At 43.0% G+C, this 245798-nt stretch overlaps 5 protein-coding genes across 9 annotated transcripts; 2 read left to right on the top strand and 3 right to left on the bottom strand.

The window, feature by feature from the left end:
• The first annotated feature begins 22654 nt into the window (after positions 1-22654).
• NFKB1 (nuclear factor kappa B subunit 1) lies at positions 22655-91072 on the top strand. 2 transcript variants are annotated; one of them, XM_033160384.1, is made up of 24 exons: positions 22655-22685; positions 38483-38535; positions 41082-41166; positions 43038-43078; positions 45799-45897; positions 53486-53634; positions 55062-55225; positions 58058-58216; positions 59969-60073; positions 63059-63150; positions 63573-63639; positions 69675-69821; positions 70691-70783; positions 71435-71608; positions 71983-72124; positions 77951-78065; positions 78745-78946; positions 81097-81266; positions 82470-82572; positions 84444-84568; positions 85149-85215; positions 87044-87216; positions 88404-88584; positions 90387-91072. In XM_033160384.1, the coding sequence occupies exons 2-24, from the start codon at positions 38491-38493 to the stop codon at positions 90563-90565; spliced, it is 2877 nt and encodes a 958-aa protein (XP_033016275.1). In that variant the 5' UTR covers positions 22655-22685; positions 38483-38490; the 3' UTR covers positions 90566-91072. The 2 variants fall into 2 exon arrangements, with proteins under 2 accessions (XP_033016275.1, XP_033016273.1); XM_033160382.1 differs by having other exon boundaries at positions 22667-22685; positions 63501-63639.
• Positions 91073-92391: 1319 nt separating this feature from the next.
• Positions 92392-145681, bottom strand: MANBA (mannosidase beta). Of its 3 annotated transcripts, none has more exons than XM_033160379.1 (17): positions 145442-145681; positions 135056-135150; positions 134406-134511; positions 132378-132548; positions 125953-126076; positions 120855-121030; positions 117109-117219; positions 112248-112399; positions 110533-110650; positions 107122-107208; positions 105563-105730; positions 103169-103387; positions 99222-99386; positions 97351-97495; positions 94493-94635; positions 93928-94185; positions 92392-92975 (listed from the first exon to the last, which is right to left on the bottom strand). In XM_033160379.1, exons 1-17 carry the CDS (start codon positions 145655-145657, stop codon positions 92751-92753), a joined length of 2679 nt encoding a protein of 892 aa, XP_033016270.1. In that variant the 5' UTR covers positions 145658-145681; the 3' UTR covers positions 92392-92750. The 3 variants fall into 3 exon arrangements, with proteins under 3 accessions (XP_033016270.1, XP_033016271.1, XP_033016272.1); XM_033160380.1 differs by lacking the exon at positions 145442-145681 and adding an exon at positions 145043-145246; XM_033160381.1 differs by lacking the exons at positions 120855-121030; positions 125953-126076.
• Positions 145682-163745: 18064 nt separating this feature from the next.
• Positions 163746-187869, bottom strand: UBE2D3 (ubiquitin conjugating enzyme E2 D3). 2 transcript variants are annotated; one of them, XM_033160364.1, is made up of 8 exons: positions 187404-187869; positions 171107-171170; positions 170952-170983; positions 170004-170081; positions 168536-168641; positions 166709-166802; positions 166238-166287; positions 163746-165065 (listed from the first exon to the last, which is right to left on the bottom strand). In XM_033160364.1, the coding sequence occupies exons 1-7, from the start codon at positions 187425-187427 to the stop codon at positions 166239-166241; spliced, it is 447 nt and encodes a 148-aa protein (XP_033016255.1). In that variant the 5' UTR covers positions 187428-187869; the 3' UTR covers positions 163746-165065; position 166238. The 2 variants fall into 2 exon arrangements, with proteins under 2 accessions (XP_033016255.1, XP_033016256.1); XM_033160365.1 differs by lacking the exon at positions 166238-166287 and having other exon boundaries at positions 187404-187866.
• Positions 187870-205795: 17926 nt separating this feature from the next.
• CISD2 (CDGSH iron sulfur domain 2) lies at positions 205796-222913 on the top strand. The gene is made up of 3 exons (XM_033160360.1): positions 205796-206093; positions 219375-219589; positions 221911-222913. The coding sequence occupies exons 1-3, from the start codon at positions 205991-205993 to the stop codon at positions 221998-222000; spliced, it is 408 nt and encodes a 135-aa protein (XP_033016251.1). The 5' UTR covers positions 205796-205990; the 3' UTR covers positions 222001-222913.
• Positions 222914-229580: 6667 nt separating this feature from the next.
• LOC117052958 (sodium/hydrogen exchanger 9B2-like) lies at positions 229581-245149 on the bottom strand. Its single transcript, XM_033160358.1, has 11 exons — positions 245078-245149; positions 244213-244354; positions 242408-242578; positions 240435-240577; positions 237534-237661; positions 236319-236494; positions 233820-233926; positions 232546-232695; positions 231964-232072; positions 231192-231328; positions 229581-230285 (listed from the first exon to the last, which is right to left on the bottom strand). Exons 1-11 carry the CDS (start codon positions 245132-245134, stop codon positions 230073-230075), a joined length of 1533 nt encoding a protein of 510 aa, XP_033016249.1. The 5' UTR covers positions 245135-245149; the 3' UTR covers positions 229581-230072.
• Positions 245150-245798: the final 649 nt, after the last annotated feature.

Raw genomic sequence — 245798 nt, 5'->3', positions numbered from 1 at the left:
TACTTAGAGGTATTAATATGGAGTCCTCTAGTTGTCGATCTCCAACTACGGATTTTATTTTTCTGTTCCTACAAAGTAGGGGATTTTTTTATATTGCATCTGATTGTTTTTATGGTTTGGATTCTTCCATTTTAATCCTTTTATTATACCCGGTGCTTTTAATACTGCATTTTATTCTTTGTTCTGTAATCTGCCTTGAGGACACGCTGTTGACTGTCATCTATGCAAGTATGGTAAATAAATGAACTGGGGACAAGAAACTGGGAGCTAGTAACCAGCTTCATCCATACAACAACCCTTTGGGGTAGGTTAGGTTGGGAGAATGTTACTGTCCCAAAGTCACAAGTCTTAGTCCAGCACAATAGCCCCATGACAACAGAGACATGTGAATATAGTGTTATGAGTTTGCGTGTGTCAGGAGTGCATGCAGGAGCCAGGCCCCGTGACCAGCAGGGCTTCGCAGGACTGGGGCCTTCCTAAGTTTGTTCTGGCGATGCAAGGCATGGCTGCACAGGTGAGGCCGCTTGGTAACTCGCTGCACCTGGTGGCAAGAGCTGGGAAGGGATATAGGTCAGCATTTCCCTTTGGCTCTTTGCCACAGCAACATGCTTCCTGCCTTGCTGCTTCTGGCCTCTTGATTCCTGCCTCCTGCTTCCTGATCCCCGGACCTCAGCTTCTGGACTCCTTGCTTCCCGACCCTCGGACCTTAGCCTTCGTGACTCCTTGCTTCTCAACCCCCGGACCTTGGACTTCGTGACTTTCTGCTCCCTGACCCTCGGACCCCGGGTTTTTGGGCTCGCATTCCTGCTCCCACCTCGCCATCTTGCCCTCGGTCCTGACGTCCTCTGCCGGGACTTCGTTCACCAGTAGACCGGACCGTGACAGTGTGTGTGTGTGTGTGTGTGTGTGTGTGTGTGTGTGTGTGTGTTAAGCTGAGTGCCCAATACCTCCAATCCCTGGATCCAGCAAGTGTTCAAATATAAGACAGGCTAGTTTCCTGATGAGGTGATCACCTGAGCGATGAGCCATTAAGGGGGATTAAGAGGCTCTGTGGGAGATGGAAATGGGTGGGGGTGGCAACTCACAGGTCGTTAGAAGGGGAAAGCTTGAGTCTAGAATCGAGATATGTGAGCCAGGAGCTGGAAGAAAAGCTGCAGGCTGGATAGGCACAGAAAGAGACTGAATCCAAGACTGCGGCTATGGGAGAAACAAGACCCTTTTGGGGTGTTAATGCTGAGAGCCCCTTCATCGTAGGCTCAGGTTGTATATATCTGCAAATAAACCATATATCATAAAGATACCACTTTCTCTGTTGTGCCTCATTTCCAAAAGCAAATATAAACCCTGGATAAGCACCCAGAACCTCTGGAATCTCACACCGCTCAGAGATTGGGGTGGTGGGCAACAATATGTCTTTTCTCTTTCAGCTTTTGCAAGTGGAAGCCACAGGGAAGGGGTGCAATCAGGAATGGCACTGTTTTCCCAATGAAGATTGCTCCCCTAAGCTGTTAGGAAAAGCATGCATGTTTTTTCTAACAAGTCAAATAGCATATGGGGGGATTTAAATTGAGAAAACAGTGCAAAAGCAAAGGTTACAGACCCTCATTCCACAATGCTATGGTCCCAATTCATATCTCCCCTTCCCCTGCAGAAGTGTAAGGAGAATAGAGATGCAGTAAGTTGGCTCTGTTATGTCTAGTTTGGCCCTTCATGAGACTCATTACAAATTGTCGGGTCAACAACTTCCCCTGTTCCCAATCTTTGCATGTTCTTAGTTATTGCAAAACAAATGAAAGCATCTCATGTTACAAGCTGGCACAGGGTGCAGCAGGTTTTTGGGTAAAGTGTCTTTCAGGTACACAAAACAGTGTAAAGAAATGCCTTTCCAAACAGAAGAATGAAGAAATAACTCTCAATATGCAGCAATTTCTTGCTCAAGAGAGCCAGCTCACACCCAGGTATTTACCTTCGTGGACGATCTCCAATAATTTCCGAGCAGCAGTGATATCACACAGCTCCACAAAAGAAAAAACTTTCCCAAAATGCTTAACTTGCAGGTGTTTCATTGGGTCACAGGAGTATTGCCCAGAAGGGCCTTCTGCAGCAGAGGTGTTCTCATAGATGCTTTTGTTGAGATTCCTGTATTGCAGGGAATTGGACTAGACGACCCTTCGGATCCCTTCCAACCTTACAATTCTATGATTCCATGATCTAAGAAGGAAGGGGAAACTGAATCACCACCCAGCTCTCAGAAGCATTGGCACCAGAAGGTCCAGGTCAGCAGTTGTTCCATGAAGGAATGTGCATCTGAGAGCCCAGTGACACTGTGCCAAGAGCAATGGGCTCTTTGGGAGTAACTGCATTCCTCAATAATAAAGGGTTCCTAGAGAGCAGGCTTAAATAGGTTTTGGACAGGGTCTTGGGGGCTGGGCTGTATTTCAGCCCCTTACACTTGCCACCAGGCTTTCCTTCTGGCTGATCTTCCTAGTTGCCAACATCTGCCCCATGACTTTGCCTTTGGTTTCTGTTTGACTCAGGGCTGCTCTCTTGTGCTTGACCTCAGCTTTACCTGGAAGAGAGGGTGGGAATCCTCTGCAGGCTGCATCCAGGCCATGGGCCGGCAATTCCGGGGGGGGGGGGATGTGCATGGTCCCATTCATACTGTTTCCAAAACATCTGTTCAGGGAGGAACCTTGCTTTCTTCCTCTCACTCCAAAATGATAATCATAGCAGGTGAGGTATATCAGTGGATACTAGCTCTGATGGCTATGTTCTTCTCCATTGTCAAAAGCAATATGCTTCTGAATACCAGTTGCTGGAAATTGCACTCAGTTCCTGCTTGCAGGCTTCCCATGGGCAGCGGTTTTGTCACTGTGAGATGCTGTACCAGATGGGTTCTTATGTTCCTAATGGTACTGTACATACTGTGTAGGGATGCGGGTGGCGCTGAGGCCTGAACCACTCAGCCTCTTGGGCTTGCCAATCAGAAGGTTGCCGGTTCGGATCCCTGTGACGGGGTGAGTTCCCGTTGCTCTGCCCCAGCTCCTGCCAACCTAGCAGTTCAAAAGCACACCAGTGCAAGTAGATAAATAGGTACCACTGTGGCAGGGAAGGTAAACAGCATTTCTGTGCGCTCTGGTTTCCGTCACAGTGTCCTGTTGCACTAGAAGTGGTTTAGTCATGCTGGCCACATGACCCGTAAAGCTGTCTGTGGACAAACACCATCTCCCTCGGCCTGAAAGCGAGATGAGCTCCACAACCCCTTTGACTGTCCAGGGGTCCTTTACCTTTACCTTACATACTGTATGCAGTTCCTGGATCAGATCCTTTAGCCTGGAGAAATGTGTTTTTATGATCTACATCCTTAGTCAGGTATTTCCTCCTATTGGATTGGGTGCACATGTGTAACTTACCATCCCTACAATGACCAAAATCTATGCATGGTGAGAATCAGGATTACACCATGCCATCCATGTCATTCATGCCCCCTCCTAAGTCCTGCCATCATGTGTATGAGTTCATATTTCCATAGGAGCCTACAAGTGTGGAGTCCAACCTCTATAGACCCTTTTTGTGCTCCCTTTTGGTCCAGATGTGGATGCAAGAAGCAATGGACATCATATATCTTATGGCTTCCTGTATTTACTAAAGCAAAACAGGGTTTTATGAGCTTTACAAGGGTGACGAGGCAAAATGCTAAACTGTGATTAAAGATAATCCTCTGGCAACATTCATCATGATCTTAAATGCCCAGCAATGATGAGACAACCCTTTGCTCCTCAACGAAAAATGTGTAATGGAAACAATGCATAAGGATGATGAGAACAGCAATTTCCTGGCATACTTACCACATCTCTAAAAGTAAAGGTGTAAGAGAGCAGTAGCTTGGAAGTTAGCGGTGCAGAAAAACATGTTTTAAGATAACATGAAAAAGCGCTTAGTGTTACCTTACTGACATACTGAGACTATTATGAGGATAAGAGACAGGCAGATGGTTGTTAAACCATATAATTTTCTTGCTCCTTTGTCATTGTGCTTGAGAATCCAGAAGTGCCAGTATTTTTTCTTCCCCATTCCATTTGTTGCATGTAATCTTCATTCTTGGGCCAGTATCTTTGCTAGCTAAGCATTTTCCACTTGTCAGTCGGTGTTGACAATATAGTGGTATCTTGATTCTCGAACTTGATTCATTCTGGGAATCCGTTCGACTCCCAAAACCGTTCAAAAACCAGGGAGCGGCTTCTGATTGGCTGCAGGAGCTTCCTGCACTCAAGCAGAAGCCGCGTCAGACATTCGGCTTCCGAAAAACATTCGGAAACCAGAACACTTACTTCCAGGTTTGCGCTGTTCGGGAACCGATTTGTCCGGCAACTAAGCCGTTTGGGAACCAAGGTATTACTGTACTGGTCTAGATGGGCAAATGGTCTGGCTCAGTACACGTCAGCTTGCTCTTCCTGCTCAGGGTTCTTTATCTTTAAACTAGACTTGGACCAGAGAGCCTTTCAAATAGAGGGCACTTTCAGACAGAGGACTTTCTTCCGTAAAGTAGGGCACCTGGCCATCAAACACACAGGGCTGGGAGCTAGTAGATTTGCTGGGAGCCTGGTGAAACAATCTATATTTCCATCCCACCATTGCACATTCCAAGTCTTCATAGGCCTAGAGTTCTGTGTGGTTGGACAGAGCCAAGCAATGTCCCAACACTGGGGTTAATGTAGTTCTAACTGGGTGGGACTGGGGTGGGGCAGGGCAACAGCTTCACTGCTGCCAAGCCCCATCTGTCAGGAGGGCAGCTCTGCCCCACCACACAGGCTGAATTGGGGTGTGTGTGTATGATTTGAAGTGAGATCTTCTCAGGATTCGGTCCACAAAGAACCACTGGAATTTCTTGAATGTGCATAGTAAGAATTTGGAATCTGGGAGCCCACATCTCCCAGTTAGGACAATCCACAAGGATTATCAGATACCTGCTATCAGGGCCTTACCAATTTCCTTACCTTATCCTTCAGTCTGTTGCTTCAGAGTGACTGACTAGGATAGTGGAATCCTGTCCTTTATCTGTCCTGAACACCAAAGCAAGCCAATTCACATATATCAAAGCAAGTGAATATAAACATATATGAGCTCATTGCTACAACTACCAATTAATCCTGGGGTTATGTCAACTACCAAGATGGCGTCTGCAGAGCTTCTGGAACTGTTCACCTTTCATTCAACACAGTCCAGACATGCAGACATCTTTGATGTTTGTTTTACAATCAGGCGGTGTATAAATTTTAAGAAATAATAACTAAAAAGCAAACTCAGCAGTACTGTTTCCGTTCCGCTGCAGCTAAAAACCTACATTATTCGTCTTGCTAGCTGCTATGGCCAAACCTAACATAATTATTTGTACAGTTAATTATGTAATTAACTTCTGTGCATTTAAATGGAAAGGGGGAATTGAAATGCAGAAAAAAACTATAATTGCATATGCAGATATTTGCAAACGAAAAACGACAGTAGCTTGTGTTTGCTTAAGTGGATTCCATTCCTGATCATGGACAAACTTGAAAGTTGTGACCATTTCTGCTCCTGCTTTCATCTCCAACCTCTGTAGCTGCTGCTGCTGCTGCTGCTACTGCTGTTGCTGCTGGCATCACCATATCTCTTCCCCACATCAGTATAAGATGTTCAAAGCGCATACTAGCAGTGAATGTGCCATTGTCAGCACACAGTGTGCAACTCATGGAAAAACTGATGCTGTTTCCTTTCCAGAAAAGCCAAAACGTGATCCGAGCCACCAGAGGCTATTTCATCACATCCTTGTTCATAACATGGCGCCTTCTAACGAGACAATTGTGCAACTGACCGCTAGATGGCAGCTGTATCCCAGAAAAGAGAGAAAGCTGTATTCTCCTTGCATGTATTCACTGGTTAATGTGACCTAGATAGAAATCTTTCAATAGGAGAACATAAAAAGGAGGAAGCGGGTGCTCTTCGTTATAATACCAAAGGTGCTGACAAAGCAGCAGGGTGGGAAATAAAGGCATGCCAGCGTTTGATCTTGGAATAATTCCCATGGTTCAACAGCCTGAACTGGATTTTCACATGGGAAGCAGATTATAATGCAGAAAAACAAAGATATGCCAAATATCTAGGTGCAGTTAGGCCGTAAGTCCCTAAATATTGCTGGCAGACTTGTCATATTTAGGCTTATTGCAAAAACAATACTGGATACTTGCTAGCTATCTTTTGACAAGATGCTCGTTTCCTATCAAAAATGTTTTTAATCAGCTGCCCCCCCAAAAAACCACAACAACAACCATACACATTTTGAAATAATCTTTAAAGTTCAAAGAGAAAGAAAATATCTTCTGCAGTTTTAATTTTCAGGCAGAAACTCACTTAGACATACAAATATCCACTTTAAACAAAATTCTATTCAGTGCCACTCTTTCCTCCTAGCTATATCTCCTTTCTAGATTATGGCACTTCTAAAACAATAGACGATGGCCCAAAGGAGGAACGAGTCTGTAGGAAATAGTCTAGTAATAATGAGCTAATTCACCATGCAGAAACCATGCCAGTGATGACTAGGAGCAAGACCAACTGGGACATGAAGTTGCCAGTGCCTTGAGGTGAAATTCATGAATGATATCAGCAGAGCAGTAGTTCATCAGCTTCTGCCCCCAGGGGAAAAAAATTCAGGTCCTGCAGGTCCAGAGGTGCTTGGGTCATCTTCATCTGACACAAGAAAAATGTTTCTGAAACCATCCCAGCACTAAAATGGATCAATGGACTTTGCAATCAGTGAAGAGAGCAAAGTTGTATAATGATGCTGTACAGGGATGGGCAAATTTGGCCATTTCAGCTTCTCTCATATGCATAGTTTCCTAGCCTTCGGTTCAGTTTGTCCCCATTCCACATCTGTTAGTGAACATTAAAACAAACCCCCAAAAAGCATGAAATCCCATACACATTTTGCATGCGTTTCTCCCAATATATGCTTTTTTGCAAGCAATATTCCATAACATAATGTTTTTTTCTACATTATTTTCATTAATATATGCTGTTTCATACATATTTTTTTGGTTGAGCAACCGCATCGCAAAGTTCAGAGGAATGCAAATTTCAAAAGAAAGCTGCATTTTCACCCACATAATGGCTCAGGAAGTGCAAACTGGCTGAACAAACACCTCCCCCCACCTGTAATTGATAGTATTCGAGTCCCAGTGTATTTATCTATTCCAATATTTCTATGCCACTTCCCAGGACAAACCCCTCCCAAGGCAGTTCATATGAATAAAGGATAAAACAATTCTTCATTCTCTGGCCCAGAGGTAGGGAATTGGATCCAGTCAGCAGGCCAGATTGTTATCTGCCCCAACCCAGTGGGTCAAGTTAGACAGGTGGCTGGGCCCACTTACCTGGTGTACAGGTAACACCAAGTGTACAGTGTTGCGGGGTGGGCATCTGTTGCCTGCACAATTTGAAATCAAACCACACAGGCATAGGCACAGACCGCAAAGCCCTGGTGTTCAGCTGGCCCATCAAGTCTTGCAAAACTCTGTGCATGGGGCTTGGCAAGCTCAGAGCTAATTGGGCACCACTCCATGTGCATCACAGTCTCAGGGATGTACTGGGCTTTGGGTAGCTGCTGATCAGGAGATCCAAAATGGCCCCGTGGGCCAAATGGGGATGCCAAGTGGGTCTTATTAGGTCCATAAGCCACAGTTTCCCCACCCCTGCTCTATAGTGGGGCAGGAGAGCTGAAAATAATGCCAATATATTTTATAAATCTGGCAACCAATGCACCCTTTGGGTTTCAGATAGCACATGGGTAGATGAGTCTAAAAGGCCCTTTTGCTCTAGGAGGCTTAGTTTGGTCAGAATCAAGTTTACACTTCCAGAGTTAATGCTGAATACATTACTTCTGGTTAATGAGCCACCATAGCTGCTAGAGGGCCGTGAAAATTTGTGTCCTGGGCTTTTTAGACTTGTCTACCCATGTACTATCTGAAACCAAAGGGGTGCATTGGTTGCCAGGTGTGTTTTTTTTAATTTCCAGCTCTCCTACCCCACTACTAGTCCTAAGGTGGTAGCGTGGATTGTACCTCTTCAGACTGCAGGTTTCAAATGACACATCTGAATGCTCCTCTGTATTAAAAATGAAGGAACTTCCTGCAAGCAGAAAGCCAACACATCAGTGAAAGGGCTAAGTTAGACTCTTTCTCCCTGATCTACTAGTTTTCTACTTGCATTGACATTTACTTTTCTATGTGGGAGCATTCAAAACTGGCATCCCTCCAGCTACAGTCCTTGCCACATTGTTATTTTGAAAAATGTGTATGTGTGTGCGCACTTGCAGGTGTGCATGCACCTCCCATGGCTATTTGATACAGCTGCACACTATCTGCTCAATAGCCTCTGGGCAGACACACCGAAAAAATGTGGACTGGCTTTCCCAGGGTTGTCAAGCAATCGCTTGAGTGCTGTAAAAATATTTATTGATTTGTTTTCGTTAGAATGAAAGAATATGTAAGGTTTGGTTTGTTTGGTTAGTTTTCTTTATTTAAGATTTATTTGTTGTATTTTGTTATGTTGATATTCATTATTAGTTATTTATTTGTTGTTTAATTTATTTTGTTGGTTTTTTATTATTGTATGGTATGATATATTTTTCAATAAAGATTATTTTAAATAGAAAGAAAAAAAATGCCAAGAGCCCAGCAAAGTTGGAAGGAGCTCAGTGTCTATCACAGCACCCACTTAAGAGCCTACCTTTTGAAATCAACTCAAGAGAGGGAAGGCAGGTTTAAGAATAGCAGTAAATGTCAGCTTTTAAATGCTATATAAATCCAGCTGTCTTGGAGCTGGCAGATTCAAGTTTCCTTGGGGCACAACATTGGGAAGGGGGAAAGTTTAAGATTTACAGTCAATGTCATCTGCAGCAAACATGGGTCACAGCTGCTAAATAATAATAAGTTTACCAAGCGAAGGACAAGATTTTAGACTAAATAGCCCTGCAGTGAAATGATAGGCATCCCAGTTTCCATAGGTTTGCATAGCAGCTGCTGCACAAACAATGGCCTGAGCATCTTAGGATTGGCAAGTTTGTGAACAGGTGAGTAGAACTGAGCCCAGTCTCCTGATCCCAAAACTGAGGATGGAAGCGTATGGCTAACAAGAGGAGGGTGGGTGCCAATGGCTCAGTGGTAAATTTTGAAGTGCAAGAGCTCACCATGACAGCCTCCATAGCCAGCCCCCACAGAGAATCCAAGCAGATTCATTGATCCATTATCAACGAACACAAAAAGTAGTACACAGCATAAAACATAACTATGCACAGTTTCTTGGGAGTAAGCAGGGCCGTCTTAAGGTAATCGGCCGCCGTGGTGCAGCGATCCCTCCGGCGCCCCCGACGTGCCGCCTCTCCGCTGCCTCCCTCCCGCGCTTGCCGCCCCTCAGGAGGGGGGTGGCGCTGGAGCGACGCGGGGCTCTGCGCGCCCTTCCAGTGCTTCCGGGATGGGAGGCGAGGGCAGGCAGCTCGTGCTCCCGCGCTCCGCCGGGCAGCCGGATGGCGCGGCGCAGCCAGGCAGCTTGCGCTCCGCCGGGCAGTTGGAGGGTGCGGCGCGGCTAGCCAGCTCACGCTCCGGCGGACGCTGCTGGTGGCCGCTGCCAGCGGGGCTGGAGGGCAGAGGCGCCCTCCAGGCCATTGCGCCCTGGTGCACCGCGCCACCAGAGTAAATGGATGAGACGGCCCTGGGAGTAAGTGCCTTTGAACTTAGCCGTGGCTACTTCAGATGGCATAGAATGAGTTTGTCAAACACATCTTTAACTTTAACCAAAGGTCCCCCTATTTCCCTCCCAGTTCCCAGAGTTCCCTGAGAAAGAGGGATTGATTGCTAAACCACCCTGAGGACTGTAGCTCTGGGAAGGAAATAGGGGTCTCTTAAGACCTCATGCTGGCCACATGACCCAGAAGCTGTCTGTGGATGAACGCCGGCTCCCTCGAACTATAGAGCGAGATAAGCGCCGCAACCCCAGAGTCGTCTGTGACTGGACCTAACGGTCGGGGGTACCTTTACCTTCACCTTTAAGACCCCTCAGGACCTGTAACAAACACCTGGCCCCAGGATCCTGTGTGGGGAAGCCATGAAGTGATGGAAGAGAGCTTCCAATGTACAGTGCGACCGGGTGTGTGTGTGTGTGTCAGTGTATGGAAGTTTCCCTATGTTCCTTTAACAGGAGTTCCTGTGCCTATTAAACATAATAAATCATGCTGAACTTTAATGTGATATGTAACTGTCTCACAATGGCAGCCTCGGATATTGTGGCCCAAATACATAATTCAAGGATTTTATATTTTTGGCAGCATTTCATATGGAGAAATAACATCAGAGAGAGCCCCCCCCTCCCCTTTCACTGTGCAGTCAAAAGGTTTGAAACACTTCAGGCTTGATACATATTGCAAAGCAGTTCCTGATAGCTTCCAAAATAGTAAGAGCTTGGCAGTGTTAGATCAAGCTGGCATGGGCTTAGTGGCAAGTGTTCTGTTCTTCGGTCTGCCCCCCCACACACACACACACCCCTCACCATGGTTTCCGGGGCTGTTCTTCTCATGCTTAGTGTTTCTGTTTCAACATGATTTAGAAGCCGCACATTTCCTTTAAAGCAAGGAACAGCCAGTTCTGAGGGCTTTCTTCTTTCTTTCTTGCCTCTGAGGTTCTCCTTGTTTCAGCAGAGAAGAGCCTAAACAAATTCAAGGGTGAATCACAAGTGAGTGAGTCGTGTGACTCAACCTGGAATCTCAGCTGGTGTCTTGATGCCATTCATGACACCATCTACATAAACCAGCATTTCACAAGACAGGAAACAGTTTGCAGGCAGAGCAGGTGTTCAACATTAGGAGTGGGGAGGGGGGAGAGACCTTTTCCAGTCTGAGCACCAGATTTCCTCCAGTGGGGGGCCCCATGTCAGGTGTGGGTATGGACAGAGGAGAAAGTAGGTCAAGAGACTAATGCAACTTTGACCTGTGTTGTCTTGTTGAACGTCAGTTACTCATTAAGGCCCCACAAGTGTTGGTACTAAAGAGAGGTATATACAGTTCCCTGGCAAGGCTCTAAACCAGAGGTAGTTAATCTGTTCTCTAGGGATGGGCGATGATATTGATATATCATCCAAAACTGGTTTGAAATCCACATTGTGCTATCAGTTTCATAGTTTTTGACCTGGCCAAATATTGTGAATCATGATGTGTGTTAGGGCTGAGCAATTTATTGTCTAAAACCGGTTTCACTTTCTATCTATCTATCTATCTATCTATCTATCTATCTATCTATCTATCTATCATCTATCATCTATCTATCTATACTTTCCAGGTTTGTACATTTCACTGATTTTATACATTTCACTAATTTTACAATCAGTTTGACATTTCAAAACTTGACTTCCTTCCCCCTCTTTCTGCAGTTCCTTAAATTTGTTTTTAATATCTTCTGCATATCCAAATTAACTTAATTCACTCATTTATTCATCTTCTTTAAATATATACTCTTATAAAACTGCAGGTTATTACAATAATCCTGCCAATGCTTTTATCTGTTTATAATTTATCTTTAAATGTTCAATAAATCATTTCCATTCTTTTTTTTAATGCTATCTTGATTTCTTATTCTTCCAGTAAGTTTCACCATTTCTGCATATTCCATAAGTTTTTGTATCCATTCTTCCTTTGCTGGGACTTCTGCTTCTTTCCATTTTGGGGCAAGTAACATTATTGACACTGTAGTAGCATACATGGATAGGTTTCTATACATTTTAGTTAATTCTGTCACTATAATTCCCAAAAGAAAAGCTTCTGAGGTTTTTTTTATGAAGGTTATTTTAAACATCCTTTTCATTTCATTATTTATCATTTCCCAGTAAGCTTAAACCTTACTACAAGACCACTACATATGATAAAAAGAACCTCCTTTCTCTTTACATTTCCAATACTTATTTGATTTAGACTTATACATTTTTGCCAATTTACTCAGTGTTAGATACCATTGATATATCATTTTCATATAATTTTCTCTTTAAAAGGGTAAAGGGACCCCTGAACATTAGGTCCAGTCATGGACGACTCTGGGGTTGTGGCGCACAGCTTCCAGGTCTTGTGGCCAGCATGACTAAGCCGCTTCTGGAAAACCAGAGTAGCGCATGGAAATGCCGTTTACCTTCCCGCCAGAGTGGTACCTATTTATCTACTTGCACTTTGACATGCTTTCGAACTGCTAGGTTGGCAGGAGCAGGGACCGAGCATTGCAGGGATTCGAACTGCCGACCTTCTTATCGGCAAGCCCTAGGCTCTGTGATTTAACCCACAGTGCCACCCGTGTCCCCTATAATTTTCTCTTAGACCAGGGGTGGCCAACTCCCAAGAGACTGCGATCTACTCACAGAGTTAAAAACTGGCAATGATTTGAGTTTTTTCAGGGAGGAGGTAAAATGTTGAGCTTTTTTAAGGGAGCCACAGTTGTTCAGCTTCTTGGGGGGGGGATACAATGATCTGCCAGTGATCTACCACAGATGTCCAGTGATCTACCAGTAGCTCACGATCTACCTGTTGGACATGCCTGCCTTAGACCATAACCAAAACCTGTTTCATGTCCATATCATGATATTGGTTTCATAATTTTTGACCTGGCAATAGGATAATTTTAAATCACCATGGGAAGGGGAGGTGGTGGAGGAAGTGCAGAAGTGCGGACTGTCCTCCCTCTATATAGAGTCCATGACTTATAAACACGCTAAAGCGGTGATTGCTCAGAGATTGGGGGATATCGCCAGACACGAGGACATAGCCCGCGTGAAACCTGGGATGTTTCTGGGGGAGCAGGTGTATCGGGCTGCACCAGCCTGTTACCTGGCGGATATCCACTATGTGGAATACCGCAGACTTCTCACTGCGGCCAGACTGAACGTTCTTGATTCGGCGGTTTTGAGGGGAAGATTTAGAGGAGTTCCATATGATCAGAGAACGTGCCATTGTGCTTTAGGAGAGGTAGAATCCACAGAACACATTCTACTGAGTTGTCCCTTTTATAACGATTTAAGGCAGTATCTCATAGCCCCATATTTATCTCAGTTTAGCTCTCGTTTAAGAGAAAGGCAGGTAGCATATCTGCTGAATAAGCCCACTGGGAAAATAGCCTTATCTGTGGCTAAATTCCTCTTCCTGGCACTCAAGTGTCGGAAGCGCAAAATCGAATGTCTCGATGTGGGTTATCTGTATGAGGTTTACTAGTGCTGTCCTATTTTTAATTTTTAATTGTGTATCCCTCTGATGTTTTTAGTTCTATAATTTTGTATTGAGAAATGTTTTTCTTCTTTCTGACTATCGGTCGAATAAAGGATTTGTATGTGACCTGGCAATATATCACAAATCATGGGGGGGGGGGGTTATGCAAGAATCCCAATGTGGGGAAAATTGTGAAGCCAGCCAATTGCCTCTACGTAACTCCATCCTCATTTCAGACATTGTGATATGTCAGTATGCAGGTATAGTGATGTTCAGCTGGTGATAAATTGTGATGTTGAAAACCAGATATCGCCCAGCCCTACCATTCTCCCAATGACATTTTTCTTTCTCCACCCAAGGACCCCACTGCCTTTAGTGACGTTGAGAGCAGCAGATTTTCAAGTTAAAGTAGAGACAGCACTGTGATCAAGGAATAGATTTAAACTGATCTGCCCAGCTCACTGCTCAGGTGGGCATAGGAATTCATTTAAAGGTGAATTTACCTAATCTGCACTTTCTGAAACAACACATGGACCTAAACATAGCCATCCTTAGAAATTCACTCTTCTCTGAACTTTGCAATGCAGTTCTCCAGTCTAACATTGTGTGCAAAGCATATAGTACAGCAGTGTAATGCCTGCGTACAAATGCATATGCTAGTGTAGAATCTGTGCATGGAGCTCTCCCAGGGCTTCCGATCTCTGATGTAGCTCAGGAGCCTCCAGATGTTGTTGGACTTCACTACAGTTTCCATAATCTCTGCTCTTTGGCCCTGCATATAATAGCGTGATGTGTGCATATAAATGCATATATAAGTGAAAATAACATATAAAATGCAGTTGATAGGAAACATTGATATGCAAAAATGTGTATAGTATACTATGCAAATTTGCATACAAATATATGTATATTAGGAGAAAATTGCACTAAAGTGCTGATGAATTCCCATGAGGACTTCATTTTTTAAAGCAAATTGATGTGGAAATATGGAGAACTAAATTTAAGAACAGAAAAAATACGAAACTGAATGATACCTAAACTGACCGATTGGCCCGTGCATAGATATTTATTTATCAACCAGTTTAACGATAAACCCTTGTTGTGGTCTTGTTATACTTCCTGCTTACCAGCAGGTGGCGATATAAGCACTTTGAAAGGAGTATTGCAGGCACAGCTAAGTTACCATTCTCATTATTATTAATTCCAGGACAAAAAATGTTATGAATTTTGTTACTTTTGGTACCAGGAGAAAAAAAGAGGTGAGGTGTGGGGGACACACATTAATTTAGAGGCTAAGAAACATCCCTATAAATGGTGAGGGGCAGCTATGATCCCATGCCTGAAGAGCAAGTGGCGTTGAGATGGTAATCTTATGGATACAGAAATCTTCATTCACGTCCAGTTGTGACAGGACATTTGATTCCCATTGTTCCAAAAGAGGGGAAACTCCACAAAAAATATGGGGGAAGTTAGATATTCCTCTGAACCTCCTGACTTCCCACCCACCCCTCTGTGGGTCCTATTATCAACCTTTTCAACTGCATATTATTTCATAATCCTTTTTTTTTTTTTTACATCTCTTCATATTATCCATGATATTTGCTACATTACAAGTGTTATTAAAATCCTGCTAATGTTTCCATCGGCTTATAGTGCTCTCCTAGATAAATTATAAATTTTCCCAATTCTTTATTGAAGTTTGGGTCTTCTTGGTTGCTGAGTTTCCTGCTCAGTTTTGCCATTTCAGCGTAAAGGTAAAGGTAAAGGGACCCCTGACCATTAGGTCCAGTCATGTCCAACTCTGGGGTTGTGGCACTCATCTTGCATTACTGGCCGAGGGAGCCGGAGTACAGCTTCCGGGTCATGTGGCCAGCATGACTAAGCCGCTTCTGGCGAACCAGAGCAGCGCATGGAAACGCCGTTTACCTTCCTACCAGAGCAGTACCTATTTATCTACTTGCACTTTTGACGTGCTTTCGAACTGCTAGGTGGGCAGGAGCTGGGACCAAGCAACGGGAGCTCACCCCATTGCAGGGATTCAAACCGCCATCCTTCTGATCAGCAAGCCCTAGGCTCTGTGGTTTAACCCACAGCGCCACCCGTACTCCAACACAATTTTGATTTGATGGTTCTTGGCTGTTTAACTAATGCACATTGTTTAGATACATCTGTTTAATTATGTGGAATTGTGATTAGTAGTAGTAGTAGTAGTAATATTGCTGGGTTCTGAATGTGGAATTTGTATTGTATCTCTTCGACCTATTCCTTTCTGCTGTGATTTGTAAGCCACTTAGATATTTTTGTTGAAACATACGGTGGTATATAAACAAAACAAACAAATAAATGTTTTACCTTCAGTATCAGAGGCAATATGGTCACTGAGGGACCATAAGTGAGGAGGGTGGTGTTTGTGGGTTTCCCACAGGCATCTGGTTGGTCATTGGGAGAACAGAATGCTGGACTAGATGGGTCTTTGCTCTGATTCACTGGGGTCATTCTTATTGTTACACTCTGTCCAATTCTCCAAGCATTGAAAACACCAGAGATGCAGTATACGCTCAGTTTCTGGTCACTTTGGAACGAGGTCACTGGAGGATGACTTCCATTTTGTGATATCGGGCTTACTTACGCATACATACAAGTTGCACGTAGCAGAAGATGCAGCTTAACTCCAGCTGATATCCCAGATTGCCGATTGCAAGGGAGACAAGGCTGCCCCAACCCCAAAGCGCCGTTAGCTTTCGGAGTCTTTCTTTCACTCACTATGTGTCTCCAGAATTTGTTAACCTGGTGTTCTTTCACCCAGAACACACCAGTGATACCTTTTCCCACTAGGGGAGGGAGAGGAGGAACAGCTGCCCACTTTGGCAATACTTCCAGAAGTGTCTTCAGGTTGCAGCATTTTGCCCCTAGCTTAAATAAGAAATAAGGGAAGGAACATAACTCGGTGGCGGAGCATCTGATTTACATGTGGAAGGTCCCAGGCTCAAATCCTAGCATCTCCAGTCTAGGAATTTCCCCACCTTGTAGCTTGGAAATCTATTGCCAGTCAGCATGGACAGTACTGAGCTACATTGATTAATGGTCTGATCCAGCTTCCTAAGTTCATCTGTAAAAGGAATCCTTCGGCACTCTTGCCAGGTCTATTTGCTTACCCAAAGAAACTGGTCTAATCATTTCGGCAGTCTGCCTCTTTGCCTGACTACAGGATCACATGTCTCAAAGGGATTGTGAGATAACATCTAGCCTGACCCAAAACTTCATGTTCTTATGTGGAAAAGAGAGAGATCTGTTGATAGAAAGGCAATGTCTGGTTCACTGAAATATCTGGTTGTTCAGAGCTGTATTCCTGCAGTGCTTAGTATGGGGTAAAAGGATGCTGATGCTTCACCCAACTGAGCCAAGAATTGTCTTCCTACTTCAAGAGGCAAAGCAGTGCTATGCAGCATCACATGTGCTACTATGGGTGGTTTGGCTGACATGAAGAATTACCAATACATCTGCTTCCTTGGGAATTCAAGTGTTCTCCAACCTGAGCTGTGTAGTACACACTTCATTTCCATGGATCTATGCTGAGTGTGACTTTGGCTGCATACACACAATACCTGTAAAGCACATTTGGAGCACATTATTTCCCTCAAAGAATTCCTAAGTTTAGAAGAGGCTTTGGGGAATTGTAACTCTGAGGAGTAAACCACAGAGCCCATAATTCTTTGAGGGGGGGAATGTGTTTTGAAGGTATAGTTGTGTACACAGTCCTGCTTTATGGTGTTGTAATTAGTGTGCATCTTCTCTGAAAAGGAGACATGCTGATTTAACTGCATTGCATTTCAACCTCATTGTATTGTGTATTATTGTATTGTGCACATGTCCAAAATAGTATCATAAAAGCAGCCCACTGTGTGGCATCCTACTGATATATTTCAAAAGCTGCAAATGAATCAGTTGTGACTCACAAACAGGGGGACCTTGGTGGGATAGTAGCAGTGAGGACTTCGGCTTAATGAGGATGTGTGCATTACATGCTAAACTGCCTAAAACATCTTCACTGTGGTCATCTAAACTCGGTGACCTGTATAATTTTTTTTGCATAACTTCTATTGTTTTATATAATCTACATCTTTTGCTGTTTTGCATAGCTTATTCTGGTTTTATTATAGACATGGGGAAGAACCAGGACCTTTGCAAAGCAATGAAGGACCACTCCCAACCACAGAAATCTTGCAGCGCAATATTAATCATGCCTGCTCAGTTGTACGTCCCCTCGATTTCCAAGTAAGTACCGGTATATTTAAGAATTCTGTTTTACACAGTTACCTCTCTGTTTTCTTTCTATAATTATTGCCTGCATATTTTCAACCACATCTTGACATACTAGAGCAGTGTTTCCCAAAACTTGGGCCCCCAGCTGTTTTTGGACTACAACTCCCATCATCCCTGACCACTGGTCCTGCTAGCTAGGGATGATGAGACCCAAGTTTGGGAAACACCGTCCTAGTAAGTACTTTATTACGGTCAACGACCAGCACACACACACACACACACACACACACACACACAAAAAGACACATACAGAATCAATAATAAATGCAATTTAAAATTGATCTGAGATTTGATCTAAAAGGGGTTGTCCGTATTAAAATTAAAGTACATTAAAATTAATAATTATTGCTTTAAAGAATAAATTTAGAAATTAATTAAAAATCAACAATTCAGATTATTATAATACTTAAATCTAAAGAAGGATCAGGAGCCACCTAATTGTGCGGACCGAAGCTTAATAGCGACAGCACAGAACTTTGCCACCGCAGCAGTGACCTTAGGGTTGGCATCTGATAGGAGCCAATGGGCATAGTGTTCTTCGGGACATCCAGGAGACTCACATAATAGCGGAGAGATAAGTTCATTCCGTAAAGCCCTATAAAAGCAGCAACGGAGAAGTACATGGTCTGTAGTCTCTACTTCTCCGGAGTCGCATGGACAGAGTCTGTCGCCCAAATGAACCCCCCTATACCTCCCATCCAATACGGCAGATGGCAGGACATGATTTCGGGCCAGTGTGAACGTCCTTCTGTGGGATGGCACCTCGAGCTGAGTAAAATACCTAGCTGGGAGTTGTAAGTATCTCCGCTCCTCTGGGGTTAAAAAAAGAGGGACTTTACTTAAGTCATTTTGCCTCTCGATAGCCATTAGCCTCTGCTTGACTAATGCCCTTGCTGTGTTGTAACTATGTGAACACAGGTAAGCTGGATGTAAACCTATGCTCGTCATCTTGTTTTCTATGGCTTTGCTCCAAGAGGAGCGATGTTTATCTTTTAATATCAATGGGGCAAGGCCCTGAGGATTAAGATGAACTTTCAGGCAAAGGTTATAGGCTTGTGTCCAGAGTCTCGCCTCGACGCAGACCATGCCTGTTAAACACCGTCCTAGAGGGTCAGGCTGGATCAGGATGAAGCGTGGGAGGAGCCTGAGGAGTTGGAGGGCTAGAATTCAAGGGAGGGAACTAGCAGGCATGGATGGGCCACAGTTGGTCCCCAGGAAATCTTGGGTGTTGTCTGAGGAGGAGACTGCAGGACTCAAGTAAAACCCCAAAGATGGACCAATCAGCGGTGCCTGATGCTCCCTGCTGTGGCCTTCCCCACCATACTTCATACACTCCTGTCAGCTAACCTGCAGCCACAAGGGAGCCACTAGTTCTTTTTTGGCATTATGATGGCAAACCCATCTGCTGAATATTAGGGCTATCAGCAATGATAAGCATCCTTCGGCAACTGGCAACGCACAGCACCTTAGGAGATTCCACCAATGACCCCTAACCCAGTTGCTCCTTATCATGCTTGCTTGCCTACCAGGGTGTGCAGGTGAGGACAATATTCAGGAACAGCAGCAGCACCTGTGCCAATGCAACCTGCTCACACTCCTGCCCTCTCTCTCTCTCTGCCCCCCTTGTGCCTAATCCCCACTGCAACCCCAAAACTGGGCAGCGGGCAATGACAGTTATTTCCTCTCCATGAACACTCACTTGCCCTATCTGCAACCAAATGGTGTCATCAGGGCATGACTTGGGGACAACAGCCCATGGCCCCACTCAACAGAGTGAATAGAAGGGCCTCCTAATTCAGCTGACTTGCTGCATTTTAAAGCAGATGAGTGAATTATAGACATTACCATCTGAAAGCTAGGGTGAGGAACCAGATGTGGCTGGCAAGCTGGATTTCTAAATCCCACCACCACCCCTGTGGGCCAGCTTTGACAGGTGGGTGGCTTTGAAAATTAATACAAGAACCAATAAAATATGGACAGGCAGTGCAAGCTTTTGATCCACAGTGGCAAGGACCAGCAGGTGCTGCCTTTCCTCTCCTTCTGGGTGGTTGGTTGGGTGAGTAATTGGAGCAGTGTTACCCAAACGTTGGTCTCCAGCTGTTTCCAGACTACAATCCCCATCATCCCTGACCACTGGTGTTGCTAGGGATGATGGGAGTTGTAGTCCAAAAACAGCTGGACCCAAGTTTTGGAAACACTGAATTGGAGCGGTGAGGCACTGCAAAATAGGGGCTCGAAAAGGGCATTTTGCTGAGAGCCAGCCCTGGCACCAGTGTAGAAAAATCAATGCCAGTAAGTGCCGTCATTATTTTTTATTGTCGAGCTGCTTAATACAGGCAAAGGTTTGTATACAGTCAAACTTTTGTATGGGAAGATGCTCTTTGCATTTCCTCTGTTAGGTGTGGGCGTATGAAAAGGCTTCCTTACGCAGAGGTCTTGTTCAAACGGAGGCCAACATTATTTGCACATTTTCAAGCACTCTAATGATCTCAGGGACATAATTTCCTTCAGTCCACCCACTATTTAGTCTGGCAAGATTGAGGAAAAGTTTGCTGATGTCACCACTCGCCAGTTGCTCTTCAGTCCCGCCTGCCCCTTTAATCAAAGTATTACTAGTGTTCCAATGCTAACTGCTTTTAGAAGAACTTGCCAGAGAAGCTGGGGAGGCTCTTTTCCAGACTTGTCAACAGGGTGGTGGTGAAGAAAGTCACCATGACTCACACATTTATAATCATGGAAGAGAAGAAGCAAAGGAATATGGTAAGGTGCTCCTGCCGTGCCTGTCAATCATGATCAAAGGTCACTGCTAAATCACATCTTTCTTTCATCCTCAGTTGTTTGCACAAAGTTTGCAAGGTGGGTAGACCTTTGCTGGGCAGTTAGAAGACAGAACCTGCATCAAGTAATTGCTATCCCACATTTTCCACTCCTGGTCTACACAACTATTAAAGATGCAAGGGTCTTGTCCTCTTTTTCATCTGGTCACCCTAGCTAGGAAACACACTGGGTGACTTTGGACCAGTATATTTTCTCCCTGGGAGAATGCTTCTCCTTGGCCCTGGGGAGGTGGGGGGGTAGCTCTTAATTTAGCACAGTTGATTTGCTTTTCCTGGGTTTCTTTACCACCTTCATCCATTTCCAGCACTCACACTGCTGCTCGTTTACCCCAGAGAGCAAAGACCACTGATTTAAGCAGGGCTTACTTCTGAGTAAAGTGCGCACAGGAGCACAACCTCCAAGTTAGTGTCTTTCTGCTGGCACCTTGTCAGAGGTAAGGAAAAGGCAAGCAAGTCAAAAGTCCCTGCCTCTGGCTTGCCAGATTTAGGCTGCCGTCCTGTGTACCCACTTTCCTGGGTGTAAGCCCCATTGAATCTGGAGATGGGGAGAGGTGGGCGCCAATACATTTCCTTGCCAAGGATGCAAGGCAGAGGTGCCAGCTTGAATAAAATAGGGGGGGCAGGTAAGCCCCAACCCGCATGATTGATCACATGATGTGGAACGCATACCCCATTTGAATGACAATGCCCATCAACTTGGGGGGGAGGTGGCCCCCTCAAAAAATTATAGGGGTGCTGAAGAAACCCTAGGAGTTGGCTCCTATGGTGCAAGGGAACCTAGGTCCGTCTCTGGTCATGACATGAGAGTGCTGTAATGTTTGTTGCAGATTTGGCCATATTTAAGCTCTTGGGCCATGGACATAGCCAATGGGGGGCAGGGGGCAACTACCCCCTCAAATCAATACAATCAATAAAAATATTTAACTATCTAAGATTCTGCCCCCCCTAACAAAAGCCTTCCCCCACAACAAAAATCCTAACATACACCTGACCAGTGCTTTCTTCTTCTAAAAAAAATATTTAGGGGTACTCTCATTTTCCTACTGATATTGAAATACTGCCCCTCAATGAGGCCAAACTTAGATTCACAAAATGTTTAGGGGTATGTGTACCACTGCATCCCAACCCAAGAAAAAGGCGCTGCATTTGACCCTGTTTTATACATTTTTGCTAATGTACTGGGATCTAAATACCAACGGTACATCATTTTCATATAATTTTCTTTCAGCGTGTAACATGCTGTGAATTTAAAATCCCAATTCCATAACCTACAACAAAAATCCTGGCTATGCCCATGACTTGGGCCATGACTATGTCTCCAACCCCCACCCCCACCCCCATGCATCTGCCACCATCTCCCCACGGCTGCCCATTCTCCAGCATCTGCCACCTGAAGTGGTCATCTTTGATCTGCCTAGTGAAAAAACTGCCCCTTTCCCCAGCAGCTAGAATGCCTCTCTGAAAAGAACACAAGCTAGAGCAGCGTTGGTGTTGATGTTGATGTTGATGATGATGATGATGATGATGATGGCAGCGGGCTGTGGAGTTGCACATCTCAGGCGCCTCCCTCCCTGTCCCTGCCCTCAACCCAGCCCTCCGGGTTGCTGCAAGCTCTCTGGTTCCTTGCGCGCGCACGCGCGCACACACCCCTCCCTCGGGCGCCTGTTTCTTTTTCACCCGCGCTACTCTCTCACGACGTCGTTGGGAATTTCCAGCTAGGAAGTGAGAGGGAGGCGGAGGTGCGGGCGGGCGGGCGCAGGAAGGGAGGCAGCGAGAAAGGCGGGAGTCAACCCCGGGGGCGCGTGCAAAGTCTTGTCAGCGTGTGCGGGCGGGAGGAAAGGGGCGTGCGCGCTGCTGGAAGCCGACGAGAGGCAGCTCGGAGAAGAAGAAGAAGAAAAAAACCACCACCACCAAAGGAGGGGAGGGGAGGAAAAAGCCTCGACAGTGACAGCAGCAGCAGTAGCGCAGGGCTTCCTTTTTCTCTGCTTTCCCCCTTCTCAGCCGGCGACGAGCCAAACCCGAGCCTCGCGGGCAGTGAAGTTACTTCTTCCTCCTTCTCTCGTCAACAACAAGGAACGGCCAGCCAGGCTCTTTCGACCCAGCCGCGCTGTGTGGCGACATGGCGCTCTGGTGAAGCGGGACTCCTCTCGCTCGCCTCGGGTGCCTCTCCCTCAGAACTGCTGGCGAGGTCCTCGTCTTCCCTCTCGCAGCGCCGAGGCGACGTTGCCGCCGTCAGGAATCCCGCTCGTCGGCCCGAGGTGAGCCCCGCGGGGAGGCGGGAAGCGGCGGCGCGTTCGCACGAGACGACGCAGCCGCTCGCTCGCTTGCACGCGCGCGCTCTCTTGCTCTCCCCCGTTGCCACGCGGGAATGTTTATGGATGCGGCAACAAGAGGGACGCAGAAGGGGGAGGGGGGCGGTCCAGGCGGTCGGAGCCCCGGGGGCGGCCAGATTTGAAAGGAGGAGTCAGTCTGCTGCTGGTTGGCAGAGGAGGTTTTCGAGGTCTTCTGTGTGTAGATATCAAGTGGCGCTAGTCTGTGAAAACTTGTGCCTCAGTCAACCCGCTTGTCCCTCAGGTGCCATAATAAGACTCTCTGTTTCCCTGCGCAGCGGCAGGGAGAGAGAGACGGCATTTTAATTTTTATTCTGCCAAAGCTGATTTCCCCCAAGTCACCATGTGCAAGTGATTTAAGGGAGGAAGGAGGGGTAAGTAGATTTCAGTTTCCAGGTGCGGACATTATTTTCAGAGCCGGCCTGAAGCCCTTTTAGTTACGGGTTAGCTGAGGTGGACCCCCTCTGGGGAATTACATTTGAAGAGCGGAGTTCTGCATTTTACTCTTTTCTTCTTCTTCTTCTTCTTCTTCTTCTTCTTCGCGCTGTGCGTGCTCAACAGCTCTTCTACTTCCTCATTCTTGTGCAAAGCGAACATAACACGCCGCTCCTCCTCGTGCTCGGGAAAGCAGTGCTGGGACTCGGGAGAGAGGCGCACATGGCGAGGCCTTCTCCCAACCCAGAGCTTGGAGTTGCCCCTTTTCTTTTTTGGGGGCAAGGCTTTCCTGTGCCTTTCGCACTGGCGTCGAAGGCTGGTGTTCAACCGGGTAAGCCTCTTCCTCCCCCGCCTCTCATCACTTCCTCTTTGTCCCAAGAACAGTCTCACTTGCTAGCTACATGGCTGCCTGGCATAGCACAGCTGTTGCAGACGCAGGAGCTCTGCTGCCCGCTTGGGGGGGGGGGGAAGGTGACAGCAGCAAAGCGTCTCTTTTATGGCGGAACTTGGGGGAGGGAACAGGACTGTGGAACATCTTCTTTGCCTTTATTAACTTCACAAAAAGGTGCGCGCTGCTTGATTGTCTCAAACAAACAGACCTCCAAGCGGTTTGCCAAAAACACGAAACAATAAGAAGAACCAGCAACAATAATTAAAGAGCAATATGACATTTGAAAAGTTAAAATAGCAAGAGATTGAAATTCGCACCAGCTTTCTAAGCAATTGGGTAGGCTAAACAAAAAACATTTTTAGCAGAATGTTTTGTGTGCAGGAGGTACCATGTTCAATCGCAAGTGTTCCCAGGTAGGGTTGGGAGAGACCCATGTCTGAAATCATAGAGAGATGCTGCCAGTCAGTGTGGACAACACTAAACTAGATGAGCCAATGGTCTGATTCATTAAAAGGCAGTTTCCAATGTTACCATTGGGGCAGAATGGAAAAGAAAAGGTGATTTCATACTGAAAAGGTGTGGGGGGGGAGGCAATATATTCACCCCCTGCTGCCATTCTGGAATTTGTACAATATTTGAGTCTCTTTCATGCTATTGAAAGTGTGTTTTTGTGATGAAGCTGGTTTTCCCACAGTTAAGTTTATAGTCACTCAGCAATGCCAGGGCTCAGCCTTGAATTGAGGTATACTCCTAAAATAAATAGATCTAAAGCATGTGCAGAGTGCATCCCTCCCTCCACTACTAGGTTATCTGTTTCACAGTAATCTGGGATCGGGGGGGGGGGTAGGATTTTCCTGTTGAAAATTGTGATTTCCATATTTCCTTTTTTCATTGTTATTTGTGCTCAGGTATTAGGAACCTAAGAGAGCCTGTGTGGTGTAGTGGTTTGTGTGTTGGCCTGGGAGACCAGGGTTCAAGTCTCCACTTGGCCATGAAGTTCAATGGTGACCTTGGGCCATTCACTGCCTCTTGGCCTAACCTAACAGGGTTGTTGGGATTGAATGGGGGAAGAAGAACCATGTATCTCACCTTGAGCTGTTGAGAGAAAAAGGTAGGATAAGCATGCAATAAATTAAAACAGCCATAGCAAGGAATATAGGAAGCCACCTTATATTGTGTCAATCTTTAACACTGTTCGTTCCTGCAAGAGTTTCAGGGCAGACACCCTACTTCCATTGCCAATATGTTCATGCCCCATAGCTTTCTGCTGAAATTCTCTTTAATTGTTCGTATCACAAATATTGCAGGTGTGCGTTTTTGTCCCAATTTTGTTGTCCCACTTTTGTTGCGAGGAAGAGTGTGCATCCAGATGGCAATAGTGTAGTGACACTGGAAAAACATTGCAGAACAACTACGGTAATACAGTGGAATGATGTGCGGTATAAACCCACCACTGACACACTATTATTGCATCAGTGACATATTGCAGAATGCATCCGCTAAAAAATACCGCTCTGGAGAGGCCACTGAGTTTGTTACTTTCCCCATTGCATCCTCTGCCAGTGGTGTGTGTGTGTTGTTTTTTCTTCACTTGGGAGTGTAATGTTTCTCAATGTTGATATGGTATCTCCCATATGTAAGACTCAGGTCAGCTGCCCGTTTGCCCCCCCCCCATTTGCCACCCAGTGATCTATTCTCAGACATAACTGAATGTAGAAAAGTGGGAGGGGAGAGGGCAGCAGTACACCCACCAGGATATGAGCCTAGGATCTCTTTCAGCGCCAAAGTTTTGCATTGGAATATGTTAATAAGATTTCCGCATGTGCAGATTGCACCTTATTAGGTGGAATGAAGAAGGTATTTCTCTTCTGAGGCTGTGATGGACTTGAGTCCCAGCAACTTTCACATTCAGAATTAAGTGGGTAGGACTGGAGTGCTTGCAACGTGTGTTCATAGGCCAATGAAGCACCAATGGTCGATGTGTGTGTGATTTTCTGTGAAATGTAAACACTGAGTTGTTTTTTGTTTGTTTGTTTGTTTGAGATCCTTTTGTTTTCAGAACCTATACTGTGTGTTGCTTGATTGTTTTGGTTTAATTATTTGAGTTCCAATTTTAACTTGTGCCATTCATGCACAAATTGAGAACCAAGATGATGCAGGTGCGGGGGGTGGGTGGGTTAGATTTCACTATACACAGATTCTTATTAGATTTCGAGACATTTTGTTGCGACTCGCCATGGGAATGCTTTAGTTGCCTGCAGTGATGTTGAGGGACTGTGCAATACAAGGGGTTAAACTTGTCACATACAGTAAATATTGTCACAGAAAAGAAGAGCTGGGCTTTGGGCTAGAGAAAGTGGGTTTTCCAAAAGACTCACTTATGAACATGCAAGTTGAATTTCCTCAGAAATAAGCTGAATTTCCTCAGAATAAGGCCTTTTTCAAGGGAAGGGAAGGGATGTTAGGTTGTGACTCAGTGATTTTCTTAGGAAGAAAGGTGTAATACAGTGCAACACTTTGCTCCACTAAAATTTGTTGCTTGTAATAGCAGGCTTGTTTGTTTTTTCATTATACACAGACCTTATCAATGTAGCGAGTTCTTTCCTTTCCTTCCTCATCAGCTGCTCCCTGCAGAATTGCAAGATTGAGTTCTAAAGGTGTTTTTAGCTGCCTTTCAGTAAAATAACAGAATCATAGAATGGTAGAGTTGGAAAGGACCTTCCTGCAATGCTGGAATCTCAACTAAAGCATCCATGTATTTTTACTGAGTAAGGATGCTCAGTAAAAATAAACAACCCTAATTATTAGTGGCAGATTTTGTTAACTTTCACATGAAATGTTATGCAATTGTAGAATTTCCCCATTTCTGTTTGTTCGCTATTAGCAGGCAGTATAATTTCGGTTAATAAGAACCCTCTGTTGATACTTCTTAGATCTCTTCTAGAAGTAATAAGCAGGCTGCAGGGTTCAGTCTGGGGGTGGGTGAATCATTCAATTTCTGGTTTCTTTCGGTTTCTCATTTTTTCCAATGAAAATTCAGTATTTTTGTGTGAATTTATGTATGTAATTTTTACCTAATATATACACATTTTTGCAAACAATGTCCCATGATTTGTGTATGTTATTTTGATTAATATATGCATTCATATGAACACTTTACCCTGATTTGTGCATTTTTGTACTCATTACTTGGTTTGAGAACAGCACTGCAAAATGTGGAGCTGCATGATTTTCAAAGGATGGCTGTGTTTCAGTTTGCATATTATTTTGGAAAGTGCAGATTAGATAGGGTCACCTTTAAATGCAAAGTGAATTGAATTTCATCCCCATCCTGAGCTTCAGTCATCTACAAGCCTGATGAAAACCATAGAATAAAGTGTTTGCTAACCTTAGAGTAGACACAGATTATGGCTTTGCAGTGATGTGGTTTTTAACAACACCTTTCTGCCCTTCCTAAAAGGAAACCCACAGCCTAATCCTAAAATGGATTTTCTTCTATTTTTAAAGCTGAAAAGTAAAAAAAAACAGTGTGGAGCCGTTACTGTTATGTGAAGTAAGATTTGTGCCAAGATCTTAACCACTTAACTCATTCTTCTACTTGCCATCTAGAGTACCAGTACAGTCGTACCTCTTGTTACAAATGCTTCAGGATGCGTACAACACGGGTTATGAACGTGCCGAATCCGGAAATAACGGAACACGTTACTTCCGGGTTCAGCAGTTCGCGCATGCGCAGACACATCAAATGACGTCACGTGCAGAAGCACCGGATTGCGTCGCGCACATGCGCAGACGCGGCGCTTCAGGTTACGCACGTCACGGGTTATGAACAGGGCTCCGGAACAGATCCCGTTCGTAACCCGAGCTACCACTGTATTTTGTTTTACAACCCTAATTTTCAGAAGCATATGGGATGGAGCTGTTTCTAAAGGCCTCTTCACTCATTGTAGCTTTCCACTCAGGAAATGGTAAATAGTGCCCTGGGTACATTGCACTGCCATGATTTACCTTTACTGCATAAGCACAACACCAGCTGGAGCATCCTGCCTTAGTTATGTATGAGCAGTGAAAAGGTGCATTCATGGATTATTGGCAGTGTGCACACATAAGAACAGTGTTACAAGGGTAAACCAAGGTCCAGCATCTTGTTCTATCATCTATCTATCTATTTATTTTAAGCAGCCAGTAAGATGCTTCTCTAAGTGCTCACAAGCAAAGTATGAATGTATGGTCTTCCTTAGTTGCTGCCTCCATACATTACTTATAATGGTTAATAGCCATTGATAGGCCTATCCTCTATGAATCTGTATCATGCATTTTTTAACATGAGGGGTGCATTGTACGTACTAGGTGGTTTGTGGGGAAATAATGGGGCAACGCAGATGCCTTCATGCCCTGTTTGCAGGTTTCTTGGGAACACCGGGCTGGCCACTGCTGGTACTGGTATCTAGGTAGAAAATTCTTCATATACCACATGCCCTTACGTGCTTGTCAGCACTGTGGCTTTTGCAGGGTTGTATACATATCCAGTTAATATCCAGCCTCTGCAGTCAACATATCCAAGGATCTTTTGCCCCTCTTCATTATGCAGTAACCCACCAAGTATGGTGATGTTATACATACACCATGTTGTATCTGAACTTCTGTGTGTGCACATGCACACTTTTTCTACTCTAACACTATGATAGCAGATTTGACAAACATTTGATAAATTATCCATTTTAAGTGTAGGAGTTTAAGAAGCTACAAATTGCCTCATGTGCAAAATACGATGCGTGTAATAACTACTAATGGTTAGAAATAGGGCCAGCCTGCCCATGAGGTGGAGTGAAGCAGCCAACCATGGGCAGAGGAATTCTTTGAGGGTTGTGTGGCTGCAGCGGCTGCAGCTGTTTTCAGCAAGATCTCATGGAGCTCGCAAAATATCTTGCGAAATCTCTGCAAGATCTCATGAGATCTTGCCAGAAGCTGCCACCACGTGACCCCAGGAAGCAAGGCTTTGCAGGAGGGGCAGCAGTTTCCAGTTTTGCCTCAGGCAATGAAACAGGACAGGCCTCCCCCAGTTATACATAGAGCTTTTGACACTGTAAGCTCTAGGCTTTGCAATACTCTGAAGTGAGGAAGCACTTTTCTCTATCTTCCTTTCACAAATGTTGCAAATCCCCTTCTATTTCAACTTGTATCCTGTTGATTTTCTGGCATACTTAGTGGTTATTTTTACTAACTTTTAAATTTTATTGCTATTCAGTTTGCTTCTTGTATGTTTAAGTTACCGGTACTTATAACTCTCTTTGGTCAGTTTGAGAAGCCCTGTTTGTTGAGCATTTAGCCTGATTCCTTTACATAAAGTTTTATGGGAGGTTCTGTGAAGCCATTAGTTTATTGAGCATTCATTTGGATCTGCTTGCAGGGAGGTTATATGAAGACATGCCGAGGAATTGCTATCCCACACTTTCCATCACATTTCCCCATCACTTTCCTTGCTGCAAAAAGTGTTGATTTTCTTTAAGCAGGTTTGTTGTGCAAGAGCCCAAATCCATACTAATTGTGCAAACTGAATTTGGTGTCATGCATTCAAACCCATCTGTTAAAAAATACCAAGAAGTGCCCTGAGCACAGCATCTGTTGTAGGTGTTTCTTTGCAGAAGGATGGGACGAGCTTCATTGGATAGACTATAGAATGTAGGTACAGTGGTACCTCTAGTTACGAACTTAATTCATTCCGGACATCCGTTTTTAACCTGAAACTGTTCTTAATTAGAGGCGTGCTTTTGCTAATGGGGACTCTTGCTGCCGCTGTGCCACCAGCACACAATTTCCGTTCTCATCCTGGGGCAAAGTTCTCAACTCGAGGTAAATCTTCCAGGTTAGCGGAGTTTGTAACCTGAAGCATTTGTGACCTGAGGCATTTGTAACTCGAGGTTCCACTGTATTATATTCAGCTCCAAAACATACCTTTGCACTTCCTGTTCTATATTAACAACATGCAGAGAAACAACAAGAGAGAAGTTCAAGAGTGCTTAATGCAACATGTGACTATACACTTGTCCACATTTGAGCATTTTTTAGCTCTTAATCCACCGTTTCTCTATTCAAATTAGACTGGAGTAGTCCACACCCACACATACCTGAATTTGTATATGAAGAGCAAGTTTGGGCTTTCCCATTCATTACAGGCATTTTCTTTTGGGCTTGTTCCTGCCTTCTAATTTGTAGCTTCTGTTATGCCAGTTAAGTACCAGCAGTGATGCATGCAGGTAAGCTATGTGCTCATCTGCTGTGTGGAAAATAATAATACTGATTTGACCTTGTTGTGGTGATTATTGAGGCAAGGATCAGTTTCACACATAATGCTTGAACTATGGTTCATTTTGCCGAAGTGTGGCTCCACCTCAGCAGACAAACTATGGTTTATTTCTGGGCAACGAACCACAATATAAAACCATGGCTTCTTCTTGGCTTATGACCCATGGGTTGTTTTAACTGTGGTATTGTGTTATATCTGAAGCCAACAGCCTTGCTTAACCATAGTTTGCCTGGCCGCCCCACCCCAGATGGTCACCAAGCTACAGAGACATGGGGTAAGAGCAGCTTAAAACAAGCCAAGATTTGGAGAAACAAAAAGTGGCTTGTCAGTTCAGTTGTGAGATAGCTCATGTATTGTTAAACAAATAATCATGGTTGCATTCACAAATAATGTGAAATCACATTTGAAATGTGATATTACAAATGCTTATTATTTGGTTGTATTTGAAGAGGCATTCGCGCGTTTATCCCTGCCATAACTTGTTTTGATTTATTGACTCATAGATAAGTAACTGCCAGAAAAAAGTATTGAGCTGAAGAACTAGTTATTGTCCCTTGACAGTATTTTACCCCCTCCGTAGGTAATCTTCTGCGGTATGCTTGGCACAATTATGACCATTTCCCTTTAACCCAGCAACAGCAATTCTGGGCAGAATTTGTTTAGCTTCAAGTGATTGGATAAGGAGTTCTTCTATACAGGCTGAGGTTTCTTTCATGGAACTGGGAATAATTTGTTTTTCTTTTTGCATGGATTTTAATGTTTTGGCATTCTTTGGCTTAGGGAAGCCCGAGCAACGCTAAAACCATGTGATTCCCTCGGGAAGTTTTACAAAACATGAAGTGCAAAAAGGAGAGGCCCATAGAGTGAATGGTTTTGATTGAGAACTGGGTCCGTAAAATCTTCCCTATGTTCTAAATGATTCTAGACTGCATTATTTTAATAAGAACATAGGAAGCTGCCTTAATACCAAGTCAGACCACTCAGTATTGTTGACACCAATGGACAGCAGCTCTCAGGGATTTTCAAACTTATCTGGAGATGCCAGAGGTTGAACCTGACACCCTTTTCCATGCAAAGTATGCACTGTACCTCTGATCTATGGGTCGTCCCCCCCCCAATATTGTATTCGTTTTTGAAATGGGAGACTGCCTTCCCAATCTTACAACAGGTAAATTCTCAGGTGAACAAACTCAAGCTTCTCTTTCTATTATGTCCTCTTTGGATATATGCCTCATTTGCAAACAAAACTTCTTAAATGCAATTCCCAATTACTGTGAGTGTTACACACCTTAGGGTTGTTTTTGTTTTAAGGGGGTGTTGAAACACTTTTATTAAAGATAATGTAAACGTCTTTCAGCTTTAGATTAGTGTTACATTTTATGACTTCCTTGATACACATTCTAATCTTTAAAGTTGCACAAAAAAGATACATTGAATCTCTCTCTTTTTAAAAAACTTGCTGTTCATGAGATATTAAAAAGTTGTTTCACCCAGTGTCTGCAACACTATTTAAACTAGGTTAGGCTTATATCAGCATATTATCACACAACATGTATTACAGGCAATTAATATAATTTAGGAAGGATAGTTTCATAGTGATACCTGCTCCCATTTCTTTTGCTTGTTCCAGTAGATGGTGATGTAATAACAATAATTTTTTTTATTTCTACCCCGCCCTTCCCGATCCAAAAACTGGGCTCAGGGCGGCTAACAACAAATGTAAGACAATGATTAAAACAACTTAAAAAAACAGCTAAAAAACAGCATAAAAACAAACATCAATGGGATCACCAAGGCTAATTGGCCAGGTTAGTCATGCTAGGCCAGTAGGGAGACCAGGGAGGAATTTTAATGTAGGGACCCAGAAAAAAGGGAAGGGGGAAAGGAATAGGGGATCAGGCTAGATTAAAGGCCAGGTGGAATAACTCTGTCTTACAATTATTTACACCCAGAAATTGCTATGTTAAGCAATTGCTGATTTCTTAATGGTCTTTCCAATTACTGTTTGTGCCTAATGTTTCAGTGCCAATATGTGTGCAGAAATGCCACCTAGCAAATACTGCATTCCTGAAAGCACATTCTCGTAACAACTGTGTTGTTGTTGTTTTCTGGATGCAAACTGAATTACTGGATTTTCCGCACAGTTTTGTGACTGTGCTGTGTGTAAGTTTAGACTGTGGTATTGGATGAAAAAGTCACCATCCTAATAGTGGGTAGTTCTAACCACTAAACCCTTTAAAGCTATGCTAATCATTCAATGCATTGTGTAATCTTGGGAGCTGGGAAGTGCAGGTGGCTGGATTTCAATGTGCAGGATTTCCCCAGAACACGTCCTTAGTGCTCTGCCTAATTCTCTTCCCAAATGACTAACAGAACAGGAGGAGAATAAATTATGTAAATAAGCAAATATTTACGCAAAATGCTTTTATTTGCCTCATCTGCATGGGTTTTTAAAATGAATACTATATGGGAAGTTTGCCCTTCCTATAACTGGCACTGTCTGATACACAGGCTGAAAAAAATCCTGCAGTGCTCCAGAATTTGCTTTTCCCAGAACAGAATTGGAGTTACCTCTATTCATAAGTTTTACCGGTATTTCATTCCTCTCTCAATCTCTAACCCAGGCATTCAGGTGTAAAATCCCCCTCCAGGTTAGGGTTGCTATATTTCAAAATGTAATAATATGGACACATAAGATGTGGTTTAAGCTTTTTTTTTAAGGGAAATTGGCAAAAATGACATTGCCAACATGGGTTGTCATACGTCTGGACTTTCCCGAACATTCTGCCAATTTCCTCGCAGACACTGTTTCCGACTGCAGTATTCCAGGTACAGTGTGTCTGGAAAATTCCAGATGTATGGCAACCCTACCCCAGGTGCACTTTTCATTGTAGGATTTACATAGATGTAGACCTATAATGCAGTTCTCATGAAGCATTTCTTGTAAACCATGTCCCCAATTTCAGCCATTTACAGTTTTCCTTCTTTGCAGAAGAAACACCCAAGTATCCCAGGAAAGCCAACTGATTTTTTGTCCCAGCTAGTGAAATGTGCCAGATTGTTTCTTTTTTCAAACAACAACAACACAAAACTTGGCACTTGACAGAGGTTTAAGTGCCCAGACAGAGTTCATACTAAGGTAAACCATAGGTTAGTGCAGGCATAGGCAAACTCGACCCTCCAGATGTTTTGAGATTACAGTTCCCATCATCCCTGACCACTGGTCATGTTAGCTAGGGATAATGGGAGTTGTAGTCCCAAAACATCTGGAGGGCCGAGTTTGCCTATGCCTGGGTTAGTGTGACTGTGCTGGATCCTGAAGGAAAGCAAAGTTGGTCCAAGTCTTTGCTGGACTCAGCACTTTGTTGCAGGTGAACCAGGCCATTTTATAACTTGGGTTGAAAAAAGATGCACAAACTCTTATACAGGTTTTTTTTTAAACAGATCTTGTCCTGATCTAGTGGCCCAAAGGAGGGCTTGGAGCGGTTGGGTGCAGGTATACCGAAGGATGCCGAACATGCCAGAGTGATCAGTTGCAGTGCTTTATTAAAGAAGGTGTAGACTTACAGCAAATCAGCCTGCCAATTCTGCAGACGCAGGACGGACTCTGCAGCAAGGAGATGGCTTGCCCATGCCCAAGCAAATGTTTATGCGTTCTTTATACAGCAAAGCTGCACGTGTCATTTCACCTGACTAGATGAGGGCATAGGTGACAAATACCCAAACCTTACAGACAGTTCCCCTTTCTGGGCTCAGAGGCCAGCACCCCAAGCTCCACAGATAAGGGTAACATCAAAGCAAGTGAATATGAGCATATATCAACTAATTACTACAACCTCTACCAATTAATTGTGGGGTATCTTGACTAGCAAGATGGTATTAACAAAGTTTCCAGAACAGTTCCTTTGGTTCAGCACAGGTTTGTAATAAATAAAAAGATTGCTCAACAAGAAATAAAACCAGTGTTACTTGTTTTTAGCATTAAAACATAATATTGAATCTCGGTGGTGAACCACCCATCTTTGTTCCAAATCTAGCCCTCTTTGGGCTAGAGGTTACAGTGAATGCCACATTGGGAATGAATAATACACATAGTGCTTAGTGAACATTTGTGAACTTTTGTAATCTGCTAGGCTTTTTGAGCTTTGTCTCATATTTTTATTTGCTGTACTTGAACAAGAAAAGGGGCTAGGTCTAATATGCCAAATGTTGTTTTATAGATCCAGTATGGTCATGATAATAGTCTATCTTTTGCTGGACATTCGTTGTTTAACAATTGCTTTAATGACCTAGGAACTGAATGTTTGTAAAGGAGCCAAATTACTAGACTTCAGATAGCTTAATTCTTGAGGCTTATGGGGCTGTATGTGAAGACTCCATGGAAAAGACACTGATGTTGGGAAAGATTGAGGGCACAAGGAGAAGGGGGTGACAGAGGATGATATGGTTGGACAGTGTTCTCTACTAAAATGAGTTTGACCAAACTGTGGGAGGCAGTGGAAGACAGAATTGCCTGGTGTGCTCTGTTCCATGGGGTCACAAAGAGTCGGACACGACTAAACAACAACAACAACAACAATAATGTGAATTAGCATTGGGAAATATGTCAGAATAGCCTTGGATCATTGGAGATCATATGCACTGGTTAGGGAACCTCAGTTTTGCACAGAAACCTGCAGGCCAGAACTTTAAGAGACTGCCTAAAGGCAATTAGCTATATTCAATGTCTTGCTATTCAGGGCTGGAAGAATGAAGAGCACTCAGGATTTCAGTATATTAACAAAGGTCTGAGAGAATAATAGAATAAGGGGGGGGGGGACAAAAGTTAGGACCATGCAACCACTAGCCTCTCATAGATTATCCATAAAGTCTAGGCCGCAGCTGTTCCACAGAGCGCAAGAGGTTTGCATGATGATACCTATAAGCTCTGGATAATAAAGAGGCAAGATACATTTGCCGCCTTTTGCTTCAGCCAGTTTCTAGAATAGTGTACCACCAAAACTTTCTCCTGCTTTCCCCCCTCTGTGAGAAATGGAGAAAATAAAGTATTTTTTTTAAGAATTATCAAAAGCAAGAGAAAAATAAAATGAAATAAACATGGGTCAGGTGTAGGGTCTTAGATGCGCTCACCTTACTTTTGAGGTGGCCATGGGGGTTTCTGTGAGTGTCCCATTTTTCATTCAACATATCATTTTGCCAGTGATCTGCTATCTGCAGTCTTCCTGGGTGCTGGCACTTCAAATTAAAAAAATCCAGGGCAAGGTATCATTTGATAACTCCCCCTATTGTGCTTTTTCAGTCCAGGAAGAGTGAGCAGCCAGGAAATCTACATTAATCCATGCAAGGATAACTCAAAACCCAGCAGTGACCAAAATTCTAAATAAATTCTCAATTGCCTTCAGAATTTGGGAACTTTCTTTCATAGATCAATGGTTTTCCCACAAGTAGATGGAGGGTGGATTGCAGTGCAGTCCTAGTTTAGCACTTCTGAAATGATGAAAACTTGAATCTGAAATGTAAAGAAATACATACTTGACAACCTTTGGATAGGTTTGCTTGCTTGCTTGCTTGCACTGTGAAATATCCTTATTTGAAAATATAAGGCCTATTTTAGTCATTTAATCTGGTGCTGTGAATCATCGGCAAATGCATGAAACTGCAGCTAGCATGCATTTGTTCTTAGCTCTTGGGGGGTGGGATTTTCTTTGCATGTGATAACACTGTGGAAGTCCTGTTGCTTTCCTCCTGGGTATGAAGGAATTTTGCATATGTCCTGTGGAATATTAAAATTCCCCCTCAGCATTAGCCACCTAAACCAGGGGGCCGGTCCACTGTCCCTCAGACCTTGTGGGGGGCCGAACTATATTTTGGAAACAAAAATGAACGAATTCCTATGCCCAACATATAACCCGGAGATGCATTTTAAATAGAAGGACACATTCTACTCATGTAAAAACACGCTGATTCCCAGACCGTCTGTGGGCCAGGTTTAGAAGGCGATTGGGCCGGATCCGACCCCTGGGCCTTAGTTTACCTACCCATGACCTAAACTGATTGTAGTAGCCTTAGGTTTGCAAATCAGTTAGTGGTTTGGTTGAGGTAGTGGCCTGTGTTTTATCTTAACTATTGATTCAGGCTTCACACAGGCAGTGCTCTAAAAATATGCCTACCTCAGAGTTTTACTGAATGCCAGGGAGGAGAGGAGGAAGAAGCTTGATCACTGTCTGCACTTAAGAGTACTGCTCACTGTTAATTCACTGTGAGTACAGCCCAGAGATGAAATAAAAGTGAGTGGGTGTGCGCAGTTAGTGATATGCTGGATTGTGGTCTGGGTTTATTTAGACAAAGGTTCTGCAAGGTTTAATCAGTATTATCAGCTCTGTTTGATTGGTGACAGGAAATACGAATCTGCGGGGGCATATTTATTTTTTAATGCTGTGTTGATTCTAAAGAATTGAGAATGAAATGTTTAAAAAGAGTCCTTCCCTTCTAACAAGAAGGGGTAACTTTTGGTAATATAAGTTCACCTTAAACTTTTACTAATATTTGAGGTCAATCCCACGCTATGCTTTTAAAGCACATTTAAAGTGCATGGGTTCCCCAGAATGTTTGACATTGTAATTTGCTAAGGTTGCTGGGAATTGTAACTCTGTGAGGGGTAAACTACGCTTCCTTTAAAAGCATGGTGTAGATGTGACCTTTTGCATCATTCTGTTTTGCATCAATCAATATAAATAAAATGATGCACAGGTCAGATATGTATGATGCAAAGTTCAGTTATGTATTTCAGATCACATTTACCATAGCAAGCAAAAGTCTGTTTCTAAGTAGCTGTCATTGGAAAATCCAGTAATAGCCAAACCTTCCTTTTTCTGAGTCACATTTGATACATTCAAAATATACCAGTAGTTTCCTCATATCATACATGCTTAAATAGAAGCTAAAAGGGCTGTGAAATGACCAGAGTTCCTCCAGAAAAAAACAAACGAATAATGTTGTTGTTCATCATCATCATCATCATCATCATCATCATCAAAAATGAGTTTCCAGTAGTGATATATTGATAAAAGCACCATGAGTTCCAGCAGAAAATGCCTGACATGGCCATTAAAAAAGTACCAGTGAGTACTATCGCACACAAAAGAAAGCCCTGAGTAAAGGGAGGGCGAGAGGGAGAGGGGTGGGAGAGCCAGTGTGGTGTAGTGGTTAAGAGCGGCAGACTCGTAATCTGGTGAACCGGGTTCGCGTCCCCGCTCCTCCACATGCAGCGGCTGGGTGACCTAGGGCTAGTCACACTTCTCTGAAGTCTCTCAGCCCCACTCACCTCACAGAGTGTTTGTTGTGGGGGAGGAAGGGAAAGGAGAATGTTAGCCGCTTTGAGACTCCTTCGGGTAGTGATAAAGCAGGATATCAAATCCAAACTCTTCTTATTATTATTGGTAAATCTGTTTTGCAAAGGAGCTGTGAACCTTGCTTGACAGGTTTCTCTAGACCAGGCATGTCCAACAGGTAGATCGTGATCTACCCGTAGATCACTGGACATCTGCGGTAGATCACTGGTAGATCATTGGCTCCCCCAAAGAAGCTGAACAACTGTGGCTCCCCTAAAAATGCTCAACATTTTACCTTCTCCCTGAAAAAACTCAACAACTTTGACCTGAACCCCAAAAACCTGCCAGATTTTAACTCTGTGATCGCATTCTTTTGGGAGTTAAAGGATTTTTGCTAGGGGTGTATGAAACCTCTACCTCTCCCGTATTCCAACTAATGAAAGTTTTTTTTTTGGGGGGGGAATAGGAGGAAGAATAAAGCTTCATTATACGGTGGTTGACTATTTATTTATTTAAAAGCATTTCTAACCCCCTTAATATTTTAAATCTCTGTAAAAACGAAAAAACTTAAAACTAGTAAAATAACAGTTTTTTTTTAAAAAGCACCCCCCCAAAAAAATCTAGTGATAACAGGGCCCACTCTTAGGGGACGGGAATGGGGGGGGGACATGCAAAACAATTTGTCTTTACAAGATGTCTGAAGCAACTTGTGGATGATGCTTCACATACAAAAGACAGAGCTCTGCTTATTCTCACGTTGCCTTATCTGAAGACAAGCAAAGGTATAGCAGCCCACCATTTTTGGTTTTGGTTTTTTTTAAGTGGATCATACAATGTCTTCAGACCCCCTTTTTAAAGGAAAAAAAAAACCACAAGTAGAACTTTATATAAATAAAATTATAAAACAGTTGAGCAGCATGAGTTCTGAAGGCATTATGAGAATGACACCCCAGTTTCCAGCTTGCCAGATTGGTTGTGTGAATCACTTCTGAGCTGGTTTGTTTAGAAACATTTCCAAAAAAAAAATTCAGTCGACTTCATCCCTGATTATTATAAGAATAAAGGACTGAACTTGATCTAGAGATGTCATCCTTTCTAAAACTTTAAAAATACCACAGTATAAAATAGCACCTGAAACATTTTGTGTCTCACATGGTCAGATTATTTCCCTTGGAGGTGTTTGACTTTATTGGATGACTTTATGGACTCAGTTGCTGTTGTAACTATGCATTGACTTGCAATCTATGGTTAATTGTTTCAGCTCTCAGAATGGCAGATGACAATGCATATCTCTTGGGAGTGCCGGACCCTCAGGTGAGCATTTTCTGTACCCTATGATTGTAACATGCTGCTAAAAGGCGTGTAAAGCATTATCCAAGTTGTGTTTCCTACTTTAAAATCTAAGGGATGTTTGAGCCTATAAAACAAATGGGGGGGGGGAGAACCCCACCTCATATTACCTGGGGACTTAATTCCTGTCAGTTTCTGAATTCAATTCAAAGTGGTGATTCAGACCTTTTAAAAGCCCTTCACAGTGTGTTACCATTATTTCAAAGATTGCCACTTCTTACCTAAACCTTGAGATCATAATCTCTGCACCTGCTACTTTGTAAGGTGAGGTATAGTAGCTACAAGAAAAAGGGCGTCTCTCTCCAGTAGTGGTATGGTTACCTTCCTGAGACAGGCTCTCCTGGTGCCCCCTGTAATTTCTTTTTTGGCACCTTAGTTTATTTTCCCAGGCATTTTAAACCGTTCTGGATTTAAGATTGTTTTGCTCTTATGTGTTTTTATTCCTCTGCTCTGCTTTAAAGTGGTCTGGTTCTGTGGTTTTATTTCTCTTCCCTCTGTTTTGAATTGACTGTTTTGAATATATTATTAGGCTCTTTGTTTTTGTTGTCGTCGTCATCTGTTAAGTTTCCAAGAGTACTGTGGTTGTATGTAGGGCAGCATATAAAGATTGCAAATAAATAAATATAGATTTGTTATGCTTAATTCAGCTGGAAGTCACCAACCATGAGTGAAGTCATGGCGGGACTGGGAGTGCAAAAATGGTATTAGCGGTTGCTATTCAGCTGCTCTTCATTCTCTCTGTTGATTGAATATGTTATTTGAGAGCAGAGTACTTCTAATATTGCTGTGTTACTTTATTTTTTAAGATAACTTTCCCTTGGACGTATTCCTTTATATGAGGTATACGCATATGATCCTGTTCTCCAGTTTCTGTTTCAAAATAACTGCAGATCTGCGTAAGAAAGTGCTAGAAATAGGCAGTGAAAGGAAACTAGGTTTTGGACACAATAATCTATTTTCTATCCATATTGTTAAGAAAATGCAAAGTAAGCTTTGCGAATGAGAGACCCATTGAAAACGTTTACTTGCTATTGCATTTTTAGGTTAGTGTATCCTGTATGAGTCATAACTATGGTTTAGTTGTTGCTTCATTTGCTTTTAATGAGTGGGTGTTGCAGCTTTTTGACATTCACTAAGGTCTTTGTATTACGCCCATGTTCAAATTAGCAAAAAGTAAAATTTCCAGATATGATCATCCACCCACTGCGAATGGTGAGGCATGAGCAACTTTACATTTTTATTTTTATTTTTAAAAAATATACTGGTCAGGTTGGACTGCCAATTCTACAAATGTTAGCACTGTGTGATCATTAGTCACTTATTAGGTATTATCTGGGTCTTCTGTGAAAACCCTTATATGGTTGAAATAGTTCAGATGTTGGGAACTACAACTCCCATCATCCCTGACTATTGGCCATGCTTGGTTGGGTATGATAAGAGTTTGCCATCTGGAGGGTGCCACATTGGATGTGCCTGAGATACGGTATAGGAACTAGAAGTTTGCCCTAATGTCATCTTTTCAAAAGTGGGCCATGTGATGCTTTTGAAGGAAGAGATCACACACGTGATCTGGAAGACTTCTTGCAACGAATGGGTGAAATAATATCATATTGCAGTTCCACGTATCAGTGCTTGTACTTCGCCTGTGGACTGCAATCCTCTACCACGTGCTTAGCACCACTGAAGTTTATATCTAATAGGATACAGGACTTCAGCTACTGATTGCAATCCTGAGCCTCCCAGTGTATATGGAGCTGGTCTGAGACCATTTTAATAATAAATTTATATACTATGTGGCTCTCATCTTTATATAGATGGGGCCCTTCATTCCTTGCATGAGAAGCAATGGGGAATCTCTGTTGCTGAACAAGGCTACCTTCCTATGAAGAAATGTTAGCCTAACATTTGGGCCTTTTTTTGTTTAGGAAAAAAGTGAGTAAGAGGGAATATTATATATGTGTATAAAATTGTGCACATGGTGTGGAGAAAGTGAATGGAAAGGTTTCCTCCCTCTCTCCAATAAAACTGAATATTGGAAGAATCAGAACAGATGAAAGCACTTATTCACACAGCATATAGAAAACCATGGAATTTGCTCCCGCTAGATGCACATGACAGCAACCAACTTGGATGGCTTCATTTATTTACATACTTATTAAATTTAACCCCCCCTCCTACTCCCAAAGGAGCTGTAAGGCAATGGGATGCTGGCCTAGATGAGCCTTTGGCCTGATCTAACAGGGATCATGTTGGGTTCTCATGTACCTTGTTAGGGTCACAGACATTGGATGCAATATGGAGAAAGCGGGATACACATTTGCTGGTAGTTCATCAAACAGAATACTAATTCAACCCAGCTATTGAGAAGAGTTCGCATACTTATGGTAACTCTGCAGAACAAAATTGGGTGAGGAAGCAAGAGCTGTAAAATTAGTACTTTTGTTACTAGAGCCTGAAATAAGTTACTAGAGCCTGAAATCTATTAAGAAGCACAGATATTCTCAATGCAGGTGTATGGAATGGACCACATCATGGGGATGAATCAGCTGCTCAATAGTACAAGCATGATTACACCTGATCTTCACCTGCACACAGGTAAAAATCGTTTATGCTTGACTGAGATGGTGTGTAAAATTGCTTCATATTCAGAGACTTATATTTGTCTAAAACAGTTATAGATTATAGTTACCAAAAAAAAAAATCCTTCTCTGACAGCCATTAATATTTATAAGGACAGCTTCTCCCATTATGGTATTGTATTGAGAATCTGTTTGTGCCCAAATTTTCCATTCTAAATAGCTTTGAAGAGCTATTGAAGTGGGAATTGCCAGCTTCAACGTTTTAACAATCAGATGTTGTGTCTTTACGGAACATGCTAGCATAAAAGGGATTAGTGCAGTACAGTTGATTCTTCTTTTCGTTATATGGATGTGAAATGTTTGGAAAGTCTGGGGACTTTCTGTCAATAAATGCCCTGTTTGTTTCTGGCAACTTTTCAAATATGAAAAGAGTTTTGTTGGTATAGTCTTATAAATGGACTTAAGCTGCCTTGTGCTTTTTCATTCTTACATACCGTGGATGATTCATTACAAAGTTTGACATCACAAATAAGTAGGGAAAGGGGGAAGTACGAATGACTTGCTCTCCCTTTTACTGTGCTTCCCCAGCTATGTGCAAAGGAGATCTCCTTTTCTCTGCTACGATGTGTGTGAACGTGGCACGCACCACAACTCCCACTTCAATTGGCATGCATTTTCCCTTACTGTTACATTTGAAGCTGCCGTTGAAAATTGGATGTTAGTTATTCTGTATATTTACCCTGGTCCAAGGAAGCACAAGTGAGTGCACACATCACTCACATCCCCACACTATATGCAGAGCACATTTAACATACAATTAAAGCACATGGTTTCCTCCCCAAAGTATATTGGGAACTGTAGTTTATCCCTCTCAGAGCTACAGTTGGCAGCACCCTGAACAAATGATGGTTCCCAGCATTCTTTGGGGGAAGTCATGTGCGTTAACTGTGCTATAAATTCATGGTGTGAATGTGACCGTCATTCCCAGGGACTCATGGGAGGGTTCCTGATTTTCTCTTCTGGTGACAATCGCACTGGAGGTTCTGCCAACATTTTTTGGCCACTTTTCATCATGCACAGGGAGCTAAGGTAGGGAGGGGTGGCTGAAAAACTGAAGTGTACATGTGGAAAACTGACTGAGTACTTTTAAATCCCCCACACTTATTTTAAAGCTACTTTCCCTTAAAGTTGAGGAAGTAAATAAAATATCAGAAAGCAGTTTGAAATCACTACCACAACTACAAACAGTTAATAAAACACAGTGCATCTTAAAACTGAGCAAGCTTGCCTGACTCTTTAACCAAAAGATACACATGAACAAAACTGTCTCTCACTATGTGACAAGGGACAACCTTATTATATACAGTACTTCGATAATCATTTCAGAATTGTTTTAGATAACTTAATTGCAGAAAATTGTGCTTTTTGTAGTTGGGGAACTCAAGGCTATTCTCAGCTGGTCTTGATGCTCATTGGATCTGTTAAAGTTGAGCAGGATTAAAGTAATATAAGTACAACCAAAAAGGTTTTCAGATCAAAGTCGTACATCGGCCCTCATTTTCTTAAGGCATCATATGCAAAATTGTGGCTTTGCAAATATAACATTTTATTTTTATAAATATAAATATGGAGGCAGTAACACCTCTACTTTTACTAACTCCTTGTGCTATTTTTGGATATATAGATTATTCAATCCTAACTTAAACTTTGTCTCAGACCAGAATGTGCCCACCTGATTATACTTGAAGGGGGAAGGGTAAATTCTGCTGGGGGGGGAGTGACAAAGGGGGGAAATTGTAAAATGAACTGTTATCCTAAAAAAGCAAAATATGAAAATCTTAGAATACTTTTTTTTTTAACTATCTTCCTTTCATTTTTTGTAACAAGGTGATGGGCCATACCTTCAAATAGTTGAACAACCTAAGCAGGTAAGAGAAGACTATTGATGTTTTGAAATTACCACAACAATCTCTCAGTTAACTGCTGTAATGCTAGATTTACAAATGTTGAACAACATTTTGTTCTCTGGTTCCATATCTAGTCTGCCTTGTTATGGGTGATTTAATATTGTTGCTTTTGGTTTGTTTGAACCTGTTGGGCATCTACATGACAGGAATAAAAATATATTCCTTTAAACAAGAAGATTCTCAATGAGGATGCCTTGTTTTGGCAGGGTAGCTGTAAGTAAATATAAGGCATAAGGGAGCCCACATCTGGGTGGTACTTCTACAGTGGGGAGTAGCCCATGTGGTGCCCTCCAGATGTTGCACTGTGACTCCCAGAACCTCTGTCAATTGGCCGTGCTAGCTTGGGCTAATGTACAACAGCACCTGAAATTTCCATATTGACCATCCCATCACTACAATGTAGAATACATGTTTTCCTCAAAGGAGTGTAAAATAGTGTACAAAGGAAAGCAATGGAAGAAAAGACCCTTAAATAGGAGCAAGTCAAGAACCCCTGAATATTCTAGGGCTCAGGTCTTTTTTTGTTTACTTTATTTCAGCATTGATTAGCCACCTAGATCTTTATCATTCATGCTTTGTCTTGTTATGCAAATATCCCGCCCCCCACCACCATCGTGGCAACTTTGGAAAGTACATTGTTATTATTCTCTCTTTCTTTCTTTTTGAACGGGGTGGTTAGTTGATCTTAAGAACAATGGTGGTTCCAAACTTCCATGCCCCACTTTTTTCTGGTGCCCCCTACCCTATAGCAAGGTTCTCAGCACAGCTCACACAGCCTGGCTTCCTACTTTTGATTTTCCTTTTAGACAAACCAGCTTACCATCAGGCAACTTATGGGTGGTTTGTCCTGCATGTAAAAACACGCTGATTCCCGGACCGTCCACGGGCCGGATTGAGAAGGCGATTGGGCCGGATCTGGCCCCCAGGCCTTAGTTTGCCTACCCATGAATTAAGCTATGCACCATGTAGGCCCTGCATCATAGCCTCAGTGCCTCCCAATATGAAGCTGTATCTTAAGAATTGCCCCAGTGCTGCTTCTTGCATGAGCAAAGTATGGTTTCCTCTCCTGAGAATGTTGAAGCATTTGCAGCAAATTTGGAGTGAAAGTCGAACATCCGCTGTAGTGTTAAAATGGAAAAAGATCTGGACAGAATAGCTTTGCGGTTGCTTACTCATTTTGTGAGCTATTGTTTTGAGTAGGATGGCTAGCTGTGGTCCGAAGATGATTAGAATTTGAGACAGCCTTTAAATGTTGGAAACGTGTGGCCTGCTTACTTGTTTGTTTTAGATATCTTGCTTCATCACATCAAGGGCTATGGGTAACGATAAGGTTATGTATCTTTGTATCAGTGCAGCAGTTTGGGGAGGTATGTTACACTGAAAGCAAGTGACTTACTGAAGGCCAACTTTGCAGTGGCCATGTTAGTGTGTTGCAGCAAAAAATCATGGTGCTTCCGCCATGCTTTTCCTTGCCATGTATACGATTAGATAACAGTATAATTTTTAAATATCAGTTGTGTTAATGTGATATATGAGGTGTCATATTACAGTGTAAGGTCAGCTGTAGTTGTATTTTAAGGTTTTAGGGAGGAACAAACCAAGTGAATACATCATTATAACTTTAGACTTGTCCCGTTGTAGTTTTAAAACTTTATTTTTTATATCAAGATCTACAACTATCAAAAGAGAACACAGATTCATGACACATCAATTACTCTTAAAATACAACAGGCATTATACAATGAATTAGATATGGGTTTCCCAAACCTGGGTCTCCAACTGTTTTGCGCTACAACTCCCATCACCCTTAGCTAGCAGGAAAGTGGTGAGGGAATATGGGAATTGTAGTCCAAAAACAACTGTAGACCCAAGTTTGGGGAACCCTGAATTAGATTCACTAGCGTAAGGCTTTCCGTTTGCACAATGCCCTCCCCAAATCTGCTCCAGAGATTTGGGGGAAGACCCAGAACAGATTTGCAGGGTGCAAGGAAATGAGAGGAGAGGAAAGGAAAGTTCCATTGCATAGCCAAAAGTCTTTGCGCTAGCGGATCTTCTTTGTTGGAAACCACCCAATGTTCATAATAGCTATATTTAAAATGCCACTCATTCTAACAGCTCCTCCCTAACTCATCATGTAATTCCATTTCCTTTTAGTCCTACTTAAGAAATATCTCCTCATTCTCTCTCTGTTTTATCCAGTCCACAATTTATTGCATTTTAAGGGAGATTTGTTGTACCTTGCTTCTTGAACGGAATCCGTTCTGGAAGTCCGCTCGACTTCTGAAAATGTTTGAAAACCAAGGTGCATCTTCCAGTTGGCTGCAGGAACTTCCTGCACTCAATCAGAAGCTGCGTAAGCTGCATCCGACGTTCAGCTTCCAAAAAATGTTCGCAAACTGGAACACTCACTTCTGGGTTTGCAGCATTTGGGAGCCAAAACATTCGAGTCACAAGGCTTTCGAGAACCATTGCTTTTCTTTCATTGTGTTACTCGCTCTGGGGTCACTATGTGATGAAGCGTGGCACAGAAATTCAATAAGCAACATGAAAATTAGTATGGAGCAGAGAAAAGTGAAGAAGTAAAAAATAATAATGCATTCTCTTTACTCGCCAGTGTAGTGAAGAAGCTGGCGTTGTGTGAGAAGTTAATTCATTAACCTTTTAAAAACTGGTCTCCTCAGAGGGGTTTTCGCTTCCGATACGTTTGTGAAGGACCATCACACGGTGGGCTTCCAGGAGCTTCTAGCGAGAAGAACAAAAAATCATATCCACAAGTTAAAGTAAGTTCATAATTTACTTGCCATTTATTATGTTGCATATGATTATTAAACCATCAGTTTGCTTGGCACTTTACAGCAGCCTTCTCCAGCCTGATACTCTCCAGATATTGTTGGACTGAAACTCCCATCAGCCCCTGTCACCATGTCCAGTAGTCAGGAATGGTGTGACCTGTGGTCAAAATACCTAGAGGGCATCAGAGCTAGGATGATGCTCACATTTTTTTTAAATTGTATGTACCTGAACTGCTGCTGCTTGCTTTGGATATACAGTGGTACCTCCGGTTGCACACGGGATCTGTTCTGGAGCTCCGGTCGGATCCCAAGGAATTCACACCCAGAGGTGTGCGTATCCAGAGGTACCACTGTAACAGGAATGGAGGTTGCAGTAGAAAGAGGAAAGTCTTGCCTAGACACTTCCCAACCAAAGCAGTTTGAGAATGACTGAAACAGTATAATCTGTTACTGGAAGGTTTGGGCAAAGGGGTATTTATAAAGTGTCAATTGTACAGTTATACAAGCAGTTTTGTTTTGTTCCACATTGGTCCACAAATTTTACTTTTTGAAAAGAATTGCAGTAGCAGCAGCTCATCTTCGCTCACTCTCACCCTTACCTACCTTCTGATGATAAAATGGGGAGGAGGAGGAGGAGAGCCATGTGCACCACATTGAGATCATTGGGAGAAAGGTGGGGTAGAAAAGCAGCGAATAAATAAATAACCAAATTCTTGGGTGGGGTTCCCTAAGAATTTTGATCAGAAAAATGAAAAGTGTACTACGGTTGTATGTACTTGCTTATGTGAAAGGTCTAAAGGGCTAATTCAGTTTGTTTGTTTGTTTTTATAAAAGGGAGTATTGTATATGCAAGGCTGCCATTTTTTATTTATATGTGCTGGTCAATGGAGTCAGAATGCACAAAGCATTAGATAGCGAATTGCTAATTATTATTTAGCGTCAAGCTTGTATTTTGCCAAGTAGAGATTTGTAGTTGCCTCCTACTCCCCAAGCAATGTTAAGCTCCAGGGTAGAACTACAAAGCAAGTGTCATTTGAGGGAGAGAACTATGAAGGCTTATGCTGTTTGCAGTATCTGTTCATTTAAAAATCTGTAGTTTGAACAAGTGCTAAGCAAACTTGCACAACTAGGCAATGCCATTTCCAATGTACCGGTAATAGTGGCAGCCTGATTGAAATCCAGCTCTGAAAACTTAAGACTGCTTTCTTCTTTCTTTCTGCATGAATTTAAAAACGCTTCCTTGGAAACTCCTGGCATGCATCCTTTTTTCCCAACAGCAAAGACCAGTCTGGACTTTTCAGTCCTTCCCCATCCTGCCAATAGACACAATATTCCAAGCAGGCTTTTTAGACAAAAGGCAGCTTTAAAGGCTCACATCCCACTTTGCATGAATAAAGTACATCTGCGACAGTACTCTACAATCTTTATTGTCAACTTCTTTCTAAACTGCATTGTTCCAGTTGCATTTTGATTCTGCAAAGACCAAAGTCCTAGGCTGACTGTTGAGACTATGGCCTGATTTTCACTGAGGTGGCAAACCTATGTCTGGGCTGCACCCCTTCTGACTACATTATTTAATATTGTTCATAATGTCTTTTATCCATGCAAAAGCAAGGCCAGAACCCTTCTCCCTTAAAACTATTAGTCTTTTATGTGCAGGGATTATTTATTAATTTTTGGTATGGAGGAACATTTTAGTTATCTCGCTCCCTGCTTGCATTCTGAAGTGTTAGAGGCTAGACAAAAGGTTTAACATCTCCTGTGATGAGTCTAGATTTGAAGCATGTATTCTGTGGTAGGTCAAAGGTTTATTTGGAGTGCACACCCAATTTCCTTGTTCTACATATTTTGGCTGTTATTGGCATGGGAGTGCCATGCTTCATAGTGTCATGTGTCAAAATGAAGAACTGGGCCAGATGCAATTCAGTTCCATCTTGTAGAGGGCATTCTCCCCTGAAGGACAGAGGGATGGGACTATGAGATCTGGGACCTTATCATTGCACTATGTTGCTGCAGAAACATTTCTCCCCAGTGTGGGAAGTGAATCAGGCTAGAGAGGCAAGTGCCTCAAGTGGAGTGCAAACAGGGAACGGAGCAGGTCCCAACTTTATATCTGAACAGAGCTGATGCACAGCAAATGAATGTGGTTCTCCCTTTACATCTATTTTGACCTTTAGTGTGTTATCTAGAGCTCACTGGCAAATAAAATATATTTATTTAAATGATTTTTGAAAATATGACATGTTTGTGGAAAGGCTAAGGTGTGGGGTTCCCCCCTTTATTAACATTTCATATTTTGTCATAGTTTCATTCCTTAAGTTGCAATCCTATATTTGCTTACCTGAGAGTCCCATTGGGATTTGCTTCTGAGTAGACAGGTGTAGAATTCCACTACCAGCCTTTCTTTAAGTGTGTCTTTTATTGTCTTAGTGTTTTGCTTTGTATAAATCTTCCTATGGCAACACCTGTTAGGAGAGGCTGGCAGATAAATATAGGGAAGTTCCTCAAGGCTACTTCACTGGCTTGTTAGTGCCTGTTCATGATTTCAAGCTTAGCCAAAAGGAAAGAGAAATATTTTGCATTCAGTTACCCTTCTGTCAGCCTACCCTAGCTCCAGGTGCCTCCTTTTCATGAATGGCAAAATTTTCAGTATGTTTTAACAGATCGTTCTAACAAATGATTTGTCAGAATGGACCTTGTGGCAAAATATATTTCACTTCATGGGTAATTGGAGATATCCTACATACCACACCCCCACCCCATTTATTGTTACATTTCTGAATAGCAGTCCTATTTATCCACCAGGCTCCCAGAATAGATTTAGATGACATCACTTCAGCTAGGAGCTCAGAGCAGATATATTTTCATTACAGAGTTGAGGGGGAGAGGCAACTTGCCGCCAGCTCCTTCATCTTGTTAGGATTCAGTTTATTGGCTCTTGTCCAGCCCATTACTGTCTCAGGCACTGTTTCAGCACCAACACAACTCGACCTTTTCAGATAGTATGGAGGGATGACTCCAGACTCCAAAGTCCCTGATGACCATAACCAGTGGCTTATAACACATGTTAAATAGCATTGGGGGTGGAATAGAACTCTGCAGGACTTGACAGCACAACTGCCATGCTAAGCAAATGCCACCAATGCTGTTTTTTTGGGAATGGTACAGAACAGAACCACCATATCACGGTGGCCTCTTTAAAAGGATACCATGGTTGATGGTATGAAAGGAGATCAAGGAGAGCCACTTGTCTGTCCTCCTCCCAAAGGAAGTCATTAAGCAGAGTGACCAAAGTTGGTACTGGTATTGATTTGGAATTGGTCCAGATAATCAGCTTCTTCCAAGCATGTCTAAGCCGTACAACCATAAGAACTCAGCTTGTGGAATGAAGCCCAAGCCCACCTGTCTCTACAGGGCATGTTTGATGTGTAGACCCATGCAATATCCAATCTACATCGTCCAAGCACACAGTTGATTCTCTAATATTTTCCAATGGATCATGTGTCATGTGACACTCATAGGCCAACTTCAGATTTTGGTGTTCTATGTGATTATCTAGATCTGCCTGATGATCTCACCTGAACTGGCCACACCATCTGCATCTGGCAGGACCTTGCTCCTTGGCCAGCCTAGCACTCATTGATCATGTTATGAAACTTAATTGATGGTTATCAATTCCCTGAGGCATCTGAATAGCCTTATTCATAATTTCTGCTTTAGGACTGCTTTGTGTCTATGCTTGAGTGCGCTCACAAGGCAATTATAAGAAAAGTCACTGTCTATGGGTACAACATTCCCAGAAATACTCAGTTAGGTAGGAAATGGGAATTCGGTCATTGATTTAAGCAGAATGTGAATTTAGTATCCATTCACCGCCATAGGACCCATGTTGGTCAAATTATAAGGCTTTTGGGTTTTGGTAAACAACTTTTGCTTTGTGATATGGAATGGCTGAGCTGGCCAATGGCTTAGAATATTCAGTTCTGCAATGAACAAAGCAGTTTTCTTTCAGGGTTCTGTAATGCAAGGGGAACTTGTCAGTTTGGTTAGGATTAGAGCCTCACACAGGAAATGTCTGAGGACTGGTAAGAAGCCCCAGAGGCTCAGGAATCTTAAATAACAGGAAGCCTAGGGGCAAGGGCTGTGAAGAAAAGGTGTAGGGTCAGCAGTTGACAGATAAAGAGGAATCTGAAAGAAGGGTAGGTGGATCATGAAATTGAGGGAATAGTCCAAGAGAAATAAGACCAAATAAATGGGTGACATGACTTCACAGCACGTAAGCTCAAGAGGGGACTTACTATAGGGCAAAGGAGCACTGGTGGGCTGAAGATGGCAAGCAAAGTAGTCAGTGGTCTAAGCACTAGGTGGCTGACCCAAGAAGTTGAAGGAAGGAAGTGCCAAGATGAAAGCAGCAGTGGACCAAAACTACCCACCATGTTAAGGACAGGAGGGTCTTATATTTATATGGACATGATATCAGTAACAACAACAACAACAACAACAACAACAACAACAACAACAACAGATTATTTATAGCCCGCCCATCTGGCTGGGTTTCCCCAGCCACTCTGGGCGGCTCCCAACAAATTATTAAACAGAATAAAACATCAAACATTAAAAACATCCCTAAACAGGGCTGGCTTCAGATGTCTTCTAAAAGCTAGGTTGTTGTTTATTGCCTTGACATCTGATGGGAGGATGTTCCACAGGGCAGGCACCACCACTGGGAAGGCCCTCTGCCTGGTTCCCTGTAACCTCACTTCTCGCAGTGAGGGAACCGCCAGAAGGCCCTCGGAGCTGGACCTCAGTGTCCAGACTGAATGCTGGGGGTGGAGACTCTCCTTCAGGTATACTGGAAGCAAGCAGTCAGGCAAGTGAGAGGAAAAGGGTGCATAGAGTAATTAGGCAAAAGCTTTGATGGGGAATGACTACCCAAAAGCTGCAGAACCAATCTTATGGAATGAAAGAATGGGGAATGAGAAAGGTGCGAGTAGGGAAAGTTCAGATTAAAATCTTAGCTGGAGAAGAAGTTTTGGATCATAATATTTGAGGCAGACTTCACAATCCTTCCATCTCTTATTTCCTAGCTGGAAGATCCAAGTCTTGGTGACTTCCAAGTAAACATTCCTGGGCTAAGGCTGTAAAGGAGCAATGCATACGAGGTTCATGCAAAACATTGGATGAAAGGCTGGCTGAGTTTGTGGGAAGCATGCATGGGCCTCCTATTCCTCTTAACATAGTGTTTTGTTGCCTGAATGCATGCCCATACCTGCTAATAAGTGGCACTGCAAGGAAAATGGGGCTTTAATTTAGAGTCAGAGTGGATTGTGCTCATACTGTGTGCGGTTAGTTTATTTTGTCATCTATTGGTCACTTATTTCCTTTTTCTTCTCTAGGTTTCGATTTTACTATCTGTATGCATAAATGGAGAAAGAATAGTGGATTTGAAATGAAGTTGATTACATGTATTGCAGGCTGCCCAAAATTGATGGGGGTTTTTTTTCATGTCATTTTTTAAAATCTCAATATGATTCAAACTTAAGTTACCCCTCTAATTTGTATTACCAAACTTTCTCTCAACTGGGATGGAGTAAATATGTCAGCTAAATGTTAAAAGCATGGTTGGAGTTGGGGCTCTGAATACTACTTCAGCTTCCTGTCTGTGTTGTAAAAAAATATGTCACAATTCCCACCATCCCTTCAAAGGCTGCTTAATTCCTTATTCCTTGTATTATTTCCTTGGGATGATTATGTAGATCAGAGGTTCCCAAACATATTTGGCCTACCGCCACCTTTTCAGGAAAAAAATAATAATACTATTAACTTTTATTATGCTTATGTCAGACACCACGCTTACGCTTGATCTCTTGTTTACGAAAGAAGGGAGGAAAAAGTAACAAACATTTTATTTGCTCATTTATACGCTTAGCATTCGTTGTAAAATGAAGAAAAAATGCAGCTCGCGAAATTCATAGTGTGTGCTCTAGGCGCGTTTTTGTGGAAATTGAAAACTAAAATCACGTGCTGAAAAACACATGTGTAGTAGAGCCCTAAGTACTAAGTAGTTAGTCAAAGAAAATGCCGACAATTAGCAAAAATAAACAATATTCTTTTAACAATTTCTCTAAACGAATTTGAACTGTGAGTGATGAAATTAAAACGCAATTTGCAATGTTTCACTCACGGCACCTTTGACACGACTCATCTCGCGCCGCCTGCCTGCCACTGGCACAAGATCAGTCGTGTCAAAGGTGCCGCTGACCCCGCTGCCGCATAGCAACTCAATACAATACATAACATAATCTTAAGCGGCTTCAGCGGTGAGCACCTTGCGCCCCCAGAATTCAGCGCCCGGGTGCCCTGCACCCCCAGCTAAAGACGGCCCTGCATTACAGAACAGATGAAACATGTACAAATGGTTTTTCCCCCCAAAAAATTCTTTCCTTATGTTTCCATTGCCCCCTTATTTTTATTCAACGTTCCCCAGTTGCTCCTGAGGCTACCACCCCCCTGGATCATTCCAACCCCCACCCATCTCCCACTTCGGGAAACAGTGATGTAGATGTACATCTGTGTTCAAGAAAATATACAGGCCACAATCTAACAGATTAGAACAATGGATGTGGGCATGCAACTAAGCTTCAGCTTTGGAAAATGAACCAAACAAACTTCTGTGTTCATGGATCACAACACTGGCCGAGTTAGAAGCACCTGTGCAGTGCAGAACTACAAACCTGACACCCACCTCTGATCAAATGTCACATGGGCCCAAAGGAGAATCTATGCATTAGCAAACAAATCTGAGTAAAACCAGAGAGTTCCTGTCCTTGGCCCCATTGGAGATGCAACTCTTACACTAGGCATCCCCAACCTTCAGCCCTCCAGATGTTTTGGACTACAATTCCCATCATCCCTGACCACTGGTCCTGTTAGCTAGGGATTATGGGAGTTGTAGGCCAAAGCATCTGGAGGGCCGCAGTTTGGGGATTCCTGTCTTACACAGTAACATCTGGACAGCACTGCATTGGCTATGATGAGGCTGAATCCTTCATGTTTGCTCTTCAAATGTCATTACTTAATCCATAGCCTAGGGTAGGTGGTACCCAAGAGCTGGTGCATTACCAGCTTCCACTATTTTCTGTTCAGGATGCAGAAAAGTCAGCCTGCTGTGCCCAGCAGCCTGACACCTGCAGCTGGTTGCCTGGTCAAATGAACAGCTTGTGGACAAGTTAGAAGTTTAGTCACTTACACAGACCAAGACTTCTTAACCCACTTTTCTGCTACTTGGGAACCATTTTCAATTGGATAATCCAAAACCTGCTCTAGGGCTGAGGGGAGCTGAACAAGCCATTGGTTGTTTTTGTGTTTTTAGTGTGATGCCTCCCATAGTTATGCTCTTTCATTATTTTCAAATTTCAAATAAATATTGTATCATATTATGTATTTGCACTTTTGAAGACCTAAAATTAGCTCCTACAGCCACGCTATGGAATGCATTGCAAACAACCTATGCTAGAGTCACAACAAATGTATCATGGCTCAGTAGTTGTGAGAGTATTTGTTTTGCTTATTACAGATTTGCAATTATGCTGGGCCTGCAAAAGTCATTGTGCAGTTAGTCACAAATGGAAAGCATGCTCACCTGCATGCTCACAGCTTGGTGGGGAAGCACTGTGAAAATGGAGTATGCACTGTTAACGCAGGACCAAAAGACATGGTTGTAGGGTAAGTGCATCTGTGTATTTGTAATTGCAACTGAGATTCCCCCTCTCCTACCTTAGCACACTCTGACTAGGGACAAACCACCCTGTCTTGATGTAGTTTCTCGAATTTGGGTATACTGGCAACCTATGGCTTCCTTTTCAGAGGGGTGGGAAGAGTGCAAACAGAGGGCTCATCCACATAGTGTCAAAGCATTCTTGATTGTTAAGTCTGAACTGGTGATAGGGGAAGAAGTTCGGGTCATATTTTGGGAATGTGCCCAAAATATTTTGGTAATGTCCTCACAGAGCTATAAGGGCATTATAGCTCTTTGAGGAGTCTCCTAACAACTCTCAGCACCCTCAACCAACTACTGTTCCCGTGATCCTTTGGGAGAAGCCATGACTATTTAAAGTGGTATAAAAGTGCTTTCAATGTTTTGATGTGGGTGTGATGTAGCAATGAGAATGCTAAATCCTAGTTAATCTACTTCCTACTTTAACCAGATTGTTCAGATAAAGTACACATTATATATTGTTTGCAGAGTTAGATCCAGTTTCAAAAAACTGCTGGTTTGATGTCTTTAATCTACTTTTTGGAACATATATGCCAGTCTTGAAAGAATTCCAAGACAGGCTGCTTTTAACACTTGAAGGTTTTTGGCTTTTGATGTTGAGACCCAACTTGCCAGCAACTTGAATTCAAAACTTCAGATTTGCTCTGTTGAGATTTCGCTGTGAATCTTGAAAGATTTGTCACGCTACTTGTTGTGTATTTTTTTTTAATCCAAATACTGAAATAATACATTTGCCCCGAGGACTCAAAACTTTTATTTGGAATGTAGGCATATTGTTTGCTTACATTTGTGATAAAGATCTGGAACTTCCCCTTAAATTCAGAGTATATAATTCTGAGCTATTTGTTCAACAATGCATATTGTTTAATGTCCTATTGCTGTTAAAACTAAAACCCTCATAACCTTTCCCATATTACAAAAAAAATATTGAGTGAGTTCATCAGAGCTGTGTTTGCCATTTATTTCCAGTTAAATTTTCTCTAAAGAGCATAAGACAGCATATATGGCTACTCCTTATTGCATTTTATCCACACAATTGCCCATTGACATGGATTAAGCAGAGAGAGAGAGAGAGAGTGGCCCAAGGTCACCTTAGATCAGCCATGAAGTGGGCTTCAGGACCAGTTGTGGATTTGAATACAGGTCTCTGTGGTCTTAGACACTAAAACCACTTTAACATGCCGAGTCATGGCTATTCTCAAAAACAAAGAGAGCACGGGCAGTAGAAACATTTTAATTCCATTGCCTAAGCTGCGTTTACTGGGGCCAAGGGACCAGAAAACACAAGTAGCAATAAAAAAATTGTACTGTACTCCCTTTTACGTGAAAAATTTCAAAGACCTACTGCAGATAATTACCTTGTACTTCTGTGTAGATTTCCAAACCTGGGGATACTGCACGTTACAAAGAAGAGAGTCTTAGACACACTGGAAGCACGTATGATTGATTCCTGTAAAAAAGGGTATAACCCAGGACTCCTAGTACATCCTGATCTCAGCTATATACAAGTGGAAGGTGGAGGGGAGAGACAGCTAACAGGTGGGTGATAACTGACTGTGGTTCAGGATCTCTCTTAACACAGGAAATGATTTCTTGCTGTGCCTGTCAACTCTTTATTTTCTGTTCCTTAAAATAAATATCCCCCAGTTTAAATATAGTTAGTCCTGCTCACTTGAATTTCTTAAAGGAGAAGAATGATACCACTTGTGATGTTTTTGGAAGAAATAAAATACAATGAGAAAGGAAAGCAAAAGCTGCTTTGTGCTACGATGTATGTTAGCAAAAACATTTTCAAAGTTCATTTCTGCATTAATAAGACCCACAGTCTTGAAGGTCATCCATCCATAATTAATTGATTACTAGAATCTTGACTAATTTTAGCCTAATTTCCATCTAATTTCCATCACCACATGGGAAAACTTAGAGGTAGGGCTTAGCTATATGTTCCGCGTAGTCCCATAGTCCTTTCCCTGCTTCCCAAAGGGAGCTCTATCATCAAGTAACTAGGCAAAAAAAAAGACAATCACGGGAATATCCAAATAAAAAGGAAAAATCAACACCGTGAGCGTATGTATATATATAGCAACACTTAAATAAACAAAGTATACGAGAGCAGAATAGCTCAAAAACACACACAAAAAAAGTTGTAAACTAATCCAAAGGGAAATAATAACTTAACAAATGACTCTGAATACCAGAAATAACTACCAAAATAACCTTAACGAGTTGCCGGCTAAAAATCTCGTTTCACTGTTATGAGCTATCAGTTTCCTCGTAAGGGAAAAAAAGAAATTATATTTTGTGTAACTCAAGACAGCTTAGTTGCTGTTAAATATAGGGGGAGGATAAGAAACTTCAAAAAAAAAAAAAAACACTCCCAGTGAGTGGTAATATTCAAACTCATGACTCTAATTAAGCTTCATTCCAAAGGTAGAAACCTAAATTTAAGTTCAAAAACAAGCTCCATAGCTTGTAAAATACGTCGACAAGGGGCTATGCAAGCTCCCACGATCTTATTGTTACGAAGGTGTTGCAAAGACTGGGTTGTGCATGCAGTATTGCACATGCAAAGGGCTTGACAACCCTTTTTTGCCCCGCCACCAGTCATCTTCTCGCCTTAAAAGCCTCCTACAGCTAAGGGAACGTAGGAAAGTAATGCATCAGTCCATCTAGCTCAGTACTGGTTACACTAACTAATGGTAGCTCTCCAGAGTTTCAAGCAAAGGTCTCTCCCAGCCCTCTGTAGAAATGCCAGAGATTGAACCTGAGACCTTCTCTGTGCAGCGCAGATGCTTTTGCTGCTGACCTATAGTGGGGATGGGGTGGTGGGTGAGAGAATTTTGGAAATGAACTTTTAACATAATTACTTATTTACTTGATAATACCAGCTGGCCCTTTTCTGTGTTGCAGTCGTGTTAAAAAGACTTTGTTTGTTCTTAGGCAAGATACAAACACAAGCAGAAAACAAACCTATACAAATACATTTCTCAGTAATGTGTCTCCTACATTCATGTTTGACTGCACAAAGGAAAAACAGTATCTACAAAGTCCATAAACGTTCATACTCCATGGAAGTTGCTCTCCCTGTGTCTCTTCTACTGGTATAGTCAATAAAGTCTCACTAGGTTCTAATAAAAGTATATGGTTTACCTTGGCCTCTTAATAGTTTCATTTTGCTTTCCTGGCCGTTTGACACCAAAATTCAAATGTAGCAGCACTGAAGTTATTCTGAAGTCTGGCAATAATGTTTAAAGCAAGTCCCCACGTGTTTCCTTAAACATTGAAATGTATTCCAAGTACATTTATTGGGGAATGCCCAACATAAATATAGTTGCAAAAGTTGCTGGGCTCTGAGTCAACTTTATGTTGAATGCCACCTATCTATCTGTAATGGAAAATTTCAACTTTTTTCACCGGATAACATCCTTTTCTTCAGTTTGCCAAAATTTGCCTTGTATGGTTTATTTAAATTTCCAGTTATTGGAATGTCTAAATAGTGACAGTTATGATAATGTGTAGAAATTAAAATAATATCACACAATGCTGATTGAAGCTTCAGTAGAATGTTAAAATAGGCCTAGATGTAGTGATCATGTCAGGGATATGCCCTCCGCTGCCAGGCAAGGTCTTGGTGGATACAGGCAGCCCCAGCCACTCCTATCTAAGTGATACATCTCCCAGCAAGTCTTCCAGCACCTCCCCTAAGGAGGAGGAGTTTTCCTCAAGCAGCCAGGTGGAGCGTGGGCTCCAGGATGTTGCTCAGGGACCCAGCACCGTTCGGCAGACCCGCTCTGAGGGGGAGATGCCACTTCTTTTGCCTGAACTGTGCAGAGGGGTCAAAAGACCGGGAAGGTGGCACTTCAGAATTCTGAAATTCTTATGTTGGGGTCGCAGCCGGAAACAGGCACTTCCAGATTCTTCTAGCGACTAGGTAGTCATGTTTCTCAGTAGCTCTGCACTGTAAATAGCTTGCACAATAAAATAGTTTATAGACAAGACGGACTTTGCCTTTACTCGTGAGCAACCGCTAAGCGGACCTGACAGATCACCATATCGTCTGCATACTGTACATCAAGAATATTGTTTCTCTTAATGGTGATTCCATGAATTGGTTGTCTCCGCTTTAAGCCTTTTTGCTAGTAGTTCTAATGCCAAGATAAGTGCAGTTAAGGAGCATATTTGCTTCATCATTTTACACACACACACACACGGCAGTTTCATGATTGGGTTGACTATTTGGTGCCATTGGATGAAGCCTTTATTTTGCCTGCTGAATCTTCTCTTCTCCCACCCTCACTCCCATCCTTCGCCAGTACCACCATTACAGACATAAGGCTACAATAATTCAGTTCCTTTCTTCCTTGATTGCAGAGAGAGAAAGAGAAATCATTCATCAGTCAGCTCTTCAACAGACAAAGGAAATGGACCTCAGCGTAGTACGGCTCATGTTTACAGCGTTCCTTCCTGACAGCACTGGCAGCTTTACAAGAAGACTCCAACCTGTCTTGTCCGATCCTATATATGATAGCAGTGAGTGCCTTGCCTATTCTCATTCATTCTACTGTGGCCAAATCCCAGTCCAGTGATTATTTTGATTTACGATTGTTTATTCTTGTAGGGTTAGAGCGGCTGATCCCAATCGCTTTTAACGTTCACTGAAAGTTTGAGATCTTTTAAAAAATAGAAAAATACCATGTAATGTCTGAGAAACATAATTCCCTACACATTATGACAGTATACACTGTGCACGTGAAGCAGTAAGACAAAGGAGAACTTAGGACATGTTTGCTTGTGAAGTATAACTAGTGTTCCTTTTAGTGTCTCCCTTGATGCACCCAAAGGTGTCGGTCAAGTTCTAAGGTTATGTCTTACAGATCTGCAAATTAATGACATGCTGTCAACGAAACTGCCTGTAAAATGCCTGTCATTTCAAAGAGCTTTGATCTTCAGTGTTTTCTTTGCCACACAGTTAAATTGCTTGAAGACTAAAGCATACAGGGCATAATCCGAACAGCTCCCAAGGGTTTGTGGATGGCATGTTGCAAAGGCTTGAGAATATGGTTCAGCTAGGACTTGGGTGCCACTTAGCAAACCTTATAGTTGGGTGGTAGATTGGCTGTGGCAAGCAGTGCAGGGCACATCTCAGCTCTGATAGTCCTGAATGCATTGTGGACAAAGCAGGTAATATATTGGAGACTTTGAAGAAGTGTGTTGTGAGGCATCTTGGGTATAAACAGGAAACTGAACTCTCCTCCACCTCCATTTCCAAACCTTCTATGAGCCACAGTCTAGTGAATCCACTTTGTCCTTGAAACCTTCAGCCCCCACCTCTGACTATAAAATGGCTTGTTCCCTGTGGTCTGAGACTGGGGGCCTGGCATCCTGCTGTACACCTGAATTTCCAGTCCTCATGTGTAAGGAATTGTTGTTATATCTGTTTAATTATCAAGCAAAATAAAGTTACTGGAAATACTTTTTTGGGGGGTGGGGAGTAAGGCCTGCTAAAGAAAGCCTTCTATGTGGTTGTTGTTCAGTCGTTCAGTCGTGTCCGACTCTTCGTGACCCCATGGACCAGAGCACGCCAGGCACGCCTATCATTCACTGCCTCTCGCAGTTTGGCTAAACTCATGTTAGTAGCTTCAAGAACACTGTCCAACCATCTCATCCTCTGTCGTCCCCTTCTCCTTTTGCCCTCCATCTTTCCCAACATCAGGGTTCTGTAGCAACTTTCTCCTTTGGAACTGGTATGAATCACAGTAACGATGGTCTCTGTTTTGTGGTTGCATTTCTCCCTTATCCTTTCTTCAACTCAGTTCAGTAAACTGTAACCTGCCTTAAGACATCTTGCCAACTCTTCAGTGTATTGTAACTCTTACTATGGCCGTACAGTGGTACCTCGGGTTAAGAACTTAATTCGTTCTGGAGGTCCGTTCTTAACCTGAAACTGTTCTTAACCTGAAGCACCACTTTAGCTAATGGGACCTCCCGCTGCCGCTGCGCCGGCAGAACACAATTTCTGTTCTTACCGTGAAGCAAAGTTCTTAACCTGAAGCGTTATTTCTGGGTTAGCGGAGTATGAAACCTGAAGCGTTTGTAACCTGAGGTACCACTGTATTACAGTATTAAAAGATGGATCAGATGTTCCTCCACTTACTACTTTAAGTGTCGATTCAGTACAGTTATGAATATTGTGTTGATGTATTTCATTTTAACTTTGAAAACACGGCTAGAGGAGGCTCTTGCAGGAGTAAACTTCATAGACTCCCCGTTTTTACCAAACAGAAGCCCCCAATGCATCTAACTTAAAAATTGTACGAATGGATCGGACAGCAGGCTGTGTGACAGGAGGAGAAGAGATTTACCTTCTTTGTGACAAGGTTCAGAAAGGTGAGAACTCGGGATGGTTTATCATATTTGAGCATGATTCTATGATAATCACTAGGACTGCATAACAACCACTGTTCTAAGTGTGTCAAACTATGGCCATAATCACACTATACATTTTTTTTATTTTTTTAAAAAAAATGTGTTTATGGGAAGGGGCTTATTGGTTTGTTTCTGTTTTATTCTGTATTTTGTGTTGTCATTTCATGTTTGTATGTTGTGAACTGCCCTGTGATCTCCATACTGATATAGTGGTATACTGATTAAATAAATTAAATAATAATACATTAACACACTAGGATACCACTTTAAACAGTCACGGCTTCCCCCAAAGAATTCTGGGTTTTTGAGAGTTGTTAAGAAGCCCTTATTCCCCTTGCAGAGTTACAATTCCCATAATTTTCTGAAAAGAAGGATTGAATTTTTTAAAAGGCATACTTGAAATGTGTGCTGTGGGTGTGACATGTAACTGTGGAGACTCAGACCTCATTTCAGCCATACAATTTATTGAGTGCCTCTAAGTCAGTTACTATTCATCAGCCTGACCTGACTTGGGGGTTTATAATGTGGATAAAATGGGGGTGGAAGGACTATTCCTAGCACCCTGAGCTCCTTGGAGGGTGGGTGGGATTAAAAAAAGGAATAAATAAGTCAAGCAGCCTTTGCCAAAACTGAAATGTTTTATTTTGTAAGAAAGTGCCAGGCTGGGTTGGGGGAGGGGGGTTCATACTATTAAATTTCAGTGATAAAGCAATGCCCCATATACTGAGTATATGCAAGGTTGACCCATTGACAATACAGTGGTACCTCGGGTTAAGAACTTCCGGAGGTCCGTTCTTAACCTGAAACTGTTCTTAACCCGAAGTACTATTTCTGGGTTTGCAGAGTCTGTAACCTGAAGTGCCTGTAACCTGAAGCTTCTGTAACCCGAGGTACCACTGTATCTAAACAATCATTGTTTCTGAGATAAAGAAACTGGAAAAATCCTTAGAGCTCCGTGTTTTATACCATGGTTCTGTGGCACTATTCATAGAGAAGTAGACTGGTGCCTGTGTGACAGAAATGTCAAAACTTCACATGGTTGTTGGGCTTTTACTTGATGTTTCTGTATCAATTTAAAATGGATGCCCTGAAACTGAAATATTTTAAAACTTTGACTGGTGTGTTGGTGTGGGATTTTGTTCAGTTTTTAGAATGTCTTCAGTGTTCTTTATTATTATGGAGTTTTATTAAATTGCAATATGTAATTATGTTATGCTTGTTTTATACATAATAATAAAGTGTAAATTTGCCTTGAGTGTAATTTGGCAGAAAGATAGCCTAAAAATTCCATTAAAAAACAACAACATTCAGGCCTATTTCCTGCTATTCCAAATTGCAGTAAATGTCCACAGGAGGGACAGTTTACTCCCTTGTTTTGACAATTTTATGAGTAACTTTTCTGAAGTCTCAGTCATTTCTAATCCAAGGAAGGGAAGTGAAAAATGTGTGTGTTAAAAGCTGCTTTTGGGTGTGTAAAAAAAAAAAGTCTGACTAAATGGAAACCCCAAAATGGGGTTTTCCCTTAACCTGAACATAGTTTTCCCTTATGACATCATTTGTTGAAATCTCTCAGTCCTTGAGAATTGAAATGTATAATGAGAAAGTTAGTAGGGTTTTTCACAGTAAAGGCTTCCAGATTAAAGAATGGGAGATAAACACCCATCTACTGCCCCCTTGATTTAGAAAAGAACAAACCTCTTTGGCCAACACCAAAAGATGGAAAATACAGGCCTTTTTTTGGGGTGAAATTGCAGTCTGGAGATGATACCTCCAGTCCTGTAGGGATTCCAGTGTACTCACTGAGCTCCTCCACAAGTCTGTATTCCAGGGCTTGGGAACCTGTGGCTGTCTGGTTGTGATTGGATTACAACTCCCACCATCACTGGCTATTAGCTGAGGCTGATGGGAGCTGGAGTCCAAACAACATTTGGAGAGCCACAGGTACCAACGACCTGCTGTATTTCTTCTATGATGTGCAGCACCTACAACTTAAAGATAATAGATTCCAAAAGTTGTGCATTTGGAGGGTGCTGAAGTGCTGAATGCTGTGCCTTCAGCAAGTGCTGAGGGCTTACGACAGCCAAGGAGGAACTTTTCTTCCTATGCCCCATTTCACCCTCTACCCCACCCCAGGTAGAGAGGACAATCTCAATCTGCAGCCTAGGATGAATTGACCTGAAGGGGTTTTATTTTGTCTTGCATGCCACTCTGGTTTAGCCATACTTGGAAGTGAATTTTAATTAAATGGTGCTCCAGTTAATCCAAATGGTCCAGTTTCATAGAGCATAGTAGGAACTAATTTTTTTGTTATCTTCAAAGCCCTCTGAAGGAGCAGAGTTTTAACCTGCCACAGTGCCACATGAATGCAGGGATCAGGCAAGTTAGTAAAGCACCTCTGCTGAGAAAGTCCTGTCTCATGTTGCCACCAAACCCACCACATATCAGTCAGCCGGATTTGGAGTGGCGATGTAGAGCAAGGCCTCCGGAGGTGACCTGAGCCACATAGGCAGGTCTGTATGAGATGAGGTGATCCTTAAATGGCTCTAGACCATTTTAGGATTTAAAGGTAAAAACCAGCACTTAGAACAGGGTGTAGAAACCAAGAAAGGGCTAGTGAAAGTGTATTAGATTGTAGTACAGTGGTGCCTCAGTTTAAGAACAGCCCTGTTTACAAACTCCACAAAACCAGAAGTAGTGTCCTGGTTTGTGAAATTTACCTCAGTCTAAGAATGGAAGCCAAACGGTGGAAGGGCACCGGTGGTAGGAGGCCTCATTAGGGAAAGTGCACCTTGGTTTAAGAATGGACTTCTGGAACGGATTAAGTTCATAAACCGAGGTACCACTGTGTAATATGCTCCATGAAGCCTGCCTAAGAAAATCCTTGCTGTCCCCATTCTGGAGCAGTGCTGTATCTTGACCAGTTATTAACTTGTGTCTGCAATACAGATGATATTCAGATCCGTTTTTATGAAGAAGATGAAAATGGCGGTGTCTGGGAAGGGTTTGGAGATTTTTCACCTACTGATGTGCACAGACAGGTATGCCAACATTGTCAAGATGCATTAGTAGAAACTTTTGTGAACCTGTTTTGTGATCAGATAGGATCAATTTCACCGTTCTGTTGACTTGAAATGGACTTGGCAAAATGGCTATCCTTAGGCAAGAAGTTTTTTTTGGCACCTGCTTTGAGGCTCTCCTCCCTCTCCCTTATGTCTGTGAGCAATTTGGGAGCTACCAATCAGAGCTATGGTCGCAATAAGAGTAAGGAGGAAGCCTCCAATTGCTCCACAGAAATAATAGATGCTGTGTACACAGACTCTTGGGGAAAAGGCCAGGATGACAAATTGTATAAACTGCCCCTGACCACCTATTCAATGTTCACTTACAGTTTGCCATAGTATTCAAAACCCCGAAGTACCGAGATGTCAATATTACGAAACCTGCATCTGTTTTTGTCCAGTTACGGCGAAAATCGGATCTAGAGACGAGTGAACCAAAGCCTTTTTTATACTATCCTGAAATCAAAGGTAAATTGTTAAGCTTATATGGATTGTTGATGTTGGAAAGCATCCAGCTTCTAAGAAAGCTTGCCATTATTGAAATTATTCTATATTTCAAAACATGGTGTAGTGATCATCCCTAGGCAACTGCCTGTAGTGTTGTGCTTTCTAGATGACAATGTTGTCCAGAAATAATGGCTGCATTTGGATAACACTGCACATAATCAATACAACCGTCAGAATGGACTTCCGGCGAGGTCGCCATCACGGCGGTCGTGGGTTGCCTCGGCAGTGAGGCGACCCATCCAGCCCGGGGGTTGGAGCCCTGCCACCGCTACGCGGGGCTCCGGTGAGGCACGGGAAGAGCGTCCCGTGCCTCGGGCTCCCCGGCGGGCCCGCTAAGCTACGCGCCCTTCCCTCGCTCCCCCTGTAAAGGGGGAGTGGGGGTGAAGGGAATGCGGAGCTGGGCCATTAGGGGAAATGCCCCAACCGGGCGGAAAAGCGGCGAGAACCGGCCGTGGTGAGCGAGACGTTCTACCTGAGAGAGATGAAAGGAAAAGAAGCTGAGGGTCGTAAGTACTTAATTGGATTAACTGCTGAGTTCAAAGACTTAACGACTTAACGACCCTGGAGGCTGCAGACAAAGGCAGACCGCCTGTCTCCCTTCGGAACTGAGAAAAATAACAGATAGTGATGCTGTTGCTATTGAATGGATACATTGTTAAGACTTTTTGAGGAGTGAGACTTTATAGATCTCCCTTGGGGGAGGAAGAGGATGGAAAATATTCCTTTTGAAAGTTTTAGTCTTTGCGTCCCGGTTTCAGAGAAAATGGCCGCGAAAGCTCTGAACCGAAGTGGAAAAGTACTGAGTACTGTTACATTGAAATAGAAACTGAAATTTGATACCTATGCCCATCCTCACCATGCTGGGCTATGTTTTTGAAATTGTTTTGGACTCTGAACTAACTGATGAAGAAAGGATTATTTTACTGGAACTGGAATTGATTAATCGGAAATTGAAGGTTTTGAGTGGGGGTTTGAAGGAAAATATATTTCCCACAGAGGAGACCTTCCAGATACTTGACACTATGGAAGAATGTCTGGGCAAAGAGTTGAAGGAGTTGTTTGAGAAATTGAGTGAGTTGGCATGGCGATCCCTGGAAAAAGGAGCGTTTCTCGGTGGTGGCAGCTCGAGAACGGCAAGGAATGTTATATCCAGCCCCCGAGGTGTGAGCTCGGGAGCGATGGTCAAGAAATTAAGATATTTACAAATAGAAGAATGCAGCATTGAATGGGAGAAGCCGAGAGATGAACAGTGTATCCTGATGCTCGATGCAAAGATGGTTGGGGACGGTGTCTGGCTGGTCTGGCCCTGTGGACGTATAAGAAAAAAGGACAATCCGTGGAGCGGTTCCGGTGAAAGACGGAGAAGGACACTAGACAGAGGGGGGATAGGGTGAACTTTACTAAGTATAAAATATAAATGCTTTGTTATGGTAATCTGAAATCGGAAGGTTAAGACTGTAAGCTTTATTTTAATTTTCAATAAGAAAAGGGATATGCTGAAACTTTTTGATATTAGCAACAGTTTAAGGGAAGAATAATAATTTAGATTTAATATAAGAGCAATTTGTTAAGACCCAAAGAATTGTTATTAAGATTGTGGTTTAAGGTTCGAATTGTATTAAGTGAATAAAATTTTTCGAGAAAGGATGTTATTAAAGTAGAATAATGGATATAAAACTGAAGGAGAGAGGGTGGGGGAAGTCAATTGTTAAGATTTGGAACTAGAAGATTTTCTTAAGTGAGGAAATAAGAAGAATTGTATTTGTGTTTGTATTTGATTTATATATGTGGGTGTGGGTGTGGGTTATGTTTTGTTATGAAAATGACAATAAATTCTTATTAAAAAAATAAAAATAAAAAAAATACAACCGTCAGAATGGTCTGACATTAATACTTTCAAGCCCAGTGATCCTCTGTAATGAAAGGAATATTCCTGCATTGTGACCAGTGGATTCTGGAAAGCACAATTTTTATAATGTGTCATGGGTTGGCTGTGGGCAGCAGTCTGAGGTGAAATGGAACCAGGTGCCAATGGATGAAGCTTAGTAGCCAGGGGCAAAGTATAATTGACCAAAGACAAACCAGGAAGGGGGGGGTCTTGTTACTCAGTCAAAGCTTAATTGCAACAGGAAGCTGTCTCATAGTACTTCCTTCCTGTCCAAGATGAAACAATGCTTACCCTGAGTAGGCCAGATCAGTCTACAGCAGGAATGGGGAACCATTCTGAGTCTTAGAGTTGTATTCCATTCTGGGTATCCTTCCATTCACTGGCTACCAATCAGTTAACAGGCACAATTCACAATTCAGACAGCTGGTTATGACCCGTAGAGAGCCCTAAATGCTTAGGATGAGAACATCTGAAGGACCACCTTCTCCCATATGAAGCTGCATGGATGTTCTGATCTGCTGGAGTTACTCTTCTCATTCCTCTGAGCTCTGACACATAGGGTTGCTGAAAGGGCCTTTTTAGGGGCTGCAACCAACCTTTTATGGGCAGCACTCCCCCAAAAGATATGTTTAGGCTCCTCATTGATGGTCTTCCACCATAAGTTAAAAGGTTTTATTCAGGCTTCATTCATGTATTGCAAAGTTGTTGCTTGGCTTCTTTTTGTTTAATTGTTCGAATTGGCCGTGGTGGAAGTTTTTTTTAAAAAAATGTCTAAAAAGGAGACTGGTTCTTATTTGCTCCATTTAATCTGTCAGATTTTAATTTCTGTAACTTGTTTTTAATGGTTAATATAAGCTACCTCGAGTACAGTGGTAGAACCACATATATAGATTGTTTAAATACATAGTTTTATATTATTCATTTTAATGTTGTTCCTCCAAGTTGTGTTTATGTGATCTTAGTGCGTAAATGACTGTATCAGTCAAATGTACTATTAGATTAGCATTAGTATTGCATTTCCACCTATATGTGATGCCAAAAGCACCTGTGTTTGAAATGTGTCAAACATGCTATACGCTTTAAAAGCCTTGAAAACTTTGGCACATGAGAAGCATTTGCATGTAGATGAGGCAGACAGATGAGAGAATAACAAAGTTCGTAGTTGATGACGTTATCATAACTGGCAGGAAGTGATGTGTTATCAGGTAATTTCCAGGTTTAATTGATGAACTCTGTGCACTTCTTTTTTTGGATTTTGTGGTGCATGCTTGAACTTTAAAGAAACTTTCAAAAACTCCCTTGACACCTCCAGATCTATCCTGGGACTAGCTGATTATTTTCAGGGGAAATGCCCAGATGATAATGATCTACTCCAAGGCAGGGCATGTCTTTCCTTCATCCCACTATAAATATGCATGCGGTATTCCTTTAATTTAACGGTTCCATACTATGCTAGTTGGATATTGTCCAAGGGCAGAAATATGTATTCATTTTGTGGCATTCTTGCTTCTTAGTACCGGTATGTGAATACTGTATATGCTTCAGTGTTTTGTGTATTTGGAGTATATACAAATACTTTGTGTAAACTCAGTAGTTGTGGTTTTGTGTGCAAGTCACTGAAAATGCATGGAGATTCCTTTAAGGAAGTACCACTTTGAGGAAAAGTAGCTGCAGGCAAATAGATATCACTTCTGCTCTCATACTTCTAGTACAGAAGCCTAGGAATTTGCCGCATACTGTTTGTGCATCTGGCCCCATACTGTCTGCTCTGACTGGCAGTGACGCTTCAGGAGGTGGTTATTTGCATCCACTGCTACCAGGTCCTTGATTAAGGATGCCAGGAATTGGATCTGGGACATTCTGCAGACAAAAACATGTGCTTTCCCACTAACATATTGCCCCTTCCTAAGGGTAGGATAAGAAATAAATACTTCTACATGCAATTTGCATTGCAAAAATAGAGAAATCCCATTGAAATGAGTGAAAGTTTTTTTTCCCCTCTCTCTGTTTTTCTGCAATGCAAATTGCAGACATTTGGGGGCGGGGGTAGAGCAGACTGTGTCTGCAATGTGGTTCAAAGAGTGAAAGTGCCTTCCCATCTTCAGCGGTAGTGTCCTGATCTGGACCCCTCGCTAGCAATTTGTAAGCAGGAAAATTGCACTCCTTGGCAGAACCATGTAGTTTGGCCCTTAGGTTAAGATTAATGGGTTGTATGGAACATAATGGTAAGTTGCAGCACCTTGTGCTATGGGGCTTTCCCCCTCCCTCCCCCCAACACTCTGGAGCAGATTTGGAGAGGTGGGGAGAGGGAGCAAATTGAAGTAGTCCTGCTCACACATTTATTTAGCTGAATACCACCCAGTAATCATTGGTAAAAGCTGCAGGAGGAATGGTACAATAACTTGCTTCTAGCTAAAAAAAAAAAAGGCACAAACCTAATGTGGATTACCTAATGCCTTTTAATTAGCTAAGCAACAGGATTAGCTTTTGAATTTGTCTGAGGTTTGCCTCGGCTGCCAGTGTAGTTCCCCGACTTACCATATGTCTTGATTAAATCCTGGTATGCTTCCAGTTACGTTAACTACAAGACAGAAGTACTGTTTGGGGGGACAGGAGGCAGGCAGGTGTGGAGGACTCCCTGGTCCTGAATAGGATAAATGTGCCCCTGAAGGACCAGGTGCGCAGCCTGGGAGTCATTTTGGACTCACAGCTGTCCATGGAGGCACAGGTTAATTCTGTATCCAGGGCGGCTGTCTACCAGCTCCATCTGGTACGCAGGCTGAGACCCTACCTGCCCGCAGACTGTCTCGCCAGAGTGGTGCATGCTCTGGTTATCTCCCGCTTGGACTACTGCAATGCGCTCTACGTGGGGCTACCTTTGAAGGTGACCCGGAAACTGCAATTAATCTAGAATGCGGCAGCTAGACTGGCGACGGGGAGTGGCCGCTGGGGCCACATAACACCGGTCCTGAGAGATCTACACTGGCTCCCAATATGTTTCCAAGCACAATTCAAAGTGTTGGTGCTGACCTTTAAAGCCCTAAACGGCCTCGGTCCTGTATACCTGAAGGAGCATCTCCACCCAATCGTTCAGCTCGGACACTGAGATCCAACACTGAGGGCCTTCTGGCGGTTCCCTCACTGCGAGAAGCAAAGCTACAGGGAACCAGGCAGAGGGCCTTCTCAGTAGTGGCACCCATCCTGTGGAACGCTCTCCCATCAGAGGTCAAAGAAATAAGCAACTACTTGACATTCAGAAAATACCTGAAGGCAGCCCTGTTTAGGGAAGCTTTTAATGTGTGACATTTTAATGTATTTTAATCTTTGTTGGAAGCCGCCCAGAGAGGCTGGGGTACAAATAATAAATATTGTTGTTGTTGTTGTTGTTGTTGTTGTTATTATTATTATTATTATTATTATTATTATTATTATTATTATTATTATTGCATTAGGGTTTCTGGTTTGGACTGTAGTCATCTCAAAGCTTGTGTGTGTGCATGTGCATGCGTGCTTTTTCACAGTAGAGCTTCTCTGCCGTGGTTCTTTCCCCTGACTTAGGCATTCAATCCTTTATTGGAGGCTGTAAGAAGGCGCCAGTCACAGGCAAAGGAAGAGGTGCCATTTCAAACCAAATTATTTTCCTCAAATGGTTATTGTTCACTTGGTATCAAGCCACTGTTCCATTTGTATTACAGCAAGGATGAGGAATCTGTGGCCTTTCAGATGATGCCGCACTATAAATCCCATTTTCCCCAACCATTGGCCATACTCACTGGAGCTGATGGGACTTGTAGTCCAAGCTGCAGGTCCTCCACACCTGTATTACAGGCTTTGTCTGAGTTAGGGATGGGGGAGAAGTTGGATTCAGCTTCCATTTAAAGATACCTGATTCACACCTTCTGAAACAAGACGCAAACTTAAAGACAACCATCTTTTGAAATCCGCACTCCCCAAATACTGCAGCTCCACTCAGTAGTTTGCATTAGGAAATTTTGTTCCCTATTTGTTAACCTGTTAGGAGCCTGTTGCCTTGAAAACAAAAGTGGACACACCTTAATTTGTTTGGTTAAATCTCTCTTGCCCCCCCCTTTGCTAAAAAAAAATGCAGATAAAGAAGAAGTCCAAAGAAAACGACAGAAGCTCATGCCTAACTTCTCAGATGGTTACGGCGGAAGTGGTGCAGGTGCGGGAGGTGGTGGAATGTATGGAGGAGGAGGAGGAGGAGGAGGAGGTGTTGGAGGTGGTGCCGGATCAGGTAAAAACAAATGACAACTGAAGTGGCCAATGAGATGCACATTTTTGAGATGGTTCTCCTTGACTAGTAAAATGCCCATCATTATGAGTTGTATAAGGCAGGTGACTATATATGCTGCAAGGATTCTTGGTGGGTACTGTGTATCTCCTGTGTTTCTGCATACAGAAACACATGGTGCTCTCTCCCTTGCATTCCTTGATCCCTATATGATCCTTTTCTAATCCAGGCCAATATCAGGATTAGGAAAGGGGGGGAAAGCTCCTGCTCTCACCAACATTTTCCCCAAGCGCCAAGCTTTCTCCTTGTAGAGGATGGTTAAGCCCTAAATTGGCTGTGATCCACAGGATAAATCCATGCTCGCTAATGTGGGTTCCTGTATTGCCTGCTGCTCCCAGATACAGTGGGGTGGATTATTTAATATCTTTTGATGGAAGTATATTCCTGACGTGATTGCTGGTATGACCAATTCCCAAGAGAAGAGTTTGGCTCCCATTCTTAAAGTTGCATTACAAGCACATGTATGCTTGCACTGTATATTATTGTAAAATACATTGAAGGGGCATTTTCTAGGCATCTAAATGTGTTAGCTGCCTTGAGAAAAGAGTTGAGAAAAATTTAATGGAGCTGCTCAGTTGTTGTTGTTTTTTTTAAAAAAGACTGTTATTTATATCCTACCTTTTCATCCATGGAATGGAAAGAGATGCATGTAAGAAGACCTTCCAAACTGCCTATTTAAAACTGGGCATTTTATTGGTTGTTGGCTAGTGAATACTTTTTGTGTATTTATCTGGGAAGCTTCAATTAATGACTAATCTCTGTGTGTGTGTGTGTGTGTGTGTGTGTGTGTGTGTGTTTCTTACTGTTTTTAGGGTATGGATACCCATCCTATGGGTTTTCTGGTTATGGGCATTCAATGCACTTCCATTCCAGCACAAACAAGACTGGTGCAGGAATGAAGCATGGTAAGCATCAAATAGTGTGGGGTTTTTTATTTTAAAAATATGTTGAATTTAATTAATTTAACGCATGCTTTAACATCAACAAAATAAGTATCACTGCTATGTAGTATTTAAGCAACATAAACTGGATTTCTCATATGATGATTGGTTTTATATATTTTACTACTACTACTACTACCACTATTTAGTTGCATCCATCTACATTGTCCTTTAGAAAGAACTGGTTTGATAGGTCTCTACCACAAGTGGCTTCAAATCTAAAAATATAGACAAGGGAAACCAAGAAGGGATGGAATGGAGACAGAAGAGATGGGAAGAGTGTGCAAAGATTGCAACTACATGTATTAGACTTCATTTACATGAGAGTATTAGCGTGGGTGGACACAAAGTGTTTCACAGATTAATAAATTCCCATTGTGTGAATTTCCAAGAGTTGGGAAATATTATCAGATGCCTTTTGCTCGTACATGAGTTTGCTCCTAATTTTAAGCCTGGGCAGGTTGAAGCTGTTTACAAATACATACTCTGATGCTGAATTTTGTCAATTTTATTTTTATTATTACTATTATTATTAAGCTTTTTGTTTTAATTTTGTTTTGTTTTACTTAATCGGTATGGGAGGGGTAAGCTAATACTAATTACTTCTCTTTTAAGGACTGTCAAATGGCATGCCAAAAAACGATGGTGAAATCTGCTGCAACAAAAAACGCAGTGTGAAATTCAAGGAGAAAGTGGAGGATGGTGAGAAAAGCAAAACCAGAACTAGCACAACTCCCAAAGAAGTTGAAGATGCCTTACCATGTTGTGATGCAGACATTTGTTTGCAAGGTAACTGGCAGACAACTTTTGATTTTGTACTAAGCTAGGAAGGAGAAATTTGGGTCAGGCTTGAACTCTTATGTACTTCAAAAGTCACCATGTTTGATCTGTTTTGGAACTAGTGGGAGAGTAGAGCTACTTCTGAAGCTCCCCATCATTCTTCTCTTGCTCAGATTAAAATCTGAGCTGAAGGAGGATTCCTAGCAGGGAGGGAATCTTGGAATCTTGTAGTTCATGAGATAGCTCTAAGGCTATCTTGGAATTGAATTGCTTGGAATTAAAACTTCTGTGTTCTCTAGCAGCAAAGTTCTGATCAGTGGTTGTGACTGAACTACGCCTGATTGGTGCCCTGATACACTTTGTGTGTTTCTCACCCCCAATAGATGGTTTGTTTTTGGAGAAGGCTATGGAGTTAGCAAAGCGTCATGCAAATGCCCTTTTTGACTATGCAGTAACTGGAGATGTGAAGATGCTACTGGCTGTTCAGCGCCACCTTACAGCTGCCCAGGATGAAAATGGTGACAAGTAAGTCTGGGACACCAAACCCCTCTTTAACATGAGCTTCTGTAACATGATGGAGGACAGTTTTGCATCTGATAAGAAATTCCCTTCAAGTTCCTGAAAGTGTTCTAGGGGGGTGGGGGGGAATCCTCTCTTTAGTCTGCAGTTCTGTGCATGCTTAGCTTAGACGAGTAAATCCTACTGAATTCAGTGAGATTTCCAAGTAAACATGTGCACTGTTGTTTTTAACAATTCTTCCTGTGTGATAAATGTCATATTCTACTCCTGAGATGATGCAAGAATGGAAAGTAGAAGTTCCAAAATGAGGATGCATTCCAGTGATTCATTGTAGGTGTTGGATGTTCTTGCTTGACTTCATAGAGGCTAGAAAGGGGTGCATGTGTATAGCAAATAGCCTACTGTACCAAGATAAAATCTACATTTATTGCGCTGCAAACTTTGACCTGGCCGCCAATGACATTTGCCTCCCTAGAGTTAAACAGGTCCCTCCCCACTTCTAATGTATCCCCACTACTACCCCACCCACCCGTCATAATTTATTCCTTGTACCAGCCTTCTACTAACATGAGTTTGGCGAAACTGCGGGAGGCAGTGAAGGATAGGCGTGCCTGGCGTGCTCTGGTCCATGGGGTCACGAAGAGTCGGACACGAGTGAACGACTGAACAACAACAACAACAACAACCAGCCTTCTACAATAATGCTTGCCGTGGCAAGCATGACAACACCATCCAGGGAGTGTGATGGGCAGCAAGACTTCCTTGCAATTTTTTGAAGCTGCAGGATCTTCGCATCAGCTTCCTACCAACCCCCACCCCATTCTTAGCTTCAAGGTTGGCCTGACCCTTTGCTTCTCTGGGGCACATAAAGGATATTGGGGGCTTCTTGGCTACCGCTCAATGGGTGTTCTCTTAAGAACAGCTGCCACGTATCTGCTAAAGCCTGCACAGTCCCTGCTGATCTATTTCCTGTGGGAAAGAGAAGTGGGGCAGATTCTCCTTTAGCTGCTGCTCCTCAGAGGGACCAGTAGTTCCATGGCTGTGCAATGGCTGATGCCTGCACATTCCCTGCCTCTTTTCTGTGGGAAGGAGACTTCTTCAGAAGACAAAGTGGATAGCACAGTTGGTTAGAGTGTGGTGCTGATAACACCAAGGTTGCAGGTTCAGTCTCCAGACAGCTGCATTGCAGGCGGTTGGACTAGATGACTAGATGAGTTCCTTCCATCTCTACAATTTTATGAACTCTGAACCCCTTTCCTGAGCAGTGTCCGAAGCTGGAATTCCTCCACTTGGCTTTGCAAGGGCTTCCTTTGCTGTTTGTGGGAAGCACTTGCAGTCACCAAGAAGAAACTGGCTTCCACAGTTTTTTGCTTGGATAGCAAAGGGCATCCCCAAATTGCATGTCCCTATTGTTTACTCCAGGCTTTGGTCCACCCAATTGCAATGCTCTGGGGAGGCAGTTCCCTCCCCTAAGATCCAATGAGATGTATTCCAAAGGAAGGCAAAGCGTTCACTTAGGTGCAGGGTTTAATTATCTATTGCAGAGGTTTTCAAACTTTCTGTTTTCAGGGATTGCTTTCCACACTGATTCATCTGCTGACGGACCCCTGTGTGTAGGTAGAGGGTGCTGCAGACTGATGAGTGTGCTAGGATGCACACTTAGTTCGTGTAGGTTGGGCTTCACTGTTTTACCCCATTTGAACTGAGAGTGCACTCAAGAATATGCTGACAACTCCTGTGTGGCAAGGTGGTTGTGGCAAGCTTGCTGCCGTTCATTCTGCCTGCCATAACTGTGTTCGTTGAGGAAACCCTTGATATGCTTCCAAGGAACCTATGGGTTCCCCAGTACATAGTTTCAGAAAATCAGTGGTCTAAACTGGAACTTCACAATAACTCTCCAATGGGGCCCATAGCTCATGATGTGCATGTAAAAGTCCAGCTCCTGGAATGCCCAGATAGGGGAGAGATCCTTTATCTGAGAAAGAGCTACTGCTAATTAGAGTAGACAGTAGAGAAGGCAAGCAAGAAGTCTTTGACCAGCCACTTCCTTGCTTTGATTCAAGCTTTGATTCAGAATCTTGCACAATCCTGGGTTTCTGCTCAAGCCTTATCCCACTGACTTCCCTGGGTCTATCCCTGTAATATCAATCCAACAGACTGCCAGTGAATCTCACCACTTGCAGCGTGGGTTTCTTCCCTGAACACACTCTGGGACAAGGACGGGATGGGAAATTCCCTTCTCTGAGGAAAGAGCACCCTTAGTATTAGTCAGCAGATCTCTGCCTAAAGGGATATGTTGCAATATAACTGTGGCTCTGTAGAGCAAGGAGGAAAGCATTTGGTAATACGTTTTAGCATACCTATTCTCCAAATTAAAATCTAGCACATTGTCCAAGCTCAACCTCTGCATTCCTAGGTTGTATTAAATTTTCAGGGAGGCTGTGTTACATTCCTGAAATTTCCTTTCCACCCTGAAGACTCAGCAAAGTATAAACCTACCTAAGCATTTTCCAGAGCCAGTGCATGACATTTTTAAAAAGTTGTCTTGTGTTTTGTGTGTGTTTGTTATTTTGTTGTTGTTGTTGTTGTTGTTGTTGTTTATTCATTTAGTTGTGTCCGACTCTTTGTGACCCCATGAAGCAGAGCACGCCAGGCACTCTTGTCTCCCACAGTTTGGTCAGACTCATGTTGGTAGCTTCGAGAACACTGTCCAACCATCTTGTCCTCTGTTGTCCCCTTCTCCTTGTGCCCTTAATCTTTCCCAACATCAGGGTCTTTTCCAGGGAGTCTTCTCTTCTCATGAGGTGGCCAAAGTCTTGGAGCCTCAGCTTCAGGATCTGTCCTTCCAGTGAGCACTCAGGCCTGATTTCCTTAAGAATGGATAGGTTTTATCTTTTTGCAGTCCATGGGACTCTCAAGAGTCTCCTCCAGCACCATCATTCAAAAGCATCAATTCTTCAGCGATTAGCCTTCTTTATGGTCCAGCTCTCACTTCCATACATCACTACTGGGAAAACCATAGCTTTAACTATATGGACCTTTGTCAGCAAGGTGATTCTCTGTTTTTTAAGATGTTGTCTAGGTTTGTCATTGCTTTTCTCCCAAGAAGCAGGCGTCTCTTAATTTCGTGACTGCTGTCACCATCTGCAGTGATCATGGAACCCAAGAAAGTAAAATCTCTCACTGCCTCCATTTCTTCCCCTTCTATTTGCCAGGAGGTGATGGGACCAGTGGCCATGATCTTAGTTTTTTTGATGTTGAGCTTCAGACCATATTTTGTGCTCTCCTCTTTCACCCTCATTAAAAGGTTCTTTAATTCCTCCTCACTTTCTGTCATCAGCATATCTGTTACAAGTATTTAAATCAAGTTACGTCATACAATACTGTTGCTGACAGAATTGAATTTAGCACAGCTGTGATCTAAAAGCATCAAATGACTAAAACTTACAAATGGTATTGAACTCTATGCTATTCAGCACTCATTGGAAAATAAAGAAAGCATGCAGGATACAGATGTAGACATGGGCTTACAATGAAAAGCAATGTAAAATAAATGCTGCTGTATTTCATAGTGGGGGCCTTAATTTCTAAGCTCCTAATGTAATTGCTAAGGAAATTAAGGCAGCATTCTTCTGGCCAGTCTTTATGATACTCATTGGTGTCCCAATTGGCTGTAAAATAACCTATTACAGGAAAAGGGTTTTTGCAATTTATAATGCAACTTACATTAGCTGAATGACTTCCACCTAAAAAAAAATAGTGAATTGCTTTAAGGTGCCAGATCATATCTAGCCATTTCTGATCAATTGCAGTGGCAACAGAAAACGGGTTCGCCTCTGCCAGCTGTAATATAAGTTGACCCAACCCAATAATTTTAGCAGCATGAGTCCTAGTCACATTGCGAGGGATGAAATAGGAAATTCTTTCAAGGTAGATTTCTCTTGTTGCTGTTCATTCTGCTCATGCAATGCAGAACGAAATGCAAAAGCTCCAAATTAATTGTGTCTTTACCGCCACACAGGCCGAATCCATACATTACCCATAAATGCCAGTTGAGCTGTTACAGGTGCAGCTAAGTTCAGTGCTGCTTGGGTACCTTTCTAATAGAAGCGATTGTGTGAGTCGGGCCATCCAGCCTCCATGGCTATTGCCCGTTGTGAACAAATGGAACTTTCATGTTCAGAGGAAGCATAGCTGAGTATGGGATTGCCAAACGGCAAACAACATGGAATTGTTACCATCTTCGTGCCCTGCTTGAAAGCTGCCAGGTATCTGCCCGGCTGCTATTGGGGACAGAATGCTAGCGCAGTCATATCTGACTCTGATCCAACAAGGCAGCTTTTTACAATTCAATTATTTATTTATTTGCATTCGAGTTCTCTGGGTGGCGTGCTTCACATTGCTAACATTCTGTGTGCAAACACACACACACACACACACACAAGCGTGCATGCACACAGCACAGATTAAGTGATAAAATTAAACACAAGACAAGTTTTAATCCTTTTAAAAAGCCAAAACTCAACAGTCCAATTACAGAATTTTTCACTCCATAAGACACACTTTTTCCCTCCTAAAAAGTAAGTGGAAATATCTGTGCGTCTTATGGAGCGAATGGTGGTCCCTGGAGCTGAATTGCCCAGGGGCCAAAAGAGGATCATGCTTTTTATTTTACAAAGAGAAAAGGGGGTGTTGAAAGGACCCCGCTCAGCAGTTGATCAGCAAGAGATCGGGAGAGAGATAAGAGTCCCCGGCTCCCTTTCAGCCCCGCCCTCTTGCCCAGGCCTCTATTGTTGAATGTACTGCAGAGGGAGGTTGTTTGTTTCCCCAGCGACATGTGACTGGCTGATTAGATTATCTGTCTGGAAACTGTAGAAAATGCTTCCTTTCCTTTAGAAGCTGCAGAAATGTGAGTTGAACCCCATAAAAACGGGGCCTTTCCTCTTTGCTTTTCCCCCTTTGCAAAAAAAAACTGCAAAACCTTTAGCTGATCCTCAAAAAAACAGGGCTTTTAGAGGAGGAAAACCAGAAAAAAAATCTTGTTTCCTCCTCTAAAAATGAGGTGTGCCCTATGGTCCGGTGCACCCTATGGAGCGAAAAATACGGTAAAAAGCCCTTATGGGGCCCCTGAAAAGCCACAAAGAATGGGTCAAAAACACTTTGCCCAAAACTGATAAGAATGCAAAGGAGGTTCCAGGTGAGTGTCTCTGAGGAAGGCATCTCACAGCTGGGATGCTATCACACCAAAAAGCTTCTCCTGTAGCCACCTGCCAGGTCTCGCTGGCAGGTGAGTCATTGTAAAATGGAAAGGCACCGATCCTGCCTTCCATAAATATGGGAAAGGGAAACAAACCATTTACAGTTGTATCAAGCAAAAAGCAAGCTTGATAATCAACGGGAACATCGCAGAAAATTTTAAAATGTCAAGGGGCACGAGACAAGGGTGTCCTCTCCCCCCACTTTTATTTATATTAATATTGGAGGCTTGACTAGAAACAATTAGGAAAAATGAAGACATTTCAGCAGTCAGAATTGGGAAAAAATCGTACAAAATTAGATGACTTAATAACAACGGAAGACCCTCAGCGTAGCATCCCGGCGGCGATTGAGACAATTAATAAATTTGGGAAATTGGCTGGATTCAAAGAAAAAGAAGTTTTAAAAGTATTTAGCATCAAGGGGGGTCTGCGATAGGTTTCACAAAGGAGGTGGTAAGCTTCAAACTAAATCTTAAAATCACCATGCTGCAAATACCTCTTTCCCTATCTGTTTTACACTGTGTAGCTTAATATATATATATTTCTTTCCCCATCCTGCTTTGTTCAATATCAGCGTACTTCACTTAGCAATTATTCATCTTCATAAGGAGCTGGTGAGGAACCTCTTAGACGTGGTAGCAGATTTGAATGCTGATGACGTCCTCAATGTGAGAAACGACCTTTACCAGGTATGGAAACTGTGGGGAGGATGATCCTCTGCTTAGCATGTGAACCAACCCAAGTTACCTTTTGTACTCATTGTAAGACAGGGATGAGGAAAATATGTATTTTTGCCCCACCCAACGTGGGTGATAATCGAGGATTATTCTTGTTTTAAGTAAGACAAGGGCGTATTGAACATTGATCAGGTTAATCTGGGGAAATCCTTTTTTTCCTGTTTGTATTGCATTTGTTTGTTACATTTAAACACAGCCTTTCTATAAAAAGATGCCCAGGGTGGCTTACAAAGCCCAATAAATAGGTAACACTACAATAAATATCAAAAGGAAACTGTTTAAGAATCGGGTTAGAGCAAATAACAACAACAACAACAACAACAATTAATTAAAATTGGCAACCAGTTGGGTGGCACTCAGCTAAGTTTTACTCAGAGTATACCCACTGAAATTAATGTTCATGAGTACGTTAGGTTCATTAATTGCAATAGATCTGCTGAGTAAAACTTACTTGAATACCAGCCAATGAAAGTAAAAAATGCAGATTAAAATGCAGCGCATATTGTTTTGTGGGTGTTTTGCTTGGTACTGGGATTTTTCTTTTTCTTTTTGTAACAGATGCAGTTGTATGAATGGTGTTTATGATTATTACGGCCTTGGGGTGATTCCTATTTTCTTTTCTTTTTTGCAGACTCCCTTGCACTTGGCTGTTATCACAAAGCAGGCAGGAGTGGTGAAGGACTTGCTTAGAGCTGGGGCAGATGTGAGCCTCTTGGATCGCTATGGGAATTCGGTCTTGCACCTAGCAGCGAAGCAAGGAGACGAGAAGGTGTTGAGTATGCTGCTTAGCCACAAAGAGACCTCTCTGATGAGAGACCTTCCTAATGGGGAAGGTAGGCAAATGACACAGAGCAATTTTGGCTATACGTCTCTCAAACTCTGTAGGATCATGCAGAACATAGCATTTTATCAGTCACTTCTTCAGGACAGATGTCTGATTCAATCCCAGTATTGTCAATCGACAGATGGGCTGTTGCATCAAAACACATGCAAATTTCTTCCAGATGCATGTTTTATATACTATGTCATCAGCGTACATGGTGATTTTCCGAGTTTTGTACATAAACAGCAGCAGCAAACCAAAACTATAACAGGAAGTCAGGCTTCTGCCCTAAAGCAGCTTGCAACCTAAAGTCAACAGTGAAGAGGAGCAACTGCAGGAAGGGAGTGGCAGAATCATTGTGTCAATCTCCCACACAAATAACCAGGCAGAAGCTGCAGAAAGCCAAGTAACACTGCCTCTCAACTTATCTCCCCTGCCCCTATTACTTTTTGATAGGAAAAGCATAAGGGTTTTTTTTTTCATTTTAAAAATGTTATGTTCATAGTCCTTGTTTCCAAAAAAAGTTTATTTATTAAACTTAGAATCGTAGAGTTGGGAGGGACCCCAAGGGACAACTAGTCCAACCCCCAACAATGAAGGAATCTCAGCTAAACCATCCATGACAGATGGCCATCCAACCTCTGCTTTAAAACCTCCAAGGAAGGAGAGTCCACAACATCCCGCAGGAGTCTGTTTCACTGTTGAACAGCTGTCAGAAATTTTTTCCTGATGTTTAGATGGAATCTCCTTTCTTGTTACTTGAAGCCATTGATTCGAGTCCTACCCACCAGAGCAGGAGAGAACAAGCTTGTTCTTTCTTCCATGTGACAACCCTTGAGATATTTGAAGATGGCTATTGTATGTCCTCTCGGTCTCCTCTTTTCCAGGCTAAACATACCCAACTCCCTCAACCGTTCCTCATAAGGCTTGGTTTCCAGACCCTTGGTGATTGGTTGCCCTAGTCGCTTGTCACTCGAAGGTCTCCAAGCGACTTGGAGAAAAATATACAATACTTAATACCATGGGGGGAAACCGGAGGGGGGAATTCTAGAATACGTGAATATTTCATATAACATAACATCCATGGGGGGAAACCCCAGCTGTATAAATAGTAGTGAGCAACATTAACAATACTCAAATAATAAAGCGATACTATGACCCACTAATTTAGCAAATAAACAAAACCTCTGCTTCCCCCTAGTCCATAAAACATTCCCAAAGCAGTAAAGTCCGCAATGGAAAACACAAAATAAGCAACAGAACCATATAAAAACCGACTAAGATCCATTAAAAAGTAAAAATACAAGGCAGTTTGAAAACATAACTTAAATTAAATGAGCTGATTGAAACAGAGCACCAGAAAAATATGGTTCAAAAAGGTTTGCCTCTCCACCCCGCCAAGTACCATGCTCTCTGATATTTGGAGGGTGCTATCTGAGTCACTGTTATTTGCCATTCCCATTTACAGGTGGCAGACTGGGGGTGACATCGCGTTTCAGATGAAACTTCAAAGTTTTCCATTTTTCTCACTAAGAATGTTCTTTTCATGGGTGTTTTGGGGACATGGAAACACTTGCAAATGGAGCTTAGCTTCAGCCACTTCCCCCAATGACACATGTAGTTTTTTAAAACTTAACACCTACATGTTAATAAACTTAAACATGGAGGAGGGGGCTATCGAGGTGCCACTAGCCATGATGGCTATGCTGAGCCTCCACAGCTGGAGGCAGCAAAATGCTGCTGAACACCAGTTGATGGAAATCACAGGAGGGGAGAATGCAAAAGTTCAAATCCTGCTTGCGGGTTTCCCACAGGCACCTGTCTGGCCACTGTGAGAACAGGACTCTGGACTAGATGGGTCATTGGCCTGATCCGGCAAGCTCTTCTTAGGTTCTCAATATTTACTTATTTATGCTGTCACTGTACAAAAAAACAGTTTTAAAAGGAAATGAAGCCAGCTGCTATGGTAAGCTCTCTTCCCCTACTGTTCTGACATGCACCCCAAAACTGTAGGCCCTCTCCTTTCATGAATTACCGCTCCCAAATCGTGAGAAGCCCAAACTCCCTTTATTGCCCATGTTTAGCTTTTCTGCAGCTACTTTTCGGAGCTTGAGATCTCATCGCACCATTCAGTTGCTGTACTGTGCTTCTTTATTGCAGGGCTGGCTGTTATTCACCTAGCCGTGATGGCAAATAGCGTGTCTTGTCTCCGGCTGCTCATTGCTGCTGGTGCTGATGTCAACGCCCAAGAACAGAAATCTGGCAGAACTGCCTTGCACCTGGCTGTCGAACAAGGAAATATATCCTTGGCAGGTTGCCTTCTGCTTGAGGTGAGCTCCATGGGGGCCAGAACCACTTTGTTTTCCTGGCCAATTTTCCTTGCTCCCTAGGTCAAAGTTGGCAACGTGCAGCCCACAGGTTATGCATGGCAATAATGTCACAGAAGCATATTTCCTGTCATCCCAAATGTTCACTGATGGCTGCACTCCCACCCCTGCACATTGAGCACTTTAAAAAACAAGATAATCCTGCTGCTTTTTTCAATGAGACGATTGTAATATAAATGCATAATTATTTTATACATTTTTAATTAAACAAAGTCTCTCTGACCTGTCTTTAAGATGAAGGTTTGTAGACACGACCCACTGAAAGTTTTCCTTCCTCTGATCTTGGATACTTGCAGTGAAATCCTACATATAGCTACTCAGAAGTCGCATTGAGTTCATCGGTACTTACTCCCTGGTAACTGAGAATAGGATCACAGCTTTAAATGGATTTGACTGATGCACTCTAAAGCCATTATTAAGAGCCTGTAGCGGGGCTGAGAAGCCGAACCTTTAGAATACAATAAAGTTTTAAAATCTAAAAATTTAGTTTTAGATTCTGCGGTAACTTTTCATTTATTTACTTATTTTGTTGGCAGTTACTGAAATTCACTTTCATTTAGTAACACATGAAGAGCAATGTATATTCTGATGGGCCTGGGTATTTTGCAATTTGATATCAATTTATATTTATACTGGCCTTTTACCAGTTAAAAACAGGAAAACCTGCATAAATGTGTGATCATATTTCACCAATAATTTAGTGTTGTATTGGATCTGGAATGGGTGTGTGCATGTGTCTAATGTATTTTATTTTATTTGTACAAAACATTCATTTTAGCAGCTTACCATCCAAGGTTTTTTGGGGGGACCATTCTGTTAAATATTTTTCCCCACATTATTTATCTGTCCTGCTTAATGTACATTTGTTTAAATAAATGTGAGTAAACACTTAACTCAGTATTTAACTATCAGACTTCATCCAATGCTCTTTTTGCTCGCTTATTCGTTTACAAATGGCTTCATTTCAGCTCTCTTATCTTTCTTACACAAGGCCATATACAAAAGTAAATGTTCATCCCAGGTCATGAGGCCTTGGAGGCTCTTTCTTTCAAGCTGGCCCAAAATTGTGTAGAGGCATCAAAGTACGGCCCCATTGTTTATGTAAGTAGCTAAACCAGCATTTCTTTCTTTTTCTTTTTTTTAAAGGGTGATGCATTTGTCGACAGCACTACGTATGATGGAACGACTCCACTTCACATAGCAGCTGGAAGGGGGTCTACAAAAATGACAGCTCTTCTCAAAGCGGCAGGTAAGAAAATAACATTAAACTCTTCCTGATGCTTTAGTGCTGTGAAATATTTTCCCCCCAGACTCCTTGATTATCGCCTTTTCCTCTTAATTTCCCAGGGGTATTCACAAGTTACATTCAGTGAGTGTGTACAGTCTTTGTACACCAGCAGTAAAGCTATACAGTTGCTGACATGCAGTGTAGAGTTTGTGTGCCTGTGTGCACAATGGTTGAACTATACAAATGACCAAGTCACACTGTTTCACACAAACTTGTGTAGACATGTTCTTGTGCTCAGTGTACTATTAGGTGCTGTGGTCTAAACCACTGAGCCTCTTGGGATTGCTGATCAGAAGGTCCGCAGTTTGACTCCCCTTGACAGGGTGAGCTCCCTTTGCTCTGTCCCATCTCCTGCCTACCTAGCAGTTCAGAAGCACGCCAGTGCAAGTAGATAAAATAGGTACTGCTGGGGCAGGAAGGTAAATGGCATTTCCATGCGCTCTGGTTTCTGTCACAGTGTTGCATTGCGCCAGAAGCGGTTTAGTCATGCTGGCTACGTGACCCAGAAGGCTGTCTGTGGACAAATGCCAGCTTCCTCGACCCGAAAACGAGATGAGCGCTGCAACCCCATAGTCACCTTTGACTGGACTTAACCATCAAGGGGTCCTTCACCTTTCCCTGTTATTATTATTCAAACTTCTATACTGCCTTCATCCAAAGATTACAGGGCAGTTTACAATACTGTATGCACGATGCATACAATAAAAACAGACAAAAGCAATACTCCCCCCCAACACAATTTATAAGATCATAGATGGTTTAATTAGCCAAAGGCCTAATTAATGTTTTTGCCTGGTGCCTAAATATATGTAACAAAGGTGTCAGGTAAGCCTCACTGGGGAGAGCTTTCCACAGGTGGGGAGTCACCACAGAAAAAGCCTGTTCTCGTGTTGCCGACCTCTGGACTTCTCATGTAATGTGTGAAGAACTCCTGTCCCCTATGCTGCTTTTCCATCACCAGTGTTGAAGTAAGATTTAATGACTAGCTTTTGTATGTGGAATGTGGTGGGAGTTGCCTCAGGTAGCAAAATGACCCCAGCCAAGTCAGTAATTTTCCCTTCCCTCCCAGAAGTTGGACTGCAAACCGTTTTGTTCTCTGAGCAACTCCAAGCCATTGCACTGTAGCACAAAGGCGTCTCATCATCGCAAACATAATACAATATTAATAATTGGTGCATTTGAATGGATTTAGAAACTGTCGTGAAGCACTTGAGCTCCCCCTTCTGGAAAAACGCTTGTAGTGGCATTGAATAAGTTGCAGGAAAAGGCCCTAATACATTGTTCTCATCATGTAACACTAAATTCTTAAAGAGTGTGAAGTTTTTAAATGAGAGGGGGAAATGGTGAAGAAGAAAAATTGAGAAGCCTAAACAAAACAAAGACTTCTGTCCAAAAGCATGCATCTTTTTGATAGGCGTGAACCCTGCAAAACAAACAAAAAGGTTCGTTTTTTTACCCAGTCTAGCATTTTAAATCTGTCGTTCTCGGATAAAAGTAAAAGTGGGATTTATATAGGGCAAGCTTTGGTGAGCGACAGATCCTTCCCATTCTGCATATAGAAGCCAAACGGACTGGCAGTGGAGTCTTGCTTCAACATTGGTGATGCTTAGGCAGGAGGTCAGATTAGGGGGCCCAGGACAGGCAGCATGGGGCCAAAGAGAAATGGCAGAGGGGATCAGGAGGAACAACCAGAAGCTGCCACCCCACATGAAGCCCCCCAAGGCGGTCACCTCATAATGTTAGGGCTGGCCCTACACACCAGAATTCCTTTTGGGTCTAATGATGCGAAGGTGTTACGATCTTTCACCATGGTGCTTTGCTTCACCTCGCAGGTGCAGATCCCCACATTGAGAACTTTGAACCATTGTTTGAACAAGATGATGTGAAAGACAAAGATGGTGACGATGAAGGGGTCATACCTGGGACAACACCTTTGGACATGGCAACTAGCTGGGAGGCAAGTGGTTAGGATGAAGGCATCTCAACAGCCAGTACATCTTTTATTTAAGGCCTGTTTGAGAATATGGACCAGACTTCTTTTTTTTCAATCTGTGTACGGGAATGTGGGGAGTGGGAAGAACTAGTCTTTAGTGTTTAAAAACTATGAGAATACCCAGATATATTTTGCAGTTTGGGGCGACAAATCAAAGATGCAGTGGTTGACTTTGTTGCATTTGCAGCTGTGACTTAATTACATTTAAAAAATAATGCTCTTTTCTTTAAAGTATGGCTGAGCAGAAGCAGGGCGGCTTTTTTGTGACAGTACTCACCTGTACAGAGTACTGGCACGTCTTTACTTTAAAAATGGAAGCAGTCACTTCCAATTTCTTTTTTGCATTTATGCTGGAGGAGGTGGGGAAAGTGTGAGGGCCCAAGGCTCACCTAGGCACCTTCCTCCAGCACTAAAATACAGATATGCTACCAGCTGACCACTTGAAGACTATGAATGCCAGACTCTAAAACTTAAATGTACAGGATGCAGCTAGATGCTTTTTCTTTGCATTTGCACTAATTAGCTAACTTGTTCTTCCTAACAGGTGTACGATATCTTGAATGGTAAACCCTCCAAATCAAAGGTAGCTTCCGAAGATCTATTGACACAAGGTAAGGGTGTGTTTAAGCAGGAGGAAAAAAACTGGCTGAGATTTCTTTCTTCTCCAGCTTAGCTTTATTGCTCGGTATTATTTTGCAGGAGGTTTGCTGTAGGGCACTTGTTCTTTGCTAAAAGCACACTTGAGATCTGAATTGTACAGTCTGCACTGGGAGGCAGCACTTTTTTGCCTTCAGCCATCTCAAGGTTTCTTAAACAACACTGTCTATTCTCCCTGGAAACCTCTCTCAGAACAGCCTTGTGATGCCTCCTCTATCTCTCATCCATCAAATCCTTATAAAAACCCTTTCCTGTGCAGCCTTTGTCTTAGGCTGCAATTCTAAACGCACTTACCTGGGAGTAAGCCTTGTTGACCTCTTCAGGACGTGTACAGTATTTCACTCTTCACCTCTTAGATTTTATTTCTCAGATGAAGCAAAGACTACTAGAGCATCCTAACTATGGAAGCCAGTGTAACCTACACTGACTTAAATTGCCCCTAATTCATACTCTGTTTTGGAGGAAGCCTGATACACATACACACATTCCATTACCCAAGAAGCTTGGTTCCCCTCCCCAACTCCTTGTCAAAATTTTAGTCAGTAAGCTCTTCAGTTCAGAGATGTTTCTCTTTTGCTATCACTCTGTGAAGTTCCATATTTGATAGTGGATGTGCAATGTTTAACTGATTATCAGAGTAATCCATTTTAATAGACTCAAAAAAGGGATCTCAATTAATTAGGCAGCAGTGTTTTCAAAAACATTTATTAATAATACAAATACATATTTAAAAAGTAAGTGCATGTCATCGAAAAACAAAGCATTGTTTCTGTTTCAGGACTAATTTTTTCCTACTTGAAAACGTCTATAATCTACAGTTGCTCAACTCATTGCAATTCTATGCATGTTCACTTTAGAAGTAGCTCATGCCAAGTGGGCTTAGGATTGCAACCTAACATTTCTTTTGCCATGTGACAGTCCCTAGTTATATTGATGAAAGCATCTTTTTATAGCGCTTTTCCCTGTTAAAAAAATGATTTCATTTCAGCAGCTAAGAGATTTTGCACATCCAAATTCAGCTCCTTAGCTTTTGTCCCATCCGGTCCCTGGCAAGAGAAAGAGCTCCTTGGCAGCAACCTGGGCAAATTAATTTACTCCCCATATCTAGGCCAGGTAGTGGACAAAGGGCACTAGATCACTGTGAACAGAAGATGAATTTTAACACACCTTGAAACTTTAAAAAAAAAAAAGCATTGTCCTATTGAAATGTTATACTTGTGCTTTCTCTCTCTTAAAAAAGACAGGTTATGATCAGCATATGGTCTCACTCTACCCACAGTGGGATATTATTGCTGTGTTTAGTTCATGGGTAGGCAAACTAAGGCCCAGGGGCCAAATCCGGCCCATTCACCTTCTAAATCCGGACTGCGGATGGTCCGGGAATCAGCATGTTTTTACATGAGTAGAATGTATCCTTTTATTTAAAATGCATCTCTGGGTTATTTGTGGGGCATAGGAATTCGTTCTTTTTTTCCTGCCTTCAAAATATAGTCCAGCCCCCCACCCCAAGGTCTGAGGGGCAGTGGACCAGCCCCCTGCTGAAAAAAGCTTGCTGACCTCTGGGTTTAGTTGAAACAGACCAGCATGCCCGGAAGGAAAAAGGAGGCTCACATTTGCACTGGATGCCCAAGTTCATGCTCAGTTCTGGCTGCGGTAAACTGTTTTTACACACTGCTGTATCTAAAACAAGCATTTGATTTGCTTCCGCTTGAGAAGCAACGGTTAAAGTATAGCTAGTGGCGAGTAAATTCACATTCGGTTTTATTTTTCACCTTCTTCCAGGAAACATGAAAGAGCTGAAGGAGGATGTCAAGTTACAGCTTTACAAGTTACTTGAAGTGCCTGATCTGAACAAAAACTGGTCCATGCTGGCGCAAAAGCTTGGCCTAGGGATACTTAACAATGCCTTCCGGTTGAGCCCCTCTCCGTCAAAAACCCTGCTTGACAATTATGAGGTAACTAATAACGTGCCTAATGGGCCAGGCGAATCGCCCATTTGGCCTTGCATCCTGTCTTTAATGTCTATAAGCACCTGCCTAGTAAGATCCCTCAATAATTCCTTGTCACAACAACCCTGTGCCTATGACGTTTCTATTGATGATAGAACAGGAGACAGCCTATCACATGGTGAGTTAGTCATTCCAGTGAACTTAACAAGAGGCCTGCAAGTTCTGTGCATTTATCAGTGTGCATATTAGGCTTGGACTGGGGGATTTGGGACCTTTAGGCCCTGTTGATCATTTCCAACCATATGAAGTTAAGAATACCCCTTTGCAGGAGGATGTTTGAAGGATCCAACCCCTTTTTAGGTTGCTGCATAATTTAGAAACTCACTGTAAGGTGACAGATTCCCTCTGTGTTAATCTCAGAAAAAGTTTGCGTAGTCGTGCCATGCATGTGGCAAGACGCAGTGTTACTGGCAACATCATTGTAGTTTTGACACATGCTAATGATGCACCTTGACTTTGACACCTGAGATATATCTATTTCAGGACCCACCCTATTATTTTGATGGTAAATTGTTTTAACTGATTTTAATGTCTATTTACATTGTTGTAACCTACATGGGTGGCGCTGTGATCTAACCCACAGAGCCTAGGGCTTGCCGATTTGAATCCCTGCGACGGGGTAAGCTCCCGTTGTTCAGTCCCAACTCCTGCCCACCTAGCAGTTCGAAAGCACGTCAAAGTGCAAGTAGATAAATAGGTACCGCTCCAGCAGGAAGGTAAACGGTGTTTCCATGCGCTGCTCTGGTTCGCCAGAAGCAGCTTAGTCATGCTGGCCACACGACCCAGAAGCTGTACGCCGGCTCCCTTGGCCAATAAAGCGAGATGAGCGCTGCAACCCCAGAGACCTCCGCGACTGGACCTAACGGTCAGGGGTACCTTTACCTTTAACCTACCCCAGGACCATATTATTACCCCCTGCCTTATAGTAAATAATAATAATATAATATACTCACCTTCAGTTCTAAGTGTTGATATTTCTGTTCTTTGAAGGAAAACCAAAGCCCAACTGTCAAGTTACCTGCTGCTAAGTTTTTTTTTGTAGATCTGCACTTGCATAGAAAGCTAATGATCCTCTTTTAATTGGGTGGAAAGCCTGCCTCAGTTTGTTTACCTTTATTTTAATATCTATGTAGGTTTCTGGTGGCACTGTAAGGGAGCTGGTTGATGCCTTGATAGAAATGGATTGTACAGAGGCTGCAGAAATAATTCAGAACTCATTATCCATCTCATCGAGCCAGTGCAGCAAAGAGCCGGCAAAGGATGCAAGACCTCCATTATGTGAATCGCCTTCCCCTCCCATGATAGCACAAACAGGTAAACTGCTCTATGCCAATCAATGCTCCTGCAATAAAACAAACATTTTGCAGCCCCCCCCCCCATGGCAGAGATGGTAATAAGGACAGAACAATGAGGTGTCTAGGTTGTTTGATTTGCATGTGACAAACCTAGATTCAAATCCTTTCGCAGCTGCAGAGCCCACTAGGTGAGGTTAGGAATTCCCTAACTCTTGTAGGGTTCTTCTTATCCTAAAACATTGCTGTGAAGTTCCTGGAAAAAATGGGCAAGACACAAATATCCATTCAACTGAAGCACTAGTTAGCTCCTGAGTTAGAACATCCTCCTTTCTAAGTCTGAGGTGATTGGTCTCAAAGAGTATTCCCATGAATTTTAGTGCAAACTTACCTGATGCACACTTCCAGACTAATGTTGCCGATCAGAACATACATTTATCCCTACTCTAAATTTTGCAATACAGTTGTCGGCTCAAAGAAACTTGCCAAAATGTGTTTTTAAAAACTGTTGGTTTGGAATAAAACACATTTTGAATTGTATACATAGAGATTAAATACATAGGTTATTACAAAATATCCATTCAAATACGTATTTAAATATTAATGGAATGTAGAAGAGAGTTATGAATGAAAACATGCAGAATTGACATGGACCAGGAATTGATTGATCTGTCTCTATTTCAGTCCTCCGCATTTAAAGGTTTTGGAAAGGGGAGTGCCGTGAATTAAGACTGAGGGCACACCTTGTTGAAGTTAAGCAGGTTTGTTGGGTTAGTGATGATGTGGGGAAACTTTTGCATGCCAAGGTATTGCTGAACTATAGCTCCCACCATCCTTGGCCGTGCTTGCTGGGACTGATGGGAGTTGTAGTTTGGCAACATCTGGAGGGCCAAAAGCTCCCCATACCTTTGTTAGTGCCTTGATAGGACAGTCATTACATCCATATATGATGCTCTGAGCAAAAGGTAATAGTAAAATAATAGCTTTGCTTAAAACACCCCACTAGTTTACTAAGAAAAGAGTTAAAAAAACAAACATGCATTTGAAATGCAACCCTTAACACAATTACTAGCAAGAAAGTCCTATTGAAATCAACTTGCTTCTGAACCAACTAGCTGAGGATTTCACTGTTTGTTCTCTCATTATCTGGAAACACATTCATTGGGGTTTTTTTAATTGTTTGGCCTGGCAGTAGTGCATTTAAGGGACGCAACAGAGCAATCAATATTTACGATTCTTCAGTATGAGTTCAGATTTATTGAACTGCTCCCTTATCTAGGCGACGGCTTCTTTGCCAGATCTCAGTAATTCCAAGAAGATATTTTAAAATAGTGCTGGAACCTTATAAAACACAGGTCACCTTCCCAATGTTCTTGCAGCCGGTGCAGCCTTGCCATTTAGTAACATGGTAGGAAGAATGAGCTTAGCACGAGGACAACCCAAGGCTTCAGGACATGTGAAGCTGCCTTATCATATAATACCACTTGGTCATCTAGCCCAGCATTTTCTGGATTATCCATGGAAATCCTTCCTGGTTTTGCCAACAAAGCTCTTTTAATTGGAAGTGCCAAGGATTCAGCCAGAGACCTTGAGTGTGCAAAATATGTTGCCTGGAAACACTCAGATTCGTAAAGCTCCTGCCCTGGACTATCCCTTCTACAGCTGCTAAGTACTTTTTATTTTATTTTAACCATTGTCTGGGGAGCAAAGAGGCCTTTGCATTGCTCTTTTGATTCATTTGCTGAACTGGATATATTGCATTGTATTAGAATTTTCTTAAAAACCCTATGAATTATGCAGCAGGTTCCTTTTCCCCTCTGCCAGGTGATCTCAAATTCCAGGATGCTGAAAGTATTTGTGACAGCGGTGTAGAGATTTCCCTCCGCAAACTCAGCTTCACATATTCGGAGTCTTTCACCAGCAAGTCACCAGTAACACTTAAGAGACTAACCACAGGCTACGGCCAGGACAACTTGCCACAAGGCAAAATTGAAGCCACTTAGAGATGTGGAATGGTTTTGTAAAGTTTCCTGCAGAGGAAGGACGTTGCTAACAATTCAAAGTGCACTGGAAGAAAAAGCTCTTTAAAATGTACATCGACAGGACTGTTCAAGAAATGGGAATCAGGTCCCGGTAAAGTGGGAAGCTCAGGACCAGCAGCATGAGAATGGAGTGGTCTTTCTTCCTAAGATCTTCACCTATAGAAGAAATGGACTACCAGCTTGATGTACGGTATAAGTTACAAGAGAGACATTGGCTGTGGAGCGCGAAACAGGGTCGTAAACAGGGATCAGGACAGATACTTATGTCAAAAGAATATAATGTATATTTCAGTAAGTATATTTAAATTTTCATCTGGTGTCTATAAAAATCATTCAAGCTTCAGACTGTTTTACCAGCTTTCTGCTGTAAATATTCTTGTTTAGATGAAATTACTCAAGGAAAATAATGTGCTTTTTAAATGCTTGGTTTTTTTTATTTTACTTTTATAATAAAAGACAAAATTCACATTTCCTATATTTTTGTGCTGAAACATATATGGAAAGCAGCTAAGTTGCTGGAGGCAAACTGCTCCCATTAGCTTGATGAGAAAGCACTCATAACTTAAATCAGAAGATTAATCAATAGGGTGAGGCATTTTTCCATTATGAGATCACCTGAGTAAGGCCTAAAGTCCTGCTAAAAAATTTCAGTAACTTCTCTCAAGAGTGGCTTACTGCCCAAACTCCTAAAGAAGGTCAGAACACAGAAGGTCACTGTATGTGTCCATAGAAATCCCCCTTAAACTCTCTTGAATTATATGAAGAAACTATTTGCACCTTTTTCCACTTGTGTGTCAGATAGCTGTGAGCTGGACACTTAGGCACACTGTTTTTGACTGGCAAGGGTGCTGAAAAAACATACTGGAAGTGGGAAAGACAGTTGAACCAAGATCAACAGGTCCTTGTGGCACTTTTAACATTGGCATTATAACATAAGCATTCATGGACTAGGGACCACTTCATCGGAAGAATAGAGTGTGATCCTCAGTCAACCATTATATGGGTTTGAAGGGGGATGCACAGTCATACCTTAGTTGACGAACGCCTTGCGACTCAAACGTTTTGGCTCCCAAACACTCGGAAGTGAGCGTTCTGGTTTGCAAACGTTCTTTGGAACCCGGACATCCAATGCGGCTTCCGATTGAGTGTAGGAAGCTCCTGCAGCCAATCAGAAGCTGCACCTTGGTTTTCAAACATCGAACAGATTCCGTTCGTCAACCAAGGTACGACTGTAAAAGTTGGTTGGCAATGGTACAGCCTGTGACAAAATTCAGAGCTTAAAATTATGTTTAGAAATGACCACCCTTCACAGCCACAGATGATAAAGAGAACCAACTGTTAGGTCTTTTTAAGATGGCACAATACAAACAACCACCAGCCCCCTGGTGTGGACCAGTGAAAGAAGGAACCCTTAGCTGAGAAGTGCCACAGTTTAAGCCAAACAAAAAACTAACAGCCAACAATTTTAAAGACCTCCTTCCAATGAGTAGCTGCTGACTGAGAATATGCAGTGGTAAAGGAAAAAAACACTTTGCTTATGCCTGCAGCCACTCCTGTTATCTTTTTTCCTGCCATCTTCAGCAGCACACCGATCAGGCCTACTTTGCAAGTGGTTCCTGGACTTTTGCACCTAGCACCTTTAAGTGAGATCTGTGTGCAGCCTCTCCACCTTGCAACTTTAAGCATGCCTTGGGGGCACTGCTCTAACTATCTGGGGAGTGAGACCCTTAGGGAAGTCCCATGTTGACGAGCCCCAATAACTAAGACTTCCACTACCACCCACCTTCCCTATAATCTGAGACATGCATCAGTGTGGCTCCTTAGTCTAATACTGGAGCAGCACATCCTTCCATCTTAAATAAAAAGCCCTGGTGCCAGAATACAGAGGAAAGCAAATGAGGGCACTAAAGCATCATTCTATGCACTTCATTTCACTGTTTTCATTAAGCTCTCTTAGCATACGAGGTCACCTTGTTCTGTCGCCGTGCTGATTTGCTCTGGGGTCCAGTCCGCTGAACAAAAGGGTCCCAAGTGTTGAAGATGCTGGCACAAGAACGATGTTTAATGGTCCTACTTTGTGCCTCTCTTGCTGCGGCGTTTCATTCCCGTTTCCATTCAGCTTCCTCTCCCTCCTTCAGGCCTTTCCTCAGGAAATGTCTGTCAGTGATGTTAAGCTGAGCGACTTCTCCAGCTCTTTGGCGCTAGTGGTTTCCCAAGGGTAGAACAGTATGACTCTTCGTTTCTCAGTGAGAAGGAAACCATTGTCACTGAATCTTCCTGGGATGTTTCCAGCATCCAACCAAACAAAAGGAGCGATGGCTGTGGCTTCCAGGATAATCTGAAACTGATCTCCTTCTTGGGAAACAGAAGCCTGAAGGGGAGGGGGCCAAGGATTATTATTTGTGAAGTTTGCCTAGTAGAAATTCCCTATTATAAACAATGTGCTTTAATAATTTATTCCTCCTCACAACAAGCTTGTCTGCAGAAAAGGAAATAATGGCATATGGAGCCCCCCGTTACTTGAAACCTGATTTATAAACATTATTTTTATACCAGTTTAATACTACGGCAAGGATTGCTAGTGTAACTCCAGATGTACAACTCCCCTCAGTCCCAGCCAGTATGAACAGTGGTCAGGGTTAATGGGAGTTGTAGTCCCCAAACACCTGGAGGGCACCACATTGGTTACCACTGCACTATGGTTTCCTCTTCGGCAATTCCAGGAGATGGAGAAAATCACTCTTCCCCAGAACTGCGCCAGTTAAGTCTGTAGTATAGATCTGGGGTTTGCCAAGATGACACTTCCTACAGAACCCACAAATGGTCTCAGGAAATACTGCCTCATAAATCCATAATACAGAAGGACTGACTGCTCTTCTTGTTCACAGTTCCTATTTGTGCTGGCTCAGCCTGATTTTGCAGACATGCAGGAATGCCATTTTATTTAGACATGAGGCACTTTCTGTACCCCACGTAACTGCTCCATTTTAAGGCAAAAACACCAAGAAACGGCAATAAAAGTTCAATTCCATGACATCTATAAATGATGGGAATTAGACCGTTTTGCATATGGCATCCAAGGCGCTGCGCTTACCTTTTGTAAGGATCGGCACATATGGTTCCATAAGGGTGAAAGCACAGGTCCTTTGGTACTATGCAAAGAGTTCAGTATCCTGGCTTCATACACAGCTTCTGAGTATTACTCAGGGCCAAGACAGCTCACCACAGTTATTCTATACCCTCTGTGGTTCTATGAACTGTTACTTGTGTGCCAAGGAACAAACGTTACTACTAGAACAAAAGAGAGGAATTTTGTTGCTTACAAGAAGTTGTGGATTCTTTAATCCCACTGCATCCTTCAATGAGGACAGGAAGTGGTAATTGCTTGGGCTGGAGAGCTCCTCTTCACCCTCAAGGGAAAGGGTGACAACACAGCTTTGCCTGGTACAATTTCCACATCGTTTCAGAAGGTCACTGATGGGCTCCTTGTAGATGGGGACAGCTGCTCCTCCCTTGATGAGCACACCCTCTTTAGCCAAGGTACACACTGGCTCTGTCAAACCCCAATCATGCAGACTGACCTGCAGGGCAGGTTAAGAGTTCAAGACAGTAAAGACAGATTATGAATGCTTCCTTGCCATTAATAAAACTCAAATAACTCAACCTAGATTGAGCACACAGGAGGATGCCTTTATTCAGGCAATAATCCTACAACAGTAGCTTGCAAGATTCAAATATTTACACCTCACTTAAAAACTCAAAACGCAGCGTTATTTCTTAGCTGGGAGTGTTTCTTTAGAACAAGTCTCTTTAAGATTTTGCTTTGGGTTGAATGGGCCCAAATTCTTTCCAGACCCAGCTTCAGAGAATGGGCAAAGTGGAACTTACTCTGAGTGTCAGCTCATAATCTGTGTGAAGATCTGAGATTCCATATATGTAGAGAGCACCTTTATCTTCATACGCCACAGGCAATAAAGGAGCGAAGAAACGCTGCGCAAAATAATGGAGCATCTTCCACTTGCCACCATATTCTGAGAAGGTTCCAAAGGAGAAAATATATTAACCATACCCTGAAATGACCTGCAGCTTACTTTACTATGCAACCATTCAGATTAAGAGGCCTTTTTATTTTCTAGAGTCAGAGGAAGGCTAGTTCATAAATGACTTGAGGGGAATGAGTGGGTACCACTTACATATATTTACTTATTGCTTCACCTCTGGAGCTAACTCTTTCCCCTTATTAATATTTGTGCTTGTATCAAAGCAGCCCATACACTCATTCCTGTTCACGTGTTAAAAACCTTATACTGTCTCTATTGCTGCTGTTCAAAATGGAAGCCATATCAGGCAGGCGTTTACAGGAACGAGCGTTACCAGTTCCCCCAGAACTGCTAAACCCCTCTCACCATTAGGCAATCCATTCCCTGCATGCAGTGGGGTGTTGCAGGGCGACCACAGTGAATGTGATGGCGCATGCTATATAGGGCATACACAGATATGTATATGCACTCAACAAATGTGACAACTTATCTGAAAAGCAGGTGATGGGGCCACTGGAATTCAAGAAATTAATGTGCTGTATTTCAAGAAACTGCACTGCAGAGAAAGAGGTGGCTGAAACCACCAGATGCAGAGGAAATAGCAGACCGTCTGTTGTGCTTACATCCAGCTTCATTAATTGCTGCCGGCTAAACTTTGTAACTAGAAATGCGGCCTTGATTTTCCTTCTCCCTCCCAGTTCCTTTTCCTTTTGTGTTGTGACCTTTAAGATTTATCAGCCTGAAGGCAGGGACTGTCTTGTTATTTTTGTAAACTGCTCTGGCAGCCTTTTTCTGCTGAAGGGTATAGAGTAGAAATGCTTTAACGAATCAACAAATAATAAGGGTGACATGGGATAGAGACACAGAATAAAGGGGGGGCAGTGGTAGGTTCCTGGTTTTTAAGTATTCCCCGAAGTTCTTCTCACCAACAGTCAGAGTAGGCAGCCCACTCCTCTCTGGGACCAGTGCTAAATTAATCAACTGCAAACCCCAAAGGCATCATTTCCTTTGTCTGTACCATAATCAGGCATCCGAAAGCTATTATTCTCTCTGATAGCTGCTGGTTTCAGCTCACTTGATGATGTAAGTGCTAGATGTGATGAGACTAAAACTGAGTCATCCCTTCCAAGTAAAATCAGAACAAAATCGAAAATTCTTTCTAGTAGCACCTTAGAGACCAAGTGTGCATGCACACGAAAGCTCATACCAGGAACAAACTCAGTTGGTCTCTAAGGTGCTACTAGAAAGAATTTTCGATTTTGTTTTGACTATGGCAGACCAACACGGCTACCCACAAGTAAAATCAGGTATGTCAAGGTGACATTAAGCAAGACCTGAGGCTCAGCAAACACTGTTTGTCATTTGCTTTCCTCCCCTAAAGACGAAACTCCACACTGTGGCTACAACTGTCCCATGTGGATGACTAAGGCCCTATCTGCACTATACATTTAAAACAGCATTGTGCCACTTTAAATCATCATGAACCTAAATCTTTCTTTTCCTCCCATTGTAGTTTGAACCCTATACAGTGAAAATTGCTCCTGCCCCCTTTATACCCATATATCTGACCACTGATGCATATTTCAGCTTCCTAAGCCAAGGCATGGTTGTGGGAACGGACCACCGTTATCACCCGAATCCACTATGATGGAATCGGGGGAGCTGAGAGCTCAGAAACATGCGTCTTGCTATTCATACTACAAAACCCCAACAGTCTGTTAAGAATCTCTGAGAGAGTCAAGTGCTAATTTAAATAGATGTCTCTTTAATTTTTCAACAACGACAAACATGCCCAGGGAGGAAGAGATTGTTCAGACCAAATCATGACATCCTGTATAGCACCAAAGGCTAATCCCACAACCTAATTAAAGGCTCTGCTTTTAATATCTCCTAACTTCTTTCCTCTGCAAATAAAAGTTATCTACCAGAACGACATGCAGATTATACTAGCTCTTCCTGGGACACACCCCAGGTAAAACTGGGGGTGGGAACACATGCACACACACCCTCGGGAACTGCTGACATTGTAGGAACCAGACTTTAATGTCAAGCCTTATCCTAAAGGTAGCCAGTGTGATGCTCCTCCAATGTTTTGCACTCCAACTCCTCTCAGCCAGCGACGAGGGGAGTTGTGGTCCACAACATCTGGAGGGTACCACGTTGGTTACCACTGCATGCCTGAAATGGCTAAAAAGCTTGGTGCTTTAAGGCATTTGACAAAATGCTGCAATTTAATTTGTGGTACCCTGGGCAATACCCAACAAAGTAGTTCTTGCCAGCATAAGAACATCCGGCTGTGCAACAGAACTTCCCCTCCCTCTCCTCTTCCTGTGTCCCTCCTAAATCTGTTCTGGGTTTCCCCCTCCAACCCTCCAGGACAGACCTGGAGACGGTGCAGCCCAAGGAGAGGGTGGGGAAGTTCAATCGCAGAAATGGAAATCCTTGCACGATCAGAACTATTTTGTCCAAATTCCAACTCGGATATGAAGCTCACTAGGTGACCTTGGGCCAGGGACTTTCTCCCAGCCTATACAACCTCGCAGGGATGGTGTGAATATGCAATTGAGGGAGAGAATCACATTCACCACCTTAAGCTCCTCACAGCAAAGGTGAAATATAAATAAAAGAGGTATGCAGAGACAGTAAGAAAGCATGCGCATTAAAGCAGCCCAATTCCTAATTTTGCTTTGGCTGAAGAAGACTTACCCAGAGAAGCCCAGGAAGGAGCCTGCCAGATATCATTGAGTTGCCAATATAGTGCCCCCATGGTGCGCCCCTCCCCATTGATTATCTCGCTTTGGCTACGACGATAGAACTCCGTTTGGGACTTTATGCACTGGGCCTGCATAATCTAATTCAGCGAAAGCCAAAACAAAAAGAAAAATTATCATTACCAAGTGCTCGTGTAATGATAGAACTGTGAAAGATACTGACAATAAGGCAGATCCCCAAGATCACATGTGATCCCCAGATCACATGGTAAAACCCTTTCTGGACTGTACCACTTTGATTTGTAAGCGGTATTTAATTGTTGAGTTTATATACCGCCCTATACCGGCAGCTAGGTTGTATATTTCAAACAATGCTCTAAAAAATTCCTAAAATATACATTCAAACCTCACAAGAGTCCCCCCCCCCCCGTTGTGTTTTATCATTTTCTAAACTATATGCAGAATTAATAAAGAGCATTTTTAAAAAAAAACCTCAAAAGAGTGTTGTGGCACCTTAAGGGCTTAACAAATGCTCTCCTGGCATAAACTTTCACGCATTAGAGCCTGCTTCATGAGATGCATGGAATGTGACCCTCAGTCTACCAGCCATGTTTTTCCAATGGTGTATAACGTTGTTTTCTGCTGCTCCAGAGAAGCGGACACGGGGCAATGGATTCAAACTACAAGAAAGAAGATTCCACCTAAACATTAGGAAGCACTTCCTGACAGTGAGAGCTGTTCGACAGTGGAATTTGCTGCCAAGGAGTGTGGTGGAGTCTCCTTCTTTGGAGGTCTTTAAGCGGAAGCTTGACAGAAATCTGTCAGGAATGCTTTGATGGTGTTTCCTGCTTGGCAGGGGGTTGGACTGGATGGCCCTTCCATCTCTATGATTCTATGATTCTATAAGCACATAAAAGGGAGCAGGGAATGTAAATGTTGCAGCCGAAAGGCAGAGGCATGCAAAATTACAGCCTGTGACAAATCAACAATAGCTCAAACATATGCAAAAATTACCTTTCACAGCAAAATGTATGAATACATTTAGTCTCTAATTCTATTATCACCTTACACAGCAATGCTATAGTGACTGTGTAATCACCAGCCAATGTTGCCGTGAAACGTCATTTTTGCATCCACTTAAACTCTAATCAAATTGTCACAGACTATCCTTTTGCATCCCATTTAACTGTTGCATTTCCCCCCTTCCCTTTATATCTGACAACTGAGACTCATACCCCTTGCATCTGACGTAGTGGGCTCTAGCCCAGAGAAGTTTATGCCATAACAGAAGCAATGCTTGTATTTTATGTGCCAAAAGGCTTTTGGTTGTTTTTGCTGCAGCAGACTAATGTGGCTACCCTTGCAGATATTGAAAACTGCCCACCAGAGTCTTTCCAGAACTCTTACGAGGTCGTCAGTTGTTGTAGATAAGCACAAGTGGTTTTTAGACCTGTTTCCAAAGAACAACTTCATACCCCATGTTTTCAGGGCACCATCATAATCCCTGGATAGGAAAAGACATGTCTAACATTGTGCATACAGGGTGAGTTAATGTTTCACCATACAGAAAAACAGACCTGACAACCAGTATATACACAGCCTGTAATCACAAAGCAAACAGATGTGCCACACTTTATACACAACAATACATGTGTATTTCTCTGTACGGTGTGTGGGGAGAAGCCCATCGATAATTTAAAATGATGTCACTGGACCCAAGATTTCAACCCACTCTGTAATTCAAACACTTGACACAATTATCATAATTTTGTAAGAGCTTCTCTGCAATACATGTTGCATTATGCAACCATGATTATGGCTTCTTTAACAAACAAGAAACCTCTTAAGGTTCTGACAAATACTCACCTGAGTGAGGTAGATGGAATGTTTAAAGTTCTTGAGGGGGTTTCCTTCCTGTGGCAGCTTAAAATGGAGAGCTGCCTGATTAAGCATTTGGTCATTGCCGTGAGCATGGTGTTGCCGATGCAAGGAGAAATTGCTCACGTAAGACCAGTCCTCCTCAGATGACACCTGTGGTTTAAAAACAAAGTAAAATTTATACACATTCGCAGTCACTAATCTCACATATATTTTCTTTTTTTCTTTTTTGAAAAAAAAATTAGTCATCTCAAAAATTCAAACGATTCCAAAGTACATTTTAGCATAAGGTGTCCCCTAGCAAACTGGACCCCCGTGTTGTACAATGGCTGTTGGGCTGCTAAAGCAAAAAGATGAATCTTATGTGTGGTGCGTTTATACCCTGATCCCTGAGCAAATAACTATTTTTCCTCTCTAATATTCAAGGAGAAAACTGGCCGAAGAATCCTTTTGAGAAATCTATCCCTCAGAGAATTACGCAGATTGCAATACAGTATGCAGCGAACAATATTTTACATCACTCTCTGGCTACAAATACATGCATGATTTATTCTAGCATATATTTCATCTAAGTATGCTTTGTTCAAAGTTTGTACAGCAGTACCTTGGTTTTTGAACAGAATGCGTTCTGAGAGTCCATTCAACTCCCAGAACCGTTCGAAAACCAAAGTGCGGCCTCCAATTGGCAGCCAATCGGAAGCCACACTGGACGTTTGGCTTCCGAAAATCGTTCGAAAACCGGAACACTCACTTCTGGGTTTTGATCGTTTGGGAGCCGATTTGTTTGGGAACCGAGGTGTTCGGCTTCCAAGGTACAACTGTAATCTTAAAGCTGTCACTACCTACATACAGAAAATGTATACATGTACAGATCAGAAAAGAACATGGGGAATAGCAAAGTTTAGACAATGGGTGGGGGATCATAGGCAAAGGTAAAGGTAAAGGGACCCCTGACCATTAGGTCCAGTCGTGGACGACTCTGAGGTTGTGATGCTCATCTCACTTTATTGGCCGAGGGAGCCGGCATACAGCTTCCGGGTCATGTGGCCAGCATGACTAAGTCGCTTCTGGCGAACCAGAGCAGTGCACAGAAACGCCGTTTACCTTCCCGCTGGAGCGGTACCTATTTATCTACTTGCATTTTGACGTGCTTTTGAACTGCTAGGTTGGCAGGAGCTGGGACCGAGCAATGGGAGCTCACCCAATTGCGGTGATTTGAACCGCTGACCTTCCGATCGGCAAGCCCTAGGCTCAGTGGTTTAACCCACAGCGCCACCCGCATCCCTAGTGGCCAAATGCCTGCCCCCCAGAAATCTCCCAAGGCTACACTGTGCCCCCAAATGCTTTTGCCTGGCTGCATTGTCCTTAAACCCTGATAAGCTAAAACCTTTTATCCTTGTGAAGATAAAGTAGGAGGGGAGAATCATGTAAACTGCCTTAAGATCCTTGGCAGAATATCAGGGTAAAACAGCAGCAACATTACAAATACAGGAAGTTCATGGTGCAACTTCGCAATGCCTGTAGAAAAGAATTTTGGGCAGGTCTTTATGCATCTATCCAAGGCAAAACCATAAAAATAAGTTAAAGGCAGAAGTCACTGGTGACGAGAGACACAATCCCCCAAAAAGTGGTACTTAACTTCTTAAGTGTTTTGCTACAGGTTTGTGTCTCGTTTCTTTCAGTGAAATAAAAGTGCTCCCATTGTTCTCTGCATTGTGCCCAGAGCCAAGAATGCGAATTCTTGTCGTCTGATCAAACATGTTCTTTCGTCAGCTAATTGCGCTCCCATTGTTTAGCACACTTAAATGATACTTTTCCTTCCAGGAAGGGAAATTCCCCAAATTGACCCTGGCTTTAAATGCCTTAATACACATGGGGAACACGATTCGCAGGCAGGCTTGTAAAGCACTGTACACAATTACAAACCCGCACACCTCATTTCAAACTGGGACATTCCTGCCAGAATTTAAACTCTTCTAAGTCTCGTTGACGTCGACCGGAGAAAGTTATGCCTTGTTCAGGCTTGTCAACAGCCATGTGCTCACCAAGAACTACCTCCAGGCAACCAGAGAAGAAAGCTTTGCAGAATTCATTTATGAACATTGATCTTTTTTGCCTTTCAGGCCACACACAGCACACACAGTTATGCCCGGGCAAGCAAACAGATGACTACACACTATTTTTGCAGGGCAGCATCTTCTGTGGCCTTGCCAGCAGTGCTGAGCATGTGCATCATTCTCCCACTGGAATCAAAATTTAGGGAAGTCTTTGCACACAGGCTCTCTCCAGACATCCATTTTATGGCACATTTGTGATTATTTGTGCTCATGATGCTATCGGGGCAGTCCTACACAATCCTACTTTCAATACCATTTGTGAATGCAAAAGGTCATACTGCTTCACTTACAGCTAGGAGCAACAACAACAATTTATACCCCACCCATCTGGCTGGGTTTCCCCAGCCACTCTGGGCGGCTCCCAACAGAATATTAAACAGAATAAAACATCAGACATTTAAAACTTCCCTAAACAGGGCTAGCGCATGTCTTGTATAACTTCCACTGGCTTTTCATACCACAAATGTCTTGTGTTGTTGTTGTTTTGGGGGTGGGAATGTCCCAATTTTGTTGCACTTTAACCCTTCCAGACAGCAATAATGTAGCATTGAGGATGCATCACAGAACGACAAACAAAGCAAAATAAATTGACCGCTATTTTTGTGCCAAGGACATGTTGCAGAATATACCCACAATAAAACACCAGTTTAGAGGAGTCCTTGATGTTTAGCAGTTGCTTTAAAATGAAAATTGTATTGCCTTTTAAAAAATAAAAAAATGCAAAGTTACTGGGAGGGAGACAGTGGTAAATGAAGGGTCAGAGCAGACAGAGAGAGAATGTAACCCTCTTATGCCCTACAGTTGTCCCAAGGAAAGCATGTCCTCTTTTTATTTATTTAGAAAATTTATAAACCACTTGAGCAAGGAGCTCCCTAAACAGTGCACTAACAAAATTATATATAAAATCCACAAACAAATTAAAAATAGAGATACATAAAACCACCATCACTGTACACAAAGATAAAACCAATATGACTTTTAAAACAAATATAGGTAACTAAATTATATGTATGGGCAAACTCACCAAAACAAGTAAAGTTTTCTGGAGGTAGAATCTGTTTCTCATGTTTTATTACGCTGCCGCTTTTACAACGACATACGCCGGGTTTTTATTTCTCCGGTCATACAAAATCTTTTAAATGAATCCCTATGCCTTAAATGCCTTGTAGAAGACAGGGACCCTGAGATTACCCTGAAAGTAGCTAAATACTGTGTAGCAGCCATAAAGCTCAGAGAACAAGCGGTGTTATCGCTATGAATAGGGCCCTAAATTGCAATTTTTAGGCCATATTTTAATGCCCCAACTCTAATCTATATATTTTAAATGCTGCTGTATACGTATATATGGTTTTTGCTGTGCAAATTTTAATGTATTATTTTTGTATTGTTGATTTAGTAAGTTGGTCTGTGACCGTAAAAATAAATTCATTCATTCAAGTTAAGTTTTCAGCAAGCATTTAAAACAATTTGCTGCCTATAGGCAACCTGTCAATAGGTAAAGTTCCAAAGCACGGATGTTGCCACACTCAAGTCAACTCCTCACAAATGCAGAACAGACATGACGTGGCTCTTGTAAAAGTGCAATTCAATAGGCACATACAGAGCAAGATTATTTCTCTAAGTAAGCTGGTCCCAAGAGCTAACTTTTGCATTGGGAGGAAATCATCAGCTGGCTTTTCTTAGAATCATAGAATCATAGAGTTGGAAGAGACCACAAGGGCCATCCAGTCATAGAGGTGGAAGAGACCACAAGGGCCATCCAGTCGAACCCCCTGCCAAGCAGAGTATGCAAGAGAGGGAAAGGCTCAAAAGACTTACCTGTGCCAGGGCACTGAAGGAAGGCCAGGACTGAAAGCCATACTCTGAGGCAAATCGTGTTCTGGGGAAGGTGGTCCAATCCCAGCAGTCACTCACATAGTTGTAGTAATGATTATCTCCGAAATGAGTGTCATAAGGAGCATGGGCTAACCAGCCTTCCTTGGCCGATTCCACACCATTGGTAGGGCTGGAGGTAATGAAAGGGCGAGTCTCGTCTTCCTGGGTTTAACAAAACACAATGCAAGGCAATAAATGGAGCTAAGGGCTAATAAAGCATTTCTGATTTATTTATTTTTCAAACTAGTTAAACATCTATGATTTCAAAAAGCAAAAAAAAAAAAAAAAATAAAGCCGGATTCTGAATTGGTGAACGAGTCACGGCTTCATTTCTCACTAGGCTGGATGATTTCTGCTCCGCTTATCACACAAATGAATATCTGCTTCCTGGAGTCAGATGCTCGGCTGCAAAGAAACAAATCTCAGCATTCAAAGGAAAGCAATCTGCTCAGAAAAATATTGCCTTCAGACGGCAAGACAAATACTAAGGAAAGCATTGTGCGTGGTCAATTTATTTTCGTATGAGGAAAAATGTGTGCATTTTAGGGGGGGAATTGGACAGTCAGCTTCCATCCGAAGGCAAAACTGATTCTTTGGACAAATGTTCAAGGTCTTTACAGGCATTTGGCACACAACTGTTTCCCATCTGTTAGGGACAGTCTAGAGGCCCTTCCTCCAGGTTGCGTGTTCTCTGAATGGTTTAATTTTTAAATTTAAATCAATATAGAGAACAAAACAAAACAAAACAAAAGCACAAATAGTACAAAAAACTAAAAGATTTTTAAGGCTGAAATATTTTAGAATTAAAGGAACTGGGAAAATAAAAAGTTCTTCAACTGACATAAAACATTAAAAAAAATATCAAAATCCATAAAACAGGATTTCAAACAGATTGCCCACCTACTGACAGACCCATGGCTCAGTGTGCTTCCACATGTGCACATTCACCCACACTCATCAGCCCTCAACAGCATGGCCAATGGCCGGGGGTGATGGGAGCTCCAACATCTGGAGGCCAACATCTGGATCTCCAACATTATATGTGGCAATTTCCAGTCTGAAATGCTCCACTTGAATGTTGATCACTTTCCCACTGCAGATACCCTGTGCTCACTTTGGAAAGCCAGTCTTCTGCCTAGGGTCTACACCAGTGTTTTTCAACTAGTGTGCCGCGAGATGTTGCCTGGTGTGCCGTGGGAAAAATTGTGTTTATTTGATTCCTATTCAAGAGAATTACTTTATATATAGTCAATATAGGCACAGAGTTAAATTTTTTAACATTTTCTAATGGTGGTGTGCCTCGTGATTTTTTTCATAAAACAAGTGTGCCCTTGCCCAAAAAAGGTTGAAAAACACAGGTCTACACAGTTCTGTGCTGGAGCAGTTATGCTGAACTGGTCTGCAGAGACTCTCCTGGGTTTATTTAGACAGGAATCTGCCCCAGCCCTATCTAGAGATGCCCGGGATTGAATCTGGGACCTTTTGAATGCAAAGGAGATGCTCTACAGCCCCTTCCCAAAAAAGAAGTTTGTAAGAAAAGAGGATATGTGAATATGCACTTCTTATTTGATAGTGGGAGCATCAGGCTTGAGCCAGAGAGCAGTACTTAAGTGGATACACTATCTGCTGACTATAAATGCTGCATAAATGGAATGAGAGGGGGAGGGGGGGGAGAGAGAGAGAGATTAGACTTCTGAGTTCTCTACATTCCAGTCTGCCCATTAAGGGTAGTTAATATTTACCTTGCAGGAATGCTTGCAACTTACAAAACTGGTATGCACAGAGCTAAACGCTGCAAAGTGTGGTGGGGAGACCTGCATCTTCAGCAGTCAAAGATACAGGCCAGAGTTACAGGTACACATGCCAGAGTTACAGGTCAGTTGAGGCTTCCTGGCACATTATCCCTGCCCTTTAATAACTACAGCATTTAGCATAGCAAACGCTAGTGGACACACGACAAGCTTGGTCCTTACTTATCACTCTCATTTCCCCCAAAGCAAGTACTTTTTATCTGTAAATAAATAACCAGGCACTTAAAAAAAATAAGAGTATGTTAATACACATTGCAGGGGTATCACAAACACAGGTGAAATACAGAATATAAAATGGTTGTTAGGGCTGATTTGAGCCCATAAATGGATATACAGAGAAAACAGATGTTTCCAGATGTTTCCAGATTGTGCCTGATGCATCTTTAATGATAAAGATTTGCCTGCAATGTATGCAGACTACAGACACGGTTGCAAACAAGAAGAGTAAAATCAGCAGTTCAGCAGAACTTTCAAAGCCTGCTATCAAAGCTCAACCCTTCATAGCCTTCTGCAAAACAGTACTTACAGCAAGAACAATCTCTCGGATGTTCTTTACATAAAGTGTGACATAATCGTCGGCATAAACGCTCTTCTTTGTGCTTGGAATAGAGAACCAGTTGTATGCAATTGCTGCTTCATTTTCATTGTTCCCGCTCCATAAAATGACAGAAGGGTGAGATTTTAACCGCTTTACCTGAAACGAAAAGCAGAGCTTTTAACATGCAAGTGCTAAAAAATTAAAAATTTTAAAAAAGAGTAAATTCAGAAGTGTTAATGATTAAAGTCCCGGGTATAAAAGGGACATGGTTTTACCAAACGTCTGAATGAATCTACAAATCAGACATGACTTAAAATAATGTCAGCTTCAGGTGTGGTTTCAACTTTCCAAAGGATTCAAGGTTAGGTTTACATGACGTGGCTCTAGGGCTGGTTAAAAATGGCATTCCTAGCTCCATATTTGGAAGGGGAAAACAGAAGAGGGCGCTCTCACTGCACCAGTCAAAAATCAAGAGTGTTACGCAAGGCAGAGAGGCAAAGCGGTACTTCAAACTTCCTTCTGATAAGCCTAACTTGAAATTCTTGAATTACTTTCAAGTTAGGCTTATCAGACATAAATTTGAGCTCCTTCTTGTTCTGAAGGAATTCCTTCAGCACGCAATACTTGAGCGTGAGGGTATTTTATGGTCCGATTCTATGATTCTAACCTAAGAGTGTTCCTGTCCCAGAGCGTGCCTTTGCTGGATGGGATTTCCATCCGTGTTGCACTTGGACCCAGAGGAAGGATGGGATGGGAACTTTCCTCTCCACAACGCATTTAAAGTGCCCTGGCAGCCAATCGTCCCAATGGGTTGTATACTCATCACTTGTCAAGCTGTGCAAACCAGAAGGGAAGATGCGAGAGAACTGAAAAAGGAAGGAAATGAACAGCAATGGCACTAGCCCTGTTCCAGGGATGGTTCTGAATTATACTGGCATACTTCTGACAGCCAAACTGTTCAATGTTCAATCATACAAATTAATCAGCAAGCATTCTTCTATTGTGCATGTGCAACTGTATTATTATTGTTATTATATTTTTATTTATACCTTGCCTTTTTCCCTGACAAGAACAGCTAGAAACACAGGGGGGGGGAATCATTTAAGAACAATTCAACATAGATATAACCCATGAAAACCATGCCACTAATTACAACGAAAATAGCACTGCACCAGCCCTTTTATTAAAAGCAGTCAGTTCCCAAAGGTCTGTTGGAAGAAGAGAGTCTTCACCTGCCAGTGGAAGGGCAGCAAGGAGGGAGCCAGTCTAGCCTCTCTAGGGAAGTAATTCCAAAAGTGGGGAGCAGCCACCAAGAAGGCCCTCTCTCGCTTGCCTGTGAGGGTGGCACGGTTTGGTGCGTCCTGTTTGCTTTGCATCCCACCAGCACCTTGCTTGCCACTTCTGTTTGATTGGATGCACTTAGGAAAATGTCACTGCTCACATGAGCGGGACACAAAAGAGAGCCAGCAGAAAAACAGTGCAATTATTAGTCATGACTAGCTTGTATACAGTTTAGGAGCTTGGCCCTACTGGACTCAATACTATACCTGATGAGTAATTTCGGCTCTTACTGAGTCTAGGAAGCTGTGGTCAGTTGGGTAAAGAGCAACAGCAAACATAAAGTCCTGCCAAATCTAGAGAATGAAGAGAAAAATGAAAGAACTCAACAAGTAGCCAGTTGACAAACAGTCATATAAACAGAGTGTTTATTTTCTAGCTTGTATCACTTAAAAGATTGTGGAGTACTCATTAATACCGCAATCCTATGCACATTTACCTGGGATTGCACCACACCTAACCAGATTTTTTTTTTTAAAGCAACATTCATAATTTATAGAAATTAGGTCTTACTAGTGGTACCGAAAAATGCTGTTAAAATAGTTGCTATCTCAAAATAATAGTCGCTATCCAGGTTTGTTAAAGTGCTGCAAATGACTTCATCTAACTATTTCAAACATGGGAAGCTTTTAGCCTCAACCAGCATTGAGGAAAAGGGTATTCACACATGACATCTTCCTACCACCCACTCACAGGACTCCTGTGCCTTTTGACATTGAAATGGCAGGCAGAAGATCAATCCATACAGCTCCTCCCAGTATGGAGATTCAGTAAGTAGGGGGAGAAGCTTTCCCTGCTGAATTTGCACCCGCCCTGCAGTTGCTAAAGGCACAGCAGACTTGTCTCTCCCTAGAAAGGATCGTTTTTTATTTTTATTTTTACTACAGCAAAGTTCTGTTTCCAGAGGGGTTTTGCTATATGGAAGGGTGGATATGTCTTTGAAAGAGCAAGCCGAATCATTGGACTTGGATGAGATCCAACAGCAAAAAATCAAGCTTTACCTGTTTACATCTTTAATCAGAACTTGGGAAGGTGAGCTTATAGGCTTATATATATCTCAAGGTTATGTAGGAATTATTTCTCTGCACTTTGAAGCAGGTGTCTCCCTGCTAGCCATGTACACAACCTCCTAAAAAAAATGTTCCTCTGGGCCTGAAACTTTCTGTGTTTGGTCTCAAGCCAAAAACTGATTTTTAAGTGTTAATGGTTTCAGAATAATATTAAAGTAGCATTGGCCTCTGGCACCTGGGCTCCTTTTTTTAAAAAAGTACCTGGAGCTGTAACAGCTAAAGGGGAGAAAGGAACAACTGCAGTTACCATTTGTGAACGACACACTGGTTCTAATAAAATATTGTAATGTTCTTTAGACCAGCCTTCGTCATTGTGGCATTCCAAAATACCCAGAGGCCAAAACTCCCAGCTACCAAGGCAGTGCTGGCTGGGACTGATGGGAGTTGTAGTCCAAAACATTTGGAGAGCACCTGGTTGATGAAGGGGGCTTCGGACACAGATATGGCATGAGAAGTGAGTCGCTGGGTGAGGCTGAGCCACTACACTAGCTTCCCAGTGGGGGGGGGGGTCACTGCTACCCAGGAAGCCGCTTCTGTGTGACAAGGGACAAACAGTAAGCAAAAATGCCTCACAATTTTTGCTCCTCCACTTTCCTTTCCTCTTTGGGCAAAATTGGCGGGGGAGGGATTACATTTCCCATAACAGGAGGGTGTACAAACTGCTATGTGAGGCAGTTCTCTATGTGACACAATTCTGTGTCCAGGGCAGCTGTCTACCAGCTCCATCTGGTACACAGGCTGAGACCCCCCACCTGCCTGCAGACTCCCTCGCCACAGTGGTGCATGCTCTGGTTATTTCCCGCTTGGACTACTGCAATGCGCTCTGCGTGGGGCTACCTTTGAAGCTGACCCGGAAACTACAACTAATCCAGAATGAGCAGCTAGACTGGTGGCTGGGAGTGGCTGCCGAGACCATACAACACCGGTCCTGAAAGACCTACATTGGCTCCCAGTACGTTTCCGAGCACAATTCAAAGTGTTGGTGCTGACCTTTAAAGTCCTAAACGGCCTCGGCCCAGTATACCTGAAGGAGCGTCTCCACCCCCCATCATTCAGCCTGGACACTGAGGTCCAGTGCCAAGGGCCTTCTGGCGGTTACCTCACTGTGAGAAGTGAAGCTACAGGGAACCCGGCAGAGGGACTTCTGGGTAGTGGCGCCTGCCCTGTGGAACCCCCCCATTAGATATCAAGGAAATAAACAACTATCTGACTTTTAGAAGACATCTGAAGGTAGCCCTGTTTAGGGAAGTTTTTAATGTTTGAAGTTTTATCGCTGTATTATTATTATTTTCTGTTGGGAGCCGCCCAGAGTGACTGGGGAAACCCAGCCAGATGGGTGGGGTATAAATAATAAATTATTATTATTACTGTGAGGTGGAGGTGTGCAGTCTTTCTCACACGAGTGTCTACAGCAGAAGAAGCACACTTGTGCTTCCCGCTTCCTTTGCCTCGTCACAACATCCAAAGCTGCTTCAACAGACTCTCCCAATATCCCTATTTTCTGGGGACAGTCCCAGATTTAAAGAAGCTGTCCTGGTTTCTGATTTGATCCCAGAATGCCCCCTTTTTCCTTAGGGTGCCCCTATTTTAATTAAAAAAGAAATGTTATGCAACCCACGAACCAAGGGGATAACATCTGAAGGCAGCCCTGAATAGGGAGGTTTTCCCATGGTTAATGTTTTATTATGTTTTTATATATGTTGGAAGGTGCCCAGAGCGGTTGGGACAACCCAGTCAGATGGGCGGGTTATAAATAATAGAATGTCCCCATTTTCATCAGAGAAATGTTGCAGTGTGTGCTGTAAGTTATCAAGGCCACACTGGCCACACATGGAAGAAAGAATCACGAGTCCTACCTTTCCCCTAGGCTTACCTAGAGGAAGAAATCAAGACTGGGACTTGTATCTATACTGAGGGACACCTGTTCTCTGCATCTCAGAAGGTTCCATAACCTTTTGACAAGGCCCATTTGGGGGCATGGCAGTTAATTTGATTTAGTTTCACTTTCTTTCTTGATTATTGCTAGGAGTTGCTAATTCTGCCCAAATGGGAGGAAAGCATGCCTTGGTCCTAATCAAGTTTTCAACCCCGTTCTAGTGTTGTCCATCTACCACAGTATCTAACCCTCCATTTGCAATACACTGAGCACTTCTGTTATCCTAATCTTTCTAAAAACAGAATGTCGCTACAACCTAAAGCCTGGAAACCTAAGTTTACAGTCTGGCAGGATGCCCAAATAGATGGGCTTTTTACTTGTGGTGTGACCTAGAAAGAATCACAGAATTGTGGAGCTGGTCACCTCTTCCAACCCCCTGCAATGAAGGAACCTTTTGCTCAATGTGGGGCCCAAACCCACGACTCTGAGATTCAGTGAATCATGCTCTAACAACAGAGCCACCTCAGGGAGGGGTAAACAGCCTGATCCAGCACATCTTTTCAAGGTTACCGGTTAATGGGGAAGGGGAAATAAAAAGCTATTTGCAGATCTATTTCGTATGTCAGCTTTAAATATTAGGGCTTGCTGAGTATTGCTTTTTCTTTTTTCTTTACCATGATTCCTAGTTCATTGCATATTTCATAGAACTCATCTTGCTCATATATGCCTCCTCCCCATACGCGGAGCATATTCATGTTGGCATCAACCGCCGACTGCAAGAGGATCCTTAACCTGTCAAAATACAAGTGGAACTAGAAGTTAAGCAGATCTGCAGTAGGAGCGAGACCAAATTGGTTGCAGAGAGGGCTTAAGGAAACCTAGCTGGACTTCACTTGAAAGAGTGCAATACTGTAGTTTAAATGGTGTGCTCAGGATTAGCCAAAGCAAACTGAAGGGAGCCGTTCAGCAGAAGCAGAGTGCAGATATAGCTATATTTTAATTGTGGTGCGACCTAGAAAGAAGTTCAGAATTGTAGAGCTGGAAGGGACCATGGGGTCATCTATTCAAACCCACAACTCTGGCCCCAACAACATCAAACAACATCTCAGGACTATTTAATTGCTCATCTTCTAACATTGTGTATGCCAACAGTGCCCTTCAGCTCTCTATATTGGACAAACAGGCCAAACCCTACGCCATAGGATAAATTGACATAAATCTGATATCAGGAATCACAAGACAGAGAAACCAGTAGGAGAACACTTCAGTCTCTCAGGACATTCTATAGAAGATCTCAAAGTAGCTGTCTTACTACAAAGGAATTTCAAAAACAGACTGGAAAGAGAAATTGCTGAATTGCAACTAATTACCAAACTTAAAATTACCAAACTTAAAACCATGGAGAGACCTGGTCTGAACAAAGACATTGGATTCTTATCTCATTATACTTGACAAAGCTATCTTTAGCCATCTCACCCCTTGCCTTTTCCTGTAAGACCAACTGCAGTCATTAACAGTCGTCAACAGGTTTTCCACACCTATCAGCCAATCACCCATTCCCACCACCCTTCTGAGTAATACCCCTCCCCACTCTCTAACTATATATAAGGGTCTGGTGACTTCTGTTTCAGTGTATCTGAGGAAGTGTGCATGCACACAAAAGCTCATACCAAGAACAAACTTAGTTGGTCTCTAAGGTGTTACTGGAAGGAATTTTTTAATTTTAATTTTGTTTTGACTATGGCAGACCAACACATGGCTACCTACCTGTAACCACAACTCTGAGATTAAGTGAATCATGCTCTACCAACAGAGCTAGGTCCATGTTTAGATTTGCCTGCATGTGGAAAACAAATATTTGAGGCATATGGATAAGCTAAGGGCCTTCTTCCTGGCATGCTAACTGTTCATCTGCAAGGAGCTACTGAGATGGGATCTCTTCTAAAGAAGCAATCTCCACATTGATTCTCAACTAATATAGTCCTGTAAAAGAGCTACATTCTCATGGCCAAAAGCCCTACTCAGTATCGGTAGGCAAAAGTAAATTCTTTGCACCCATGTAATAATAATAATAATAATAATAATAATAATAATAATAATAATAATAATAATAATAATAATAATAATAATAATTTATTTGTACCCCGCCCATCTGGCTGGGTCTCCCCAGCCACTCTGGGCGGCTTCCACCAAACATTAAAATACATTTAAAATATCACAGTTTAAAAACTTCCCTAAACAGGGCTGCCTTCAGGTATTTTCTGAATGTCAGGTAGTTGTTTATTCCCTTGACTTCTGATGGGAGGGCGTTCCACAGGGCGGGCGCCACTACCGAGAAGGCCCTCTGCCTTCTCGTGAATGGTTGAAAACCAGCCACCCAAACTCTCACCTTTTAGAGGTCACTCTGTCTTGAAAAGAATCAGCTGGAATCCAGTTGGAACCCTTCATAAAAATAGGGAGTCCATTGATTCTGAAATAAAAACTCAAACCAGGTGAGCCAGGAATGGGCTCTTCTACAAGTTCTATTGTTCGAAAATAAACCTGGGGAGAAATTAAAATGTGAAAAGTTTTACAACAGTCACAGATATTAAATAAACCTTTTCCATCAGGATCAGTCAGGAAACCCATATTTCCCTGCATATTTTTGCCTTTTTTCTTATATAAAATATGGGGGGGGGGGGTGTAACCTGTTTGCAAGATTAATGAAAGTGTTTCTTGTGTATAGGGTGCATTTATTTTAATTTGAGAAAGAGACTGCTGGAAGATTTTAGTGCCTCTTATCCAAACACACACCCCTCCAACAGACAGCGTGGATTAGTGCTGCAAACACCCACACGGTTTGCTTTTGATTACTGAGAGAGAAATTTAATGAAACTACGAGGCTGAACACTGATTGTAATCAAACTCCATTTACAGAAAGAGGCTACACACACCCAAGGCCAGATTAAAAAGGGGCCCAAGTCTCTTCACTAATTCCGCTTCTGATAGAGATCTGCTTCACTAATTCTGCTGCTTACAGACGAGCGGACAGAAAAACAGCTATAACATAACCATTGTGCCCATGTTCTGCTTGTGGGCATCCCTTAAACATCTGGCTTCCCCCCCCCCCGTAAAAAGAGGATGCGGCAGAAGACAGGCCTTTCATCTGATGAAGCAGAGCTCTTCTTAAATTCTTGTAACAAAGCAAGCTAACTCACAGCAGAACGGAATCTTTTAATTTGGGAACTTTCAAGGAGCAGATGAATGAATAAGACACGCTTCCATTTCAGTAAGTGAGCTCGTATTAGGACAAGGGGTGCCTTACAAGCTTGGACTACAGTTCCCATCATCCCCGGCCACTGGTTCTGCTAGCCAGGGATGATGGAAGTTGTAGTCCAACAACAGCTGGAGACCCAAGTTTGGGAAGCCCTGTTCTACACCAAGGATGAGGAACCTGTGGCTCTCCAGATGTTTGCTGCTGCACTCCAACTCTCATTATTCTGGGCCATTCATGTTGGCCTGGGGCTGATAGGAGCTGAAGTCCAACAATATCTGGAAGACCACAGGTTCCCCATCCTTCCTCTATGTAAAAAAATAATAAAAAACAGGTCTCAGGGATGCTGCACTCAAGACCATATCTTGTTAAGGCTAAATAGACACAGTCCGCTCAAATAAATACTTTTCACACTTGATCTCTGTGAAAGTTAATGTGGTATTAAATTGAGGGCAAGGTGTCCCAATGAACTCTTGTGGGTCTTTTAAAGGGCAACGCTGACCAGCTTGCCGCGATGTGCCCTTTTCAAAGTGTTTTCTTTGCCTGCCTTGGAAATAGGCTGTCGGGAGACAACTCTCGATAACTAGGCATGCAGCTAAAGCTGGCTCATGTGCGGAGCTTGAGCTAAAAGCCACGCTGCAACCTCAAAAGCTTTGCTTTCTGACAAGGTGGCTCTTGAGTCCAGAAAGATATGCAGTAATGTAGGGCTTATCTCCGGTTTACACCGTCTACAATCCATCGAGCCAAAGGCAGCCTACCAATAACTCAGCAACTTTCAGTTTTTGCTGCCTGCCTAGAACTGCAAAAGAGAGATGGACTGTCAAGCATCTGGGAAACAGTGGAACAATATTGGTGAGTGCTATTTTTGCTATGTACTTCAGAAGTACTTCCCTGGCTCATCTTGCCTTGGGGGCTACTTGATGTAGAAAAAAATAATAATAGGAGGCAAAACAAAGGTGTGCAAAATTGTGCAAGGTGTGAAGAAATTGGATAGATAGAGGAATCTTTTTCTCCCTCTTTCAGTGCCCAGGGTTGACCAGCAAAGCTGAACATTGGGAGAATTTAGGACAGGCAAAAGTTAGGACTACTTCACACAGCACATAATTTAACTACGGAATTTGTTGCCATAAGATAGTCACCAGCATGGATCACTTTAAAAGGTGGTTAGTAAAAGAAATGCCTATAAAGGTTTGATAAATAAAAGGTGCTTAGATAAATTAGATAAATAAATGGCCACTAGTCAAGATGAGTATAATAGCAACTCCAGTTTCAGAGGCAGTCTATCTGAATACCAGTCACTGGGGAACGATGATCAGCAAGGACTATTCTCATCATGTCCTGTTTGTGGGCTTCCCATGGGCATCTTGTTGGCCAATATGGGAAAAAGGATGGTGGAACTAGATAGGCCTTTGGTCTGATCCAGCAGCACACGGCTTATGTTCCTGAAGAGGAATACTCCAGTTTTCCTGCTGAGTTTCCTTTCAAACTTACAACTTCCTCCCTTTTTTAAGTCATTCGCTTTTCTTATCAGCACAAGGTCTTTGGGCATGAAGCCAAGCAGTCTCTTTCAAGAGCTGCTAATAATTTCCTAGAATCCCAAGGTAAAAACTTTTTGTTCAATTGAAATGTGTTTTCTTTCAAAAGAAAAAGGATTCATAAAGTGATCCGTATTTTTTTAAAAGGAAATTAATAAGTAGTGCTTTCCATATAGTTAACTACCGATCTGTTCAGATAGGTCTCCAATCGATGAAAATACTTTTATTTTATTTGGACATATATTACTCCCCAAATAGAAAAAAAAACACATTTTATAGTCCTTTCTGTTTTTTAAACAACTGCATTCAGAGGTCTTTGGCACTTGGAAGGGAGATACAACTAATACACAAAGTTGCTATTTTTAACAGCAGATGGGAACTGTTTTTTTTCCTTTTAACTTCACAACAAAGAAAGTCTATTGTTCAGGAAATCATTAACCACCAGCTTCCTTGTATAGTGAAAAGAAAATGTGTATCTTATCAACTATGCCTACAGCTAGGAGAGCACAGCATTTCCTGGAACTTAAGCGAAAAACAAGAGTCAAATACAACAGACTGTTGCCCTTTCCTCCCTAAATTAAATAATATACTTATTAATTCTCTCCGCTACCAGAGATGAACTGCACTCATGAATAGAGATTTAAGTTATCCTTTCACTTGCCATTCCCATGCACCAAAAGGACTCCTGTGTTCTGCAAAGTTACTAATTAGGGTGCTTTAAGTCAGCAAATTATTATTGTTAAAGAATACTAAAGTTGACAAGAGGTGTCTCAAATTTCATTTACTGTATCTAAAGTTTCAATGCATCACAACTAAACACTGCTTGAGAATTTCCACTGCGCAATTTCCTATCAAAATCACTAGATTTCTGTTTGCAGATCCGTACTGCAGATGCCATCTGCTGAGAGTCCAAGGCTCAGAAATGACATGAACTTGAGAATTTGGAAAACCCAGCTGTAAACGTTTTCCTCTTGAATTTCAAAGATGTTGTGAATTTGTCTTCGAGTCTGGCTGGCAGTGCAGGTGCTACACAGAGAGGGCAGCTAACTGCCAGTAGAATAGTTTGTGCCATCTTCTGATAATTTAAGACCAGGGCTAATCAGAGTGGGTGGGCAGGAGGGCTGTTTGACCTGAGCCTCAAGCTCAAAAGGGGCCTCAGATTTAGACACTTATGGGGGGCGGGGGGCGGGTTGGCATTTGATACGTTTTGCAACCTGTTTTTATGCACATTGGACCAAAATGTGACACACTCTTAAGAACATAGCAAGAGTCTGTTCAGTCAGGCCAATGGCCCAACTAATCAGGCATTCTGTTCTCACAGTGGCACAACAAGATGCCTGCAGGAAACCCACAAGTAGACCCCTCTTGTGTTTTCCAGCAACTGCTATTCAGAAGCATTACTGCTTCCAACTGCGGAGGCAGAGCACAGCCATCATGGCTAGCGGCTTAAGAGCTGCAAATTTAAGCAAATGAGATGGTATTGTCGGGATACATAGAATGTTGTGTAGCCTAGTAAGTCTGCAGGCTTGAGCTTGCATGTAAAGTAAAAGAAGCTGATGCAATAGGCCTACAAACCTTGCTGTGTCAGAGTGACTCAGCAAGAGTGGGCCGACAGGTGATTGGCTGTTGTATTGTATTAAAGGGGAACCTGTTAAGCAGGGTGTGGTGGTGTAGAGTGGAGTCAGAGAGTGAGAGTGAAGTTGTCCTACTTGTCTGAACTGTCTGTATGTATATAGCTCACAATAAAATAATACTGCACTAAAGAACCTGTGGCTTTTGCACTTCTCTGCTACAACACCGTGGAGTAATCCGCGACAGATATTTAGTAAAAGATTGCATCATCTTAAATAGTCCGCAATATTACACAAAAGATAGATTATTTTCCTTAATAACTAGAGCATTTACACGGGGGATGCTAGAAAAGCATTTGTTAAAGAGGAAAAAATACTAACATTAAGTCCCAGGCTTTTTTAATGTCTTGTTTTGTTTCCATGTGTCATCCTTTTTATTATTATTATGGCTAGTGGACTCAAAAGCTGGAAGTAGCCCAGGATTCTCCTGCTCTCTTCTTTAAAAAAATATTTTATGGGATGCATGATAACACAGCAAAACAAACAAAATTATTGCCATGTCAGATTACCCCCATAGTTCTTTTCCTCCCTTTTTTTTTTTAGCCTGGGATCCTCTGGACTTCTGGGAGGGCCTGTTTTGGACCTAAAGCCTTCAAGCCTGCTGAAAACCACTTCCATGTGGAGGAGCTCCATGTGAGGGCTGTAGTGTTTGCTTATCACACTAACTGGCCTGATCACCTAGAGAGTTTCCACCCCAGTGGGTGCTAGGAATGTGCCTTGGTGGTCACTTGGAGCCTCTGGAGAGCTTCTGCCAGTCGTGTCTAGTGTGCTAGACAGACCAATGGTCAGACTCAGCATAAGCGAACTTCCTGTGTTCCAGACTTGACATACCTTAGAAAGCTTCTCAATCTTGCAACCTCCCTCTGCAATGAATGTAGTTGTCATGTTGTACCCAGTCTGGTTCCCATGTCCTCTTGGCCACCAAGTCTCCAGTGCTGCAGCCTTTTTCCCCAAAAAGAAAAGCAGCAAATGAAATTAAAATTTAAAGAGTCCAGAAAAGATTACAGTGGAACCCCGGGTTGCGGACGTTCCGAGTTAAGAACACCTGCAACCCGGAATAATATATTATTATTATTATTATTATTATTATTATTATTATTTGTACCCCACCCATCTGGCTGGATTTCCCCAGCCACTCTGGGCGGCTTCCAACAAAAATCAAATACATTAAGCGTTTCCGGAACATGTGTGACCCCCGAATGCACAGAAGCGCTCAAATCGTGCTACTCCCGGTTTTTCAGGGGGGGGGGGTTCGTGCATTCGGGATACGCACGCCTTCGTTACGTACGGCGACCCGGAACAGATGGCGTGCGTAACCCGGGGTTCCACTGTACATTGATAGCACGAAGCGCTTAAGTTAGCTTTCTTCAAATAGCGAGCCAAGAACCATCAAGGGGAGGCAAGAGTTTATCTGGAGCAGAGAGAAAGCCTAGCTGCGCAGATGCCCAGGCAGAACCAACCCAACTCTCCCCCGATTCGCACCCACAGCCCTGCCCTTGCTGCCAACCTACACTGCCCCAGCCTTCTCCAGGTAAGCTGCAGCAATACCAGTGTCCAGAGGAGGGGGGCTCTGTCCAATGCATCGGCCATTAGTGGTCTGCAATATGGAGTTATAAAAGATGTTCTCCCTACATTATTCTCCCCAGAACCCACCCAAGCTATGTAAAGCAATACAATGCTGATATTCAGGGCAAGCAGTTTGCCCTGAACTTGAGCCCTTTAGCATGTTAGAGAAAGAGTTCTAGGATGGGGGGAGGTGTGTGTTCTTCAAGCCTCAAACAATGTAGGGAGCATGAAGTATGGAACAGGATCACTTCTATCTGAGGCTGAAGATACACTCCAACGTGTTATTGTTGGTTCCCACTTCTGTCACCATCGGCAATCATTCATAGAGCATTTTTTTTTTTGCATGAAAATTGCACTGTGTTTTGTGGGTCACTGTTCCAGACATGCTGTGCAAAAGGCCATTTGCTTGCAAAGCTCCCATTCATTTCAGTGGGTCATTTTCAATGGGGCTTGAACAGATGTTCCCAGGAGATGCTCCTCAGTGCATCCAGAAGCAATATACTGTATCCGATCCTTTCACAAGGGAATCAGCCCCACCCTGTTTTATTAGCATACTACACGATTCTATAAAAACGACTGTTGAGTTTTCACAATTTGGTTGTCTTTCTGCTGCTCCATTTCTACCTAAATAAAATAAGCCGCTTATTTTCAGACAGCAGCGACAGCTCACTGTTGTGCGGGTGCACAATTTTTGTCAATTACTGGGTACAGCAAAATCTCTAAAAGGTAATAAGGGTGCACAAACATCGAAACAGATGGATCGGTGTTGGACACGTTAATGCATCAAGTGAGCATTTCACCAAGAGAAAGCAAGTACAGAGGAAACAATTTAACAATATGATTTGTCATGCCTGTTACCAAGGCATGATTACATAGCTGAGCCCCTAATGTTCCACCTTTCATTCTCTGAAATTGCTTCCAACGGCAGCATGCAAAATGCCCATGAATTCCTAGCGCAGGGAACGAAGCATTATTAATATGCATCTTCCACTGGGCTATGTGAAATGCAGAGCAGCTTTAGAAGCAAAGGCACTGCGGGAGGGTATTCATTGGCTGGTAGTGATGTCATATCCCCACTCACCCATTTGCTATTTCTTAGCTGGAAAACACTATGTGCACTCAATTTTGGTGGGGGGTGGGGTGGGAATTACACATTTTTAAGAAGGCTGCAGTCAGCTCTCACAGCCCCAGCTTTGAAACACTGCCCAGAGATGACTTTTGCAGCTTCAATAGTACATTTCCTATTGTTTTAATACACGCAATCCAACAACATAAATCAGGGACTCGAGGCTGCCTTCAGTCCACACACACACACACACACACACACACCCTCTTGATTGCTTTCTAATCAGAATGCAAGATCACGGGGTCAGGAAAGATAATCTGCCGTGGGGCAGGCAAGTTGAAAAATACACACGGTGTTACTAGGACGCTACAGCCCATCCAATAACCATGGGTAAGTGGTTCTGAGTTCTTGGGTGGGAGATCAGGGTTCAAGGCTCATGGCTTTTTGAAGGTGTAAGGAACCTGTGGCCCTCATTGGACTCCAACTCCCATCAGCCAATGGGCAAAGATAACATATTGGGAGCAGGGGCATAGGTTCCCCACTCCCGGCTTTGAGTTATCCGGCTTCTCCTATTACCCCTGCATTTGTGCCTTCAAAATTATTATTTAGAAATTAGCAATAATAGGTTTTGTTTTGGGTTGGGGGTTTTTTTACCCATCACCTGTGGCCAGCTCTGAAGCCATGTGTAGAGGTAGCTGCAGAAGGAATGACATCGTCCTCCTTTCAATTCAAAGCAAGTCCAGTGCTTAATAAAAGCTTGCACTGGTTGTCTATGTGCTACTGACCTGACTGCTTACTGACCTACAAGGTTCTTATATTAATTTACAAGGCCTGCAACTTGGGTCTAGGCACCCACAATTCTTCTATTTCACTACCTACTGAAAACATTTCTGTTTCATCAAGCATTTATATACAGTGAACGCTCGGGTTGCGAATGCGATCTGTGCAGGAAGCACGTCCTCAACCCGCAGCGCTGCATCTGCACATACGCGGGTCGCGATTCAGTGCTTCTACACATGTGCAAAGCGTGATTTAGTGCTTCTGCGCATGCTCGAGTGCCCAAACTTGGAAGTAACCCGTTCCGGTACTTCCGGGTTCAACGTGGAGCACAACCTGAAAACGCATAACCCGCAGTGTTCTCAACATGAGGTATGACTATAGACTTAATTTGATTCAGTACTGGTCATTTGTTTCGTATTTTATAATTACATGACATCTTGATGCTTGTATTTCACAACACCATTTTCTTTTTGAATGAGCTGCGGTTAAGAAATACTCCAATAAATAAATTCCTTAAGGACTATCTGATTCCTTATATACCTTCAGGGGAGCCCCAACAGTAGCATTCCATGTCTCGGGCACATGCCCCACATCCAGCAGGACAAATAATGAGTGTTAAGGCAAGAACAAAACTTGGCCACAGCTGATGGTTTGTCTAGAGTGAGGCAAACCAAAAGTTTGGTAAGTGTTGCAGCAGCAGCAGGACCACAGGAAGGAGCAAAGCAGCTGCAATCTCTGCTGCAGGTTTACTTACAGTTAGCCAAAGTTTGCAAACCTGGCCAACGTATGTTCAGGACGGCACATTATTGCTGCATATTTGCTCACCTATAGTGAGCACAATCTTGCCTAGGCAACCAAACAGGGAAACTTTTATAAAAACCAGAAGTCCTAGCTCCTTCCTTGCCTCCTTGCTGATGGACAACACAGGTCAAGCCAAATTAAGTTAATGAAAAGGATAGGAGCACACGCTTAATTCTCCCACTGAAAACCACAGTATATTCCCTTGCATGAATTAGGCCCACAGACTTCCCATATATGGGTGTGCAAAACAGCAGGACTTTTTTGTGGTTGAGTAACATTTTGGCCTTATTGGTGCAAACCCATACACAGCATTGATTTTCACACAGGAGGAAATAGTTTTGCATTCAGCAGGACTGGCCCTCACCTTACTTATGTTTACGAGCAGCACAGTGCTGCCTTCACCAGGACGAAGCTCCACTGTGAATGTCTGCTGCGTCTGCAGCTCAGGAATGCTCACAGTCGCGAGAGCAGCAACTGGCTTTGAGCTGATGACATCAAAATCCAGCTCTATTTTGAGACTCCACTGCTGAGTGTTTTGCACTGAACGAAACAAAAACAAAGAAGGTTGTTGGGAGCAGGCAGATTGGACGCATACCATTAGTCACCTGTGATCTAGAAGGTTACGTCTGTCTTCACACTTAGGGAGATCTGGGTTCAAATTCCCATACAACAGCGTGACACCAACAGGAGGACCAAAGGGAAGACACAGATCTTGCTATCCACATCACATGGGGTCGTTTTCACGAGGATATAATTGTGATGATAAAGAGGGTGGCATGCATCCCACCCAGAGCTCCCTGCAGGAAGGTCAAGACATAAATATAGTAGATCAGTGTTTCCCAAACTTGGGTCTCCAGCTGCTTTTGGACTACAACTCCCATCATCCCTAGCTAGCTGGGCCAGTGATCAGGAATGATGGGAATTGTAGTCCAAAAATAGCTGGAGACCCAAGTTGGGAAACACGGGTCTAGATGCATCTGGACTACAACCTGCACCATCTCTTACCATTGGTCAAGCTAGCTGGAGCTGATGGGTGTTGGATTCCAACATCTGAAGGACACCAGCCAGTCAGACGTTATATGCAACCAGAAGCTAGTCACAGAAATTTACTCAACTGCTACTACCACAGAAGCTCCTACAGATGAACCCATGTGGTAGCTGGCTCATACTAACATTCTCCTAACATTGTGGTAGCCTTCCTACCTGCTAGCCAACATTTACACAGAGTGGTCAGGCAGGTACTCCAGCTCCCCTAGCAACTGCCTTTAATTCAATAAAGATGCCTGCCTCACTCTTCAAAAACTGCTGTACAAAACTAGCCATACTTTCACAGGGGGCCTCAAGTCTAGAACGTCTGTTAACATACACCAAGATGTCCAAACACAAAATTTTACAGTGGTGGTAGTTTAATGTATATAGAGAATCAGGTTTGTTTGTTTTTTGAAGTTTCGCTTATGTAGCACCACTGACACAAAGTTAACCCTGGTAAAACAGGTTGGGGATACTTATTTTCCCACCAGCTTGCAAGAAAGTAAGGTAGCCATTTCATAACAGCAAGGACTCTGGAGAAACAAGAGTGTCACGGTTGTTTACCAAGGGCTTTCCCCATCTGTCACCTTTTGCTTTTATTTGATCTACATTCGAACACAGCTGTTTTGGGGAAAGATCACAATTTCGGGATAGAATAACCATTTCTGCATGTTGAACAAATGCTTCATTCAGAGAAAATGCATGGAATTCGTATCTGCTGTAGGCCTATGAAGTGAGTGGAATTGAGACTGGGGAATGAATTGAGCCCATTGTGTCTGGATTTGGTGGGGTCTACAGTTGTTTCTCTTTGGCCACTCAAGTGTGCTGGCCACATCAGCATGCCCGGTAAGAGGAGGTCTCCTGCAGGATCACAGAGCATTTGCCGGCTCAAAGAATCATGACTCACTCAAAGAGTATTCCCAGAAAGGGCTCCTTCAAACTTCCTACTATGCTTGAATAAACCACTTGCCTCTTGCCAAAGCTTCACTTCACCATCTCCTTGGCATATAATAGGAGAAACCTGCATATCAGAAAATGCAGGAAGCCAGATGCCCTTTTTATTGCCTGAGTGGCTGAACTGGTATAAGAAATACAGCAGCAGAAATACAGTCCCTCTTCCCCCAGAGCAAATGCAACAAAGACATCCATGTCTCCTTGAGTTTGTCTTATATGCGAAGCCACAGATCATGTCTTAGAAATGGTTCTCAGATTCAACTCACCCAATCAAATTAAGGAATATGGCTAAGTTAGATAAATTAATTTCAGCAGGTCTGCTCTTGAGTAAAATTTAGACGCATACAACCCCTTGTCTTAACATGCAGTAGAATGAGGCAAGAGATGGGATGGTGGACCACTTCATACTGCAGGTACAGAGACACCTATTTGAATGTTTTATGTTAAAAATCTTGCAAAGATAAAACCAGAACAGCTGGGAAGAAGAAGAAGAAGAAGAGTTTGGATTTGATATCCCGCTTTTCACTACCCAAAGGAGTCTCAAAGTGGCTAACATTCTCCTTTCCCTTCCTCCCCCACAACAAACACTCTGTGAGGTGAGTGGGGCTGAGAGACTTCAAAGAAGTGTGACTAGCCCAAGGTCACCCAGCAGCTGCATGTGGAGGAGCGGAGACCCGAACCCGGTTCCCCAGATTACGAGTCTACCGCTCTTAACCACTACACCACACTGGCTCTCCCACTGGGCTTCTCCCTGATCTGCTAGTTTTCTGTGTGCATGGTTCTGCTTTTCATTATGAGGAGTAGTATTCAAAATAGGAATCCTTCCCCTCCTATAGGCTGAAATGGCACAATTCATTCTACCAGTGGGACCTGAGTTTCCTAGTGAATCCTAGTGGGAAATGTATAGGCTCACAGGGAAGGTCACCGTTAACTTTTCCCACTGCTTACCAAGCCAAGGTTGCTGCTCCAGCCTCTTAGCCCTCCTCTCAGTGTGGAGCCAGTGTGGTGTAGTGGTTAACAGTGGTAGACCCGTAATCTGGGGAACCGGGTTCGTGTCTCCTTTCCCTTCCTCCCCCACAACAAACACTCTGTGAGGTGAGTGGGGCTGAGAGACTTCAAAGAAGTGTGACTAGCCCAAGGTCACCCAGCAGCTGCATGTGGAGGAGCGGAGACGCGAACCCGGTTCCCCAGATTATGAGTCTACCGCTCTTAACCACTACACCACACTGGAGGCTTCACATACGGCTTGATCATATTTTCTTCTTAAAGGAAATATCAACAAGCTGTAGGAATCATTCCATTAGGTACTGGTTATGCAAAAAAAAATATGTATTAGACCACCTGAATAAATAAAAACTCTGAACCACTTTAAATGGCATTCACATGACTGATTTAAAGATCAATAGGCTCATTATTCCAAGTTTGGTTTTTTTTTTATTCTGGATAAGCACAGCCTCGAGGCTGAGCTCCAAAAAAACACCCCCGGCTGACTGAAGGGAAACTGTATCTGGCTGCATACCTGGTTCTGAACAGGTGGAGCTGGAAGGCCACATACTAAGCAACTCCTGACACTGTCTTGGCATTCCATGGAAATTCCAGCTGTGTTAATTTCTGCAAAGGGCTGGAGCCATTTCCAGAAGCTTCAAAGACTCCCTTCTTCACAGTATCATCCAGAGGCAAGGTAGCTGGTTTAGTAATAATAAGGGCACACTCCACACCAAGTTTAGAACATTTAGATCCAGTTGTTACTGTTGTATTATTGTCTATACTAGGGTGAGGAACCTTAAATTTTTTTGGGGGGTGGCCTTCTAGATCTCTCTCTTGGTCTCTCAGGCCACCCCCTCTCTAGTCCCACCCCCCTTATCAGCCTGGCTCCATACACTCCTTGAGTGCCTTTGCCTGACCAGAATGTGTCCTTGAACTAAGGTTTCTTGTTTCCTGGATGGAGTGTCGTTTAGGGGGTGTTCTTGTTTCCTGGATGGAGTGTTGTTGCAGTTTTGCTGCTAAATCATACGATCCAAAATAAAGATATAAAAAGGTGAAAGTTTTTCAATTTGGTTGTGTGCTTTGTGACATTTTGTTTATTGTTTGTGACTAGTTTTGACTTGTTTGTTGTTTTGCAATTTTTCATATTTTGTAAGCTGCCTTGCACACGGTTTGAACTTTGGAAAGGCGGCGTACAGAAAAATGATTGGTTGATACATATATGGCAACTTTTGCATGCAAAGAAACAAATATTTATGACCAAATTAAAGCCCCTTGCTGGTCCCCCATTTTTAATGTGGAGTTTTAATAATGAAAACATTACAGAGCTGATGTTCTGGAAGTGCCAAAGCGCTCATAGGGATATGTAACAGTACATTGCAGCCTCCATAACTTTAATTGGGAAAGTAAAGCTCTTGCTACAGTCTCTCCCATTGAAGTCAACTGGATCCAAATGCTGTTGACTACACCAACTATCAGCCTTAGTTGGCATGACGAATGATCAGAATTTTTTACTTATATGCTGCTTAGTTACAACTGACTCCAAGCGGAATGATGGGAGCTGTTCTTCAGAAAATCCAGAGGGTGACAGGTTCCTCATCCAGCTCATTAGTGTCCACACTGACTGGCAGCATCTCTCTAGGGTTTCAAAGCCCTATCTGGAGATGCCAGGTGTTTCATCCAACTTTTTGCATGCAAAAACACGCGCTCTACCCCCAAGCTTTGGCCCTTTGGCAGCTTTAGGAAGGGAACCCCAGTTCTGATTCCTGGAATCCAATGTTTCAGACCAATTACTGCAGCTAAAGACTACTACTTCCTGGTTCTATACAGCCCTTGCGATAAGGGAGAGGATCTGATAAACAAAGAGAAAAAGAATCTGTTCCAGACACGAGGAGCTATGTGAGAGAAGGCGCACAAAGAACAGACGATGGAGACAAAGTGCAGAGATGGTGGCCGCATTTCTATATAACGAGAGGTGAGACGGAGAAGTGTTAATTGGAAATGAGCAGGAAGAGTCTCAGCCTGAGAGCCCTGAAAGAGCAATATTTCTCAACCTAAGTGGATGAGGACACAAACAATCACCTGGATAGGAAGGGACCCGTGTTAACAGCAAGATATAATGTATTTTTAAAAAAAAATTGGGAGGACAGATGTGTTCAGAAAGAGAGTGGCACAGAGCTTCAAAATAAATAATTAGAGACTGGAAATTCATGTCCTTCGTGGCACAGAGATGCAATTGTAGGGATGCAAGGAAGAGAGTGATGCAGTGAAAAAGAATAATGCATCTTGCAGAGGATTTCTGGACTAGGAAAGAACAGATGATGCCCCTCTGTCATATGCTGAAATTACTCCAGTGTTATTGATCTATGATTTTGTATCTTTTGGGGGGGGGCTAGTGCAAACCTTTCAACCATTGTTTATTACATGGAAGGATTCTCTCCTCCAGGATAAAAAAAATTTCTGATTCATTCTACAGTTAAGGCGACAGGACTTACCATACTGAGGAGTCACCGAGAAATAAAGCAGGCGGCAAAGATTATACGCTTCAATCCTGACATCCTTCCAAATGCCCTGAGTAGGGAAAGAGGGGCCCCAGTCCCAGCTAAATGAGCACTGCTCCTGGAATTAAACACAAAGGCAGGTTGCTTCACAGAAAGGTTGCTTTCCTATACAGAGGAAACAAAGATTCTAAAGCAGCCTTCCCCAACCTGGCCCCGCCTAGATATTCCTAAAATGTATGTGTTTGTGTTTGTAAAATGGAGTGGCTGCAATCCTGAGCAGAGAGCTCCAGCGTTCAGCTGCAGGTTCTACTCGTTCCAGAGGTATTCTAGATACCTCCTAGATGCTATTCCCTGGCCTCATCCCATATCATTGGAGTACTGCTCGGATGTCAAAACTGCATAAGAACAGAAAACGGTCTGTTTCATACCCACTGGATCAACACCATGCTGGAAGCTAGGAGAACAGCCAGGTAGAAAAGGCCCACATCTTTGACCCACGCCCATGTGGTTCCAGCTCCTGAACTTCGAGAAAAGAGGCTGTGTTTGCCACCAGGGGAATTGCTGTTTCCACCTGCCTTGCCCTACACTCCAGCCCTAGAAGACTCCTTCACAGGTGAGCTACTTCCAGAGGAAGAACTGTAAGGAGACTTTCCAGCCCTTTGGGTTGACACATTAAAGACTGGGAGGGGGAGAATGTTCAATACTGATGCTATCTGCTTTGGGGCTATTTTTTTACTTGACGTTACTGGATATTTTTTCCTGACCTGTTGGTTAAATGAACACTTGTGGGGTTTTTTTAGCATTACGGTTGCAGTAATATTATATTTTTTATGTACCGGTATTGTATATGCATCATTACTGTGTTTAGATTTTTTTTGAGAGCTGGGTTCAAATCCTCACTGTCATGAAGCTCACTGTGTGTCCTTTGGCCAGTCACCGTCTCTCAACCTGGCCCAATTCACAGGGTCATTGTGAGGACAAAATGGGCAGGGGGAGAAGAACCATGAATGCTGTCTTGAGCTCCTTTGAGGAAAAGTGGTAAGCACATTAAAAATAATATGAATATGAATAACAATAACAACAAATAAAAATAAATAGATGCAGTAAGTACAGTGGTACCTCTGGTTGCGAACGGGATCCGTTCCGGAGCCCCGTTTGCAACATGAGCAGCGCACAACCTGAAGTGCTGCATCTGCGCATATGCACGGCGCGATTTGGGGCTTCTGCGCAAAGCGCGATTTGGCGCGTTCGTATCCCGTGACGAACGCAACCCGCAGCGATCGTATCTAGAGGTATGACTGTAAATAAATTGACCATGACTGTGGCACAATGAATTGAAGCCATGGAAAGCAGTTTTTGTATGGCTGGATAGAATGCATCGGGTTATCACAGAGTCAGTCCCACATACACCAGCAGCTTTGAGTAAAATGATATGCAAGCTAAGTGACTAGCATACAACTGAGCTATGAAAACAAAATCGAAAATTCTTTCTAGTAGCACCTTAGAGACCAACTGAGTTTGTTCCTGGTATGAGCTTTCGTGTGCATGCACACTTCTTCAGATACACTGAAACAGAAGTCACCAGATCCTTAAATATAGTGGGGGAGTGGGGAGGGGTATTACTCAGAAGGGTGGTGGGAATGGGTGATAGGCTGATAAGTGTGGAAAACCTGTTGAGGACTCTAAACGGCTGCAATTAGTCTTGCAGGGAAAGGCAAGGGGTGAGATGGCTAAAGATGGCTTTGTTATGTATAATGAGATAAGAATCCAATGTCTTTGTTCAAACCAGGTTTCTCCATGGTTTTAAGTTTGGTGATTAGTTGCAATTCAGCCACTTCTCTTTCCAGTCTATTTCTGAAATTTCTTTGTATTAAGACAGCTACTTTGAGATCTTTTATAGAATGTCCTGGGAGATTGAAGTGTTCTCCTACTGGTTTCTCTGTCTTGTGATTCCTGATATCAGATTTATGTCCATTTATCCTTTGGCGTAGGGTTTGGCCTGTTTGTCCAATATAGAGAGCTGAAGGGCACTGTTGGCATTTGATTGCATACACAATGTTGGAAGATGAGCAATTAAATAGTCCTGAGATGGTGTGTTTGATGTTGTTGGGACCAGTAATGGTGTTATCCGGGTTTATGTGGCAGCAAAGTTGGCATCTGGGTTTATTGCAGGCTCTGGTACCAGTGTCCATGTTGAGTCCTGTTTTTGTATTATTGTGGGTGAGGAGCTGTTTGAGATTGGGTGGCTGTTTGTATGCGATGAGCTATGAAAGTTAGCTTTGGTTCATCATGCTAAGATTTCCAGGGTGGTGTCTAGGGCAAAACAAGTTGTTGACCACGGCTTGAAGACATGTCTTGACTTGACCTCAGAACTCCCCACCCTGGAGATGTACATACAATAGATCTCGTTAAAGTTTTGCATAGTGACCTACAGATCTAAATTTGTAATCCTAATAACTGGCAGCTGAGCCTTACTAATTTTGGCAACCCTCACTGCACTCGCCTAGCTCCTTCCCCGTATCCCAGGGAATCGGCTTGCCTGCCAGCGTATCAAGTTACAAGGAGTGTAAACCAGGCAATGCACCTATTTCTAGGTTATTAACACTAGCGACATTCATTTCTTAGAAAACAGCCCTCTCAAAACGGAGAGATCTGTTTACTTCACCACTAACACTGATGGGCGGCCATTCTTCAGGTCCGAACAAGCTATTGTTAAAGATGAGACAAGGGCAATCTCAGACCTAATTTACAGGTTTCAGGGTGGAAAAGAAAAAGAGATGCTTGTTGCCGGGGCTTTTCCTACCCAGAGTAACTTAGGTTCATGAATTTAAATGGCTCTGCTCTGAGTAAAACTTAGCTGAATACAACCCAGAGACTTAAGACACCTTAAAGACTAACTGTTAAGTCTGCACATGGTGATTCTGGCATGTTCTCCATGGGGAAATTAGGTGATTAAAGTCATCGTGTGGAGACTTTACAACTTCAGAAATAAAAAGTGTGAAGCGAGCTTTCAAGTGCCATTAAGAAAAAGTTTCCAGAATAATATATATCTCTATCCTTTAGATTCCCATGAAGGGCAAGTCCTCTAGTTTTACTCCGACACTCACCAGCTTCTGATGGATATGAGCCATGCATTTGGGGGACCACTAACACAGACTCCCCCAGAAATCTCAGTGATAGGACAGTAACCACCCTGTAATCTTTTTGAAGAGCAGTTAAAATATACTGTATTGTAAATAAAAGTGAAATGAATAGAGGTGGTAATTTATGAATGGGGGGGGGGGGAGAGAGAGAGAGATAGCACAGCTCACAGCTCAACCCCACAACTGAACAGGCCAGGATTGCATCATGTGCCAGTATCATGGGCAGGGGTCACTCAACTTGGTCCAATGATGTCATAGCAGGATGCCATTGGACACTGCCTCCCAAAAAGCAGTCAGCTGAAATACTAACACAGTGCAGCCACAACACGCCTCCTTTGTTTTTCAGCTTTGCTCCCCTACTCTGGAGTACAACCATAGCTAAGTGATGGAGCATCTGCTTTGCACAGCAGCAGGTCCCAGGTTCAATCCCCAACATCTCCCCATCTCAAACCTTGGAGAGACGCTCCCAGCCCGTGATCTATATGGACCCATGGACTCACTCAGGATGAGGCAGCTCCTATGTTTCCATGCCCCCTTTCAATTCTATGTACCAATTCTATGACCAGAATAGCGCTGGAGTATTATATTATTTTAATATGGGCAGCATCCTGCACTGGATCCGAAGACCGCAGGCTATCCTAGGGGGTGCTAGAGGAGGCCATGTGGCACATATGATCTCCCGTATCTTGCTACCACTACAGCTCATCCCCTGGTATCTGCTGTCTGAGGTACAGTAGTCATCTCAATCTACCCGATGGCAAAACCAGCGCTGATGCTACCACCGAGCTATGGCCACTCTTGCATGTGCGTTGACCCACGTTCCTTGCAAAAGGGGCGTGTAGTTGCTGCTGTGCTCCTGTGCCATTTGTAGGCTTCCCATGGGCATCTGGTTGGCCACTGTGAGGCTAGATGGGCCATTGGCCTGATCCAGCAGACTCTTCTTACGTTCTTATGATAAAAAGTGTGATACGGGGAGGGGACCACGAAGAAGAAACCTCCCAGAGGAAACATCTCAATCCATATTCCAGCGTGACGGCAAATTTCCTTCAAGGATCCAAATCTCTTTTTCAAAAAGTTCTTGTCATAAACATGTACACAGCCCAGCACTATGCCAGCATCTTCTGCTCTAAAAATAGGACTACAGCTGTTGCAAGTTGTTTTTCAGCCCCGCACTAATTTCTAACCAACCCAAGAGAGATAAAACAGTCTAGATTAGAGCAGAACGATGACCCCTACCATGTTTTAACTAACTGTTGTTACAGAAACAGCTCCTTTTTCACAGCTTACTTAAAGATCCAATTCGGGTGTGGGCAACCTTTTCTGGTGGTTGTCGAGGGCTGAATTATTCTGCCACGTCCCTTCTCCCATTTCCACCCCCCTTCACCACCCTCATGAGATGAGGCCAAGGGCTGCCCGTTTCCCACCTAATTTAATAGCAGCATTTATATTGTGTGGGGAACCTCTGGGCCTGCTGATGTTGCTGAACTACAACTCCCATGGGCCATGTTTGCTGGGGCTGATGGGAGTTGTAGTCCAGCAACATCTGGAAGACCACAGGTTCCCCACACCTGATTTATATAATAAGGTTACATTCACAACCAAGTTTCTTTCTGCCTTATTTTTAATTACAATGTTCCCTTCCCCTGCCTAACAGGGTTCATCATTGCCAAGAGAGAAGATACCATATAAGGGATGTTATATCTCAACTGTAACAGCTTAAATAACATCACAGCCAAAATAGCAGATGTTCCTTCTTAACGCAAAAGCTGTGATCCTAAAACACATTTGCTACTGAACGGGGCTGGACTTACATCTGATTAAACATGCATAGGATCGCTCTCTCCGATCACCTCAGAGTGGAAAACACAACAGCAATTTTTATTAAATTCATGGCTCCCATTATTGCGGTGCTTAAAAGCTTTCTGCTGATGTGTCCAAACGGACCCAGCTCCCCTTCACAACAGCTTAATGAGACGTGGCTTCTTATTAGCTAATGCTTCCCAGAGCTGTCAGAGCTGCACAATGTAAGCAGCTTGGCACATGAGAAACAGCAAACGCACAGAAAGCTGCTTGGCTAAGATGCCTCATAACCCTGCCAGTGTATTCTGGCGCTTCTCAGAGCTAACTCTGGTCTTTCCCGCTTTGCTAAATTCCCTGGATGGATGCAGTCACAGGGAACAATTTTAGCCGGAACTTCTCCTGTGAAGCTGCCAACATGGTGCCGGGTCCAGCATGGTCCAGGGGTTACTAGATTCCTGCTCCCTTCGGCCCAGTCATCATGGCCAATGGTCAGGGATGAGGGAACTTGTCATCCAGCGACATCTGTCATCCAGCAACCATGTTGGCTGCTCCTGCACCTAGATCCTTCTTGCTCAGAAACATCTATTCCAAGGAGCATTGCCTTGGACAAGTTTCCAAAGGGTGGGATCGCACCTATTTATAACAATTTTCTTGTTCTCTAGCTCAGTGTTTTTCAACCTTTTTTGGGCAAAGGCACACTTGTTTCATGAAAAAAATCACGAGGCACACCACCATTAGAAAATGTTAAAAAATTTAACTCTGTGCCTATATTGACTATATATAAAGTAATTCTCTTGAATTTTTCAATTTTTCCCACGGCACACCAGGCAACATCTCGCGGCACACTAGTGTGCCGCGGAACAGTGGTTGAAAAACACTGCTCTAGCTATTAGTCTGTTTGCTACCACTCTTGCATAAAAACAGCTTTATAAAGTTTATACATACAGTCGTACCTTAGATCCCAAATGCCTTGGTACTCGGACGTTTTGGCTCCTGAATGCCGCAAACCCGGAAGTGAGTGTTCTGGTTTGCAAACATTCTTTGGAACCCGAACGTCCGACGGGGCTTCTGCAGCTTCCGATTGGCTGCAGCCACTCAGAAGCCGCGCTTTGGTTTCCAAATGTCTTGGAAGTCGAACGGACTTCCGGAATGGATTCCGTTCAACTTCCAAGGTATGACTGTATATATATTTCTCAATAAAATTAATCAGGCTGCTTCCTGTTTTATATCGGTATCAATACATTACATTGCATTTTAAATATTACAAGATTCCTCTACTCAGCAATGTTATTGTATACACAAAGAAATACACATACACATACACACACACACACCATACGTGAGAAATATATATATTTTTAAGGGGGTGGTCCAATTAGTCCAATTACCTAACAAGGCCACTGTTTCAGGATTTCCTTGATTTTATCATCATAATTTCTAACTGGACTCTTGACATTTCATGCACGCAGCTATTACCTTTCTGATGAAGTTAACGTGACATTGTCCTTTCTGTACAGGTGGAGGGCATTCCGGAGGAACCCTGTATGCTTGGTGATTTTTACTCTGCTCTGCAGCATACCAAACAGCCGAGACAAAATTAACATGAATTGCATTGACCTCCTTGATCACATCGGTAATATCAAAGCTCTGAAACAGGGAAAGATGGGGAAAATATGCATTATAGACCCAATATATTAAACAATCTGAAACACGGGATCCTTGAGGCATTGATTCAGTCACCCTGCGCTCTGGCTCAAACATTGCTTTCTTCACTTACAGGAGCAGTCTACCTGAGTGAGCAATGTAATAAATTTATGAAGTGAGTCCTCAGGATTCACCGCTTATGGTCATTTCTGCAAAACTTTAAAGCTCTAAATCAGGCTTCCTCAAACTTGGCCCTCCAGATGTTTTGAGACTACATTTCCCATCATCCCTGACCACTGGTCCTGCCAGCTAGGGATCATGGGAGTTGTAGGCTAAAAACATCTGGAGGGCCGAGGTTGAGGAAGCCTGCTCTAAATGTACTTCAGAGACTGGAAGTTCCAACGGCTGCGGAGATCCTTGAGACTGCAGGTCATGGGGAATTGCTAACACAACTACAGTAGTCCTCTGAACAAAGAAAGCAAGTGAAAGTATTATCAGAGCCAACCTTACCCTACTTAAACCATATATTTACAACTTTCAGCCAACCACCAAGTCAATCTCAGCCCTACCAGCCATGCATGGAGGCTTGCTCAGAAACTGATATACCACCTGAAACTGCAAGAACAGACCAGTTGCCTGGAAGCCACAACACAAGGCTGATGTGCTGCATTAAGCTGTTGGGTCTCAAGTTGTGTTGAGCTGGTTTTACTTAGCAGCGCATTGTGCAATGACACGCAATGGCTTTGTACACTATGACCTTGTAAGCCAAACTATAACTTACCATGACTTGCATGAACGCGCTGACTCCAAGAGAAGACCTTGCACCCAATTTGCTCTTTGCTGGTCCTTTTAGAACAATGTGGCACAGAAGCTAAACTAAGCTAAGCTAAGCCAAACATCTGATTTCTCCTTAACCACCATCTGCAACTCTGGCTTAGCTGTCGCACTATGTTAAAAGGAGGAGGGAGGGGCAAAATGGGTATGAGCTCCTCTCCAAGTCTCAGCAAAGTTTGGCTTACTGTGGCACGCAAACCAGGCCACCGTGAGACCCGGTTATTCCCACCAAAGAGCACTCAAGAGAGCAGGGAGGTCTTGCTATGCATTTTGATTCCTTATGTACATTTTTAATGACATATGTGCTCTTTCTGTGTCAAGTACTCATGTATGTTCTGCCTTCATCAAAAGCCTTAAATGCTTCCAAGTATAAACTCTATTCCTTTTCTTCATATGCTGCCTCTGCATTTCTACAATACTGTCCTCAAATGTATACCAGTCCTGAATGTCCTCAAAGTAATATGATCAGTCGTAAACAATGCGAAAGAGGAATGACTGTTTAGCTTAGAAAAGAACACTCTGCTACTATTTTATGTGTGTGTGTGCTGGAAGGCACCCAGAGTGGCTGGGGCAACCCAGTCAGATGGGTGGGGTACAAATAATAAATTATTATTATAACAGGCAATGTCAGCTTCACTGCAAAGTTTGGTATTTCAACAGTGGGAAACAAGCCTAGCCAAACGCTGTGTGAGTTGAGTTTTGCTTGCACAATGGGAGTTCTCCTTCCTCCCATGAAACCCCAAAATCTCCTTTGGAGGGCACCCAGACCCTCTGGGGCAGATTTTCAGGGTGTACAGAAGGCTTGGGATAAGGGAGAGAAGAAGAGGAAAGGGAAATCCCATTGCACAAATGAAACAGCAGAACCAGATAGAGCCCATACTTTTTAAAAGAGAAAAAAGGTACTACCAGGTTTCAGGTGACTATGCAGGATCGCCTAGAAGCTGCCAAGGCTTAAAGACAGTTGAAACTGGGAGAAATCAAATCACTTTGCCCAAACACATAATATATAAATTGGATAATACTCACGTATCTGTTGAACATGTTGTCTGTCCTCCCAACAGTGACATTATTGACCACAATCTGTGCTACTGTATCCACCCCATCAAAAACCAAACTCACTTTTTGCCATGTCCTACAAAAGGAGAACAGAACACACATTAGGGAACCCACTGTGCCTTAATGATCTGGTGCAGATGAAACATGGCTGAAAAATCCAGTCATCATTAGGAACATGCATGTCCTGCCTCACTCCTACAAATTCCCTCTAACCTTCCCTTGTCTGCTATAATTCTGTTTTAGCTTTCCTTCAGCGCTGACTTGTTAAGCATGGTTGACACTCACCAAAATTTCCAGCTTGATCATGAGTTGTAAACCTAGATTTGAAGTGAGTTTGCAAATGACGAGAACCCTGTGGTTAGTATAAAGTGTGGCAAACCTACAGCTAAACCCTGGATGTGTCAAGGAAAAGGATCACACTAGAAAAAGGAGAGAAACTGAGAAAACCAGTGTGCAGGGACCCAGCCTAACGTGCACACAGACCTAGACCTACAAAACCCACATTGACAAATGATTTGAGCAACATCCATTTCTAGTCTGCTCCAGGGACTAACTCCCAGGTAAATGTGCTTAGGAGTACAGCCTAAATCTTGGTATCATAACTTATGCCATTCTCATACCTGATATCAAAGGGAGTTTTGAAATCTCTGCTGTATGTCCAGTTATCCAAGGATATCCATGCGTAGGCCAGGTCATTAAATCTGTAATAAGGATCCTATTGATGGACCACACAAAATATTTTTTTAAAAAACTGGTTGTTAAAAGGCACCATTGCAATGTATATATATGGACACACTGCTGTTAAGGGTATTAGGGTTTGAAACATGCAGGGAGGAGACTCTGAACTTCTTTGCTGAGCATCTAAGTGCTGTCATTGATGCTCAAGCCAGAATGCTCTTTTCCTGCTTTTCCAACAGGGAATCCTCTGCTGTTCAGCAATACCAAACTTTGCAATGAAAATAACATCAATAATGAAGGCAAATTATTACCTATAAACTTTATCAGGCTTGTACAAAGCATGTTGATTCATTCCCATGAAATGGCACTGGACATTTGCAGAATGTCTACCATTCATTCATACCCCCCCTTTCCTCTCTTTTTTCATTTTTCCATTCCAACCTCACCACAGTATTCTCTCCATCTAAGCCATCTCACAAAAGCAAGTATTAAATAAAGAAGAGTTCATCTCCCTTATCAAAGCTGAAAGAGGGAAGAGTTAATAATTAACAATAAGGAAAGAGTTGGGAAATACACACTCGGTGAATCCCAACATTTTAATCCTCATTATGCCAGCATTAGAACTCTGGAGCCTTTTGAAGGCAAACAAGTACAATTTTTGCCTGAAAATAATTAATGAAGATAGCCTGAGATTTGAAAAAAGGGGGGAGAGGAAGAAAACCTTTAGCCAACCCACGTATGTGAAAGAGTGATGCATATTTTAGTGAGTCTGTGCTAAATATAACCTCTTTACCGGAATATTTAGCACTACTGTAGGAACTAAGGAGGCAGAAATCATTCTCTTCAGTATGTGTGTTTGTGTACGGGTGTGTATTAGGGATATTTTCAGAATGACTCCACTGCCGTCTGCATAGCAGGTTAATATTTAATTGTATCTACAGCTATTTAATTCCTCCCAGACAATTCACAGGGGAATGAGGATTATATATACTAATCTTTGGGTGTGTGTTTTTGAAGGCTAAAAGGCAGAGAAAGCTTTTAGAGTGTTCATTCCCCAAACAATTTGCCAACCAGAGAGGATCACTAGTGTGCTATAAGAAACAAATTAAAATACCCACTTTGAAGACAACCGCTGAAAAGCAGGCTGTACTTCTGCCAAAGGGGAAAAAATATGAAAGGCTCTTATGAAATTTGGGGCCTGCCTCTTTCAAAACAGCCTAGAGTAGGGCAGGTAAATCCTTCTGTCTGTATCAGGAGTGATTGTCCCTTCCTGCCTTCATCTCTGCAAGAGCAACTGGCTGCTCAGGGTATGCATCTTCCTACTATTTCCCTCATATTTAATTCAGAAAAGCAGTACCTCACATATGCACAATGCCGTTTTAAAATCACAGAGCCGAGGAGCTGGTAGGAACAGAATGGGCATCTAGTCTAAAGCTCAAATCACAAAGCTGAGCAAAAAAAAAAAAAAAAAAACCCCAGCCAGTCCCAGATCAACGTGGATGGTGCAAGCAGAGATCAGGTATACCACACTAATAGTAATGTGGGCTGGATCCTTCCTCCCCACCCCCCACCCCAATGGGCCAACTTTGATGGGTAGGTCAGGCTGCTCACCTGTCGGCTGCCTGATATCATCACATGCGGTCCTTTGAAAAGGCAGCTTGAGAGTTAACCCAGGGGCGTAGCAAGGTAAATTGGTACCCGGGGGTAAAAAAAAATTGCCCCCCCCCCCCGGAAAGGGAAGGTCAGGTGGTACCTGGTGCGGAAAATTTCTTGTCAACCCCCCCATTGATTCCCCAACCCCCCGCAAAAATGGTTTTACGCTATTTCATATTTTCTTACAGAGGAATAATAACAAGTAATAATAATAAAAACTGTTATTTATATCCCACCCTCCCCAGCCAAAGTCGGGCTCAGGGTGGCTAACATCAGATACATAACATTGGTATAAAATCAAAAAATAATTAAATTACCTCCTAAAAACATCTCAAAATCAAATTAAAGTCTAATTAGATGGCTTTCCACAGGGTTAGGGTTGGGAACAGTAAGTGTTCTCTGAACTGAAATTTCAGCCTTCATGACATAGGAAAACAGCCAAGTGAACAGCTATTTTGGTGGAGGAGGGTCAAGATATTAACCGATATGCATGAAATTTCATATATAGCTATATAATCCCTAGTATAGTAAGATAAGACCTTCGGAGCAGACATTTTCAAAATAAAATGTCCAAAAAAAGTTCAATTTTTTTTCAAAAAAATTGTTCCTTGATAATTTGTCACCCCCTCCATTATGGAACCCGGGGCGGCCCACCCCCACCCCCACCCCCACCCCCACCCCCCCTTGCTATGTCCCTGAGCTAACCCCCTCTTTTAATATCTAAAGGACTGTTGTATTTTAATATTTTGTTAGAAGCCGCCCAGAGTGGCTGGGGAAACCCAGCCAGATGGGTGGGGTATAAATAATAAATTATTATTAATTACTACTACTACTACTACTACTACTACTACTACCAGCAGCAGCTTGCAAACAGACGTCAGAGTAATGGCTCTCAGCACCCCTTAGCTGCACTAGGAAGTTTCTGATGGGGCACTCCCTGGGGCAGCTGATCCCAATGGGGCTCCCTGTCAGCCCCGCTCAGCTGAATGGCACTGAGGGGGAGCTCCATTTGCCAAGGAACATTCAAGAGTGCACTCCTTTGAAGCCATGTCTCTACCCAGCATCCCATATTGACGTCTGGGATGGGGAAGGTGGGCAATGCATGCACTGGGGGAAATGGCCTCATGGGCCAAATTAGGACTTGCTGGGCTTAGTTAGGCCTGTGAGCCAAAGGCTGCCCACTGCTGGGTTAAGTAACCACATTAAGACTGCTTACTACCACATTCATAAATCAGGAAAAGTACCTATCTCTTCCAGGAAAATGATGTGTCTCGCCAACACATTACTGTGCCACATCAAGTAAAAGAACTGAGTGCCTGTCTTGAGATCGGTGCCAACAGATATACCACTGAGCCCATAGCAATTATCATGTTACCACATACCGGCAGTTGCTGTGAGGTAAAATTTGTCGTGCTCTGGTGTGATGCCAGATCCCACAGAGAAAGAGCTAAGGCTGAAGCCTCATGGATAGATCCAAGGGAGCAACTTGTTCCAGCAGAGGACTGAGATCTTTTAGGACATAGGTATATTTCCCAGAGCCTCTGGGGCCAATATCAAATGTTTACCTTTAACATATCTATACTGTCACAATGTAGCAGGAAAAACAGTGCTGGGGTTAGGGCTGCTATACAGCAAATGGTTAGCTGATTAATCAATTAGATGGACATAAATTTGCAAATGAATTGAAAAACCACAATGGGTTGTACTCAATTAAGTCTACTCAGAAGAGACCCACTGGAATGAATGAATCTACCAGTAAGTTAGTCATCCTGTCAATTAATTCCCGTGAGTATACTCTGAGGAGGACTAGTGTTGAATGCTACCCATAGGTTCTGAAGCAAAAAGCACATTGTCATTGCTTTCGGATGATGCAAACGTTTCTTTCAGAAAGTACCATCTAACAATACAGAGGACAGAATGCGTCTATGAATGACAGGTGCTGTCCATGGTTTTTGTAAGAAATAATTTTTGTTAAAATGCTTTCCTAAAAATGAAACTTTAGTGTTAAGGTAATCCAGTTCATGTTATGTGTCCCAGTTCACCAGAGCCTGAAGCAGTACCAGAGAGGACTTCGGATTTTCTCATGCCTAACATGTTGAATAGGGTGCCCTCTCATAAAGTTTTATTTTAGTCATTTATATTGAATTCTCTGCATTCCTGCTTTTATTTATTTTTAATATTCCTTTATATTCCTCCTTTTGTGTTGCACTGTTGTTTTACTTAATATTGTTTACTGATTTATGCTATAGTACACTTAAAGAGATTTTCAAATATTAAACAGCCTATAAATGCTTTCAATTAATTAATTAATTAAAATAATAATACAATTTGTTCTAAGTAAAGTGGTTTGATTGCCACACAACATGTAAAGATTACATCTTACAACTGTCTCTTTTCAAAAGAAAACCCCACTGTCGGGTTCACTGCATAACCCTTTTCAGTCAAGAAGAAAGGCTTCTATTTTAAGTAGACCCTCCTTGGAGCCCAATCTCCTCTTGAGAGGCACAATGGGGCTTTTTTGAGGCTGTTCAGCCTCCCTGCCTAACAGCTGATGCACAGAGTAGCGCAGCAGCACCTCTGTCTCACGAGGAGATCCTTCCTGGAGTCCAAAGAGGATGTCCATGTCCTCTGAGGTGGTTCTCCTCATGAGCCAACCCACCATTTCCAGGTTCCTGGCGGCCTGCATTCGCACGTTCATGCACAAGTGGAGAGTTGCCTATATAGCTTCCTCATCCCAAAGCTCACACTGCGCTGGGTGACTTCCAAGCTCAGGCTTTTGTTTCATAAAGCACGCCCAGCTTGTCTTGAGCGAAGGTATTAACAGTCAGGGGTAGAAAATCTGCTTTGCATGCTGCAAGTCTTGGGTTCAATTCCTGGCAACTCCAGGTTCAGCTGAGAGACAACCAGGGGTGGAATCCTGCCAGTCCATGCATGGACAATACTGAGCTAGCAGGACCAATGGTCTGACTCAGGATCAGGCAGTTTCCTGTGTTCTTGTGCTATGTCCCAAGTAGAGGAAGTTTAGTGTTTCGACTATTTCATGAGAGACATCACTCACAGGAAGAACGCAAAGCATCCTCTTTGCTTTCTCCCTAACAAACCACAACATACCAGAAGTGACAAAGCCGTTGCAGCAGCACACTGCTCCTTCACAACAAACCTTCATGAGTTACCGGTAGATATTTAGCTGTAATTGTGGTGTTTAGCTTATTTTTTTAGTTGCTGGTTTCTTGTTTTATTTGGTTTTAGTTGCTGTTTTGTTAATGGTGTTTCATAGATTGCAATAGTTTTATTGACGATTTGCTAATGACTTTATATGATCCATGCTGTATCTGCAATGTTCTGTCCTGTCATGTTATTGTTCTTTATTGTTTGTAAGCTGCTTTGAGCTTCATTTAAATGAAAAGCAGCATAGAAAAATAGTAGAGCAAAATCAATTCAAAATCAAAGTCTGGTTTATTGTTAAGTACCAACACAGGATGCCTGCCTTATACTGAATCAGACAAAGAGTCCGTAGAGCTCAGGATTCTGTATGCTGACTTGGCCACGACTCTCGAAGATTTTGGACAGGATCTCTCCCAGCCCTACCTGGAGATGGCAGGAATCGAACCTGGAACCTCCTGCATACAAAGCTCTGCCACGTAGCTACTACCCCCTCCCTGGCCAGTGAAGTAACAGTTGTGTAGTAAGATTTCAAGTTACCACATCCTGAAAGAAAGCTAGAAAACAACACAGTTCAAAAAGGCATTTTAATGCTCTACTGTATTATCTTTAAGGTTTTGTCCTAATGATTCCCTTTGCTTTCTGAACAGCCAGCTTCCAGCTCAAGAGAACAAACTTGGCTGCCTCGATAGTGTATACAGAGGGAGAAAAATAATTAACCAATAGAGATAACTGGAAAATGGTTTTCATATATCATAGCGTGCAAGAAATAGCAGAGGGCGGGGGGGGGCATTCAGTTCCACGGGGGGGGGGGGAGGGAACCATTCCAGTTCAGTCACTAGTCTGGAAAAGAAGAAGAAGAAGAAGAAGAGTTTGGATTTGATATCCCGCTTTTCACTACCCGAAGGAGTCTCAAAGCGGCTAACATTCTCCTTTCCCTTCCTCCCCCACAACAAACACTCTGTGAGGTGAGTGGGGCTGAGAGACTTCAGAGAAATGTGACTAGCCCAAGGTCACCCAGCAGCTGCATGTGGAGGAGTGGAGACGCGAACCCGGTTCCCCAGATAACGAGTCTACCACTCTTAACCACTACACCACACTGGCTCTCTGGCTAAAGGTTTACATGTGCAGAAAATTTGAGGATTATTGCTCTCATTATTTCTTTTTTTTAGCACAGATGATTGCAGAGTAATTAGCACAAGATCTGTGACTTGTGCTGCTTCCTGTTACTGTGTTGCTTCTTAGTACAACCTACAGCAGGGCTGGGAAATCTCTGTCCCTCCAGATGTTGTTGCACTCCAGTTTCCACCATTCCCGGCCAGCATGCCCAATGGTCAAGGGCTGGTTGGAGCTGCAAACCGGCAACGTCCAGAGGGCCACAGGTTCCCCACCTTATAGCATGATAAGATGGTGAGGATCTGGGAGAACACAGGGGGTTGGTTCCACTATAGGAAAAGTCAAGGAAAATGTGCCAAGTGTCAGATCTAAGTTGTAACAGTTTGTTTTTCATTATAAAACATATCTTTTTTTCCAAATATGTATTTGTTCAGCAGCCAGCATTCTGTTAATGTAAAGGAGGAACTGACGGCTTGTTTAAATCACTTTTGGAGCCACTGTTTTCTTAAGACAGGTGGTGAACTTGGTATCATTATAATACAATTGCCAACATCCCTGGCCATTGACCATGCTGTCAGGGGATGATGGGCATTGGGAGTTCAACATCTAGAAGGCCATAGCTTCACCATCCCTCTGCAGAGAGACAAAGGTCTTGCTGCCCAAAAAGATGCTTCAAGTTGTAATCTTGGTGTCTCACCATTTAGCAACACCAGCTCCTGGCACCACACGCCCAAAACCATTGCTGCCAAGTGCACACCAAGCTCAGAAGAACTTTGTGACTTGTAACTCACAGATTTTAAATGAAGTCTTGGAAGCCAAAGGGAAGCAGAGCAGAATTTCCCATGGTAATACAGGTTTACATTGCTCTAGAGAAAATATGTAGATTCATATTTCATGGCAAGATGCTTGTTTAATGCTTTTGTTACTTTTGATATACCATATTTACTCAAATGCAATACGCCATCAAATGTACAACTCCATTTTCAAAACCTTGAAATCAAAAAAGGATTTGCTGGTGAATGTAAACGCACCATCAAATCTAATGTGCACCCTAATTTTCGCAACGTAATTTGGCCCCCCCAAAGTGCTCATTATGTTCGAGCAAATACAGTGGTACCTTGGTACAGTGGTACCCCGTGTTACGCACGCGATGCGTTCCGGATCGCGCTACATAACACGGGCGTGGTTAATACGAAAAAAGGGGAAAAAGAAAAAACCTGGAAGTAGCGTGATCTGAGCGCTTCTGCACATGCGCGAAGTGCACAGAAGTGTTCTGTGCGCGCTCCGGAAATGCTTCTGGGTTGCGGGTGTTCTTAACTCGAACGTCCACAACCCAGGGTGTGCGCAACCCGGGGTATGACTGTACTCGAACGGCTTGGCTCCCGAACAAATCAGCTCCCGAACACCACCAACCAGGAAGTGAGTGTTCCGGTTTGTGAACACTTTTTGGAAGCTGAACGTCCGACGCGGCTTCCACAGCTTCCAATTGAGTGCAGGAAGCTCCCGCAGCCAATCAGTGACCACGCCTTACTTTTCAGACCGTTTTGGGAGTTGAACAGACTCCCGGAACGGATTAAATTCGAGAACCAAGGTACCACTGTACGGTATTTCATAATGCTGCTTGCATGAAGAAAACAAGTGCAACCAGCTGGGCGGCTTTGACAGTTCCAGGAAGGAAATCGGAAGGACAGGGAGAGCAGAAAGTCTTGATACAAGTTTCTGAAATGCACCCAATGAAGGGAGACTGCAATGAGGTTCTGGAAGTGGCTGTGGTGGGCAGAGACAGAACCAAACATCAGGGAGGGACAGAATGTCTGTTAGGTGCAGCTGCATCTGGCAACCTGAAACACCAAAGAAAACAATGTTGGCATTTTCCTATCACTAATACCAGCAGGGTCTTTTAAAATTCACTTCTTGTTGTTTTTTATTTCGCAGTATATACAGGCAGCTCGGCATAGGGAAGCTTTTTAAAAATGTTTTGTTGTGTTTTTATACTTTGCTGGGAGCTGCCCAGAGTGGCTGGGGCAACAATAAAATTATTGTTGTTATTATGACGTAGGTCAACTGTTGTTTTTCCTGGCACAGAAGTCTAATGTGTTTAGAGTTACTGTACTCTCTAGCAAGGGTGGAGCACTAGGCCTGAGGTGGCGAGGGGGCCTGAATTTGGTCCTCTGGGCCTCACTATCCAGCCCAGGCTACACTCCTCACTTGCCCCACCCCAAGCCCTCCTTGAGTACTTCTGCCTGGCTGCAATGTGTCCTTGAACTGTGACATGGTCTCCAGCTCGCCTGGATGGAGAGGTCTGTTTCTGTGGGCAGATGCACACACCATGCTTTTAAAGCATATCCAACACACATGTAACGCACATGTATTTGTTTGCAAGATAAGCGCTGAATTGCGAGTTATGCCTTCCATTAACCTTGAACAACAACACCAGCACAACACCTACAAAAATACACTTGCATGCACTTTACATCTGTAAAAATGGCCTACTGGAAATTTAGGCAAACTTAGCCTTTGTGCTATTCCTAAATTTACAATGTTTCCTTTAAGTGTTCTTAAAGTGTTTTTTTCAAAATGAAGTATTAATGCTTGATTTGTATTTTTATATGATGTATAAATGCTTCCATTTAAAAAACAACACCTTACTCTGATTATATTACATATTTAATGCTATATATATGCATTTTGATCCTAATTCCTGCTACTGTGCAGTAATTACCGTACTTTGCTTAGCACTTAAGACACAGAGAGATAACTAGAATGCTAAACAGAAGGTTTTTCTAGAAGACAACTACTTTTCTATGTGATGGGAATTTATATGTAGATATACGGAATAGAATTCAATAATTGTGGGCCATCGCCTACAGTCTGAATTGGCAGAGTCCAGTCACAGGTTGATCACCTCTATAAGAAACAACATGCATTGTAGGCCTACTTCAGTGACACCTGTTTTCCCCTTTGCCATTTAATGTACATGTAGAGAGAGAAAGTATTTGCACCAAAAAGGGATAAATAAAATGCGGTACTAGCAAATGATCCAAAAATAATCAAACAGGGTCAAGCCATCTTTTTTTCTTTCAAGGGTGAGATACCTTTTGGGGTAATCTACCCAGAGCCACAACTATGAGTAGGGTCAGAGACAAAAGTGGACAAGCTTGGAGGCAATACCAACCCCTTTCCTCCCATTTTCCCCTCCTAGTTGCCCAGATAAAATAAAGCTACGGGCTGCAAGAAATTGGTGCAAGGATCACATGCAGCCCCAGGGTCAGAGTCTGCTCAGCTCTGCACTTAGTTATCTGAAAATATTATTATCATAAATGGCCATAATGGAATGAATGAAAAAGGCTGAAGTGTTGTAAAGGCTTTAGAGAGAGAGGCAGGGAAAATGCAGAACATAATGATTTGAGCAACCGTTTCGCTTCACACTCAGGTCTAGTGCATCACCGTGCTATAGACCTACATATCCAATTGTTTTTCAGCTAGTTTTCGCCATTCTTAAATATATTCATTGTCTTAGTTGTTGCTCCCTGCAACACACACACACACACCTCTATTCTCCTGGGCAAGACCCATTGAAACTAATGGGAAGTATGCAAAAACATGGTAGTGATTTTGCTCTGCTGAGCTGCTCCTGCTCTTTTCAATAAGGCTAAGATGGGCAGGAGTTCTTACTGTACTATCTATACAGACTTTGGATGCAGATCAGGTGGGCCTTTGGTCTACATCAGGCATAGGCAAACTCGGCCCTCCTGATGTTTTGGGACTACAATTCCCATCACCCCTGACCACTGGGCATGTTAGCTAGGGATGATGGGAGTTGTAGTCCCAAAACATCTGGAGGGCCAAGTTTGCCTATGCCTGGTCTACATAACCGAGGAGGGCTCTTCCTATGCTCCAATGAAGAACAGCACTGCACACTGCAACTTTTTGCTTCAGGTTCCACTAGACCTCCAAAAAGATTAGTTTGCACACACCCAGGGGCCCATTACTTGTACCTGTATTAAGTAGCGAATGCATCTCATTCCTGTCGCTCGCTTCACATCACGTTTAAAACACAATGCTTTCCAGGGCAGTCGACCGAGAGCCTTGAGGAATCAAGTGAGGGGCATATGCACGTGTGAACCAGTTTAAGAGGGTTGTTGCGGATCACAGACACATGCCCTTCCCCTTGAAAACAGTGCTGCAAACCGCCGTGATATTTCTTTTCTTAAAAATATAAAGCGGTCTAGAAATGAAATGAATAACAACAACGACAGCCAAATAAACGTGGTAACCAACCACCACCCCTCGCAGCTAATGGCTTTCCGCTGGAGCGTCCAGCAGCCGCCACTCTCACTTTCCAACCAGCGCAGCTGAAGCTGATTGGCTGGCTGATAGCGCCAGCGAGATCGTACCTGGATGAGACCGTGTCGGAGCAACGCGGTGTGCACGCACCCGGGCACATCGCCTCCCAGCACCAGCGAGCCGTTCCCGTTGCTCAACCGCCAGCTCCCCTGCAGGCTGTGCACCTCCGGCGGGGCGAGAGGCGCCGTCGATCCGCCCCGCCACGAAGCAACCAGGAGGAGCAGGACCGAAAGCGCGCAACCAGGAGCAGGACCGAGAGCGTGCATCTTGGAGACCCCGCGAAGGCAAAGAGCAGAGACGGGAGCCACGTGGGATCAAAGCCCACCGGTGCGGAGCCGGCAGAGGAAAAAACGCAAAAGCCCTGCAAACAGTTGGATGAGTCGGTCCGGGGAGCTATGCACGACTTGTCGGACTTCCCCCGCACCCCCCCCCCCCGCGAAGCGCGGCTGCAAGTAGTTAGCCTGGATCAGCTGAGAGTTTCTCGGAGGTGGAGACTCTCCTGCGCCCTGCAGCCTTTGCGCAGAGGGAGAAGCGCGCCTGCGTGCTGCCTTTCTCTTGATGTGTACATAAGATTGCGGAAGTTATCTTCCGTCGCAGCGCGTGACCGCAGTCGATCAAGAAGAGGTGGTGTCTGATCCCATCCATGCGTTTCCCTAACTAAAGGAATAGGGTTGATCTGAGCACGTTCCCGAATCGAGGAACACAGCAACCGCTTTCGGGCGCTCCTTCCCAATCCGAGTTGCTTCTGACTGCTCTCCACTTTGCCCAGTCCCTTTCCTGGCCCAAATCGGTTGCCTGCGAGGTTTTTCGCCCCCGCCCCATGACTCAGGCCCTCGCCCCTCCGGTGCGCACGACTGCCCACTACTCCACCTCTTCCCTTGCTTACTGCAATTGGTCAGTTCCTGGATTCACATTGTTCCCTTGCAGAGTTTGGGTCAGCTGTGATGCTGTTTGCACGAAATGGTGTTTACGAGGAGTAGGTAATCACGCAGCCGCGCTAATGTATTCCGTTTCGTGAGTGCCATCTAAGAACTGGCTTGCAATCTCCTGCCATCATGGACCTCCATTTTATGACACATGGGAATATAGTGTTTAATAAAATGAGATTTTAATCCTCTGCTGTCAGTTTTCAATTTATTTGTTGCTGCAAGTTATATTTTCTCCTGTTCGCTGCCTTAAAGTAATTTGTGATTCAATGATAGTATAGTGCCTTTAGTTCCTTATTGCCTTATACAGTAATTTTGTTTGTTTCCTTTTTAACCCCTGTAATTTTGACTATAGATAGTCGTTAAATTGCAAAAATAAATGAAACGTGGTTTCAGGTTTGACCTCTCCTTCAAATTCTTTTTGTCCTTCACAGCTCCTTGAGGTTTTGCACCCCATAGACTCTCCTGCAAATGTTTTCTGTTCTTAACCAGCAAATACTGCATTTCAATAAGATCACGAGTTAGTGTGAGTTCAGCAAAAGTTCCAGAGATGTTCTCAATGCTAGCTCTGTTCTGTTACCAGCTCTTTAAATATGAGAGTAGCTGGAAATTAGACAACTGAGGAGTTCTAATAAAGAGAATACCGTAGGTCCCCAATCCTTTTCAAACAAATTTGATTCTATTCTTTCAGAACTTAAGTGAGAAAAGGACCTTCTACCCCATTGCAGGTGTTAATGTAGTAAAGCAAAAGCTATCAATGATTATTGTGCTGCTTATCTATAAATACACTGCATTGCAGCTTTGTTGTGTGCATAGGCTGCATCTCTTGCATTTCATGGGCTTTGGACTCGACCTATTTAAAAAAAAAACCCACCACTTTTGGAAGGTACATATAACAAACATTTGTGTTCAGGCCTTGTATATTGTTTGTGCGGCAATTTCCAGAAGTGTAAACCCCCGTCCAAGAGAAGGAAAATGCCATTGCCTTGCAGCTATACTCATTCATGAGAAAGACTTTAGGAGTAAACCCTGATAAACAATCCGTACTTGCTGCCTTGTGGGACATCTTTGGGAGAAAATGCTATGGAGTAAGCCCTACACAAATCCAGAGTGGAGTCCCTACAACGGTTGGATGCCACCTTGTACCCCTCCTTCCGGTAACTCCTGCAGCCAAATGTATTGCTCTGCTTTCCTTTGGACCACATCAGTGAGACGAAGAGGGGAATCTTGCCGTCTAGGTGGCCCAGGACCTCCATACACACTGCCCAGGCTCTGGGGAGGTCACTTTGGTGCTGCAAATGCAGCGGTTTGATGTCACGCCTGGAGGAACACTCCATTGTCTCTCGAGACAGAAAGATGCCAACAAACCCCCATCTGTGGTCCAGTGGTACAACACTTGCTGTATATGGCAGTAGTAAGGAGCCTCCAGCCTTACTGGGGGTGCTAAGTCACCCAGTTTAGCCTGCTGGGCAGTTCTGAAAAGCCCCATGACTTCAGACATGGCAACCACAGTTGTCACAGAACATACAGCTTATTATGTACATGCCCAATTGTTCCTTTGCTGGTGGACTTGCTGTTTAAATCTGGCACCGAACACAATCCCCACTGCTTTCAGCAAGGATTGCATGCATCTGATGTCATGTGATTGACAGGTAGCTGGCTCCACTCATTTGTTAGATGGAAGTTTGGCATGTTTTTGATCCAGCCTGGTGGTTGAAAGTGGTTCTCCACCCTGCCATGCCCATGTCCTAGGATGGAGTTGAGCTAAAATGCTGACAAACACACAAACCGGTGCAAAGCAATATACTGTAAATAGGGAAGTATTTAATAATCCATACAGGTCACAGCAGTGTAAGTTAATAGTCAAAATTTGCCAAGCAGAAAATGTGCTGCTTTCTAAGTGATTAGGAAGGGGGATCTCCCAACTTCCTAGAGTTGTAAGGTGTCTAGAATGGAACTACAGACATAAAAGGCACATTGTGAAAGAATGAAGTGATTGGGTAAATATAAGAAAGGTCAATACCATACTGTTTCATATAAATTTCAGTTTCCCTCTACAGGGATAGGGTTGCCTGTACAGTTACACTTCCCCAATTCTAAAAACTGTTCATCTAAGTATTTTTCACTATATATATAAAACACACACACATTTACAGAAATTTAACACAGACCCATCACCTCTCACATTTGCTAAGCTGTAAAGGAGGAAGAATGTGCCATTGCTTAAAAAAAATTAAAAAAATAGCCCAGCACAACCTTATCAGAAAATCCCGTCTACTGTAAATTCCGACTGTATATAGCAAGTGCTTTTTGAGAGCTTACATCCAATTTATAAATGTTAAATAGTATTAAAATCAACCCAACCCATTTCAAAGTGAACAAATACAGTGGGAAAAGCTTCAAAGCTGACATTTTCCATTGCCAGCACTTTCATCCATCGTCAGCCTAGATTCCTGTAGCCTTTGAATTTTTTTTTTTTAATGAACGATTTCCAGGAGAAAAGACTGCATCTAGCATTTGTGCTCGGCTGCGAGCAAACCCCCAAATGGGCTGAATTTCCATTTGTAAAGTAGATCGTATTTACTGAGAAGGCTTCATTTAGAGGGGTTGCTCAGAATAAAATAAAAAGCATTAATACAGCCATAAACTGTGCCTATTTTCTGGCTTACTTTCGATGGGTGTTAGATACGCACCACATTGCTGCTCTGCCTCTGTGGGAATTTGCCAATGTACACACAGTTCATTCAGACAAGTCATACACAAAAACACAGCATGGGTGAACATTTACAAAGTCCCAACTTCCTGTTGTGTGAATTGGCCAAGAGAATGTTAGGATGCTCATGGAAAACAAAGTAGAAACTTCTAACCCGTGGCTTCATACCAGCATGTGATCGCTGCAGAATTTTTCAGTTGACAGCAGCAGTTTGGTATTAGGTTACTACCAGAAAAGCCAGCACTACTTTGCCCGGCGAAGCTTGAAAGAGATGGTGCATGTGGTTTGAGACAACTGCTACTGCCCTCCTGAACAGAAATAGATGGGTACCGCATCAACCTTTTACTCAGTAGAAACAAATCTATTACTATCATTTCCCCATCAGTATGGAACACACACACACACACAGAAAAGCCAACAGCACCAATTTAATGCCCACTGACATATTTGTGGATAGAATGATAGCTCTGCTCCTGAATGTGCATTCTTACACATGTAGGGAGAGATCTGGGGGTGAACGTCACATCCGTAGGACTGTGCCTGATTTCACAATTTCATTACTACAACGCCAAAGTGCAGCAGTTGGTTTGGGTTGGTGAGAATTTAGGTTCCCGAGACTCTCAGCTTTAAAAATAAAGGCGATAGACAGAGACAGTGGGGGAAATGAACTTACGGTCAGTTTCTCAGCCACAGGCAGAGTTCAGTTTTGCAACCAGAAAGATAGATGTGACTATCAGTGATTCAAACTCTGCCCCCCACCCCCACCCCAGCTTCTCTGAGATCCGATGGAAGAGAGGGACTTTCCTACGGTGGCAGCAGTTATGGAATGTCATCCCCAGAAAAGTTCACCTGGTGTCCTTTTGATAAAGACCTTTTTAGTTGCCCAGACACTTTCAATTCATTTGTTACATCGTTTGGTGGCAATGGGTTTTAAAATTGTGATCGTATATTTGCTAGTTTGTACAGTACAAATTGTACAGTTTGCCACCCAGAGACTGTTCACCTACTGGGTAGTTCACAAATGCTGTAAAATTATAAGGCTTTAAAGGCACACATGTATTCCTTCAGTCATAAACTTACCTAAAAGGGGGATTTAGAGGAATTAAAAAAAAATCAGGGAATTAGGAAAAGGTGTGGCCAATCAGCATGATACACAGCAAAAAAAAACAGCAGATCTGGGTTTGTGCAGCTTAACCCTGGAGATTGGCTGAAGTTATTTAAAACAGTAACTTCTGTCTTCATCATAGTTTTCTAGCCACTGTAGCTACAATACTAAGCTTTAATAGATGGAGAAAATGTTTGATGGAGTCACAGAAAGAAGATTGATGAGATTTTCATTAGCCAGAGAGAATGGACTTTCTGCCTCCATTGCTCTTTGTCGTTCCCTGCTTAGATTCTTATGGATATCATGGAATTCACTTTCTTGCTGGAGGATTTTTATTTCCCAAATAATCCGTGTCTGGGCACAGTGCTGTTCCACTCTGTAGGACTGATTATCCAGATCCATTTCAGTTGGGCTTTAGACTCCATCTGATTACTTATTGCCTTGGGCTGTCCAGTGGATATCCAGTGATTATAGGAGAACATTGGAACTGCAGCCCTGCTCATTCTTGGGGACTTTTCAGTGATTTTGATACCATTGACCAGATGTAGTTAAGGTGGTGCCCTTACAATTTTGTTAGATAGACTACAATTCCCATCAACATGAGATGGTCAAGGATGATGGAAGTTGTAGTCCAACATTGGCTACTCTTGCCATTGACAACAGTAAACTTCAAAATAAGTCGTCTGGGTTGGAAGCTAGGCACATGATCTTACCATGGCTCTGTTCCTACTTGGACAGCCAAATTAGAAAGTGGTACCTGGGGGCTACGGCTCAATTCTTCAGCATTTACGCTAAGGAGCTGCCACGGGATTCCTCCATGTAGCCTATGGTTTTTAACATCGACACAAAACTGAGTGAGCTCATCCGGCAATTTGGAGTGAGGCATCATCAATATGCAGGCATTCCTCTTTTTCATCCAGTTCAAGTGTTGAACAGGTATATGGGTTCAGTAAGACTGGATGAGAGCCAATAAACTGTATCCTAACAAGTTGAGAGATGCCATTAGGATCAAATTGGCCTCTATGGCTCAGAGTGGCTTTCTCCAGCTTCAGCCAATGCACAAACTGCAATCTCTGCTGGAGCCACGCACAGCCATGCCATGATGTTGTGGATCATCAATTTCACAGAGTAAAATGTTTTGTGTGGGGCTGCCTTTTAGTACAATATGGAAACTGCAAAATACAGCCAACTGGAGCCAAGCATTGGGAGGGAGGGATGGAAGGGGAGAAAGAGGGGGACAGGCTGAGACTCCATACAATCTATCCTGAACACCATGAAGCAGGGCTGGCTGATGTTCAACCACAACTAGTAGAACAGAAGACAAGGACCAGCAGCAGGTGGAGATGGAGCCAATAGCCACTGCAGCTTTCCTGCTGAGTTCTACAAGGGAAACATGGAAACTGGAGGAGGAAGCTGACAGCTGTAAGAAGGCAGACAAGTGAGGGCTGGCTGGGAACAGACTGAGGTTAGTGGAGCAGCACCCCATTCATCCTAATGGACCACTTCAAGGTACCACTGCCTTGAAGGAACAGAAGGCCTGGTTAATAGAGTTCCATTATGTTATTGAAAAGCACATGCCTGAAAAACCTTGACATCACAGTCATCTGTTTGGATGTTGTGGAGTTCTTGGTTACCTTCCAATGACACCAAGTTGGCCTAGGGGAACTTCTGGAGAGAAGAGAGCAGAGAAAGAGAAACTGGCATTGCTTATCACCTGTTCACAACAGGCAGCTGCAAGTATGATCAAGTTTTCTTCCTTGGGTGCTTTCCCATAAAGCAGTAGATAAAAGAATTTAGCTTGCCTAAATTTAACTGTGTAAATTTGTGGGAATGGGCAGGTAGGCAATTCAGCCATTGTATTTAAGCTGTTAATTCAGTGTTCAAAATTATCCAGCCCCTTCCTCAATTAATTTCTACAATGACCCTGTGAGGGGGGTCACCCTCAAGAGGACGTGCCTGGCCCAAGGCCTCTCAGTGAGCTTCATGACTTAGTTGGGATTTGAACCCTGATCTCCCATGTCCTAGTCTGACACTCTTAACCACTACTCCACACTGGCTTCCTAGAGTAATTCTGCTATGGGGCAGCTATATAAATTAAGTAGATAAATAAATACAGGGAAAGCAAAATGTCGCTTAGAGAACGATCTGAAGTATTTCCCTTGAAGCCTGAATTTGTTTTATTCTGGGTTGTTTTAATTTATGTTTTAATGTGTGGTAAACTGCTTTGAGATTTTCTTTTCCTTTAAAATATAAAGCAGAATAGAGATGAAATGAATAATAACAAACCTCACTGCAAAAAAGGCACCTAGACATTCTGTTGTGGCAACCGCAACCTAGGTTTAAGGCACCATTTGGCGATTAGCTTATATATCAGATTTTCTAGCACTGTGTTAACTGCAAGAGTGGCTGCAGTTGCAGGAAAAACAAAATAGTCTTGTGGAAGATGAGCATAAGCTTTTGTAAACTAGAGTCCACTAAGATTTTTCTAAGTTAGCAGGTAATATATTCACACACAGGGGGTTTTTGGGAGAGCAACAGGGAGTGCAAAACAAAGTCAGAAGGCAACTGCAAACAAACCCCACTGACAGTGAATGAACCTTAAGCATTGTGCAAAATGTACACCGGGTATTCCCAAAGCAATGTGGATAAAGCACTCAAGACATGGAAGTTAATAAACACCGGGCATACCTATCTTGTGGGGAACATTCTCTGCCCACCCACCCATTTTAGTTTACATAGGAGCCATGGTGGCAAGAGGCTGTCAGTGCAGTGCATAGACAAGACCTTCTAAAAAAAAACAAAAAACTGGTCATAGGCTTTTGTTTGGCTGGGGCTGGAGAAAACAGCAGCTTGAGGAAGTTCTGCGGCAAAATCACAGTTCGGTGGCAAACACGTATTGACTCCCAAGTTCAATCCCCAACATCTCCAGGTAGTAGAGGGTGGAAAGATCTGCACCTGAAGCCTTGGAGAACAAGTGCCAGGCCAGATGGAAAATCACTTAACCTGGTGGTGTAGTGGTTAAGAGCAGTAGTCTCGTAATCTGGGGAACCGGGTTCGCGTCTCCGCTCCTCCACATGCAGCTGCTGGGTGACCTTGGGCTAGTCACACTTCTCTGAAGTCTCTCAGCCCCACTCACCTCACAGAGTGTTTGTTGTGGGGGAGGAAGGGAAAGGAGAATGTTAGCCGCTTTGAGACACCTTCGGGTAGTGATAAAGCGGGATATCAAATCCAAACTCTTACTCTCTTCTTCTTCGTAATCTTTTGCTGAAATGTTTCTCACAAGCAATAATGTGGAACCGGTAGGCAGTAAGAGTTCTTTGCATGGTTTTGGAGCTCTTGAAAAACACATTATGAAGGTGGGGGAATTCTAGCAAACAATCCCCCCCCCCCCATATCCAGCACTGCTATTATAAGCATGTTCGATCCTTGCAACACATCCTGCTAGATCTGTAGGGACAGGGCCCATACTTGCATGAAATTGTACCAACAGAAATATCTACTTCCTTACATTTAAATCCTGCTTTCCTTCTGTAATGGAATCCAAAGCGGCAGACTTGTGGTTCCCAGGCAGCTGTCCAACAAAGAAGCACAAAGCAGACCAGACCCAGACCCACTTAACTTCAGCAAAGTGGTGGCCTCATGTGCCTTTGGATCAGGGTTCATCTCGGCAGTTGTATCTGCAATTCTAAGAGTCTGCTTCGATGCAATCTTCTGTGTTAAGCTGGAAGTATTATTACTACCCACTCTACACCACAGGGTCCCAGAACCAGTCACAACAATGCAGAAAACATGAAAATAGTTGCTTGAAAGACCACCTTCCTTACAGGTGTTAAGATCAGCAGAGGGAGCCTTCTTGGTCATGAGGGTCAAAACAAATTACAGTCTAGAGTGGGCCCTAAAAAGGTATTCTCAAAAATGCCAAAGGTCAGGTGTATCTTCAGCAAACAACGAAAGTTGCATAATGAAGGTGCCACACACAGCTCTGAGGGGAGGGAATTCCACAATTTCGGGGTTACCATAAAGAATACTCTCTCCCAGACCACAACTACCCTCTGAGCTTCTGACCCTCATGACCAAGAGGGCTCCCTCTGCTGATCTTAACACCTGTAAGGAAGGTGGTCTTTCAGGCATTTGGGGCCTCAGTCATTTAGGGCTTTTAACACTAGTGTTTGTGTTTATGTTGTTTATGTTCATGTTGTGAACTGCCCTGAAAACTGCAGATGAAGGGCAGTATACTACTACTAATAATTCTAATAATAATAAGTGTGGGTTTCTTGAATTGAGCCCAGAAATGAACTGACAACTACTGCAGTTGTTTCAAAACAGGTGTTATGTGAGTTTTAAATGGAAGCCCAGCCAGTAGGACCATTGCATTTTGGATCAATTGAAGTTTCTGAGTCATCTTCAAGGGCAGCCCCACAAAGAGCGCATTGCAATAATCCAATCGGAAAGCTACCACAGGAGTACTATGGCGAAGTCTTCTGTCCAAAATGAGTTGTAGTTGGAAAAACCAGACACAGCAATAAAAGGGAACTTCTAGCCTCAGAGGCCACCTTATCTGGAAGCCGCCGCCACCCACCCACCCACCCAAAGCTACAAGCCTGCTCCTTCCAGGAGAGTTCAATCCCATCCAGGACAGACAGCCTCCTCACCTCCAGGACTTGAGAACTTGGAAAAGATAACATCTCCATCTTTTCAGGATTCAGCTTCAGCTTATTGGCTCACAGCCAGCCCATCACCACATCGAAGTACCCACCTAACACCACAATTGCCTCTCCCAATTCAAATGGTACAGAGAGACAGAGCTGGGAGTCTTCCACATATTAGTGACACCTCACTCCAAATACCTAGACAACAGCCCTCAGTGGCTTCCCAACTGATTTGCAATTCAAGTTCAAACTCTGCAAGACACCACAGGACAACTCCCATGGCCCAACAGTAGCCTCTCACAGCTATTTTCTGGAAAATGCCCTGGAGGTAGAAGCAGAACCACTAAAACACAACCCCCACCTCCCTGAGATGTTCCAGAAAGATACCATGATAAAGCAGAATGACCTTTGATGTTCATTTGCATGCTATGACGCAGAATCCGTTTCTAAGTCACAGCTACTTCAGTGCTTACACCAAAGTACTGCCCCTTCCCTACTGCTCAGTCCGTAAGGCCAGTAATAAATGAGCAGGTCTTTGCTTCTTTCCCGTTTTAATGACCACAATCAAGGAGCAAACAGAATTAAAGAGCATAATATCCAGTCCACAGTCCCATCCCTGTGCTGTTTAATGCAAAATGAAACTAATGGAATGTAACTGGTTACTAAAAAAGGTTTGCCTTGTTTGATTTTGAAACCAAAGAATCTCACACAGGAAGTGGTTGGCTCAGTTTCCCAAAAAAGCATTTCACAACAATTAAAAGGTAGCCGAGGGAGAGTTAAGAGCTGCAAGCTGATGCAGTGGAAACTTATGACCCTATTCAGTACCATGGCAGGCTTCTCTCCCTGCCAAGACCTTTTCACACATTACACAACAAAGTTGGCTACCAAGTGTACACACCATTGGAAACCACATGCAACCCATGTAATACCTATGTTGCCAAACTCCTGGCATCATATTCACATTTCATAAGATTTTGGGTTGTACCCAACCATGTGCTACTGAAAGTAATGAACCCAAGTTAGTTGCATCTGTTAACTTCAATTGGTTTACAATGGTACCTCAGGTTACAAACACTTCAGGTTACAGACTCCACTAACCTGGTAGTACCACCTTGGGTTAAGAACTTTACCTCAGGATGAGAACAGAAATTGTGCGGCAGCAGCGGGAGGCCCCATTAGCTAAAGTAGTACCTCAGGTTAAGAATGGTTTCATGTTAAGAACGGACCACCAGAATGAATTAAATTCGTAACCAGAGGTACCACTAGTTTCCACTTAAATATTTCATTTCTTTAAAAAATAAATAAATGCAATGTGTAAAGGGGCCCCAAACCATACATTTGAACCTAGGGCTGCATAGCAGACTCTGGTTCTAAAACAGAGGAGTCCTATTCAGGCCTTCCAAATATGACTTAAGGAAACACACAAGGGGAGGGTGTGCACCAGCACACAAACACCTCCCGCTGCCTCAACCACCACCACCCCCAGCATATTCAAGGGCAGCTCTCTGCAATGGAGAAGCCTCCTCTGTTTATTCAAGCTGTCACACATTTTAGAATCCTGCAAAATCAGACAGGGCCCCTTCACAAGTACAAGTGGTTTCTCTTGTGGAAACAGATACCCTTGAAAACCTGGAGGCCAATGAGGATGGAGGGGGACCCAGCACATTCAAGCACATGCTCCTCTCCTCATGTGTTTCTTTAAGCCACATGCTGGGATACAGCTATAGTCAGCCAGTAAAAAATTAGCTTTGCTGGCAGAGGAACTATGGGTTATATCCAAAGTAGTGCTGTGTGACTATTCCACCAGCATCTGCTTGCACAACAATCTGCACAACCCTCTGGATCAGATTTGGGGAGGCTGAGGGTGCACACAGAGGAAGGAGGAGTTTCACGGCAAATGTAAAGCCTTGTGCTAACAGAACAAATGATTTGGGTATCACTCTAGATTTCTTCTCTCTCTCTCTCTCTCTCTCTTTCTTCTCATACCCTGCCAGGAGCAACCCTCCTACTCTGCACACTGAACCAGCTACAGATTACCTTGATCTCCTTGACTACAGTGGGACAGTGTGACCAGGATGACTAAATAAGGCATCCCATGCCAGAACAGTTGAATAACATTATCCAGGTACTTTATGCAAGTGAGCTAAACAACATACCATAGGAAAAAGAAAGCTAGCAAAGGAACAACCCTAAGAATGAGTCACTCACAGTGACTGAGGGGAAAACACCTTCCTGTCCCTAAACATGAATAAAGATCCATTCATAGGCTGCTTATTAAACTTTGGATAGGCCTCAGTCTGAACTTTTTATGGTGTACAGAAGAAAGGATAAGCCAAACTTTCAGAGCTGCTTCAGTTGTTATAGAGATTCTAACAGCAGGAGACTGATGTACCCTTGCTCTTGTATTTCCATAGAACTTCCAAAACGGAAACCAAAGTCCATCTACAATGGGATGTGTGAGTTAAACATTCCTCTAGAACTTACAAATTTCACCAGGCTTTCCCCACTTCAGATACAATAGCACCCAAAGCATTCATCATCCACTGAATCATTATTTCCATTGCTGTGAAATGTTCAAAACTACTCTTCTCAAGCGAAGGCAATAAAACTTTTTAACTCTATGGCAGAACCAAATTTACCCAAGCTGAACTCCCCAGCTATTTTGGGAGGAAATTCAAAACAGCTATGTTAATGGATTGGTGGCACACTAAAAAAATAATAAATCAAATTCCATCTATTATAGAACAAGCAATAAGCTGCTTAATTATAGCCAGCCAGATGGGCGGGGTATAAATTATTATTATTATTATTATTATTAGTGTTTTGGTGCAACTTCAGAAAGCTACAAAGATTGCTTGCAACTTTCATCTGAGATCTATAGAATCATTTCACTCAATTGCTCCTTTACTCACAGGCCACAATTTAACCCCAGCAAAGGAAATTTAATTCTTACTGATTTTAAAATAGTTGATATTACTGGGATTTAATTGGACTTAAGTTTGGCTGGATCTTGCCCCTAGTCACCTAAATAGTTTCCTTCTCTCCGATTTAAGGAGTGCAATCATTTTCATTTCTCACTCTCCATTTTATGAAGCCAGAGGTTCAAGTCTTCTAAAGTAGTAGGTGGTGTTTTGTTTTTTTAAAGTCAAATGCAAATCACAGATACAAGCTATTTTCAGACTAAGTCATTAGTGTTCACTCTGTATTCTACAAGTAAAAAACAGAGCCAATAGTTCCCGTGCTGCTCATTTCAGCAGTGCTTTTGTTCCCTGATAAACATGTTGCCCTTATAGCACCCGCCAAACATTTCCTTTAACACCATTTGCCATTTTCAAGCAATGTGTATTAAGACAAGGGAGGTGAGCTGGAAGTAGTTCACATACCAAATATACTCAGTATTCAATGCTTAAATTTGGGTCGAAGGTTACCAGGTTTCTGCTGGAAAACTTGAACTGGATTTTAATGGCTAGCCTCAGTAACAGAGCATGTTAAGAAGTAATAGAATGCCTCTGGAGATGTGCAAAAGTTCTTTATAATCCCACTCAGTGGATACCTGAGTTCACAACACTTCAGAATTCAAATGCCATCTTGTAATAAACTAATGTGTACAGATGGGTTTGTTTGTTTTTAAACTCACTTTCTAAACAGAATTTGTTTACGTCACTAATTCAAGATTACAATGCAACTTCAGATTTGCATATGAAGGAGGTTCTTCCTTGCTATGGGATGTGTTCCCTAAGATCTCAGAAGGCCATTTCCCCTTAAATCAGTTCTGGTGTGCGATTTTCTTTCCAGTGGACATTTTAAACGTTGCAGGTTTTCAGGTCCCTCTTTACTCCCCCCCCACACACACAGATGATCCGATTAAATTATGGAGATCAAAGACAGAAATTGGATTGTGCTTCAATAAAAATATGTAGAGGTGGGTTTGCATTTTGGTGTTTAATTCACACAAAAGTAGTCACTTCATAATTCAAGTAGAAAATAGAAAATGCTGGCGTGTTAAATAATCCCTTCATTGTCCTCTCCTATAAACAGTCAATGCTATAGTAGTGGTAAAAGAAAAATCAGACAGACACTACCATAAATATTAGCACCAATCCCTGATCAGTAGAAATCAAGACTATAGAGCTCATTTCAGGGCACCACACTAGCTATCACACACTCTTAATTATCAGTGCTCTAAGCAAACTCATGCCAATATGAAATGCTTAAAAGCCAGGCAGTAGAGTACTATTTTGCACAGGTATAGGCAAACCCCGCCCCTCCAGATGTTTGGGACTACAATTCCCATCATCCCTGACCACTGGTCATATTCGCTAGGCATGATGGGAATTGTAGTCCCAAACATCTGGAGGGCCAGAGTTTGCCTATGCCTGATTTTGAACCATGGTAGTTAGCTTTTAAGGCTAAGATCAATCAAATTATTTAGTAGCTAGAGGATCGTGGCATGCTTTTTCTTTTCTTTGCAGGTAAAAGGATATAAAAGGATAGCTCACTCGTGTAAGTTGCATGGTTTTGGTAATTTAGGCATATCTAGAAAAGGGCTGTTGGACTCTGCCAAACTACTTCTAGGAGATATAACAATCAATTCACAGGATGAACCAAGACCTGTGGAAATATCTTACAAACAATTAAATATGAGACTGCCATCGTAGGAAAGAGGAGAAATTCCTGCTGCCAAGATGGTAACCCTAAGGTGTGATATGTAAGGGCTCCCAAACTGATGTGACCTGCCTAAGTGCAAAGAGTCAGTATGTTGCAGTGAAGCCTTCTAAATTCATCCCCACCCTATCCCTATGATATTGCTTAGATGACCTTTGGAAAGCCAGTGTCACTATGCAACTCCCGATTAGACTGGGGGGCTATGTGACCAGAGGAGGGGATAGTTAGATTAAGATTAAAGAGGATAAAATGTTGGATGTTGTAGAATTTTAGAGAGGTAGAGGTATCATTAGAACTGAAGAAGAGGTAGTAGGGAAATAAAGTTTGGATTAATTGTATTGTAAAAATAATTGGAATTGAAGAATCAATGAAAATACAATCTGATGATTAGGTAAAAAAACAATAATGTAAATGTTAGAGAATAATGATTTAGAATGTATTATTGCAGTAAATATTTGTATTGTAAATAAAAAAATAAGCAAATTGATAAGGAAAATAGAATGAAGAAAATTGCCAAAAATGATATAAAATGAAGATCAGGAAGAAGGGAATTTGGGGAAGTCCACCCAAGATGAATGGCTAAATAGGGTTTGAAAATTTATGATTGTATGTTTTTGTCTTTGTATTGTTGTGCATTGTGTTATATGTTTTTATGAGAAAATTAATTTTAAAAATGGGGGGAGGGGAAACTATGCAACTCCCCGTATACATGACCCTGAAATCATGAAAGGCTGAGATTGCCACAAAGAGCTTCACAACCGCTGCTTATGCATTGCTTTTAGTATTTTTGTTCATTGATCAGAGGCCTCATCTACATATTCAGGAGATAGTAAAGGCACAGAATACCATTTTAATATACTGTCCCCATGTAAAGGTTTGCCTCCAAATAAGACTAGAACTTGGGTTCTAAACCAGCTAGCTCCCTTCATGCCAAATTTCCATTTCTAGAGGTGACTGAAAAAATAATAATTAGGGGAGCAATAAAAAATGCTATGACCACCTGCAGTGTGAAGCAGTTGTCCATCCTACCTTTGTCTCTTCAATGCAGACCAGGAGAAAATGGTGCCTACATAACTTAAGCCAATAATACTAACAGAAATCTGAAACATCATTCCTTATGCCATAGGAGCTGCAGAACAGCTACTTCGTACTGCTAATGGAAGCTGGGGAATGATCTTGGTCTAGAGTCTGTGTCCTGCTACAATTAAGGCAGCTGTCAAGTGTAAAACACGTGACAGAAGCAGTAGCTAGTTGCCAAACATGCAAATCAGACTTGGAACATCAAAGGTTCATCTAGTTCAACCCTTTGCCAAAGCAAGATATCCACTGCTGTGGTATACCTAATAATCAACAGTCAGCCTGTGTTTCAAATTAGCTGGTACTATTTCCACTTCAAGAATGTCATATTACGGTGTTAGACGCTTTATTTGCCTTGGAGTAAGTTCCAAGTAGCAATAGCGTTCTTGGAATGCAGGTTAAGAACTCCACATAGATAAATTCTCTGAAGACAGTTGGTTGGCAGAAAGACATGGCGATAGGAAGTATCAATTAGGCACATTAATGAGCAGGTTTCCTCCCGAGTGGCAAGTGGCTGTTTCCCAGGGTGTGGCCACTGTGGCATGCTGACAGCTTGTAGGAGCCACAAGTGACAGCTGAGCCCAGGGTGCGGACCAAAAGTGGACAAACTACCCCATAAGGAGCACAATGTGCCTCTGACCATAGGTACTACCCCACCCCCATTGGGTCTCAAACCCTTGGTGAATTAGAAACGTCCCCTACATGTGAAGACAGGGTCTGGTGATCAGTGGATGAGACCAATAGGGGGTCCAATGGTTATGAAGGCGGCTTCTGCACATGCTGTGGAAGGAAATGTGGAGCAGATGGGGCTCGTCAACTTGGGAGGGTAGCCTAGCCTATCTAGAAGGAAAACTCTGATCCTAAACCTCCAGTGCCTTGCAGCTATACTCATTCGTGAAAGACTTCAGGAGTAAACTCCAGTGAACAATCCATTCCTGCTGCCTTGCGGGACATCTTTAGAAGAAAAGGCTAAGGAGTAAACCCCATAGAAATCTGGGAGTTGAGTCCCTAAGGTGGTTGGACAGCGTCTTGTACGCCTCCTTCCAGCAACTCCTGCAGCCAAGCTGGTGCTGAAAGTATTGCTCCGATTTCCTTTCAACCACATCTGCAAGGAGAGCGGGTCCTGTCTTTGGGCAGCTGAGACATATACACTGCCCAGGGTTGCGCCCCAGAGAATTCACTACGCAGGTTGACTTCATCCCCAGAGGTGCACTCCACTGTCTCTTGAGACAGATGGGTGCCAACAACAGGGTGGCAGGAGTGCAATGAAAGTTGAACCAATAAATAGTTCTAAGTGCAATGTGATCATATGAAGCTGAAAGAGTCAGGAAACACCTAATGTTCATCAGTAAATTCAAGTCTGCATATTGTAGACATTTCTTAGTTTAGTTAGCTCAGTGCTATTTTGAAGAAAAACACCCGTGTTCAACTTGGTCCCATCTTTCTGTTCTTGCCCTCGCCAACGTGTGCATACCACAAGCTTCAAATGGAAAACCACACTTTCTAAATAAGACATTAAAATGCATTGCTTTGCTATGTGAACTGTGTGTGCACGTGCATATACACGCTGCCTGTATCGTAAGAAAAGCTCTCCACTTCAATTAACTCACATTTCAAGCTTTTTCAGCTGCAAAAGGCAAAGAAATTGAATTTAAAAGGCTTTAGGTTGGAATTTCTGAATATGAATTCATAGAATCATAGAATTGTAGAGTTGGAAGGGATCACAAGGATAATCTAGTCCAACTCTCTGCAACGCAGGAATCTTTCACTCAACATGGGGCTCAAACCCATGACCCCACGATGTAAGAGTATCATGCTCTACCAACTGAGCTATCCCTCAGGTGATGGGCGCTGTATGACTATAGTTCTCTCAAGTTCCTCAATTCTAAGAACACTCAATTATGCAAACAGGTTTCGGTAAAGTTCCCTAATTTAGCTACGTTCAAGATACAAGTTTGAATTTTGCCTGCTCAATGAAGCAGTGAATACCACAACCTACCACAGTGGAAGAAAAACTAGAACTCCATAACAAACTACCGGTACATAGTAAGCAATCTAGACTGGAAATGGACACCACCAAGCTATGACATTTGGCTGCATGACTTAACTTTGCCTCAGATTTATGCAGATTGTACAATTATACAAATATCAAGTACAGTTTAGAAACCAGTCTCTTTATATTAGCAATGCAGAATTTTAATAGCAGTAAAAAAATAGCCATGGAAAATGTGTATTGAATAAGAAGTTAGTCACACATACCTTTATACACAACTATATAATCCAGAACATGGTGTCCTCTCAACTTTACACCTCAAACCTAAATTTCATCATATGGAAGCTACTTGCAATGGACTTCACCTCCATATGTGTTTAGAACCTCAGTCACGCACAATGCGCCCATGCACAATCCAACGACATTTATGCACCTCTTCATAACTCCTGTTTATATCAATAGAATTAACCACATACTTCTCAGTGGATACCAGGGAAACTGTATGTTTAGCTTTAGCCGGATCATTCCATTTTTTAAAAAAAGTATTTTGGCTAGCAGTCTGGGTTACAGAAACTGTTTAATGTAAAATGATCAGAGAAACATCCTCCAAGTACCTAATCCTGACTGGCAAGTGAACACTCATTTGCCCTCCAAGGTGACTTTTATTACTAGCGATGGAAGCTGCTTGAAGAAGGCACAACAATGAAGAGCTTGTCTTGAATAAGCAACCGAATGTGTAGGTTTTCATCATGTTTAAAAGTTGAAACAAACCATGGCCAAACTACATATTCCACTTTTATAAAAGTTAGTTTAACATTTATTTTACATCTAGGTTTCCACAGTTATGTGGAGACAAGGAATTAGGATGCACAGAACTATAAGCAGTGCCAGAAGTGGATCTAGAAGTCACAGAAGCACAAACTGATCATACAAGGCTAGAAAATGCTGAGCTATAGACAGGGATGGAGACAAAATCATGAGTGTAGGAAGAGAAAGGGGGAAAGATACCTTATTACCAACAAGATCAAGAATGAGTGGCACAAGACAGTGCTTCTCAAAACAAAACAAAAAACCCAGTAGCAATGATTTTATTCACTCGTTTTAGCCACCAGAAATGAAAAGTGACCACTGCAACAAAAATGTTCATTAATGTTATGTGGCAGCATGGTAGTCCTTTGATGGATAGCAAACATCCCACATAGAAAAGTCACTTCAACACAACCTCATGACAATTCCCACATCAAAACAGTACTTTATTTTGCAATTTTTGCCTCATTACTCCCACATAAAGATCTTTCAGCTGTCAAGTGTACACGGTGAAGAAATGCTTCTCAGTCAACAAGCTGGGTGCATCTGGACGTGTCTCTATGATACACCAGTACATATATCAGCTGGGCCCCAAGTCCATATTTGAACTCTTGGCTCCCAGTACCTTGTGTAGCACACTAAAGTCTACACTACTAGATTAGCTTATTAGTTCTGCTTACTCCAGGGCTGATCAATGTGTCAACCTGAAAACAGACCAAGTATTATAACTGAACATGGCAAAAAGGTTCACTCTAACTTCACATCATTATTTGATGTCAAACAATGAGGCAAATCCCAAAAAGTATATACAAAAACCACCTTTGCTTTTACAAAAGATTTTGTTTCCCATATTGATTAATCCAGGCAGCTAACTCATTGGTTTATGTAACTTTATTGAAGAAAATAAAATCAATTACTAGGAGAGCTATTAGTTGATCATTCATCCATTGACAACTTGCATCATTTATTCAGTGCTATATTAAACTGTTGTGGAAGATAGATTAACTAATAGCTCCAAGCATCCTAACAAAATTTAAATGAGAGTTACAAAAATGTTCTGAGACCCTATTTTGGAATACAAGAGATGTTGGACTTCCAATTTCCATTCTCTGTAGAACAAGAACTGGTCATTCCTTTATTGACATGCATAAGATACATCACGTGTTCTGTTCTGCTGATGCTACAGGTTCTGTACCAATTCTCCAGCCATACCAGTTATGAGCACAAGTATGTCATGAAACCTCAGTCTCTAACACTGGAAGGATTTAAAACAAGATGGATGATGCTACAGCAATGTTATTTCCTGTGATGTGAGCAAACTGAACATCCATCTCCCTCCCTTTGGGCGATATCTTCAGTAGAACTGTTAGAGCAGTGAGGAATGATTTCAATCTCATAACCAAGTTAGAGTGAAGACATTGGCCACAACACACATGCTCCATTTAAAGAATTCTGAATCTTGGGCAATTGTTCTTGTATAACTACTTTACAGATTCTAAAAAGCAGTTATTGTCCAAAGCTGGAAGAGCTAAAGTCTTCTCAGATGAGCATGTGCATGAATGGATAGAGGTAAATAAAAAAAAAAAAAAAGATGAGGTCTGATAGGGGAGCAGCCGGATAAGAAAATCAAAAAGGAACAGTAATTTAAAGTTTATTCCAGCTATAATGCAGGTTATTCTGATTTAAGGTAGCATCACATGGCATACTTCTGAGTCCATTCCCGAGATATTCTGTTGTACCTGTAAGAGGAAAACATGTTAAGCAAAATCAGCCAAACTACAATCAGTAATAAAATATTCCACACATTAAAGTCTCCTTCAGCTTCCCAGGAACATGCTAATTTATACTAATTTTCGCAAGAAACAAAAAACCCAACAACTATGTCATCCTATGAAACCTAGAAAGTCAAGCTTTTGATCCAACAGGCAGAAGACTAAAAAATATAGTGAAGTAGTTGCTAACTTGATATGAACAATCTACTTGACATTACTGATACAACACAGCAGCTCCGCCTAGTTTAACTTGTATAGAAATTTTTGATCTTTTATCCCTAAACAAAGCAGCCAACTTCATCCAGAAATTGGAATTCTAAACATACAAAATCCCTACCTATGCTTCCATTTTCCTTAACTGTGCCAAACAAACCACTCCAAATAGCACAAACAAGAAGTAAAACTAGCATTAATGCCAGACTGCCTTAAAATATCCCCATCCAGATGCACTACTACTTTTGGTGTTGTTCTTGATCACTAACCTAAAATTGTAAGAGACACTGGGCAAAGCACACATGCCATTTTTTTATCTCATGTGTAAAACATATTACTGCATGTTAGAAAATCACATCTTAATGTGCAAGTACAGGTGGATGTTCGGTTGTGTTATGACAAGTAATGCAAAATTCCAAACTTTGACAAACAACACAATCAAGTCATGAAGTCCTTTTGCCAGCCTCCCTCTCAAAAAGCAGGGATGTTGAGAGAACTGTGCAGGAGCTCTACTGTGATTGAACCAGTTCTATATTTACATGCTCAGTTATTATGTTAGTGCCTACTTATACATGCCTAGTAACTTCTTCTACTTCATGAGCTCTGAATTTCACTTACTTTACAGTTTATATTAGATGACCAAAGCCATCGTCTTTGAAGTAGTGCCAAAAATACCTACCAGATAAAGCAGCAGTTGCAGAACCAAGAAAAACAACTAGAAAACCTTGTTTTATGTTTGGCTCTACTTGTTTAGCCATGCAGAAATAGGTCTCTCACACTGAATACCGATCGAGCTGTTAAGCTTCGTATTTCAGTAACTGGTACAATCTTTTATTTGTTAGTTAAATCCAGTGCCTTAAGCATGCTGCACTCAAGTGCTGAAGTCCCAACATCATTAACGCACCATGAAGTGCAGATAGTCTTACCCTACAGCATAGCGTATTTCTCTGTCCACTCTCTTGCTAACCTATTGTACCTAATTGGATAAGTATATTTAGTAAGAAAGACAAGCGAATAGATCCTTTAAGTCTACCTGGAAGCAGTTCTAGAACTAATGGGAAATTTTGATGCAACCACAGTTAAATCCAGAACAGAAGGCAATCGTTTAGAGCCATAGAAGTATCAGATAACTTTGCACTCCCTCCACCCTCCCTCAAACTCAAAACCTTGTGTGATGTTTTTAAACTGTTCCATAACAAACAACAGAAATAAGTATTTTGGCCAGGGTTAGGGTCTAACTTCAGTTTTAGCACTGTCCTGGAGCCTTCTGTATATAAAAAAAAACCAGAGCATTTTAACCCAAGTCAGTCTCCAATTTGAAAAGAGCAAAAGAAACTCACTAATTTTCTAACCACATCTCTTCACTAAGGCAATCTTTCCAAGGGAGCTATACTTACTTGTCTCTGTCTGTTTTATAGATACGTGCAATCTCTGGCACTAGGGGATCATCTGGATTTGGGTCACATAGCAGTGAACAAATGGATAACAGAACTGCAACAAAAAAGTAGCATTTATGGTGAAAATCTGAAAAGGACTAGGAAATACTTCATCAAAAGACAAGCTAATTATCTACCGCTGCATGTGCATGTATTATCAAGCACATATACTTGAGTAAAAAGGTTGCCTCAAGGGTGTGACCAAGTTCATTACAATCAGGGATGCTGAGATGGGGTACAAGGCCTAGACCCCATTTTCTTTTCTTTCCTTAGAAATCTCCATCCCATGTAGAATGAATGTTAAACAAAATATTCAGGCAACATGTGAAGCAATCTCTAAGATAAAATTCGGATACCCCCTTTCAGTGTTTACAGTCAAAGTGTCAAGCCAGACCCATGATTGTACATGCTCAAGACTAACCTAACATTATTTTAAAATGACCCAGGAAGTCCCTTCTCCAGACATTTTGAAACCTTTTGGCGGAGTTTTCCCCAGTGTGGTTCACTCTAATTTTTTCTCTAGATACAGAAAATGGAGGTTCATTTGGGACTTTAAGCCCTCCATCTCACCCCGAAGAGGCAATACAAATTGCCATGTGACACTAAGCATCTGCAAAACTTAAGCAAATTTGTGCCCTTCTTTACAGTGGGGCAGAGGGCCCAATAAAATCCTGTTGGCACCCCTGGTTGCAATGACAACTGAATGCTCATTTAAAAGCTTTATACACATGAATGCTGCAAATTGCAGAACACAAACTTCATCCTAGATTTTAATAGCTTGAGCCATATTGTCTGCATTCCTCTCTGCCTAGGGACAACACTGTATAAACACATAGACATGGCATGTATTAATCCAAGCTCAGGTGTAATGCTTACTGCTCCTTAGCCAAAATCACAATTCTCTACAGCAGTGCTCCTATAACCAAATCACTCTGATGACTTTCTAAAAAGTCTCGCTTATCAGTGCAAGGAGACATATCAAAGAAGAAAGCAATCACATATGTGATGGTAACTGCCTGAATATTTTGACTTTAAACACATGAAAAAAGGTAAAGGGACCCCTGACCGTTAGGTCCAGTCACGGACGACTCTGGGGTTGTGGTGCTCATCTCGCTTTACAGGCTGAGGGAGCCGGCGTACAGCTTCCGGGTCATGTGGCCAGCATGACTAAGCCGCTTCTGGTGAACCAGAGCAGCGCACAAAAACACCGTTTACCTTCCCGCCGGAGCAGTACAGTGGTACCTCTGGTTACGTACTTAATTCGTTCCAAAGGTCCGTTCTTAACCTGAAACTGTTCTTAACCTGAAGCACCACTTTAGCTAATGGGACCTCCCGCTGAAGCGTTATTTCTGGGTTAGCGGAGTATGTAACCTGAAGCGTATGTAACCAGAGGTACCACTGTACCTATTTATCTACTTGCACTGCATGCTTTCGAACTGTTAGGTTGGCAGGAGTTAAACACATGAAAGTGTCCTTCAATTCTAGCATCACTACATCAATATCTTACACTTTTAATATGTTACAAAGTTTGTATATTATTTAAGCTAGATTTTTTCTCTTGCCAGTTCTAAATCAGTATTTTAAATAGCACCTAAGTTTTACATATACTGCAAATTTTAATAGTCATGGTCAGAACAATGAAGTCAAAATAACACTCAAATATCAACCAAAGATACACTGGGAGAGGAAGAAGCTATACATTCAGATATGCCTCTTCCCACAATGGAAGTAAAAAAATACAAGATGTTTCATTAACCCAATGACATTTTTGTGAAATACTTCCCTTACCTTTAGAAATAGTTAAAGCAGGAGACCACTGTGACCTTAGAATGTCGAGACAAATGCTGCCATTACTGTTAATATTTGGATGATAAATTCTTGTTGTAAATGCAACCTAGAAGAAATGTATATCAATCTGCAGTTAGCACACATGTCCTTCTGTTCAGGTTAAGGTGCCGGTTGTCAGAATATTTACAGTACACACTATTTATTTAAACTGGCCATTGAGGGAATTGCTCACATGTCAGGTACTCTTTCCCCACTCAAGTATTTTATTGTTTTCACTTATTTATACAAGATCATTTTTTTTAAACCTACATAAGCACTAAATGTGATGTGACCTGTGGTACTGAACCTAAAAACACCAAAGTTCAATTATGTGGTGTTTATGTGTGCATTATTGTAAATATTCAGAACTTATGCACATGAGGGGGCACATTTACAGCAAGCTATTAATGAAATAAATGCCATTTTATATATTCACGTCTAAAGTATTCAAGTCAGCTACTTTATATTTTATCTTGCCAACTTAGGAAATACAGTGAATGTATGCCCACTATGATCAAAAGATTAGGACATTTCCCAATTTTTTAATCTGGGGCATTTTTTGTGAATTAAAGCAATGCAAAATGAGTTTCTGCTTGTATAATGGAACTTCACCTTCCTTTCCTCCCCACCTCAGCCCTCTGCACACTCCCCAAATCTGCTCCAGGAGGTCACCCAAAAATCTAGGGGACTCTTGGTAATTTTATACATTTTCTCCTTAAACTCACAGGACAAGCTTTTTGCCAGCAGTATCCCATTCACATCATTGCCTAGCATTGTCTGGGGGTAACAGTAATACTGTACTTGACAGATTCAAGAGAATTACAGAAACATTAGTAAGACGTCTGCTGTGCAACACATGGAATTGCTGTTCTGAACAAAGAATTGAACTACCTTTGGAGACAAATTAAGTTGTATGGTTCATGATTTGGTTTTACAAAGATTATCACCAGTCAACATTATGGAACTAGACTGAAGGCACTTTCAATAATTTCTGAACAAAACACTTCATATAATCACTTGAATGTTTAGGGGTACTCTCATTTTCCTACTCATATTGAAATACTGTCCCCTCAATGAGGTTAAACATAGATTCACAAAATGTTTAGAGGTATGCGTACCCCTGCATCCCCCAGAAAAAAGCACTGCAGACAGTTATAGAACTGAATAAGAAATTATTTGATTTCCGTAATCTTTTGAACACAATTCATGTATTAGCTGCAATTCAATCCAAACCTCAGAAAGATTAGCACGCAAACCAGTTATTTAATGGAATAAACAAGCTGCCATGGCTTTTCTATTAGAGATGGCACAAGCACTGTAAGCAAATATAGCCACAAAAATACTTGTTTCTTAGACAGTGGCCTATAATTCACAAGTCCAGAGAGGTTCAATTTTTAGAAGCAAAAGACTCTTCCAAATTTATGCTTACCTTGGGTGGTTTGAAAGGGTAGTCTGTAGGAAAGTGAATTGTCAGGAAGAAAACACCACCTTGATATGGACTGTCATTCTGTCAGAAGGAAATTCAGAGCAAATTCAGAATTTTTAGCAGGACCCATAGAGACTTCAGAATAGCAAAGCACAGTAACATTAAGCTGTGCTCAAAGTTTAAATATTAGCCTAACTATAAAAAAGTCATCTGCAACAAGATGTTTACCAGATTTGTACCAGAGCTCAGTTTAACCAAGCACTGCAAATGGCGATACAGTCTTATAAAAATATAGATATGGAAATCCCCATGAATATTCTTCCATGTGTATTGACAAGTAACTAGAGAAACAGTCTTTTGCATTACAACACTCCTTTCAGTCGCTAAATGAAACCTTTTTTATTCTTAAACTTTACGTTTCGGCAATTTAAATCTTGCTGACAGTCCTGTTTTATCTGCTTGCTTATTATGCAGTTTTGATGTTAAAATATTGTTAATGGTATTTTGAGTTGTATAAAGCATTGGTCTTCAACTGATCTGAGGTGGGTTGGAACAGGTACACTACCACCATGCAGGTAAAAGTTTAAGAAAACAAATGCATGTTTATATTAGAACTGGGCTCTGGGTCTGAAAAGGTTGATGATACAGTGTAAATTATTCTGAGACTGATCTGGTAGCAGTGGTATAGAAATATTTTAATAAAACAAATCTCTATTGTGTGCAATTTGAGAAAGGTCTACAAAGATTATCTACTTTCAGGACATATACTGGTAGCCTCCTTAGCTTCCCAAGAGAAGCAGAAAAGTATCTGTACCAAGATAAATTAGTTGGCCCAATAAAATGTACTATAACCTCCCTACTAATACACCTTTCAAAACAGATATGAGAGTGGCCTTAAGAGTTTCAAACACTTCTATTTTAAATCATCGTTCAGAAAGTTGAAATACTTACAGGGCCCATAATTGTGGCTTGCCAATGAAACACTGAGAAGAGGGAGGAAAAAAAAAAGAAAAGTTCAGTATTTCTTTAGGGAAAAGAGCATATAGACAGCCATAGAGCAAGTCACATTGGTTTAGTAGGTTTAAACTTAGTTGTCAGTTACTTACTGTCATCTCCAACAGGGCCTGCAGAACACTGAGCTGGTGGGTCACGAGCCAAGTCACTAAGTTCCTATAAAAATAAATATTACATTTTTAGAGTACATCCTATATAGAGTTCGTTTCTGCCCCTCCCGAAAGGTCATAGAAAGAGAATCTTATATTCTGTCCATTTCAAATTTAATTCCATACCAAATTACTGTTACAGAGTGTCACAAAACAGGTACCATGTTCTCTTAAAGAATTAATGGAGGCAGGGTTCAGAGGTTGTGAACATTTACAGCTAACTTGTTTGGTACTCATGAGTCAAGGGAAGCAAGACAAAAAAGCTCATTCCTTACTAAGAATAGCTTGTTAGTGTGCTTTCATGCAAGCAAGTCATAAAGAATGGGATGTGAAGGCATCCCTTCACTTGCAGCTACACTGGATACATACACAGTGTAAAGCAAAGGTACCGGTAGTATTGATACGCTGCAGGTAGGCATTGCTACCAACCTTCATCTGTTAAGAATGTGATGAGCAAAGTCAAGATTTTCAGCGACGTTAATACAACCTCCTGACACCTAGCCAAGTTTCCCTTTTACCCATGCATTCATTCAATCTATACTAAACTTCAGAAGGAGTTGAGCCTTTATTTGGAAGCTTTTTAAGCCATCTTAGTTCATGGCTGTACTGCAAGAATACAGCGTGGTTCACTAACTGCAACATGAACTTTCAGAAGTAAGCTTAAGTTTTTCCAATGCACACTAGCAAGTTAGCATGGCTTTTTCAAGTATTTACATTCATTTTTATGTATATACCTACAATCCTTGAGTGTTCACTGTTATTTGTGCCCTATAATTGTTGCCACAGCAAGTAATATGTTATATTAATGGAGCAAGTCACTAACACTTTGTTGTAGAAAGACACAATCAACATCTACCATACACGGGCACTTTAACCTCTATTTGAAATGAAGGAAATAAGTCCCTGCCTTAATATTCTCCATTTTGCTATATTTTCAGAGGTTTGTACATTTTCAGAGTAAAGCAAGCATTTACTCTGTGGAAGCATCCCATGATATGCAATATAATTTAGCTTCCTTCTCAGAAGATAACATAGCATTAACCACTCAAAGAAATGGCATACAGCAGAATTAAAATCTGACCACAGATAACGACTTCACAACACAGTACAGTGGTACCTTGGTTTGTATGTCAAACCTGTCACGTCAAACACGTCAAACCTGGAAGTGTGTGTCCCGGTTTGCAACCTTTTGGGGGGGAATTACAACCCCTTTTTTGTAATATTTTTTTTAGGCCCCACTGGCGAAAGCGCGCCTTGGGTTACAACTTCTTTTGGTTTACAAATGGTCCTCCGGAATGGATTATGGTTGTAAAGCAAGGTACCACTGTATCTTTGTTGCAGATTGCAAATAAGTCCACTTGAAGGTGCAGGTTCCCAATCTGGGGCTGCTTCTGGATCCAGCTTTGTAACTGAAGGCACTTCCAGCCATTGAAAATACTATGACAACTATGGCCATTCCTGGACTGGGAAAGCCTGGCCACAGTAGTTCATACACTGGTTTCTTCAAGACTGGGTTATCACAATGCACTGTATGTGGCGCTTCCCTTCCACTTGATCCAGAAGCTGCAATTAGTGCATAATGCTGCAGCACAACTGCTGACAGGAGTTAGACGCTGCCAGAGACCTGCACTGGTTGCAGATTTGCTACCAGGCCAAGTTCATGGTGTGACATTATTATATAAAGGCCTTAACACCTTGGGACCAGCTTATCTGCAAGAGCACCTTACCTCATTTATGCTCACTTAACAACTTCGATCTGCAGAACTGGTAAAGTTATAGATGCCACGTAATACTCATTCCACATTTGTGAGTAATCAGTCTTTTAGTGTGGCAGAAGTGGAACTCCCTGCCTACTGACATCAGTCAAGAGCTTTCACAGTAGTCTTTTTGGCACCTGCTAAAAGCATGTTTAGACAAGCCTACCCAGGGATGTAGAATGTTTACATGTGTTTTAATCTGCTTTTACCGTACCACTGTTTTTGATTATTGTTTGAATGCTTTAAATAGCTGTTTTCCCCATTTTATTCTTTTTCCCCCCAGACAGCTTTGAGGGTGCATTTTTTCTTAGTCAAGAGGTATATAAAAGTGCATGAAATAATGTAAGAACTAGCACACTTTTTGGAGGGGTGTGTGTTACAAATTAACCTACCTACACCTTTATGATTCATCTCCAACACTGCACACACAGAAGGCAGTTCATGCAACCAACCTATCCCTTCACGTACTCCTCCCTACAGTCCCCTATGCTTCCAAATAGCGCTCAAATAAAAGTTGATTTGTTCTGCCCATTTTGCACAACTTCCCTCTCCTATGGCAACTCTGCACAACAGGGCACAACGTGTTCATTAGTTCTCTGCCAACCTTCTGGGGAGCTTGTTTTGGGGTGGGAGGATAAAGGAATAGGGAGTATCTATTGTGTGGAGCTGTCTTTTGCTTACATAATGGCTCCCATCTGCATGCCATGCTAAGCCAACCCATGACCTAGTGTACAAGCAAATACATACATTCATACATGAAACCAGGACACTTAATTGAGCCCTTCAGCAATGCCCTTGGAGCTGCTTGCAATAAAACAGAGGCACCTTTTTAAAAATTACATTTTCTGCCTGTTAACAAAATGACAGAGTGGTCACTAGGCAAGCCTTGCTGGAAAGAATGGCTCCGAAGGGGACATCCACAACCAAAAGGCCCTCACCCCAGTCACCACCGGCCTCGCCTCTCGCTTCGCTTCACAAGGACCTTATGTCACAGAACTCAATTCACATCCAGGTACCGGTACATTTGGGAGCAAGCAGAGATAGACCTAAGTTAGTCACGTTCATAAACCTCATTGAGACTATGTCTGGATGCTTTACCTGAGATTCCTGCATTGAAGGGGGTTGAACTAGATGACCCTTGGTTCCCTTCCAACTCTAAGATTCTATAATTCTAAGTACCCAAACTCCAGGCCATAAAGTGCTTTTCAAAAAGGTAAGCATCAGCACTTTGAATTGAGACTGTAAATGGGTTACAAGCCAACATAGCTATTTAGGAATGCACATGGCATGTTCCCTAGGATGAGACCTAGTTAGTAGTCTAGCAGCTACACTGTGAGCCAACTAAAATCTCCAAAGCTTTCAAAAGAAATCTCATGTATAGTGCAAAGCAACAGACTAATTTGTAGGCTATCAGAGCATGAATTACCAAGGCAAGGCCAAATCTGCCCAGAATTTAGCTGGTGCACCAGCCCACGATAAAGATAGGTGCTACAAACCACAGAGGCAAGCCCCCCGGTGACAAAGCTGAAAACTTAGCACTGAATTGAAAATCTGTTCCTTTGGAGAAAATGCAACTGTGTCCAAGTTGTTTGTGCCTAGGCAGAAAAACCACCTATCAACAGCACCACCATCTTGTTAGGATTGAGCTCTATGTGGATGGCCCTCATCCATCACCAGACAGTGGATTCAATACTTCCCCCACCTCACATTAAATTACACCTTCAAGAATTAAATTACACCCTTCAGGAATTAGTCGTGCAATTAGGAGGAACTACAACAACATGCCATCTCTGAACACAGGTAACAGGTATTATTTTGGAAATGCTGATGGCGATTTCCAACTCTCATTATCCCAACACAGTTATCCATCAGGGCAACTAAGTGTGTCAGAACCAGACTGAAAGGGATCCAGATTATTCTCATTCAGAAGAGTCACCGCCAGCTTCAGGACCTTGCTCAAGAAAAGGATATTTCCAATATGCTAATCACATGCGTCTGACGAAATACAACTTTTGTAAAAGTTTCCGAGAGAAACAATTTCCCAATAGTAGATGAGATTTACACTCACCTTATACATATATCATGCAGCTTACACAAAAACACAGTACAAGTCAACCCAAGAGCAAGCAAAACACTCTTATGACATTGAACAGGAGTCGGCAACGTGCAGCCCACAAAGACTGTTTTACCGGCCCATGAGCCGCCCCCGAACCGAGCCACCCGCTCAGCGAGTCCCCCACGCGCTGTGCTAAGGCAGCACAGCACGGTGCGGGGACTAGCCGAGCGGCGCCGGAAATTGGATCTGCGCGTGTCCATACACCCAAAATTGCTTCTGTGCAGGCGCAATTTCTGGCGTCTGGGCATGCGCAGAAGCAATTTCCGGCACCGTGGACATGTGCAGACACGATTTCCGGTGTTGCGATGTGCTAGTCCAGCCCACGGTCGATCTCCATGGGAGTGATCCGGCCCATGGCCAGTAAACCTTGCCGACCCCTGACATTTGAGTGACATGCCTTCACATATCAAACTGCCTTTGCAGTTCTCAGGCAAGCAATTTTTCCAATTTTAAAGGACAGAAGAAGCACCCAAAAGCACACAAAATTGAATCAAAGTCATGGTATTGGTTTCCTGCATATTGCCATTTACTGTGCAGTTTGTTTTACGCAGGAAAAGCTTAAAACATCTGCCCAATCCATAGACCGATACATATCCTTTAAAACTAGTTCTACCAATCTTACTCACCAGAGCTCTTTACCAATGAAAGTCTAAATGGCTTGAACTACTTTAATGCCCACTGGTTTCACACACCAGAGGAAAATCCCAATTGGTATAATGTCTCAATAATTAATAATAAATCATGATAATATTTCTATACCACCCTTCAACCGTAGATCTCAGGACGGCTCACAACATAAGATAAAAACACAATACAGATTAGAAAAACAAGAACAAAAAAAAACCCAAACAAATAATCCCCCTCTCCCATTAAAAAGTGTATAGTATGTTAATGGTGGGTGAGTATAATGATTGCAGCAGCCAAACCTCCCTGGGGAGAACAGCCATGGCAGAAATGGCCCATTCTTGTGTTGTCACCCTCCTGACTTTTGGGGGGAGGCACACAAAGAAGGGCCTCATATGATGATCACAGGGTCCAGGTAGGTTCATATAAAAAGAGGCGGTCCTTGAGGTATTGCAGTCCTGAGCCGTTTATGGGTTTATAGGTCAAATCCAGCACTTTGAAGTGGGCTTGGAAACTAATCTGCAGCCAGTGCAGTAGGGCAAGGATCGGTGTAATATGCTCAAACTGTCTTGCTCCAGTGAGCATTCTGGCTACTGAATTCTGCACCAAAATATGCTTTGAAGAAAGCTCTATTATCACTGTATATTATTACCAATGTACTTGTTGATAGAGCTGAGGAAAGCTAATCTAACCAGGAAATAAACATGCTCCTAATCTAGAGTAGTTAACCCATTTCTGGATGCCCCAACAACAAATTATTTAATGACAAATACCCCATTAACAACAACAACACCCCATTAAGTGAAGAGTCCCTTTAATTTAGCACTTGCTTAACGTGTAACAGTAATACATTCAAGTAAGGAAGCATGTGTGTATACCCTCCATGGCACAGCCTTAACCTCTGTGTTGCCCCTAGATAAACACCCACTTCCAAGTACACATGTACACAGGGTCTAACAAACAACCAGGTCGCGATGGAGTGCTGTAAGCAAGCAAATTAGGGGATAAGCGACCTGTTATTAGCAATTACAGTGCTGCATTAATAGCATGGCTTTTTAAGATGCCCCCCCCATTCCTAGCTTTAATATTTCACATCACTGTTTGGCATTTTGAAGAGACTCACTTTGTTATTAGGTAGTAGCAGTGGTCAACACCAAAAGCTGTCTGTAGAAAAAGAAACACACTACTATGATTGGCAGGAGTTAAGAATCCCTGCTTCCAGTCTTGCTTGTGAACAACTCGGTCAATTCTGCCTTCAGTAACATGGAAAACGTAAGGCAGGTGTCCTACTGCTATAACTTCTGCCCTGGACACAGGCTCTTCCATGAGAACACCACTAGTATCATAGTACAGTGGTACCTCTGGTTGCGAACAGGATTTGTTCCAGAGCCATCCGCAACCTGAAGTGCCGCATCTGCGGGCACACGATTCGGTGCTTCTGCGCATAACGTCATTTTGCGTGTCTGCGCATGTGTGAATTGCCGAACCCGGAAGTAACCCATTCCGGTACTTCCGGGTTTGGCGCGTTCGTATCCCGTGACGAATGCAACCTGAAGCAATCATAACCACAGGTACGACTGTACTGAGATTTCTAATAACGTTTTGAACCAGAATGTCAGCCCTGGCAGACATTTGAACTATGTATGTCAACATGCTCCTTCCATTAAATCCTATTCACGCCTCTGTGAAACACGTTCCCTTCAGAAAATATCATGCCAGAAAGCATGTGCTTGCATTATGGAGGGCTAGAATATGGGTAGGCAAACTAAGGCCCAGGGACCAGATCCAGCCCAATCGCCTTCTAAATCCAGCCCGCGGACGGTCCGGGAATCAGCGTGTTTTTAAATGAGTAGAATATGTGCTTTTATTTAAAATGCATAGGAATTTGTTCATTTAATATAGGTAGGTAGGTAGAGACAGACAGACAGTCCAGCCCCCCCACAAGGTCCGAGGGACAGTGGACCGGCCCCCTGCTGAAAATGTTTGCTGACCCCTGGGCTAGAAGATGCTTTCCAAGATACATTTTGAACAAGTCTGTCAGCAGTACAATCGCTTCCGAAAGATCCTCCCTCCCATCCACAGGTTGGCAGATACTGTATAGAGATCCTTGTACACAAATATCCTTTGTCCATATAAACTACTGCTATCTGCAAGATATGTGGACTGAGATACTAATCCTAACACTAGCATTAGAAAAAACAACTGACCCCAGCCCACCATCTCTGCTCTGGAAACTATGTACAGGCAAAACAAAACACATCATTGGCTCTCCCTTGAAGAGTGGGGCAATGAGGGTTCAGTCACTCCACAGAATCCAATGTGGTCCAGTGAAGGTCCTCTGCCAGGGGGCATTAAATCCATGCAAACCTTAGCTAGTACAGGACACACTGACCACCTCCATAAATATCTTATTCCTTCCAGAAACTATGTGATGCATTCCTGGCTTAGAGACTCGATACACGCAGTTTGAGAACCAGTGCTGCAGGTAATTCAGTCCTCCTACCTTGTTTTCTACAATACAAAAATGGTACAACCACCTTGTACTTACGCTTTACAGTTGTAAAGACTGGATCATAGGCTACAGAAGTTGCAACAGAAATAATGATAGCAGAACGTTGGATATCAGCAGTTCTCTCTACCTTGAATAATTACAACCTAAGATAATACCAACTGTAATTACCTCCAGATGACACTATTCCACTAAGTGAACTCACAACTTTGGTGCATGGCTTGCACATGAACTAAGCTTCCGATTGCTTATGTTTAGTTCATTTCCCGTGATGATTGTGTTCAAGTGATAGAGGAAGAAAGGGGAAATGGTGCTCTTGCTATGCCTAGATTAGAAGAAACAAGTGGTAACTAAATCTACTGCTGCTTGCATTGCAAAACAGCTTAGGAGCAGGAAAAACTAGACTTGGATGAGTCTGCATTAACTAAACCTCCAAGTAGCAATTAGCAACAGGGAAGTGCAGAATATATATAAAACTGTCTTATACAAAATCCAGCCATCTAGGCCTGGTAGTGGAATTCCTAGTCCTGCTATCAGTGATCCTTTTAATGGAAATACTGAACCTAGTACTTGCGTGCACTCTGCCTCAGCACTTTTTTGAATAGTGAACAGCAAAACCAGAGCACTGTATTTCACCCACACATACCAAATACCAGGATCACTTCCAAAGCACATACATTGGCCAGAGTTTCTAAATTTGCTTTGTAAGATTTCTTTTTTTTTGAAAGAAAGTTGCACTCATTTAGGACTGTTGGCTCCCAATTTGGTTTTATGGGTATTGGTTAATACAAATTTGGTTTAGAAGTTATGTATATTCTGCCATCTATCCAAGCAACCTGTAAGTACTCTTTTAGATACTCCAGGTGACTTGTTTGGAAACACACTAGGAGGTATTGGTCAGATTATTGATCATCAAAATCTATTTTATCATTATAGCTTTGTTCCAAGCCAGACTAGTGTTTTTTTTTTTAGAACTTTACTATTAGGTTAAGTAACTGGTGAAGTATAAATTCATTTCCAACTGGGGTACAGTACTAACAACAGTATAAATAACTCCATTAGTTACTATAAACTACCGGTAGTTTCACTGGAGGCCACATGACTTCTCCGTCAAAAGATTTACTCATTCAATTATCCTTAAGAGCCACAAGGATTGTTGCCCCTTTAGATGACTCCAGATTAGTTTATTCCACCCTGTAATTCTGTGGTTCTCAAATTGTAGGACAGGTCATGACCTAGGTGGCATGAATGTCCTGTTGCAGAGGAGTCACACTGGATTGGTGAAGGAGTCACTGCTTGTTTCCAGCATATGATCAGAGTGAATTTGTCCTCTTTTGTAAAGGGTGTGTTGGAGCACCGATCCAACATCCCTCCTTGCAGCAGCAGGTGCACTGTGTGTGATCTATACAAAAGGATCTTTACACACTTATAGACTAGAGGAGGGGATATCAAGTTGAACGTTTTGAAAATGTTTCTGGCCTCAAACTGAGAACTTTCATAATAGGATTTTACCCACTTAAAGGAAATAAGGAATTAAGTTTCTTCTAGGCAGCTTAGTTGAAAGGAACTTATAGGAAACAATACCAAATGTAAAGTAGGAAGTTTTGCCAATTAATGGAGAAAAATTCACTCATTTATAAAAGAAGATTTAATGGAGTGTGTTGAAGTCATACTACTGAATGTTCTTTTGAAGCCTTGCAAAAGTTACTTGAGAAAGCAAAGTATTTAAGGCTTAGGCATGTATGTCTACATGATTATCTGAAATTAGAACCCAGTCAAAAGCAGCTTGAAGTGTTCCAACCACATTTCCTTGTTCAGCAATCTAGATCAGGAACACACTTTATTCTACATATGCTGCTCTCTTTGAGTTAAGAGCTTTTACTCAATTTTACAGATTTGTTACTTATGCACACAAGGCCCTCCAACCCAAACACTGCATGAAATTATTAACCTTGTACGAGTTTAGCTATAGTTTGAAGCTGGTATAGTAGACAACACCAACATTTTAGTTACAGGTGGGTAGCCGTGTTGGTCTGCCATCTGAAGAAGTGTGCATGCACACGAAAGCTCATACCAGGAACAAACTCAGTTGGTCTCTAAGGTGCTACTAGAAAGAATTTTTGATTTTGTTTTGACCAACATTTTAGGTTGTGTATCATTTCATAGCAAGTAGAAAATTTAACTATTAGCACTAAACCTGTTCCATGATCTCCAGGCAAGATTCACACATTTCTGTGCTATATTCAAAATTCCATTAGGGACTATGATTATCACAGCCATCCTCCTAACTGGGAGGAATTGAGGCTAATTTATGTCATTCTCTACTTTAGGGCACAAGTACTCAGAGGTACAGCATGGCACTGATGAGCTCCAGCTCTCCCCGCCCCACCCACGAGCAACCCTGGTGCTAAGCATGACCAAACCATTCATAAAAGGTGCAGATTCCAGGCAGCTAACTCAAATTTGTGGCACCCAAGGTCAAACTAAATTTGTCAGCCTCTTTTCAGGTTTAGATTCCATTGAAAAAAGACATACAGTACAAACCTATTTTCTTAACAGTACTGAGGAAGAAGCAGAAGACTTGGGAAGCTTTTAGAAATGAGTGTAGGCAAGCAGATACCAAACCCTAAAGCAGCCTTCTTTGATATAGCGCCCTCCTGAAGTTTCAGGCTGTAACTGCCATCCCTCACCATTTGTCATGCTGGCTAGAGCTGATGGATATCACCTAGAGGGCATTTTGTTGGGGAAGGCTACTCTAGATGTTTACCGAGCTAGATGGATCAATGGTCTGACTTAACCCAAGGAAGCTTTCCTACATTCATATAGTTGTGGTGGTCCGTATCCCCACTGCACCACCCCAAGAACATCTTGCAATGTTTAGATCTACGGTATGAAGCATATTGAGAGAAATAAAAGGGCTGTAAAGCACACCTATCAGTATTGTGCACAGGTTTAAACTGTAATAATGTATCACACAGCCAAGACCAGGTCCTTTTTTAGACTTGAGGGGCCCAGGGACTGAACATTTTTGTGGTCACCTCCATAAGAACGCTTGCTAAAAGAACTGAATAAACATGTAATCCTTTCCAAAACCATCCATATTTGATACCAGAGGTGCCAGAGGTTTCTGATCTTATTTGATTTTAATCCGATTTTGAACTGTACTTCAGTCAATTGCTGAATTTTATGTTTTAATGTATTTATATTTTGATGTTAGCTTCCCTGAGTCCAGTTATGGCTGGGGAGAGCGGGATATAAATAAAATTATTATTATTGTTAAGATTCTCTCTCTCTCTGTGTGTGTGTGTGTGTGTGTGTGAATGATTCACTTTCTATGCATGGCACTCCTTCAGTCTATGGAATGACTTAAGGAGATACAGAGCCTATGAGTGTGCTTTCTGAGACAAGAGGAAATGGTAAATATGTTTCTTCTCTGCTTCTTCTTGAGGTCTTGGCTTTCTTTTGGCAGCCACACTTTCAAAGTGTTGTAAATACACTGTGGATTCACTTTGGTACCTGCCAATGATAGCATCTAAAGTGTAATGTCTACAAAACAAAACAGGGTCAATGCAAAAAATAACTGAAGCACTATAAGGCCTATTCAGGAAGATAATCAAACTCCCTTCACCATTACTCTTCTATATCCTAATCTGGATGCCGACAAAGAAGTAGGGCAGCTCAGTTATTTGTCTTCAGACGCTCAGGTCTGAAGCAGCAGCTGCTGCTGGCCAAGAAGAACCCAAGCAGAATCGGTGTCAGAAGGAATTGACGCCAGAGTTGATTTGGAATAATCAGGCCTAAGCATTTGACTTCTCCCAGCAAAGACAGAAAAAATGAACAAGGGAACAGCTGCTATTGTCGTTGATAGTAGACTCGTTCACATGTTGCATTAAACCAGAGTTAAATACATTCCAGCTGCTGCACCACCAACCGGAAAGGCTCATGACAATTTCTCTCTAAATAGTGAGCAGTATATAGTACATTTGGAGAAACAAACCACAAGCACAGAATATGCCTTGTTTCCCAGTGGTACAGCAGGATTAAACCAACAATTTTGTGTGTTCAGATTAAATTATACTTTCGCTTTAACAATGGTTTAGTGTGTTGTGCAAACTCACCCAAATATGTGAAATAACGTATTCCACTTCTAAAACAATAAGTAATTGCAGAGTCTCCTACTAAATGGGTTTCTAATGAGTGATTAATTTAGTTAATTCATGCCAAAAGGTCATTACAACCCTACAGTAGAGTTTGTTTGGGGCTCTTCTCATTATATTTATGGAGCTCAATTGCTCCATAAAAATTGGCAGCAATTATTATCAATGTTTATGTGCTCCCACCTCCAAGGCATGTTATCCCCCCCCCACTACCACAGGGTATGACCAAGGCAGCAATAAGCTACAGTAAGGTCTTGCTAAGTTTTGCGGGCATCTAGACATCGAAGCAAAAATAAGCAGACATTAAATTTAAGAATTACTTTGCAATCTCACACTGCAGGTGAAGGAATGCATGTCTGATTAGGCAGTATTCACAGGGGCGTATTCACAGGAAAATACTCCAAGAAATGTAGGCTAAAAGACTTTCCCCAATACCATCAGCAGAGTGATTTGATGTAAGGCATGCATTCAAACATGCAATAACCAATTGAAGACTGATTTGATCTACTGCCAGGAATTTTGTACCATTTGTGTAGGTGACCTCTAAGTCTAACATCACTGCAAATTAGTATCATGCAAGATAGAAGAAATAAGGCAGTTGAACAATTGTCAAAATGGCCCAGAGAATGTTTTTGTGACATTTTTGGGTGGCTGTACCTGAAGACAAAGGAAAACAAAGTAAACCTAGCATCATGCAATGTTGACAGAAAAGCAGATGGTAGAGAAAGACAAAGAATGAAGACAACTGAATGCAGCATAACAATTGCCAGTTAAGCACACACTGATCTTAACACTTATTTATTAGAGAGTAAAAATTCAGATGGTCTTAAATGACAATAGTGGCCTTAAAGGAACAACATTCTACCAAATAATTGCCACCTTTTGCTTTTCAAATGCATTGTAAAAAAAAAAAGATGATAAATGTATGAATGCTACTAAGCTTCAAATTTAGTTTTCTCCCTCCATGATTAAACCAACTTACAGGATCTAGACTTCATCCTACCACTTATAACACACTCTTAAATGTGGACTAACCCCCTCCCCCGTAACCTGCATATGCTGTTTATCTGAACAAAACAATGTCAAAGTCTATACCATCTTGCTCACCCAAGCTGAATATCCATGGCTACTAAAGTTCTAGACCTTGGGATATTTTAAAAACAGATATCCCACTAGAACAAAAACAAAAATCTCACTGGGATATACATTTTAAGTGTTGCCAACTACAAAAACAAGAAAAAGCATTTCTGCATCAGCCATTAAGGGGATGAAGATGTGAATGATCTACACATGTAAAAGTCCTGCAACTGATAAATTACAGAATTAAAATTCAAGAAAATAAAAGATAATTGGAAAAATAGTAAGAAATGTTTAATTATCAAGAACAGACAGAAGTGGATAAACATTGCATGGTGTAGCAACTAGACCATTGGTAGACCATTGGTGTATAACTGGGGAACCCAGGTTATTATTAATCAATTAAATTAGTATACTGCCCACCATCCATAAAGGTATAAATCTCCACTCATACATAAAAGTTCACTGAATGACATTGGGCAGTCAATCCCTCTCAATAATAATAATTTAATTTTTATTATTTATATGCCACCCATCTGACTGGATTGCCCCAGCCACTCTGGGCAGCTTCCAACAAAATATTAAAACACAAAAAAACCTACCTGTACAGGGCTGCCTTCAGATGTCTCCTAAAAGTCAGATAGATGCTTATTTCCTTGACTAATTTTGATAACCTAAACTACAAAAAAGGGGCTGCTGGGAGGATGGGGAACAGAAGAGAAAGAACCACTTACACTACCTTGAGCTCCTCTGAAGGAGGGTTACACAAAATGGAATTGTCAAGGAACTTTTAGCAAGTAAAGGTAAGCAGGAATAGGAGGCAGGGTGGTCAACTGGAAATTTAAAAACCAATTAACACAAAGGTGCGGAAGCTATGGCCCACCATGTTAGAATCCAAATACCATCAACCCCAACCAGTAAAGCCAACGGTAAAGAAGAGTTTGGATTTGATATCCCGCTTTATCACTACCCGAAGGAGTCACAAAGAGGCTAACATTCTCCTTTCCCTTCCTCCCCCACAACAAACACTCTGAGGTTAGTGGGGCTGAGAGACTTCAGAGAAGTGTGACTAGCCCAAGGTCACCCAGCAGCTGCATGTGGAGGAGCAGAGACGTGAACCCAGTTCCCCAGATTGTGAGTCTACCGCTCTTAACCGCTACACCACACTGGCTCTCTGGTGAGCGATTATGCAAGTTGAAATCCATCAAATGTTACAAGGCCACTGGATCCTCCCTGCATCCTGCCCACCACCACCATCAGGTTTAAGATACTGGCTAGGTCTGGTATTATTCAAATTACACAAAAGGCCTCTGAATGGTTTTCATTCCACAGGGCTGATTACTTTTAAAAAATATTTTCCTCCACAACACAACTAATTCTCAAAGAGCTTTTTGAAGGGTCAAACACAAGGCAAAAAATCTAGTAGTGCTTAAAAAAGCTCCCATAATAGGGCCAAACTCAAGTCCTTAAACTGGGTTAAGAAGAACATAAGTAAATTCCCAAATGTACTTCATGAACAGTGCTTTTAAAAAATCGAATCTCTTCCCACACTGAAGCTTCAATATTTATAGTTGCATTAATTGAAACAGAAACAGAATGAGTTATTTTAAGGATCCTCTTAAAGATGTAGATACTTAAGTTGAGAAAATATTTTACATTAGTAAATTTTATAAAGCCTTAGCCTATCAATGTGTTGACTGCCTCTAGAATTGCATCAATTTAATAAACATATAAAGCTAGCAATGAATGAGTAAACAAGCATCTTGGCAAAAGATTTTGTAGTTTAAGATGAAGATGCACCAATTACTGTAAATGAAAGTCTACATGAATTCATGGCTCGGCAAATATGAAAGCTGTCCTACAATACTTTTATTGCGTATTTTAGCTGCACCAGAATAGTTAATGAAAACAGCAGAAAATGTGTACTTCGAATTGTAGGACTAGTAAGGGGCCTTTAGGCAGAATAAAAATTGAATATGTTATGCAAAGTTACTACTTGAAGCTAGAATAGACCTATAAGTTCACAGTGGTCACTGCCTAGTTTAAGGTCTCCTTTAACATCATTAACATTTTTATTTTTTGCTTGGCCTACAATACTTACCTTGAGCTTGTGTTTTGGCCAGGTAATTTTGTGTAGTTACATGACATGATAAACGTGATGTTATGTCAACTAATCAAAATGCATATTTATTCAATCACACCCTAGGAGGACTAGGTAAAAAAGGACATCAATTTTCATGAGTTCTAGAACAGTACATGTGCATTGATTTCAGCCAATATTGGGCAAGGTTAAATTATCAGTGTTAATTCTATTGCAGTGTTCAGTGTCCCAACTCTAAGAGTATAGACTTTGGCTCCTGAGAGCATTCTTAACCAGAGAAACTGAATTTCAAAAGCTAACCTGCCACTCAATATGATACTTTAACATGCCTTCAGAAAAACAGGCAAGAAAATACCATAGATTCAATATCCATTTTGTCATGGACTTTCTAGTGAGTCCACTTCCGGTCTAATTCTTTGAATTCTAAGGCATTTACACACACATTACTAATAAGCACTTGAGAGTCGGGCTGCTAAACGTTTTGCCTCTATATGTTGTTGACAAAACTAATTAAAGCTGGGCGACTCCCTGAAGAGTTGTTATTCTCTACTGCAGGGGAAACAAGTTCGAGAGCAAGCTTACCAAAAGCTGTTATTAAGATTTTATTTAATACTAATTCTGTCCAAACACACCAGTGAACGCAGAGGGCAAGATGTGGGGCTGTGCTTTTGTGTAGCAGCGACGACGTCAGAACCTCAGCAAATACATTATTGCTGGCAAAAGGAGCCTCACACTGTTAATATAAATGGCTCAGCTTCTTAATTCATAACCAAACCGGGGGGGGGGGGGTGTTCCGAAAACCTCTCCTAACGCGTTCCCAAGACCCAATGAGTTTGTAGGACTTGATTCACAACGGATCCCCTCGGTTTGCAAAGAGAGAAAAGAAACCCAAAAACGTCATCAGTGAAACCAGGCGGGTGACGACGTTACCTAAGCCGCACCCTCTGCTGCCACCACCAGCGAACCTTCTTCCCGTCGGAATAAGGGCTGACTTCCTCCACCACGACACTCGTTTCAAATTAGCTCGTTACTCCACCCTCCTTCTAGATTGTGCAAGAACGAAATTCTCGATGCATCACACAGCCGCCGCCACATACTTCCGCCCCTTGTCAAGAGCGCAGGCAAAAGCCGTGTACGTATTCCGCATTTAACACCCAACCCCTTCCCCCCCCATATAAAAGAGAGAAAGGAAAAAATTAAAAGAAAAAGGGAGGGGGCGGGCAGACGGGGACTCCGAAGAGGATACGGTCGGTCGGCAGCTGCAGCGGCCGAGAATGTGGATGTGCGTGTGTCAGTCATGTTATTGCCGAAAGCTGGCGAGAGAGAGAGAGAGAGAGAGAAAGAGATCCCAGGGAAGCGCCTGAACTAGGCAAACCCGCCGCCGCCGCCGCCATCTTACAATGCGGGAAAGAAGTTCCCGGCCAGAACAGTGAAGCTGGCTGACGGGGAAGCGGATTTCACAGATGTAGTCACACAGATGTGGACACACAAATACAAATACAAATACACACACACACACACACAGGGTGGTGGTGGGGGAGGAGGGAAACGTTTCTGCCACCTTTCTTTTCTCCGCCCGAAGCCGGATCGGCAAATCGGGCTTTGTCATGACAATGCCTCCCCGGTCCGGAGTTTCCAGGCGAGGGGCCGAAGCTGACACGGAGCGAGCGGGGTCTAGCCCCTCGCGGACCCCCCGAAGGCCTCGGGGAAGAGCCAGGGCAGCTGCTTCCCCAGCAGGGCCCGGCAGGGAAGGGGAGCGACGGGGACGGGAGACCCGTTTCCCATCACCCCCTCCCTCCCTCCTTCCCACACGCAGCCTGTCCCACCCTTCCAGCGAGGGCCGTCCCCGCCGCTGAGGGCTTTCTCGAGGCCGACCCCGCCTGGGCGCCCCCCGCTCACCTTGTTGATGCGTTTTAGCGCCATCCTTTCTCCTGCGCTGCGGGGGCGAGTGTCGCTGTGGTGGTGGTGGTGATGGTGGTGGCCGCCGCGGCCGGGGGTTGTTCTAGCTGCTCCTCCTCCTCCTACGCCGCCTCGTCGTCGTCGTCGTCGCCGGGCCCTGTCTGCGCCGCCGCTGCCGCACTCCCTCCCTGCGGGTGGGGGATGGAGCCTCTCGCTCACTCGCTGCCTGCGCTTCTCCTTCCTCCGGAAACAGCCGGGGGCGCCCGCCCGCACCGAACACCAGCCGCGACGTCACCGGCCGAGCCGCCTCTTCGTCTAACTGCGGCGAATTCCCCGTCAGGCAAGAGGGAAACCGAAGGTGCTGCGAGCGACCTGGCCGGGAGGAGAGTGGGAAGTAGAGCGACAGTGGAGCTCAGGCGCCACCGCCGCCGATGGCGAGGCCAAGGAAAGGGGCGGGACTAGATATAGGCCCCGCCTCCCCCTCTTTCACCGCCGCCGCCCTCCCTCCTGGGGGCGAAGGCGGGCTCACGGCGAAAAGCCGCGTGAGGCCACGCCCCCTAGGGCGATCCCGATTGGTTGAGGCCCGCAACGCTTAACTGCCGCCGTAGGGAGGGTGACCGCGCGCGCATTCAGGGAGGAAAATGGGAGGTGCGGGGGGGGGGGAGAGGAAAGGGAGAGCGAAAGCCGTGAGGCTCGGCGCATGCGTGCTGCCGGGTGTTTGTTTCTCCGTCCCCTCCTCCACAGTTAAGCGAGAAGGGCAAAAACGAAATGTCGCGAGTCGACATCTCGCGAGATGAGATGCGCGTGTCCGGGGCCCTCAATAATAATATTTTAAAAATCGCGTTCAGCTACTGTCAGGAGGCGATGAAAAGCGCGCGTGCTGGAATCCCGGTCTCTTTCTTATTTTATTTTTTTGAAACACACCCTCGTTTGTGAAATACCCTCCCACGGCGCAACAATAAGGGTCGATAGTCCGATAGGCCCTTACAGTACAGCGCTTGACTGTGCCGCAGTTCGAATCCCGGATATAGCGCGAGCCATAAATATTTATTTATTTATTTATTTCTCTATATTTATATCCACTTTAGGGGTCGCGCATTCGCCAAATGGCCGTCGCGACCGGATCTTCTTTTTTAATCGAGAGCGAGGCCCCCACGTATCCCTCCGCACAGCTGGCAGGGAGAGAGGGAGAAGGAGGTTGTGGTATCGCCTTCTTTTTCTCGCTCCCCCCCCCCCAAAAAAAATAAAATAAACCCACAACGGTTATCCTGTATGGGCAATATGAGGGGCAGCCTTTCAACGACAGCCTTAGGGCGAGGGGCGGATAATAATAAATGGTGCTGGTGACATTTACTTGGGAGAAAACCCCACCGAGACACGTTTCTTCCTTGTGTTAAGGATACGAAGCCTGGCCATGATCAAGGCGGCCTTCTAAAAACAGGAAATGGTTTCTGTAGCCCTGACCTAAGCACATGAACTTGGGCCTGAATCCCACTATACTTAGCCAGTTTAATTTTCCTTAGCCAGTTTAGTTGACAGCCCAGTTCTGCACCTTTTGTTACTCGCAAGTCAGCCCCGCGGTTTCTGGGACATAATTTCATGAACTTCATTTGTCTAAAATGAAGGACAAGTGCAGGATCCAAAAACTAAGGGATGGAGAACCAGAGCATGGTATACCTGGTGTAGTTCAGTGGTTTGCTTAAAAGGTTTTAAACCGGAGCCTGACTTTACCACATTTGCATTTCCTCTGGGCCTGCCCAAGAGGACAATATGCTTCTTCACAACCACCATTTAATGTATTGAAACCAATTGGTCTGGTGGAACACCCTCCCTTGAGATGTCAAGGAGATAAATAACTACAAACTGTTAGAAGACATCTGAAGGCAGCCCTGTACCAGGAAGTTTTTTATGCTTTAATGTATGTTTTAGTATATATACTGTAAACTGCCCAGAGTAGCTGGCGAAACCCAGCCAGATAGGCAGGGTATAAATAATAAAATAATAAAAAATAATTGTTATTATTCATTAATTGATCTTCCTTAAGCACAAAACAGCATCTATCACACCTGACAGCAGTAGGTTGTGCAACTGCTGGCCGCACCTCACCCCAGCATCTTCCACCTAAGGCTGCTGCTTCACTCTGCACTAATGGTAGAGATGGCCCTGGATTTCCTCCATCAAACAAAAAAGCCATTTCCAACTCTATGATTCTATTGTTTTTGATGTTCATTTACAAGAAGAGGAAGCAACCTGTGATTTCTGTTCCATGCATGTATTTTGTAATGCCTGCAGAGGAACTAAATGAATTTCCCACCATGCTGAGATGTGCAATTTCCATGTGTAGAGAAACACACATTTTGCTTTGGTTATTGTCTAGTACGTGTGGGAAGATACAAGTATGAGTCATTTCCTCTCTTCACACATCCATAACAGCCAGCATACCTGTTTTCTGGGAACAACAGGCTAACTATACTGGAAAGGACAGTGGAAAAGCATCAGGATCCATATTGGTGTACTAATATCATTTCCATTATCTTATTTTAAGATTATTATTTTTAAGCCATTGTTTCCCACTTCAGACAGTATCAGTGGGAAGGGTTGAAACACATAAGAGGGGGAAAAACAACACTTGCCCAGATTGGAATTAGTGAAATGTAACAGATTCCAAAGCAAATATTCAGGCTTAAGTGGTTTGCATGTCTCATTTAAAGATGCTAATCATGAGACTAGATGAACACTTCTGTCTCATTTCTAAGACTCGTGTTCAGATGATACACTTTACTGCTAATTTCAGGTCACATTTAACAGTATGGCTTACTCAGTAGAAATGTGTTTTGTAGAACGCATAATTTGGTGAAAAGGACAAATGCCGCCAACCAGCACTGCATTTTTAGCATCTGTTGCAAACATGCAAAACTGATTTCCTCTGAGCTCAGTGCTGTGGATAAATGTGCATGTTTGAACTCTGTGGGAAATCTGTTTCCACGGCAGCTCCATCACTCTGTACTCCCCCTACCTGTCAGTGGCAAAAAGCATTATAACAATACAGTTCAGAAAAGTTACTGTATTCACATGTGGGAAAAGGGGTAGGATGAAGGAAGGCATAGGAGACAGACATTATTGTTAGTAGTACTTAACTTACCCTTACCATACAAAGTATGATGTGCTTTGTCCTGGCCCTCCTAGTTGTGGAAGTAGTGTGATGGTTGCTGTTGGCTGTTTGGTGCCCCTGTATGAGATACCTGTTAGGGTTATAGGCAGAGAAGTGTCAGCAGCAATGTCTGCAGGATCTCACTGTTGTTTGTGCAGAGTGTCCCTTGCAAGCTCTAAGGGTGCAGTTGTAACCCTGGTAACTGCCCAGCAGGGCATAACAAGAGTGGTGGGGGCACTGTTGCATCCACAGTCTTGCTATGCACACCAGCTTGGGAGAGGGACGTGGGCAGGGAGATACCTGTGTCAGCCTGGATCAAGTGACAGCATCAGGGCATCTCAGGATCCACCCTTGGGCTAGCTTCCCAGCCCTGGAGTAGCCTGGTGGGCAGAAGGGGCAAGTCCACAGCAGTGGAGTCACTCTGCAGGCAGGTGCATATCTAAACCATTTTCACCTGGTTCAACTACCCCAGAAAACGGCTTGAATTTCACCCTGAGTGGGTACCACCCAAGGCCAGATAAACATAGCCCCATACGATGTGCCTTTATCACCTAAGTTATGTTTTCCCTGTGGGGTTGTAAACTGGTGGTGGCTTGCTGTGATTGGGTGCTGAGCTGCATTACATCCTATGAGTTGTCCTGTTGATGTGTCTATTTTTAATATACCCCCCTCCTTGAAATCAAGGGAGGAAATTCCTTGCACGGGGTCCAGGGCTGTTGTAAACTTGCACCATTGCTGGGGATGTGGTTGTGGTATGGATATGGTATCATATTGTATGGAATATATGGCATAAGCAGGACCGGCCCACCCATGAGGCAAGGTGAGGCAAGGCAGCAGGACCCACAGAGGCAGCAGATCACAATGTAGATCTTAGTCCCTGCCCCCCTACCCCCATTCCTGATGTAGATCTTCACTCTTCCCTGGTGGAGAGGGGGTGCCATTTTGTAATTCGCCTCAGGTGCCAAAATGTATTGGGCATGCCCTGGGTGTGCTTCCACCACCCTCCTCCCAGTATTGTCCCACCATCCTACTGTCTTATCTTCATGGTGGAATGGTTGCATTGGCAGAACGTTGTCCCAGCATATGTCTTGGTGGTGTCATACATGGTATCCCATTGGTGTAGCACAGCTATTTCCTCTCTGCCACCATAACCTGAGTATAAGATCCCTCTGTGACTGTCTTATAACATCAGAAACCAACATGTGCTATGTCCAGTCGAAATGTGTTTTGGTTCTACTGCAAATTATACAAATTCAGGTCAGAGTTGTGTGGAGTTGAAGAGGGATTCAGGTACTAGGGTTGACTTACAATTGTTAGCATTTATTTGCAGGAAATAGGCGCTGAAATATACTCGGAGTCAAGTGTGGATTTCATGCTCTTTATTCAGCTCATAGTAGCGAGAGGAATGGAAGTTCCCCCAAAACGTCTGCTTTATATACATTAATTACACAATGGGCCCCACGTGATTGGCTAATTCCGGGATACTCCTGTATGCCAATCAGGTTGCAGATTCAATTCTACCTGGAGCTGGATTGGGTGGCTCCTGCGCACCAATCAGACTGCTGCATTCTGGATCCTATTGTTCTAGGACCAATCAGACTGCTGCATTCTGGATCCTATTGTTCTAGGACCAATCAGACTGCTGCATTTTGGATCCTATTCAACTCAGTACATAACAGGTGTATATCTGTTTGAAAAGTGAAACGGCATTTTCACAATGGCAACATGAGTTAAATAAACATCTCAGAGTAAATATCAGAGACCACTTGGCCATAGCATTTTTTGAAGCACTGGAATTTTCTAGCCCACATTAAGATAGGTTGGGGGAAAATACCACACTTAATATTGCAATGCCACAATAAAACAATGTTCCTATACTGAGTAATCTCCACCCAATGGCTAATATGAGTGTTTAATAAATACTTTACCATCCTGTAATCAAGAATCTCACTGCTAGCAGCCAAGAACATCAATTGAAGGTGGCAACCTAAATGTTAGCTGCTAACTATTCAAACACTGTGCTATGTTGTGCTGCATAGAATGAGCGACTGCAGATGACAGGATACACCCAAAGACTATAATTTTAATAATAATTCAGCAGTGTCATAGCAGATTATTGCAAGTCGAAAGCGACAGTTGTGTTGGCAGTCTAAGATCACAATGCATTTGGCATGATTAATGCACATCAGCTATCACCACATGATGCACAAGGCCTGGACATGCCCTGGACATGCCCACCATATGAATCAAGTAGTCACATTCATTCATGAAGTACTTGAGGGAGATCTTCTTCTCTTGTGATTTGTGATGATGTAGAACCTCATTTTTTTCACATGTCACCTTCCAGGAATGTGGTTCATTTTCTTTAGTGCTTGACTACCACCTATCAACATTGCATAGAAGTTTGGTTAATACTGTAATCACAAGGGATACTCTGAAGATACAAAAAAACCTTTGATACATTTTTGGTAAAATGGGTCTAATGAATCACCTGGCAACAAATTCCCCCCCTTTGCCATATTTTGGTTATCTCACATCTTAATAGTTACCCTATATGTTACGTTTAGGAATATGCACCAATTAGTCACTGTTTCATAATCTGACTTTTCCCCCCAACTCTGAACGTTTTCGTACACTTGAATTTTAACTTTTGTTGATTGAATTTGAAGTCAATGGTGTACATAGATCTTTGTTAAACTTGGTGGCAGTGGATATTTTTTTTTTGTGAGAAAAATGTCCTAAATTTAGTAAAGATACATATCAATATATAGTGATGTGGTGCATCAAAGAATTTCTTTTTATTGCGTATTTTCCTACATCATCACCAAAATTAGTTACATCATTAACTGATGAAACTAGATTGTTCAGGCTGCTCATACAGTATCCTTGCTGTTTAGTGTTCTTTCAGCAGCAAAATCCCTATGATGCCACCTTTACTCTGTTCTTCTGATAAAACTATCATTCTTCAACACTTCTATTTTTCATCAATTGTGCCTGTTTTAGTTCTATGCCCAGCTACAGCAGTAGAGAACAGAATGTACCTGCTATTTGAGAAGAAAGGGAGGGTCAAAAGCCTGGGAAGATGACAATTCTATATGAACAGCAAGTATTCCAAAATGAGCAACCTGCAGCTTCTCAAAGGAGAATGTGCCTTGCTTTCTCCAGCTGTGTCAGGTGTTTTACTTACGATCTATTTATGCAATCCGCTCTAATATTAGTTCCCAGCAGTTATTCCAAGTGGTGTGAGGTTTACTAATATCTAGCCCAATGAACGGGATATTATAGCCCTCAGAAGCTGACAGATTTGCTAGGCAGTTTGAGGATAAATTCCAGCCACCTCTACAACAACTAAGATGCCATAGCTGTGAAAAGTCCTGATGATGCATCTGATGAACTGTCTAGTCTTGCTTTCTGGGATCTGTTTCAGTATATGAGCCCCGAGGGTGCAGACAAGGCGCTTGCAGCAGTTCTGCTGACCGCGTGCCGTGCCCTCCTAATCTTTGCCAGCTGGGGTCAATTCAGGCTAGCTGCCATCAGGCGAGTCTAGGGCGTGATGAATGCATCATTGCATGAGGAGGGGGAACTTTCCATCTCAAAAGAGGTGGGGGGGGAATCATATTGGGCCTGGATATAGAATCATATAAGATGGGATATAGAATCACTCAATATATAGAATATATAGAATCACTCAATATGCCAGCAAGTTTGGAAAACTCAGCAGTGGCCAGAGGATTGGAGAAGATCAGTCTACATCCCAATCCCAAAGAAGGGCAGTGCCAAAGAATGCTCCAACTACCGCACAATTGCACTCATTTCACACGCTAGCAAGGTTATGCTTAAAATTCTACAAGGCAGGCTTAAGCAGTATGTGGACCGAGAACTCCCAGAAGTGCAAGCTGGATTTCGAAGAGGCAGAGGAACCAGAGACCAAATTGCAAACATGCGCTGGATTATGGAGAAAGCCAGAGAGTTCCAGAAAAACATCTACTTCTGCTTCATTGATTATGCAAAAGCATTTGACTGTGTCGACCACAGCAAACTATGGCAAGTTCTTAAAGAAATGGGAGTGCCGGATCACCTCATTTGCCTCCTGAGAAATCTCTATGTGGGACAAGAAGCTACAGTTAGAACTGGATATGGAACAACTGATTGGTTCAAAATTGGGAAAGGAGTACGACAAGGCTGTATATTGTCTCCCTGCTTATTTAACTTATATGCAGAATACATCATGCGAAAGGCTGGACTGGATGAATCCCCAACTGGAATTAAGATTGCCGGAAAAAATATCAACAACCTCAGATATGCTGATGATACTACCTTGATGGCAGAAAGTGAGGAAGAATTGAAGAACCTTTTAATGAGGGTGAAAGAAGAGAGCGCAAAATATGGTCTGAAGCTCAACATCAAAAAAACTAAGATCATGGCCACTGGTCCCATCACCTCCTGGCAAATAGAAGGGGAAGAAATGGAGGCAGTGAGAGATTTCACTTTCTTGGGTTCCATGATCACTGCAGATGGTGACAGCAGTCACGAAATCAGAAGACGCCTGCTTCTTGGGAGAAAAGCAATGACAAACCTAGACAGCATCTTAAAAAGCAAAGACATCACCTTGCCGACAAAGGTCCGTATAGTTAAAGCTATGGTTTTCCCAGTAGTAATGTACGGAAGTGAGAGCTGGACCATAAAGAAGGCTGATCGCCGTAGAATTGATGCTTTTGAATTATGGTGCTGGAGGAGACTCTTGAGAGTCCCGTGGACTGCAAGAAGATCAAACCTATCCATTCTCAAAGAAATCAGCCCTGAGTACTCACTAGAAGGACAGATCCTGAAGTTGAGGCTCCAGTACTTTGGCCACCTCATGAGAAGAGAAGACTCCTTGGAGAAGACCCTGATGTTGGGAAAGATGGAGGGCACAAGGAGAAGGGGACGACAGAGGATGAGATGGTTGGACAGTGTTCTTGAAGCTACTAACATGAGTTTGGCCAAACTGCGAGAGGCAGTGAAGGATAGGCGTGCCTGGCGTACTCTGATCCATGGGGTCACGAAGAGTCGGACACGACTGAACGACTGAACAACAACAACATAGAATCATAGAGTTGGAAGAGACCACAAGGGCCATCTAGTCCAACCCCCTGCCAAGCAGGAAACACCATCAAAGCATTCCTGACAGATGGCTGTCAAGCCTCCGCTTAAAGACCTCCAAAGAAGGAGACTCCACCACACTCCTTGGCAGTAAATTCCACTGTTGAACAGCTCTTACTGTCAGGAAGTTCTTCCTAATGTTTAGGTGGAATCTTCTTTCTTGTAGTTTGAATCCATTGCCCCGTGTCCGCTTCTCTGGAGCAGCAGAAAACAACCTTTCTCCCTCCTCTATATGACATCCTTTGATATATTTGAACATGGCTATCATATCACCCCTTAACCTTCTCTTCTCCAGACTAAACATACCCAGCTCCCTAAGCCGTTCCTCATAAGGCACCGTTTCCAGGCCTTTGACCATATATATATGGACCATATATATATATATATATATATATATATATATATATATATATATGACAGATTTTATATATATATATATATGAGACAGTTATCACCTAGTGCTTGAGAGGGGCTCAGCTGCAAGCACACTTGGAGTAAACATATTATTTGTCCCCTTCCACACTGGGTTCAGGCATTGGTTGGGGGTTAACTCAGCCTTGGTTATTCTGATGAGTGGCCCTTATTGAGAAAAGGATTGTGGCCCTGCCACTTGACTTCTGCTTGGCGGTGTTTGATATCATCAACCAGCCCTGCGAGTCAGAGGCAGTGGTTCTGCTCCTATCTACAGGCCCAGTTTCAGAGGTTGTGGCTATATGGCTATATGTTGGTTCCCTGAGAGTTGTGGACTATGCTGCAGCTATACGAAACCACTTGAAGCAGGAATTCGGGGATTTAGAGCACTGTGTCATCACTATGCTGATGATACAGAGTTTTATTTCTCTTACATCAGGAATCAAGTGTGGCTGAGCAAATCCTAATACACTGTCTCCATGCAGTGATAGGATAGATGAGGGGAGGGCCAATATGCTGAAGCCAAATCCTGATAAGACATAAGTCCTATGTGTCGGCAGGACCTGTGGGATAACCAGCCTCATATACATTTCAGTGTATCTGAAGAAGTGTGCATGCACATGAAAGCTCATACCAAGAACAAACTTAGTTGGTCTCTAAGGTGCTACTGGAAAGAATTTTTTATTTTATTTTGTTTTGACTATGGCAGACCAACACGACTACCCACCTGTAACCAGCCTCATATAACCATTGTGCTTAAGTCTAATTGATACATGAAGGGTTAAAACCATAGAGTAAGCTGCCTGACAGGCTTACCGGTAGCTTACATTGATAGGGACTAGGTCAGTGGCGGCCAAACTCTGCCCTCCAGGTGTTTTGGGACTACAACTCCCATCATCCCTAGCTAACAGGACCAGGCCACCACTGGACTAGGTAATCAAGCATTTGTTCCCCTTCAGTATACCTCAGAAGCTCAGCATGTGAAGAGTCTAAGCTGGTTGTTCCAACTTAGCTGCATGGCTCTCACAAGCCACTCTTTAGCTCCTATACCAATAATTTAGAAACTCTCACCACTGTAACTAAGCCAGCTTTTACTGCCTATGCAACTTTTCCCTCAATGCTGTATGCAAAAGCACATGAATTAGACCTTTGAAAAGCATGTCAGTAAACCATTTTTTAACTTGCGAAATGTGTGATTTTCTCCTATGCTGGGGGAAGTGGGAAGTTTTGGAACTCACAAGGCCATAGTTTAAAGGCTTAATAGTGTATGTTTACATGCTTCACTTTGCTGCATATTTTGTTATTTTAAACCTAACCATAGAGTACTTGCCCCAAACTTGGATCTTGGCATCCTTTTTATACCTCACTTTTTCCTTGCTCTGACATTTCCCAGGCCCAGAAACTGAGATATTTGCCTGTTCTGTATAAGGCTGCACTTCCTATAAATGAGCAGGTGTGAAATCAACACCTCTTGTTTCCCACTGAGCTACCAGCCACATAATAGGATTGTCTGTTGGGCCTTTACTTTTGGAGCATCCTTGGTTCCCTGTCCATGAATTCTCGGGTCTCACAGGCTCCCATACAAGCAGTGCAGCTTGATTATCAAACTCACATCCTGGGGAAGCCTGTTACCGGGCTCCACCTTCAAGCCGATGAGCTGCAGAAGTCTGTAATAGTAAATATGCTGTGGGATGCTCCTGACAGCCCACTTCTGCATTGCATCTGGGGGAGGGTTTGGGCAGGTTTTCATGATGTGTCACATCACAGTCTTTCCGCCTTTGTCACATAATGATTGGCGCCTTCCAGGCATGGCTGATATGTGGGAGAGTGACATTGTGATTGGTGACTGTTAGTATAGTTGCCAGGGACTCTGTGGGTGTTGCTATGTTTGGTCTTCTTTGTTTTCTACCTTACTGCTGCTGAGATTTGGCTTCGCTCCTTGCAGAACGTAAGATCATGGTTAAATCCTGGCCCAACATCCGCTCTTACACCTTGACCATAGGATTAGTCTCTGCAGCTGGGGTTCCTTTTTATATATAAATCTCTAAATAAAAAATAATAATAAGAACTATCTTTGGTTTCCCGAGTTCAGGACTTCAAGATTTATCTGGGGTTGAGAATTCAGGGCACAATTTTTATTATGTGTTTATATTCTGCTGGAAGCTGCCCAGAGTGACTAGGAAAACCCAGCCAGATGGGTGGGGTATTATTATTATTATTATTATTATTATTATTATTATTAAATTGCCTCACTTACTGAAGCCATCAAAGTTGCTGTACGAGATAAAAAATACAAGTTCTAAAAACAATAAAAAACATTCCTACAAACTCTAGAAACAATAAAACAACTTAGATAGGTGTACAATTCATCTTTGATATAATAGGGAACAAACATAATAAAGATGACTTGCCAATGCTAATTACCTTTTAAACTAAATCACAAGTTATATTTCCTTGAATATTTAAAAAGAAAAAAGAAAAAAAGGACCACTGTAATGGTGTTTTTGTAAAATCCTAAACAGAAACGACTAACTTTTTTAGGGCTGAAGGTTAGATTTTCTCTTGGTCAACCCTCCAGGGAGGGGGGCACATATTAAAGGTGTGACCAATGTGTGAAAGTGGACATAGCTAGTTTTGTTGTATTTTAATTAAAAGACGGTGGGGGTGTCACAAAAATCCTTTGAAATCATACCAAGGGACACATAAGGTGGTCAGATAGATACATGATAATATTTTTAAGGGACACATTTAGGGGTATCAATAGGAGCAGTATATAAAAAAACTTATTATTATTTTTTAAATCAAATGTTCAATTCTTAAGGGCCACAAAAACTCTCTTAGGGGAACCAGATGTGGGCTACAGATCAGCCACCCCTCCTCTAAAACATTTGGGGCATAAGCCACCACATTCCACAGAAGAACATTGATTTTATACACATAAAACAAACTTAAAACTCTTTTTATTGCTCTGTAATTTCCAAGCTTAAGGTTGCAGCCGCTTAGCAGGAAATAAAACCAATGAGGCATATTTCCAGGTAAGTGTTGTTTAGGAATGAGGCAAAAAAGGATGCAAGAGTTGGATGAAAATGCTGAAAATGGCAAAACCTGGTTGTTGTTGTTGTTATGTATTTGTTTGTAATTTGAATCTATCTTCTTTGAAAGTTTTCCAAACATTTCTTCATGTTTTCAAATTGCATCCTTAATTCAGCATTACAGTTGATTGTAAGGTTACTTTTCATGGTGGTGGTTTTAAAAGGAAGCCATGATATGCATCCTTACATCTGGTGGGTACCAAGGTACGTATGTCTCTAATCGCACCACCTGCTGGCAGTTCTTTACCAACACATTGTTAACAAATTTGGCATGAGCATCCAAACAACAGGTACTAGCTTCTGCCACCCACTTTCCTAGCTGAGTGAAAAAGGCCTTGAGTAGTAATGCGAGTTAGTTCAGGAACTGCTGAAAATTAACCTGTTTGCGGATGATATTATTGTTATTATAACAAATCCGAAAGAAGGGATAAAGAAATAAAGATTATAGTAGAAGACTTTGAGGAATGCTCCGGATTAGGGGCAAATATAACTAAATCAGAAATAATGTACTTCAATGTGAATCTGGCTGAAAAAATAAATAAATAGTACAACAGGCACAGGCATGGGCTCTAGAAGAATAAAATACCTGGGTATTGAACTCTACAGGAACATTAACAAGATTGTAGAACTCAATTACAAGAAGGTATGGAATAAAATACGGAAGGATATGAAAAGATGGAGAAACAAAACTTTAAGCATATCATCTAGAGTCAAGGCTACTAAAATGTTTTGGGTCCCCAAGTTGAGCTATCCATTCCAAGCTATCCCACTAGAAATGAAAAAAACAGAAAATGGAACAATGGAATGGGGAGATAAGACAATGGATATTTGGAAGTAAAAAATCAAGGATACAAAAGAGGTTTGTATATAACCATAAGTCAGAATTAGGGTGGGGTCTCCCTAACATTTATAATTACTATGAAGCTGTCCAATTAAAAACCTTATTAGAAACGGGAGTTGAAAACAAACAAAAGTGGATCAAATTCGAGGATGAGGTTAACAAAGGTGTAGGAAGATTTGGAATTTTTACGAATAATGTAATTAAAGATCTGAAATCGGCAATAGGCCCCAGAAAATTGGCGTTAGGTATATATGGAGGAAATGGCAACCCTTATGGTGGAAAAGAATCTCCCTATGGGCACCCTTAGAGAGTATATAAGAGGTAATAGAGGACCCCAAATGGTGGAAAATTATTAAAGCCAAGGGCTTCTATATAGTCAATGACATGTATAGAGGAGGTTCCTTAAAGTCACTGCAGGAAGTAACAGAGAATATAGGTAACCAACACTGGCTAAAATTGGAGGACTATACAACAAAATTTTCAAAGCCCAAGAGAAAGGAAATATGAACTTAGAAGAGCCAGTAGAGGAACTATACAAACAAATGGAAAAAAACTAAACAAGGAATAATAGGCAAAATTTATAGGAGAATGATTTCAAATAGGAAACAGACAACCTTACTTGCTCAAACGTTATGGAGCAAGGAAGAACAAATTAGTGAATCAAAGATAGTAAGGATAATGAAGGAAATAAGCGAGATTAAAGTAAACAAATTCAGAGAGTTCGAACTAATTTTTTTCAAAAATGGTACAGGACTCCGGTCCAGCTAGCCAATATGGTACCAGGACTCAACCCAAACTGCTGGCACTGCGAACGGGCCAGGGGCTGGTTTTCCCATATGTACTGGGATTGCCCAGAGGCAAGGAGATTCTGGAATAAAATTCTTAAGATCATTAATGAAGTTTTCAAAGTGAAGTTATCTATAGATTTTAACCTTATGACAATGGGATTACTTGGAAATACAGCCATAGAGAAAGGAGACCAGTTTACATTCAAAGCCATGATTTTAGCAGGAAAGGCAACAATAGCGCTGGGGTGGAAGGATAGAAAAAAATGGACAGAAGAGGTCTGGTCTAATTATCTGTTCAATTTTATCCAATCGGATATTGTCGCAGTCACGACACAGGAAACATCATGGAAGGTCAAGGCCACGATGATCAAGACCAGATGGAAGCTCTACTTTCAATGGATAATAACCGGAAAAAAGACATTCGGTGGAAATTAATGACTCTGTGCCCGTGGCTGAGGTCTACTGTTTGAACCCTTGTAATGGACCTTGGGTGGGGAGCGGGGTGGGAAGGGCAAAAGGGAAAAACTGTATGGGAAATTCAATATTTGACGGAGAGTATACAATGTATGTAAAAATTCTAGTATAATAAAAAATTTTTAGAAAAGGAACTGCTGCAGAGCTCCTGGTAGTCATCAGAGACAGGATACTTGGCTGGGTGGACCAGCCCAAGATATTTTGCCGCTAGAGATCAATAACATGAGAAGAGCCTGAGGAATCAGGTCAATGGCCCATCAAGTCCCCTCATGAGGATACACACATAGACACATGCTGTTGTCTGTCTTCAGCTTGGACCTGGACTATTTGGCACCAGTGTTCTCAAGGGCTGGAGTGGTGGCCTCTCTGCCCCCATCCTCCTCTGACATATCCAAGGGCTCTTCTTCCTGAGGGTCCCTCAATGGGATCTTCAGCACTCATTCTAGGGGACTCTACCTCCTCTTCTGAGCTCCTCCAGCTGTGGGGTGTCTGGTTCATCCTCCAAGGACTTTGGGTCAGGGCTTGCTGGCTTGGCATGATACCAAGTTTGTAATACATAAGGACAGCAGTATGGATTGGCTTTAAGTAACTCAGAAGTCTCAGAAGGGTCATGGTGACCCAACAGGAATATAGCATCTCTCTTCAATATCTCAGCCCCCTGCACTTTGGGTTTCATTTAAAAAAAAAATCTGCTGACTATCCATTCACTTTCTTCCATTTCCTTTCTTCAGCAATCCCTTTCATTCAATAAAGGCCGGGATTTCATCACTGGCATCTAATGATGTTTATGTAGTGAATGGGAAAGCAATAAAAAGTCTTCTGCTCTGCTCAGCAGGTTTTGTGCATCTGTCGCTGTGCAGAAAAGCAGCCCAGATCAAAGGCAGCTTAGCAAGACTTGGTAGCTTCAGAGGTACATTTCCAGTGCTTTCAGTCATGGGGAGAATTAAGAAGAGGCAAGAAACAAGGGAAAGTGGAAAGCATGGACACAGTATAGCATTGATCTGAATGGGAGCCTCACTTCCTGTTCCTAAACGGCACCATTCGGGCAATGTTGCCTTTCCTGCAGCAAAAAAACAAAAAACAAAAACAAAACTCTGACAGCAAGAGGTTTGATGCTATAGCATCTTACTGGAAAGGTGAAGGGCAATGTTGAATGGGCATGACATTACTTTTATACTCTCCAATATTTCAACAGTGAAAAAACAAAACAAAATCGAAAATTCTTTCTAGTAGCACCTTAGAGACCAACTGAGTTTGTTCCTGGTATGAGCTTTCGTGTGCATGCACACTTCTTCAGATACCTGAAGATATCTGAAGAAGTGTGCATGCACACGAAAGCTCATACCAGGAACAAACTCAGTTGGTCTCTAAGGTGCTACTAGAAAGAATTTTCGATTTTGTTTTGACTATGGCAGACCAACATGGCTACCCACCTGTAAGTGAAAAAACACACTTTGGGGTACTTGTAACATCCCATATCTTTCACCAGGAATTTCTGTATCTGCTACACATACCTGGAGGCTCTTTTCTGCTTGCTCTGTGTATCATTCATTTATTTACTCTGCAATAAACTGTTCTTGCCTGAAGAAACTGGTGGCAAAAATCCAAAGACACTGTGAAAAAAAATAGATTCATCTTTCGAAATGTATCCGATGTGTTTGGAGCTGCTGATCTTTCTGAAAGGTATTCTGCCCACTATGTTTTGTACTGTAACAGTCCATGATGAATGGAATGTGTTATCATGTAACAATGGATCTGCTTGAACTACTGGAGGATAGCATTCCAGGTTGAAACTCAAAACACGTTAAGCAGCAATCAGGGCCGGCCCTACCATGAGTTAGATAGTGAGGCAGGTGCCTCAGGCGGCAAATATTGAAGCGCAGCAAGTGGGGGAAGCTCTTTGTGTGTGTTTCATTTCATTTTTTTCATTTCACTTTTGATTTGTATACTACCTTTTTATATAGCTACACACAAGGTGGTTACAGCAACAAAATATACAGCAAAGAACATGAACCTAATAATAATCTGATCCAACACTGAAAGTCATAATAAAACATAACTTTAAAATGGAATGACTTATATCAAATAAAATAATATCCAATAATCTATTAGAATATAATAGTAGACAATAAAATTAACTCTCAAAACATCAACAAATAATAAACAGTAATTCACTCTTAACAATTACAATAAATATTAATAAACTATGATCAATAAAAATAACTGCAAGTCACAATGCATAAAATACCACAATACATGCAAAACTATGTGAAAGGATCAAACTGAGAAATAAAGACACACAACTTATAAAACTATTTTTCATAGTTTGCTATGCAACCCCCGCGACGGGGTGAGCTCCTGTTGCTCGGTCCCTGCTCCTGCCAACCTAGCAGTTCAAAAGCACATCAAAGTGCAAGTAGATAAATAGGTACCGCTCTAGCGGGAAGGTAAACGGTGTTTCCGTGTGCTGCTCTGATTCGCCAGAAGCGGCTTAGTCATGCTGGCCACATGACTCGGAAGCTGTACGCTGGCTCCCTTGGCCAATAAAGCGAGATGAGTGCCGCAACCCCAGAGTCGTCACGGGTCCCTTTATGCAACTTGCATTGGGACTGGTGAAGAGGAAAGCAGGTCATCCAATGTGGAGCCAGAGCCACTGATAGAATTGTGGAAGGAAAATAAGATCTGTGACCCATGTGTGGGTAATTAAGAAAATAATTGGTTGGATGCTTGGGGAGCATCCAACAAAGTTTTAAACAGTTACTGAGTTAAGCATAGGTATAGCATGGGAATATAGGCTGTTAGACCCCTCTCCGTATCCCATTTAGTATGCCTACAGCTCTTACCCCTCTTTCTATGGCAATGAACATACCACACACCATTAACCAAGTTTAAAATGCTTTACTTATAATATCCAAGGTCTGATTTATGCATTATTCCATGCAGCAGCAATGAGCACATGAGTAGAATACTCTTGGGTACAAAATACAGAAATATAGTTTCAAACATCCTACCCGGTTGGTTACATGGAGTGAAGAGGGACTGGAGTGAGGAAAGGAAGAGAAGAAGCTTCATTTACTCCCGCACCGGAGGTGAGGGGGCATGACCTAACTGACTCTAGGAACAGAGTTCTCTGGTCATGCACTAACTAGCATCTTTGGCTGCAATATCCTACAAGAATGACACGCACAGCCAACAAATTCCAGTTTTGTCTTCCTTCTCTTCCCTGCCGAGTTCTACAAAGGCGACACTGAAAATGAAGAGGAGGAAGCTGACAGACAGTGCCACCGCTACCAAGACTGCTTGTAAGAACAAAGGCAGGCTGGTGTGGGCTGGATAGCTGAAGGCAGAATGAGGTTAAGAACACAAGAAGAGCCTGCTGGATCAGGCCAGTGGTCCATCTAGTCCAGCAACCTGTGCACACAGTCTCTGAACGGTTGCCTGTAGGACAGCAGCAAGCCGGATTCAAACACAAGACCACTCTTGCCTTCTGTGGTTTCCAGCACCTGGTATCTAGCAGCGCGTCTGCCTCCAACTATAGGAGGTAGAGCATAGCTGCTATCATCATCATCATCATCATCATCATCACATACCACCTTTATCTTCCAAGAATCTCAAGCTGAAGGACATGGCTCGCCTCTTCCCCATTTCATCCCCACAACAACCCTGTGAGGTAGGCTAGTTAGAGATTCTGATTTGCCCAAGGTCACCCTGTGACCTTCGGAGTGGCTGAGGGGGGTTTCAAACCCTGCCCTCCCAGGTCCTAGTCCAACACTTTGCCCCCAATGGACCAGCTTCCACGGATTGTCACACTGGGAACACTTTATTTTGTCCCTTCCAACTCCACAGCGCGATGATTCTGTTTAAATGGGGGCTAAAATTATTTGAAACGCGGGCATAGCCAGGATTTTTGTTGGGTGGGGGGCGCAGGCCTTTTGTTACGGGGGGGAGGCGAACCTCAGTTTGCTAAGTATTTTTATTGACTTGGGGGGCAGCTGCCCCTCCCTGCCCTCCTTGGCTACGCCCATGTGTCGTGGGTAGGTTCGCCTGGTATTGAAAAGGTACAACTTGTATTCCCATGTCGCCGATTTGCAGTTTCCAAGTTCTAGGCACCCGGCCGGTGGGAAAGCCTAATCATGCATGTGCCCGAGCACCAGCAACGTCGGACAAGGGCGTCCCTAACCTCTTCAGATCCAGGCGGGGCTTTTTCCTTCAAAACCTCCGCCCCTCCTTGCATAACAAATCTTGAATCTCTCTCCTCCCCCCCCCTCCGGGATTCAGGGCTTGCATCGTAGGCCTATTGCAAGGCGGTGCCGGAGAGGGAGCCCCGTCTGCTCCGCCCTGGCTCCGCGCGCCTGCCCAGCGCACCGCCCCCCGGAGAGACCCGGCTCAGGCCAGCCCACCCCCCTCCCCGCTCCCTCTTTTTCCGGTCCGCGCTGGGTTCGTCGCCGGCACGGCCGCGTGCGCGCATGCTCCGTCGGCGGGAAGGGGGGGGCCACTTGCGACGGGAGCAGCTTCAGGAGGAGGAGCAGGAGGGCAAAGTCGAGGCGGGCATGCAAAGTTAACCGCGGGAGGGGCAGGTAGCCGAGTAGCGGCCCCAGCGCAGCCCAACTCTCCTTCGCTCGCTCGCTCGCTTGCCCTCGACGGCGCACCGCCTGCCGCCAGCAGCGCCGCCCCAGCCCTGCAGCGCCATGGTGTTGGACAGCTTGGCTCGCATCATTAAAGTGCAGCTGCCCGCTTACCTGAAGCGCCTCCCGCTGCCCGAGAGCGTCGGCGGCTTCCTCAGGCTGACAGGTTCGGGGGGCAGGGTTCTTGGGTCGGGGGGGGGGCGGCGGTGGGGAGAGCCGGAGGGTCGGGATCTGCGCTTTCTGCTCGTCAAACTTCCGTGCGAGTCTTTGCTCATCTTCCTGGGAAGTGGGCGGTGGAGGCGCAGAGACGAAACACTCGAGTTGACTTAAACGCTTTCCCCTGGAAGGTGGAAAGGGAAAGGCTAGGAACTGCGCCCCTCCAAACGCCCCGGGACTTACTTCTGAGTAGATGCGTTCTGGATCGCGCTGCAAAACTCGTTATGCCCCGCGCGCGTATTTTGGTTTCAACTTTCTCCCAACTGCAGATCTCAGTGCTTCAGAATAAGCCTTTCTTTTAAAGCGCAGTCCCTTGCAGGCTTACCTGGGAGTAAGCCCCACTGAGCATAATGGAGCTTACTTCCGCGTTAAGGTCGGTAGGGCTGCGCTGTTAACTGCACGTGCGCGTTTCCCCCATTCATCCTTCCCCTCTGATCATCCTGCTTCAAATGCGCCCTAGGCTCTTCAGTTCCCTTTTTTCAAATTATGCTTTCCAGGACCTGCCCTCTCTTGAGGCAAGAGCAAGGCCTACCCACCCATGCCATGTTGAGATTCCTGCATTGCAGGGGGTTGGACTAGATGACCCTCGGGGTTCCTTCCAACTCTACGGTTCTGTAGTTCTGAGGCCAGGAAAGGCAACCACCTCAGATGACAGGATCCACAGGGACAGCAGATTCTGATGTTAATCTTCCTTCCCTGCTTGCTCCTGGTGTAACTTCCTTCCCTTGCACCATTTTGGGGTTCACCTCAGGTGCCAAAATGACTTGGGCGGGCACTGAGCTACAGTGCTGTTACTTGCCTCAGACACCAAGTGCTTTTGAGGAAATTGGTGGTTGTGGTGGTGAGGTGTTGCAGGATAGAGGTGTTTGCAGGATAGAGGAGCAGATGCTGCTGCTGCCCTGTGTTGAAGATTCCACTTCCATTCTGGTGGGCTTTTGTGCATCAAATGGCACGGCCATCTTGCCTTCCCCTCAGGCAGCAGAATGTCTTGGGCTGGTCCTATAGTCCCCCCCCCCTTTTGCTTTCCTTTAGGACTTTAAAGGCTTTTACACCTAAAACAGGGGTGTCCAAACTTTTTTTCAAAGAGGGCTAGATTTCATGAAATGAACATGTGTAAGGGCCGACCAGAGTTGTTGACCTACTTTTTTAGGATTGAATGAAGTTGTTGAGCTTTTGTTAGGATTTTGCCCCAGAAAATAAACTGCCACAGGGGCCGGATTAAATCGACTGGCGGGCCGCATTAGGCTCCCGAAACAGACTTTGGACATGCCTGACCTAAAGGGTGGGTGCTTTCACTCTCTGTTATGCATGTTTGAATGATAGTCACATAGAATAGAAAACTCCCCAGAAGAGGAGACCTGTCTCTAATTCATGTTAGTTTACTTAATATAGTGATACAGGGTATGCACACACACAGAGAGAGGTCTGTTTACATAAAAGTTCTGGCCAATGGAACTTGCTCTGAAGTAAGGCTGCAATCCTGTGCAAAGTTAGGCACACTGAAGCCAATTTTCCATATTTCGGTGGGTCTAGGCTTACTTAACTCCATATAGGACTGTGCAGACACATCACATTATATTCTGAATGAAAATGCCCTTAGTGTGTACATACAATATTGTTTAATTCAAAACAGTAACTCCTTGATACCCATTATCTTTTTGTGCTCATAGTCATGGTGGTAAAAAAAAAAGTTGTTGGTTTTTTTTTTTACTTTTTCCACATGTGTCTTAACACAGCAAATCTGAGTAGCTGAGAACATGAAAGAATTATGTATGCATGCAGACTTACAATCTGAAAACAACAACACACAAGGGAAAAGGGGCTGGGAGGGAAGAGGGGGAGGAAAAACAACAACTCAGGCACCAATTTCTAAACAGTTGTCCCCTTAATGTCTAGGGGCAATAGGTGCCCAATGGAGCTGGGGCTCCAGCAAAGCTGATGAAATGTGTCCTGTTTCCTATCTCTCCTACTGAGGAAATCTAATGGCTGAGCCCCAGATGACAGTTGAGGGCAGAGGGCGCCTGATGGAGCTGGCTAGTCCATCTCCCTGCAATGCAGGATTCACAGTTTGAATCCATTGGTTCGGGTCCTACCCTCAGGAGCAGCAGAAACAAGTCTGTTCCATCTTCCGCATGACAGCCCTTCCTTCAAATGTTTGAAGATGGCTATTATATCTCCTCCCAGTCTCTTCTTCTCCAGGCTAAACATGCCCAGCTTCCTCAACTGTTCCTCCTAAGTCTGGGTTTCCAGACCCTTAATCTATCTTAGTCACACTCCTCTGCACACAGTTCAGTATAGGGCAGGGGTCCCCAAACTAAGGCCCGGGGGCTGGATGCGGCCCAATCACCTTCTAAATGTGGCCCACGAACGGTCCGGGAATCAGCGTATTTTTACATGAGCGGAATGTGTCCTTTTATTTTCAATGCATCTCTGGGTTATTTGTGGGGCATAGGAATTTGTTCATTTCCCCCCCCCCCCAAATATAGTCCCCCCCCCCAAGGTCTGAGGGACTGTGGACCGGTCCCCTGCTGAAAAAGAGCCAGTGTGGTGTAGTGGTCAAGAGTGGTACACTCGTAATCTGGTGAACCGGGTTCGTGTCTCCGCTCCTCCACATGCAGCTGCTGGGTGACCTTGGGCTAGTCACACTTCTCTGGAGTCTCTCAGCCCCACTCACCTCACAGAGTGTTTGTTGTGGGGGAGGAAGGGAAAGGAGAATATTAGCCGCTTTGAGACTCCTTCGGGTAGTGAAAAGCAGGATATCAAATCCAAACTCCTCCTCCTCCTCTTCCTCCTCCTCTTCTTCTTCTTCTTCTTCTTCTTCTTCTTCTTCTTCTTCTTCTTCTTCTTCTTCTGACCCCTGGTATAGGGCAAGCTTTCAATGTCATGTGACAGCACTTTCTCTCTTGTCTCTCACCTTCAGAGGCCTGTGCTTTGAGAAGAGGAGATGGAGTATGCCTCTGAACTCCAGTTTCTGGGAATCAGAAGTGGGGAGAGTGCTGTTGTGCTCAGGTCCTTCCCACAGACAATCTGTCTGGCCACTGTGAGAACAGGATGCTGGACTAGATCGGCCATTGGCCTGATCTGGCAGGTGCTTAAAGCTTGCAACAATTTCAAACAACCACCCCAGTGAAAGTTGTTACTGTATCTCTCCCTTTGGAGAGGAGAGGCAAATGCCTTGTCCTCTCTCTGCTGCTACATCTGCTCCTTGTCACCAGAGAAGCTGTATTCCCTACACCTGGCTCCCCAAGTGTATTTTACAGATGCAACCACGGAAATGTGAATGCGGCCACCTAAAATTGCGTGATTTATTTATTTTTATCCTCTTGTTTTGCTCACTAAAACCTCCCCACAAAGCTGGAGCCTTTATAAGTCAGAGGAATTTTTCTAAGTCGACGTACTGTACAGCAGTTTCCCTGTTATCTCTGATGTTTTTACATCTCCCCTCTGGCTATGAACAATTTGCAGGTTGAACTAGCTAATAAATCTAAAGGTTCTGGAAAAAAAATAGGCTTCAGGTTGCATAAATAGAGCAGCTGTGAAGGCTGTACGTACATGGCTAATGGGGTTAAAACCAGTTCATCGGGCTGGGCACAACTCGAAGGCTCCAGGGTGGGCGGAAGGCCTTGAGTAAACAGGGAATGTTGTTTTGCATGCCCATCCTGACTTGAGCTACAGAGTCACTCCTGTAATATCATTCGTCAGTTTGGAACGCTCAGGGGACTTTTATATTGCCTCTTCTTTGTAAAACACCACGTACTTGTTGTGTGTGGACATTTTGACTGCCCCATTTTTTTACTTTTGTAGTTTAAAAACCATTATTATATCTTCCATTTTCAATATTTTGTTGTAAGCTGTCCGGTATCATATGAATGAATTTGCAAATTCAGTGGAGCCTTGTCAGAGCCATTATTTTTTCTGTATTGCCCCATTTGTTCCTCTCTTATCTACTACAACTGCTACTAATTATTGTTATTGCTACTACTACATTTCTACTCCAACTTTCATGGTGTGGTGTACATGGTTTTCCTCCTTCTCTCCATTTTATCCTCATTACAGCCCTGTGAGGTAGGTTAGCTTGAGAGGTTGTGACTGGCCAAAGGTCACCCAGTGAGCTTCATGACCAAATGAGGATTTGAACCCTGGTCTCCCAGGTCCTAGTCCAGCACTCTAGCCACTACAGTGGTACCTCGAGTTACATACGCCTCACATTACAAACACTTAAGGTTACAAACTCCGCTAACCTGGAAGAGTTACCTCGAGTTGCCCCAGGATGAGAACGGAAATTGTGTGCTGGCAGTGCAGCGACATCAAGACTTAGCGAAAGCCCGTTTCTAGTTTAGAACAGTTTCAGGTTAAGAATGGACCTCTGGAACGAATTAAGTTCGTTACTAGAGGTACCACTGTACCACTGGCTGTTTCTGGGCACCATTCAGTTCTTGGTTGGCCTCCCTGGATATCTGCTGAAGCTCAGCCACAAACAACGGGGCTTGTTACTGACTGGGGTGCCTGGCCTGCTGAAGAGCCAACCCACCTAGAGTGCTTGCAGCTAGGGTGCCAGCATAGTGAGGTGACCCTGTTGGCCATGGGGACTGGGATGGTAGCAACGATAAACTGCAGGTAAATGCTCTTAGATAACAACAACAACAACAAGGCAGCCACAGAGAGCTAAGTTAAGGCACGTCTGCCTCTATTCCATGCAGCGTGTGTGTGAGAGAGTAAGGAACAGGAAACAAGCCCTGCTTCCTCTTTGGAGAAGAGGGGATGTGACATCACTGAGCCCACTCTACTAATTTAGAACTCAGTGGTCCTTAACCCCTTCACATACTAACTAGCATTGTTAGGCTTGACTGCAAATCTCACACAGAGAAGACCCCCTTCCTAGTAGACACTCCCTTCACTTCAATTTGCAGGGACGCATGGGACAGAATCTCATAAGTTTCAGGCAGGTCAACTTGAAAGTAGGTGATCTTTCAGGGATTTAAAGGTCAAGATGAGCCCTTTAAATTGGGCCCACATGCAGACTGGCAGCCATTGCAGCTAATGGCTTAATACGATCAAAATGCCTAGTCTCAGTTAACTATATTGAGGTGAATGCCTCTAATCACATTTCTCAGAACTCATTATTGCCAGTGCCCCTGTGGTCAGCATAACTAGGTGCTTTGGCTCCAAATTATTCCAGTTTCACTGTCTTTTCCAAGAGCAATAGCTCAATAGCTGTCCCTCAGTCCTCGTCTCAGTGGAGCAAGACAGCGAATAGTAACTCCTTGCTCTGTCCAGAGATGTCCCTGCCTTAAGGATAACATGGTGATGTGGGGATTGACTGGAGCAGAAGTAGTTTGTAAAAATGCAAGACTGCCCTACCATGACCATAGCTTGATTTAGAGATGATGTGAGCTGCAGGAAAAGCAATTTCCAAGGTGGTACCCACATGAGTCACTTGCAGCAGAATCCATCAAAGAGACTTGTGGCACCTTTAAAGAACAACACGTTTATCGTGGCATAAGCTTTTGTGGCCAGTGAGCCAACTGGATGCACTTACAGGTAAATGTAAGAGTTTTGTGTGGCTTACATCTCCTTTGAATATGCCTACTATGTGTGCTGGTCATATTCAAGCAGCATTTCATTTCTGCATTTCATTAGATACGCCATTGGCATACTAAGGTTGCACGAGTCTAGCCCTGCATATAGGAAAAGCATGTTTAAACAGGACAGCAGGCACACGGAGCCCTTTCACAGGTGAGTGCTTTCCCCATGGCTCGCATCATGTCTCCTGAGGCTTACACAGCAACGTATCAGAGAAATTATGTGGCACAAACTTGGGTTCTCTTTGCATGAGAAATCAGTTTTAATCATGATCTGGTTCCATAGTACTTCCACCCCCCCTTTTTAACCCTTGGAAATTGGTGCTCGGTTTCAACAGAAGGAACTTTTGGACATCCCCAAGAGATAATAATTTCCCCTAAATACTGCTGGTACTAAGTAAAGCAGCACTAAGTAAAGAATTTGCCAATAATTCAGCATTGCATTGCATTCCAGTTGAGATGTCTTCCTTCTTTCAGTTCCTGTTGTTATCCCCAGTAATTCTGCTGTAACATACACTTCAGCCTCATGATGACTGTGCTTTTTAAGGCCGGTATAATTGATTAAACTGGTGGCATTACAGCTAGAGAGTTTATCTGTTCTCTGCAGTGTGTCCACGACTGGAGTCAGGAGAACTTAGACCTGACTCCCTGTGAAGACACTTTGCAGACAAAGCATTAAAACCACAGTCCTTCCACTTTCTTGTCTGTATTTGCCTTAAGGTGCTAATTGACTTGCTAGGCCAGGCAAAAGGTTCATGGTCCAACTTTTCATACCAAGTGTGCTGCAAGAGTACTTTGACATGGAACCTGTGGGCTGCATACTGCCTTGTCGTGGGGGGAGGGAGTGGGGGAGCCAGGCCAGAGCTGGATAAGCAAGTTGCTGGGGTTTGGGAAGGAGGTGGGAGGCTCTGGCCAGGGTCCTAGAGACCTACTTTCTTCCCATAGCTGGAAAAGCTTTGGGAAGGAGGATAGAGGACTCTAGGGCCCTGTCATGCCTCCTTCCCAAAGCCCAGCATCTTGCTTACTTGGCTTTGGGAAGGCAGGGTGAGGGCTGAAGGGGCCAGAGCATCAAGGGTCACAAAAGGATGCATGTTGGACCACCCTGGCTGAGGCTATAATCTTATATTGCACTTGCTATGGCCTGTATGGGACTTCTTTTGACCAAATAGAGAGATGTAGGATTGCACTGCTAATTCACTGTTCGGTCTCTGACTCCAGTTCTAGCCAGCCAAGCAAAACTTGGTAACAAAATTATGTAACGGGGTTCCACTTTGTTGTTGTTCAGTCATTCAGTCGTGTCCGACTCTTCGTGACCCCATGGACCAGAGCATGCCAGGCACGCCTATCCTTCACTGCCTCTCGCAGTTTGGCCAAACTCATGTTAGTAGCTTCAAGAACACTGTCCAACCATCTCATCCTCTGCCGTCCCCTTCTCCTTGTGCCCTCCATCTTTCCCAACATCAGGGTCTTTTCTAGGGAGTCTTCTCTTCTCATGAGGTGGCCAAAGTACTGGAGCCTCAACTAGGGGTTTCACTAGGGGTTGCACTAGTGATTCCCAAAAACATAGTCAGGTACCTTTGGTAGGGTACCATCATTGCAGTTTCCATAGGCCTATTAAAAGCGTGTGGGTATATGTGTAAGATCCTCTTAATTTTTTTCTTGGCATGACAATCAGCAAGATGAAAGATAACGTTTCATCATTTCCCTGCCATCCTATTTTGGGAGGTTGCAAAGTGCACATCACTTCGTAGCAATGTCACCAGGTCCATCGCACTGTTCCAATGAAGTGCTTTGTAAGAGAGTACTCGGCACCAGCCTCAGAGTTTGGGCAGTAGGTTTTGAATCTGCATAAAACCTGGACGTGCATATTGGATCGCTTTCAAAGTCTGTCATAGGCACATAATGCTCATTTGCTTCTGTGAACCTAGCCAGAAAGTACTAGTCTGCAACTATACAGTTGCTAGATAATGGTGACCTTTGTTTGCTGTATTCTCTCCATTTTATTAATGTGCTCTTAACTTGGGCATTTCCACGCTAACCGTTGTTCGACACTCTTCCCACTTAAATGCCTTGTGGCTCAGTTCTGATCTTTCATTGGAGTCCATCTTTGTTTGATTGCCTCCGTTATCATGCTGTGCAGATGTTGACATGAAATTCTGATCACTTAACGAGTTTCCAATTGTCCTGTTTTTTTGTGGGGGGCGAAGGGTATATGATGCTATGCAGGGATGGAAATGGAATGCTCTCATCTGCCCAGTTAATAGCTGTGTTCTAGATGACAATTTTTTATTTCACTTTTGTCTTTAAAAAAGCAGTTTTCAGAGATACCTATTTCTCTTTAAAAAAATATTTTTATTAAAGATTTTCAAAGGTAGTACAATGTCTCTCTTGTAGAGATACCTATTTCTTTGCCTTTTTCGCTCAGATTTGCTCTTGTGTTCCAAGGGCCTGCTTATTACCACCAAGCAATCAGGGTGGTTAAGGTTTCCAGTGGCCCAAGGTAAAAACCTTGAATGCTTTGTTAACCCAGAGCCTGATCTAACAATGCAGCCTGGCTAGGATCAAAGGGGGTCTCCCCAGTCCAGCAGCCTGTTTTATCTAGCCTCTCTTAGGCTATTTAACCAAGGAGGAGAAAATTACATAGGACATGATATGTTCAGGGCAACTAAGTTATTCCCCGTTCTGCAGTTTTTAGTCGAACAGGGCATGTCATTTGATGCAGGTATTGCCCTGCTCAGTGCCTGGCTGGGAGATGCCATAGGAACTCCCCAGGCTAGCAGGACCAGTGGTCAGGGATGATGGGAACTGTAGTCCAAAAACAGCTGGAGACTCATGTTTGGGAAACCCTGGTCTAGGGAATCCAGTGACAGGTTTGAATCCAGAACATTCCAAGACTACAAACCTGTTCCAGGAAGTGTAGCTCCGCCCAGAACAAAGCACTCATCTCATTCTTAGAATGTACAGGCGTACCTTGGATCCCAAATGCCCTGGAACTCAGACGTTTTGGCTCCCAAATGCCACAAACCCAGAAGTGAGTGTTCCGGTTTGTGAACGTTCTTTTGGAACCCCAACGTCTGATGCGGCTCCCGCGGCTTCTGATTGGCTGCAGGAGCTTCCTGCAGCCAATCAGAAGCTGCAATTTGGTTTTGGAATGTTTTGGATTCCGTTCGACTTCCAAGGTACGAATGTATTACAAGTGGGGTCCACAATGGACTCCCAAAATGTCTGGTATAGTGTTGCTGACCATGAACTGCTACATCTTCCTGTGAGGAAACTCAGGGTTTTTGATTTCTCCTTGATACAGGAGTATCGGAAAGGGAATCATTTAAAGCAGAGAAGAGAAAGCTGTGTCTCCTCCCCACCCCCCACCCCATGTTGCTGGAGCAGAACTGCAATCTTCTTTGGGTAGTGAAAAGCTACTCCTTCGGGTAGTGAAAAGCGGGATATCAAATCCAAACTCTTCTTCTTCTTCTTCTTTGGCCCTTGGAAATGCTGGCTGGATCTCCGTAACATCTGGAGGCCATCAGATTCCCCCACCCTCGTCATTTTATTTGGGGAGGGGGACTTAGCTGGACTTGCCCTAGTATTATTTTAAAATTTATTTTTGTTATATTACAAGGCAGAATGCATTGAGGCAAGTCTTTCGATTCAGAGGCCAATAAAAGAACAGCAAGCGAATAAATCTGTCATTAGGCAAAACTTTCGTGATGATTTATGCTCTTGTGCCGCATTTCAAGAGCAGGTTGTATGTTATAAAGTGGAGTTGAAAAAAGTGATCTGTTTGTCTCCATGTGTGACTGCTGTTCAGCTATCCAGGATTATTATTATTATTTTTATTTAAACACAACACCAAACCCTACCATTTCCTTTCTGCTATATCACATTACCCTTTCTATTTTTGTCTTTCACTATAAAACAAAGCAAGACCCTTTTATTTTTTCCCTCTCCCATTTTGGTCTACAGTAAAGGCACTTTAAAAGGGGGATTTTGTTGAAAGGCAAAATAAGATGAAATGGGTCAATGTGTCTCTTCGTACCAGGCAAATACATACTACCGGTAAGTTTCAGCTTTGTAGTCATCTAATGCACCCTACAGTGCAGTCCTATGCATGCTTACTCTGAAGTAAGCCCCATTTAGCTCAATGGGACCTTTTCAGGTATGTGTGTCCAGGATTGCTGCCTGAGCCCATTCGCTCAAATAAAATTTGTCACCTGTGTTTTCTTTTATATACCGGTAGGTATAACGGTGCAAATGCTATCCTTCAAAAAAGGTGTATAAACAGGAAACATGGGTGTGGAAGATAAAGTTTTATAGTATAAATAGCCATGCAGGATTAATTGCATTACCATTTTTTACTGCTTTCTCAATGCTCAATACATCAGAAGTGCTTCCAATTTCTGTGCACGTATAAGTTATGCTGTGGGTCAGCAAAATGTGTGTGCTTTTGCAAGTCCCTCCCCCATGGTTGAAATAAAAATTAGGAAAGCATGGAGCAGGGCCAGCCCAAGACGTTTTGCTGCCTGGAGCAAATGACAAATCTCTCTCCCCGTCTACAGATTTCCAGGTACCATTTTTCTTCACCGCTGGTGACAGGACAACCTTCTCCACCACACCAGAGTTGCTCAGGGACTGCAGGGCAAGCTCTGTAGCACACACTACTCTGCACTTCACCCCTGCTGCCCTCTCCCCGTAATCTGCCACCTGAGGCAGCTGCCTCATTCTGCCAAATGCTAGGGTGCAAAGTTCAGTATGAAAAGCCTGGTGGTTTTCTGGTCTGTGTAGCGTCGTCATAAACTCTTGGGAAGCATGCTTGGGACAGGTAGCCTGTTCAAAGAACGTAACATTCAGAGGCCCTTGTACACTTGACAGTTTTCTATGGCTCCTCCAGTTTGTCAGGAAAGCAGCTGTTTGGAACCCCTTGAGCTGGCAGGGGAGTCCTTTCTCTCCTTGGCCTGTTAACAATTAGCTCAACGTAGGGTTTACAAATTGGGCTGTTCTGCTCCCTGGGAGCAGCTGGATAATCTCTCTCTCTCTCTCTCTCTCTCTCTCTCTCTCTCTCTCTCTCTCTCTCTGTGTGTGTGTGTTAAAAAGGCAAGGGGCCAGATCCAGTTCACCAGTTTGGTTGAATTAATTGAACTAAATAGTTTTGATTGGGTTTTGCCATTCATTATTAGTGTTCTGATTATTATTTTTTTGTATTTCCATGGTGGGCCGTGCAACCCGCTATTCTGAGCAATGCTTTTTATCGGGGAGGGGGAACCGGGGATGGGCTTACGGAACCGGGGGTGGTGGGAGCTGTGGCCTTAAAAAGCTTGGGATCCACCAACATAGGGACAACTGAGATTAAATGCTATATAAATGGCCTAAAGAAATTGGGTAGGCGGAGGCCTGATTGGGTCAAAGCTAGCTTGCCCCCACTCATAGGCAGTGCTTGGTGGCACAGTGTAGCTCTCTTACATCAGAAGCATCTGCTCTAGCATATGATTTGCCTGCATTTGAATCCGCTTCCATGGGAACCGCAGATTGTCTCTGTCCTTGTTCAGGTCAGCTTGACTTGCCATTTGGACTGCCCGTTCTTACCCTGCGTAGCGCTAAGAGCTTTGCGTTTGTGTCTTGCCTTTCTTATTAAAGATTTAGTTAGGTAAGGAATCCCGTTCTACCCACCCAGGAAGTGAATATTTCATACCCTCAAGTACAGAGGCTCCAATCTGCACTATGTATTTAAAGCAGCACAGAGTGCCCTGTGAAAACGGATTTATTGTTAAACCACTCTGGAAAATTGTGGCGCTGGCAAAGGGGACTGGGGTCTCCTATGAGCTCCCAGCATCCTTAGCAAACTGCAGTTCCCACAATTCTTTTGGGGGAAGCCATGACTGATTTCAAGGAGCATGATAGCGCTTTAAGAAAATTTGCAGAGCTGGAAATCCTTGGGGAGCTCTATTCGGCAGGATTACACAACCTTTTGCAAATATATCCACCCTGAGGGACGTAACTTGGTGGGCCATAGCTCAGTGACGGAGCACATGTTTGGATTGGAGAATGCCCCAGGTTAAATTCCCAGCACCTCCAGGTGTGCCTGGGATAAACTCCTGTCCTGAAACACCGGAGAATTTGGAGTCAGTGACAACACTACTGAGTTTGGTCGACCGAAGGTCTGACTTTGTGTAAGGCAGCTTTTTATAAAGAAGTACAATAGTAATATTATTGCTGTCTAGGTAAAAATACGCCCCAATACTTTATCAGCATCTTTTGCCTAAATCCTGCTGAGCCTCTTCCATTTATTTCAGTGAAGCTGGGGAATTGTGTCCTATGTTTTTAATTGTAGACTAACTCATTTATATCTGCCTTGATTTAATCCCCTTGTTTGTGCATGGGGACCAGAGTATGCTCCTGTGAGCTTTATTTTTTTTTTCAAGTGCCTTTGAATTATTTCACTAATTCTGCTGTATAGTAGTCAGAAGTCAATGGGCAAGGAAAGCTAGCCATAAGATGGATAATTAATCCAAAGCCAACTTTAACTACCTCATAATTTCATCTGCTCTTCCCTGTGTTGATGATATGGATATTCCTCACTGTGAGGACAGGCAATACTGTCTAATATGCTTTGGTGTGATTGCAATTATTATTATTATTATTATTATTATTATTATTATTATTATTATTATTACTACTACTACTACCCTGGCCATCTGGCTGGGTTTCCCCAGCCACTCTGGGCGGCTCCCAATAGAATATTAAAAACACGAACAAATATTAAAATCTTCCCTAAACAGGGCTGCTTTCAGATGTTTTCTAAAAGTCAAGTAGTTGCTTATTGCCTTGACATCTGATGGGAGGGCGTTCCACAGGGCGGGCACCACTACCGAGAAGGCCCTCTGCCTGGTTCCCTGTAACCTCACCTCTTGCAGTGAGGGAACTGTCAGAAGGCCCTCGGAGCTGGACCTCAGCGTCCAGGCTGAATGATGGGTGTGGAGACGCTCCTTCAGGTATACTGGGCCGAGGCCTTTTAGGGCTTTAAAGGTCAGCACCAACACTTTGAATTGTGCTTGGAAATGTAAAGACAGAAAGTATAACATCAGTTTTGGGAAGTCAGGCAAGGACAGTCACATACTGTCACTGCTGGTGGTGTAGAATGCTGCCAGCATTGAATGAAATGAAGAGAGTGAGAACACGTTGACTAATGTCACACAGAGGAGCCTCCAAATGATGATCCAGCCTCACCGTGCCCTTATGACATACCGGTGTCCTAGCACATGGCATGGAGAGTTGCTATTATAGCTTTCCATAAGCATCTGGCTGACGACTGTGAGAACAGGACGCTGGACTAGATGGGTTATTTATCTGATGCAGCAGAATCTTCTTACATTCTTAAAGAGTTTACCTGCTACTGCCGTTGCTCTTGAGACGCAATTGCTGCTCTGCCCTGGCAACCAGAATGCAGCAAGTTCTTAGACTACGTGTTGTGGCTGCCATGGAGTCAAGTCAAAATGCAGAGGCCGTTTCCAGCAGTTTCTGCATGGTATTTGTAAGTTCTTAGAATGTAAGCACTCTGTAATAAAGCACTGCGTTGATAGCAGTTGATGCTGGAACTTGTTCATGGCGCTGAGCACCCTTCTGTAACATTCATGCGTGTGGTGGTATGTGCTTAGTTTCAGAATGGCTGCGGTTATTGCCTTTCCTGGGTGTCCTTGCTCTGCTCGGATACCTTGCTATTCGTCCATTCCTCCCCAAGAAGAAGCAGCAGAAGGATAGCTTGATCAATCTCAAGATCCAGAAGGAGAACCCCAAAGTAGTGAACGAAATCAACATTGAGGACCTTTGTCTCACGAAGGCAGTGTATTGCAGGTGCTGGCGCTCAAAAACGGTGAGTCCTTTTATTGCTTTGAGATGTGGCTTCAAGGTTACTGTGATTTCTGCCTTACGTTATGCAGACCAATTTGTTTACATTAATTGTCACAACTTTGCAATGGGTGTTTTTTACACACCGTAGTTTTCTCCATTGATATGAGATTGTTTCTCATATTACTTCTGCCATATCATTTCCAGAAGTGATGCATGTCCAAATCTGTTTCATTACTCCAGTGGTTTTCAACCAATGTGTCGTGGCACCTTGGAGTGCCTTGAATGGTGGTCAGGGGTGTCGGAGCAATACTGGCTTCTGTCCCTGTTTCCTTCCATCTGTCCTCTGATGCCCTCTCGCGTCTCTGCCTCCCAAAGGCTTGCATGGCTGTTTGCTGCAGCAGCCCTGGCTACAACCTCCCAGCGAGAGGGGAGAGGAGAAGAGACTGAGGGAACACTCCACAAGGGAGGGTGTTCGGAAAAGGGTGAGAGGCTGCCAGCTCTGCAAGCAAGGGGTGACATAACTGGGCTCCTGAGCCCCACAGGAGTGCCACAGAAAGAATATAGTTGGTTAAGGGAGCCGCAGGGGCATAAGAAGGGGGGTGCTGCCCGCCCCGGGTGTCATCCCTGAGGGGGTGACAAAATGGCACACCGTGGGGGGTGGTACTTACCACGGGGCCTGGCCTGTAGCATACCAAGCCACGCGTCTCTCCTGGGAGTGACATGGTGGCTTGGGGCCCCGCGCTGCCCGAAATGTCAGTGTGGGGCTTACGTCCGCCAGGCGGACTCCGTGGGGAGATTGCAGCGGCGCCCCCCTAGGTGGATCACTGTAGCGCCCCCCTGGGCAATCCGCTTAGCCCCCGCCACTCCGGGTGCCGGAGGAGCTAGCTACGCCCCTGGGGAGCCATGGACTCAAAAAGGTTGAAAACCAGCCCTACTAGAAAAACTAACCAGTAACCTGAAACTGACACGGGGACAAACAGAAGAAGACACCTTCACCCCGGTATGGCTCCCCTTCATCACACACACAGCCCAACAAGACAATGACAAAAATCGACCGACAGCATACAAATCAATATGGCTAACCTGATCAAAAACACCCACCCACCCCACTCACACAGGAAACCAAAGATCACCACAGCCAACCACAAATGAACAATCACACCCTACGCCAATCCCGACCTCTCTCACCGCCAAAGAAACACAAGCGAACAACAGAGAACCTACACAAACAATGCTGAAACCAAAAATAGAAACATCGTCACCCCACCTCACCCATCCACTCCCTAATGTCTCAACAACCAAAACTGATTTGTAAAAATGTTACATGGAAAAAATACGAGAGAGACATTGCACACACTTCTGTAAATCAAGAAAATATTTAATTTAAAAAAGGTTGAAAACCTCTGCATTACTCTATCAAATATGTTGTGAAGCTGCCCCACCAAGGAGATGATTCTAAATCCTTTGGAGTTAGAAAGGATGCCTTCAAAAAAAGATTGACGGGGTAGAATATATCTGTTGCATGGACTTCATGGGCATCTACTAGGGTTAGGCCAAACTGTGGTTTGTGCTGGTCTCAAAGCTGGGATCAGGCCCAGTCTGCCTGCCCTCTTCCTCCCTGAGCAGCCTTGCCACTTCGCAGAACCCTCATTGCACCAGGAAGTTGGAATTGGTCTGTTGGTTAATAATAATGTTGCATTGTCATTTTATTGCATTAGGAATACAAACGAGGAGGAAGGCTAGTGTAAAACAAGGGAGCAGTAGATACTATATGAAAAGATCCTTTAAGGAAGACTGTATACTGCTGGAGTCACAAAATTCGGGCAACCGAATAGCAACAGATTTTAGGGAGACTTGACACTGGCAGCTTTTAAGCCTCAACCAACCCACCAAATCTCTGTAAAGTGCCGAAGGATCCAGGGGTTCTAAGTTTGTATGAGCTTGAGCTACAAGTGGCTGGAGTAGGTCGCATTATGCCCTCCCATCAGCATCAGGCAGCGTGGCCAGAGATGATTGGAGGTGTAGCCTGCAGCAACTGGCTGGCTATACCAATATTAGATGGTTCATAACCAGCGTCATGGATGGAGCAAGTACAGAGACCATTTTAAGGCATGCATTGTTTCATTTTGGGGTATTGGGCCTAGACTATTGTCCTTCAGCCCGGATCTTTTTCTGTCCCTGTACTTAAGCTTGTGGGTTGCCATCCCATTTTATCTGTGCTGATTGTACTCTGTTCTAGTTTTGAGTGACCCAGGCTCCTGTGCCAAAAGCTTCTCTGAATCATAATTACCACCCCACCATCAATGCAGATATTCAGCTGCTTCTCTCTCGCCTTCTTTTCAGTTCCCTGTCTGTGATGGCTCCCACAAGAAGCACAACGAGTCGACAGGAGATAATGTGGGCCCATTAATACTCAAAAAGAAAGAAGTCTAGCAAGCCTCCCTAACTAAGCCACGACTGACGGGAAGACCACTTAATACCCACGTGGTAGTGCTTTCAGTCTAATAGTTACTGTAGACTTGAGCTTTGATATCTCTTTAGGTTACCTTAGTTTTATAGACTGTGATAGACATGTGATAATATTTTTTGTATGGTCTCAAAAGCCATGTCCAACTTAACGAAGAATGGTCCCTGTAAACATCTTTGTACTGTACGTGCGTTTTCACTCTCGTAACAAAATGATCGCTCCCAGAGTTGCAATTTAACCAGTAATAAAATGTTAAGGCGCCATATACAGTATGTACCCTTTCTCTGCTTAAAATAAGCACATCTACACTACAGATTTAAATGTGTCTGAAACTAGCTTAACTGTTGTGACTTTCACAAAATAATTCTGGGAACAGAAGTTTTATCTTGATCCTGTTGACATTTCGTTTTTGTTTCACCATCATTTTTTTTTTACCACTGTGGTCCTTCCACAAGTGAAGACGGCCTTGCCTATGGCATACCTGGTTTGAGGAGTATGGCAATGGTTAATAAGCCCAGTTGAAAATAATTAAATCTAAGAACAATGTAATTGCTGTCACAGTCCATTTTACGGCTGATATTGGATGAAAGGTGGCATTTTTTCCTGTATAAGCAACAACGACTAAGGCTTCTGCTCACAACAAACAAAAAACCCAATTTTTCTGAAACAAGGAGTGTCTTAAACTCTTATTTGTTTGAATAGCCCCATCTATGCCACACTCAAGAATCATTTCCCCAAAGAGACTCATGTTGTTCTGATCTCCCTGTACATCTCAACACACACTTAATTCCTAATTCCATGCACAACCATATAATGTTATAGACAGTCATGATCTGAATTCCAAACAATATTAGGTTTTATGCTCTGTTTATGCTGTGGGATGCGGGTGGCGCTGTGGGTTAAACCACAGAGCCTAGGGCTTGCCGATCAGAAGGTTGGCAGTTCGAATCCCCACGACGGGGTGAGCTCCTGTTGCTCGGTCCCAGCTCCTGCCAACCTAGCAGTTCGAAAGCATGTCAAAGTGCAAGTAGATAAATAGGGACTGCTCCGGCGGGAATGTAAACGGCGTTTCCGTGTGCTACTCTGGTTTGCCAGAAAGCGGCTTAGTCATGCTGTCCCCATGTACGCCGGCTCCCTCGGCCAGTAAAGCGAGATGAGTGCCGCAACCCCTGAGTTGTCCGTGACTGGACCTAATGGTCAGGGGTCCCTTTACCTTTACCTTTTATGCTGTGGAGAACATCTACTGCCCCAATGCCAAAGCAGTATTATCAATTAGTAGTGGCTTTCTGGACCTAGTTAGATACAAACTGTTTATGACAATAAGGCTGTGATAGAAGCATCCTTGGCTAACATATTGCCTATAAGAAAATAAATGGCGAAGTAAATTCACCTCTGCCACCAACTTGTTCCCAGATATTCCCACTGTGGACAGAAAGTAGATTTCTATTGAACCCCTCTGTTTTGCTTGTTACTTATCTAGTAAATAGGTTGGTTTGTGAAAATGACTGTTCCTTTTACAGTGGTGCCTCGCAAGACGAAATTAATTCGTTCCGCGAGTCGTTTCGTATTGCGAAAAATTTGTCTTGCGAAGCACGACCATAGGAATGCATAGGAATTTAATTCCCATAGGAATGCATTGAAATTTCCGTCTTGCGAAGCACGACCATAGAAAAATTCGTCTTGCGAGTCACCTAAAAATCGCAAAACCCTTTTGTCTAGCGGGTTTTTCGTTGTGCAAGGCATTTGTCTTGCGAGGTACCACTGTATATCTGGTGCTCTAGTCCTCCCATTAGTGCCAAAAGTCCTCCCGTATTTTCTTCTGCATTGCTCTGAATTATTATAAGACAACAGCACTTGGAAATGTAGCATGGTTTGCCAGCTTCCTTTCAGAAGAAAACAAACAAATTGCTAGCTGTTGTTTTTTTTAAAAAACAACAACAACCACACTGGTATATTCTTCATTGTGACCAACCTGGTTTTAGGTAAGTAATTTATGGATTTTTCTATATTACTTTCAGTCATGGTTGCCAACGTTCTTTCTAGTGATGTACATGCATGCATACACGAGGAAGGTGGGCACACAGACCTACACTTTCTCCACAGCGGGAGAAACTCTGGCCAGATGATTATGCAAACAAGCCCTTAATTACAGTTTGTTAGATTGGGGAAGGGGGGAGTCTCTGCCTACCACACTTCCCACTACAGATAACAACAGGTCTGGATCATATTATATACAATGAGGAAAACGCTACTGCATTTTTCAACTTCTGTTTTCAGTTTGTTTTCTTCCTTTTTCAGCAGAAAACTCTGCTAAAGCCGGGCAACGCATGGGTGTGGGGAGAGGCTCAGGGACCGTAGCAGCTTGCAGCACCTTCAGATCTAGCACTAGGGGATTACTTGTCCTCTTATGCTTGGACTGGACCTGTGCCTGAACTGGAAGCAGGATGCCAATTCATGCCTGCATCCCAATATACATATTTGACTGGTGGAACTCCCATAGAACTACACATGCTACGGTGAAGTCTTCTTCCTAAGATTGAACTCAGGTTGGGGCGCAGCCTCTGAACATCTGGGGAGAGAAGCTAGCTGTGCCATGTGCCAATTAGCTGGGTTCCTATTATTTTATTATTACATGTGTAGTCACCATTTTCTCTTAAGGAATTCAAGGTGGCATACACGAGTTCCTCATTTTATCCTCACAGCAACCCTGTGAAGTAGGTTAGACTGAGAGACAAATGACCGGCCCAAGGTTACCCAATGAGCTTCCTGGCTCAGTGGGGATTTGAACCCCAGTCTCCCAGGTCCTAATCCAAACGCATTAACCACTACGCCATCCTGGCTCTCAACATGATGTCACAAACTCACTTCTCTAGGAGCAGTTCTACTGTGCGCTAAAACTGAGTGTGTTCCATGAAAAACAGAAAACGAGCAAAAAAATAAGGTGCCAAATAGATTGAATGGGGTAAACGTGTAAGCAAGACTGACACCCCCCTCCCTGTCCAAAAAAGTGTTTGGGTGGTGGGGAGGAACAAGACAGACAATACTTTTTTAATGCAGTGGTACCTCTGGATGGGGCTCTGGATTCACTTTCATCTGCTGTTATTTATTGTTTGATGTGATAAATCATGGGATTTGAACCATGATCTAGTTGAGATAGCTCAGTTAGTAGAGCACCGGATTCCCGACCTCAGGGTTATAGGTTCGAGCCCCATGTTGGGCAAAAGATTCTTGCACTGCAAGGAGTTGGACTAGATCCTCAGGATCCTATCCAATTCTACAATTCTGTGATTCTCTGAACCTTCCATAAGCAAACAGGGAGATAAAATAGATGCCCACCACACTTGGAACATGAAGATAATTTTCCTCACTGCCATCAGAATGAAGCAGCTCAGTGCTAACTTGTGTTGTTTTTGAAATATGATCTGGAGAAAACTAGAACAGGTCTCTCCTTTCCTGTGGATGAAACGCTGCTAGCCTGAGGTGCAGGCTCCAATTTCAGTTTAAGATTTCTTGTGAAGTGCCTAGCATCTCACCTACATACCTTGCCTGATCCTTTTGATATATATTCAGGCAGCTTGCCGATTTGGAATTGTGTCTAAACTTTTGTTGGGTTGGGTTTTAATTTCACGGTAATTGCTACAGACAATTCAAAGGGTGCTATGGTGCACATTGTGTGTGTGCAAGAGACAGACCTGGAAAGTTACACCGTGGAGGACGTTACATATGTAATTCTGTTACTACCAATAAAATATTCATTCTACATCACACCTTTGTGAATTTTGCATGTCTCCAGCTTGATACACCATGGCTCACAATTAGGACAAAGCCTGAACAAAGGAAGTCATAGCAATAACGTTTTGTTACATGTTTAAAGAAAATGGGTGTGTGTGTGAATCTTCCTAGGTGCTAGTGGATGCTAGGCTAAAAGGCAACAAAGATCAGGTTAGACAATTCCATCTTGAACATTTCAAAATATCTTAATTCATTATTGTAGACCTCTGCCTATAATAGACAGTTCACTTTTAAAACTGCACTTCTGTTACAGGGTTGCACCATTACACCTACAAGAATATCCTATGCTTGGCAAATTTGTAAAGTATAAGGGGAAGGATTATTTCTGTGAATTCTTCTATCCCCAGCTCCCAACCCACTCCCCTGGCCATGCCGTATCTCGCACCACGCCATGAACATAAATTCTGTTCCACTCACACAGTAAGTTAGGATCCAAGCCAATGGTTCTGAAGCCTCTAGACAGAAAGCTTGAAAAAGCAAGAACCCCCCCCCCCCCAGTCTTTTCACCCCGTGCCTTACATTGCTCTTCCCATGCACTGCTCAACTTCGAGGTCTGGAAAATGGTTGCTTGCATATGCTTAGGATATTAATTACAGCTTTTGTTTCTGGGCCTTTGGATCTACTTAAATATTTTGTTTTGGGATCACATGCAGTAGCTGACAGCAGGGAGCCTTTGCAAAACAAACATGGCCCACAGTATCTTCCCTCTCCTCAAACATCCTCTTGTGAAAGTTTGCATTTAACATTGTGGACAAAAGTTAGCCTGACTAATGGTGCTACTGCCAAAGATTAGGTGTGCAGAGTTATACAGATCTAGCTGATTCCAGGATTACTGTTAAGCTGCACTATACATGAGTTGTTCCTGGTCTCACCCCTAGTTTGTCTCTCCCCTTTTCTCTGCCAAGCAACAGCTGCACAGGGTATTATCTTACTACACATCTGGCTATTTGCTTTTACTTGCAGAGCAGAATCATATATCTGCACGCCACCCCAATCTCCAAGCAGTGCAAGATTCCAGAAGTTCCAGACATTTACCTGGGGCTTGTTTCCTTTTGGGAATGTGGCACAGCGGAAACCATGGTATCTGTATGATATATGGTTTATTTACACATATATACATCCTGAGTCTATGATGGAGGGGTTCACAGCACTATTACCCCAAAGAGGACATGTTTCTCCCATAGCCTTGCATACCAGCAGAAAACAGCCATGGCACTGTGTGTGTGTGTGTGTGTGTGTGTGTGTGTGTGTTTCCCAGCCTTCAACCTCATCTCTCTAGGTCACATCACAGCCCCAAAACTCTGCTTCAAACTTTTGTCTCTCCTTGCTTTCTTAATGGCTCATCACCCCAAGTGATTACCCCATCAGGATTCTAGTCTGGATTATATTTTAACACTTACTGAATCCAGGGGTTCAGTGTCTGGCACCCAGTTTAACACTCCAAGCCTTGATTAAATTCTAACACTAACTGGCACCCTCAAACTAAAAATAAAAGATCTACATGCGCACGCACACATACACAGGCCACTTCCGGAATATTTTGTGTTGGGTGAGGGGTTTCAATTGCATACTGGCAAACTCAAGTTCTGCAATTAAAGTGGGTTTTGCACTCTTGCACAAATATATCCCCCTTGAGACTTTTTTTTCTTTTTTCTTTAGTAGAGAAGGTGATGGGGAAATGTCCTGGAAAATGCAATTGTTTGATGCAACATCATATTGCCTCCCCACAAACAAATCAAAGTGAATGCTCTATAAATAGCACACCTTCCCATAAACTTTCTGCAAGCCATGAAGGGTGAATGCTCTATAAAGCGATCCGGAAGTGATCACGCATGATGCAAGCATATATGTAATTAGTAAAAAGGGTTACCTAAACAATAGACCCTTTGACACTTGACTTTAAAAGAAACAAGAACACTAAATAAATAATAAATAAAGTCATTGCCATTTATTTCTTTTTTACGTTTCCCAGTATCAAAGTGGTCGCGCGCTAGAAAGAAAGCAAATCCAGTTGTGACTGCTGCTGTTGTTGAGCAAAGGGTGCAAATTTGCCATTTCAGGAATTCGCACCTGGGAGGCACTTCAAGTAAGGGGACTTGAGTTCAGCTTGCTGTAGAGACATGGTGCCTTCTGTATAGACTGACAGCTGAACCTTCAGCCAGATGTCCGATTCCACAGTACTTTTCACACCTTGCCAGAGTTAAAGGTTGCAGGAAGGTGGCTTTCGGCTCTGGTTTTAGAAAACGACTACTGGACGTTTCGTCTTTGTTGTAAAAAAAATGACACTAGGTCTACCCAAGGAACATTAAAAGACTTATTGTAGAAATCAGATCTGAGTGTGCAGGGAAGACTCAAGACATCTTCCGAGACCAAAATGGAGGAAAACAATGCCATGTCTGAGACTTTTGCTCCCTCTGGTGAAACATCACAGTAAAGCTATAAAGTGCATATTTTTTAGCATTCTGTTTCTCTTTCCCAACAGATGGCAGCTCTAAGTACACTATGCCAATATTCTTACCCTTGAGTATTTGTAGTGGAAATCAAAGCTAGGGATAAGGGAAAGTTCCATTTTAAAACTTTCCCCTTAAAATCATATGATTAGCAATGTGGTGCAGGGGGCTATCTTACGCTATTTGACACTCCAGCACTCCTCCATAAAACAGTTTTAAAAGCACCGCTTTTGCCACAAGCGATAAAAATGCAGATGATACAGCTTTCCACACTCACCTGATCTGCGTTAAAGACCCTCTGGTGTTTTGTTTTTACAAAGCAGTCAGCAAAAACACTGCGAGCGTTACAAACCAGAACCCATTTCTTATTTATTTTTTTAATAAAAACTGGGTGTACTGGAGGAATTGTGAGCAGTTTCTTTTAGGTAGTGCAATGCCCTCGATAGTTTTCAAAGGAACTGCAGCATCTTATGAAGCGGCGACTTCATCACCACTGGGTCTCAAGGGTTGGGGGGGGGACACCCCAATTTCTTTCTAACCCATGCCCAACATTGCTCTTTAACACCCCCCCCCCCCCCAAAAAAAACCATGCAATATTCATGGGTATGGAGAAACTGAGTATGGGGAAAAAAGGTTTTCCTAAATGACATATGTACGGATCTGCAAAATCTTTAAAGTAATACACTCCCCACACTTGTGAAATTGGAGGCAGCGTTCTAAGGTTCACGTGCAGCTCTTGACTCAAGTTTTGCTAGTATCTAGTTTTTTTGAGTCCTAAAACTCGTGTAACTTCTGGAACTTCAGCAACCCTTTCGTTTTACAGAACACACATATATGCGTGATTGCCAGCAACTGTAAAAGCTGTAAAAAAACAACAACTCCGTATTCATCCCAGCAGGATCACACATCCTTCGTCCAATAGCAGTCATTTCCTGCTGCCCTCCTCATTCTCCTCTCCTCTGCAAGTATATTCATAAGAAGCCAAAAAGACTCCAACAGTTCTTCCTGGATCCAATTCAACCCATTAGGTCAAAGAGGCCGGTGTACTGATGCAGGCAGCTCTGAAGCTACTACTTTCACTGGGTTGTTGTTGCTGTTTTAACATTATAACGTGTAGATGAGGAATCGATGGCGGAGGATATGAATCTTTGCAATGCCAAAGCAGTCAGATTAGTATCTAATACATGGACAAGCTTTGATGGACTTTCTTTGTTCCATGTGCAAAATTCACAACTCTCCACTGCACCATTACAACATTTGTGTTTTGGGCCCCTTTTCTCACAGTTTCAAGCATTCGGATAGGAAAAGAAACATCACTCTCCCTGGGTGGTTCCAAAGACTGCACATCTATTGCCAGAACATAACTAACTGCCTTTGGCTACTGAAAAAAAGCCATTGGGAACTTTGACCATCGGTTGTAAAGTCTATGAACTTTCTCTTGATTATTTACTGCTGGGATTGGCGCTTCTGGCATGTCTTTCTGCTGAGACCACCGTATAAACCTCCAGTGACACTTCATGGAGCCACCCTAAATGCTTTCTCACACCCTGTTGGCATTTGTCCAGGCCAATGATCTACTCCACTTGTGGCTGCAGTCATCCAAAATTCCTGTGTGAAGGATGAAGGAACACCTGGATGCTGATTTAATGTAACTATGTTCTCCTCTACTTGGGTTGCTGTTTTAGCAGGACCTACAATGCATTCCACATGGGATTTCAGACAACTGTATGCCACTATAGGGCACCGTGATTTCTTAGAAGCCTGGAGTACCGATTTAGGTATTCGCTGACACTTTCCTATATTGGCGAAGTTGCTCTTTTCTCATCTTCATCGCCCATGTCAGTCTTGTGAAGGAGTCTGGGTCCTGCCAGGCCAATGACCAGAGCTCCAGTTGGAGCTGTTAACAGGATTCCCAGGAAAGCTATTGTCAAGATGGTCAGGCCATAATGTTCCAGGACTGGATCCTTCAGCTCTCGGGCTGTATCTAAACCAACAGAACCAATTGCAGCCTGCAGGGAAGGGTGGGGGGGAAGGACATTGAATTGGATCATATGTTATATTCACAGAAGGAAAGCTTCCTGTCCGCGTGTCCCCCTCTATGAAGCTACCTGCACCCCACAAAGAAGCTTTTCTGGAGAATTAGAAGGGCGTTCCAGAACAGACAGTGCTGCTGCGAGAGAAGGGAAACCCCAATCTCTCCAAAAACGTCATTAACTAATATCACAGTCCAAGCAGGATTCTTTCATTTGGCCAGTTCAAGACTTACAGGAGCCAGATTTGACTACAGTTCACAGTAGCCCTTCTTAAATTTGGAGACCCTGGGGCTCAATCCAGCTTGTGGGGAAATGATAATCAGCTTCTGACGCAAAGTGGGAGGTCTGGGCGGCTGCTGGGTCAAGTAATCAGTATTGTTATCATGATAATTCACTGGGTTGCTGAATTTACGTATTGGGAAGCAAAATGGCATCTCCCCAAAGTAAAAAACAATGTTTTGGGGTCCACAGAAGGGTATGCATTTTTCAGTTAAAAGGGGCTTCCGTTAGTGAGATCAATTTTGAGGGCAAATCTGCATGTACGGTGAAAGTGATCTCCTAAGAGAGCTGTGGCATCGAAGAAAAACTTTGGTCAAGAATATCTGGCTCATGGTTTTCTTTAGCTTCCTATCCATGGTTAGGGGGCAAGAAACTACATTTCCATTTCTACTTTTTGTGAAATGTGGGGTGGTGCACAGGAAAGGACAGAAAACACTTCAGACAGAGGAAGAAATTAACCTATGGAGTAAGGAAGCTGATTATCAGGTTGCTTGCAAGAGTCAAAAGCAATACGCCTTTCCCACCTAGAGTAGCGCACCATGGCGAGTGATTTAGCATCTTTTCTGCAGAAGAAACAGGGTCTCCTATATAGGCACACTCTACCTGGACAGTTGCTTTGGGGACCCATGCCAGTGCGATAAACGTTTTCTCTTTGAAGTTCAAGCCAGCGAAACTCACCAACAGGAACGTAGCAGTAACTCGTATCATGAGAGCCAAACACATTGTGATCAGACAAAACCCTGCAGGCAGAGTGATATATATACTTCATTATTCCTCTCGGGGGTGGGGTGGGGGTGGGAATCAGCCCTCATCCTCATCTTATTAGGAACAAAAATCAAAAGCATGGGTGATGCCTCAGCAGGACGAAGCCCTAACATTAAGTGAGAGTGAGGTGGCCAACAGACGGTGGGGAGCAGTTGCAAGATGTTAGGGAACAGAACTGTGTGGGCCATCTGGACTTGCCCATGTCCCCTAAGCTAGCCAGGGGCTCTCATACCCTGGAGGGACACTGACCTGTCACCAGTGCTAAAAGAAGGTTCAGCTGCTTGTGTGGTTCAGCTTCTGCACATCATATTGGAGAGAGCCGCCATTGTGTTGCACCAGCCTGGAGCTGCCACAGTGAAAATGGGCAAGAAGCCTCTCCACCCTGCTACCTTCTGCTGTGGCTCACACAAGCAGTAGGGGCTGGGATGCAGCAGTTTACCCTCTGCCCTGTTTGTTATTCAAATGTGTGTGTGTGTTATTCAAAACACACACACACACACACACACACAGCATCATGTGATCGATTATGCAGGGTGAGGCTTACCTGCCCCTCCTCCCACAATGTCTTCTTCAAGTTGGCACCCCTGCCAGCACAGGTTAGCAGACTTACCAACCATTTTTGGTCCAAGAGAGACAACGGATATTTCAGCTCCGATTAAACCAAACAGAAAGGGTTGGAAAAATTGCCAGGCAATTCTAACAATCTCTTCCACTGCTTTCTGCAAGACAAAGAGTGAACACAAAGTGTTACAAGAACTAGTACTATTCTTTTTTTATTAGATCTTTAAAATATAACAATTTTTAATGTAACAAGCAATTACAAGGCATAATATATTATTCCGCAGCATGTTGGTTGGTCCTGATCGATACAGGTGTTGACCAGCTGTGGATTCTGGAATTCTTTCCCCCGCAAACTAGCCGTGTAATAGATCAACGTGTCCAACATTAATTTTGTTTAAGAGACCACTTAATTTCCCCAAAACTTCTAGAAATTTTTAACTTCTATTCAGTTTAAGCTATGAATAAGTAGCTTATTGTGTAGTTGTGGTTGTTGTTATTCATAGTATTACATTTCTATCTTGCCCTTGCTGCAAGGAGCCCAGGATGCTACTGTAAAGCAGTCCAACTTGAGTTCTTTCCTTCACACAAATCTGTTCCTGAGTTCACAGCTGTATGTTTGCTGAATGCTCACCTTTTCCACAGACCACCTCAGCCCAGCCAGAAATGACAAGACAATTGTGCAGAGGCCTCCAGATCCAGGAAAGCCAAACTGCTTGCTGCCCAAAAGAGTAAACGCAGAGAGACCCAACACAAAGAATGCTCTCTTCCACCCAACATATGCCTAAGACCAGGGAAGAAAATAGAAAGCATCTTTAAAATATTACTATAGCATTACTAAGAAACTGCCCTAAATGGATGGAATCATAATGTTAATTTAAAATCTACAAATGAGTCCTTCGTTTAGGACAAGATCAGCAATGGCAGAAAGATCCTCATCCCCCTAACAGAGTCACAGAGGCCAAAACTTCTCCTGCATGTAGAGCAGGCTTAAATCTGAAGGGGAACAAATGACCCCAACCCGGACCCACCAAACGTTTAGAGCCAGTGGGCACCTTTGGGATTTTGAGAAAGTACCACAGGCACCAGTCGCAAAAGGTGTCATGGGGGTGTGGCATAACACAAAATGGCTGCCACACCCAAAAGAACAGGAAAAGAGATAAGACCTCAAAAAGCCATGGGCACACTGCCCCATCGACGACAGGAAAATACACCTTCACCATTCACTGCTGCTCTGTTTAAAACAGAAGGGAGTTGAGAGAGGGTATCCCATCCTGGCATCCAATAAAATGTGCTGACAGGAGTGAGGCAGCAGTAAATCACACTGAGCAAGTTGGAATTAACTCTTTATTAGCAAAAACAGGACCTTCACAATAGTGTCAGGCCTAAAGAGCACAGCATCTCTGGTGGGTCTTGCCCACATGAAGCAGTTGCTGAGACTGAAGATCCCTGCCCCTCCACAGCTGTCTAGGTCCCCTCCTCTCCAGGGATTTCACCAAGCAATCTAAGACTATGCCTGAGTGAAGCTAAGTTCTCCTCCGCCCTCTTCCTGCCTCCCCTAGGGGAGGAGAGCTTGTCACAGCAGGAGGGGCAGACACCCTTGCCTCTTCACCAGCTGCACTCACCTCCGCCTCTTGGCCACCACGCAGGCACTGTGCAGTCTATGCCACAGTGAAAAATCTGATATCTGCATAAGTTACACACCACTGGCACCAGGAAAAGAAATGCCCATAAAATACACTGGATTCCCATTCTTGGAAAAGAGTGATTTCGTAACGTTGGCAATCTCTGGATCACATTCTCGACAGTTATAAACTAGGACATGGATAATGTCTTTTGCATCATTCCCCTACCACTTCCCCTTGATGAGATGAAAGGCTGAAACTTTCCAGCAGCTTCCTTTTTTACCTGATCCTTGCTTGGAAAGTACCAAATAAAAATTCCCAGAAGGCCACCAGCTCCTGCACCGAGTACAACTTCTATTAAACCACGGAGGATACTCTTGAAGACAGAGCCTTTTTGGATACAACAGAAGAAAATGGTGTAAGCACAGATTTTCATGAAATTTATCTGGTCATACAGTATAGCCAAAATATTTTCTGAAACAAAGCAAAAAGGGTACGATGGTAGAACACTGGCAGAACTAGAAATCAAAAAGCCTTCGGTACATCAACTATGAAAAGGCGACCCATTTATTGAGCATTAATCCTGCTTTGCTTGCATAAAGTTTATGTAGAGGATAGATTATGTCATGAGCATAAGTTCTAATTTCTTTGTGGTTATACGGCAATGAGCATTAATCCTTATTTGCTTGAGCAGTGGTTGTATTATTCTCATTAATCATTAGCTCATCCCACACTTTTCGGTGCCTTTCCCCCCTCCCCTTTCCTAAAGTCCTTCAAAAAAGTGTTGTTGTGCTAGGGCAACAGAGCTTTAATTCATTTCAAGCCCACATTTCCGGCATGTTCACACTTCTGTCTCAGCAGTGTCTACACCAGGGGCCAGCAAACTTTTTCAGCAGGGGGCCGGTCCACAGTCCCTCAGACCTTGTGGGGGGCCGGACTATATTTTGAAGGGGAAAAATGAACAAATTCCTATGCCCCACAAATAACCCAGAGATGCATATTAAATAAAAGGACACATTCTGCTCATGTAAAAACACGCTGATTGCCGGACCGTCTGCAGGCTGGATTTAGAAGGCGATTGGGCCGGATCCAGCCCCTGGGCCTTAGTTTGCCTACCCATAGTTTGTCTACACTTTGCTTGGTCCTGTACACAGAATGGAAGATGGCGGGTTCCCCAAGGATGTACTTTTCAGAGAGTTGGTTTATAAAGATGTCTGCAAATGAGACATGAAGGCTGGCAACATCAACCCTGCCGTGTGGGAATCCCTTGCAGACGACTGCAGTGCCTGCAGACAGACAGCAGGTCATGCATTCACAGTAGTTACCAGAGGAGAAATGACAGCTGGGAGGAGCACGGAGAGAAGAAATGTCCTGAAGAGTATTTTCAAGATAGAAAGCAGACAGAGTTAAGAGTATGTCTTCCAGGGATCTTTGTTTTTTGTTTTTTAAAAACAACAACACTGAATTGCGTTTCCATGTGCTGCTATGGTTTGCCAAAAGCGGCTTTGTCATGCTGGCCACATGACCCGGAAGCTGTACGCTGGCTCCCTTGGCCAGTAATGCGAGATGAGCGCCGCAACCCCAGAGTCGGACACGAATGGACCTAATGGTCAGGGGTCCCTTTACCTTTACTGAATTGAGAGGCTTTGTACAGACTCCCACGAGAGGTGGGAGACTCTCTTTCCTTGGAGGTTTTTAAACAGCGGTTGGATAGCCATTTGTCATGGATGCTTTAGCTGAGGTTCCTGCATTGCGGGTGTTGGACTAGATGACCCTTGGGGTCCCTTCCAACTCTATGATTCTATACAAGAGTTGCAATTGGTTCTTTGTCCAGCAGGTGGCAGCCGCTGTACCACAGCAGAAGTAAAAGAAAAAAAGAAATGGTGTTTGCCCGCTGTGATTGCTCTACAGTTTCTAAAGTGCAAAAATGAATATAAGAGGAAAAAGAAAGCTGATGTAATTCAGCTTAGAACCAGAAAGCTGGGTTCTCTCCAGACTGTCACTATACTGTGGGATGTATTCAACTTCATACCTGCAAATTTAGGTTTTCACATAACAAACCAACTTCTTCTTCTTCTTTTAATAGCAGACTCTTTTGTAGTAAGCAAAGTGATGGGAAAGCACACTAAAAAGCCTGGGATAACAATCAGTTGATGGGAAGCCGTATAATCTCTGTGCAAACGAATCAGGATGAGTGCTCACCCAGCAGTGGCTATTGTATAACCTCTGCAGGAAGAGATCAAAACGAGTGCTTAATAAATAGCAGACACTATATAACCGCCACACAAGCTTTGTGCAAACAACTCAGGATGGATACTCAATAACAGGTCTTCAAAAAGCTCACCTCTGTAGTGAACTACCACATAAAACAGAAATTTCCACACAGCTGTCTCATGGGATGTGCTGTTTTTGCTACCTCTTTCATGCATAGCACTTAGTTGGAAAACTGCACTGCAAAGTTCATAGCTGTGTGAAGTTTGAAGGATGGCCGAGTTGCAGTCTGTGCGTCATTTCAGGAAGTGCAAATTAAGTAATTTTTCATTTAACGTGAATGGAATGGAATTCTCCTTCTCCCAATCCCAGCTGTTTGACAACACATATTAGAGAAGAAAGAGGTCACATCAAAACAAACCCTTCCTGAAGGAAGTCAGCCTTTGCTCACCCTCAAGAGAAATAGCACCGCGTTCAGCCTCCCAATTCTGCCTATGCTTTTTTAAAAAAAATAAAAAAAAATAATGGGTCCATGCAGTGACTTTTCATTCCTAGGGAGTTGCTCCAGTACCTGTGGAAAAGGCTATGCCCAAGAAGGTGTTGAATCCTGTAATGGCCACGATATCATCCAGGCTGGCAGCAGCTATTAGCAAGGTAGGAATGCCTTTATCGACACCATATCCTCTGGATTGCAGCATCAGCAATGAAAGGACAACGATAGCAGGAGACACAGCACCTAGAACAAACCTGAAAGGGCACAAAATTAGCCCTTGGCGAAATAAGGGAACATGACATTGCTTCCTTCAGATAAAACTTTACAGAAGATGATGTATCAGAAATTTCTGGAAATAAATTCCCCCCCTCCCCGCCCTTCTCTCTATAATCACAACAAGGCACTCCATGTTGTAAAAAAGGGAAGACAAGACACAGCTGTGTGCAGTACCGGATTTACGTATAAGCTAAACAAGCTATAGCTTAGGGCCCCACTCTCTTGGGGGCCCCCAAAAGAATTAAAGGGGGGGGGGAAACCTGGATGTACATTTCCAAAATGTAAGATAAAAAACAAATAAAATAAAACCTATGTACAGCAACAGTGTTTTGTGTTGTGTAGGCTCCTATGATGTAAGTAATGGGCCCTGCCTGCTAGTCTGCTCCCTAAAATATCACTGGTTTGCTCATTTCTATATATAGGGTGCCTACACTCTGCATGGACTGGTTGCATGGCAACACGTGCAAATGACTATTAAGTCAGGCATCCCCAACCTGCGGCCCTCCAGATGTTTTGGCCTACAACTCCCATGATCCCTAGCTAACAAAACCAGTGGTCAGGGATGATTAGAATTGCAGTCCAAAACATCTGGAGGGCCAAAGGTTGGGGATGCTTGCTATTAGGTCCATAAATTACCATATAGCATATATTCAACACAAAAAACAGCAACAATTTGTTGTTGACAAAGGACAGCTGGACAAAGGCCCCATTACCATCAGTAGCTCAGGGCCTCATCAAACCTAAATCCGGCCCCGGCTGTATGTCTTCTCTGTGTTTCTCAGTGCTGCCACTCTATGAAATGCTCCAAGCACCTTCATTATCCAGACTGGTAATGGAATGCAGGGGAAGGGAGAGATTCCATGCTTGCATATTCTTATTAATAACACTAAAGAAGCCAAAAGATGCATCCCCTCAGGGCTCGGGACTTTGCGCACTGTGTTTAAGATTGCAATTGTAAGTATTGCTGGAAGATATGTACAGCTTGTAAGCAATAGAAAGCAAAGAGTTATCTCTTACCCTAACATAAACCCCCATTCCCATGGCAGCTCCATGATATAGTGAGACAGGACAGCTGCTGCACATGCTTCAGTGAGGCAAGGACCAAAGCTTAGTCTGAAACAGATCGCTTTCAACTTATTCAGAGCCTGAAAGACAAAACACATTAGAAAAAACAACCTGTTGTCAATTTCTTTTTTACTGTTACGTAAAATCAGTTTTACGTAACAGTCTACATCTACTTCTGCTTCATTGACTACGCAAAAGCATTTGACTGTGTCGACCACAGCAAACTATGGCAAGTTCTTAAAGAAATGGGAGTGCCGGATCACCTCATTTGTCTCCTGAGAAATCTCTATGTGGGACAAGAAGCTACAGTTAGAACTGGATATGGAACAACTGATTGGTTCAAAATTGGGAAAGGAGTACGACAAGGCTGTATATTGTCTCCCTGCTTATTTAACTTATATGCAGAATTCATCATGCGAAAGGCTGGACTGGATGAATCCCAAACCGGAATTAAGATTGCCGGAAAAAATATCAACAACCTCAGATATGCTGATGATACTACCTTGATGGCAGAAAGTGAGGAGGAATTAAAGAACCTTTTAATGAAGGTGAAAGAGGAGAGCGCAAAATATGGTCTGAAGCTCAACATCAAAAAAACTAAGATCATGGCCCCTGGTCCCATCACCTCCTGGCAAATAGAAGGGGAAGAAATGGAGGCAGTGAGAGATTTCACTTTCTTGGGTTCCATGATCACTGCAGATGGTGACAGCAGTCACGAAATTAGAAGACGCCTGCTTCTTGGGAGAAAAGCAATGACAAACCTAGATAGCATCTTAAAAAGCAAAGACAACACCTTGCCGACAAAGGTCCGTTTAGTTAAAGCTATGGTTTTCCCAGTAGTAATGTACGGAAGTGAGAGCTGGACCATCAAGAAGGCTGATCGCCGAAGAACTGATGCTTTTGAATTATGGTGCTGGAGGAGACTCTTGAGAGTCCCATGGACTGCAAGAAGATCAAACCTATCCATTCTCAAAGAAATCAGCCCTGAGTGCTCACTAGAAGGACAGATCCTGAAGTTGAGGCTCCAGTACTTTGGCCACCTCATGAGAAGAGAAGACTCCCTAGAAAAGACCCTGATGTTGGGAAAGATGGAGGGCACAAGGAGAAGGGGACGACAGAGGATGAGATGGTTGGACAGTGTTCTCGAGGCTACTAACATGAGTTTGGCCAAACTGCGAGAGGCAGTGAAGGACAGGCGTGCCTGGCGTGCTCTGGTCCATGGGGTCACGAAGAGTCGGACACGACTGAACGACTGAACAACAACAAAAATCAGTTGAGATTTGCTCTGCTGTGCACAGCTTTTATTATATGGGACAAAAAAGTGCATTATAATAGGAGATTGGAAATGGATTCATGCTGTTTAGGATGAAGATAGATGTACACATTTAAGTTCGTCACATGCAGTGTGAACCCAGCTCTTCAAAGTGCGTTACAGATATACATTCCAGAAACCTGCATACTGGATTGGCAGTAAGTCTCACCCCTAATTTCGAGAATTAGGGGGCTTGTAAGTTTCTCCCACATTCTTTTTTAAGCAATGCATGCGCAGGCAACACTATCTAATTTTAATTCCCTTTGGGTGAGAGAGAATTGGGAGACTTGCAATGCCCTTCATTTACAAATATACAAGCAGAGTGTAAGTGGAAGTAATTCATAAAACATAAAACAGTAATTAATAAAAAAAAGGGTCTGTGGATCAGGAGCTGTAATAATATTTTCAGTAAGATGCTCAGCCTTCACCTTAAAAAATCCAGAAACTTACATAAATACAGTGACAGAGATTAGGGGTAGAAGTGTGTTGGATTGGTGCTAGCCAATAGTTGCCTTCACAGATGCATTTTCCCCAACGTACATTGGCATTGCAAGAAACTTGCTCCAAAAGATTTTCCAGAGCTTGCTCCAATGTAAAAAACAAAAGACATACTTTTGTAACAAATCATACCACTACAACTGCAATAAAAATACTGTATCTGTTTTCATTCTTCCTTAGGAGTGGAAAATTTAAATACACCGGTGCTTGAATCCAAGAGATGTGGGTTTGGAATCTTGGTAATAACTCTGTTTTCTGGGTTCTGCAAATGTCTCTGATATTTAGAGAGAGGTGGGATGGAGAAATTATATCTAGCATATTATCTAGTGACTATTTGGAGCTGGTTACAGGTAGGTGTTGGTCTGCCATAGTCAAAACAAAATAAAAAATAAAAAATAAAAAAAATCCTTCCCTTTTTTGTGAATTATTGTTTATTCATCGTTTATACACTGTTTAACAAAATTGTACATTAAATGTTCCAAATGCAGATAAATAAAAATAAAAGCTTTAAAGAAACTCCATTAACAATTATTGTCATCACTTTGTTTGGTTATTATTCTTAACTAATATCCTATTCTATTCCCTATAATTTATTACAAGGAAATCTATATTAATTTAAATAATATATACCAAACGTAACCTATCATTAAGCCAAACATGGACAAAACAGCAAAAAGAAAAGAAAAAGAAAAAAAGAGATACGCTCACCCCCCCTACCCACCCCCCCAAATTAAGAAAAACAGTACCAACAAATATTTCAAACCCGTTCGGCTTCCTGTCAGACCCAACCGTTTAACTCACTCTTACTTATGAGTGTATGTCGACATGTCTACCTATCCTTCCAGTAGCACCTTAGAGACCAAGAACAAACTTTTTTTATTTTATATTTTATTTGGAGCTGGAAAGAGTTTAAAGAATAAACAATCTTTCTGCGGGCAGCATTCTTTTATTTTGCTTTTGTTTGGTCTCCAGGAAAGCTCTTTGCCACACTTCTCAGTGTCCATAAAGATTTTGCATGTGTTAAGGACCATTTGATACTTCACCTTTGGGTCAAGGCCAAGACCAGCAAGAGCCAAGATAATGGAGAGGGCAATGTTTCGCAGGGCAGCTCCCCATTTCACATTGATCTGGACTAGCTTACTGGTGTACGGGACATTCCTGATGAGAAACCCAGCGAGCAGCATCCCTAAATGGAAGAGAGAAAGGCATGTCACTCATTGCTGACCCCACAGGCGGCAAACAACATTTGGAAAGCATGGGAGAAAGTGGCTGCAGTGTTAAATCGTGTGCCAGAATAACAACATGGAATGGGGCTGGGATTAGGCTATATCAGTGGGGGGAAGGGGGTTGAATCCTTTCCCCTCTACCCTTTCACAATTTAAATCAGTTGCAGGCAGCTGGGGAAGAGAGCACCATATGAATGCCTTTTCTCCAATCTGTACCAAATAACAAGTGCGGCACGAATATGTCAGGGAAACAGTTTTGTGGGCAAAGGTGAAAAGATCCCTTCTCCAGGACTGCAGCCCAGATCCTGTTCAAGCCCTTTTCTGTGGCTGCTTATAAGTCTGAAAAACAGTATCTACTTATCTAATTTACATGGAGATCTCACTCACAACTGGGAAAAACTGGACAATGTGAGTGCTCCAATTGAAGACGCTCAAACTCAGGGCGAAAGGGAGAAACGTGCTAAGAGGAAGGCATGCTGGCAAACCCTCGCTGTGTTTAACCCCTGCCTGGAAACCTATGTCCCCACTGTGGAAGGACATGGGAATCCAGAATTGGCCTCCACAGTCACTTGCGGACTCACTGTTAAAACTGTTTGTAGAAGACAGTATTACTCGGCTACGATCGCCGAAGAAGAAGAAGAAGAAGAAGAAGAAGAAGAAGAAGAAGAAGAAGAAGAAGAAGAAGAAGAAGAAGAAGACTTGCAGATAGGATTCTCTCTGCCCCAACCACTCTGTGTTGTTTCAGATGGAGAAGGAAAACAGCCTTGCATCTTAAACTGACAGTGACTGGTAGATGCCATTCTTCCTTTTTCCATTTAACAAGACACAGAGATCCCTGGGATTGATGCTACTGTGCATCAGGTGGAATTCAAACTCCCCTAATACACTTACCGGTACATACTTGATGAAGCAGGTATATGACCATCAACATACAAAGAAAGATCCTAACAGCAACTTACATATGCATATTAAGAAACCAGCTTTTCTTAAACCAACAGCTCTTTGTCTTTTGTCTCTCTCCTGCCCAAAATACAAGGGACCCAAGTCCAGCTCAGTTTGAGAGATAGTTAAAAAAGGTAAAAGACCCCTGACAGTTAAGTCCAGTCATGAATGACTCTGGGGTTGCGGCGCTCATCTCGCTTTACTGGCCGAGGGAGCCAGCGTTTGTCCGCAGACAGTTTTTCTGAGTCATGTGGCCAGCGTGACTAAGCCGCTTCTGGCGAACCAGAGCAGCGCACGGAAACGCCGTTTACCTTCTCGCCAGAGCGGTACCTATTTATCTACTTGCACTTTGACGTGCTTTCGAACTGCTAGGTGGGCAGGAGCTGGGACCGAACAATGGGAGCTCACCCCGTCGTGGGGATTCGAACCGCCAACCTTCTGATCGGCAAGCCCTAGGCTCTGTGGTTTAACCCACAGCTCCAGCACATGTATTCAATGGGTTTAACAAGACTGACACCTTTTCCTCTTTTGGCTAGATGGGATCATGTGTAGGGTGATGCAAATATGTGATATATCTTGCTTACACTTGAGAGTCCTCTATTGCTCACTGGCTGGAGGGGGGAAATGGACAAAGAAACGCTTAAAAACTAGAAATACCCTTTGTAACATTTTGGTTACCTGCAGGAAATAAGCCTGTGATTGATCTCCAGTGGAAACCTCTTGAAATGATGCATAATGAATAAATAAAATTGGAGCCTAAATTGATATTTGGACAACTCTGCTGTCATATCGAAAAAATCAGGTCTATGTAAAAATAAGATGATGGTACCTTTTAAAGCAATACTTACCAAGAAGACGAGGCAGTGGAGGCAAGCCAGGTACTCTAATGGACTCCATAATTTTACCACCAAGTAAAGAACAAAAGAAGAGGAACAAAAGTCCAAAGACATTTCCACCAGGAAGACACTCCTTGCCTATAACAGCCCAGATCACAGCCCAGATCAGTGCTGCTGCTGCTACTGGAAAACAGGGGGAGAAATGCTTCAGCATCCTTCAGAAATCGTGTTACGTCCTTCAGAACTTCGTAAAAACCAATATTTGGTTAAAGTAATGAAAGAAACAAAACTTGTGCTAGCAATGCACTTTTCCGTGCCGTGTTTTTTCAAATGTTCTTTTACTTTGAATCTTTAGTTAAAGCTACTGTGAAATGCTTGTTATGCAGTCAACAATGATGGGCTGTTGTTGCAAATCAGCTATGGTGCTAAATGTGCTACCATGCAACCCAGGCCACATATGAGCGTGATTGCTTTTTTATTGCTGTTCCGAAATCTAAATAGATTTTAGAGATGTTTCAGATCTCCTCCCACTTACTGTTATTTGTTTGAGAATGGGATTTTTTAATTTTTTTGCAGCCCCTACTGTTCTTTCCCACTGCACCAGAATGGGAGCCACTGGAAAGTGCAGATGCAATTTTAGAACAATTTCCTACATGGCTCTGGCAAATGAAAACGGAAGTGCTTCCATACTTATCCTTCTTCCTTTATTCCTGGGCAATGAATAGTATCTCCAACAAAAAATCAAAAGCAATAAATACCATTGCAAATAATATAAATGGATTAATAATTAGTAAAACTTTTCCCCATGTAGCCATTTCATCTAGGATCTTTAGAGATTTCACTCAGTGGCAAAGCATGAATCGTAATGTTTTCTGCAGATCAAATTATCTGGGTCATATTCTGTACACATTACAGGAAAAAGCGTCTCTTTGTGTGTGCTTGGCCATGACCCACTTTCAAGATAAATCTGCATAAATGTAGTGAGGATTATAGACGTTTGGGAGTTCACTTACAAGAGAGAACATTAAGACCGGGCTTAAAAGCTTACAATAATGATTAAAACAATAACGGTTAGGAATGAACCGCAGAGCTGATGGATCAAAATGGAAGGGATATCAGTTATCTTGTCTGTTTAGCAGACAAAAGAATTTCAGTGGAGTTCTGAAGGTTTTGGTTAAGGCTCCTGAAGGTTTTACTTGATTTATCACACTCTGATTTTACTCCAAGGAGCTCTGAGTGGCTAAACATATCTGGGCAGGTTAACTGAGCCAAACCTGCTAAAGAACTACACATGTGCTTTCAGAGCATTCCCTTGGACATGAACGTGTTAGAATATGTTACACGTTTCTTGCCAATTCACTTCTGAAGGTTGCTTGATGTCCCACAATTAATTATCCTGGGATAATTAGCCTTGCAACTTACTTAAACCTCTGGTTTGTTTCTGCCTTGTAGAGGCAGATCAGAGGTTGAAGGTCAACATCCCCACACAAATCAGAGACCATGAAAACAATCCCAGTACTGTTAGCTGTGACACTGTGCAGAATTCACAGTTCCATAGGCCAGCAGAGTGATGTCTGAATAAAAGTCAGTAATTGGATCAGCTGATTGTCAGTGACTTCACTGGGATTAGCTACATGCTGGAGTTCACCATCCCTGCCAAAAGGGGAGTCACCGCTGATCAGCTGATATTATACCTTTTTAAATATAAAACCCTGGACCTTGAGATTAGGTTAAAAAAAGAAACCAAGACAATTATAGCCAATAGAAAACTAAAGGGTGACTGTATTCTCCTCTCCCTTTGCATTCCCTTTGCATACCATTTGTTACGATTTCAGCAAATATGCCTTGTGGAGGGAAAATACATATTTGCCGCAGTTTTCCTGGTGGCTCCTCCTCCACTTGCGGATCAAAATCCTTCAGTGACATTGCATCTTCATTTTCTGCAGTATCAATCTCCTCCTGATTTAAAACGGGGGGGGGGGGGTTGACACATTATCAACAACTGACGTACCAAATAATGCCAGAGTCCCACACATTTTTCCTAAGAAGCAAGTGCTACTCAACTCAATGGGATTTACATCTGAGGATATACTGTGACAAGACTGGGGATTTGGAAATCACAAGGTGAATAACGTCAAAAGGACCACTCCTTATGGTAGTTGTCCTTTGTAAAGTTACCAGGCGCAGCTATCTTTCGTTAGTGAGATTTCACCCACAAACTGGGTCTTCTTAATGTCCTTTTGAATGGGGAAAGGAAGCCCTTTCCCTGTTCCAGCTGACGTAATCTTGGTCTGCAGTGTGTGCCTGCAAAATGAGCCAAATGAGGCAGACAGGTTTTCTGGAGAGGGGCAAAAGAGAGCTAGAGAGGTGTAGGGCAGTAGGCTTCCCTCTCTCTTGGGCATACTTAAGCTGTGCATATCCACCTATGCTAAACCTGTATACTCAAAAAGAAACTCGCAAACACATTAAGAGCTTCCATTAGTTAGGGCTGCCATATGTCTGGAATTTCCTGGACATAGCCGGGATTTGCTATGGCATCCTGGTGGAATTGTCAGATAGCGGCTACAATGTCCAGGGTTTGTTTTGGGCGGTTTCCCTAAAAAAATAGGTAAATACTTCAGGGGGGGGTCATTTTTGACCCAAACTGTCAATATATTTATAAAATACGTAATTGACAAATACCTGAGCTATTTCGAGCTCGGGATCAACCTTATTGCTCTTTGCACAGAATCCTCCCATCCTTGCTGTTCTTCACAACATCATCCGACATGCTGACCAGCCTATGATTTAAACAAAATGTATTTCAGGTGCCATATATTCTACCTGATTTAAAAGGGTTCCCCCCCCCCACTCCCAACAGCATTGGAATTTCTTTCTATTAATATTTAAACATTCAGCTTCCCAACCACAGGGTTACTTGTTAAATTACAGTGGATTTCGATCCAATGAACCAAGGGTAGAAGGAAAAACACTGTCAATGCTCTTCTGCAGATGTCTGTGCAAGTTCATACACTGCTATAATAGGCAGGTTACACGGCAATGCTCTCATTTTCCTACTCATATTGAAATACTGCCCTTCAATGAGGCCAAACTTAGATTCACAAAATGTTTAGGGGTATGTGTACCCCTGCGTACCCCCAGAAAAAAGCACTGGCTGTAGTGCTAAGTCACCTCTGCACTGACTTACATGGGAATAACTTCCAGTGAACCCAGTAGGGTTTAAGAAACCATTAACTGGGCCAAGCTGCAATACATTTTCCATCTCAAGCAGCTTGGCTGAACGAATGTGGGCCGCTTCAATGGCGGATCAATGTAAGGGCACATGCCGGCCCTCTCAGAGATAAATCCCTACCTGTCTTCGGAAAGTCACACAGAAGCCGCTGCTCACCCATGGAGGGCAAGA

The sequence above is a fragment of the Lacerta agilis genome, chromosome 9 (assembly GCF_009819535.1).
Source record: "Lacerta agilis isolate rLacAgi1 chromosome 9, rLacAgi1.pri, whole genome shotgun sequence".
Taxonomy (NCBI): domain Eukaryota; kingdom Metazoa; phylum Chordata; class Lepidosauria; order Squamata; family Lacertidae; genus Lacerta; species Lacerta agilis.
This window is presented reverse-complemented; position numbering and strand designations above follow the sequence as displayed.

What these genes read in the sequence shown, in the direction of transcription:
- NFKB1 (XM_033160382.1), top strand. Translation starts at nt 38,491, where the DNA reads ATGGCAGATGACAATGCATATCTCTTGGGAGTGCCGGACCCTCAG. An exon ending in TGGAGGTGGTGCCGGATCAG is followed by an intron (nt 69,822 to 70,690) that starts GTAAAAACAAAT and finishes TACTGTTTTTAG; the next exon opens with GGTATGGATACCCATCCTAT. An exon ending in AGACCTTCCTAATGGGGAAG is followed by an intron (nt 78,947 to 81,096) that starts GTAGGCAAATGA and finishes TCTTTATTGCAG; the next exon opens with GGCTGGCTGTTATTCACCTA.
- MANBA (XM_033160379.1), bottom strand. Translation starts at nt 145,657, where the DNA reads ATGCACGCTCTCGGTCCTGCTCCTGGTTGCGCGCTTTCGGTCCTGCTC. An exon ending in TCCGACACGGTCTCATCCAG is followed by an intron (nt 135,151 to 145,441) that starts GTACGATCTCGC and finishes GTCCATCAATAG; the next exon opens with GATCCTTATTACAGATTTAA. An exon ending in GACAGAGTGACCTCTAAAAG is followed by an intron (nt 110,651 to 112,247) that starts GTGAGAGTTTGG and finishes GTATTTTGACAG; the next exon opens with GTTAAGGATCCTCTTGCAGT.
- UBE2D3 (XM_033160364.1), bottom strand. Translation starts at nt 187,427, where the DNA reads ATGGCGCTAAAACGCATCAACAAG. An exon ending in ACCCTTTCAAACCACCCAAG is followed by an intron (nt 168,642 to 170,003) that starts GTAAGCATAAAT and finishes CATTTCTTCTAG; the next exon opens with GTTGCATTTACAACAAGAAT. An exon ending in TATAAAACAGACAGAGACAA is followed by an intron (nt 166,288 to 166,708) that starts GTAAGTATAGCT and finishes TTATCCAATTAG; the next exon opens with GTACAATAGGTTAGCAAGAG.
- CISD2 (XM_033160360.1), top strand. Translation starts at nt 205,991, where the DNA reads ATGGTGTTGGACAGCTTGGCTCGCATCATTAAAGTGCAGCTGCCCGCT. An exon ending in CGGCTTCCTCAGGCTGACAG is followed by an intron (nt 206,094 to 219,374) that starts GTTCGGGGGGCA and finishes GTATGTGCTTAG; the next exon opens with TTTCAGAATGGCTGCGGTTA. An exon ending in GGTGCTGGCGCTCAAAAACG is followed by an intron (nt 219,590 to 221,910) that starts GTGAGTCCTTTT and finishes CCTTCTTTTCAG; the next exon opens with TTCCCTGTCTGTGATGGCTC.
- LOC117052958 (XM_033160358.1), bottom strand. Translation starts at nt 245,134, where the DNA reads ATGGGAGGATTCTGTGCAAAGAGCAATAAGGTTGATCCCGAGCTCGAA. An exon ending in ACTTTCCAAGCAAGGATCAG is followed by an intron (nt 232,696 to 233,819) that starts GTAAAAAAGGAA and finishes CCCTGGTCTTAG; the next exon opens with GCATATGTTGGGTGGAAGAG. An exon ending in TGAGGTGGTCTGTGGAAAAG is followed by an intron (nt 232,073 to 232,545) that starts GTGAGCATTCAG and finishes TTTGTCTTGCAG; the next exon opens with AAAGCAGTGGAAGAGATTGT.